The following is a 288,358-nucleotide window of genomic DNA, read 5'->3' on the forward strand; positions in this document are numbered from 1 at the left end:
GACCTGCGACCAGGAGGGGTGCTGGTTTAAGGCCCGGCATGGAAATCTGCTCCTATCGAAATACAGGAAATGTTTAGCAGCAGCTGGAAATGTCTGCCGTGGAACTCGAGAGGCTTTGGATCAGAGCTGCACAATAAGCGAAAGTTTCTGATATCACAATGCAATTTTTATTTTTTTGCAAAAAATATTGCAATATTTATAAAGAAAAAAAGGAGTTCAAAATAAATTAATTCAAATACATTTCGCACTTGATTACGACCCGGACAGTGCATGCAGAACTCTTGCAGCAGTAAACTTTGAACTGATTTTTAAACATATGATAGATAATCTTGAAAAGGAGCAATTATTAAAATTTCTTGCTAAGTTTTGTTTTCTATTACAGAGTAAAAATGTTTCAATGAAACATGCTGTAATGTCCAGACAGTATGAAAAAGTCTGATCCCAGCCTAGCTGTTGTAAGAACTGCATATGCCTAACATTAATCAGTATTAATATGGCACGTCACCCAGCCCTAATTGTGACTGGTGGTTCGCTTTGCATGCAGACCCAGTATGTGACTCACTAGCAACTTTGTGTGTCCAAAACCCCTTAAATTGGAGTAAATCATCAGACAGGCTTCACTTGCAGATTAGTCATGGAAGATGAGAACTGTGTATCAAGGAGCAAAAAAATTGTCAAAGGGTGTTTGATTTCATTCGCCGTACTTGACATCACATGTGCTGCAATGTGATTATTGTTCCTGCGCACATTGCGATGACGTTGTTGAGGTGGCACCTCATGGAACCTGACTTTGGATTTAAGCCAAGATGAACATCTACCCGTGCTGGTCGGAGCCCGTGTCACACCCCAGGCGGGCAGCACCTCCACCCAGGCAGGGGGCGCTAACGGTTTGCTAGGTTGGTCATCCCTCAGAATATGGATTGATCGGCCCTGATCTCCCTCCCCAGCCATGGTTTTTGAGTTTCTTCCACGGACCAACTCTTGACATATATTCTAGCTGGTGGGGGGGGGGTTGAGAGTGTGAATCATTGGTCAGAAAATGCTGCAAGAACATGGGAGTGGGGGTGCAGGGTGAAGCAGGGGGTGTGAGAACATCATGTGATGGGACGTGGGGGGGGGGGCAGTAATTTCCCGAGCAGTGAGAGGAATCTGCTATTGTTTGAAAGTGATTCTTTATGGGCTTTGTTCTGTGACCCCTGTGACCCCCCCCCCGAGTGGCTGTGGGCAGCAGCGTCAGGCAGACAGACCTAACGTCACTGGCTCTCGCTCCCGGTGCCCCCCACCTCACCCATGACCTTGGCGGACACTGAGCCTTGTGGATCGCGTGCGTCTGAGCGTCGGGCCACGCGTCAGCGATCTGTGTGGCAGATAAGTGCCCAGAGGGAACCGCTGCCCCTGACGTCGTCTCACACACACAGACACACACACACACACACACACACACACACACATACACACACACAGCTAACAGACAGAGAAGTGCTCCAAAAAACACAAACCGCACCAAATCACACACAAACTAACCAAATAAATCCACTGCCAATCCCCGCCCCCCCCTCTCTGGAGAACCTGTATGGTTGATGGACGCTGAGCTGCAGTCCCCAGTACCTACTCCAGCTGGAGGGGTGGGGGGCAGCTGTGTGCACCTGCACTCCAGGTGAGTGGTGACCTGTCTCTGCTAGAGACTCCCAGCTTTCCGGGGATCGATGTGTGTGTGTGTGTGTGTGTGTGTGTGTGTGTGTGTGTGTGTGTGTGTGTGTGTGTGTGAAGGGGCTCAGAATATCTGTCTGTGTGTGTTTGCATGAATGTGAGGTCAGTGGGGCTGCCTGTATTTCTATAAGGGTCACCCTGCTGCATTAACGTCAGGCTGTTCTGTGTGTCAGGACTTTGTAAACCATTATGTATGTAGCTACAGCAGCAGCCAGAACCCAGCACTGTGGGCCCCCTGCCCTCCACCCCGTCTCACTGTCTTCCTGCCCCTGTACTGTTCTCTGTTCTCTTTCCTTCCTTTTGCCGCTTTTCGATCACCTCACCCCCCCCCCCCCCCCCACACCACTTCCCCATTGTGTCCTTAAACACTTCTGGGCCAGTCTGTCCAGACACCCGACGTAAACAACCCTGCCTGCCCACTCCCTCACTGCAGATGGAAATGTTACAGCGCACATGTGTGTGTGTGTGTGTGTGTGTGTGTGTGTGTGTGTGTGTGTGTGTGTGTACTGCGAGCATCAGTCTCTCCCCGCTCTCTGATCTGCGGCATCTGATCGAGCTCAGCTAGCAGCTGTGGCCTAGTTTGCCGTTTCGTAAACAAATAATCGCTTAATCACATCGCTGGAGTCCCCCATTCCGTTCGGACAAACCGAACAATAACCTCTGAAATCGCGTCTCTGTTATGACGGTTTGGCCTTTTCCCAATAGTGTCTCCAACTGCCTCCTGACAGCTGTAACCAAATGTAAAAAATAAAAAGCTGTATTCCTTCCTGTTTTGGATTAGCGTATTTTATATCCGTGCATGGGGCCAGGCTCGCACATCAGAGGGAACAAATAAAAAACATGTTGTTGCTTATCAAAGTGCAGGAAGAAAGCATGTAAATGGCCACAGACCTTCCTCACAACCTCTGGAACACAACCGATGTTGACTTCCTGTCCTCACAAAGTACTAATTCCTGCTCTTTCATCCTCGTAACCAAGGAAACCTCAGACAAACGACATGTTCGATCTATATATGGATGAGACGACTCTTTTGGTTACAACGGGAATCTGAAGGCTTTGTATAAATCACTTAATCAGAGGAAAATGGCTGATTATACAATCACATTTAGGTAACAGACGAGATAATAAAATCAGTTTGTTCTGCTCAAAAATCATTGTTCAGTCATGCTCCACATAAGGACATTTCAGCCAATGACAGACCGCATATACGACGGTGGCCCCATAAAATTATAATGGAGCTGAAAAATTCCTATTGCCTACTGACGCCATAGCTGTTGTAATGCATTACTCACGTCTTGCCAGTGATCCTGGTGTAAACAAACCTACCGCACTGTCAGCTGTGTAAAAGCGTAGCACATACAGTTATGTACAGCACATGGTGCTTGATGACGATAATAAATAACAAAAGAAAACAAAAAGAATAAAGAAGAAAAAAATAAAAAAATTATAAATTACAATGTTACTATACTGTCCTTTTTATCGCTATTCGGGCTGCACCTTATCGTTTAAGTGTGTTATAGGCTACACCATCTAGGTTTGTGTAAGGACACTCTATGATGTTCCCACAATAATAAAATTGCTTAACGACACACTTCTCAAGACGCGTCTCTGTTGTCACGCGACGTATGGCTGCAGTTAAGCGTCTGCTTTCACAGTGAAGTCAAGAAAATCAAGAACGTTTCTTTTTGAAAGTGATGAAACCAACATGGAAGAAGGGGTTTAGTAGTAGGAAGCAAAATAAGAAAAACAAACATTTAATTTCGTACAATATGTATACAATGGGGGCGGCATGGTGATGCAGTGGTTAGCACTGTTGCTTCACACCTCTGGGACCCGGGTTCAAGTCTCCACCTGGGTCACATGTGTGTGGAGTTTGCATGTTCTCCCCATGTTGTCGTGGGGTTTCCTCCGGTTTCCCCACACACTCCAAAACATGCTGAGGCTAATTGGAGTTGCTAAATTGCCCATAGGAGTGCATGCGTGAGTGAATGGTGTGTGAATGTGCCCTGCGATGGGCTGGCCCCCCATCCTGGGTTGTTCCCTGCCTTGTGCCCATTGCTTCTGGGATAGGCTCCGGACCCCCCGCGACCCAGTAGGATAAGTGGTTTGGAAAATGGATGGATGGATGGATGTATACAATGTATGTATAGACATACAGCACAGGATATGTCACACTTTGCAGGCTAATAAGTAGCCTTAAATAACTGATAAATATTTAAAGAAAAGGGTGTCACACACAGAAGAAAAGATTGATACATTTTTTTCTGAATAATAGAAACAGAATATAAAGATTCTAAATATTGCATTCTGTGGTGGTGAGGTAGTCAGAGGTCATCTGAAGGTCTTCGGTTCAAATCCTAAACACTTCTGTTTGTGTTGCTGGGAGGCTCTTATCTGGAACCGTGTCTGAACTGTGGGGTAAGTGGGTCAGACTGAGATGAACGAGCCCTACAGCTACATAAAGACTAGCACGTGTGCTAATGATAACCTTCAGAGGGGCTTGTTTGTCAACCGGCACGAGGCTTTAGTGCTTGGTGGATATTTATGGGAGTGCAGCCATTGTAGGTCTTACACGGATCTTAGCTCATTTATTCTCTTCTAAGACCAGTGACACGTTGTGTTCCTTAACGGAGAGGCCTGTCAGCTGTAGATCGCGGAGAGCGCTTCAGTGGCTGGTCCCCTCCCTGCCTCATCTGGGGGTATCCGGGTCAGGGGTCCGGGGTCTGGGGTCGGGAACATCCCCAGCTGAAGTCAGTCCCTTTACTTAAAGTCGCTGCTGCGCTCGTTCCTCTGGGAGGCGAAGAGCAGCTGGGACGACGGACACCAGAGGGACGGAGGCTGGAGCTGAGTGGGGGGAGGAATCTGGAGCGGGGAGTTTGTCAGGGGTGGGTCTGAAGCGGGGTGCTAGTAGGGGTGGGTGGGGCGGGGTAGGGGGTATCTTTCCACCCAACTGGGTCATTTTATTCCAGGCCAAATGCTGCATGCGGTTCTAGAAAAAGCCGCCCCATGGTTTTCATCCACGGGGGTGGATGCCAATCCACTTTCAGCGCAAGGTGCAGGGGGATTATGGGAAATGCGCCCTCTCTTTCCGTCAGTCCTGTCTGAGGGAGCTGCTTTTGCTTAAGTGGTATCATACACGGCCAGCGTGTTGCTCTTTAGATGACACAGGTGATCTCCCCCCCACCAATCTCTGCTTCTCAGTGTCACTATCCCTTCGGTGATTTAATCTGCCCAGGGACTGTTGATCTGTGTCATCCTTGCTCCCCCCCCCCCGTTATTGATTTTGTCTGTATGTGTGAAGGGGTGTGTGTGGGGGGGCTGCGGGACATGCTGAATGGATTATTTGCAGACGTGACAGTTGCCTCTGACTCTCAGTGTCTGTAATCGACCCCATCGGTTGTCAGCTGCACTGCGAGCTCAGCCCTAAATGCAACCGCGGTGTCCAGTTACAGCATAAAAGTGATAAAAATGTCAATATAGAAGGGAGAACATCTGGACCAATCACAGAATGCTGGTGATGTAAGAGGGTTTAACTAGACGGTTGTGGGCATTGTGGGTACGTCTGATAACGGAGGAGCATCTTCCTGACCTAAATGTGGGTGCGATTTCCAGCCTTGGGTCAGTTTGGGGGGGGTTAGCGGTAGGTTTACGGCCCCCCCTTTCCCGTGTATGAGGTGGCCTCCTTCGGCCCCTCGGCCTCGGCCTGCTTTCTGAATTCCTCCCACCCCCTCCGAGAGTGGAGGGCAGCACTCACTGCCTCTACAGTGCCGCCTCTGCAGTGCCGCGTGCGATGAGGTTACTGTCACCTACAGTCGTTCTCGGCAAAAGGTTCGCCCATGACATTGGTTAGATTGTTACACTGTATCCCTCAAGGGCAGAGTATCTCAGCTGCTCTTTCCAGCGTCCGAAAAATTTTAAGAAATAACCATAGATATCTTAGCAGTGTTATATGTCGGTGTGAAATCCTCAGTGCGTCTTTATGCCTGAAGCATTCAGCAAGACACAATTCAGCAAGTCAAATGACTGCATCCACAAAACCGAACTGTATAAGCAATTATAGAAAAAGGATGTATGTATAGACATAATTACATGGTACTTTAGTGGGTTTGAGAGTGTGGGGGGTGTGCGGGGGTGTCACCATTCAGTCAGAGTCTGAACAATTTCCCACTGAGAACACATAAGGAAAGCAGACAGCTGAAGAAGACAAGTGGTGACAGATATTCGTTGAGTTAACAAATAAAATGATGAAAAGCACAGAACGTGATTTTACCGTGACAAGGAGCAGATCTGTTTTATTTAATCAAAAACCTGTATTACCCTTTAAAAAGGGCCATTTGTCCTTTTTGGGTTTGTACTGGAGAATTTAGTGATCAGTAAACTAAGGATGCAAACTAAAGGAAAACATAAGCGCAGGTGATCCTGCTCTGGAAGCTTCTGTTTAGCTTATTGCTCCATGTCCTCATTTCCAGCTGTGGCTCAAGGACCAAAGCCCTGAGTCACTGGCAGTGAGTCACCGGGCGACGGGTACTTCCTGTCACAGATAACGCAGAGCGATGGGATGTATGCGGGGCAGGATGGTGACGTCCACCTCCACATAGGATAAGCACTCGCTTTTATGTCCAAGAATCACTGTATAACACGGAATGAGGAGACGACCAATCGTGCAGGCTCAGCTGTTTGCAGCCGCCCCTGCGCCTGTCATGGGCTGGAAGGGGCAGTGATTTGAATCAAAGTGGCCTATCAGACTGGACCAAAGACCTTCCTGTGTCCAATCACGTGTCTCCGACTGCGACTCAATGTGATGCAGAAATCGATGTTGTCATAACTACCCAGTATGTGCCTGGGCGTGTCACTGCCAGCTGGGACAGCTGGAGGGGGGTGTTGAAAGAGAAGATGCGGGCAAATCCTCACGCAGACGATTCCTATACTGAGCTGTGTCTCTCTACGGGGCACTGGCCACATTCCAGAAAAAATTCCCTGCGGCTGGACTTCCCGGGTGGGGCCGTGCCGTCGCGTTCCCCAGCAGGATTCCCCAAGTGCCTCCGCAGCGTGAGCCCAGCTGTCAGAATGCACAGATGCGGGACTTTAGGAGGCACCGAATAACAGGCGTGCTTTCGGCTTAACTGCAGGCATCCACTGATAAAAAGGGAAACTCGAACGACGCATCTCCCGATAGCGGAGTGCTAGAGCGGCGGGCGGAGGACGGTGTGCGGCGGGCGGAGGACGGTGTGCGGCGGGCGGAGGACGGTGTGCGGTTGGCGGAGGACGGTGTGCGGTTGGCGGAGGATGGTGTGCGGCGGGCGGAGGACGGTGTGCGGTTGGCGGAGGACGGTGTGCGGCGGGCGGAGGGCGGTGTGCGGCGGGCGGAGGACGGTGTGCGGCGGGCGGAGGACGGTGTGCGGCGGGCGGCGGGCGGAGGACGGTGTGCGGCGGGCGGAGGACGGTGTGCGGCGGGCGGCGGGAGGTCGGCCTCCTAATGAGCCAGTAGCCGAACCCCAGCTGCATGTCAATGACCAATAGAAGGCAAACAAAGGACCTGTTAACCGCGGTCTGACTGTACAAGGTAGCCAACTTGTACCCATAACTTTCAGGTGGCTACATCTGCAAGCTGACTGAAAGAATGCGATGAGTCTACAATACTGCCATCTAAGCCTAAGGAGGCTATTCTGAAGAGTCCAAAATTTGAGAACATTTTCACTTCCTTGATGCAATATTTGATGCAATAAGATGTGTCCAGACATTTGGCTGGTACAGTAAGCTGCTCCAGCACGCACAATGCACGCTGCCTAAGTGACAATTAGACTGAGCCTGAAAGCACAGAAACTGACCCCCCCAAAGCCCACCCTCACACAACAGCTGCCAGATAAATTAGAGCAGACATGGCCAGCTGGGGTTCAGAGGGCACAATCAACCCCACTCAATGCCAATATCAGACACGGAAAACACAAGCCCCACCCCCTGTCTGCTGGCCTCTGCAGTGTCAGTTAAAGGTTCTGCTTAAGGCTACGCAGTGAGCCATTCCCTCACTCCTTTATCAGGGTGGGGGCCACAGCAGGATGTGGCTGCTGTTTTACCCCTGTGAAGGGGGCTCTTGGCCTCCCTGACTTCTATTGTATTCCTGTCATTTAAGGAGCAATGACATGAGTACAGCTGCTTTCTGAGAGGGTGGGGTGGAGCAGCAGAGTCCCGGACGCTGACAGATCTCAACTCATCTCGTCACTCAACACAGCTCCTTTATAATGAAATGTTTGTTTTCTCACTTTTTCATCTACCAGTTTTTTTAAACCTCGTCTAGTACAACAGCATTTGAAAAACGCCTTAAGGTCTGTAAGGGGGAGGAAAGTAGCAGAGTTAGGGAACACAATCTGGGTCTAGGGCGCTGGTTCTGAATGCTGCAGACTGTCCGATTTAGAGGGGTCTCTGAACTATGAGTGAACAACTTCACGGGTCAGACAAGCAAGAGACGCAACTGAAAGACTTTTATCTGCTTCTGAATGTTGTCTGGATTCAAGGACTAAGCAGCAAACAACCGGGAAACGGCGGCGGGATCCACGTTAAGCTGCGGGGAAGAGAGAAAAACCGACTCACAGCTGGCTGATGAATACTCTGCTATAATTACTTTCAGATCACACAGATCATGGTGCAAATGGTGAAAATGGTCCTAATTACAAATAAAGAAAATCTTAGCCAATGAAATGAGCAAAAACAAAGAATTTTTTTTTTTTTTTTTACGAGACAGTGTGGAAATGTTTCTGGGACTGTGGTTGGTGGCCAGGAAATTCCTCTTTATAGATGGGGAGCTTTTTGTCTGGGGTCTTGGAAAAACAGTACAAGCTCTGCTTTGACAGAATGTAAGCTCTGGATAGTCAGAGGGGGGTCTTAGTAGTTTGTGGATGGGACTTGTAAGTAAACAGTAACAAAAGACTATTTGTAAAGGCCAGGATCCAAACAACAATGTATCCTGTCGAGACCATGCAGACACCAAACCCTAAAAATAAGCCCAAATGGGATTTTATAGTTAACAGTGAATTACAGTTTCTGAGAAAGTACTCGGGGCTTTCTAACCTATAAAAAGACATTCTTAAATCTTCACTTGCAATTAAAATGTGGCTAAATATATTTAAATCAATTACCCGGCCCGTTGAATTTTTACGGGTGAAGAATGTGCCCATCCATGTATAATTTACCAAATACATGATTCTCCTGCCTCAACACAAAAATGGCAGGATTACGCTGCAAAATTAACCTTGTTCCATTCTTCCGCCGGCAGTGAGAGAAGGTAATTTTATTACATATTCATCCATAATTTAAGATTCCACACTGCACCATCATTGGGTCCTGAAACGAACCTCCCTCACCCAAGTGGTCAGAAAGAACCTCCTCCTACCTGAGACAGGAACATAGACACATGCGGAATTTATGAAAAAATTAGGGGAAAAAACAGGCCCCCGGATGAGTGAAGACATCTGTTCTGTCTTTTATATTTTACTTTGTTTATTTCATTTTGTTTGTGATATTTTACTTTTTCATCTTCCTGTCCAGTGGCGTCTCTGTCTGTCTAAGCAGCTGAAACAGAAGCAGTTTCTCTTCAGGCATGAATAGAGTTTTTTCTGATTCGGATTTTAGCAAATGCTTCCTGATCAAAGCCTTATTCCATACAAACACGGAATACAGTGGTAAGAGGACAGATGGGTAAAACCTTAACCCCACTTCTAAGTTAAATAAAATGAACTTTATCCATCCTTTGGGGAAACTGCGGGACGAGTGATACTGGCCTGTATGGGATCTAATCTGTGCAGTTGGGTTGATTCGCACCAAGCGCTAACAAGCAGAGGAAACTGATCACAGCTAATCAATACCCAGGCAAACAAGATCCATAATATGGCAATTTCCCTACCTGCGTGTCTTTGGAGGGCAGGAGTACCAGGGTATCCCAGAGGAGAGTGGGGCAACACGGAGAGAACATCACACACGCAATGGGGAGGTGGGACATTAACCCCTTCCGTAGGTGTGAGGTCGCACAGCAACCCTCTGAGCCACTGGGACACGCCTTTGTGCTTAATTCTGTTTATTTATTGCTTATTTAACAAAGCAAAAACAGCAAATGCGACAAGGCCCATCTGTGCCCTTAGTGCAAGGTCTAGCATGATGACTTTCCCTTGTGGGAAAGTGTTTGCAGTGAGGCTTAAGCAAACAGTGCAGTGGTGTTTGCTGTAACAGCCGCTGATAGTGTGAATGACAAAAGTCCAGCAGTGAAGATCCTCACCTCCGATTCCACCATCTCCTCACACCCCTGATGGCAGACGCAAGTCCCCGCCTGGAGGGGGCGCCGTACTAGTCAGCGGGCAAGACTCCTTCTCTCCTCCCGGAGCAGTATGTGGCCAGGGGGGTTGAGACAGATGTGCGTGTTGACACAGCGTTACATAACTCCTCCGCAGCACCTCCCAGAGCCCAGACCTACACGGCGGGAGGTGCGCCAGCGTGGAGCAGCAAGGAGAGCAGTGGAGACAATGAACTGCTTTCGGCTGCTTAGTTATTGCGAAGGACGAAGCCTGAAGCTGGAAATGAAAATACCGCTGTGTGTTACACCTCCAGAGAGAGAGAGGGGTGGAAAAGAAATAAACTTAAAATAGATCTTTAATACGGGGGCTCGTACAGAGTTAGGCTTTCGCATTTAAGTAGAGAATTGGTTGGCCTTCTGTGCCTTTTCTGTTTATAAGGATATAGTGGTGACAACCATCGCAATGAGGTGCAGAGGTGGAGACATGGAGTCTCCAGTCAGCACGAAAATATTTACATTTCTTATTTATCAGATGCTGTTATCCAAAGAGACATACATTTTTTTGGAGAAGGCAGGGATACACAGTCTCTGGAGTAATTCGGGATTGAGGGGTTTGCCAGTAGACCTGATGATGAAATCATGATGACATCATCAGGCTAGACTGGCATTTGAACCAGCGACCTTCTATCAGAGACACAGCACCCTAACCGGCTGAGTCACACAAGGACGGAATCTGAAGGCAAGCTTCGCTTTCTGTGTCCTCTCTGAGCTCCCAGCCTCTCACGCTCGGGCTGCCTGGCCCATGGTGACCTCTGACCCCCTGTGACCCAGCCAGGGTGTCCCCCCCCCCCCCCCAACACGCCGGTGCAGTTCCTGACTCCCCTCTTCTCGGTACATTGGGGCCCAGGGCAGGAGTCCAGGTCGCTTGGCTGGATTGCAGAAAAAATGAGCCGATGTGTCAGAGGACGGAACTCGGAGCCACTCTGCAGATTCTGAGTGCGGGTCCATGATCGGCATTAGATCCCTTTGGAATGTTAAACACAAATGAAACGATGCAAAAAGTAAACATAATGCTGGAAGACATAAACAGGCCTCTGACGATGTCATTCTTTAGCTCCCTACAGCAAGAGGTGTGAATGTTGCCACTGACGGATGAAAGACGACTACGTTGTGGTTTCCTACGCAGCACTGCCGTTAACAGGGTGCTACGCCCTTGGGCTGTATTTCCCACGTACCACACTGTGACACTCTGCTGGTTCTTGACCGTTTAGCATATGAATTAGAAAAGCAGACCATTTACCAGCGGCACCAGGAAGACACCATGGAAAAATCTGAAATGTTCTCGCTCCTTTTAATTCCAACAAACACACACAGATCATGAACGGTCTAGAGCATGAATGCTCTAGGTCACCTGGGTCATTCTTGGTTGACCGTAGAGAGAAGCCCTACCCTCAGTCGTTCAGTCATTCTTGGTCGACCGTAGAGAGAAGGCCTACCCTCAATAGTTCAGTCACTCAGTTGTTCTTAGTCGACCGTGGAGAGAAGCCCTAACCTCAGTCGTTCAGTCGCTTGGTCATTCTTAGTCAACCGTGGAAAGAAGGCCTACCCTCAGTTATTCAGTCGCTCAGTCGTTCTTGGTTGACTGTGGAGAGAAGCTCTACCCTCAGTTGTTCAGTCGTTCTTGATTGACTGTGGAGAGAAGCTCTACCCCCAGCTTGTTCTCCTAGTTTGCTTTGGAAAAGGAAATGGCCGTGTTCCTGTTCACCACTCGCAGGCAAATCCAAAGTGCTGCTCCTTTGCATGTGGACCCGAGCCATCTGGCTAACTGGACCTGGGGGGATGGTCACATAAAGTAAACAACCCTTTAAGTGCTTTAAAACATGTAAGCGCTTAAACGTACAGTTCTGCAAACCACACGTGGCAAGAATAGCTCTTTCTTAAATGCAAATACGCTGGTGTATGTGTGTGTCTTACTACACAGACCCAAGGACAGAGAGCGGGCTTGACATTTATGAGTAACTTATTAGAATGTGCTGGCCAGCGGGGTAGCGCAGTGGATAAGGGTAGGGGTGTGAAATTTAGGGCTGCCAGTTTAAGTCCCAAAAGAAATTCCTGCTTTTAGCAAGGAGTCCAGCAAGCCATCTTGCAGAAAAAGTTATCCAGCTTTAAGTATGGCAGCTTACACAGACTGAACATGACTGAAAATTTCACCAAAATGAATTAAAAATTCACTCTGACATCCTGAAAAGCAAGAGAGCACGGACTGGGTAAATGGAAGCTCATGGGCTGTGACTGAGGCTGGACCTTGTGTGGGTGGCACCGGGCAGGTTGACCATACAGCCTGTGCTTCTGGGCCTGAAAAGCTGCCGCCGGCCGCAGAACCTGGCAGCCACGTTTTCTTACAACCTCATTGGTCCGCTTTGGACTGCAGTGCCCAGTGGCTGATAAGAAGGACATGCTGGTTTTTCACTCAAAGTGCATCCCAGAAAATTTCACAGAGGGTTATGTTCTGCACTAGACACCAACAGCATCTCTTCTCTTGGGATAAAAAAAAAAAACCTCTGGGTCATAATTTTGGTTCAGTGACAAACACGTCACCTCCGTCTTATTTAATTTTGTTTCGTTCGTGATCCTGTGGGTTTCTAAATGCCCTCAAACCAAGAACAACTAGGTCATCTTCTAGTGCATCTTCTCCTTGTGTTTTAAGTGGGTTTCCTTAGAATACTCCAGTTTTCTCCCACAGATATGCAGTTAGGTGAAATGGATGCTTTAAACTGCCTATATTGTTTGATTGTGTACTAGCCCTGTAATGGACTGTGCCCCTGTGTTGTGGCCTGTGTTTCCAGGGACACACTGCAGACTTACTGTGTCTTTGTACTGGATGAGCGGTTATGTAAGATGAATGGTTATTTCATAAGGAGATTGTCCTATAAGGAGCAGCCACAAAGTCATTCATCATAAGCCTTTATGAACTTAAAAAGCTTTTTGCGGTTCAACAAAAAGTCACAAAACAGGCTGAGGCAGAACAACAGGACGTTCACTGCGGACACCGTGATGCCAGCTGCAGTGATGCCAGCTGCAGTGATGCCGGCTGCAGTGATGCCAGCTGCAGTGATGCATTAGAAAACTGGAGTATCTCACCGAACTGCGCACCAAGAGCGCCATTAAAAACGAACATCAGTGCAATCCAGTCACAGTGTTTTTTACTGGATGTTTATAGATTTTCTCTGCACCTGGGGGGGGGCGGATGGGTGGGAACAGTGTTCGATGTGAAATCGAAACTGTCCGTATCTCTGAAGCAGGGAGAGGACAGCGTAAGGTTAACCACACGTGGTGCGGATTGGTGACGCCGTTTCCTGGCTCTCAGTGGCAGATCAGGAGAGACTCGAGGCTTCAGGAAAGGTGGTGGGGTGGGGGGGGGGGGTTCGCTTGTCACATCCCTTTCCTCACCAGACGACCACACCGGTCCCACCCAGCCTGCCATGTTCGTTCATACAGTGTGTGTGTGTTTGGTGAGGGGGGTGGGGGTCAGCACACCACACCCCTGCTCTCAAGGCGAGAGTTTATCACCCCAGAGACACTTACTGCTGGTGTGGGGAGGGGGGCTGCTCTGTAATGAGGGTGAGCTAGAGGACCGTCAAATGCTGTCGGTCTGAGCAACATCACCTTGACAACAGGTATTATGGTAAAACTAACCCTTCCTAAGTACTTATGAGGGATCGATCCAGGCCCTTTGTAGGGGGGCTTCATGCTCTATTTTTTTGTCTCAGCCACCTTTAAAACTTATTTTTCTAAATCCATTTAGCGATTTGTCCTGTATTGTACACATTTCCTGCAGATTTTATAGTTGCTCCCACCCAGCTCATTTAATCATTGTGGGCAAGGGGGGGGCATGTAATCGGCAGGCCTGCTCTGGGCTGTATGAGTCAGATCCCACCCCCCTCCCCAGTCTTTACAGCCTGGCCAGGGCCGCACTCTCAGAGAGGGGGGGGGGTGGGTCAGACTGGATGAGGAGGTTTCCAGTAAAACGGCAAAACTCCAGATTCAGGGCTTTTCCACAGATTTTTCTCTCTGGTGGGGGTGTAATGAGCTCCATGTCCGTGAGGCCGGGTAGGACAGACGTTGGGGAGAGGGAGGTACGGGCCACGCAATTCCAACTCTGAGTCAGCAGCTGGGGGGGCACTCGTAAACCCCGGGTCTCTGTGCCAGACTAATCCCCAGTTAATTACCTCGCTGGATCAAAGCGACGATAGAGACTGCAGTGACTATGGCCGTGAGCTGCGTCCACGGAAAGGCCCGGAAACAGCCATTTATTTATTTAGTTATTTGGCAGATCGTGATATATGGCCGAAGCACTCCCTTCGCCGCTTGAGGCTCCAGTTACCACAGGAGTAACTCTGAGCTGGCCGGCGCTCCATCAGGATCTGTCTACACAGTCTAGATTAGCTCTGGATCGCAAACCATCCACTGATACCAAGGCTCAGCTCACAGATCATAATGTCTAGGCTTTCTACACTTAAGGTGTGACCTCTATTGAGTTAACTTTTTACCTCCCATGTTAGCTATCTACAAAGCCTGGTTTATCATTATTAAGTAGCTTCAATGGACCATTTCGCGGTGTAGTGAGGTATATGGCACACCTCCTGGCCTGCTACAGACGCGTAAAAAAGTTTCTGATATGCACTGTCAACCAGGACGTACATGTAACGATTTTATTTCTTTGTTTCCTACTCGAGCCACAACTTGTAGCTTTAAAAATACATAACAGCTAAAAAGCATTTAAAAAAACTTAAAAACAATTAACGCAAAGCGCTACCAGCTATTTAGCACAACAGCTCAAAAACAGGCAGCTTTGGCAAACATGACTCACAAAAACAAAAACAGACACTGAGAAACACAAGAGAAAAAGTGAGCAGCGCTTTATTCTAACTGGGAATGTTTATAAGACTGAAAACTGGAAAGCACTGGGGAGGGTGATGTATGTGGGACACGAGTAATAATGGAGCGAATACAAAGACGTTTAAATCAAACACGCCATGCTGAATAGAGAAGGAAAAGAAGGCTTCCAGGTGGGTATAGACAGCGGTGATTTTATTCAAGATGAACAAACTGAACTCATGTGAACCACCTGACACTCTGTGGCTGTTTGCCAGCAGCATCCAGCATGATTAAAAACCTTCTCTTTGACGCTCTCCTAGAAAAATCCCATACGGTGTAAAAGTGACAAACAGAGATCAGTGAGGGGTAATTTAAAGTGCACATAGGTGCCAACACCAAAACACCTTAGGTGGACAAATCAGCAGGTCATACCAGTCTGATCCTCCCTTAGTGGGGGGGTGGGTGCCCAATCCAGCGGATCCAATGGCACTTGTCTATCAACACTTGTATTCGACACATACGCTGGCTGACCCCCCTATATTTGGTTGAGGTTCTGTAAAATGCCCTAAAACCCCCCACACAGTAGATGACTAGCTTACTGCAGCCCTTAATGCATTTTCCCACCCGACCCCCCCCAACCCCCCCAACCCCACTGTGCAACAAAAACCAAGGAAGACTTGCTTCGTTCTACAGGAGTGTGGAACCTCTTCAATAATCCACCCCAAAGGCCCAACCGTTTAACAAACTGATCCCTAAAGGGCATTCTGGGAATTTCTAAAAACACATCACCACATATCCTGCAGAACTCCACACTGTCTATACACCATCATCTTCGGTAGAATACTGCTTTAATACTTTAGGGTTTCTTTTTCTTTTTTAATAAAAAAAACTATGAATTTATATTCATGCACCCCTTCCATCATGTGACACCTCAAGTACAGTGTTTGTTCTTGGAGAAATGTGTAAACGCTACTCGCCACATTTATCATATGGCAGAACCCCGTCCTCCTTTCAAAAGGTGAGCCGTGTCACTGATCCCACGTCAGTGTGGCACCATACAGTTCGAACGGCACCGTGTCGAGTTCATACAGGCCTGTGGTTTTGCCTCGACAAGGACTCAAGTTTAACTTGGACTGATAAAACTCAGCCATAACCAGAACGGCACCGCTAAGGCCCAGCGCCGGACAACGAGATCCGGAAAGGAGCGGTAGGGGTTGGCGCCGCCCCCAGCACACGGTCCCGGAGATGCACTCATCTCTTCCTCTTCTGCAGCCGCAGTGATTTCCTGCGCTTGACTATCATGTCGTGCAGCTTCTCTAGGCCCTCGCTGAGACCATCTCCAATGATGGCACATGCAGGCTGCAGGTGCCAAGGCGTGGCGGTGCCCAGCTCGCTCAGTGCCAGCAGCTTCGCCACCTCGGGGAGCGGCAGCGCGCTGCGTAGGTCCTGTTTGTTTGCCACTACCAGCACGGGGACGCCTTGGTTCTCCGCCGCCCGTGTGATCTTGTGCAGCTCCGTCTTGGCCTCCTCCATACGCTCCACGTCCACAGAGTCCACCACGAAGACGATGCCGTCCGCGCAGCGCGTGTAGGATCGCCACAGCGGCCGCAGCTTCTCCTGCCCGCCTACATCCCAGAAGTGGAACGCCGCGGCTCGGGAGCTGCCCACTGACACCTTGATCTTTTCCGTGTTAAATCCCTTGGTGGGCACCGTGTTCACAAACTCATTGAAGCGCAGCCTGTACAGGACTGTTGTCTTTCCAGCGCAGTCCAGCCCAAGGATCACGATGTGGAGCGCCTGGAAGGTTGGCAGCTTCGGGAAAATAGCGGGCCGGTCGGAAAATCCATTCCCCATTGTGAAAGGACGAAGGAGATAAGTACTGCTTCACCAGGTGTTCACAGAGCGACTTTCACCTAACAACAGATAAAAGACACATTTATTGAAGGAAAGACAAAAGCAAAACCAATAAACAGAGTCCACGTTGCTTTACAATTTAAAGGACGCATTTCCCTTTCGTTATCATACTAATGCATTAAATCTTTGGACTAATTGGACCCATCAGGATGAATGACAAATAAAACGGTGGGGTGCTGCCGGGTCTATTTTCAGTTAGCAAAGGCACCGACCCACCGGGCTTTGATATGCTAATTCCAGGGTAGCAGAGTGTCTGTATTCAAAGGGTAATGCATATTTCACCCCCTTCATCCCGAGTCAGTATCAACTGTAATGCACATGCTACCGCGACGAGCATGACCGCGGCCATCGGCCGCGCCGCAAGGGCACTGGGCGTTTAATGGGAGTTTGCACTGCCTCATAAAGCCGTCTCATAAACCGATCGATGGAGAAAACCTTATGCCGTCCATAAAAGTATCATTCATCAGCCATATACAAAAAAACGCAAAATAACTGTAACGCAAAAAAAACCCATTTATGCATCACCGCACGATGTGGGCGCCACTTAAAAACGCCCATAGACGCGCATTGTCACGCTGACTGTCCTTGCGTCCTGCACCTGGACGTGCCGCGAACGATTAACCATCTAGGTCGCAAATCGGTGCCGACACTGGGACGTCCTCGGGAAAAAAAACACCGCAGTCAACGCGGTTTCCGCGCCGGGTAACTACGGCCGAACGATTGCAGTTTCGCTAATCGATGTTTAATCAAAAAAATTGAAAAAATCGGATCGCCGCTGCGTCGGAAGCTTACCTATGCGTAGTACAACATCCGCTTGTCAAAAGCAAGAAATCAGCTGTAACAAGGCGCACCTTTCGCCTGTTCCCCATGTGAAGCCAGTACGCCTTATTTACTACTCCGCTGCGCGTCCGCAGTCGCACTGATCAAACAGCCTGTCCCACTCCCTCGGTTATTCCCGCACTACAGGTTCAACCCAAAAATAACAGCCATCAGCGATTGGCTGCGCTCTCGTCCCGCCCTCGTCCTTCCTCAAATGCGATTGGCTTAGCGCTACGCTCGTCACCCCGCCGTTTCCCGGGACACACCGCCGCCACCTGCTCCTGTCATGCAGCTTTCTGGGCCACCGAGGCGAGTTTGCTGTGTCGGCGCGCAAGTGAAAGTAAATTTAAACATTAATGTAGCCGAAGGCATTCTTTTAGGATGTTCTATATTTAGCACGCTTATTATATACTGTATATTTAAATGGCAGGTCATGCAAAGGTTTATTTTGGCTACTGCAGCCTGTATGAAGCCGTTGTTCTGATAACAATGAGATTCCTGTCTAACAAAAACACAAACACGCTTAGTTTACAGTACGTAAACTTTATTTAATATAGTATTATGATATTAGTTACGTATCTATTGACCACAAACTAAGTCATAGTTGCATACTGACGTCAAGTTAATTCATCATTAGCCTATTTAATCGTGACGCATGTTTTATCTTAAGCAGTTACTATATTTATTACTATATCTGTTAATTCTGTAAATTTTTGTGAACTAACGAAGGAACTCCTGAAGGATCAAGCAATGAATAACACTGAAATACTGATGTCATGTTTGTTCATTATTCAATCGTGACGCATCTTTAAACTGAAGTAGAAACTAGGCTATATTTGTTCGTGATTTCTACATCAGTGTTGAGTTATTACTAAGCATTTGTGCCCTATCTAGTAAAATATTACCAAAACATGGAATAACTCATTAATTAGCTGCCTTTCTACAGTATCAAACAGATGCGAAAAAAAACTGTGCAAGATCGAAAACCGTGATTAATAGCATTTTGACCAGGTCTGAAACCATTACTGTAGCTTTTTCGATGTGACGCTTCCTTGCAGCATAGGCCTACGCACTCAGAGGACAGTTAATAAAGTACACTTACTTGTCAAACCGAACAGCCAGCTCTTCCACTTGAGGCATTACATGCACACATACAAGGTGCTTGGCTACGCATTACAATGGCCAAGATGTTTGATCCAAGCAATTTGAATGTGGTGTGATTGTTGGTGCCAGACATGGTGGTTCCAGTATCTCAAAAACAGCCGCCTTCCTTGGCATTTTCGCATACTTTAGTGTCTAGAGTTTACAAAGAATGGCGCAATAAACAAATAAAGCATCCAGTTAATGGCAGGTATGTGGGCGAAAATACATTGTCAATGTAAACAGGAAGGCCCAAAATGCAAAAATAACAGTGTCACAATGGCTTATTTGAATGCACAGATCTTCTGCCCTTGAAGCGATTCTCTATGCAATGGGTGCCACCAGTGTAAATCCCACGCCTAGATGGAGGGCTTCTACGAAAGCTGCATTCACCGATTTACTCGTTTAGTTTTAATGATTTATAGATTTGCAGTTTGCTGGCAATTATTAAAAAGTAAAAGCTTTTACAAAAACTGGTCATGTGTTTTTAAAAATTCCCAGATAAACGTTACGTCTCCGAGTACAGATTAAAAAAATCAAATATAACTGGATCAGTTACTGATAACACAAAGGTACTGGGGATGACAGGAGATAAACTTACCAAACTATCACGTCGCGAGAAATAAAGGACTCGAGAGTAGGTTTCAAGAGAGCAAACGGGGGCTTTATTATACAAAATAGGACCGCGATGGGTCTAAATCTGCTAGGATTGGGAAGGACACAGGCAACAGAAGGATTGATATTAATGAACAGATTGGGGAACTCAGGACTAGGAAGCACGTAGGCCTATATGCGAGTCTACCGAGGGACTGATACGATTTTGGTGTTGATGTTTACTACATTTGGACCGGGGATTACGAATAAAATACAGCTGGGAAGAAACAGGATGATTCCTGAGGACCAGCAGCGAGCCCTACTGGTCATACCGGGGGATGGACAGGGCGGCTCGTGACACACTTTGCGTTTTTAATGCGAAAATATAAACGATACGTTTCACCGTCACTTTTATATTTTGTGAGCCAGCAGCAAATTTAAATACTGGTTTGAAATCTAATAGTGTGTGTAACTATGATGAATTCTGATGTTACTTAACCTTTGGATTTGTCATTTCATCTATATATGGGCCATTCAAATCAAATATAATTGTAATTAATTATTATAAATAATTTCCAGCCTTCCTTTACCTGTGAGCCGGGTGTGAAGCCTCCGGCCAGTCAGAATCAGAAATTATTAAACCAACTACCTTGGAGAACCGAAAACACGGTCTGGATTTGGAATCGAGGTCCAACTTTGAAGATCCCGGGTATACGAAGAAATGGCGAATTCATGTGTACAATAAGAAAACTAGTGTTTTGTAATACGATTCTATTTACTTTAGGATTAAATCTTACTGAGCCTAATGTGCCATTTAATGTGAAGACTAAATGCGATGCCACCAGCATATTAACATAATTGAAGGAATATAAAGAAATAAATACATGCTGTCACCTTTTGGCATATGTAGGCTACCTAGGTGTTACACACAGGTGTTACATACAGGTTCAAGCGGTAGGTGTGTGAACAATGGCTAATGAAGAGAAAGCGAGGGCAATGGAAGAGGTAACACCTGGCCTTTTCAATTACAGTAGGTTTGCTACCTAGATGAAAACTCCAAAGAGAATAAAACTTATTAAAGGACTAAGAGCCTTATTTAAAGCTTAAGGCAAATTGATTAAATTAACTGAAATTATGCGATTATAGCGCACAAATACTAATATGTATATGTGCCTGTTCATTTTGATAACAGGCTTGAACTTTTAGACGTTATTGTCGCACCACCTAGTGGTGGTGATAAGCAACAGCCACAGTGTTGCATTTTTTTTTCGTTAGGTGTCTTCATTTCGTGCGTGATAGAAGCATCTCCCCCTGCATTTGTATTTAAGTCCCAGTCACCCGAAAGTCACAGAAAATACTCAACTTATTTAATGCTTACTTATCAAGCAATGTTTTATTACGTGTAGTTTTTGAAGACAGTTGTTTTTGGAAAATGATATTTTAAGAGATTATTATCTTCTGATCTGATATGTAGTTTGGAAACTCCAATCGAAGCATTTACCAAACTGCTAAACACGAGCAATGCGGAATGTAATATAAAAAAAGCCCATATATGCACAGTAAAGCAAAGTAATATTAAAATACTTTCAAAAGCTGTTAGGGAAATGTGAACAGTGGTTCTACCTAGAAAAAGAGCAGAATCTGAGGCTCCTATCCTGTATCATTGCGATTTCAGCGTCTCTCTCCCCCCCCCCCCCCCCCACTTCCCCAAATCACCCAGGTACTAACATTTCATTGTGTAGATTTTAGGCACTTTTCCTGTTATTTTAATGCTACTGTCAAAGCATGTAAAATGAATATGAAAAACCAAGCAGGCCAGCCCCCCCCCCACATTTGTGGAGGTCTCACTCCACCCGCAAGGTGGACATGGCCTGGCCCATGGCATTGCTGTTCCAGCGAGAGGCATCCCACCCCAGGAACCAGCCCGTGAAGGTCGGGGGCTCGTGCCCCTGCTTCACGATCACCACCGGGGTGTCCTGGTCTCGCCCCGCAGGGTCCGTCTCGATGTAGGTCTTAGCTAAGGTGGGAGGAAGGTAATGATAACAAATGACCATGTTTTTGGGTGTTGGAGATACTTAGGTATTTACTCCTGGTGAGATGAGGGGAATTTGCATCCAAATAATGACTTTTATTAACTAGGCAATAGAAATAACTAAAGACAACACAAATATGACCTTTGACCCCATGTAAAATGCGAAAAAGATATTAATTTGGGCCAAATCCATCCAGACAATATTAGAGATGCCATACCTGACTTCACCGACTCAGTCCTCTCCACCTCGTTGGCATCCTTTCCGATCCAAATAAAGAGCTGAAAACACAGCGTGCACAGTGTTCACTCCCCCCCAACACAGAATGAAGCCTTTCGACAATTACAAAATAAAAAACCCAGCAGAGCGCAGACCTGATCCCAGACGTCCAGCAGCATGACGTCGTCCTCGGCCAGGTCTTCCTGGGTGAATTCTCCAGGCACCTCTTCGATCTGCAGGAAACCAGTCGATACACCAAGGCCTCTCTCAGACACCAGCTCACTATCCAGGACCCAGTTTTAGCCACAGCCTTGCGGGTGAATGACGTGAACCTGAGCGCTAAATGTGCTTGATCGCTGAGGTTTTTAGCAATGGATATAATGGCGATAATGGCGATAATGGCGATAATGGCGATAATGGCCTCAAACCCATTCTACACCATAATGAATGACCCCAATTTAACATTATAAATGCACATTCGTCGATAGCGAAACAGGTCGCTGTCAACTTATGACTGCAATCGGTTCCAACTCACCAGTTATAAGTTGAGTTGGTCTGAAGCCTTAATTCTATATGCAAAGATTGTCATATGTACAGTATACTGTATCATAAAATGACATCATCTTTAAGTCACATTGTCTGGTGTTTTTTTAACCTTTTTATCACCATTTTCTTAGCTTATTGTTGTTGGCAGATGGGGCAGAGACTGTCATACACTCGTGCTGTCAGACGAGGTGCAGTCCGGGCCAGATATCTGAGGTCTCGGAACGGTTGTAAAGTTGGTCATTCGTAAGTCGAATGACGACCTGTAATATCTGTATCCCTGTTCCACTCACTAACGACCATATGCCTGTTTAACACAATAATGACTGTTCACCCATTTAACATAATAGTAACCATATACTCACGAACTGGTATCAAACCCATGTTGCAATTATTCAGGCAATAACTCCATTCAACAACGACAGCTTAACTGGACAGACGTATAAACAAAGGCTGAGTGAGATACTTACAATGAACCTGCCTGTTTTATTGGAGCAGGCAAACAGGCGCGGTGAGTGAATGACATCCTTGGACTCCAAGCCCACTGATGTCTGATATGGCTTCTTCCCCCCCAGCGCTGACCAGAAGGGCTCTGCGGCAAACGAGAGTTAGCAGCCCTCACTGGAGGGAGTCTCAGTGCGAGTCTCAGCGCGAGTCTCAGTGTCTACTGATCAGATGTGTGGGAATGTAGGAATATGAAAGTGCAGATCGGGTTTGTAAATATATAATCAGGGATGCCAACTTCGATCAGCTGGCTGGCGTGAGATGTTCAAAGTGAGACAAGTGCACACGCATTTTACATGTATGTAACAGATTTATTGCCTTGTAGGGTTTGCATTTCTGTTGTTGCTAATCTTAGGTTTATAATTGGGTAATACGGATAATACTGTAAGATTTCTTACGTGAGCATGAAAGTCTGAATGCATGAGTGTCACACCAGATGCGTCACTTTTGGCAGTGCATCATTTTTCTGTGAATAGCAAATTCACCTGGTTCCTTCCCTTCTGTAATCCTCTGGCTTGTGCACTGCAGAACATCGCTGATATATTGGGCACCACACTCCTCTTCCTCACTGGCCCCCTTGCCTAGCCAGATGTACCCTGCCCCCTGGGGCGTCTTCAACAGGTAGGCGTCGTTGGAGTTGAGGTTGGGGGCTTCAGCCTCCACCTGGCAGAGGAGAGCAGTGTGTGCATGTGTGTGGTGTGCTTTACACAGAATGTAATACATCTGCACGTCTAGCCAACCAGGAGGTACACACCTCTGCGATCCGCGTGATGGTCGCCAAGTTTCGTCGCACTTGGAAGAGGCGAGTCGGGGGTGCGGGCTGCTGCCCCCCAGCACGGGACGTCCCATTCTTGTACACGATTAGAGGCTTGGCTTTGAACAGACTCAGCAAGTGCGCTGGTTCCTTACCCTGAGATACACGAACCTGGGGATGGAGTCGAAAGGTGGCTGCAAGTCCAACTTGGCTCTGTTTGTCCCTCAGGGGCCACCACACCCTTAGCACATTCACACTTAGCCAGCTAGTGGCCTTTAAACTGTCTGCCATGTTATTATTAGCGTGACAAATGCTGCCTTGGCTATCGACGGCCTCCAGGTGGCAGTAGGCTACACGTAACACCACATTTGAGATTCTAAAAACACGCTCGCATTATTTTCTTATTTTACTAGTCGTCCCATTTATACAGGATGATAATGCAGATTATAGTGACACCCATTTTGTATCTGGATAGACCATTATATTAGGTTAAATCAGACTAAGAGTGTCTATAGATAATGTGGTTACTAATATCATCGCTTTTTACTTTTGTCTTTGTTTTGTTTTATTTCTATTGTTACTTTTATTGCTGTTGTTGTATATTTTATTGATCTTTTGTATATTTTTCCTTGTGTTGCATATTCCAATGCAGGAAGCAGGTGGAAGCGACACTTGACTCTACACCTGTACAGTGTATTTTTGTGTATTTTACAAATAAACCTTTAAATATTTTTGTTATGTGAACAACATAAATCTCTACCGCCCAGTTCTATTTAAATTTGGTAATTCATTTTTTAAGCTGTTTTTGATTGTACTTTTCTATGTTTTTTTTCTATGTTTTATGTCCATGTAAATCGTGCACAAAGTGTCAGATTGTCAGTGTTGAAAGATAGTCAAATATATTGCGCTTATCGCTGATGTCTTGCACTTTGAGCACTGCGATCGTAATTTCAGCTCAGGCTATGACCCACAGCTCGCATTGCTGAAGATGACAATAAAGATCGAGGTTCAAACATGACTTTTGGTCACAATAGTAAGCCGGTGTTGGGAGGAGCCTGTAGCCGAAGGCTGAACGCAGGCCATGTGCTCTGGTTTGTTCTGATCTCGTGTTGCATGCGGCCTGACGGCGGTGATGTGTGTGTGTGTGTGGGGGGGGGGGGGTACAGATGTCTGGAGCTGAGGAACTCAGTGGTACAGATGTGCACTTTAATGTTTCGATTAGTCTTAAAAAAAACAGAAAGAGGAAATAGATTTGCATGTGAAAATGAAGTGAAATAAGGAAGTGGCTGCATTTTATATGTCCTTCATGATTTAATTATGGGTTATAGAGACTGTCATAATGTGGGGTTCAATATACAAACAGTAAAATGCAATGCTGTCAAAGGGGAAATGGTATTTGCTCACTTATGGAGAAAAATATGGGTTTAACGTCTGTGAAAAGGTGAAGTGAGGAAGTCAGCGTGGTTTAGTGGAAATTTTAAGCCGATGCTGCAGAATCCTGCATTCAAAACACGGGGCCCTGAAAGTGCTGGGCAACAGGTTTTGTTTGATGACTGAGAAGCTCAGAGGCAGACACACATTAGGACATTAGGATCAGGGAATGTTTACAGCTCTGAATGAGAAGCAGCGTCTGTCGCGCTGCCTCCGTCAGAAACAGCTGGGAAGTGAACAGGAAGTCCGGAGCCGTGTGTGTGAGTGTCTAACGTCCTCACCTGCACTGCGTTCCCCCCCAGGGAGCGGTCCAGCTGCACGGTGAGAAACGCCGAGGAGGTGAGCTCGTCCCGCGTGGCGCTGGAGCCCTGCCTGGACACGGGTGGGCAGATCAGAAATGACTCAGACTCATTTCGACACCCCCCCCCCCCCCCCAAGCAATTACAACCACACGCAGCAGATGTGTTACAAGCAAACTGCAAATGTCACGCTTAGCTTAGCCGGTTTCGGGAATAGCAAAGACGCGGTTAAATACGCTGCATGAGAAGTTTGCGAAGCTCAAAGGCTGGTTTGTGTCAATATTTAAGTTTAACTGACTTTCAGGTGAAAGCAAACACTGCATGTTAAAAAAAGACAATGACAGGAATGCAAAGATCGCACCAAGAATTAAATACCAAAAACGCAAAGATCGTACCAAGAATTAAATACCAAAAACGCAAAGATCGTACCATAGAACTCAATACCAAGAATGCAAAGATTGTACCAAGAACTCAATACCAAGAATGCAAAGATTGTACCAAGAACTCAATACCAAAAACGCAAAGATTGCACCAAAAACTCAATACCAAGAATGCAAAGATTGTACCAAGAACTCAATACCAAGAATGCAAAGATTGCACCAAAAACTCAATACCAAGAACACAAAGATCGCACCAAGAACGCAAACATGGTACTTGGGGTCTTGGCAAGAGTGGTCCTGCTAAACTGCATAATTCAGCATGCAGCTATGCCTTCTGTAAGAACAACAGTCAGAGAGCAGGTGGCTGTGCAGAGGAGGGCAGTGACGTTTGCACTGTGTAAACTCCCTTTGTACTTTATGAGACTTAAAAGAAATTCTTGTGACCAATAAAGTATTATCTCTCTCAAGATGCCACTTTATTAACTTTTATTCACAGTGTATATAGTCATAGCGCCTAGCGATCGCACCCCTCCCCCCCCCCCCACGAAGCTGGTGAACTAGCTGGCGAGTCATGGGAGAAACTCTGACAAGCACTCACCAGGTGTAGATGATGTGACCCTTGCCGTAGGTGTAGAGTATAATGTAACAGTCGCCTCCATAGAACTGACCGTATGTTTGCGGGTCAATGGAGACTCTGCCACTACTCTCAACCCTCCAGATCTGCAGCACGTCAGACAGACAGACAGACAGACAGACAGACAGACAGACTTTATGAGTCCCTGAAGGAAAATTAAGGTTCAGTAATGCAGGACAATCGATGCAATTACCGGATGTAAAGCCAGTGATGGAGATCATGAGGGAAAAAGTCACACACAGTGTTCGTATGAGAATGCATTACCCAGTAATGACACGGAGTCTTACGAAGCACAAAATAAATCAGCCAAGATAAGACTCTTCTTCCCGGCCAGTTTCAGGTTTTATGGTTTGCTGTCATGGCAGCTCAAGCAGCTCTCTGAGACTAATTACATGCTATTACATGCATTAACAATGCCTCTTTAACTGGTATTGTGTTTCAGGGTGGTGTTCTGAGAAAAGGGCCATTTTCACAGATTTGTACAGCCACAGTCCAGAAAAGTAAAGTGATTTATCCTTGAAATAGTGCTTTGAATGTTTTATTAAGTTGCAGCCCGGTTGCTTTATGTCAGGTCATTTCTTCAAACTCTCTTCCATCATATCTCTCTTTCTAGAATATTCCAGAACTGCCGACCAGAGCAAAATGGTGAGTAATCGTGATGTGTTGGGTGGCAGCACCCCCAAGCCTCCCACTTGCCCCCACATGGGTGTGTCACAGAGAAGAAGGTTCACCTCTGTTTCTCCACTGCCATCGTCCACCATGTTGTACTGGGCCGCCATGTGGTGAGATTCATGCAGCTTAGATGCGTCGAACTTCTCCTGCGTGATTTTGGCGATTCTTTCCGTCACATAGACCTTCCCAAATCCTTCACTTTGGTCTTTGTCTTTCCAGCCCCTGAAGAACTGCTTGAAAATGGGAGTCTCGCCTCCCTCAGGAAGCACTTGTATCTAGAAACAGATTATAAGAGACGGTTTACCCACTGAAATTTTCAGTGGCGTTTTTCTACTTCTAACAGACAAAAGTACAAAAAAAGGCTTGAAGAATGAAGTCCAAAGGACAAGGACAAATTCTTCATGAAAGTGTCTTTAGAAGCTTGATCTCCAGTTCATCCTGCAATTGCCCTTGTGTTGGCAGATGCCAATAAGACGCACGATCACCTGTGTGTTTGGAGGGTAACCCATCTTCTTGATGAATCCCTCTGCTGTTTTCATCGCCTCCTTCCTTTCACTGGGGTTGGCGTTTCGGCCTGATTGTCCCAGCAAGGGCCATGCAGGAAGGAAGCAACAAGACAGAACTTACTCCACTCCACTTAAAAATCCACAGTGTGCAGGATGTACATGAAGGCGGGGTTAATGGCACTTAAAAGATTTTTGTTGAGGCTGAAAAGACCAGGTAGAGTTTAGAAACTAGATTAGCATGACTGGGCAAGGGGATGTAATGGGATATTAGGGAATTATACATTTATTTTATCTGGCACTAGTTAATTCTCTAGGTGTGGTTTTGGCAGTGGTATGGTTATTGTCACCATAAAATCTCAAATTCAACCCCAAGGGCCAGGCAAAGCCTACTAAACTTTCAGGCAAACACTTTGAGCCAACTAGTTCATCCGAATCTGTGTAAAAAGTCTACATGTGACCTTAATTTGCTTAAATTCATGATGTCAAATGGATCATTGGCCCCCACCTTTCCACACAAAAATCATCTTGTTTTTGCCATGGTCCAGGATGAAGCACTCATCTGTCAGGAGGAGGTCCTGTGAGAACGGGTTCTCCTCAGCCACAACCGACACCTGCATGGTCCCGCTGGCATCAGAGACCTGCAGAACCCACACACATACAGAATCAAGGCTTACTTCTAACTACACCCAAGTTTAGGGTTACGTTTTATAACAATTCGCATTGTTGTTTTGGTTATTGGCAACTGTTGGTATATCCATCTCTTCCGTACCATGTACAGTTTGGCCATTTTCCTGTTGGACACATCAGCCACAGCGTCATCGTTTTCTTCCCCGATGGGGAGGTCTGGCTTGTCACCAAGCACCTATGAACAGAAAAAAAGATATAGAAAGATAAGTAACCCACCGGAGTAATAGAAACTTGATGGCAGCTGAAATGTTAGGTGGATACCTTATGTAAATTAATTCCTTTCCAGGGAAGCGCAAACCCTGATGGAGTTTTACAAGGAAATCAGAATGAAACAAACCAGTATTTGTGGATTTTTGTGAAACGGATAATAATAATAATAATAATAATATATAAAATAAAATGCTAACACTTTACTTGAGGCATAAATAATGTAGTAACACACTCTTACTTAATGTACTTATTAACCAGAAACTAGTTAGTTACTAGTTGGTTAGTTGCATAGTCATCCCACGTTTGTTCATCATTAATGCGTCATAACAGTTAATGTATTTACTGCGGTTATTAGATTTGTTCATGATTTGTACTTGAGCGCTAACTGAGTTACTTGTGTCCCCTCAAGTAACGTGTCACCAGTACAAAGTATAATAATCAAAATCAGCTGAAGCCCCTGAGTCTGAGTGATGACACACAGGGCAGCCTGCAGCGGAGCCCAGCAAATGGAAACCTGCTGATGTTGTTCATTATTGATGAACAAGTTGTTCTTCTGGAAGCGAAATGATCTGTCGCTGCACTCATTCATTCCGACCGTTCAATGAATGACTCATCCGCCTGTTAAGTTCACCGCCCAGTAGCGTAACGTCCAAAATCTGGCTAATGCTTTTTTCCAATGGCTAATGTAGTTTCACAACAAATACAATTACTATACTTAAGATAACATATTCTCGGATGATGTGTTGGAAGTGAGTCTTTTATCTGAACAAACTTGAAAGAATCGATTTTCAGAGTGAATCGTGATCTCTGTCTCTAATTGCATGAAGGGCAAAGAATTGCCTTGCACAGTTAGTACTGAAAGCACAATGAAAACGACATTATAAGCACAATTGAACAATACAGTGTGATATTCACTGGTATCTCTCGTGGTTTTAGTAATCTGACACTTTATAGCCTGGGTATAAGCGCGATACTTTTGAAATAGCTCTCACTGCGCATGAAAATGAAACTGCACTCTGGCACTTCCGCATTACTGCCATGGATGACGCGCTACAAGTCTTGCAAATGTGCTGCTGCTACCACCTACCTGCATCATCTCTGCTGGCTCGCTGCCCTCCTCCACCACCAGCAACTGAGCCCGACCATTTCTCTCGTTGTCCCGGATCCCAGTGGCCACCTGTGCGGCCTTCAACCGCTCAAACTTGTTGCACATGGAGCCGCACCATTGATAGATCACCTGGACGGGGATCGGGGAAATGGGGATCGAGATGAGGATCGGGGAGATTGGGATCGGGGAGATGGGGATCGGGGAGATGAGGATCGGGGAGATTGGGATCGGGGAGATGGGGATCGGGGAGATGGGGATCAGGGAGATGGGGATCGGGGAGATGGGGATCGGGGAGATGGGGATCGGGGAGATGGGGATCGGGAGATGGGGATCGGGGAGATGGGGATCGGGGAGATGGGGATCGAGATGGGGATCGGGGAGATGGGGATCGGGGAGATGGGGATCGGGGAGATGGGGATCGAGATGGGGATTGGGGAGATGGGGATCAGGGAGATGGGGATCGGGGAGATGGGGATCGGGGAGATGGGGATCGGGAGATGGGGATCGGGGAGATTGGGATCGGGGAGATGAGGATCGGGGAGATTGGGATCGGGGAGATGGGGATCGGGGAGATGGGGATCAGGGAGATTGGGATCGGGGAGATGGGGATCGGGGAGATGGGGATCGTGATGGGGATCAGGGAGATGGGGATCGGGGAGATGGGGATCAGGGAGATGGGGATCGGCGAGATGGGGATCAGGGAGATGGGGATCGTGATGGGGATCGGGGAGATGGGGATCAGGGAGATGGGGATCGTGATGGGGATCGTGGAGATTGGGATCGGGGAGATTGGGATCGGGGAGATGGGGATCGGGGAGATGGGGATCGGGGAGATGGGGATCGGGGAGATTGGGATCGGCGAGATGGGGATCAGGGAGATGGGGATCGTGATGGGGATCGGGGAGATGGGGATCGGGGAGATGGGGATCGGCGAGATGGGGATCAGGGAGATGGGGATCGTGATGGGGATCGGGGAGATGGGGATCAGGGAGATGGGGATCGTGATGGGGATCGGGGAGATTGGGATCGGGGAGATGGGGATCGGGGAGATTGGGATCGGGGAGATGGGGATCGGGGAGATGGGGATCGGGGAGATGGGGATCGGGGAGATTGGGATCGGCGAGATGGGGATCAGGGAGATGGGGATCGTGATGGGGATCGGGGAGATGGGGATCAGGGAGATGGGGATCGTGATGGGGATTGGGGAGATGGGGATCGGGGAGATTGGGATCGGGGAGATGGGGATCAGGGAGATGGGGATCGGGGAGATGGGGATCAGGGAGATGGGGATCAGGGAGATGGGGATCAGGGAGATGGGGATCGTGATGGGGATCGGGGAGATGGGGATCAGGGAGATGGGGATCGGGGAGATGGGGATCAGGGAGATGGGGATCGGGGAGATGGGGATCGAGATGGGGATCGGGGAGATGGGGATCAGGGAGATGGGGATCGGGGAGATGGGGATCAGGGAGATGGGGATCAGGGAGATGGGGATCGGGGAGATGGGGATCAGGGAGATGGGGATTGGGGAGATGGGGATCAGGGAGATGGGGATCGGGCAGATGGGGATCGGGGAGATGGGGATCGGGGAGATGGGGATCAGGGAGATGGGGATCGGGGAGATGGGGATCGGGGAGATGGGGATCGGGGAGATGGGGATCGGGGAGATGGGGATCAGGGAGATGGGGATCGGGGAGATGGGGATCGGGCAGATGGGGATCGGGGAGATGGGGATCGGGGAGATGGGGATCGGTCAGAGGGAATTAACTCACTGTCTTACCACTGTGAAAACCGAGCATTGCACAATAAAAATAGCTAACAGTTCCTTCTTCTTATCCTGATATGCATCAGATGACCAATAACCCTGTTTCTCTTGTGGACAGAATATGACACGAGTGCACAAACCACAGTAAGTATCAGCATCTTTTATCACGTATTACATTTTGTGAAGCGATCGAGTACAAAACCCCGGGATTTCGCTGCTGAGAAGTAGCTAAAGAGCACGGTGAATACTGCTGACTCCTCATCCTGGATGAGGCGCTATGAGATCGCAATGAAAAAATAAATAAAAGGAAGGAAAAAAGCCTTTTCCCTTTAGTGGGGTTGTGTGGGGCAGGGGTGAGGAATATAAATAGGCTGCATGAGTGTGCTTGTGTCATGTGTCTCTGAAGCGTGTCAGATGTAATTTGACTAATGCTAAAATATACCGGTATTTGGCATAACTTAGTACTGTTAGTATGAGCTCGTATATCACATGCTATATCCCGCACGCACGTGTGTTTTATGATATTAGACCATACTTATTATAATAAATAATACAGATAATACACCTTTTACAAAGGTGGCGTCCTGGAACCTTCAATTAATAAAAAGATGTTAATCAGTGTGGTCCTTCTGGGAAGCCCAGGCCCTTAAACACCGGAAACTATGTTCAAATACCTATTTGTGTGTCTTCAAGAATTTGTTTTATATGCTTGGTTCAGCTACGGAGAGCTGACCTGTTTGCTGTTTAAGCTTTACAGAGTGTTCACAGCGTAAGCGTGACGGTGGGAGCTGCCGCGGGTCGGGTGTCGGGGCCCTACCGCACCCAGGTCCGCAATGAAGCAGTCGCCTTTGTTAAAGCTGGCCCAGCAGAGCGGCACCTCCGTGGCCCGGACCACCCTCCGGCCTTTGATGTGGAAGAGGCGCTGGGCTGACAGCTCATTGGTCACGACGTGATGGAACCCCGAGGCCACGCCTCCTGCCTGGGCGACAGTGGAGTGGTAGCGAGACAGACTGGCTGAGTGTTTTTGAGAGGTTGTGCGGCGCAATATTTGAGACTCTTTGTCTTCAAACAAGCAGCAGTGGTGAGGTTTAGGAGAAACCTACAGCCTGCACGCACATTAGCTTGTCTGTCCACTAAAAGGCAGATCGGTGAGTGTTAGCTCACCTTGTAGGTGATGCCGCCCTTGAAGTAGCTGGTGAAAGCGGTGGACTCAAAGCCCTGCAGCTCCCGGTACTGGACCGGTTTCCCTCCCAGGTAGTCGTCCATCTGTACGGTGAAGATGGCTGCCGCAGAGCTCTCATCCTGGGTGCATTCCTTACCTGGGCACACAAGTGTAGGTGGGTGGGGTCACACAGGTATAGGCAGGGCCATATTGGTGTAGGTAGAGTCACACAGGTATAGGGAGGGCCATACTAGTGTCGGTGGGGCCACACAGGTATAGGCAGGGCCATACTGGTGTAGGCAGGGCCACACAGGTATAGGGAGGGCCATGCTGGTGTAGGCGGGGCCACACAGGTATAGGCAGGGCCATACTGATGTAGGCAGGGCCGCACAGGTATAGGCAGGGCCATATTGGTGTAGGTAGAGTCACACAGGTATAGGCAGGGCCATGCTGGTGTAGGCGGGGCCACACAGGTATAGGCAGGGCCATACTGGTATCGGTGGGGCCACACCGGTATAGGCAGGGCCATACTGATGTAGGCAGGGCCGCACAGGTATAGGGAGGGCCATGCTGGTGTAGGCGGGGCCACACAGGTATAGGCAGGGCCATACTGGTGTAGGCGGGGCCACACAGGTATAGGCAGGGCCATACTGGTGTAGGCAGGGCCACACAGGTATAGGCAAGGCCATATTGGTGTAGGTGGGGCCACACAGGTATAGGCAGGGCCATACCGGTGTAGGCTGGGCCACACAGGTATAGGGAGGGCCATACTGGTGTAGGCAGGGCCACACAGGTATAGGCAAGGCCATATTGGTGTAGGTGGGGCCACACAGGTATAGGCAAGGCCATATTGGTGTAGCTAAAATAATCTCAAAGATGGAATTTATGAAACACACCAGAGCATTTCCAGTTATAATTCAGTAGGGTTTCTGTCCTCGTTTTTTGTGAATAACATTATGGACGTTAAGACATTAACGCCCTGTCTTTATTTCTCCACAGTTTTGCACCCTGACAGCGTCTTTTGTTGTCGGCTCTGACTGAGTAAGCCCACACATCCATGGAAGTAAAATAGCTACAGGGCTAGTTGTATGTGGTGGAAGTTCTGTGTGTTGTGAAAGGCCAGTAATGCGGACTATCTATGGATGGAGCACCGAAAGACAATCAACATCCAGCCGTGGTGGAATAATGTACATTAAGAGCCCATTATTTTGTCGGCTAATGATTTATGATGTCGAATTTGCTGGGGTGTCAAGGGCAGAGCAACATCTCAGCATTCCGGGGGACTCACAAAGGCACGGAGATCAATCGATTTACCAGATGCTCTCATCCCCGGCTTCGGTGTACGGCAGCCGGAAAAAGCTTTTTAGACATCTATTCACTTTGGACTTTACTCTCCATCAATTTTTTATGTAGTTAATGTGACCAATTTAGAGGATCCATTGTCGAGGGAATTTTAGCCCAAGAAGAGGAAGAATATGGATGAAGAATAGAACAAAAATGAAAGGAGAAAAATAACCTGTTGATCTGACACTGTCAAAATTTATTAAGGAGTGACGTAGCAAGTACAGTTTAGAAACAGGGGCTGCGTAAACCGCTAAGGAAACACACTTTCCTCTGGGTGTGATTAAATATGTTGTCAATTCCACATCAGACCACTATCAAGAGGGCCGTCTGAGATGCCCTGACAAAAGGCCAGTTGGTTCACCATTTTATTTCAGGCCTGTTCTGATCACAGGAGTGACTTGTCACAAGGATGACACACTTTGCAGCATGGGGAACTGCGTGGAAAAGTCAGCAACCACATCATCACCACGAGAGGTAAGCGCTCCCATTAGGGAACAGGAAAGGAGAAGTGAAATGTAAGCATTCCCGCAAAATTTCATGTTGGCGCAGTCTTTATACTCTCTCGTTCGATCATGGTGTGGGTTTGCAGATAAAACATGTTGCGATAAGTCTGGTGGTCGAAACATGGTGGAAATGAGGCACAGAAGCACCAGTGGAGGAGCATGATTACGTTGCCAGGGCAAAAACCGTCATGAAGTCAAATTCTAACAGAACAGCCAGAACATAAACCAAGTTTCCTGTGGAGTTCTACCACCCCCCTCCCCCCAAAGAGCATTATTGAGATGGATTCCTGCTCACCAAGCCAGTAGTGGAGGTCATAGAAGAAGGAGTCCCTCTGTTTGGATGTTCGGAGCACCAGGTAAGCATCCCCCACGTAGAAGCTGCCGTGCAGGTTCTCCGGTACCTGGACCAGCTCCAGCTTCTCTATCCTCCAGATCTGGAGGCCAGATGCCTTGCCGGCCTTCTCGAACTCCTGGTGGTGCAGCACCATGGCGCAAGCCGAGCGTCGGTGAGGAGAGCGTGAGGGACACAGTGCGTGCTGCTGTTCCCTGGGAGGACTGAGTCAGTAGCGGCAGTGTGCGGCGTTTTTCAAACGGGGAGACGTGCAGTGGGTGTGCCCTGCAGCCGCCAAAGTACACACACACACTCCCCCCCTCCCCCCACTCTCTCTCTCTCTCACACACGCGCACGAACTCTCACATACACACAGAAACAGACAAATACGCAGCTGAATTCCAGGATAAAAATATAAACTGTGTCAGTGTTTGAATATGATGCTGAAAAGGCTAAACGTCTCTCAGCTGCATTCATCTCCCCGAGCTGAGATCCAAACAGACACTAAACTGCTTTAAAAGGAGAATGCAGACAGCTGTTAAACACTGTTACATTTATTGTCTGCGCGGCCTTATGATCCCTGTGTCCTGGAGCAATACTGAACATTTATACCATTGAGGCCCAAAACAAAAGGTGAAAGTCGCTTCATAGACGTTACTGTATCTTAGCCAAAACGAAAAAAAGCAATGCAATGTGATACTTATAACATACACGTTTTGCATTTTACTATTCAGCCCAAGAAGAGCACTTTGCGTTTACCTGAAGATTGCAGATTCACACCTAGCATTCATTATCTTATCCATTTTCTAAGAGTGGATTTCTCTAAAAATTACTCTCCGTCTCTGCGGTCAGCTGATAAGTTGCCAGGTTTTAAAACACCTGCTGACTTTTAACACACGGTACATATTCCACCTTGTGGCCAAATTAAGTATTGAAAGCAGCTGCCAGTCAGCCCTCGGATACATGAAAGTTGTTTCAGTGTAATGAGAAAATCACATAGAGGTTTTTGTGTTGTACTGTTGGCTCAGACCTGCATGGTTGGGAGGGGGGGGGGGTTTGAACCCAACCTCTATGGTGTTTGTGTGCTTTTCTTGTTTTCTGTGGCTCACCTCCCACAATCCAAAAAATGTAATTAAATGAGTCGACTGTAATCTACACCTAGACGTATGTAACTTTGAGTGCGTGCTCTGCGATGGATCTCCATATTGTCCAGGGGCTTCCCTACCTTGTTCCTTGAAAGGGATTCCTGGCTTGGGTGTCCCTCTGCTGGACAAGTGATTAGCATGGATGGACATTGTCTGTTATAATGTTTTTTCTAACAAACCAGTGCTAAAATATGAACATCCCTCCCTTGATCCGACCGAAATCAAGACTGGATTTAAGGACATTGGATTTTGGTAACAGGTTAAAAGAAGTAAGACATACAGACCCTTTCCAAAAAATTGGAATATCATGGAAAAGTTGATTCATTTCCATAATTCCATTCAAAACGTTAAACTTTCATAGATTATAGATTCAGGCCCCACAACATAAACGATTTCCAGTACTTAAGTGTTTATCAATCAACTTTTCCATGATATTCTAATTTTTTGGAAAGGGTCTGTATATACAGTTAAGTAAGACATATATACTTCTGTCGTACGCTGGCACATGAAATTGACAAAGAACATAAGAACATAAGAACTATACAAACGAGAGGAGGCCATTCGGCCCATCAAGCTCGCTTGGGGAGAACTAAACTAATAGCTCAGAGTCGTTAAAATCTTATCTAACTCTGATTTAAAGGAACCCAAGGATTCAGCTTGCACTACATTATCAGGAAGGCTATTCCATACTCTTACTACGCGCTGTGTAAAGAAGTGCTTCCTTAAATCCAGCTTGAAATGTTCTCCCGCTAATTTCCATCTATGGCCACGAGTTCGTGTATTTAAACTAATGCTGAAGTAACTATTTGGTTGAACAGCATCCAAACCTGTTAGAATCTTATATACCTGGATCATGTCCCCCCTGTCTCCTTTGCTTGAGACTGAACAGATTTAGCTCAAGTAACCTTTCCTCGTATGACATTCCTCTAAGACCAGGAATCATTTTTGTGGCCCTACGCTGCACCTTTTCTAAGGCAGCAATGTCCTTTTTAAGATATGGTGACCAAACCTGCACACAATATTCTAGGTGAGGTCTCACCAAGGAATTGTATAATCTTAGCATTACCTCCCTTGACTTAAACTCCACACACCTAAAGATGTAACCCAACATCCTATTGGCCTTTTTTATTGCTTCCCCACACTGATGAGTGGGACATGGAAGCAACAAAATACACACCGAGATCCTTCTCATAATCAGCTACCTTTATTTCAGTGGAACCCATATATTTTATATTTCTGCTTCCTGCATGGATTACCTTACATTTATCTATGTTAAATTTCACATGTGTAAAATAATGAAACTCATTTACTATATCAATTTCATTTTCAGTTATAAGGCCCTTACTATCCTGCAGATTAGTGATTTCAGCTTTTAGAGCTCTTTTGGAGTTAAAGTATTGGAAGAAACTTTTAATGTCATCCTTAGCCTCCAATGCAATCTTCCTTTCGACGTTGCATTTATCGAGTCCAATGTTATTTTTTTTTAACTCAACCTGTAGACTTGGATACATCTCCTTTATTTTGAAATCATTAGTTATTTTCCATTTGTGGCACAGAGCCCTTTTCCTCCTGACTTTATTCTAAATTTCCGTAGTGAACCACCTTGGTTGTAGTTTCCTAGATTTAGTTTTACTGATAACAGGTATGAAGTCCTCTTGTAACAATGTGCTTTTAAACATTCCCACGCCTCTTCAACCATCTTGCTATTTAACTCCATCCAGATTACAGTTTCTAGTTTCAGTCTCATACCATTAAAGTTAGCCTTCCTAACATTGTATACTTTTGTTTTGGACTTTGCTCTTTGCAGTTTTACTAATCCACAAGTAATGCAATGCAGCTTTTCATCTTTATGTCTCAAAAATATAGCTTTCATTTGTGAATAAGAATGCAAAAATGTTAGCAAAAGGCTCTGAGGTCAGATAAGGAGCTAGCAGGTGACGCACCATCTGTGGTCTAGTGACCCACGTCCTGCTTACAGAGGGATCGAAGCATCTGGCAAATTTTACATTTTTGGTTTGGTTATTCTTCAGTTGGGTGTGAAAAATTCAGTATTCTGGGATAGTGATGGGAAGTTCGGCTAAATTAATGATGGGCCCCAGTGTTATTTGGACATTGTCACATTTGTGGGGATCTTCCGCCCTTAGCCCTCAAGAATGTGAAGGGGTGAGTATGTTAATATATTAGGATAGTGGTTAGCAGTCCTGTTCCTGGCAACCCGTCCCCCTGCCAGAACGTTTTCATTCCAACCCACTCTGCTTTCAACCTGGAAACTCACCTGCAGAGAGACTGAGAGAAGGCGACACACATACAGGACACTGCAGATCCACCAGGGGGCGCGACACAAAAGATAAATCCATTGTGGTGTTTCAAGGCTGGGCTCTTCCTCTGTGTCAAGCATTCACATACAGGTCAGACACTCCTGTGTTTCTGAGGACTCGTTTGATCTGATTTTTATTTTATGAAGGTTCTAGCGCCATTCTATGGCCATCTGATAGCATATATGTATGAGCACCATGCCTTCAACCAACTGAGTGTTTTTAGATACACTGTATAATTAAAAGACAACAGTGTTATATGCTATGAAACTTTTACTTAAGAGTGCGCCCACACTATTAACAATCCTTGAAACGGTCATCCAGGATCTGCTGCAGGATTAACTTTTCGGGGTCAAACCCATTTGCCGTGTTCTTCGGCAGATGGATCTGGGGCTCCACCATGATTTCCTTGGTCCCTTTGACTTTGGAGACAGGTACTTGTCCAGAGATTTGCTAAACATCCTGGACATCCTGTGCATGGGCAGTCTCATGCGTTTGGCTTTGCCAGGAAGTTTCCCGAGTTCTCATGCTTGAGTTCTGGATCAGGTCCGGGTCCCATCCCTCAAAAAAATCTAGAGGGCAGTTGGTATCAGAGGGACTGCTGGTTCATCAGTCTGGAGGATGCTGTTTAAGAACTCCAGGTCATCCAGGCTCTAGTTGTTATCAGCAAGGGAGACAAGAGCACTCCATCCGTGCTGCTCTGTCAAGTTTGCTGGCACAGGATGGTTCTGGAACTCATATCTGAGAACTGAATACAGAAAATGAAACATAAAACTATACATCGGTTTTGTTCCTTGTTTAAACTTGTCACCTAACATTTGCCTTTTAGGCTATACAAACCTACACAAAACAATGGAAATCTGCCTTACCTGTGGGCTGATATTTGTGCCAATGGAACATGAATATGAATAGTGTATATTTCAATCTGCAGTTGTTGCATTAAAAAAACTGAATCTAAATTTATTAGTTTGAATCTGAATTCCGGGGGCATCATGGTGGTGCAGTGGTTAGCACTGGTGCCTCACACCTCTGGGACCCAGGTTCGAGACTCTGCCTGGGTCACATGTGCGTGGAGTTTGCATGTTCTCCTCATGTCATCGTGGGGTTACCTCTGGGTACTCAGGTTTCCCCCCACAGACCAATAACATGCTGAGGCTAATTGGTGTTGCTAAATTGCCCGTAGGTGTGCATGTGTGAGTGAATGGTGTGTGAGTGTGCCCTGCGATGGGCTGGCCCCCCATCCTGGGTTGTTCCCTGCCTCGTGCCCATTGCTTCCGGGATAGGATCCAGACCCGCCGCGACCCAGTAGGATACGCGGTTTGGAAAATGGATGGATGGAATATAAATGGTAGTAGAGAACTAAAACAACTGTGTTCATGTAATTATTGAGGTGAAGAATCTTTAAAGTTACCTCCCGCACCTTATTCAAAATAATGAAAGTCCTAGGTAGCATCCAAGTGGATTCAACATCGAACAGATTATTCCAGTAAAATACTGCAGCTGGCTTGGAGACAATATTCCTCTGAATTATGTGTAATGCGTTTGTTGGTCGCTTCTTTGCTCAGAAGAGGACACATGTTGCCTATAAACAGATCCTCAGGAGCCAGGTGAGGGAGAGTGCAGTTTCTGCCCTTTACAGCCGATGATAGCAGGAGGACTGCCCCACTATGTATCGCGTCAAAAACCATACAATATTCTTTAGTAGAAACGGGAATATACTCGGAGAAAAACCTCTCATTTGTAAACAACAAACGATCTTCATTCAATTATCGACTAAAATGAAAGCATTATCAATCCATCATTCAATATAAAGTGTTTCGCGTTCATAAGTTATGTCTTGATTACTCTGGCGGAGTTACTTATTTCTGACAGCCAGGGCAGGATCAGCCAGCGGCGGCTTCGCGCATGCGCGGTTCATTTGCAGTCTGAACGCGGAGGGATGAACATTTCCCGCTCTGACTGCAGTTAGGCGGGGCTGCTGCGCAAGAGCCGGCCGCCCGTGAGCGCTTTGGGACGTGAGGGGAGCTCGCGGCAGTGCCCGCTGCTCGGTGAGAAGAGAAAGAAGGATACGTGCTTTCACGTCAGAGTCTCCAGTAATACCAGAAAAAAGTCGCTAGATTTGTCGCTAGTCGTTTTTTTGAAAACGAGTCGTTAGAGGGGTGTAAAAAGTCGCTAAGTTGGCAACACTGGTGAGAACTGCGGCGGTGGGGGTGTTGGGAACAACAGAAGCGCCTCAACAGCAGTGTCGGTACTGCTCGCGCTACCCCGCCACTCTCGCGTGACGGGTGTGTCTGAGTAGCAGAGAAGTAGCGGCACGTTAAAGATTAAAATACAGCAGTGCCGGTGTTCCGCTTAATTCTTATTACGTATATGAAGGATAAGCGGTTATGACACGCCGGCACACGCGTCCACTTTACCCCGACTTGCAGAACTGTCGTAAACGTGGAAATGAGTTGCGTTGTGACCCTGCGGTCGATTACTTTTCCTCAAGGACCCAGATTGTGCGTCTCGATAATTTGAAATTGAATTTGCGAGCTGAAATTGAATTGGGAGAAGTGAATTTGTAAGTATAGACCGTCATATTTTCCAGGTAGGATTAATACAGTTTCATTTTCAAGCCACTGGAATTCAAATTCAAACTAATAATTTCAGACTCAGTTTTTTAACGCAACAACTGCAGATTCAAATATAAACTATTTATATTCATGTTCTAGTGGCACAAATATCCGCCCATTCTTACACCTTAAGCCCTTTACACGGCTTTGCAAATGACCGAAATTAACCTTGAGCCTTTGGCGCGCTCATTACATTAATTTAAAAGAAACACAAGTCCATGCGAATTTACTCGCGACATTAGCCAACAACATACTGAAGTACAAATGAAATATTAACATAAAATAACAGTAAATATAACTGTTTGCTTGTACATCTTGTTTACTTTACCAATTACTGTTAATCACGAAATGTATAGTGCATATTAATTCGCTAGGCTGGCGTGAACCTCATAGTTAGCATTTACACGGATAAATACAAGTTAAACAAAACTATACTAAAGTTAATAAAATGCACATACCTTGTTCGCTTCTAACGGAAGGGATTCGATCTTTATCTAAAAACCTCCTATGCCTTTGTCCTTAGATGAAAAGCACACAAAGCTGGATCCGTTAGCAAACCGAACTGTACATGGGAAAAACGCGCTTCCTTCTAACGTAACTCAAAAGTGGCGCGCGTCAGAACGACAGTTCCGCGCTACTACTTAGTTTCGTTTAATTATACTAATCCTATAACACGTAAAAGTAAAGCAACACACACATACAAAAAATATACTGACAGGTTAATGTCAGTTATACTAGGTTGTAGGTCAAGCGAATGCAGAAAATGCGTCGATGGGTGGACATGAAACGTTTAGGGGGGGCCTCAACCCGTGATTTCAGGATCCCATTAAGGTTTGACATTCATCCAACCAGGCACACTGATCAGAGCACACAATACAAACTCAGTGTTTTTCTGTGATTTACTGTAAAAAAACGTCAAATGAAGTGAGGAAAGTTTAGTCGTCCCTAAAGTGGCAAATTTTACGTTTTTCAGTTTGGTCATTCTTCAGTTGGCTGTGATAAATGTGAATATTCTGGGAGCGCAAAAGGATCGCAGTACCTCAGATATCTGTGTTATTTATAATTTGTTAGTGTAAGTACATAGTATATCTTTCATATAAAAGTAATTTTTGATAAAAAATGAAAAATAGGCACACAGGGGAAACTCGCCTGCAGTGAGACTGAGAGAAGGCGACACACATACAGGACACTGCAGATCCACCAGGGGGCGCGACACAAAAGATAAATCCATTATGGTGTTTCAAGGCTGGGCTCTTCCTCTGTGTCAAGCATTCACATGCAGGTCAGACACTCCTGTGTTTCTGAGGACTCGTGTCTCATTTTTATTTGATGAAGGTTCTAGAGCCATTCTATGGCCATCTGATAGCATATAATATATGAGCACCATGCCTTCACCCAGCTGTGTGTAAGTTTTTAGATACATTTTACAATTAGAAGACAACAGTGTTATTTGCTATAAAACTTTTATTTAAGAGTGCGCCCACTCTATTAACAATCCTTGAAGAGGTCATCCAGGATCTGCTGCAGGATTAACTCTTCGGGGTCAAATCCATGTGCTGAGTTCTGCTGCAGATGGATCTGGGGCTCCACCATGATTTCCTTGGTCCCTTTGACTTGGGAGACAGGTACTTTTCTAGAGAATTGGGAAACATTCAGTGCAGTCTCGGGTGTTTGGCTTTGCCAGGAAGTTTCCCGAGTTCTCATGCTCGAGTTCTGGATCAGGTCCAGGTCCCATCGTTCACACAAATCTAGGGGGCAGTTTGTTGGTATCAGAGAGACTGCTGGTTCATCAGGCTGGAGGATGCTATTTAGGAATTCCAGGTCTTCCAGGCTCCAGTTGTCATCTGTAAGGGAGGCAAGAGCACTCCATCCGTGCTGCTCTGTTGAGCTTGCTGGCATAGGATGGTTCTGGAAGTCAGCCGGTGTGGTGGCTTTGGTGACTCCAGCCATCTGCCTGCTTTTCTTGGTAGCCCTTTCCACCTCCTCAACTCCACCCTGACCGCCATTTTCCTCTCTGCCCTGATTCCGGACCTCTGCATCTCTGCACCACTTCCTTTTTACTTCACATCTTGTGCGGGTTGACGTATCAGAGGAATTTTCAGGACTATCTAAATCACTGTTGATGGACCAGTATTGCGCAGTCCCATATGTGACATCCATCAGCCTTTTGAATTTTGAACTGAAGGAGTTTTTACACCTCTGGCAATGCCATTTGCCCTTCTTGGGTGGTTCCGTCACCAAAGGGTTGCTGCTTAGTAGCAGAAGTGAAAGAGGAGCCTCGTTCCCTTGGTGGGGCCAAACGCTCCACACTGGAGTAGGTGTGGCCATTCACAGTTCCACAGGTCCATGGACAGTTGACATGCTTGGCCCAGGGGCGGCCAGCATTCCCTCAGCAGTATATATGCTGGGACCATCAAGGTAGTGGACGAACATGGCTGCCCTGTCCACTCCTTCAAGTACTGTATAAAAAACATACAAGAGTTGTTCTTAGCACATTTGTGAATGACAAAATTTGTGAGTACCTGTTTGTACACCTGTTTGTACACCTGTGTGTGTGAGCGCGCTGGTGTTGATAAGGTTTCTCCATGTAAATGTCTAGTAGTGTGTGTGGGAAACCACAGCCCTGTCCCCCAGGACATAAAACGGGCATGGGGGAGATCCGGAAAAGGGCAGAGGAGAGCTCCGGAAGGAGGCCATCCGGCAGCCACAATGCAGGAGCCCCAGGGGGCCGTGGTGGCAAGCCCACAGGCTCCGCTGGCGGCCGGCCACACCAGGGCAGACCGGGCCCAGGGTTCCAAGGGCCCCCCAACCCTCCAGCAGGGGCCCGACAGAGCCGGGCCCGGCCAAACAACCGTCGAGAGTGAGCCAGTACCTACCCGAGCATCCAGCCCCGAACATCGAGAACCACCAACGCACCAGCGGCCGGGGGCCTCATCCACCGGCAGAGAGTGTGGCGGGGGGAATAGAGCCCGAGATGTTATTTCAGGTGAAGTCTACGACCCAACCTGACACCTGCGTATAGACAAACAGGCGCACACATACACAAGCATACGCTCCCACCCTCATGCACACATAAACAAATATTTACACATTCGCCCAACATGGAGACACACAGAACGCCGTACACACACTCCCTATATATACTCTATACTCCCAGATCCAGGCACCGCTACCCCCCAGACGGGCAATCCGCCATCAGACCTCGGAGATGGACCCCTTTTCTCCTCTGGCGTGGAGACAAGAAGACCACCCCGGACCCCGCAGCAGCCGAGAAGCCCACCAGCCCAGAGCCCGACCGGACGGCCAGCTGTTCCTCTCAGCCTCCAGCTTCAGATGGTGAACAGAGAACGGAGGTGTTAAAAGACCCTATGCCTCCCTTCACCCGCTCAGATGTGCTGTTGGTGCGTGTTGTTGTAAAGTGTTTTTAAAACAGGGGAAGGGCACTGTGCCAACCACCCTCTACCTACCAACAGCTGCTGTTAGCTAGGCCCCTCCCCAGAACCCTCAATGTCTATGTGCGACTTAAAATTGAGAAGTGGGCACTGGCACCAGAGGTAAGGCTGAATGGACAGACCCCCCTCTAGAGCCAGCTCCCCCGCTGAGCCCCATAGGCACCCCCATTCCCTGAAATCCACCCAGGGTGGGGGGCCCAGGCCCATCCAGACCGGGGCCCACGGCAGCGGCACCACCCGGCCCCCTGGGTCCCAGGGCGGCCCGCCAGACCCCACCACAGAGGAAGAACTACACCCACCCCAACATTCAGTAAAGTCCCTGACTACATAAGACAAAAGACACCCAGGTTGAGTTCATCCTCCTCCTCTATTGGATCCCCCCCCCCCCTCCGCAGAGTGGACACCCCAAAAGCAGGGACCACCTGCGGACAGATGGTAACAACCTCCCCGCCAGCTAAAGAGGCCCCCAGCTCCACAGATAAACCGAAGCCCCCGCCCTGAGGCCTGGCCCCAGTGCATGCACCAACCCAGACCACGGCAACACACCCACCAGGACCCGAGCCCCCCCGGCCCAGCTGGAACCTCAGCCCGGAGGCGGAGCGCCCCCAGGGCCCCAAGGCCGCCCCGGATGTATTCAGGAGCAGCACGGCCACCAGGCCGGTAACCTACGTCTGCCGGCACAGGCTCCCCCAGCAGCGCCGCACGCAGCTGCCAAATAGACACCACCCAAGAGCCACCACAACCCCATCCAGGCCTGGACCACAGTCCCAGCGCCCAACCCCCCCAGAAACCCAATCGCCGACGCCCTGAACCCCCCCCCCCCCACACGTCAACGACAATGACTAAAGCGGGACAAAACTGTGACCCCCACTAGGTGATGGAGCTGATCAAAGGAGCCCAGAGAGTTTTATCTAATGTTGTGCCAGAAGCTGTATCAAGACTAATATTGTCCAACAAATTGTCTCTATATTGGTTGATATTAAGATTATTCTTATTTTTCCAGTTCATGAGGACAGTCGTCTTAGCAATGCTAACAGCGGTGAAAGTCATGTGGATTGTGTTAATCTCTGTAGTGACACCATCTAGGTCGCCCAACAAGCAGACTGAGGGAGAAGCTGGAATGGTACATTTCAGACACTTTGATAAATCCTCACAAATCCTGCTCCAGAACCTCTGAGCAGGTGGACAGAACCAAAAAGCATGGATGTAGCTGTCAGGTGTGTCGCCTTGACAGTGTGAGCAGTTGTTAGAAGACGTAAAATCCACCCTGAACATCCGATGCCCTGTATAGTGCACTCTATGCAGGATTTTGTATTGTATTAATTGTAAATTGGGATTTCTAATCAGTTTAAAGGTTTTTAAACCTGTTTCCAGGCTGGGCTCTCCCTCTGACACATTCACACGCAGGTCAGACACACCTGTGTTTCTGAGGACTCGTCGTATCATTTTTATTGGATGAAGGTTCTAGAGCCATGCTATGGCCATCTGATAGCATATATGTATGAGCACCATGCCTTCACCCAGCTGAGTGTAAGTTTTTAGATACATTGTATAATTAGAAGACAACAGTGTTATTTGCTATAAAACTTTTATTTAAGAGTGCACCCACACTATTAACAATCCTTGAAGAGGTCATCCAGGATCTGCTGCAGGATTAACTCTTCGGGGTCAAATCCATGTGCTGAGTTCTGCTGCAGATGGATCTGGGGCTCCACCATGATTTCCTTGGTCCCTTTGACTTGGGAGACAGGTACTTGTCTAGAGAATTGGGAAACATTCAGTGCAGTCTCGGGTGTTTGGCTTTGCCAGGAAGTTTCCCGAGTTCTCATGCTCGAGTTTTGGATCAGGTCCAGGTCCCATCGTTCACACAAATCTAGGGGGCAGTTTGTTGGTATCAGAGGGACTGCTGGTTCATCAGGCTGGAGGATGCTGTTTAGGAACTCCAGGTCTTCCAGGCTCCAGTTGTCATCTGTAAGGGAGGCAAGAGCACTCCATCCGTGCTGCTCTGTTGAGCTTGCTGGCATAGGATGGTTCTGGAAGTCAGCCGGTGTGGTGGCTTTGGTGACTGCAGCCATCTGCCTGCTTTTCTTGGTAGCCCTTTCCACCTCCTCAACTCCACCCTGACCGCCATTTTCCTCTCTGCCCTGATTCCGGACCTCTGCATCTCTGCACCACTTCCTTTTTACTTCACATCTTGTGCGGGTTGACGTATCAGAGGAATTTTCAGGACTATCTAAATCACTGTTGATGGACCAGTATTGCGCATATGTGACATCCATCAGCCTTTTGAATTTTGAACTGAAGGAGTTTTTACACCTCTGGCAATGCCATTTGCCCTTCTTGGGTGGTTCCGTCACCAAAGGGTTGCTGCTTAGTAGCAGAAGTGAAAGAGGAGCCTCGTTCCCTTGGTGGGGCCAAACGCTCCACACTGGAGTAGGTGTGGCCATTCACAGTTCCACAGGTCCATGGACAGTTGACATGCTTGGCCCAGGGGCGGCCAGCATTCCCTCAGCAGTATATATGCTGGGACCATCAAGGTAGTGGACGAACATGGCTGCCCTGTCCACTCCTTCAAGTACTGTATAAAAAACATACAAGAGTTGTTCTTAGCACATTTGTGAATGACAAAATTTGTGAGTACCTGTTTGTACACCTGTTTGTACACCTGTGTGTGTGAGCGCGCTGGTGTTGATAAGGTTTCTCCATGTAAATGTCTAGTAGTGTGTGTGGGAAACCACAGCCCTGTCCCCCAGGACATAAAACGGGCATGGGGGAGATCCGGAAAAGGGCAGAGGAGAGCTCCGGAAGGAGGCCATCCGGCAGCCACAATGCAGGAGCCCCAGGGGGCCGTGGTGGCAAGCCCACAGGCTCCGCTGGCGGCCGGCCACACCAGGGCAGACCGGGCCCAGGGTTCCAAGGGCCCCCCAACCCTCCAGCAGGGGCCCGACAGAGCCGGGCCCGGCCAAACAACCGTCGAGAGTGAGCCAGTACCTACCCGAGCATCCAGCCCCGAACATCGAGAACCACCAACGCACCAGCGGCCGGGGGCCTCATCCACCGGCAGGGAGTGTGGCGGGGGGAATAGAGCCCGAGATGTTATTTCAGGTGAAGTCTACGACCCAACCTGACACCTGCGTATAGACAAACAGGCGCACACATACACAAGCATACGCTCCCACCCTCATGCACACATAAACAAATATTCACACATTCGCCCAACATGGAGACACACAGAACGCCGTACACACACTCCCTATATATACTCTATACTCCCAGATCCAGGCACCGCTACCCCCAGACGGGCAATCCGCCATCAGACCTCGGAGATGGACCCCTTTTCTCCTCTGGCGTGGAGACAAGAAGACCACCCCGGACCCCGCAGCAGCCGAGAAGCCCACCAGCCCAGAGCCCGACCGGACGGCCAGCTGTTCCTCTCAGCCTCCAGCTTCAGATGGTGAACAGAGAACGGAGGTGTTAAAAGACCCTATGCCTCCCTTCACCCGCTCAGATGTGCTGTTGGTGCGTGTTGTTGTAAAGTGTTTTTAAAACAGGGGAAGGGCACTGTGCCAACCACCCTCTACCTAACAACAGCTGCTGTTAGCTAGGCCCCTCCCCAGAACCCTCAATGTCTATGTGCGACTTAAAATTGAGAAGTGGGCACTGGCACCAGAGGTAAGGCTGAATGGACAGACCCCCCTCTAGAGCCAGCTCCCCCGCTGAGCCCCATAGGCACCCCCATTCCCTGAAATCCACCCAGGGTGGGGGGCCCAGGCCCATCCAGACCGGGGCCCACGGCAGCGGCACCACCCGGCCCCCTGGGTCCCCTGAGGCCTGGCCCCAGTGCATGCACCAACCCAGACCACGGCAACACACCCACCAGGACCCGAGCCCCCCCGGCCCAGCTGGAACCTCAGCCCGGAGGCGGAGCGCCCCCAGGGCCCCAAGGCCGCCCCGGATGTATTCAGGAGCAGCACGGCCACCAGGCCGGTAACCTACGTCTGCCGGCACAGGCTCCCCCAGCAGCGCCGCACGCAGCTGCCAAATAGACACCACCCAAGAGCCACCACAACCCCATCCAGGCCTGGACCACAGTCCCAGCGCCCAACCCCCCCAGAAACCCAATCGCCGACGCCCTGAACCCCCCCCCCCCACACGTCAACGACAATGACTAAAGCGGGACAAAACTGTGACCCCCACTAGGTGATGGAGCTGATCAAAGGAGCCCAGAGAGTTTTATCTAATGTTGTGCCAGAAGCTGTATCAAGACTAATATTGTCCAACAAATTGTCTCTATATTGGTTGATATTAAGATTATTCTTATTTTTCCAGTTCATGAGGACAGTCGTCTTAGCAATGCTAACAGCGGTGAAAGTCATGTGGATTGTGTTAATCTCTGTAGTGACACCATCTAGGTCGCCCAACAAGCAGACTGAGGGAGAAGCTGGAATGGTACATTTCAGACACTTTGATAAATCCTCACAAATCCTGCTCCAGAACCTCTGAGCAGGTGGACAGAACCAAAAAGCATGGATGTAGCTGTGTGGTGTGTCGCCTTGACAGTGTGAGCAGTTGTTAGAAGACGTAAAATCCACCCTGAACATCCGATGCCCTGTATAGTGCACTCTGTGCAGGATTTTGTATTGTATTAATTGTAAACTGGGATTTCTAATTAGTTTAAAGGTTTTTAAACATGTCTTAGAACTGAAATTGTGGTCCCAGCTGACTAATAGATCTGCCTCCCATTTTGCAATAGGAAGGGATATTGATTCATCCTTTTTGGAAAGTGTCCTGTATATTTTAGACAGTAATTTGGGGGTTTTGAAATTAAGGAATTCTGCCACACTTGGTGATATTTGTAATTTGATTTGATTAGACTTTAGTCTGCTTTTTACTATAGATTTAACTTGTTGATATTCTAAAAATGTATTCTTGTTAATCCCATATCATTAACTAATGTGTCAAAGGGAATAAAGTCTATTCCTTCGAATATATGTTCCAAGTATTTAATACCTTTACAACTCCAATCTGGGAAGTTTACCATATTATTGTTTAGTAGTACATCCATGCACATTCCGTGAGACAAACCTTAGTGTGCCCATAGACCGGTGTGGTTACTAATGCTGCACGTGCAAATGCATGAGATATGAGCAAGCGTATACGCGCTTGTGTGTGTGTGTGTCCTATGTGTCTCAGGTGATCGGTGCAGTGAGAGAAGGGAGAAGTGAGAAAGACGTACAAAGGGGCAAGAGGGTAAGGCTGTATGTAAGGACAAGAGAGAAGCGGAAACATTGTTAGCACTGTAGCGCTGCAGAGACTGACCGTAATGTATTTGTTATGACTTAACCTTAAATTAGCAGATTGACATATATAAGCTAGAGAGATGTTAATGGAAGAGGGTTAGAGGAAAGAAGAAAAATATAACGGGTTCTTTTCTGGAGTGGCGTTAATATAACCAGGGAGTGGTACTGGGGTCGCGGTACAGCTGCCCATCCACGTAGAGCCGGTCTTCGGCGATGACAGCTCGGGTGCCCTTCTGAATAAAGCTGCGTCGGATTGGGAACAGAACTTTGCATCTCTCCAGGATCTCTTTGGGGAACTGGTCGTTTACGCCAAAGTTCGTTCCTTTCAGCACCCTGCCGCAGCTCTTCACCTGCTCCTTCTGCTTGAAATATCAGAATTTGGCCAGAATAGGATGCGGTCTCAGTGCAGCAGGCCTCTTGGCTCCCAGCCGATGGACTCTTTCAAAGCAGATGTTTCTCCTCTGACCCATGATTTCAGGATCCCATTAAGGTTTGACATTCGTACAACCAGGCACACTGATCAGAGCACACAATACAAACCCAGTGTTTTTCTGTGATTTACTGTAAAGGAAATGTCAAATGAAGTGAGGAAAAGAGAGTATAGTCGTCCCTAAAGTGGCAAATTTTACATTTTGGTCATTCTTCAGTTGGCTGTGATAAATGTGAATATTCTGGGAGCGTGCCAAAGGATCGCAGTACCTCAGATGATGAGTCGGCCAAAAACATATAAACGATACAGAGAATGATTTGAATGACATCATATATCTGTGTTATTTATAACTTGTTAGTGTAAGTACATAGTATATCTTTCATATAAAAGTAATTTTTGATAAAAAATGAAAAATAGGCACACAGGGGAAACTCGCCTGCAGTGAGACTGAGAGAAGGCGACACACATACAGGACACTGCAGATCCACCAGGGGGCGCGACACAAAAGATAAATCCATTATGGTGTTTCAAGGCTGGGCTCTTCCTCTGTGTCAAGCATTCACATGCAGGTCAGACACTCCTGTGTTTCTGAGGACTCGTTTGATCTGATTTTTATTGGATGAAGGTTCTAGAGCCATGCTTTGGCCATCTGATAGCATATATATATGAGCACCATGCCTTCACCCAGCTGAGTGTAAGTTTTTAGATACACTGTATAATTAAAAGACAACACTCTGTTATATGCTACTAAAATTTTATTTACGAATGCTCCCACACTATTTACAACCCTTGAAAAGGTCCTCCAGGATCTGCTGCAGTATGAAGTCTTCGGGGTCAAGTTCATTCCCATTGTTCTCTTGCTGCACCTGGTACTGGGGCTCCATCAATATTTCCTGGCTCTTTTTGACGTCCTGGACTTCCAGTACATTGGCGGGTGCTTGACTTTTTCTGGCGATTTCCCAACTACTTAAGTTTGGGTCCTGGTCCAGGTCACATCCCATAAACTTGTCAACAGGCCAGTCTGTTGTTGGAGCAGGGACTGCTGTCTCATCATGCTGGAGGATGTTGTTCAGCAACTCCAGGTACCCCAGGTTCCAGGTGTGTTCCGCAAGGGAGGGAACAGCATTCCATCCGTGCTGCTCTGTATAGCTTCCTGGCACTGGATGGTTCAGGAACTCAGATGGCCTGCTAGCCTGGATATCTGCAGCCATCTGCCTGCTTTGCTTGGCGGCTCTTTCCACCTCCTCGATTCCACCCTGACCACCATTTTCCTCTCTGCCCTGACTCTGGGCCTCTGCATCCCTGCACCTCTTTCTCTTTACCCCACATCTGGTGCAGGTTGCCATAGAGGAATTTTCAGTATTGGCGGAATCTAAACTACTGTCCAGGGACCAATATTCTGCCGTCCCGTACGTGACATCCATCAGCCTTTTGTATTTTGCGCTGAAGCTGTTTGGATTTCTGTATTTTTGGCGACGCCGTTTGCCCTTCTTGGGTGGTTCCGTCGCCAAAGGGTTGCTGCTTGGTAGCAGAGGTGGAACCGGAGCCTCGCTCCCTTGCTGGGGCCAAACGCTCCACACTGGAGTAGGTGTCGCCATTTGCAGTCCCACAGGTCCAGGGACTGATGACATGCTTGGCCCAGGGGCGGCCAGCATTCCCCCAGCAGAATATATGCAGGGACCATCAAGGTAGTGGAGGAACATGGGTGCCCTGTCCACTCCTTCAATTACTGTATAAAAAACATACAAGAGTTCTTCTTAATACACATGGGAATGATAAAATTTATGTGATTTGTTTATCTCTGCTAAATTTCAATCCAAACTGTTGAGAAATATCACAAAAAACAATTATAATTTCAAACAACACATTGTACATTTGTACTGAGAAATAAACAGTAAGTCCTCGGACATTCGCGAGGTTACAGTGCAAAACCTGTTGCGAATAAGGCGGATTTGTGAATGCTTGGTAGAGTCACTAAAATGGTATTATGTGCTTATTTCTGTAGTTTAAACCCTAAATATTCTCCCAAAACAATTTAATTTCATGTAAAAGTTAGCTTAATACATTATATTTAAAAAAGTGTAAAGACAAGTAGGACAATGGAACAGGCAGCAAACTTAAAATGACGTTAATGACCGGACTCAGGAAACATACTTAAACGCAAACTTAAATACACAGGATTAATGACAGCAACTTGAAACAGCGCCGATCACAAGAGGATTCCACACGAGGTAGGTGAGGGTGCGTGGCACACGGGATGATCGGAGAAGCAGGGCATGACAGCTCCAATGGGAATAAAATTTACAAATGGGATTCGCATCTTTTAAAGGTATAGTACAGTATGTACGTAAATAGGAACGTTTCCATAAGATAGCCACTTTTTTATTTTAAGTGATTTTTTAAACTGATTTATATTGTATGTGTTGAGCTTTCCCTAAAAACACAGTAGAATCTTCATTAACTAATTTTTTCTTACCAATTTCCAATTTTACACTTAAAAGCATGGAAACTTATAAATTACTTCTAAAATTAAACATGAACACTTCTGTAGTGTTTTTCGAGGATTTCGCAGAAAAAAAATCGCGGATACATATAAGTCCGGTTCCAATGAAATTTCGGCGGATCTCTGAATGCGCCAATCACGAAGCGCGAATGCACGAGGGTTTATTGTATACTTACCGTTTGCTTGGTAAGAATGATATGAGCCGTAAATTTGAGAATTGTGCTGAGAATCCATCTGTCGTGTTAAGGAGACCTTGAACATGTCAGACTGATCATCAGCTTGATAGAATGAATTGCCGACTGGCTTTTTATAAAGATTCTAGAACTCTGACGTCACGCTGGAAATGTTATTTTTTGAATTTGAGTATAAGCCACAGCATAATCTTCACAGAATCTATGTAGAATCTGTAAAAAAAATGTTTGAAAATGCTGTGGATTTTCTGAGGGGGGTGTCCTGTGGAAGACAACCCCCCCCCCCAATCAGTGGTTTGCCCTGTTCCTGATTCATGTGGGATCAGGGCTTGACTCTCTGTCTCAGATCTGCATGTTTCTATGGTCTCCCTGTGTTTTCTCCAGTTTTCACCAATAGTCCAAAAACATACTGCAGTGAGCTGGAGTTGCCAAATTGTCCATAGGCATGAATGGTGTAAGATCCCTGCTGTGGGTTGACACTCCATCCTAGGTTATTCCCTTCTTTGCACCCATCGCTACTGACATAGTGTCCAGACCCCTGCAACCCTGAATAAGACAAGTGGATACAGAAAATGCATGGATGGGTGAACATGAAATGTATGTGGGGGGGGGGGAGGGGAATCAACCTGTGATTTCAGGATCCCATTAAGGTTTGACATTCATCCAACCAGGCACACTGATCAGAGCACACAATACAAACTCAGTGTTTTTCGGTGATTTACTGTAAAGAAAAGTCAAATGAAGTGAGGAAAAGAGAGTTCAGTCGTCCCTAAAGTGGCAAATTTTACATTTTGGTCATTCTTCAGTTGGCTGTGATAAATGTGAATATTCTGGGAGCGTGCCAAAGGATCGCAGTACCTCAGATGATGAGTCGGCCAAAAACATATAAACGATACAGAGAATGATTTGAATGACGTCATATATCTGTGTTATTTATAACTTGTTAGTGTAAGTACATAGTATATCTTTCATATAAAAGTAATTTTTGATAAAAAATGAAAAATAGGCACACAGGGGAAACTCGCCTGCAGTGAGACTGAGAGAAGGCGACACACATACAGGACACTGCAGATCCACCAGGGGGCGCGACACAAAAGATAAATCCATTATGGTGTTTCAAGGCTGGGCTCTTCCTCTGTGTCAAGCATTCACACGCAGGTCAGACACTCCTGTGTTTCTGAGGACTCGTTTGATCTGATTTTTATTGGATGAAGGTTCTAGAGCCATGCTTTGGCCATCTGATAGCATATATGTATGAGCACCATGCCTTCACCCAGCTGAGTGTAAGTTTTTAGATACACTGTATAATTAAAAGACAACACTCTGTTATATGCTACTAAAATTTTATTTACGAATGCTCCCACACTATTTACAACCCTTGAAAAGGTCCTCCAGGATCTGCTGCAGTATGAAGTCTTCGGGGTCAAGTTCATTCCCATTGTTCTCTTGCTGCACCTGGTACTGGGGCTCCATCAATATTTCCTGGCTCTTTTTGACGTCCTGGACTTCCAGTACATTGGCGGGTGCTTGACTTTTTCTGGCGATTTTCCAACTACTTAAGTTTGGGTCCTGGTCCAGGTCACATCCCTTAAACTTGTCAACAGGCCAGTCTGTTGTTGGAGCAGGGACTGCTGTCTCATCATGCTGGAGGATGTTGTTCAGCAACTCCAGGTACCCCAGGTTCCAGGTGTGTTCCGCAAGGGAGGGAACAGCATTCCATCCGTGCTGCTCTGTATAGCTTCCTGGCACTGGATGGTTCAGGAACTCAGATGGCCTGCTAGCCTGGATATCTGCAGCCATCTGCCTGCTTTGCTTGGCGGCTCTTTCCACCTCCTCGATTCCACCCTGACCACCATTTTCCTCTCTGCCCTGACTCTGGGCCTCTGCATCCCTGCACCTCTTTCTCTTTACCCCACATCTGGTGCAGGTTGCCATAGAGGAATTTTCAGTATTGGCGGAATCTAAACTACTGTCCAGGGACCAATATTCTGCCGTCCCGTACGTGACATCCATCAGCCTTTTGTATTTTGCGCTGAAGCTGTTTGGATTTCTGTATTTTTGGCGACGCCGTTTGCCCATCTTGGGTGGTTCCGTCGCCAAAGGGTTGCTGCTTGGTAGCAGAGGTGGAACCGGAGCCTCGCTCCCTTGCTGGGGCCAAACGCTCCACACTGGAGTAGGTGTCGCCATTTGCAGTCCCACAGGTCCAGGGACTGATGACATGCTTGGCCCAGGGGCGGCCAGCATTCCCCCAGCAGAATATATGCAGGGACCATCAAGGTAGTGGAGGAACATGGGTGCCCTGTCCACTCCTTCAATTACTGTATAAAAAACATACAAGAGTTCTTCTTAATACACATGGGAATGATAAAATTTATGTGATTTGTTTATCTCTGCTAAATTTCAATCCAAACTGTTGAGAAATATCACAAAAACAATTATAATTTCAAACAACACATTGTACATTTGTACTGAGAAATAAACAGTAAGTCCTCGGACATTCGCGAGGTTACAGTGCAAAACCTGTTGCGAATAAGGCGGATTTGTGAATGCTTGGTAGAGTCACTAAAATGGTATTATGTGCTTATTTCTGTAGTTTAAACCCTAAATATTCTCCCAAAACAATTTAATTTCATGTAAAAGTTAGCATAATACATTATATTTAAAAAAGTGTAAATACAAGTAGGACAATGGAACAGGCAGCAAACTTAAAATGACGTTAATGACCGGACTCAGGAAACATACTTAAACGCAAACTTAAATACACAGGATTAATGACAGCAACTTGAAACAGCGCCGATCACAAGAGGATTCCACACGAGGTAGGTGAGGGTGCGTGGCACACGGGATGATCGGAGGAGCAGGGCATGACAGCTCCAATGGGAATAAAATTTACAAATGGGATTCGCATCTTGTAAAGGTATAGTACAGTATGTACGTAAATAGGAACGTTTCCATAAGATAGCCACTTTTTTATTTTAAGTGATTTTTTAAACTGATTTATATTGTATGTGTTGAGCTTTCCCTAAAAACACAGTAGAATCTTCATTAACTAATTTTTTCTTACCAATTTCCAATTTTACACTTAAAAGCATGGAAACTTATAAATTACTTCTAAAATTAAACATGAACACTTCTGTAGGGTTTTTCGAGGATTTCGCAGAAAAAAAATCGCGGATACATATAAGTCCGGTTCCAATGAAATTTCGGCGGATCTCTGAATGCGCCAATCACGAAGCGCGAATGCACGAGGGTTTATTGTATACTTACCGTTTGCTTGGTAAGAATGATATAAGCCGTAAATTTGAGAATTGTGCTGAGAATCCATCTGTCGTGTTAAGGAGACCTTGAACATGTCAGACTGATCATCAGCTTGATAGAATGAATTGCCGACTGGCTTTTTATAAAGATTCTAGAACTCTGACGTCACGCTGGAAATGTTATTTTTTGAATTTGAGTATAAGCCACAGCATAATCTTCACAGAATCTATGTAGAATCTGTAAAAAAAAATGTTTGAAAATGCTGTGGATTTTCTGAGGGGGGTGTCCTGTGGAAGACAACCCCCCCCCCAATCACTGGTTTGCCCTGTTCCTGATTCATGTGGGATCAGGGCTTGACTCTCTGTCTCAGATCTGCATGTTTCCATGGTCTCCCTGTGTTTTCTCCAGTTTTCTCCAATAGTCCAAAAACATACTGCAGTGAGCTGGAGTTGCCAAATTGTCCATAGGCATGAATGGTGTAAGATCCCTGCTGTGGGTTAACACTCCATCCTAGGTTATTCCCTTTTTTGCACCCATCGCTACTGACATAGTGTCCAGACCCCTGCAACCCTGAATAGGACAAGTGGATACAGAAAATGCATGGATGGGTGGACATGAAATGTATGTGGGGGGGGGGGGGGGGAATCAACCTGTGATTTCAGGATCCCATTAAGGTTTGACATTCATCCAACCAGGCACACTGATCAGAGCACACAATACAAACCCACTGGTTTTCGGTGATTTACTGTAAAGAAAAACGTCAAATGAAGTGAGGAAAAGAGAGTTCAGTCGTCCCTAAAGTGGCAAATTTTACGTTTTTCAGTTTGATCATTCTTCAGTTGGCTGTGATAAATGTGAATATTCTGGGAGCGCGCCAAAGGATCGCAGTACCTCAGATGATGAGTCGGCCAAAAACATATAAACGATACAGAGAATGATTTGGATGACATCATATATCTGTGTTATTTATCATTTGTTAGTGTAAGTGCATAGTATGCAGTATCTTCCATTCATCCATCCATTTTCCAAACTGCTTATCCTACTGGGTCGCAGGGGGAGCAATTCAGCAACTCCAATCAGCCTCAGCATGTTTTTGAACTGTGGGGGGGAAACCAGAGTACCCGGAGGAAACCCCACGACGACATGGGGAGAACATGCAAACTCCACACACATGTGACCCAGGCGGAGACTTGAATGCGGGTCCCAGAGGTGTGAGGCAACAATGCTAACCACTGCACCACCATGCCGCCCCTAGTATATCTTTAATATTAAAAGTAATTTTTGGTAAAAAAAAAACAAAAATACCATGGGATATACGTGTGTTAGCTTGGGTACGCCCCGCGTCTTTGTCTCAGCGGCCAGCCTCACTCATGTAGTAGCTGCTTCTAAGAGCACGGAATCTCGCAGTTCATGCTATAAATTTTAACATTTTCAGCACCGTTAATTTAGCATTTTTAATGATGGGCCCAAGTGTTATTTGGACATTGTCACATTTGTGGGGATCTTCCGCCCTTAGCCCTCAAGAATGTGAAGGGGTGAGTATGTTAATATATTAGGATAGTGGTTAGCAGTCCTGTTCCTGGCAACCCGTCCCCCTGCCAGAACGTTTTCATTCCAACCCACTCTGCTTTCAACCTGGAAACTCACCTGCAGTGAGACTGAGAGAAGGCGACACACATACAGGACACTGCAGATCCACCAGGGGGCGCGACACAAAAGATAAATCCATTATGGTGTTTCAAGGCTGGGCTCTTCCTCTGTGTCAAGCATTCACATGCAGGTCAGACACTCCTGTGTTTCTGAGGACTCGTTTGATCTGATTTTTATTGGATGAAGGTTCTAGAGCCATGCTTTGGCCATCTGATAGCATATATGTATGAGCACCATGCCTTCAACCAGCTGAGTGCAAGTTTTTAGATACACTGTATAATTAAAAGACAACACTCTGTTATATGCTACTAAAATTTTATTTACGAATGCTCCCATACTATTTACAGTCTTTAAACAGGTCCTCCAGGATCTGCTGCAGTATGAAGTCTTCGGGGTCAAGTTCATTCCCATTGTTCTCTTGCTGCACCTGGTACTGGGGCTCCATCAATATTTCCTGGCTCTTTTTGACGTCCTGGACTTCCAGTACATTGGCGGGTGCTTGACTTTTTCTGGCGATTTCCCAACTACTTAAGTTTGGGTCCTGGTCCAGGTCACATCCCTTAAACTTGTCAACAGGCCAGTCTGTTGTTGGAGCAGGGACTGCTGTCTCATCATGCTGGAGGATGTTGTTCAGCAACTCCAGGTACCCCAGGTTCCAGGTGTGTTCCGCAAGGGAGGGAACAGCATTCCATCCGTGCTGCTCTGTATAGCTTCCTGGCACTGGATGGTTCAGGAACTCAGATGGCCTGCTAGCCTGGATATCTGCAGCCATCTGCCTGCTTTGCTTGGCGGCTCTTTCCACCTCCTCGATTCCACCCTGACCACCATTTTCCTCTCTGCCCTGACTCTGGGCCTCTGCATCCCTGCACCTCTTTCTCTTTACCCCACATCTGGTGCAGGTTGCCATAGAGGAATTTTCAGTATTGGCGGAATCTAAACTACTGTCCAGGGACCAATATTCTGCCGTCCCGTACGTGACATCCATCAGCCTTTTGTATTTTGCGCTGAAGCTGTTTGGATTTCTGTATTTTTGGCGACGCCGTTTGCCCATCTTGGGTGGTTCCGTCGCCAAAGGGTTGCTGCTTGGTAGCAGAGGTGGAACCGGAGCCTCGCTCCCTTGCTGGGGCCAAACGCTCCACACTGGAGTAGGTGTCGCCATTTGCAGTCCCACAGGTCCAGGGACTGATGACATGCTTGGCCCAGGGGCGGCCAGCATTCCCCCAGCAGAATATATGCAGGGACCATCAAGGTAGTGGAGGAACATGGGTGCCCTGTCCACTCCTTCAATTACTGTATAAAAAACATACAAGAGTTCTTCTTAATACACATGGGAATGATAAAATTTATGTGATTTGTTTATCTCTGCTAAATTTCAATCCAAACTGTTGAGAAATATCACAAAAACAATTATAATTTCAAACAACACATTGTACATTTGTACTGAGAAATAAACAGTAAGTCCTCGGACATTCGCGAGGTTACAGTGCAAAACCTGTTGCGAATAAGGCGGATTTGTGAATGCTTGGTAGAGTCACTAAAATGGTATTATGTGCTTATTTCTGTAGTTTAAACCCTAAATATTCTCCCAAAACAATTTAATTTCATGTAAAAGTTAGCATAATACATTATATTTAAAAAAGTGTAAATACAAGTAGGACAATGGAACAGGCAGCAAACTTAAAATGACGTTAATGACCGGACTCAGGAAACATACTTAAACGCAAACTTAAATACACAGGATTAATGACAGCAACTTGAAACAGCGCCGATCACAAGAGGATTCCACACGAGGTAGGTGAGGGTGCGTGGCACACGGGATGATCGGAGGAGCAGGGCATGACAGCTCCAATGGGAATAAAATTTACAAATGGGATTCGCATCTTGTAAAGGTATAGTACAGTATGTACGTAAATAGGAACGTTTCCATAAGATAGCCACTTTTTTATTTTAAGTGATTTTTTAAACTGATTTATATTGTATGTGTTGAGCTTTCCCTAAAAACACAGTAGAATCTTCATTAACTAATTTTTTCTTACCAATTTCCAATTTTACACTTAAAAGCATGGAAACTTATAAATTACTTCTAAAATTAAACATGAACACTTCTGTAGGGTTTTTCGAGGATTTCGCAGAAAAAAAATCGCGGATACATATAAGTCCGGTTCCAATGAAATTTCGGCGGATCTCTGAATGCGCCAATCACGAAGCGCGAATGCACGAGGGTTTATTGTATACTTACCGTTTGCTTGGTAAGAATGATATAAGCCGTAAATTTGAGAATTGTGCTGAGAATCCATCTGTCGTGTTAAGGAGACCTTGAACATGTCAGACTGATCATCAGCTTGATAGAATGAATTGCCGACTGGCTTTTTATAAAGATTCTAGAACTCTGACGTCACGCTGGAAATGTTATTTTTTGAATTTGAGTATAAGCCACAGCATAATCTTCACAGAATCTATGTAGAATCTGTAAAAAAAAATGTTTGAAAATGCTGTGGATTTTCTGAGGGGGGTGTCCTGTGGAAGACAACCCCCCCCCAATCACTGGTTTGCCCTGTTCCTGATTCATGTGGGATCAGGGCTTGACTCTCTGTCTCAGATCTGCATGTTTCCATGGTCTCCCTGTGTTTTCTCCAGTTTTCTCCAATAGTCCAAAAACATACTGCAGTGAGCTGGAGTTGCCAAATTGTCCATAGGCATGAATGGTGTAAGATCCCTGCTGTGGGTTAACACTCCATCCTAGGTTATTCCCTTTTTTGCACCCATCGCTACTGACATAGTGTCCAGACCCCTGCAACCCTGAATAGGACAAGTGGATACAGAAAATGCATGGATGGGTGGACATGAAATGTATGTGGGGGGGGGGGGGGAATCAACCTGTGATTTCAGGATCCCATTAAGGTTTGACATTCATCCAACCAGGCACACTGATCAGAGCACACAATACAAACCCACTGGTTTTCGGTGATTTACTGTAAAGAAAAACGTCAAATGAAGTGAGGAAAAGAGAGTTCAGTCGTCCCTAAAGTGGCAAATTTTACGTTTTTCAGTTTGATCATTCTTCAGTTGGCTGTGATAAATGTGAATATTCTGGGAGCGCGCCAAAGGATCGCAGTACCTCAGATGATGAGTCGGCCAAAAACATATAAACGATACAGAGAATGATTTGGATGACATCATATATCTGTGTTATTTATCATTTGTTAGTGTAAGTGCATAGTATGCAGTATCTTCCATTCATCCATCCATTTTCCAAACTGCTTATCCTACTGGGTCGCAGGGGGAGCAATTCAGCAACTCCAATCAGCCTCAGCATGTTTTTGAACTGTGGGGGGGAAACCAGAGTACCCGGAGGAAACCCCACGACGACATGGGGAGAACATGCAAACTCCACACACATGTGACCCAGGCGGAGACTTGAATGCGGGTCCCAGAGGTGTGAGGCAACAATGCTAACCACTGCACCACCATGCCGCCCCTAGTATATCTTTAATATTAAAAGTAATTTTTGGTAAAAAAAAACAAAAATACCATGGGATATACGTGTGTTAGCTTGGGTACGCCCCGCGTCTTTGTCTCAGCGGCCAGCCTCACTCATGTAGTAGCTGCTTCTAAGAGCACGGAATCTCGCAGTTCATGCTATAAATTTTAACATTTTCAGCACCGTTAATTTAGCATTTTTAATGATGGGCCCAAGTGTTATTTGGACATTGTCACATTTGTGGGGATCTTCCGCCCTTAGCCCTCAAGAATGTGAAGGGGTGAGTATGTTAATATATTAGGATAGTGGTTAGCAGTCCTGTTCCTGGCAACCCGTCCCCCTGCCAGAACGTTTTCATTCCAACCCACTCTGCTTTCAACCTGGAAACTCACCTGCAGTGAGACTGAGAGAAGGCGACACACATACAGGACACTGCAGATCCACCAGGGGGCGCGACACAAAAGATAAATCCATTATGGTGTTTCAAGGCTGGGCTCTTCCTCTGTGTCAAGCATTCACACGCAGGTCAGACACTCCTGTGTTTCTGAGGACTCGTTTGATCTGATTTTTATTGGATGAAGGTTCTAGAGCCATGCTTTGGACATCTGATAGCATATATGTATGAGCACCATGCCTTCACCCAGCTGAGTGTAAGTTTTTAGATACACTGTATAATTAAAAGACAACACTCTGTTATATGCTACTAAAATTTTATTTAAGAATGCTCCCACACTATTTACAACCCTTGAAAAGGTCATCCAGGATCTGCTGCAGGATTAACACTTTGGGGTCAAATCCATTTGCTGAGTCCTCCTGCTGCATATTGATCTGGGGCTCAACCATGATTTCCTTGGTCCCTTTGACTTGGGAGACAGGTACTTTTCTAGAGAATTGGGAAACATTCAGTGCAGTCTCGGGTGTTTGGCTTTGCCAGGAAGTTTCCCGAGTTCTCATGCTCGAGTTCTGGATCAGGTCCAGGTCCCATCGTTCACACAAATCTAGGGGGCAGTTTGTTGGTATCAGAGGGACTGCTGGTTCATCAGGCTGGAGGATGCTGTTTAGGAACTCCAGGTCTTCCAGGCTCCAGTTGTCATCTGTAAGGGAGGCAAGAGCACTCCATCCGTGCTGCTCTGTTGAGCTTGCTGGCATAGGATGGTTCTGGAAGTCAGCCGGTGTGGTGGCTTTGGTGACTGCAGCCATCTGCCTGCTTTTCTTGGTAGCCCTTTCCACCTCCTCAACTCCACCCTGACCGCCATTTTCATCTCTGCCCTGATTCCGGACCTCTGCATCCCTGCACCACTTCCTTTTTACTCCACATCTTGTGCGGGTTGACGTTTCAGAAGAATTTTCAGGACTATCTAAATGACTGTTGATGGACCAGTATTGCGCAGTCCCATATGTGACATCCATCAGCCGTTTGAACTTTGAGCTGAAGGAGTCTGGATTTTTACACCTTTGGCGATGCCGTTTGCCCTTCTTGGATGGTTCCGTCACCAAAGGGTTGCTGCTTGGTAGCAGAAGTGGAACCGGAGCCTCGCTCCCTTGCTGGGGCCAAACGCTCCACACTGGAGTAGGTGTGGCCATTTACAGTTCCACAGGTCCAGGGACAGTCGACATGCTTGGCCCAGGGGCGGCCAGCATTCCCTCAGCAGTATATATGCTGGGACCATCAATGTAGTGGATGAACATGGCTGCCCTGTCCACTCCTTCAATTGCTGTATAAAAAACCCCATCCGTGCTGTTCTATCAAGTTTGCTGGCACAGGATGGTTCTGGAACTCATATCTGAGAACTGAATACAGAGAATGAAACATAAAACTATACATTGGTTTTGTTCCTTGTTAAAACTTGTCACCTAACATTTGCCTTTTAGGCTATACAAACCTACACAAAACAATGGAAATCTGCCTTACCTGTGGGCTGATATTTGTGCCAATGGAACATGAATATGAATATTGTATATTTCAATCTGCAGTTGTTGCATTAAAAAAACTGAATCTAAATTTATTAGTTTGAACCTGAATTCCGGGGGCAGTATGGTGGTGTAGTGGTTAGCACTGGTGCCTCACACCTCTGGGACCCAGGTTCGAGACTCTGCCTGGGTCACATGTGCGTGGAGTTTGCATGTTCTCCTCATGTCATCGTGGGGTTTCCTCTGGGTACTCCGGTTTCCCCCCACAGTCCAAAAACATGCTGAGGCTAATTGGTGTTGCTAAATTGCCCGTAGGTGTGCATGTGTGAGTGAATAGGTGTGAGTGTGCCCTGCGATGGGCTGGCCCCCCATCCTGGGTTGTTCCCTGCCTCGTGCCCATTGCTTCTGGGATAGGATCCAGACCCCCTGCGACCCAGTAGGGTAAGCGGTTTGGAAAATGGATGGATATAATATGGAATATAAATGGTAGTAGAGAACTAAAACAACTGTGTTCATGTAATTATTGAGGTGAAGAATCTTTAAAGTTACCTCCCGCACCTTATTCAAAATAATGAAAGTCCTAGGTAGCATCCAAGTGGATTCAACATCGAACAGATTATTCCAGTAAAATACTGCAGCTGGCTTGGAGACAATATTCCTCTGAATTATGTGTAATGCGTTTGTTGGTCGCTTCTTTGCTCAGAAGAGGACACATGTTGCCTATAAACAGATCCTCAGGAGCCAGGTGAGGGAGAGTGCAGTTTCTGCCCTTTACAGCCGATGATAGCAGGAGGACTGCCCCACTATGTATCGCGTCAAAAACCATACAATATTCTTTAGTAGAAACGGGAATATACTCGGAGAAAAACCTCTCATTTGTAAACAACAAACGATCTTCATTCAATTATCGACTAAAATGAAAGCATTATCAATCCATCATTCAATATAAAGTGTTTCGCGTTCATAAGTTATGTCTTGATTACTCTGGCGGAGTTACTTATTTCTGACAGCCAGGGCAGGATCAGCCAGCGGCGGCTTCGCGCATGCGCGGTTCATTTGCAGTCAGGACGCGGAGGGATGAACATTTCCCGCTCTGACTGCAGTTAGGCGGGGCTGCTGCGCGAGAGCCGGCCGCCCGTGAGCGCTTTGGGACGTGAGGGGAGCTCGCGGCAGTGCCCGCTGCTCGGTGAGAAGAGAAAGAAGGATACGTGCTTTCACGTCAGAGTCTCCAGTAATACCAGAAAAAAGTCGCTAGATTTGTCGCTAGTTGTTTTTTTGAAAACGAGTCGCTAGAGGGGTCTAAAAAGTCGCTAAGTTGGCAACACTGGTGAGAACTGCGGCGGTGGGGGTGTTGGCAACAACATAAGCGCCTCAACAGCAGTGTCGGTACTGCTCGCGCTGCCCCGCCACTCTCGCGTGACGCGTGTGTCTGAGTAGCAGAGAAGTGGCGGCACGTTAAAGATTAAAATACAGCAGTGCCGGTGTTCCGCTTAATTCTCATTACGTATATGAAGGATAAGCGGTTATGACACGCCGGTACACGCGTCCACTTTACCCCGACTTGCAGAACTGTTGTAAACGTGGAAATGAGTTGCGTTGTAACCCTGCGGTCGATTACTTTTCCTCAAGGACCCAGATTGTGCGTCTTGATAAATTGAAATTGAATTTGCGAGTTGAAATTGAATTGGGAGAAGTGAATTTGTAAGTATAGACCGTCATATTTTCCAGGTAGGATTAATACAATTTCATTTTCAAGCTATTGGAATTCAGATTCCAACTAATAAATTCAGACTCCGTTTTTTAACGCAACAACTGCAGATTCAAATATAAACTATTTATATTCATGTTCTAGTGGCACAAATATCCACCCATTCTTACACCTTAAGCCCTTTACACGGCTTTGCAAATTACTAAAATTAACCTTGAGCCTTTGGCGCGCTCATTACATTAATTTAAAAGAAACACAAGTCCATGCGAATTTACTCGCGACATTAGCCAACAACATACTGAAATACAAACGAAATATTAACATAAAATAACAGTAAATATAACTGTTTGCTTGTACATCTTGTTTGCTTTACCAATTACTGTTAATCACGAAATGTATAGTGCATATTAATTCGCAAGGCTGGCGTGAACCTCATAGTTAGCATTTACACGGATAAATACAAGTTAAACAAAACTATACTAAAGTTAATAAAATGCACATACCTTGTTCGCTTCTAACGGAAGGGATTCGATCTTTATCTAAAAACCTCCTATGCCTTTGTCCTTAGATGAAAAGCACACAAAGCTGGATCCGTTAGCAAACCGAACTGTACATGGGAAAAACGCGCTTCCTTCTAACGTAACTCAAAAGTGGCGCGCGTCAGAACGACAGTTCCGCGCTACTACTTAGTTTCGTTTAATTATACTAATCCTATAACACGTAAAAGTAAAGCAACACACACATACAAAAAATATACTGACAGGTTAATGTCAGTTATACTAGGTTATAGGTCAAGCGAATGCAGAAAATGCGTCGATAGGTGGACATGAAACGTTAGGGGGGGCCTCAACCCGTGATTTCAGGATCCCATTAAGGTTTGACATTCATCCAACCAGGCACACTGATCAGAGCACACAATACAAACTCAGTGTTTTTCTGTGATTTACTGTAAAAAAAACGTCAAATGAAGTGAGGAAAAGAGAGTTCAGTCGTCCCTAAAGTGGCAAATTTTACGTTTTTCAGTTTGGTCATTCTTCAGTTGGCTGTGATAAATGTGAATATTCTGGGAGCGCCAAAGGATCGCAGTACCTCAGATATCTGTGTTATTTATAATTTGTTAGTGTAAGTACATAGTATATCTTTCATATAAAAGTAATTTTTGATAAAAAATGAAAAATAGGCACACAGGGGAAACTCGCCTGCAGTGAGACTGAGAGAAGGCGACACACATACAGGACACTGCAGATCCACCAGGGGGCGCGACACAAAAGATAAATCCATTATGGTGTTTCAAGGCTGGGCTCTTCCTCTGTGTCAAGCATTCACACGCAGGTCAGACACTCCTGTGTTTCTGAGGACTCGTGTCTCATTTTTATTTGATGAAGGTTCTAGAGCCATTCTATGGCCATCTGATAGCATATAATATATGACCACCATGCCTTCACCCAGCTGTGTGTAAGTTTTTAGATACATTTTACAATTAGAAGACAACAGTGTTATTTGCTATAAAACTTTTATTTAAGAGTGCGCCCACTCTATTAACAATCCTTGAAGAGGTCATCCAGGATCTGCTGCAGGATTAACTCTTCGGGGTCAAATCCATGTGCTGAGTTCTCCTGCTGCAGATGGATCCCGGGCTCCACCATGATTTCCTCCCTCCCTCTGACATTTGTTGTCTCGGGTGTTTCGCTTTGCCAGGACGTTTCCTTAGTGCTTATACTCATTAAATCTAGAGGGCAGTCTGTTGGTACTGCTGGTTCATCAGGCTGGAGGATGCTGTGTAAGAACTCCAAGTCTTCCAGGCTCCAGTTATCATCCGTAAGGGAGGCAAGAGCACTCCATCCATGCTGCTCTGTTGAGCTTGCTGGCATAGGATGGTTCTGGAAGTCAGCCGGTGTGGTGGCTTTGGTGACTCCAGCCATCTGCCTGCTTTTCTTGGTAGCCCTTTCCACCTCCTCAACTCCACCCTGACCGCCATTTTCCTCTCTGCCCTGATTCCGGACCTCTGCATCTCTGCACCACTTCCTTTTTACTTCACATCTTGTGCGGGTTGACGTATCAGAGGAATTTTCAGGACTATCTAAATCACTGTTGATGGACCAGTATTGCGCAGTCCCATATGTGACATCCATCAGCCTTTTGAATTTTGAACTGAAGGAGTTTTTACACCTCTGGCAATGCCATTTGCCCTTCTTGGGTGGTTCCGTCACCAAAGGGTTGCTGCTTAGTAGCAGAAGTGAAAGAGGAGCCTCGTTCCCTTGGTGGGGCCAAACGCTCCACACTGGAGTAGGTGTGGCCATTCACAGTTCCACAGGTCCATGGACAGTTGACATGCTTGGCCCAGGGGCGGCCAGCATTCCCTCAGCAGTATATATGCTGGGACCATCAAGGTAGTGGACGAACATGGCTGCCCTGTCCACTCCTTCAATTACTGTATAAAAAACATACAAGAGTTGTTCTTAGCACATTTGTGAATGACAAAATTTGTGAGTACCTGTTTGTACACCTGTTTGTACACCTGTGTGTGTGAGCGCGCTGGTGTTGATAAGGTTTCTCCATGTAAATGTCTAGTAGTGTGTGTGGGAAACCACAGCCCTGTCCCCCAGGACATAAAACGGGCATGGGGGAGATCCGGAAAAGGGCAGAGGAGAGCTCCGGAAGGAGGCCATCCGGCAGCCACAATGCAGGAGCCCCAGGGGGCCGTGGTGGCAAGCCCACAGGCTCCGCTGGCAGCCGGCCACACCAGGGCAGACCGGGCCCAGGGTTCCAAGGGCCCCCCAACCCTCCAGCAGGGGCCCGACAGAGCCGGGCCCGGCCAAACAACCGTCGAGAGTGAGCCAGTACCTACCCGAGCATCCAGCCCCGAACATCGAGAACCACCAACGCACCAGCGGCCGGGGGCCTCATCCACCGGCAGAGAGTGTGGCGGGGGGAATAGAGCCCGAGATGTTATTTCAGGTGAAGTCTACGACCCAACCTGACACCTGCGTATAGACAAACAGGCGCACACATACACAAGCATAGGCTCCCACCCTCATGTACACATAAACAAATATTCACACATTCGCCCAACATGGAGACACACAGAAATGAATGCCGTACACACACTCCCTATATATACTCTATACTCCCAGATCCAGGCACCGCTACCCCCAGACGGGCAATCCGCCATCAGACCTCGGAGATGGACCCCTTTTCTCCTCTGGCGTGGAGACAAGAAGACCACCCCGGACCCCGCAGCAGCCGAGAAGCCCACCAGCCCAGAGCCCGACCGGACGGCCAGCTGTTCCTTTCAGCCCCCAGCTTCAGATGGTGAACAGAGAACGGAGGTGTTAAAAGACCCTATGCCTCCCTTCACCCGCTCAGATGTGCTGTTGGTGCGTGTTGTTGTAAAGTGTTTTTAAAACAGGGGAAGGGCACTGTGCCAACCACCCTCTGCCTACCAACAGCTGCTGTTAGCTAGGCCCCTCCCCAGAACCCTCAATGTCTATGTGCGACTTAAAATTGAGAAGTGGGCACTGGCACCAGAGGTAAGGCTGAATGGACAGACCCCCCTCTAGAGCCAGCTCCCTCGCTGAGCCCCATAGGCACCCCCATTCCCTGAAATCCACCCAGGGTGGGGGGCCCAGGCCCATCCAGACCGGGGCCCACGGCAGCGGCACCACCCGGCCCCCTGGGTCCCAGGGCGGCCCGCCAGACCCCACCACAGAGGAAGAACTACACCCACCCCAACATTCAGTAAAGTCCCTGACTACATAAGACAAAAGACACCCAGGTTGAGTTCATCCTCCTCCTCTATTGGATCCCCCCCCCCCTCCGCAGAGTGGACACCCCAAAAGCAGGGACCACCTGCGGACAGATGGTAACAACCTCCCCGCCAGCTAAAGAGGCCCCCAGCTCCACAGATAAACCGAAGCCCCCGCCCTGAGGCCTGGCCCCAGTGCATGCACCAACCCAGACCACGGCAACACACCCACCAGGACCCGAGCCCCCCCGGCCCAGCTGGAACCTCAGCCCGGAGGCGGAGCGCCCCCAGGGCCCCAAGGCCGCCCCGGATGTATTCAGGAGCAGCACGGCCACCAGGCCGGTAACCTACGTCTGCCGGCACAGGCTCCCCCAGCAGCGCCGCACGCAGCTGCCAAATAGACACCACCCAAGAGCCACCACAACCCCATCCAGGCCTGGACCACAGTCCCAGCGCCCAACCCCCCCAGAAACCCAATCGCCGACGCCCTGAACCCCCCCCCCCACGTCAACGACAATGATTAAAGCGGGACAAATCTGTGACCCCCACTAGGTGATGGAGCTGATCAAAGGAGCCCAGAGAGTTTTATCTAATGTGGTGCCAGAAGCTGTATCAAGACTAATGTGGTCCAACAAATTGTCTCTATATTGGTTGATATTAAGATTATTCTTATTTTTCCAGTCCATGAGGACATTCGTCTTAGCAATGCAAACAGCGGTGAAAGTCATGTGGATTTTGTTAATCTCTGTAGTGGCACCATCTAGGTCGCCCAACAAGCAGACTGAGGGAGAAGCTGGAATGGTACATTTCAGAGACTTTGATAAATCCTCACAAATCCTGCTCCAGAATCTCTGAGCAGGTGGACAGAACCAAAAAGCATGGATGTAGCTGTCAGGTGTGTCGCCTTGACAGTGTGAGCAGTTGTTAGAAGACGTAAAACCCACCCTGAACATCCGATGCCCTGTATACTGCACTCTATGCAGGATTTTGTATTGTATTAATTGTAAACTGGGATTTCTAATCAGTTTAAATGTTTTTAAACATGTCTTAGAACTGAAATTGTGGTCCCAGCTGACTAATAGATCTGCCTCCCATTTTGCAATAGGAAGGGATATTGATTCATCCTTTTTGGAAAGTGTCCTGTATATTTTAGACAGTAATTTGGGGGTTTTGAAATTAAGGAATTCTGCCACACTTGGTGATATTTGTAATTTGATTTGATTAGACTTTAATTTGCTTTTTACTATAGATTTAACTTGTTGATATTATAAAAATGTATTCTTGTTAATCCCATATCGTTTAACTAATGCGTCAAAGGGAATAAAGTCTATTCCTTTGAATATATGTTCCAAGTATTTAATACCTTTACAACTCCAATCTGGGAAGTTTACCATATTATTGTTTAGTAGTACATCCATGCACATTCCATGAGACAAACCTTAGTGTGCCCATAGACCGGTGTGGTTACTAATGCTGCACGTGCAAATGCATGAGATATGAGCAAGCGTATATGCGCTTGTGTGTGTGTGTGTGTCCTATGTGTCTCAGGTGATCGGTGCAGTGAGAGAAGGGAGAAGTGAGAAAGACGTACAAAGGGGCAAGAGGGTAAGGCTGTATGTAAGGACAAGAGAGAAGCGGAAACATTGTTAGCACTGTAGCGCTGCAGAGACTGACCGTAATGTATTTGTTATGACTTAACCTTAAATTAGCAGATTGACATATATAAGCTAGAGAGATGTTAATGGAAGAGGGTTAGAGGAAAGAAGAAAAATATAACGGATTCTTATCTGGAGTGGCGTTAATATAACCAGGGAGTGGTACTGGGGTCGCGGTACAGCTGCCCATCCACGTAGAGCCGGTCTTCGGCGATGACAGCTCGGGAGCCCTTCTGAATAAAGCTGCGTCGGATTGGGAACAGAACTTTGCATCTCTCCAGGATCTCTTTGGGGAACTGGTCGTTTACGCCAAAGTTCGTTCCTTTCAGCACCCTGCCGCAGCTCTTCACCTGCTCCTTCTGCTTGAAATATCAGAATTTGGCCAGAATAGGATGCGGTCTCAGTGCAGCAGGCCTCTTGGCTCCCAGCCGATGGACTCTTTCAAAGCAGATGTTTCTCCTCTGACCCATGATTTCAGGATCCCATTAAGGTTTGACATTCGTACAACCAGGCACACTGATCAGAGCACACAATACAAACCCAGTGTTTTTCTGTGATTTACTGTAAAGGAAATGTCAAATGAAGTGAGGAAAAGAGTACAGTCGTCCCTAAAGTGGCAAATTTTACATTTTGGTCATTCTTCAGTTGGCTGTGATAAATGTGAATATTCTGGGAGCGTGCCAAAGGATCGCAGTACCTCAGATGATGAGTCAGCCAAAAACATATAAACGATACAGAGAATGATTTGAATGACATCATATATCTGTGTTATTTATAATTTGTTAGTGTAAGTACATAGTATATCTTTCATATAAAAGTAATTTTTGATAAAAAATGAAAAATAGGCACACAGGGGAAACTCGCCTGCAGTGAGACTGAGAGAAGGCGACACACATACAGGACACTGCAGATCCACTAGGGGGCGCGACACAAAAGATTAATCCATTATGGTGTTTCAAGGCTGGGCTCTTCCTCTGTGTCAAGCATTCACACGCAGGTCAGACACTCCTGTGTTTCTGAGGACTCGTTTGATCTGATTTTTATTTGATGAAGGTTCTAGAGCCATGCTTTGGCCATCTGATAGCATATATGTATGAGCACCATGCCTTCACCCAGCTGAGTGTAAGTTTTTAGATACACTGTATAATTAAAAGACAACACTCTGTTATATGCTACTAAAATTTTATTTACGAATGCTCCCACACTATTTACAGTCTTTAAACAGGTCCTCCAGGATCTGCTGCAGTATGAAGTCTTCGGGGTCAAGTTCATTCCCATTGTTCTCTTGCTGCACCTGGTACTGGGGCTCCATCAATATTTCCTGGCTCTTTTTGACGTCCTGGACTTCCAGTACATTGGCGGGTGCTTGACTTTTTCTGGCGATTTCCCAACTACTTAAGTTTGGGTCCTGGTCCAGGTCACATCCCTTAAACTTGTCAACAGGCCAGTCTGTTGTTGGAGCAGGGACTGCTGTCTCATCAGGCTGGAGGATGTTGTTCAGCAACTCCAGGTACCCCAGGTTCCAGTTGTGTTCCGCAAGGGAGGGAACAGCATTCCATCCGTGCTGCTCTGTATAGCTTCCTGGCACTGGATGGTTCAGGAACTCAGATGGCCTGCTAGCCTGGATATCTGCAGCCATCTGCCTGCTTTGCTTGGCGGCTCTTTCCACCTCCTCGATTCCACCCTGACCACCATTTTCCTCTCTGCCCTGACTCTGGGCCTCTGCATCCCTGCACCTCTTTCTCTTTACCCCACATCTTGTGCAGGTTGCCATAGAGGAATTTTCAGTATTGGCGGAATCTAAACTACTGTCCAGGGACCAATATTCTGCCGTCCCGTACGTGACATCCATCAGCCTTTTGTATTTTGCGCTGAAGCTGTTTGGATTTCTGTATTTTTGGCGACGCCGTTTGCCCATCTTGGGTGGTTCCGTCGCCAAAGGGTTGCTGCTTGGTAGCAGAGGTGGAACCAGAGCCTCGTTCCCTTGCTGGGGCCAAACGCTCCACACTGGAGTAGATGCGCCCATTTGGACCTCCAACGGTCCAGGGAACGTTGACATGCTTGGCCCAGTGGCGACCAGCATTCCCCCAGCAGCGTACATGCAGTGTACAGCAGTGTACATGCAGTGTACCTTCACCATACGGGACGAACATGGTTGCCTTGTCCATTCTTTCAGTTAATGAACAAAAAACATACAAGAGTTCTTCTTCACACGTAAGTGAATGACCAAATTTATTTGATTGTAATTTTTTTTTTATTGTGATTTCTCAGCAGTTTGGAGTGAGAGAAGAAATGAAACAATTTCATATGACAAAATGTATGGTTGTACGGAGAAATACATACCTACCAGTTAGTTCATAAAACACATACGGACCATTAATATGGATTCTCAGCATAACTGGTAAACGTCTTGTCAAAAACACCTTGACTGTTCTAAGTGAAAATTAGTCTGGATGGAATCAAGCGTCCTTATGTAGTGATTCCACACCTGTGATGTCATAACTCCCCTCCCAAATCATTAAGTAAAAACATGAATAACAGCAGCACAAACACACAAAATCAGTGATTTAGCTACACATTAGTATTCATTGAAGTACTAAGGAAATTTGTTAATTTAGAGAGTTATTTGCATTGACTGAATTCATTTTCTTAAGCCGTTACCAAAACTTAATACACCGAGTCAGAGTTATTCTCATTGTCTATGTCCAATTTAAAACCAAAGGCTGAACAGATCTTTCTTTCATTCATTCATATCCCCAAAGCGTTTATTCTGTGCATGATTGTACATTGTAGATTCTGGAAGCCATCCCAGGACGCACAGGCAAGGCTAAATCAGGGGCCACCAATAAAACATGCTTCTTTGTGGGTCAGGTGAGCCGAAAAGCAATAGCAGGGGTCTGAACTCAATGCAGCATGAACCAGCGAGTACACTGGTGATGACCAGTGGATCCCATTAAAACCCAGGAGAACGGCAACCCAGTGACCTCAGCCTCAGTATGATGCACGTACAATGATTGCACCTTTATGACAGTAACCCTAACTTTCTCCCCCAGTCATTTTAAGGCTCTTCTTACAGAGAATAAGCAATTTTATATTTCCCTCTTGATTTCAAGTATAGCACATCCAATCATTGGCTAAAACAATTGAATGAATGAGTATATATATATATATATTTTTTCTCGTTTTCTGCGATGGGTTGGCGCCCCATCCTGAGTTGTTACCTGCCTTGAGCCGGTAACTTCCAGGACAGGTTCCAGAATCCCGTGACCCTAAACAAGACAAGCGGTTTCAGAAAAGGAGTCACGTGTCCAGTGTTCTACCTGTAACCCCCTAAAGTGACAAGAGTCTCACAATCATGGATTCATTGTTACGAATACTTAAAAATTATCACACACATATTTGTAGAAAGAATATCACAAAAATATATTTGACAGATATTCAACTGTGAAGCATAAAAGTACAATATTCCACAGACTTCCCTTATGATAAACCAACAAAAATTTGCCAGGGGTTTTTCCCCATGTCAGTGAAGGATTTTAGTTTCCTTGCAAGGAATAAGTATGAGACTGGCTATACAAAAAATTACCACTAGGGGTCCTGGGGTCCTTCTGATGGTCGGTCACACTTAAAAACAATAATGTACATTTCAGCATCTACAATCCTTCCAAATGGTAATCCTCTGGAAAAAAAAATATTAATAGCAGTATTAAATATATTCAAGAATCATTTGCAAATTCCAAAGTGTGCTGCTGCCCCCTGCAGGTACGGAATGGGAAGTCAAGGCGAAGGTTTAGAATTACAGTGTTAACCACCAGAGCTTTTGGCCCCTTGGGAAACATGACTGCGTTTCAGACTACAACCGAATGGTAAAATGAGAGGCACCACAAACACACGTGCGCATGCACGCAGAGCCCAAGAAAACGGAGAATTTGACTTTGAATGAAATAGCTTTCAGTCTGTAAAATCAGTATTTCGGCTTCATAAGGCGGACGACTCAAAGCACAGTACATAAAGATGGTATGGTAAGAGAATAAAAGTAGTTTGCATACAACGAACTCAACTGGTAATCATAATTCATATCAATACAATGCATGGATATTGAAGCTTTTTTATATGGTTGGTTTTACTGACAAAGTGCAAATATGCAAACCACCAAAATATTGTAAACACCATGTACAACAGCACAAGCAGCTACACACTGGCCCTAAATGGAAATTTAAATGCATCTGAAAGCCATCTCTAATCCTGCAGAAACAGCCAGAGACCAGCCGGATGACATCCTGCCATCAGCTCCATCCCTACGTGGCGGCACTGCTGTGGGAACGGGGCCGTGTCCGAAAATAAGGTCACCAGGAGGCCAGAAGAGATGCAGGAAGGTCGGATGCGGAGGACGCTCTGGGCAACGGCTCAGCAGGACGACCCTTCAAACTGCTCCTATGTGCCTGGGGGGCGTTTGGGGACCGGGGTGGCAGGAAGTGTCTAACAGGGCCGGACCGGAGATGTTACTGCTGGGCCATCACACCACTGGACCCCGTGGAGTGCTGGCGTGTGGAGGTGCTGTTCCCACCACAGTCCACATACTGGTATATCTCCTGGGACACCTGTTCCGTATGGCTGAAGTAGGATGTGGTGACGGTCACCCTACAGGGCAGGGAAGGGAGATAAAGACCGAAAACATGTGTGTGCAAGTAAGTCAGTAGGTAACACACACAAAGACAGAGATGGTGGTGCAGGAGGTAGTGCTACCATTTGGCAACTGGAGGGCTGCAGGTTCGAGCCCTGGTTCCTCCTGACCCCATCAAAGTGTCCTTGAGCAAGACACTGAACCCCAAATTGCTCCCGGTGAGCAGGTTGGCGCCTTGCATCCACACCGGTGTGTGAATGAGAGTGTGGATGGGTGAATGTGAGGCATGAAATGTAAAGCGCTTTGAGTCCTCGTAGGAGTAGAAAAGTGTGATATAAATGCAGTCCGTTTAATGTCATGAGTGCAAACGGAAATCACGAACATCAAAACGCCTCAAAAGCCCTAGAATAGAGATACGTTTTAAGACGGGATTTAAAAGGAGATATTCAGAGAGGCTCTAACATGAGGTGGCAGACTATTCCACAGCTGTGGACCATAAACTGTAAAAGCACAAGACCGGGGACAACCAAGAGAAGATCATGTAATGACCTCTGTGCTCTAGGGGTCGATTTGCGGTGAAGGAGTTTGCATACACAAGAAGGCGCCAGACCTTTTAAGGTCTTGAATACAAACAATAAAACTTTAAATTGGATCCCAAAGCTAACTGGCTCTGTGTGTGTGTGTGTGTGTGTGTGTAGCTCATATCATAACTGTGACGGATCATATCATCCGCTGTTACACCCCACCTATCGGGATATCAGACTGTCCGCGGGGATGACAACATACAGAAAAACATTCCCGGAAAAAGCATGAGGCCGTTAGATTATTACCAAGTAGCTTATAAAAATATAAATAAGTTATTTAAGTAATATACAATTCTAGGCCTGTGTAGTACTATGCATTAAGACCAGACATTCAATACATTAATTAAAAAATAAATAAAAATCATAAATTATATGAATGTATAATAAAACAATCCACAAGAGCAATATACAAATAATATAAAGCACCAATAATGTATTATTTATACACACACACACACACACACACACACACACACACACACACACACACACACACACACAGGAAGTCTGTGCTATTCAAATACAAATCTGAACACTTACTGCGTTACGAGCACGATGTTATGCACTTTGATGGTCTGCAGGGTGCAGTAATAACTGAAAAACCAAGCAAACACACAGACCAGTCACCTCTCCTGCTTCCTCCAAACACACAGGATGCACGGTGGAGCCCCAAGAGGGGAGATACTTACTACATGTAGCTAATTTCATCTGCTATGATGGTGGGAACGGTGAAAGAAATCTGAAAGCAAGAGGATAACAAACACAGAAGCTGTTAAGTTTGCGAAACTGCAGATTATTAAATACGGTAACGTTAGGGGGGGCTACATAGCACAGCCTGCAACAATTTGACTTAAAACCGGCACCCTCTTATCCGTTCATACGCTCTCCCGACTCCGCAGGTTATGCGCATGACGTCACAGCAGGCAGAAGTCACTGCGCTCACACCCACTGAGTGGCCAACAGGCTGAGTGGCAGCCTTAGCGTTCAGCTTTAATGCTGCAAAAACGCATCTAAAATGGGAAAGAGCTGCGTGTGATAGATTGTACAAATAGATCTAACACGAAACAGGAGCAGTAGTCTTTTTAAAGACTGGCAAACACTAAATAAGTAAGTATCGGACGTGGACCGGTCACGGATGGCCGACACCCAGGGCAGTGACACGGCACCGTCTGTGCCAATCCAGGCACTGAGCCGCCGGGGGCCGCCGTATACCTGCTGCTTGTCCAGGGGCCCCACGTAGGTGATGTTGCTCAGGCGAGACTTTCCGATCACTGTCCTAGAGAACTGAACTTGCGCTGTGAGGTTGGCCACCTCCACGGAGTAGTAGTTGTTATTGGTGATGTTCAGGGTGTCCTGGGAGGAACACAGAGGAGGGAATGGCAACCATGTGATCCAGTCCACAACCAGCAGCTTCATTAGCCGCTCACCACCATGGGCACATTCCCCAGGGATGGAGTCTGACAGTCACAGGAACCCCGCCAAAGGCTGGATGTTTACCAAGACGGTTTGGGGTTTTACTTGGAGATAAAATCCCTTGAGGGCAGCAGTGATAATCTATAGACTTGCTAGATCATAAACAAATGAACTGCTTTTAAAAACACATCTTTCCTTCCTTTAACTGGAAAATGTGATACTGCCCCAGTTTTCAGAAACACTTCCCAAATCTATTATAAATCAGAGCACCTCAAAGAGCTTACCGTGATATTGAGATAGACGATTTTTTTACTATGGTCGTAGGTGACGTATGCAGACTGTAGCCCCACGGAGGACACGTCAATGGATCGAGGGAACAGGAAGAAGAGGGCCAGCCCAGACAGAAGCAGGCACACGACCACTGACACGGTGACATACAGCTTCCTATTGGACGACAAGCCTGCTTGTCAGCAGAGGAAGGGCGGGGCAAAGCTCCGCTTCCCACAGAGGTATAGCTTCGTACTGTCATGTGACTAAACACCACTGTTAACTTGAGCATGCTTGCGGCCGGAACCGTTTTTCTGTAATACAAGCCATCTGACAAGGCATCCAAATGACGAAACCTGAATCATGATTGGGAATGATGTGGTGAATGTCAGAGTCATACATAAGCATGCATTTAACAATGTCTCAGCCCAGGACAGGCATCTGAATAAATTTTAATTGTCCGAGTTTCTGCACCTCCAACCAGGCTTGAGCTTAATTTAACTATCATGTCCTTATGGGCATGAACTGTAACCCACTCAGCGGGGCTAATATGCTAAATCTGGGCTTGATATTCACCCAGTGCTGCTGGTTTGGACACGAGTCTCATTTCTTGCGAGATAAACACAACACACTTCAAAGATGACCAACATTTTGCATAAGATTCAATCAAACAATCAAAGTGACTTTAGAATCAGAATGAAGACACAGACAGGTCTGTGCTATAGCGTTACCAGACTGAAACCTTGCAAGAACCTAGTGCGGGAGAGTGTCTGGACTCACGTTCTCTGTGGACGGAGTCTCTGGTCGCTGTATGGAATCAATGCAACAAGCTGATTTTCTTGTCCTGTGTTGACAGAGGCAGTATATTATCAATTGCCTCTGCGAGCGCGTAGACAAAACTTTCAACCAATCGACAACAAACACACCAATCACAGTTTCTGTAGAAGACAGCATTGCCTGGCAGACTTACTGAAAACTTATTCACTAAAGATACGGCTCACGACTTAAAAATGAGGTCAAAATTCTTTTGCATCATATTGCATCACTTTTATCCAATTACTCTTTTAAATCACTATCTGAGTTAATTATTGTAATTAGCATCTGGAATTAACGATGTTTAAAATTACCGAACTGGTTTAATTTCCGAGCCAGGCAGGAGGGAGGAGGTGAATAAGGCATGTGCATACCTCGCGGGATCCTGCCCGTGCCCTGACACGTGGGACACGTGACACTGTCCCTGCCAGTGAACTCCATGTAGGGGTAGTGGGACACGTCACCATCCTTGCTGCCCTCGCTGTGAGAGTTAGCCGACTCCGAGGCTTCAGTCAGGCTGTCGCAACTCTCACTGTCTTGCTTCGTCAGCCGGGATATAGACGTCCCCATGGCAAGGGTTGCTGGATGCTGGGAGAGGGGCGGTAAGGGGGACAGGCTCTATGTTAGGGACTGAATGGTCTAATCCCTGGTGTCCACTTCAGCAGTTCAACCAGTACAAAACCTGAGCCTTTAAACTGCTACATTCCTTGTTGCTTTTCATCATTGTATTATAAACTGAAGGTTCATCACTGGACATTAATGAGGTTCTCAAGATATTTATGTCAAAAGTCAACATATTTAAAAGGAGTGCAATACCTTCTGTACTACTATTCAAGACACAGAGAAATTGATGCATTCCTTTGTATACAGTAGGTTAGACTACTGTAATGCTCTGTTATCTAGGAGCACACACCGCACATTAAACACCTTGCAGCATATTCAAATGCAGCAGCTCGAATTGTCACCAGGAGCAGGAAGTTTGAACATACAATCCCTGTTCTTAATTCCGTGCATTGGCTTTCTATCAAGTTTAGTGCTGATTTCAAAGTTCTCCTGCTTACATATAAGGCACTTAAAGGTCTAGTACCTGCCTACGTGACAGATTTACTTCAAGGTTACAGCTGCATCGTCCACCCAGATTACAGAATGCAGGTTTCCTTGTCGTCCCACATATAAATAAAGTGACAGTGGGCAGTAAACCGTTCTGCTACAGGACCCCTATATTGTGGAATGCGTTTGGGATGCCGATTCGGTCTCAGTCTTTAAATCTCGACTGAAGACCCATTACCTCAGTTTAGCTTATTACCCACAACCCAACACACCGTAACTATGGCTGCTGGTGTTACTGTAAATGTTATTTTTATCTATTATGCCTGTTCATTTATGTGTCAATGCACGACCCTCCATGCTCTCTGCCTTCCCACATGTCCAGGTGGTGGCGTCCTGGTTCAGTCCCATGGAGGGGTGACATCACAAATGGGACCTACGTACTGTGTCATCCTGGGTGCAGCCTTCAGTACCACCCTACACAGGCCAGTGTGGAAAACAGACTTACTGATGGACTTTGGCCACCCTACATGGGCCAATGTGGATAAAGGACTTATTGATAGACTTTGTCTTGATTCTTAATTACAGCTTATGCCTAGCCTTTAGCAAGCAAATCTGTATTACTCTCTCTAATGATGTTTAATGTATCATAATACATTCATGTAAAGCGCTTTGGGACGACTCTGTTGTGATGGACGCTATATAAAAGTAAATTGAAATGAATAATACATACAGCCACTTTTTATTACTGTCTTTTGCCAGCATAATTTGCAGTTATCGGTGTGTGAACAAAAGTCAGCGACACCCGATTATACCACAAGCTTCCCAAGAACTATATTCGTGAACTTAGCGACATTTGCTCGTTGACCGAAGGACTTCTCATATTCGATCTGCAGATCTTATGCGGCTAAACGCCATACCCATTGTCAGCGCAATTATTATTCCTTTTTAAACAAACTAGGCCAAGATGGGTGCATGCATACTTACTACAGTTTACAATACATGTTCTGCTGCTGGGGTAAAGTTAAAACCACCCAATAATTGCTAGCCATCGCCCAAATAACGGCGGACAAGCACTACCTCCAGTGCCTACGACACCATGAGACTGCAGATCCCATTTATACCCAAAAAAATGACACAGGTTGCTGGTACTTCTGGCCTAAATAACCAGCTGCCTCGCAAACCTACACACCGTTGACTGTTACCTCTAAGCATCTGGGTTGAAACCACATAATCGATCTCTTACCTTACCGATAAGATTTAGTCCCAATGCCAAGCGCAGCCAAACCCGTCTTGTTTATTTCTATTACACAAGCGCAGCGTATCCCGGCTTCCGGTGCGAGACTTGTAAGTACGTAATTTCCGGTCTTCCAGGGGCGTTTCCAGATGGATCAGCGGTGGTGTGGGTAGGTTATGCGGGTATATTGCTTGGATGGAATAAAAATAGAAGCGTGGATTTCAGCCATGAATACGTTGCCAGTTTGAATCAGCTGCGTTAAACTATTAAAGTATTAAACTATTCAAGTAATAAAGGACTTTATACCGTCTACCAAACCTGCACCCTCTCCATCTCATGTATTTACAAAAAAAAAATCATTAAATGGCTGATTACCTTTAATTGTGTGCACTGACACAATTAAACCCAATTAAGGAACTGCACATATACATTTGTTTTCATTTGGTATGCTTTTCGTTAGTTTTCAGTGTTGTTTTTTTAGTTAGTTTTCAGTTACTTTTGTATTTGTTTGTCAGCAACCGCGCATGCGCGACTCACACCTACAGTGGCGGGCCGGTTATGAACGTGCTGCTCCGAGTAAGTAACACGATAAATGCGTATGAAAAAGCGCATTTTAGTCACATAAAAATGTTTTCCATAAAATACAAATTAATAAATATATTACCTGACTAACTACATATAGTATGACCAACAAGCAGAAACGAAGGCTGTCCAACTTTCGTGTATTCGATTGCTATTGGAGGAGGGGGGTGAGAACGCAATATATCGAAGAGGCTGATTAAAGCCTTTTTATCGGGATAGCATAGTTTAACATTAGAATGTATCGAAAGGAACAGTAACGATAAAAAAACAACTAGAATTTCTTCAGTTTTCCAAAAAGTTACATATCTTGTTGGATGGATAGACGAACATGGTTTGGTTGACGAACTTCTCAGACGTGCCCCAGCCATTCCGTATATTCTATGGATTTCACTTCTGGCTCACAGGAATAATTATAGGAATTTGACGAGGCATTGATTGCCCAAACATATTATGTTAACGGCAGAGTTAACAAATTGCATGGTTACTGCCTATAGTTGGGAGATTTTAGGAGAGGTTTTGAAATGAATCAGTCAGCACTTTTTGACAGATATAATGTCATAGTTTTACACCAATATGAAGGTCGGAATATTAATGGTAACGTGCTCAGTACAGGAGAGACAAGCAGAAATGCTGCAACATGAAGAGGAATCTCACCAGTAAAGGAAACGGAATTTGTTGACTTTAATTAGTCATTATGTTACGTGCGATTTATAAAACCAGCCAAGCAATAAAAAGTGATGCAAAAAGAATATAGTAATACTAACCTTGGGTTAGTATTATGTTCTGTTCTGTTAACCTTATGTTCTGTGGAGGTCGTTGGAAGATGGATAAGTATTTAATTACTGTGGAATAATATTAGGATTTTTTTTCCAGAAATGCAGTGACCTGTGTATTGTGTTATGTTATTACAGTATAATGCTAAGGCATTCTGCAGTTTGAGAGCAGTAATGGAATTGTAAACATTGGGTTTTGCTGAAACGATTTCCCTGGTCATTTGAGCTGAAGGTGTGGAAAAGGACACAGCTTCTATTCTCTAGTCAGCTCACTGTGCCATCATCCTTGAGGTTGTATCTTAAATTGTATGTAATGTAATTCCATCTACCAAATGTCCAGTAATTCAGGGCCATGCTTCCCATCTGCATTAGTTTGGGCATCTTTTAAGAGAAATATGAGGAGCACGAATATTCAGGCAGTTTTTCTTTATCAGTATTGCCTTCATGATTGTGGGCGTTATTTCGTCTTTGAAGACAGAGTGTACAAAAGGAACAGGAAATCTTTATTAGCAGAAGGGATAAGCGTTCTCTTATGATTTGCCTTTGAAGCCCTTCCCTGGAATCGCAGCTCAGCACTCAGCTTGCATTATTATAGCTATTGTGGCTTTCACCACGCTTAACCTCCGGCCCAACCAAATTCTTCTTCTTCTTCTTAGGGGTCCAGGTAGCGTAGTTGATGGAACCCTATTCTATTATTATTATTGTTATTATTATTATTGTTGTTATTATTTACAGTAGTAGTAGTAGTGCTAGTAGTAGTAGTTGTAAATGGTGGTAAAGTTAATAGTGAAAGTACATCTGAAACATGAGAGTGGTTAGAGTGACACTGTTGCTACTCAAAGCTTGAATCCCACCTCTGCTTTGTCTTCTCCCTGTGTCATGCTTGTTTCCTCTCCGTCTCCCTGGTTGTCACCATGGCAATGTTTCCCGACCCGGTCTTCAGGGACCCACAGACAGTCCACATTTTTGCTCCCTCCCAGCTACCTGCGATACAGTCCACATTTTTGCTTCCTCCCAGCTACCTGCGATACAGTCCACATTTTTGCTCCCTCCCAGCTCCCTGCGATACAGTCCACATTTTTGCTCCCTCCCAGCTGCCTGTGATACAGTCCACATTACTCCCCAGAGACTGGGTTGGGAAACACTGTTCTGTGGATTGCGGTTGATATGTGTAACTAACATATTATCATGATATGGTATTATCACCTTCTTTATTTGTTTTCATTTTGTATCAAAACTAGGCGATGGTTAAGCAGATGGGGCAAGCACTTGTCTGTGTGTCTCGCCTCATTCACCATTTCTGTTTCAAAGCAGCAGGTAGTTAGGATAAGTTGTGGGATTTGCTGTCCCCATGGAGAACTAAACATGAAAGTGTAGCCATAGTAAAGCCACGCAGTGTTTTCCATAATTGCTACCCAACAGGGGGACACAGGGACCCTGCAGCTTATACGGTATGAGGCAGGGGGCGCCCTAGACTGGATCCCAGTCTGTCACAGAGTAAACACTTGCACACAAAATCGCTAAGTTAGGAACACATGTTCCTCTAGCGGCATGTTTTTTAAGTGCAGGAGGAAATCGCAGTAGTCAGAGGATCCTCTGGAAAATGCCGGTAGAATGTACAACTTTAGATACACAACTGAGATAAATTTTTGTTAGCTAGGCCACATTCGTTCCTAGTTTGCATTGTAATGAGAATTGTATTTTTTCATTGTTTTTTCCCGCGAGTCATTGATTAGGACAGCAGGGAAATGAACTTTTACTCTTTCTTGTCTTCGCCACACAGTGGCGCTGCACTCATGGTTTAAGATCCCTGCATTGAATGGAATTTTAAATGCTGAGCATTTTCTACTTCATACCAAGAGATGCACAAAGCTGGGCCAAATTTGGGTCAAAGCATTAGATAGTTATCCCACTTAAGCTAGGCCTGTCAGCAAGAAAGTATTAATTTGCATTGTATCCTTTTAGAATAACGGATTTTCAAAATAATATGCTTTGCAACCGGGGCGGCCTGGTGGTGCAGTGGTTAGCACTGTTTCCTTACACCTCTGGGACCCGGGTTTGAGTCTCCGCCTGGGTTCCATGTGTTCGGGGTTTGCATGTTCTCGGTGTTATAGTCCAAAAACATGCTTTGGAGTTACCAAATTGCCCATAGCTGTGCATGTGTGGGTGAATGGTGTGTGAGTGTGCCCTGTGATGAGCTGGCACCCCATCCTGGGTTGTTCCCTGCCTTGTGCCTGTAGCCTCCAGGATAGTCTCTGGACCCCCCAGTGGGGCCCCCACGACCCGGAATATGACAAGCGGTTACAGAAGATGGATGTTTTGCAAACTCTGACAAGCCGTCGTCAGTTTAACAATGTTGCACATCACCTCGGGGGAGATGTGTACAATGGAGATCGCATATCTGGGGTATTTTTTTGGTGAGGTATTTTCGTCTCTTCGTGTTGCTCTGCACCGCAATCTAGCAAGATGTTTCACTAAGAGGACTAACGAGGCAGCGGCCGTATATTTTTATTTTGTCGGTGTCACTCTCTGAGGATCGCCTGTTTTGTGTCATTTTGCCATCCACACAGCCCTTACTTGCACTTTCCCCCAGGAAGGGGGGGGACAACAGCAGTGACAAATGTATAAACGCGAGTCATGCGCTGCTTCTGCCCCTAAATATATCGAGCATGCTAATTAAGGAGATTTCCCTTTAGAACGTAAAACTGTGGCCATCAGGAAAGGTGTGGATTTGACTAAATTGGCTCTGGGGAAAATCACAGGCAGGGAATGGCCGGAACACGTCCCCCAGAGCAGGCCTGTGAGCTGATTTGTCATTGCCACGCTGCATGGGGGTGTAATGGGTATGATAAGAGTAGTATGCATGCTAAGGTGATTGTGCCATGTCGTCCCCTGCTGGTCGGCCAAATCTCTCATTTCTCACCGATTGATGGCCCTTTTATTAGTGCCGCAGACTTACAGCCTCACACCACGGTAATCAGTGTTTCATCTGTGTTCTCTCTCCATTCCGGCCCCCTGCATTTGGATTATTAGGCATTTCTGTTTCTCTCCAGGTTCATTTTCCAACATGCACCTCAATGTCAGAAGTAGTTACTGTTAACTAGTTTTGAAAGTTTTAGATTTAATTGAGGTTTCTTTACTCAGTCAAATGGTCATACCCGGAAGGCTGTTTTAGTTTAGTTATTGTCATGCTTGAGAGGCAACGTTACCAAAATCGAATTATGAAGGAATAGTAAAGAGACGTAAAAAAAACACAGGAATATATTAAAAAGAAGCAATTAGCTGAATATGATGCTATATATACTGAAAGGGTCATATATTCTGTTTCACTTTCCATTTTAATTAGTTTGAGCCAAACGTTGATTAGTGGGTGTCTTCTTAGCCGACTGTCATCTTGTCTTTTTTAGCAGATACTAAAAGAGAGTGCAGTTGTAGCCCCTGAAAGGCCCTTTTCTTAGTCGGATGGGCAGGGAAACGTCATCCTTCATCTGTACAGTATATCCGTCCTTCCAAATCAGTTCTTTCCAGCTGAGATTTGCACTGAAGCTAACATTTCTAAATCATTAAAAAAATCCCATAGTAAAGCCATAATTTGTTTCTGACTACTGTACAAGTAAAATGTACATTAATTTGTCTGATATTCAGAAAGAATAACTAATTTAAGAATACCTTAAAGAGAGAGTCATTCATTTCTGGTCAGAAATATCAAAAATGGCACATGCATGCTGAGCAAAGCTCCATTAAATGAGGGCAAATACTTAGGCTCTTTGCTGTTATCTAATGGCTTTTTGTAGAATTTATTTTTGCAAGGGAACACTATTTTTTTTCTGGAAAAGGTAGCAAATCAGCCTTTTAAGCTAATGGCGATGCGGTCTTTTAATTAGCTCCTTAACTGACTCTAATGTCTAGCTGTGATTAAAAATTAAATTGCTTTACCCAGTTGCAATGCATGGAGGGAGAGAGAAAATTTACATGAATTTGTAATTGCAGGCAACCTAGAAAAGCATAGCATAACGTAACCTTTTGGAAGTTCGTAAATATTAATGCGTCCGTGCTAAGTGCTGGTTTAACTCCCTGCAGTCATTGTGCGAACAGGCCACGGACAGACAGCAGAGGTAGACGTATTTATGATGGAAAAATAAAACCAAATTCAGAATGCTTAATAAAGATGCACTGACAGGGTAAACATGCAGGCAATGAAGGACTATGTCATAGCTCCCAGTGTCCTGTCTGCGGCGTCCTGGGATGGGCTCCGGGCTCATCTTGGTCCTGCAGCAGATAAGCAGCTGTAGCAAGGGGACAGGTGGATGGATGGTGCTTGCCAGAGATGTTTTAAGTGTTTAAAGGATACAGCAGCCCCTCCCTCACTGTCACTCATGCAGTCTTCTGTTTTCCTCACACACATCCAGTTCTTCTAGGACTCTAATAATCAGGGCTGGCCCAAGGCGTAAGCAAAACATGACTGCTAAGGGCCCGGCGGCCACCAGGGGGCACCCCCCGTCTGATCAGCCTGTCTGAGCGGGAAGGAAGGTGACAAATGACAACTAAGTTAATCAAATTTTGCTCAGGGCCCTGAAAATGGTTGGGCCGGCCCTGGTCATATTGTTTGTTTGGTTTCATACTGTGAGAACGTGCAGCCACGTGCCGGTTTATCCTGATTTGTTAGCAGGACGGGGTCGGGAATCAGGCATGTCCTTTCTGGCAGGGGCCATCTGTTTAACTTGGATTCATGACCTCTTTCTTTCAGATGTCTTCCCCGCTCCTTGATGCTGGGTGTGGGGGATCGAGTCCCTGGATGTTCAGGAGTCCTGCCTGGCTGAATACAGAAGGTGTAGCCATTTTCATCTGAGCCCAAGATGTGCCGGAGGCTGTTTGAGATATCAGGAGCTAAGGGGAAGTAGGTGTGGTCAGGTGACGAATCAAGACAGAGCTCTAGGGTAAATATAATGTAATTCACAACATCCTAATCCCTCCCCCGTAACACCCCTTTAACTTGATCAAATGGTGAATTCATTCTCCCAAGCATCACAAGCCCTGCTCTGTGCAAAAGAAGAGAAGAGGAGACTGCCAGTACATGGTCAGAAGAACAGGAGAAGCATGGCGAGAGTGGCCAAGCTGAAGTCAGAAGGGCGGCACCAGAGATCCACCACCTGCTCATAATTACAGACGTCTTAATGCTCGGCCATTAACGCACAATGGGAACGGTGTTCCCCTGGAGAATTCAGCACCTTGGAGAGCAGCCCGTCCACAGCAGGCAGAAAGGAGACGCAGGACGGAGGGGAAGGGAGTGTGAGACTGAGAGATGGAGAGCGGGATGGAGGAGCCAAGAACGGAAGATGGAGAGGTGGAGAACATTTGGAGTTGGGGGGGGGGGGGGGGGATACTGTTAAACGATGTAATTTTAGTGGGTCTCAGCGGTAAACGGCGAAAAACATATTTGTAAGAGTATCTCTGTCAGAGATGCCAAGCTCAGATAGATCCTGACTAATATGGGCTCAGCGAGCACAGGCTCTCAGTAGGAACAGGCGGACACAGGCGGACCTGGCTGTGCGCAGAAGGCACGCTGTGCGGTTACTGTGAGACAGGAGGTGTGAAAACACATACACGGTGTGAAAAACATGCAAAGACAGGGAGAAATTCAATTTAATAAAATCAGCAAGTACCTCCTGTGCTCACTCATCTGAATCAGAGAAATGGGCCATGGGTATATGGGGGGGGGGGGTCACTGCTGTGCTAAGTGCCTGGTTTGCATCTGCCACAGAAAACCAGTGAACACCAAGCTATTTCACTTTCCCGTCTTTTTTCATTCTGTCCATCAACCCATCCTCCGTAAGTGTCTGTGTGGTGAGCCTGGTGCCTGTCCTGGGAAGACCAGGATATGAGGCGGGGCCACCCTGGATGTTATTATTGTTTTATTATTATATTAAAAACAGTGCAGAATGATGAACAAGAGGCGTGAGTAATAGAGGGGGGACATTTCTTGGGTCCAGAGTGGGGCAGAACACAACAAGAGAGCTATTCAGAATCAAAAGAGACACTCTTGGGTCTTGGGTGCCCGGTCCGGCTCCAGGCTCTGGGCGTGGTTATGGGGCCATGGAAAAAACAAAGTAACAAAGGCAAGAGGGGGTGAACCAATGGGCTTATCACCTGACAGGGCCCCGCCCCTCAGATGTGGAAGCCCCTCCCCCTTACACCAGACTATTGTGATGCTTTAGCAGTCCTGCTTTTATGTCATGCGACCAAAGCTCATTTTGTTAGAGAGAAGGGGGTAGGAGAATAGATGGGGGAAGGAAACAGATTGGGAGGAGGAGAAAAAAGGTGGAGAGAATGACAGAGAGAGAGAGAGAGAGAGTGAGAAAGTGTGTGTGTGTGTGTGTGTGTGTGTGTGTGTTGGGGGGGGTGTGTGACATTGCTGAGGCAGCAGTCGTCTCCCCTTCAAAGGCTTGAAACACGACAGCTGCTCTGACAGCAGGGACAAGGTCTCAGAAGCAGCAGTGTGTGTATGTGTGTGTGTGTGTGTGTGTGTGGTGTGTACACACACAGAAATATTCTAATATTCCCTTTGTTATACCCACCCACCTCCCCCAACTGTAGCACGAGTCACTCTCGTTAGCAAGAGGCTAACGAACGACGTTCTAAGCCCACCCGCCACGCTGCTTCACCTCGCCGCACAGTGATGGGGACAGGTCGCCGTGGTGACGGTGAGTGACAGGCGCCCAGATGTAGGCGCTGTGTGTTTTCTGTTCTTCTCTCTCTCTCTCCCCCCCCCCGGATTCTTTCTAATGAAGGAACCAGAGGGGGTCAAAATGACGAGGACAGAGAAAGAGTGACGCCTTCTGTCGAAGCACAGGTCCGGCAGCGTGGCCTCCTACTCTCTTACTCTCCAGGAGGCCACGCCATACCAGCACGCTGCTGTGCTGTCAAGCCATCACACCTATATCACATTAACATTCAAAATGCACATCAACCCAACCGTTCGTCAAGCCACTTATTCTATTCAACGTCGCGGGGGGCTTAGGGTTGGCGTTAGTATACAGTGGATAAATGTCTGCTGTCCAATGCAAAACACGGATCTCCAAAGATGCTTATTTCACAAGCGTGGAAAAAACACATTTTCTTAGAAACTACTTCACAATATAAACCTAAAAGAAGATAATGAGACGTCATTGGCACCAGCAATAGACATTTTTACCAGGTTGTTAGTGAAGGGTTGGATGTTTTACATGGAGTTACACTACGTGGAGTGTTGTCAGTGAGGCAAATGTCATTTTCCACAAGACACAAACTGATCTCGCTTTATATTCACAATTGGTGTTAATCATCTAGCTATCAACGTAAATACCAACAAAATTAGCGATATAAAGTGATCCGTAGAAAGTAGTACAAACATGCTTGTTAAATGGATGACTTCACGAAACATCTTTTCATTGGTCAATTTGATGTCAGACACTGTCGGAAGATGGGAGAATGGGTGTATTCCATCCATAGTAAAGATCCACGATCGTCATAAACTGGACGCTGTCTTCAATGGCCAGCAACGATACATTTTTCATATCGAACGTATACTGACACGTGGTCGTGCAGGCCAAGCATTCAGAGGTGCTGATGCAAGGACCTTTCAGGGTGTAAATGAGCTGCACAGTGTACAGAATACAGTGTGGATGTAAAGTGATGGTCTGTTCACAGCTCTCCTGTAATTGTGGTCTAATGTAATCCCCTGGAGGAGGTGGAGGTCATCTCATTCCAGGATGACCTCCATTAATCAGCAATGTAATGCATCTGCGTGTCCCATACTAGCAAATTAGTTTAACGGGGAAACAATTCGTTTTCCTATCGAAATCTAATTCGATAGGGAATATAATTAATATGGAAGATTTCCATTTTGTAAAAAAAAAACTAGCTTTATTTCAGTCAGAGGACACTGTAAGCCTGAAATTTGATGAATGCGGAATAATCTGATTATGCTACCAGCTTGCTGTAGATCCGGCTGCATAATGAAAAAAAGACGAAAAAATCAGGCTGAAACAGATGCTGAGCTGCTTTTGTCGCGCTTAATTGCGTTGGTGTCTGGATGAAGACGGAGGCATAAGTAGATCAGTCATACCTCGGCCTCTTGGAGTGACATCACAGGCAGATGAAATAGCAATTTCATTACAGTCCTCGTCTGGCTGCTTTTGAGCCATTTTGGTTTACACGGCAATCGAATGCTCACAGTAGTTTGGCCACGTGGGCGGGCTTTCAAGTAGCCGTTTCCTGGCAGATGGACAGGCGTATCTGGGAGCCTTTTCTCACCTCCGCCCCGGGCTGGCGGATTGATCGCTTTTAACCTAACAGGAGACAAATCACATTAACGGCCAAGCATGAAGATGGTGCCTCCTGATCACTTGCGACGTGATGCTGTGTCCCTTTCCACTCGCCTCTAATTCGAGTCCCCTCAGCATCCCTGCCTCTTCGTTTCTCCAGAATGACAATGCTCATTTTGCTCTTTTATCTGGATGTATGCTGGTTCTTCCTGGCGAGCTTCCAGGCTCAGGATTGGGAAGAGAACCATTGGTTCTCACTCTATATGGCGTGCCAATGCCTTGGTGGGCCAGGAGGAGGCGCTCCTGCGGGCCATAGGTAGTAAGCATTACTCAAAGCACTGTAGCAGCAGTCACATACGTGGGTTGTAGGGTATGTAACTATTTTTGAATGGAGGTGCTCGCAGATTAAAAAAGCAATGTTGTATTGTAATGTTATTCATGAAGTAAGAGAATTGCATTGTGGGGATGGCCAATTGATTTAGGCCCCCTGTCTCACTATATATGCTTACACGTACAGAGCTTCTCCCCCACGGTGCGTCGAATTCCCCTGAATAGGGATTCCTGCTGCTGACAAAACGAAAGGGGGTGGCGTTCGCTGTATTGCAAGCAGCCGTTTCCTGAGTCTGGCCTCGCTCCATTTGTTCTCTCAGTCATCCTCGACAATCGCTCCAGAAAAAGATTTCCATGCCGTAGCGTGTGCGGCCAAGCACAGGTTCCTTAAATGGACATGGATGTACGTTTAATAGCTGATGTGCCGTGCCATCGGCCCTGCGCTAATTACGCTCTGCACACCGGCCAGAGCCCCTGCCCAGCCTGACCGAGCTCAGTCCAGCGGCTGGATGTCATCGACCCGGCGGGTGACGCTGTGTGCACCGTGCTGTGGTGTCCTCACATGTTCTGCCTCGGGGCAGCTGTTGTGGTTTATGAGGAATCACCCCCTTCATGATGGAATCCCTTGATTTTCTTTGTGTGGTTCTGGCTCATCGTTTGTGTAGAACAGTGTCCCACCCATATTTGGATAACTAGACCTTTTGTACCATTGATTCGCCATCCATCCATAACGATCCATGACCATTCGTAAGTACTTCCCCAGTACAGGGTTGCTGTGAGCCTGGGCTCTAACCCAGGAAGCAGAGGGCAAGAGGCAGGGGACACCCTGCATGGGATGCCAGTCTCTCAAAGGACGGCACTCACACATGTTATGAGCGATTTAGATTTATCAGTTCGGTGGACTGTGGGAGAATATCCAGGCACGGGGAGAACATGCAAAATGTAGACACAGAGTGGGGACCACTACTGATCTGTCAATCCCTGATACAGGAGATTCCAAATACAAGTCACTCAAATCCCCTTCCAAAACAAATAAAAATAAAAAACAATGAATCAGTTATAAAATACAGCACAGGTAACATTTAACCATGACAACTGACGAGAGTGTAGTCTTGTTACAGTGACAAATGTGTTGGATGATGCAGTGCCCAGTGTTCCCAGTTACAGTCCCATAAGCACCATCCCTTGTAGCGCAGTGATGACCCAAAAGCATTACCACCTGACGTAATGATTTTTCCCACCAGCTAGTATGGCTGCCTTCTGCCACTCTGTGGCTTACAGCCACCCAGAAGAGAGAACAAAGCCAGCGTGTCTCCCCGCATGCCGGCCTCGCCAGTGTCAGTTACCCACGGGCACAAAGAGGAGCGCATGTGCCCAGCGCCAGCCTCGGCACCCCGCTCTCCCGGGTGGCGAACTTTCATTTCCGGCTCGCTTTTAGGCGAGTCGCGCAGTAATCTCGTGCCCCCCGGTCCGCGTATCGTGCTGCTTCCTGCCGGAGAGATAGACGTGGCCCATCTCGCTGGGCCGGAGCGTTTAATCAGTTTCACGATATGACACTCCGAAGATCAGACGAAGAGGCGCGGCTGGGATTTCTTTCCCGCAGGAGTGCTGCTATATTTCTAGGTGCTGTTGATGGCCATTTTAATGCTTCCTGGAATGCTTTGATACAGCATGTGTATTTAAGGTTACCTGTCATGGCATAGGGCTGTAACACCATGGCTCGTAGTATCAAAGACCCAGTCGCTCACACAGATGCACATTCACACAGCCTCTTTACACATCGAAAGGAATCAATTCACCTCCCTCTTGGCCTGAAATTTCTGTGTCTGCTTTTTAAGCACTGGGAGTCCACCAGTGATAAAAAATGGATCAAAAAGAATGATATGGGTTTTCCCATCCATTCGCAAGTCCCCTGACATTAATAATGCAAATTAATCTGCTGTTGTCTCTATGTTTCAGCCCAGCGTTTGGGCTTTTTTCTTCTGGGGTTTCCAAAGGTGACCCGGAGGTCTGGTTTACTCGTCCACAATACACGCACCTCTAGGCACGAGTTCAGTGTCAGAGGAGAAATTATGTCTGATTCTGAGGTGTATGGGAGACGAGCGCATCGTTGGGGCATCCATGTGCGTTTGTGAAGCACCTTCCCTGTGGCATGCAGGTGATCAGAGAGGAGGGTCTTCAGCTTTTCTCTGATTTTTTTTCAGCCGCAATAGTCATATAGACCCCCCTCCCCCCATCACACCCAATTGCTCTTCTGAATTTGTTGTACTGTGGCTGAGCTCTAGTCCACCTTGCTTTTCAAGAGATGTTTAATTCAACAGACAGTCTCTAGTAGGGGGGGGGGGGTACAGTCCTTGGGCCAAAACAAAAAAGGTTCACGTGTCCCTGTCTGTGAGTGCAGGTCCTGTCAGGATAGAAGGGGTCAGTATCAGACGGGGGGGCTGGCCGCCTTCCGCTTGGTGTCCCCCGTGTCTGAAGAACGGCCATGACTGGCGGGGGTGTGAAGTGGGGGAGGAGCAGGAAGCTGAGAGGAGATACCAGAAGAGGCTTTAAAAGCTGCTCAACTTTTCAATTAGACCAGTGTCCTCTGATCATAATTAAAGGATGGGCCCCTCTCTCTCTCTCTCTCTCTCTCCTCTCTCTCTCAGCTGAGTAACTTTTGTCCTGAGCAGCTTTTCTCATTTTGAATCCTGAAATGTTCAGAACAGGCTTTCAGAAGTGCTCAGAAGAGCTGTTTAGAAGATGAGTTCTGAGCAGGCTTTCAAAGTAATTTTTCAGAAGTGTTCAGGCAAAACTTTCTGAGGAAATCTTCAGAATAAGGGTTCAGTACCCTTGATGTAACCACATTGTCACTTTCATATGTGCAAATTTTCGGCGCCTTGACAAACATTTTGGAGAAAAGCATTGCTTACAGAAAAAAGCCACGACCCAAAAGGAGTATAGTGGACCCTGATATGAATGTCTATTAAGGAGAACCGGCAGCGGTGATGTGGCTATATGTGTGTCTGGTTAGGGATTCAGAAAGCCTGATCCTATATGCCTATGCTGGACTACTGTCTGGTGATCCCATACAAATAGGTTTGGAGGATCCAGAGGGATCTGCAGAGTCCTCGGACCTACGGGATCACCCTGCTGAACATGGCCATGAGATTTTTGGATAGATGGCAGAGCCTAGGATAGGGAGCCCATTTTATTAGGGAATGCGATTGTTCTGGTGCTTGTTATTGTGGCATGTGATCGATCAGTGTGCCCAGAACACACAAATAAGGAAATAATGACTCCTGGGTTAAAATTTACATTGATTGCTCCTTATTACAGTATGGGCCGGTGGAGCTGTTATTAAATACAAAGGTAAAGCAGAATGTAGAATCTAGCATGATAGACTGAATTGCTTTTTTTTTTTAATATAAATGCTGATGCAGATGCTGATGCTTTTTAAATATACAATTATCTGTGAATAATTTGGTGTTCTGTGCAGTGTTAGTATCATTCAAGTTAATATTTAGTTTTTTTAATATTTAGTACAGTAAGCTACAAAGCTACATGCCGTTAGTGCAAACTGTGTTTCCTTTGCGCTTCCAGTTCTGGGTGCATTTAGTTAGAATATTTGCTCTGCTTGTGCTTATCTAAATTGTCCATTCTGTGCGTGTTTAAACAGTTCACTCTGGCTGATCTTTTTTTTGCAAACTTCACGCTTTTTGTGTGTTTAGGTAAACCAGGTAATTTGGATGGGGTAGAGAGGAGCGTAGAGTTGCTTAGCAACCCGATAACGCTTTGTATCCATGGGTAGAAAAGCGTGCCGTTCTTTGAAGCGCACACTGGTGGTTCTGTCACAATAATATACATACCCAGCCATTTTTTTCCCTTTCTGATTAAAAGACAGCGAGAGTCACTCCGCTGTTCCTTCTTCGCTCTGAAGTCCACACTCACCCTCGGGAAGCCTGGTGCTGGCACAAAGGACGCGGTTCAAAGCAGTAATGTGGCTCGTTAAGAGAATCTGCAGTTGGCACACTCCACTCGCTGCCTTTGGGGTGGGGGTGTGTGCCCCCCCCCAGCCTGTCCTTGTTTGTTTGGTGTGCTGTTATTTCTTGTTTTTCTCCTTATTCGTTACCCCCGGATGCATTTTATGCACATATCGGCGTCTGCTTGTCTAGATATTTTTCTGCATTTCCATAGGTGGGTGGTGGAGATGGTGGTTGAGGGGGGTGAGGTGGGTGGGTTAAAGCCACAAGAAAACAGATGAACAATAATTCTTCAGAGTGGTTTCTTCAGAAAATCCATTTTAAGAGGCAAGTTGGGGGCATCCATGTACAGAGGTACATTCAGCATGGCTGAGACATGGACAAAGGCTTTCGATTTATATTAAATTCAAATGAAGTCAATGACATTTCTCTGCATGGTTTCGTTACATTTGCATAATAAGAGGCAGCAGGTAGCGTTGGTGGTGAAGAACGTGGCGTACATCTGGGTCATATTCCTAGGGGGATACTACTGTTGTACCATTGAGTCGGGTATTGGCAAATTAATGGCTAAAGCTGCAAGGCACCTGGGTTAAATGTGTTGTGAATAAATGTAAATATTTGTTTTCAGTACACAGCGGTAACCGCTGCATGAGAGCATTTCATTGGCTCCTTTCTTCTCGAGGTACACCGGCCTCCTGGTGCGTCCCAGGGTAACCCTCTGTAATGTGACATTGTTAAGGACACTATGTCCCATGTGTGTCATCTGAAAGGATCTTCATGTCACCGTGAAGGGCGGTGCTCTCTGTGGCGCGACAGAGCCCGTCTGTGCCATCGCCAAGGCGACGGCGGCGAGGTCGCTCTCCTGTCGCCCAGCCCCCACCTTCACGGAGCCCCGCCTGACGGTCCTAATTGGCCAATTCCGTGAGTCGGACATGCTCATGCCAAGCGCCACTGGACCTCCTGCGAGTCACCGAAATCCGTCCCAAGCCCCCGTGCCCCCAAGCTCCCGCAACTGAACCGATGCTGTCCCCCCCCCCCCCCCCCCCCCACCCAGCCCCCTGCTCCGAGTTCATGTCTGTGGCCCGAGTCCAATTAGCATAAATGAGCATAAATTGAACGCTTTGATTCAAATCAACAGCCGGCTCCAGCATCCTCTCTGAAGCCCTTCCAGAAGGTTCACCGGCAGCCTTCCACCTGACAGCTGACCGCACAACCTCCAAGCCACTCAGCGCGCTCACAGTTTGGCGAGGAGAAGCCAAATGAATTACGTACTTTGGACATGCAAATAATGAAATTCTAGCACAGTTCACCAGATGCACACCTTCAGCCGAAACACGGGGCATAATTAGCCATAGTCCAGTGTTGTTGGTACTGAATAGCATGTATACTGGAAATATATATCATGCTGAAGGTAGATAGCAGGTCTTTGTGACAATAAGCTGTGCTTATGGGCTGTATCACTTTGCATGCTGCAAATAAATTCAGGAAAAGTATCTTGATGAAGACAGATGAGCAGCAGAGCCATTGGAGGCTAATTTATAATTGCCTGAGGTGTACAACTAAAAACGTTCCCTGAGTTTCTTTGTAGTCTTTTCCCTCAATTATCTGCCGTACCAGGGTATTCTGCAAAAGTTCTGCTTCTCAACTGTCATCTTTTGTCTGACAATCCGAGGCAATGTGTCAAGGATTTCAGCTCGGCTCCTAATCAGGAGTCACTGCTTTGATATAGCGCTCTGCGATCTCATGGACCTGTAATGTCATGGGCCTCTATTATTAAGGATAAAGACTCACGTATGCAGGACTGTAATGCAGTGTTATGTTTTAGCCGTGTTCACTATTGCTCGGGTGAATCTAAAAGCGAAGGTCTGTGGTGAGTTCTGGCATCTACTCGGCAAGAAAAAGCGAAAAGAAAAAATAAGAAAACAATCGAAACAGGGGTCGATGAATCTCTGCTGTTGTAAATTGCAGCCCAAGAGAAATCTCCGTGATTATAAAATATATTTTTCTGCATCAGCTCTGAGAGTAAAATGAAAAAAAAAAAATGTTTCTCGTGCTGTGTGCAGGCTGTTTGGTAAGACTAAAGCTTCATTAAAAAAATAATCTGGGCCAGTCCCTCCCAGAGCAGATTCCTTCCATTTACATGCTAGCTCGTTCCCCACACTTCCTGCTGCATTTCCAGTCTTCCTGATTGTAGATGTTCATCATTTTTGCCCGATAGGTTTTCAAATCCCGTCATCGCCACGTCTCACGTGAACAGGAAGCTATACAACATTTTACCGTATCTGGAATTAAACACACATGTGCCCACAAGAAAACAAAAGAAAGCGTTTAAGCACTTGGACACAACTGAAACCCAAATATTGTGAAAGCTGATCTCGCAGTGTGGGTAGCATGATATCTTAGCGGTGCACGATGCAGGCTCGCACCTCGAAGGCTGTGGGTCTGAATCTGCTCTGGCTCTGTGCTGTGGAGATGGCATGTTCCTCCTGTCTTCCTTGGGATATTTATGGTTTATTCCTGCAGTCCAAAAAACCTGAAATGGTATTGCTAAGCTTCCCATATAGTGACTCCCTGTTCCTTACCCCGTTTTCCTTAGAACTGCCTTCAAGATCACTGTCACTCTGTCCTGGATTTGTAGTTATGGACGGGATCCATGACAATGAAAGTTGTTCCTGGTCTACTTACAGTAGCTACGGAGAGACACCCTGCTTTTGTGTTCCTAGGGTGGCTTTTTTCCCCAGCATGCCTTCTAGAAACGTAAAGATTGTTAGATTTCTGCAGTATCGTAACGTAACAGCTAACCTTAATCAAAGCTATACATTTGCCTTCGGGCCGCCTTTGAAAAACCTGCAGCGACGTTAACGGGTTTTGAGTCTCACGCTGCGATGCAAAATGTTTGTGCTCCCTCCGTATTTTTGCAGCCGTGGCACTTTCCCGTTGTGACAACAGGTCAGATATAATTAGTCTAGCGAGCTGTTGCTGAGGAAGGAGGTGGGCCCTCGTCTGTAAGCCATGCCAACATCATTGATGCATTAATAGCATCACAACTTATTTAGTGTGATATTAAAAAGACTGGGACGAGGCTTCAGGGCTGGGCAATGCTGTGACCTTGTGGATACGGCACATAACTCTCTGGCAATTACCCTAAGACAGGTTAACGGTTGAGTTCTGATGCATGGATCTCTGCTCCACCCCTTCTGAATTTCATTCTGGGGCTGTGATCTGTAGACATTCATGTAGGAGACAGGAAAGGTCACCTCCAGTGCATTTACATTGATATTTTTACTATGATCTGGTCGTTTGAGTTTCTGTTAGGTTCTGATTATTTGACTCTACAATGTAGTGCTCTACTGCGTTAGAGAACTGAGGACTGCATTCAGTGATTCCAGGCTCTTGATTAATGCATAATCCCTGGTTAGGTTAAGAAAGTTAAAATACCAAATGTGATGAATGATTCAGGGAGCCTTGGTAGGCATTGCTCTGTATGTGTGTGTGTGTGTGCGTGTGTGTGTGTGTGTGCGGGTGTGTGTGTGTGTGTGTGTGTGTGTGTGTGCTCAGTTATGACTAGAATGTTAGGCTGCCAGGGAAGTTCCTTTACCTCTGTTGTATGCCGTCTATCGTTTGTGTCCCATTGCTACAACAGTATCGCATCACCTTTCTGCTATTCAAACATTCATGCTCACTCCAGCAGGATGTTATCGTTTCATCAATATTGAGAGCATTGATGTCTCTATTACTGCTGTTCTGACCAGGAGGCCTGTCGATAAACTAGAGGGCTGTTTCATAAGGGCAAAATATCTTCATGGTGGCTCGGTGAGAAGATCTGCAAAGCTATGAGAATCACCCCAGCATTTTTTGGGTCGCCTGTGTGTCTTTCCCTCCTGCATTTGGAAACCTGTAGGCGTTGCATCCTCTGGCTGTTTTTGCTGGGATGGGTTTGTGTTCCATCCCTGTCATGGACCTGCCACTGATCACGTTGGATCATGTTGGACTTTTAGCTGCATCCTGCTGACGTCCAGATTTGGGTCCTACACCTTCTGCATATCAGTGTTGCCCTTTTCCCGTATCATCAAGCCTTTGTCATTTTTGCTTCATGATTTAACGATCTGGGGTTTATGCTGTCGACTATCAATCTGCGAATTTTCTTTTTAATTGTCATTGTTTACGTACTGGGAAACAATGATGTCGGTCTCTGGGCAGTAGCAATTAATTCCCAATTTAACACGTTTCACTCGTTTCATTAGCGTTTCCATGTCAGGCCGTGAAACCCGGCAAACTATTAGCGGACAAAGCAAGATGAAAGCCGTTTGAGCAAATTGGTGACAAACGTGGTCAGCTAGCTTTTAATCTTAATAGCTTAATAGCCCGAGAGGACGGAAAACTCCAGTTAGCGCACTCCAATTAGCCTGAATGCTAAAAAAGTCAAAGTCAACTGTTGGCTGAGGGTGAAACCGGGGTAGTTTTAAGCTTAGGCTTTAAGCAAGACACATTGTTAACTGTCAGGTATCTGTCCTTTAGCATTGATTAAAGCGATGCTGCATTTCTGATATTTTTAATATGACATAAATGCAACAAAAATTATTGCAGTGCATCGCGTGTGACTGCCAGGGCAGGTGCGTCGTACGGTGACCTTTTGTCCGACAGCATCGCCTGGCAAAGGGATTCACCAGTCTGCTGTCGAGCGGTTAATTACACGCCATGGGTAGCAGCTTCATCCGCGTTCATACCTTGTCCAATTAAGCAGAAGAAAACAAACATTAAATGGGAACATTTGCTAGACGAGGTGAACTGGGTAATTACTCATCGCCTTCGTTAGTCTTTTTGTGTTCATTTGCAGGGCTGAAGAAAAGTTAGAGCAGAATAGATGGAAAGGTTTGGGTTTCAGGGTGCAGGATTTAAACCATTTAAAAACAGGGTGACAGAAGATGGAAAATATCAAAATAATATGTATTAGTTTTGGCTTGAAGGTTATACATCTCATCTAGGGTGTGGCCTTTTGCCCTTTGCAGCCTGGGATGGGATGTAACCCTGAACAGGGTAAGCCGGTAGAAGATGGGTGGATGGATTTATGATATAATTTAATGCATTTTATATTCCATTACGTAGCCTGAGCGGTAAATGTGTTATATGAGTGCGTAGGTTGTTCCACCATCCTTGATGCTCTTCTCCCACAGTCTCTTGCCTGCGTCCTATTATCTCATTTAAGACCTCAGTGTCGGTATTTGCCTGTCAGAGCCGTGCCTCTCAGCCTCTCCTCCTGTGAGGGCTAATCTCATTCTCAGCATGCTTTCATCTGGAGCCATGGAATCCATAATCCGATCCCGCCCTTCTTTTTCAATTCTTGCAATGAATCTATAAAGCGGCTTCTCCCCACTAAGGGCGCCGGACCGTTAGGAGAATGAGCGGGCGAGGGGACGGCCCGAGGATCACCCACCTGCCCTTCATTGGTGCTCAGGTCAGGCGAGCAGAGAAGGCCCCAGCTGAACCTTCAGGAGTCTAGTCCAAGGTCAAACTTACAATGATCCTTCATCCATTCATTTTCTATAACTACTTGTCCGGTTGGACACACTGGGTGCCAGTTCATGACAAGACACACAGACACTGTGTCATTTAGGGACATTAGTACATCGATAAGACACTGGGGCACCTGATGAAAACCCTCTGGGTTAGACACTCGCCGGTCCTATATACTAGTGCTAAAATTTTTCACTACACCTAAATAGATGTAGTTAAGCAGGCAACAGTACAGTGGAGTACGAATGCCTTGACTCAGTGATCACATGTTTGTGACCGTGGGTGAAAGCTGTCCTGTGGAATCCTTTGCCCACCACTGGGGTCAAGGTTCCAGAAGCATCCAGAAGTGGCTGATGGTGCCTGACACAAAGGCGGTAGTGTCTGAGACAAAGGAACTCCCCCCCCCCCAAATAGCAATGGGGATAATTATGATTGTGAGAAGGGTGGGCGGGGATAGCGGGCTGGGCGTAGCGGGCTGTTTTGTTAAACAATGAGTATAAAATCGCCGGAGAAAGCAGCCTACTAGAATGTGGTGTTGCCAAAGAATGGAGGAACTTCCGTGTAGATTTACCCAGCCTGTAGTGGGCGCTCTCCAGATGGGAGAGACAGGCTGTAAAGGGCTGCACTGTAAAATAAACAGCCTGTACTACTCAATCTCTATAGTAAAGCGCAGACATACTCCAAAGGAGCCATCAGCTGGGGAGGCCGTTCCGTGTGTGTTGGGAGAGGCGGGTGATAATAGGGCTGGGGTGAGCTGTTCTGTTAATGTAACAAGTGTCAAACGACAGCAGTGGGTGTGATTCAGAGCCGGGTCTGGATGAGGTCCAGGCCGGGTCCTTTCTCTTCTGACAGCCTGTGCTGTGAAATTTGGAACATCATTGTCACCCCCCGACCTCAAACCCATCAATGTGCGCCTCTACATGTCACACAAAGACTTAGAAAAAAAAAACTATTAGATGAACAATGATTTCAGTTACTCTTGCTTGAATTTAATGCAGTAAATGAACGTAACCTTCAGAATCCTGAACAAAGTCTCGCGTCTCTTGAAAACATTACAATTCCCCAAGTATACTTCTGAATAATAAAGTCCCACCTCCTTACAGGATTTGATTGGAGCTTCATGGCTGCACAAGGCGCCGTCTGTAACCGGCTCCCCGTCGTCTGAAGCCCCTCGCTGCCGCTTCTCACCCATCTAAACGCCTCTCTGGTGCTGCACCTTCACGTTGAATATTTGGCCTGAATATCACGCAAGGTCAACCTGCAGTGTCATCAATAATTCATAGGGATCTTCACTATACTCTTTCAGCAAAATTTTGCCATCTCGCTCCCTCCCATTGAGTTTTTTTATAGCCCTCTCACCCCCCCATCTCATCCTCCCTCTCTCTCTCTCTCTCTCTCTCTCTCTCACACACACATGCCCTCATCTATCCTTCAATCTCGGGACACCTCTTTTAATCGCTCTCCTTCTCAGCTTGTGTTTCACCCTGGCTTCTGAATAACCTGCTCCCCAGAGCAGTAACCCCCCCCCCCCCACAAACACACACCACAGGCAAATACCCCCTGCCCCCCCCCGACCCCAATCCCCCCCACAGAGCCAGCTGCCTTGCATTGGGGTGGGTGAAGCAGCCTCCCTTGAGTGTGTGTGTGTGTTCACGCGCAGGCGCCTGTGTGTGTATCTGTGTGTGTGTGTGTGCGCAGACCCTGCGAGGGGAGGTGCTGCATGAGTCTCGGCACACGCAGGGCACAGCGGCGGCGGCGGAGGCAGCAGCCGAAACAGCAGCGGACTCTATTGTTCCCTCTCTGTGCGGACAGCAGGCAGAGGCGCGCGGGAGCGTTCGTCGCCCCGGTTACCTTTCCTGGAGGAGTAACGGAGCCCTTTGAGGGAAGGAGACAAAGCCAGCAGCAGTCCTGCGGTTGCTCCCTTTTCCTTCTTCCTCCTCTGGCAGCACAAGTGCTGGTGTCCCATTTTGGTCCCCTTTTTTTCTCCGCTGTGGGGGTATTACACGCCTCGGTGGAGCCATGCGGCTAAGCGGTGGGGGTACCCTGGGAGGGACCCTCCCCTGGCTGTGCGGAGCTGTCCTGCTAAGCCTCGCCGGCTGGGACGTCCAGGCACAGACGCAGGAAGCCAAGTCTGTCTACGTCTGGCAAACAGGTACGACCGTCTACTCCTCTCTGCATGGGTGCTGGGGGCTGTGGGGGGACTGTCCTCCCACACCAAAACTGATATTTGCTGGGAAAGGCTCAGATTAAAAGGTAGCTGTAGGTGGCAGGTAGCAGTAGCTGTTTCTTAGAGAGCATCATGGCTATTGTGTAGAATTTTGTTCTATACGGTGAAGCTTCTCCTTTGATTTATGTGATTTCCCACAAACCCTGTTTATTTGATAGGGGAATGTTTTTGCTTGTCTCTCCTACACGTCTGTCCAAACATATGAGACAAAAGTTTCTCATATGTGGGTCCCTGAGCTTTGAAGCTTTTCTCCACTGAGTTTTTTTTTGTGTTTTTTTTGGGACTGTGATCTGTTGAATTTTGAGGGAATGTAGTGTGCTGCCCCCCCCACCCTAGTGGGATGTGTCTCTGTGGGATGCTGGTTTCGCGTGTTTACCGCAGCCTGCGATGTGCTGTGCATTTCACTTGCTCTTGGGGGGGGGGGGGGGGTGCGCTGGGGGGGGGGGGGTGGTTGGAGGACGTCTCCCACTGGAGCTCCCTTGCACATTGTCCGAGACTGTCTATTTTTGTCTCTGTGAAGCTGGGTGTGTGGAGAGATGCCTGTACCTGAGGTCGGGTGGGGGGTATCGTCAGAGTGGTACCGACAGCCTTCCTGTGTGTTTCAAACAGGGATACAACCCTCATGAACAGCGTAATACGCGTGAGCCGGGATCGAGCAAAGCCGTGTAATGAAAATCCCCTGTTAATTCGCACGCATCGACATGCAAACACACTACAACGTATTTATTTGTGGTCCTGATGCGACTGTCTGTGCTCAGCTCTTTGAAATGGTGTCTGTCTCACCGCATGGATCAGTGAGGTTATCCTGCACGGAGAGGTGACCGCGGTGGTCATACTGGGGGGTGGGGGTGAGGCTGGGGGCTGCGAGCGGTTGGGCGGAACTGCTGAGGCTCAACGAGTGTCCCGGGACCCCCTAGCAGATCAATGGCCTATTTCACCAATCGATGAGCTGTTTCAGTTGCTTCCTGGGGTCAGATGGCCTTAGATCAATGCAAAGACGCATCGGGGTCCCAGATGGGAATGGAGAAAGATCAGCAAACCGTTGGGCGTAGGACGGTGGACCAGCATCATCCGTGGGATTAATTGAGAGCTTTCTCTGGATTCAGGGACAGTGACGATCAGGGAGAGGAGCCCAGTGTGATGAGGAGTCAGCTGTGAATCCAAAAATGCTTGGAAACTTAATTTTGTGTTCGGTGCAAGATTTACACTCACTTAAAAGACATACGACCTGAAGAAAGACCTACTGCAATTTCACAGTTCCAGATTTCTTCAGGGCCATCGGCCAGAACCATGTGATCAGGGTGCGGGGGTTGGGGAGAGTGGGGATGTTCAGGCTTCTGCCATCAAAGGAGCAGTAGTGGGGAGATTAAGGGCAGAGACAGGCAGACAGGAGGGTTATCCTCAACATAGGCCTGGGTTCACAGTAACACCCCCCTGCCCCCCCATGCCCAGCCATCACACTGCCTCTGGCCAATCGATGAATTTTCTATGGGGCGGGGGCACTTGGTAGATCCCCACCCCTCCCAGAGGGTGTCCTTTCCACTGTCCTGGGTCCCCATGCATTAAAAAGCCACGGAGGTTTGCCAGATGGGCAAAGATTGTAGCATTTTTTTAAAGGCAGCTTGGCTTGATAGGATGTGAACTGGCTTTTGTGGTGGGGGGGGGCAGGAGCCACCTCAGGAAGCCACAGTCCAGGCCTTAAACGTGGGGGCTCTGACTAATATAACGACTGAGGGGGGAGGAGCCACCTCAGGAGGCCACAGTCCAGGCTTTGAGCTCTGACGTGTTTATTTGTTTGGCAGGTTATTTTACCACCACAAGAGGGTGAGGGGGGAGATTTCAGGCTGGTTTAGTGGGATATGAGTGATGGTGTGAAACGGTGTGACCCCACGCCACGGGGGCCCCTAGGAGAGAGTGCCATACATTGTGCTCAGTTCCTGGATGGACGGTGGGGGGTGGGGGGGTGTATTCCAGTGCTCAGAGCCCGTCCGTTATGGGGAAGCACTTATGAATCATTTAAGGACCCTGTCACATGCTGACAGACAGGCTGGTTTCATTGTTTTGGACCTGCAGAAAGCCTCCCTGATGCTGGGGTCCGTTTAGCCCCCCAAAGGCAAAATGCCCCATCAGCAGAAATGCACCCCCATCCTAAAGGCCTTTAATAAGACTAACCTGTTAGTCCCTCAGTATTCTCTACATCTGTGTATAACGGACCATTTGGGAGGCATTCATGGGGTGAACCTGTCCCAACGTTCTTCCTCAAGCATTGAATTTCACTACTTTAACTGGTCCAGCTTTTTGACTTTGAGTTGAGTCCCATTTATGGACCATTACTTACTGATTGTACTGCCTTTGAGCATTTCTCTGGCACACAGAGGACTGAAGGAGACACCGCATGGTCTTCCTCTATGTAGAATTTCTCATTTTTGGTGCCATACCGTGTAATGAAAGCCTGACGCCAGCGGATGGACTTGGCCCGTTTTCCCCCAGATCTGACGCGCACACTATCACTGCAGCTGTCATGTACGGGATGCAAGCCACGGCTGTTTTGTTTACTGTGGTCGCCGCCCCCCACCCCAGTCCTGGTGTCGTGGCCCCACACATGTAGGGCCAGATGCTGCACGAAGAAGCCTGGAAGGGGATTGGGGAGGGGGAAATGGGTGGGCGGGGCCGGCCTCTCTGAGAGGTCAAAAGCCCTGCTGTTCGTGAAAGAGCAGCCGGCTGTTCCGCCTCTCCGGCCCGGCGGAGCTGCCTTTCATCTGCGGAACAAGGCGCCTGTTTGGGGTCTGTTTAGGGGAAGAAAAGAGGGAGAACGAGAAAATAGCTGGCAGGTTCCCCTGCCTGTTCCTCAGGGAGCTTCCCAGTGGCACACCCCCCCCCCCCCCCCCCCCCCACCTGCATTCAGCCGGATTCCCACACAGTAGCTGTTGACTCCTTCTGGCCAAACACACTCCCTCCTTTCGCCCCACACCACTCTCCGGTGCTCATAATTACCAGAGACGGAGTTGATTTGGGCTGCGGCATCTTCTCACCCCCCTGCCTCCTGAACCCCACTGTGGGGACACCCCCTGTGCCCCCCCTCCCCGTGTCAGATCACTGGCCTGCCCTGGCGATAGCAGGCGAGCTGCTGAGCTAACAGCATCCGCGGGGAAATCAATAAATAAGCAGCACTACAAATTTGATTAACAATGAAGTATACAACTATTAGTTCCAGTTGAATGGACACATTTGTCAAATCAGCCGTCCTTTCCTCGCCGATCTGAATTGGAGGAAAACACCTCCCTTTGTGTAAAATCCTGACCTTGAGTGGATTTCTTCCTGAATAGTTTTTTTGAAGGCAAATATTGTTAATGGACAGAAAGCACAATATCTATTTCAGTCAAGTGTTAAAAATAGTAATTGAAATGTTCTTAATCTCTCATTTTAATGCCATGAATATGCTATTTAATGCTACCTGTTATACTGCTATTGTAATTCTTCTTTTGTTTTCATTAACCCACTTTCGTTAGCCAAAAAAAAATAAATCCTTTGACTGCTTTCAGGCTTAAGTATTAGAACGCTTTCGTTTCTGAAATCGGTTTCTCTGCGCCAACCAGAGGCTGCCTGTTTACCATAATTAAAAATGATGCGTATGAGCTTTCTCTGGGACCCCTGAAGAGGCTTCTGGCTTTGTTTACATCCATCCCCTAAATCTACAGATTTACACTGGTATTAGTGTCCAGATTATAGTGATTATGCGCTTCCAGAGTCCCCATCTTCCCCGTGAAGTCGCTGCGGATCATGCTTCCCAGCATTCTCTGCTTCACTGGTCCCATCTGAAGCCCTGCAGCGAAGTCCGCCTGTCAGTGTGAACCCCCCCCCCCCCCCCCGTCCCCGTCCCTGTCCCACCCGACTTCCCAGCTGCCACCAGACGTGGTCGCCTCTCTCTGTCAGTGTGCCCCTGGGGCAGCGTTTCTCAACCCAATCCTCAGGGACAAGCAGGCAGTCCACGTTTTTGCTCTGTCCCAGCTCCCAGTAGGGAGCAAAAATGTGAACCGTCTGGGGGTCCCCGAGGACCGGATTGAGAGACACTGCTCTGAGGGAGACTGGCATTTAGCCGACTCCAGAGCAAGTGCTGGGAACAAATGCGGGTATCATTAAATGATTCGTTTAGAGTGCTGCAGGGAGACGGGTGCAGAGAGTGACTCAGCCCTTCGCCAGATTGGCAGGAATGTGGCCCCTTATGATGTAAGTGGGGCATGATAGAAATGAAGAGAGAGGCCCTCGTAACCACTGGGGAGGGCGGAGTGGAGCAGGTCCATCTGACTGCAGAAGGTACATGGACGGTGAGCGACAGAAGAGATGAGTCAGAATGAACACCGGCCAAACCCTTCTTCTCTGTGAGTCCATTTCACATGAGCTGCTTGAAATAACACTGCTATCTCTAAGGTGTTAAAAAAATCCCATGTCCTCCCAAAAAAAAATGTATAAATTGCTTCGAATCTTACTTATGTTTTGTCTATCTTTGTTCAAGCTACACTGTGATTTCAGCTACAGAGAGGAATTGTTTCCGGGGATGGTCTAGTTTGGTTTGAGTTCCCAGTGATCTCGTCACCTAATCTGACTGGCTAGTTGGGATATTTGACTCCCTGTAGGGACAGAAGCCACTGTGCCGATGTTTGATAAACCCAGAGGGTTTTTTTAACTCCTGAAACGTGGATAGAATGAGTCACCATCCGTCCCGAGAAGCTGAGGATGAAAGCCACAACGCGGAAATCGCGATATGAGAGGCAGCCCTTTTCATCCCGCTAAGAGGGTGTGCGCCGCTGTAATTATCTGATCTCCCGTTTGCTCTAATATCTGCAGCTTCTATCATCCTTAGAATTTCAGTGGATTTGAACTCTGATGTCCGTTCTGCGCCTCGGTAGTGTGTGAGTGTGTTTTATGTCTTATGTCCTGTTGCATATCTAATTAGCGAAGTTCCACATATTCTTAAGTTTCTTCAGTTTCCTTGTTAATTTTTATTAAGATTATGAATAAGTTGATGTCCTTAGCTGCGATGTCACCTGCTGCCTCCTTCCCTCTCCTCTGCTCTCAGTTCTGAGGGAATGGGTCGGGTTTCTCCTCTGCCGGATCACTTCCACCAGTTCTGTGACTGTGAATCCAGACGTCGGCAGATTCCAGTGCATCTTGACTTTGTGCTGCAGGTCCTGAGGACAGCTCTGGTCCTGAGGTGGTTCTGGCTTCACGAATGACCGGCACACGATCGGAACTTTGTCTTATTGTGGGAATAACAGAAACGCCGGTCCAGCTCTCAGTGTGGCCTGCTGTGATGTGAACAAAAGTATTTGCGATTGGAGCCTCATCAGTAAGGGGAGAAGAGAGGGCTGAGGCTGCAGGTCCCCCTCTCTTTATAAGATGCCAGGAACTTTCCAGAAGCCACCAAGACGAACTCCTTTATCTGACTGTCATGCACGGTGTAGCATTGGGCCCTGTAATATTTCCCCGGCGGCTTCCTCTCTCCATCGTGCTTTGGACTGGAGGCGCTTATGAGGATGGAGTAGCTGATGTGGGAGCATGACGACAGGGTGATCATGATGGAGATCATAACTCAGCCAAGCTGGGCCGCCATCGCGGCGCCCCGAACCGCGGCAGAATCCCATTAAGCCAGAGATGGTTTGATGAACTCATTATTCACGCAGTTTGCTTCTTCCCTCCAACGTCTCGAATGTACTGAAGTTCCCACCGGAGCCGTGGTAATTACCAAAGAAATCAAACAGACCGTCTTCGTTTTACGGTTTCGCGTAGCAGGCACATTAGTTTTCTGTGTGAGGGCGAGCATGGGGGGAGGGGGGGGGGTGTTTCCGAGCACTGGGTGGGGGTTTCTGACATTCCTCTGCCATACTGGGAAATGTCAGACGGTAATGAAGAGCGAATCGAACAGGTCTGTGTATGCGGGGAGGAGAGAAATGGCGACCAAACTTACATGCTCCTTCCTATAATGGCTGGGGGTTCGAATTTTGCCCCCACTTTGTGCGAATGTGTGTGAAGTTTGCATGTTCTTCCAGTGTTCGCACATTTTCCCCTGGTCACTCCAGTTTCCTGGAATAAGACCCGGGGGGCTTTAAATTTCCCATAGCACACGACTATATATGGTGCCCCCTACACCGCGCTTTCTAACCATGGCCTTGTGCTGCATAAACAGTTATATGGTTATTACAGCAACATCCAGATTCATGTGTCTCTGAACTAGAACATACCAAATTCCAGACGTGGTATTATTATGGTATGTGCTTTATAAAGTGCATTTAATGTGAGTCGTCTTGACTCATTAAAGCGTATACTTTACTTTGGAGAACGGTAACTGTCCAATAAGCATGACAGAATTAGAATATATTTGCATCTCATTTGAATCTCATTTAATATCACTTATGAAGTGGCATTCAGGCAAAAGGGGAAGAGCCCCCCTTCATCTTCCGAGTGTCCGCAAGCCCTGAGCCATGTGCAGTTCTTCTGTGTACGGGATCTAAGGCCTTTCCAGCAATACTCTACTCTGACTCAAGCGCCGGTTAACCACAGCAAAAGGAAGCTGGCATCATCTAGGGTTTGTTTCATTATAATTCACTTGCAGAACCGAGTCGCACAGCACTGATCTGTGGTCAGTTTGGAGGGGGCCTTTGACACACATGCTTGCTGCCTGGTCCAGCAGAAGGCAGTGAAAGGTTTAACCCGCTGTCTCCCGCCACCTTAGGCGATCTGATCATCTATATACTGGCCAGTACAATCGCTTTCATTATAACTGAGAACAAATGGCAGCTTCAGGAGAAAAACAAACTGGCCGTTGCCACCAGGAACAAAGGGAAACTGAGGAGACACGTTCTTGCCTCTGTTTGACCGCGGGAGAAAGAGGGCGTGAGACTTGCTTCTGTCCGGCGATGAATAGACGCATGTGACGTGGGGGTGGGCGGACGGAATGGGGGCGTTTGACAGAGAGGGAGGGGTAAAACACATGACAGCTGTTTGAGTCTTAACCAGAGGGAACTGGACTGGGACGTGACGATTTTGGGGTCTACAGAGGATTGTGCGTCAGAGATGAGGCTTATTTTTTTAGACACTGTATACAGGTGTATGAAAGTGACAGGAGACAGTCCCTGACTGCATCTGGTCCAGGCATGTCTGCCCCCTCCCTCCAGTTTTACAGTGATGTTCTTGTTGAAAAAAACAGTGACACAAGCATTGTCGGCATATAAATGGCAGGGGCCCCAAACGAAGCATCAGTGTTCCCCAGTCCAGTCCTTGGGTCCAATAGGCAGCCCACATTTTCTCAGGAGCTGGGACGGAGCAAAAGTGTGGACTGTCTGGCAGGGCGCTGGGACGGAGCAAAAATGTGGGACTGTCTGGCAGGGAGCTGGGACGGAGCAAAAATGTGGACTGTCTGGCAGGGAGCTGGGACGGAGCAAAAATGTGGGACTGTCTGGCAGGGAGCTGGGACGGAGCAAAAATGTGGACTGTCTGGCAGGGAGCTGGGACGGAGCAAAAATGTGGACTGTCTGGCTGGGAGCTGGGACGGAGCAAAAAATGTGGACTACATGTGTAATGTGGAAATCAAAGAAGTCTGTGTGTAAACCCTGTGCCCGGAGAGCTAAGGAGCCAGAGTTATCTCAGCATTGCCTGCATGGTTCACACATAGCTGCTTTCCGGCGGGCAGGTCAGTCCCAAACGCACTCAGGTCCTGGCCTACCTCATACCTCGTCATCTCCAGTCCATCTTATCCCTCTGCCGGCTCTGTGGCTTCTCAAGCAACATCTTATGTTACACCTAGTAGATATAAACAGTAATTAATATAATATTTTTGTAAAGTGACCTCAGAAATCAGAGAGAAATCACATGAGCCCGAGCAGAGTATGGATTCTGTGGGTGAAGTATGAGCTCTGACCCCCCCCCCCCCCCCCCCCCCCCAACAGACACCACAATCTGACCTATGCCAACCCTTCAAGCCTGACCCCCACCTGCCAAAACTGGTGGGCGGAGCAGAAAATATGCACTCATTTGGCCAGTCTCAAACGGGAAACATCGCCATGTTGACGAGCTGATGAGGTGAAAATCCGGCCACACAAAAAGGCCCGGATGACAGAACAGATGACAGATTTTACTCTGAGAAAAAGAGCAGAGCAAAGCGACACCAGAATGGTGGGCGTCTGTCATGCAAAACATCAATGTTTTGCTCCCCTCTCCATCTTATCTACAGACACTTTGTGCCTCACATGACAGACTGACGCTGTTTGTTTTAAGCTGCGTACTGGAAGCCGATGTCACTGTCCTACATGTCACCCGACCATGAAACACCAAATGCCGGCCTATTGCACCATCGCAGCTTTACCAGCATGGTTTGCATGGAGCGAGAAGCGGCCTGCAGCACGTGTGTGTGTGTGTGTGGTGTGAGTGTGTGTGTGTGGCAAGGGCTCAAAGTAAGACCCAGTAACTGACTGATACAGGAATGCAGGGCGGGTTACTGGTTTTATTTTATTGTTTATCTGCAAACTTTGCTTAAAAAGTCATGAGGATTTAAAGCTAATACCATATTGCCCAGTAAACCGAAAACATACAAGTTTTTCTAGGATATTGCTGCAGTGCATTTATATTGTTTGTTTGGGTAAAATGCGGGGTGTTAATATGTGTTAATATCTGTAAGATATCACTGCGGGGGGCAATCGCCATAGTGATTTTACGATTAGCACACAGATGGTGAAATTTGTGAATGTTTTTTGCTAATGATGTACATCGTCACCCAAACTGGAATTTAGGTCAGGTCCCGCCTCTTCTGTGTGAGCCTGGGAACGGACGTATACCTGGACACCCCTCCCCGTTTGGGAGATTCCGTGATCCATCCTTGCTGCGGTCGGAATATTGAACGGTACTTGGGGCAAGAATCGGTGGGAAAAAAAAATGTAATCAAGGGGACTTGAAGCGAATGTGACATTTACAGTGTAGCTTTTCATCTGCTCCTGCCATGTGAACATTTGGACAGCTTCAAAAAACTGGGATTCCCATCTGGAGACCAGTGACATTTCAGAATCCCCCCCCACCCTCCAATCGATGGTGGCAGTATCCTGTGTTTTTTTTCCATCGCGGACCGACGTTATCCGTCCACCTGCCGGCAAAACTCGGAAGCCCTCGCATTTCTAATCCCTGCCACGTCATCCTGATGGGATTCATTTTTTAATAAAATAGATCACTTGGGTTATATTGACGTGGGGGAAAAAATAGTGGAAATTCATCAAAAGAAATGTAAAAACCCGGCATTTTCAGGCAAAGAATCTTAGTTGAATATGAAATTTTAGACGCAGAGGATAAAATGACACATTCCAGTGACGTAAATGTCTCTTCTAGAAGATAGAAGGTATTTCAGAGATAACGAGTCCAGGCTTCATAGTCATGGTTATAATTACGATCGTCAGTGAATCTGGCTTACTTATGCCCCCCCCCCCCCCCCGACACACACATATGCACATGTTCCTGTCGTGCACACCTCCCTCCTCCCTCATCTCCACCCCTCATCTTTCTCAGCCCCTGAGATCTTGGTGGTGAATCTGGAGATCTTTGACAGAAAGGGGAGCTGTGTGTATGTGGGGGGGGGGGGGGGGGGGGGTTAGCTGTCAGTTGTCACGTTTCATTTGTCCTGTTTCCTGCTTCTCATACAAAGCCAAACAAAAGGAATATCACGCGTAACATGATCAACGCGTGTGAAATATTTCTCGTGGTTTGGCTGTAACGAGCCAGTCATGTAATCCTCCGCGGTTTAGTGCTGATTGCTCTGATTGTGAAAGCACAGGATAAGGGTTTCATCGAAAATTCGTCTTTAAAAAACACCAGTGACAGCAGGCTCAGCACTGAGAATCTATTTACGGCGGCTGGCAGCACGCGGCTACTTTGGTCTTATTATGTCGTATTTGGCGACGGCGGGCGTGCGACTCTTCGAAGCCGATAGTCTCCTCTCTCGTGGAGTGTGACATCATCCTTCAGATGCACCAGATAAAATGGTGTGGGGACGTGTAATAACAGGCACCCCCCCGGGGGTTTATGAGCATTAACAGAACTTCAAGCACTGACGCCTTAGTCCCCCGGTTTAAGCAGCGACTGACAGACGGCGTCACCTGTCCGCTTGCCGCCCATTCCAGCGAGGCGTCTGCAGTCACAGGGTCACTCGTTGAGCCCCCTTTAAGGCCCCCCCAGCACCTTAATCTCCACTAACTGATGACTTGCCCCCCGCCAGCTTGGCTCTCTTTCCACCGGTCTCAGGGATTCAAAAAGGCGGAAGGATAGATTTTAGTTTGAGGTGCCATTTACTTAATAACATCAATAAAAGTAGGTGGGACTCCCCAGCGTGTTGCTTTTCCTTTGGCTTCTCATCTGTTCCTCCATGACCTATAAGACAGTCGGTTGCGATCTGCTCACACGTTTCTTTGACGTTTGGAGAAACGCTAACCCTCCATAGCGTCTTCGCCTATACAATATTGATCAGTGTTTGAGCTCGCCCGCCTCCTCTCCTCCATCCTCCCCTACCCACCCCTCTTTTCAGTTTATGCTACAGAGATCCCTTCCCATAATTCTCTTCTTCACACTCCACAGAGTTCTTTCGCTCACCGCTGTCCCTCTATACAGTGTGAATGGAACGGCTTCCTTTAGGAAATTGAATTAACCCCCCCCCACCCCCCCCCCCACCCCACTGTAGACCTCGAGGCCCGGGTTTGCTAGTTATTCTTGCTGCGTGGTGAGGTTGACGAGCGGCACTGAGGAAGGGCCAACCCAGCTGGGGGTGTGAGGCGGCTCCGCACCGGCGGCCCAAATAATGAGATGAACAGCGTGCTCTCAGCTCGGGGTCAATAAGCGAGGCCGACGGAGCTTAACGCCGGCGGACAACGTCCCCTTGCTGTGGAAGCACTCGTACAAACGACAGCGGCGCTGTGTCATCTTGCCAGTCAATGACACGCTGCTGGAGCGCGCACCTCCGATACCGCGCACCTCCGAAACAGCGCACCTCCGATACCGCGCACCTCCGAAACCGCGCACCTCCGATACCGCGCATCTCCGATACCGCGCACCTCCGATACCGCGCACCTCCGATACCGCGCACCTCCGAAACCGCGCACCTCCGATACGCGCACCTCCGAAACAGCGCACCTCCGATACCCGCGCACCTCCGAAACCGCGCCACCTCCGATACCGCGCACCTCCGATACCGCGCACCTCCGATACCGCGCACCTCCGATACCGCGCACCCTCCGAAACCGCGCATCTCCGATACGCGCACCTCCGATACCGCGCACCTCCGATACCGCGCACCACCGCTTACCGCTTGTTCGCACCGCGGCTGATGAGCAAATGCAGAGACACTGTATCACATTTTTATCTGTGGGTTTTTGAAGAAAAATAAAAGAAACACTTTCTAATCTGCCTGGTTATTCTGTACAGGGTCTCCCGCATACTGTCATTAGTTTACTGACCACAGTTATAAAGCAGTATGTCAATATGTTATATAAAATTGCCGTCCCATTAAGTACAGGGCATGAGACACTGACACTCAACAGGCACTTTAGAGACACAAACTCGCCTAACTGCGCATTTTTGGACTGCAGCAGGACTGAAGAATCCCCAGGCAATATCATACATAATTTATGGTGATATTTGATCATTTTGGTCAGTCCCATTATGGGTCATGTTAATACTGCAGCTGCTTGTAAACCACAAAACTGTTCCGCGTATTACTTTGTGTTATGTACTGTACAGCACATATTCCTACTCAGAATTTAGCTGCCAATACCAAATCATCAGGTTTGTTAATATGTGACACTGGATATTTTAGAAATAGCATTGAATGCATGGCTGTTTTATGAAAATGAAAAGAGATCAAAATGTAATCCGTCCCTGTTTTTAGAAAGGTTTCCAGTGGCAAGCCCCCCCCTCCACCCCCCCGTAAAAGAAAGCAGGGAAATGAACTGAAACTGTGGAAATATGTGCTTTCATCCAGCCTGGTGGGTTTTTGTCAAAGAGGGGGGACCTTTGCTGTCGTCATGCCAACGGCAGTGATGCCGGTGGGAGGGCTTCACTGGAGTGGGCAGCTCTCCAGCTACTTTGCGACGGCCGCAGGACCTGAAAGGCGGGTGGCGGTTTTGTTTATCTCCAGCTGCCCACTCCCAGACCTCGGCGCTGTCCCCGTGCGGAGCCACCATCAGCCTCTGTCCTCACGTCTCCATCCTCACGGTTTGCTGGTAAACAGAATCATTAGGGGAGCAGTACAGCAGACCTGGGTACTGCGTCGGATCTGCGTAAAGTCACCCATGACTGGGGAGGCGACTGCTAGCCAGAGGAGTGTGGGTTTGACACTATGGACCCCACGGCGATCAGAGGGGACAGGTGTTTGTGTGGGGTGGGGGGTCAGGGTGGCCTGCGTAAGGGAATGGGGAGGGATGCAGTGATGGCAGCTGACTCGACAGATAGGTGGCTCTTTTGGGTCTCACTGATTCGTCCTTAATGACGGGCGTGGAGTGGAACCACCCAATGGGATGCAGGTTGTCTGCCTTTGTGGGCGTGTATTACCAGTTATAGAATGCATCACAGCTTCTATTACAGGTTCTTATGCTGTTATGTATAATGTTAATTAACTCGTAATTGTGTTAATGTGAGTTTTTGTTATAGTGTGTATAGTAGTAATATTGGTCAGTTTTGACTGCAGCCAGAATGGGAGTAGATTGGAGACACATACATGCACACACACACACACACACACACACACACGCACACACACGCACCACACACCGCACACACACACGCACACACACACGCACACACACACACACGCACACACGCACACACACACGCACACACACACACCAATCCGGGAGGGCCTGGGTCCTTTCTTCATGCATCATGGGGAGCATGATGCTGACCTCATTAACCCCCCCCCCCCCTTTATATTATGGCTTGGACCAGTTGCTGGCCACGCGCCCTCACTGTAGTTCATGGAAACAGTAGGCAGCTGATATGAACCATGTCACAGGAAGCACGGGAGAGACCATGCGTAGGGGAGACGGGGGCCGTCCTGCCCACCCCACAGCTTGTATCGCTGTGATCCTGCCTGCCGGTCACAGAAGGCCTGGGCTTTTCATTGCCTCTGTTATGGATTATTTGTGTATAAGGCTTGTGCAAGTAACTCTGGTACATCCATACCACCCGCTTTCCAGCTGCCTGGAGCCTAGAAAGAGGAGAATGTGCAAACTTCACGGCACATTGTAGGCTTGAGTCCGCAAAGGCTGAAGATGTGGGGATGAGCTGAGCTGCCCTGACTGTAGCAGTAGACCCCCCCCCCACATTAGAGACCACGTTACTGCTGGGCTCCAATAAAAGCTCTCATTACATCACTGCAGTTTCATGCAGCACTAATAACTGCTCTGTCTTCAGTTAGATGGAACAGGCGCGGATCACCTCTGCTGTCACTGCATTCGTTTCCATTTAGCAGATCACAGAATCACCCAGCTTGATAGAGGATCTTTCTTTCTAGAACAGCAATATTGTGTATAAATCACCGTGGGTGGAAACTAAATTTACATATCCGTTAATCTGCGATGGTTATTGCACTCTGGCAGCTTTGCAGACAGGCATTATCGAGCAGAGGTGAAGGAATGTCGTCCCAGAGTGGTTCCACACACACCTCAGGTTTTCTGTCCAGTTAATCCTAGAAGAGGCCCCAGATGGAACGTGGTACCCCTGGTTCTGCCAGTCTGCCTCCAGCCTCGTTCACGCTGCCCCCCAGCCGCGGGCTGGTCTCACTGTCCACTTCTCTGACACAGCGAAGCCAGCACGCAGATGTCAGCACATTCACATACTGCTTGGAGTGTGTGTCCTGCTCCTATCGACTGCTCATCGTGTTCAGGCTGCACAGGGCACATGGCTGGGGTGCACAGTAGATGGGATGCCAGCTCTTTGCAGGGCAGAAACACAACAAGTAACTTAGAGATGCCTGTCAGCTTAATTATGTGTCCTCGGATTGTGGGAAGAGACCCATGTGACATGGGAAGAGAGCATGCAAACACCACACAGAAGCAATATTGTAGCCCCCCAGTACTGGAAGAGGGAGGGGCAGCCCTTGTGTGGTGTATGCAGGGGCCTTGTGACCGATTATAATTCAGTTGTCCCGCACTAAACAGCCCTTTGTATTAAAATTATTAAGTTGTGCCCCCCCCCCCCCCCCCCCTAATTCTCTCCTATGCCGTTGGGTATAGAGTATGAGTGTATTTCCTGAAAAGTATAGACCTGCAGTGAAAGTGCCCTTGAAATTCTGATCTTTGTACAGGAGAAGGTCAGTGGTAAGTGAACAGGAATGGGTTGTGACATGCATCATTGATTGAATTCCATGAGTGATGTATTTCACTTTCTATTGGTGATGGCTCTATATACAGCACAAACGTGTCATTTTTTCGACAGTGCATCAGTCCTGAGTGAGGTCATCAGCATCAGTCCTGAGTGAGGTCATCAGAGTGCATGCAGGTAGCTTTCTTCAAACTCTGTGCGTCATGCTTCTGTACAAAGCAACACAGGCGATGTGACAGTGATTCGCGTGAGATGGGAGGGTGAGACTGGCACTTATAATAACTCTGATACATTCTCAGATCCTGACTCACCTGACTGCATCGTCAGTCCCACGATTCCTGTTTCCACACCTTGTGCCAAACTTCTGTGCAAAGGATCATGGGAACCTGAGAAATCCTCGCTTGACCCTCTGTATTTTTGACCTTCCTTTGTCCTCTTGGAATACCCATGTGGTTTGTGTGCTCCGGGAACGATTTTAAATCAAAAGGTCGGAGAAAAGGTTAGATTCCAGTAATAGTAGCCATTGTGGTTAAATCAATGACATCATCAGCCATCCCTGGAGGGGACTCTGGTGATACCACTATGGGAGGCTCCTGTTCCTTTGCTGAACGCAGCTGTGACACACAGCAGGCAGCATCCTCTACTTGGGAGAGACCAGAGTTTCCCTGATACTATTCATAAGCCAGATAGTGAAATGAAGCCCTATCAAGACGTCTTGACTGAGATGGCGAGGGAATGTCTTTGGTATCCCACAATTCTGACTGTACAAGGTGCGTTTGGCCGATCGCACATCTCCAGTCTGGGTTTGGCGCGGCCGTCCACGTGCCGCCACGGCTGGCCTAATGGAGCCGCTCGGCGCCCAGATTCACAGAGATGTACCCCCATCTGGCGGGATGCCCCCTGTCTGCAGAGGCTTCAATTACAGCTGGCAAAGTGATTTCAGACCCACCCTATGAGCCTGGAAGCAGCCCATAGTTCTGCTGGCCTTGTTGTTTGCTGATTTTCTTTGTGTCGTATGTGTAATTTTAAATGTGTGCTACACCTGCAAAGAGACCCGACAGCTCCCAGTCTCTGCCCCCCCTGCCGTGCTAATATCCGAAGGCAGCAGCAAAGGGGCCTCCCTGATTGGGAGTGGCAGTGAAATCAGTGGCCGTCTTCCCTGATGGGGACCCAGGAAAAAAAGAGGAGTTCGGTTTTCCAGGAAAAGCAAAAAAAAAAGAAAAGAAAAGAGCAGGATGTATAATCTCCTGCTTTTATCCCAAAGATTATAAGCGGGAAAGCCTCAAAGGGGTTCATTTAATTATCATTTCTCAAATAAATGCCGTGACCGGTCATGTGTGAGCTGGATTATGGTTCAGTAAACTATTGTTCTATTGTTTGACATGACAAAGGGGACGTTTGTTTTTTTTTTTCTTTCCTGAGAAAATACTGGGTGTAAGCCTAATCCGCAAATTACCAGAAGCGGCGTCTGCTTAATGTTGTTTACTGTTACGTTTTATCCACATCCATCCGTCTTCCATAGCCGCTTACGCAGCGCAGGGTCCCGTTAAGCCTGAAAATGATCCCTGTAAACACAGGACAAAGGGAAACGGGAGCAGCTCAAATGGGGGACAGTGTCCACATTCACTGCAATAATCCATATCCGAAAGTAAAATCATCCCCGGTTGTTGTTTGCGCTGGGCCCAACATTTTAATCTCCTCTCTGTTTTCCATCCATACACCCATTTTCCAAACCGCTTATCCTACTGGGTCGCGGGGCCTCTCTGTCTTAATTATATATATTTAATTATATGAATGTGGATAACGGAGAAAGTAATGGCTGAGTTTTAACGACTGCCCGTTAAACCCTCTTCGTCGATAAGCCTGCCGATCGGGATGTGCGGGGGGAGGCTGTCGAGTGTCGCGACGGGCAGGGGGCTCGGGCGGTCCTGTGCGGATGGAGGCGCGCTGGGGGAATCCCGCCTCTGCTTACCACGTGCTGAAACCGCGGGGATGCCCTGCGCCTCCAGTTGAGTCAGCGTGCGGCAGCTATCCGGAGACAGTCGTCTCAATAATTAATAAAATTTTAATTTTGCCTCCCCCATCACCAAAGATATGTTTTTTTCTTTTTTGTAGGAGATTGTCAGATCACGCGCAAAGTGTGTTTAACCCAAATTGTCTCCGCTAATATCGATGCATGAAATGATTCCAGTCGAGTGGACAGACAGACGCGTGCCCGTATGATGATTTAACAGTAATGGTAAATGTATATTTGTGCGAGGTTAGGAATTGAGCGCTGTAATTGGAATGCGGGTTGTATCCGCTTTCTCTACAGCTTCAAACGTCTGGTTATTTTGATGCCTTTTCCGGGGTTGAAGAAATGCTCCGTTCTGGATCTTTTCAATTACTCACTTCAAGAGTCACTTCACAGGAACTGCTGTATGCTGAATGGTAATTTTCAGACTTTCAATGTTTAACAGATGAGAAAAAAAAACATTTTATCAACACAAGACGCCGCCACCACCACAATCAACAGCAGTTAAATAGATTTTTCTGTATGTTACGTACCGAAATTTATAGAGGCAAGCAACTCAATATCGCATGGCGGTGCAGTAGGGAGGGGCTCCATCATCGATGGTCTGAAAATAAATCCTGCTTCATTGGCATTTTCAGAATGTAACATTTCAGTATTTGTGGGATATTAAGTGCTAATTTAGCTTGGGGATATAAATGTACAATGAAGCAGCTCTCTTGTTAATGAAGACTAATAGTAAAATAAATATTAATCTGTAAAATGATGCTGCCTTCTGCTTGAAAGGACACCGAGAGTAATGGAGGCTGCTTTGCAGCTTCTTTTGTTGCAGATTTGGAAATTTGTCTTGTTAAGTGGAACAACTGAAACTGTCATGGTCCTTTTTGAAAATGGATCTGAACCGAAGAGCAATCTAACATCTCCAGATGTGCGCGGCCTGCACATCCCCCAATCGCCCAGGAGACCGGCTTTCTGAGAGTCACTTAGCTGTGTGCATTAATATTTTAGCACGGGGTTATGCTAATTCAGCAGCAAGACGTCTGAAGGTCTGCCTGACATAGGGGCCAAGGTGAGAGGCTGAGAGGCTGGTGCAGGTCAATGGAATTACATTCCTATACATGGGCCGACATATATGCAGACGCGGGGCAAACAGACACGCGCAAAAGCAGACATGCGGACGCAGGCTCCCCCTCCACCCCGACACACAGGCACAGAAGCGCACCTCCCCTCGAACGTCTTCCTGTGAGGCTCCTCACCCCCGCGACGGACGCCCGGGACGGCCAGCCTCTCCCTGAATAACTAGCTTATGCTCGAAAAAAGGGAAGAAAAATGGGCAGGATTGGTGTGAGACTCTACGGCGAGGATGCGAGGAACACACCCCCCCGGCAACCGCGGCCAGACACCGCAGTTCGCGTCCATCTGCTCTGTTTATGGCAATTATCCGACGAGGGGGGGGGGCGGCGTTGGAGGGAAGGGGTGGGGTTGGGAAGCGGAGTGTGTCTGCGTGGGTTTGTGTTTAACACACTGTGGGGACCAAATGCCCCCACAGTTTGATAAAACCTTTTACTCATTAGCAGGGGGGAGACATCGCCACAATACAAACCTCAATTTTATAAAAATCTGTGAATGCAGTTAAGAAACTAAAATATCCAAAAGTCTTGTGTTTCGTTTGGTTACTTGTGGTTAAGGTTGTCATAGTTAACATTAGGGTTATGCTTGTAGAAATGAATGGTGAGTCCCCACAAAGATAGGAATATTGGGACTGCGTGTGCGTGAGTACGGTGGGAGCAGGGGGACACAATGCATGCCGTGACAGGAGCTAACTATGGACATTGATTCCCCGTGATATCTACATGAGGTCTTGCTGAGCGCTTCTTGATCCCGCATTTAGACGAACCCACCCCTTTTGAAACTCGCACAAACTGATCACGTGGAGCCAGAGGCGGGATGAACACAGACAAGACTTCACCTTTAGATCTCTGTCCGCTCTTATTGTTTGCGTGGGTGTCTCTTCTTTCCCCGTTCTGAGCGTTTGGCTTTTCCGTTTAATGTCGCGCAGTCGAAACTAGTGCATTGTGTCCTGTGTGGAAGATGAGCCCAGATTCACACAGGAACATGACTACTGCCCTTTGTACTCTGATACGTTCTGCTAGCGGCTGGTAGTCAAAGCGTGCGGTCTGTGGGAGTGTGGTTCACCACATACCACGCAGACACACACACACGCTCTCGCACAGGCAGAATTTGCCCGTGGGGGGGGGGGGGCTTTCTGAGAGAGATGTGTGATACCATGACACTCTAATTAAAGTCCCCGCCTGTCGTCGGGCGGGCTGGGAGGAGACGTGGTGCGAGAGTTCCAAAAAAAAAAAAAAGAGAAGGGAGGTGTCTTCACAGCTCTGAGGGTCAGCGGCAGAGCGATCTTACGGAGATCTCACACCATCTTCTTATGGATCAGCTGTGAAAACAGTCGCTTATTTACTCATTTTATGGCGTTTGCTGAATGATCTGTTCCGCCAAGGCTTCACGTGTAATGCGATGCGTGTGTGAGTAGGAGGGCGAGCTCTGTGACGCCCAGCACTGTCATTGGCGCGACTCATCTGTTCCTTTGTTTCCCTGTGACGTTTCCTGTGGCCTCTAACAAGCTTTTAAACCTCTCCAGTTACCATCAGCCTGCAGAAACATGTGGCAGTGGGGGGCTGTAAATCTGAAGCCCCCCCCTTCCTGGTCCAGGAAAGTGCCGTGTGTGTGTGTGTGTGTGTGTGTGTGTGTGCGTGTGCCGTACAGGAGGACGGACAAGCGGACACGTGGCAGCCAAACCATGCCAGCCCAGCCCGAACAACAAAGCTCGCTTTCCTTCTCATTTTCTCTCTTCTTATCTCACCATCTGCAGCTTTTCGGTGGGGGGGCTCGATGTCTTCTCAGACCCTGCACCACCAGCGCCTCCAATCAGTGAGAGAAATCCCCGTGAATAATTCAGTGGGTCGGTTCCCAGTCATTGAGCAGACGGCGGGGGTGATAATGGTAGCCGAGGAAGCTGCGGTGTTTGTAGGAGCACCGCAGATCGATGTAGGAAGCCCCTCCTGGAGGACTGTGCTTATGGGATTGTGGGGGTGGCAGGGAGGGTTGGAAATGGCAACACCTACATTCTGTATGGCTACCCCACCCCCAAACCCCCCGCTCACGCACGCCACTGGCGCCAACTACGACTTGCGGTACACCCGCAGCCCGTGTAATTGATGGCGCTACTCTGAAAATTTAATTAACGTCTGCGGAGGAGGGGGGTAGCTGGGGGAGCCATGCTGCTGCTCACCGACATCATCTCCCCGGGCACGAGATGCTGGAGCTTTCCCGTCCACCGAGGAGGAGGCCACCTCCTAAGGAAGCGGAGGCAGGCCAGGGCCGCCGCTGACGGGCGTCTGGTGCCGTAATTGATTTATCTGGCTGATACTTTCTGTTGATGAGACACGATGCCGAGGATATCGATCGCCGTTCCAGGGCTCCTGGTCCATAGCGATGGCAGATGATGCCACTGGGCTTGTTGTTTGTCCATTAGAAGACAAATAAACCATAATGTAGGAAATTAAGGTTAATATAAACAAACATGGTGAGCACATTGATTTATGGAATAATATGAACCTTACACAGAGGTTTTCTCTGCATTTCAACAATTCGATCGTGTAGTGATGGGGTCAGTTGTTGAAACCCCATGCAAATAACCCCCTAGCGTTGAGTCACGGGTACCGCCAAGCACCGGCGTGACTGGGAGAATCTCCCATAATCCTTTTGGCTCCTTCTAAACACCTTTCCTGCATCTCCTGAGTCCTGACTCGTTGAGTTTCCTGCCACGAGCGGTCAAAGCGGCCTGTTTCCAGTGAGACGGACTCTGACTGTAGGCTTCATGTCCCACACGCGCCGACTCGTATCCAAGATGTACCTTCCGCACACAACCCGGCTTGAGCACAGAGCCCCTGGCTCCGGCAGATCTTCCACACGTCAAGCCGTAAAGAGCCTCATTGCTTCCGAGGTCCTTTTATGTGCTTGAAAAGCTCTGTGCTGTCGTCACCGGGTTGGGTTTTCAGGACTTCTCTGTGGCACAGTGGAGCCTCTGGTGCCACAGAGACCGGTAAAGTGAGACGTGGTGGGAAACAGCTGTATCATTAAGGCAGACTTATAGTGTCACTCCCTGCCTCTGTTGGCTTGACAACACAAACTCATCCCTTAGCGTGAACATGTTCCTCCATTACTTTTATATCATTTTATCTCCACCCACCCTGCTTTTTGTCACCTTGGACTTGTTCTCAGTAAGTTCAGCGTCCCCTTGGGGCACCATCATTTATTGCCCTAATTGTGGAATCGATATGTTGCGCAGATCCCCAGAAGACCTAGCGAGCCACCTTGAACAGCTAGCAGAGCTGAAGCTAATTTGTCCGTGTTTCTGCTTGCGAGCGTCATCAGTCTGCTCTTCCCACTCTGCCGTGCCCACACTCCATATCTCCTGGTAGCGATGGCCTAGAAATGACAGCTTTCTCACGGCTCCACATACCTAGCAACCGCTTCTACTGAAATCAAGCTCCTCAGATTGAATCCCTTAAAGCTTTAAGCTGATTACCTCGAAAAACATTAAAACAGGACCATTTAGAAACCTGAGTGGGCTTTTAAGCCTTCAGAATGCCTTACTTCGGAGATTTTTGCAGCCCTGAATTTTTCTTATAGTCAGTGCAGAGTGTTCTGGCCTGATTGTTACTGCACATCGTCTTGCTGCGACTGGTGAGAGCCCAGTTCCCGGCCTGAAATTAGCCGCCCGCTATGAGGTGGCAGAGTGGAGCCATAAAAAGCTCGGAGGGGGAGGCATCGTGCGGCTGCTCCTCTGCAGCCAGCTTTTTGTCTCTCCCTGAAAATGTGATGCCCCCCCCTCCCCCCCACTGCTTCTCCTCATCTGGTCATGTTCCAGGGTAATGGTGATTGAATTTTGCCAGACGATTATCTGATTAGTTTTTAGGAGCTAAAGGCATCTCAGCTGCTCATTTGTGATCCTGTTGAACCTCACTTTGGGTCAGTATCCACCGTGTTTATTCTCTTAATCTATACCTGAATGATAGCTGTACTCAGTGAGATGTTTTGCTCTTATTAATATTTTGGATTTAGCGGATAGGGGAGTGTAAAGTATCCTGTTCTTGGACACCAACAACCATTTGGATGTATGTCTGGTTTCTCAATGTCTCTGCATCAACTAGTGTTCTTTGGGGTCTGGGCTCTCTCCTCCCTCATCTCATGACCTCTGTCTTGCCATTTGTTTACCATTTGACCAGTTAAATACCATGTTTCGTTCAGTAGATCGGCCTGGCACACATCCCCGAGATTTCTATTGACTTGTACAAATCTAGACCAAGGTTTTGTTTCAACCAACCACTTGAGTATCTGTGACTGTGACTCTTTATGCTCAACTGATTGGTTGAAACAAATTCATGATCCTTCTGTCCCAGTTTTCCCTACTCCTGTCCGTGATGCGAATTTCTTTGTCATGATAATTGAAGTTCTGATTTTAGTTGTCATGAATTGTGCTTCCATTGTTAAGAACTTCTGCTCAAGCTTATCATAGCGGTAACTATTCTGCAGCAGACTGGTACTCCATGTCAGTCAATGGCAGCTATTAACACACCACATGCAATAACGTCTGTTATTATTTGGCATCTGTATCTTGCGAATCCTTAAATGCCAAAATTTCTTTGGGTAGGTACCCTGAAATGAGAGCGGCAACAGTTCTTATTGCCGACGGATTATCCTGTGGAATACTATTAAGGCGTGTTCCTGATCTAATTTGCACAGCAACGGCATGTTAGCCAAACAGTGTTAAACTGAGCTCTTGTTTAGTTTGAGCGTATTACGCCTGTTGGCACTCCATCTATATGAATGCCAGCATTTCTTAACTAGCTAGTACATACCCATCACACATTCTGTCCCGTTCAGTGAATTTAAAGTCTCTGCAATGTGGGATACTGGGTAGCTGAAGGGGGTAGCGTCATTCCCGCTGCAGAGTCGCGTGCCTGTGTTCTAAAGCAGCTCTGCTTTGTTTAGTTTGTATATTCTCTCACCCTGATTCCCACTGGACCCTCACGTTACCCATAAAGTCATACAGTTCAGTTGAATTGGGACCCTCTGAATTTTCCTTGGTGCTTCACTATGTGGTGATGGACTTGTGTCCCAACCAGGGATTCCCTCTGCTTTGCACCATTTGCGTCCTGGGGTGTCCTCTGCCTTGTACCATCTGCATCCTGGGGTGTCCTCTGCCTTGCACCATCTGCATCCTGGGATTCCTTCTGCCTTGCACCATTTGCGTACTGGGGTGTCCTCTGCCTTGTACCATCTGCATCCTGGGGTATCCTCTGCCATTTGCATCCAGGGATTCCCTCTGCCTTGTACCATCTGCATCCTGGGGTGTCCTCTGCCTTGCACCATTTGCACCCAGGGATTCCCTCTGCCTTGCGCCATTTTAATCCTGGTGTGTGCTCTGGCTTGCACTATTTGCACCCAGGGATTCCCTCTGCCTTGCACCATTTGCATCCTGGGATGTGCTCTGCCTTGCACCATTTGCATCCTGGGGTGTCCTCTGCCTTGCACCATTTGCATCCTGGGGTGTGCTCTGAATCGCTGCAGCTCTAGATAAGCAATGAAAGATTGAAAATGGACGGATAAAATGTTTTTGGAAAGCAACATTGGTAACTTGATCTTCATTCTGTAATCCATATGCATCCATGTGTTGGGGGAGACCCACTCACTCCTCACTGCTTTGTATTTTGTTCCTCACATTTATGCTCTGTGGCTTTTGCACAGATAAAATTTTTCTTCAAATTCTTATGATGATCAATGGAAGGGCTTACAGATGTGGTAGACTGGAATTCCCATGAATGTATCCAACACAAATATTAACATTCTTCTCAGCCAACAGTCTCCATCTTCTGTAACTGTACTGATACGTTAATCCAGTATCACAGGAGTGACTAAGTTAGCAGCTAATGTAAATGCTCATCATAACCCTACTATCACCGTTGGCTTTTAGTACAAACCATGCAGCTTGGATAAGGATTAAGTCTACAAAGTTTCAGCGTTTGTAGAATCTGGGATAGAATCTGATGCTGCTGAGAGTGTTGCATTCTGGGAAGCACCTTTTGGGCTTGTAATCTTATCTCACCCAAGGCTCCCCGACGGGAAATCCAGTAGCATGACTGCAGATTCAGTGTCAGCCATGCTGGTAAAACGTTGCCCCCCAAATCAGTGGATTAAGAGCAATCCTCTGAAACAGACAGACTTTTGATGTAACTGGAAGAGCCGAAGTTTCTTTGGTTACATCTGGTGTGTCTGACTGTGACAGGAAGAGACATGCATCTCTTGCGACGCAAAGCAATGCCTCCTGAAAGTTTTAATACGATGATATGATTGAGAAATAATATTCCATCCATCTTCCAACTATAATATTCCATCCATCCATCCATCCATCCATCCATCTTTCACTTGGGTGGCCAGGAGGGTGTCCCATGTGGCACAGGGCACAAGCCTCTGGTACACCCCCAATAGAACACCAACTAATATGAAATATATGCCAGATATTTAAATATTGGTGTAAATACAAAAAAAGTGCATCACCACATTCTGCAACTTTAGGGCGAGAATCGTTCTTGTAACGATCTTCATTATGATTGTGAACCTGGTGAACAGAGATGGAAGTGATTTGCGGGAGCACTACCTGACCGGAAGGTACTGGAACACACCAGGAACACATTTCCCCGCATCTCCAAACCACATCCAGGCGTGTAAAACCCAACCTGGGAGGCCTTTATCGATCGGCGGCTTTTATCTGAAGGGCAGATTGTGAGTAAGACTCAGCGGGCCGCCTCTCCTGTGACGTGACGCTGGTGGTTACTGAGGTTCCTGCTCTGCTGTGCACCGCGCTCTGGCGCCCTGGTAAAGAGGTTCCCCCGCGGAGGTGTCTTTCCGCATAACGAGGCGGCGTTGGCCCGCTGACAGCTCCCCCACACAGCACGCACCCAGGGCTTCTGGGAACAGGCTCCAGGGTATCGCAAAGCCCGCTACAGCACCTGGAGAACCTATTTAGAGTCAAGATTCATGTTCCCGCAGAACGGTGACCCGGAGCACACGGCACACGTTATAAAGGCTGAAAAACAAGCTGCTCTCTCTCTCTACAAATTCTTCAAAATTCTGCAAACCTCAGACAGACTCAGCGCCGTAATAGAAAAAGTACTAAAAGAGGCAGGTGAATTCTTTCTGAATCCACTGCATGAAACTTGCACTTGCATGCATATGTTTCACTTATCAGCTAGCTCAGAAGTCTGGTAACATCTCTCCCCTTGCCTGGTAGAATATCAGCAATTGTGGTGTCTCATGAGGGCCTGCTTGGCCTTTAAACGTCTTCTCACCACAAAAACAATTTAAAACCTGTCACTACAATGTATCAACATGATCGAAAGACCAAAATATTCTATTGTTGTATTGATAAACTTCATTGCAGAGCATCATTTATACATACAGTAACAGTACAATATAGTACGCGTAAAAAGTGTATGAACGGGAAAAAAAGAGTGATCTGAACACCAGTTGACTTATATGCAACAGCCAGTTCAAATCCCCCAAGAGACAATGGTGTTTAACCTGAATTGCTCCGGTAAATATCAGCTACATCAGTAGAGGACATTGTAAGCTATGCAAGCAATACTTAAGAGGCTCTCAGCAGTCAATGCTAATGTTTCTATTTGCTGAAAATAATATACTACATTTTCCGGCAGAGGTCACGCCAGTAATCACATGTAAATGAAAGGTAAGTAAGCACAGCCTCATTCTGTAAACAGTAAAATGATATAGCAAAGGCGTATTACATCTGCTTGGGGGGGGGGGGGTCTGTATGTGTCTGTGAAGAGTACATACATGGCTATGACAGCTGTAGGATTGAATCATGAATTCATTTTTCCGGACGGAATGGGCCTGCATGCGGCTGGAGCGAGAACGGCACCCTGCTCCATTTTCCAAGCTGGCCTGCTAATTGAAATGTCTTTGGCTTTGAGAATTTTGATGGGAGCCACAAGGAGAGGTTCCCAAATGGAGAGGCGGGGGGAGGGGGGGGGGGGCGTGTCTGTTGTTGCCATAATTGGCCTCGTCTGAAACCCAGGCACGAGAAAATTGCTCTTATCTCCTGGAACATTCCGCGCACATTTAACCTGATATTGTTTTTCGGTTTCCTGAGTGTGAGCCTTCAAGAAACCCGCTTCCCTGATTGACGGCGAATTGCAAGGAGCCGGGCGGCATCGCTGGCTTCACTCCGGCATGGCTGCTGCTCCTGCAAATCAACAGCCTGACTAACAGCGTCCCAAAAGGGTCGTGTGAGTCTCTAAGTCTTGGTTTGTTGATCATCCTAAAAGTTAACCCTTTTGACAAATCCCATCCCCGTGTTATGAGCCAGAAAAACAACACTTAAGGGTTTAATTGCAGTTTGCGAGCAGCGTGGAAGAAAGAGGTAATTGATTGGTGGGACACGATCCCAGGCTGGCTTGGCTGGGTTTAGACAAGCTGCGATTGGCTGCCCGGTGCTACGCCAGGCTGCTTTTGGTCGAATCAGGTTGGGTGTGCTGTGGTGGGAGTTCATCACTGCACTGTGGGCTGGGCTGGACGTGGCTTGACCTGGGGAGGGGCGAAGCAAATGGGAGTGAACACAGCTGCCAGCCTGCTTTCAGGGGAGGTGGGGGGGTGTGAGCTGGGAGACCAACTATAGTATCTGTCACGACAGCCCATATTTCTCCCAGCTGTTATTTACATTTCTGTCACTCCTGTTCTCTCAGCACCTCCAAACGACGCTCCCAAAGACGAATAACCAGCGGAACGAGGGCGTTTGGAGGACGCACTCGCTGCCGGGGATCTGTTTCTGCCATTATTCAGCGGCCGCTTGGTCGCTGGTCTGTCGACGCCCCCCCTCGGGCGCCCAGGGCTGGGCTGTGTCATTGGGCTGGCTAAGGCGGCTTTCATACACCCAGTGCCAGAGTACATGATTTATAGGCGTGACCGACCTGTCAGGGGCTCTGCCTCGGCGGTCAGTGCGGCTCAGCTGCTCTCCAATGACGCTGCATGCCGTCGGGCGCATCCATTCATTCCCTAATGCTCAGCTGCAGTCCGGAGCCCTGCAGCCTGCCTGAAATGCTCGTTTGGTGACACCTCGTGCAGAATGCGGCGGCTGTGTGTTCTCTGTTTTAGAGCAGCCACAAGGGGAAAAGGGCGTCATTTCAGCAAGGTTTAAACCAAAGATTTAGGAATCTATCAGACTAGTAGCGGTTACATTGACATTTATGTGTAAAGCTTTCTATGAATGTCATATCTGTAAGAATCTATGAATACATTCATAATGTATTATAAGGCATTGACAAAGCATTATAAACATGGCTATAAATATTTATAAAAAGGCATAACACATTGTAGCCATGTTTATTATGCATTATAACTGCTTTATGAAGCTCTCATTTATAATACACTATTGATAGCTTCATAATGCAGTAAAACATATCCTTAATTCTTATACTGGCCATTATAATGTGTTATGAAGGTAACTATAGTGCATTATAGATGAGAGCTTCACTGGAGCTTATGAAGTATTATAATCAACATTGTGAGGGAGTTACAGCAGTATGGCCATGTGGCGCGTTTCCCTGAGAGTGATCAGGCTCGCAGAAGCCTACGTTGCTGAGCACCCGAGCAGCTGGACCAGGCCTAGGGGACGCCCACGTAACACCTGGCTGTGGCAGATAGGCAGCCATTTCCACAGGGCGGGACTGGACTACGAGTCTGGGGGGAGGGTCGCCAACCAGGATCCTGATGTGTTTCATTGTGTGGTGGAGCGGCAGAGTGCTGTAGCAGTGCATGCTCCCTCACCTGGCCTGATAATCGACATTATAATGCCTGTCAGTAGCAGATGCTGTAGTGCTTTATTGCCTTGCATTGGAGCTTATGAAGTATGATAATCAACACTATAGTACCTTATGACTGACAATAGAAGATGCTGTAATGCTGCATTATATTGACCATTATAATGCACTGTGAAGGTATCCACAGTGCATTATAGATGACAGCTTCAACTGAAGCGATACCGTTTACACTTTATGTAAAAATCATTTGCGTGTTTAATATTTAAACAAGAGCCAATTAGTCTATAAGATTTTCAGTTTTTTTTATCAAGAAATATTATAACACGGCATGTGGACCAATCCTTACCTAGTATTTTCATTCTGCATATTTTTATTATACAAGCAGCCCTCTATTGGATAAGTGGACGGAAGTTGGATGGATTTTAGCATTATAAGGGCCCATGGTAGCATGGTGGCCCATTAGGTAACACTGTGGCCTCATACCTCAGTTCCCATCCCCAGATCTGGGTGCTTCTTAGTACCAAGAACAGAGATCATACTTGTGTTCTTGGTAAGGCTGGCCTTGCTAACTTGCCTCCCAAGAATGAACTTGGGGCACAATGAATCATGGGATTGTTCTTGTTGGTGAGGATGCAGCCGATGACATCTGGGGGTTTTTACCCTCCTCTGCTCTTTTGCGCTTAGTACTGGAACTGGTCTTCGGCTATGGAGGATGCTGTAAAATGGCTGGATAAGAACTCAATTACAGTCAAGTACGCCTATTGATAAACAGCCTCTGCGTGGGTTTGCACGTTCTTGCTTCCACTGCATGGTCACCTGGGTTTCTTCATCACCCAAATATGCAATGGACTGGCATCCCATCCCTGGTGCTCCCTGCCTTGTTCTCTGTCCTCCCTGATGTGGGATCAAGGCTCACAGAAACCCAGGATGTTGATGGGTGGAGGAAGTGATACAGGGAATAACAAAGTGTTCTCTGCTAAGGGTGCGGTAATGGGAAGTGACAGGATTGGATGTAACCGCAGAGCGAGAAGCGCGGGGCTGAGGTACGGCAGTCTCGGCGGGCCACGTACTGTCTCGTCCTAAATGGCGGAGGCGACCCGCTCGGCAGCGCTCCGGTACCGGTGCCGGGGGACGTGCAGCTTGCGCCGAAATCGGAGAAGTTGCATCAGGAACCTTCATTTGCTTGTCTTTCCCCTGGAGCCACAAAGCAGATGTTTCCTTTTCATTTTGCAGTTTTCTTTCCCTACCAGACTGCATAACGCTGTGATAATCTCTGCTAAACACGCGCCATAAATCAAACAGTCACTGAAATGTGGCAAAGGCTTCCAAGACGCCTTCGAAAAATTGGTTATGTTTTGTACAGCTTGATCTCAGCTAAAACTGAACACAAAAAGCATTGTAGTTCCATTAAAGGCCCCCGTGATATGTTTTAAATACAGTAAAGGTGTGTAAAAAATATGAAATTGTTCATTCCTACAGCAGGGACAATGAAAGTTCAGCAACTTAAACATGTTTCTCAAATAGGTCAATAGGTTGTGTTGAAATTCTTTGCTTTGTAATTAATTGACATAGTACACAAAAGGTGTAATTTGGTGTGAAACACAGTAGGTTCAGTGATGTTTGGAACCATTGTTATTCAACCTGATTGTTAACAACCTGATTGTTATTCAAAATGACAAAAGAGACCTTTTTACTTTCCATCAATCTGTCCTTCCGTTAGTACGTCTGTCTGTCCATCCATCCATCCATCCATCATCCATCCATCCATCCATCCATCCATCCATCCATCCATCCATCCATCCATCCATCTTCCAGTCACTTATTCAGTGCAGTGTTGTAGGCAGTGTGAGGTCACCCAGGAAACCCAGGATACAAATGTAATTGTAATGCAAAATGTTGATGCAATGTTTTGGAGGTGACATGGTGATATTCGCCCTAATAATGCTGTCTTAGAACTGTCTCACGGCCACATTGTTGCCACCCGACACTCAGTATGAGTGAAGATCTAACGTGTCTGGTTTTGTCAGGATGCCATGGGAGGCTGAGATAAAGTGAGCACGGTAACGAGGTTCTGCTCATGACAGCGGGGAGTCCTCCTCGCCCTTGACAGTATCACCTCCCCTGACAGCCAGCTTTCAACACTGATCTCCAAACAATAGGAAGCCTAGGATGCTTCTCAGACGGCCAGGTATGGGAGGGGCTGGTGGGGGGATGAGCTGGGGCCTTACCCAGACAAACAGGCCTGATAACCTGATGATGGAGATCAGGGGAGAGGGATCATTCTGCCCGGATCGATAATAGGGTTGGCGCAGATGCGAGCGCTGAGTGACTGGTCTGATTTTCAATTAATGGCGAGGCGCGAGCGGCCGCCAACAGAAGAGGCGATGAGATGCCCTGCGTCGATTGAGCGTGGCTGTGTCATTCATCTTCATAAGTTCACCTTGCCCTAAACTACGCTGAGAAGAAAAATCTCTATGTCGCTCAAAACTCTTGTGTAAAATGCAGGGAAACCAAGAGAGGCTTAAGTATCTGGGCACGATGAAGAGGCCTTACAATGTAATTAAAAAGTCTCATGGTTGGCAGATAGTCTAAACTGACCTGTGATGCTAAGATCAAGCCAAGAGAGCGAGCAGGTGTGTGCCAGGACTTCGGTGACCCTGAGAGCTCCATCTCCACCACTGACCCAGATACTCTGTCGCCCGGCCGTCCCGTAGGGTGAGGTCTGAACCCTTCGTTAAGCCTGGTGGAGAACATATGGACGTTGAGTAAAGGGCAGCGAGGGCCTCGGCACTGAAGAAGCTGGACCGTCCACCTGAGCATCTGCAAACATTTAGGGATAAATAGTCAGTCTTTGCAGACATTAGTTTCACATCGTGGAGGACCAACGGATCTGATTATAGAGATAGCAACAGTCATTAGTCATTTCTTCTGGGTGAAGTCAAAGGTTCCTTTGGTTCTTTAGGCATGAGAGATGCTGAATGGCTGCACTACAGGTATCAGCCGTCCCAGGCTGCCCAGATGCCCTGGCAGACACTGAACAACAAACTGGTTTCCATTTCCATGACAAATGCTGGCTTGCCTCCATTGACAGGCTTCATGGGAGCGAGAGAGGAGACTTAAAAGAGAAACCCCATTATTATTCCTGAAATCATTTCACACTGATTTAATTTCTCTTTTTTTTTTCTTGTGCCTGGCTCACGACAGAGAGGATTAGCCAAAGGAGGCACCCCACACACACCGCACACCCCAGCGAGCCATTGTACGAGAGCTTGGTGTGTATATTAAATGGAGCGAGTGCTCTATCTTATCTGTAAGTGACAGGTGCTCCGGTTTCCACCCCCTCCCAACGGCCTATCACAGGGCAGCGACACAATGATCCATGGCGCTCTGCTGCATGGCGGATTTGTTTGTCGTAATTAAAGCACATATAGTTATACGGAGCAGAATCCACGTGTAGCTCGGCGAGTCCATCCACGGTCTTCCATAGGCTGGCCCAGCAGGAAGGCAGATCCGTGTCAGTAATTATGGGCCGAATTAGCAGCTGGCAGAACAGCCCGCGGTGTTTCGGAAAGGGAGGGGGTCTGAAAGAAAGGGGGCCGGATTATTCTCACCAGCATGCTGGACTTGTAGTGCCATGCACCCCCGTCGAGGTCCAGGTGAAGGTCAGGCAGCCCGCCCCCCCCAAAACGATGCCTCCCCATTCGGCTGGCCACCCTCAAACTGGGCAGCTCGAATCAATTCTGGATGGGGGGTTTCCTGGTCATAAGCCGCCATGTTGTCCCTCACCCCTTGCCCATGAATAACTGTGTCACGCTGTCATAATATAAATTATGTAAAGCACCTGCAGAGAGTCATGTTTGAATTATAATACCTACCCTGGGTCATCAGATTTTTTTATGGTTATGTATGCAGTGTTTGGCAATTATGTTAAATGCTCTCCTCTTTAGGTGATAGAGAGCAATTACGGTTTGGAAAGCAGACTCCTGCTACTGCTTTGTGTAAATGAACATCCCCCCTTTTCCTGAGCACTGTAATCAAACAATAGATATTTTGAAAAGCATTGTTATTATACAACTGCCGCACAATTGCAGTGAGCACTTCGGCCTGAATGAAGATTATTGTGTACAGAAATTACTGTTTGCTGTGGCTGAAGGGCACGTGGTGGTCCCGATTCATGTCGTGTGTGTGTGAGTGTGTGTGTGTGTGTGTGTGCGTGTGCGTGCGCGTCCCACGCGGTGAGGGTTATTGACCCGCATCGATCGGCTCCTGCGGGATGTGGGCTAATTCTGCTGCTGGTTTAGCTGTTAATGTTTTTATCGCTTCTGCATGCCTTTTTTTGTCACCTTCCACGGGATGGATCTGCGGACTGGCTCCTCCGGGTCGTTAAAATGATGCTACGGTGTGTTCATTTTCCCCCCGAGTAAGCAGGTCGTGGAACCTTCACTGCCATTTGATTGGGGATAATTGGATGACATTGCAGAGATCTTGGGGATGGTCATCTTGATAACTGACTGATGCAGCCAAATCATGCCCCATTTTTGCACCCCAGTTTGCTTCAGTTTTAATATTGAAATCCATGGTGAGCCTCCATTGTTTTGGAGACTTCAGAAGGTTCGATCGAGGAGCTTCTGTTGTGTTGGAGGTTTTGTCTAAATGAAGGATGGGAGACCCCATATTCAAATGAAATAGAGCCTTAATCCCCAAGAAGCAGCCATTATTTGAAGGTGCTTTTTGAAGTCGCCAGAGTGAGACGGTGCCGTTTTGCGCTCAGTCAGCTGACACTGCGCAGTGTCCCGATTACTGCCGGTTCTAAAATCCTGGGCTGCTCATCTGTCAGGACTGTTTACGGAGCTGCTCTCCCTTTAGTGTTCATCATCTGCTGTTAAAGGAATCCATACCACATAGGTAAGATTTTCTGTTTAAACAGCCACTAATCACATAGGCTGGTTTTCATTCCCGCTGAGTGCTTCATTAATCTATAATGGCTATGACTGATTGAGCTGTTGATCGAATGAATTGTATGCTTGTGATGCTCAAGCTCAGAATAGTTCCAGAATATTTCAGCTGTGTTTGATGAATTGTTAGCGTAGGGCGACTTTAAGAGGGTGAATTTAAGACTTTTTTTTTTGTCCATGAATGATAGTGTTTGAAGTTTAAAATAATCCGGGAAATACAGTAATTGTTCTTTGCATTTCAGAATTTGAAAAAACAAAGCATTAACGAAAATTGGGTTAAATTTAGTTATTTGGATATATTAGATTCATGAAATATACCGAGAATGATTGCTGAATATTAAATGTGCTCTTCAATGAACATCACTTAGTTTTAAACCCTGTTAAAAAATTATGAGTCCTCCGTGAGCACTTTACTGTGATTTGAATCTGATGATTCACCCAATCAAGAGATCGGTAGCTGTTAATTAAAATAAGCACACGCCAGGGTTCACCAGCTCCGGGGTGCAAAACGTCAAGAAATAGGCCGGAAGGTGAATAAAATTAAGCTGTTTGTTGTATGGATTATTTCAGGCTGAAAAGCCACCGTCTGTAGGCCGTAACGCCTGGGCTGCTTAGTGGGTTCTCAGGTCAGAGGTCGCGACTTCATTTTACATGTGCGTTGGGTTTGCTGTTAATGTTTTGTGGCTTAATTAGAGGGGCTGGACAGATTGGCTGTCAACAGGCATGCGGCAGTTTGTCCATAATGGTTCTGTGCTGCCCGGTGATCGTGGCATGTCAGTGAAATAAAGAACCACAACGGGCGGCTAAGAGAGAAGCCGATGGGCTTATTTACATGTCGTGATGACATCTCCCTGCAGTGTGTATGGTCCCTCATGGGTCGTGATGACATCTCCCTGCAGTGTATATGGTTCCTCATGGGTCGTGATGGTTTGTCATGTGGTTTGTGAGAACATAAGTTAGTCCTTGAATAGTCTTATTAGGTTCTTGCGTTGTTGGAAGTCGTGGTGCAGATGTTGCTGTCTAGCTTCTGCTCCAATTCTGATGATACAGCTGGGCTTCCAGTTGAAGTTCAGCATTGCTGCTCTTATGCCTGGTTGACTCCTTGACAGCACTTATGTTTGTAATGTGCTCTTTGTCTTGCTTGAACGTCACTTCAGACAGAAGCGTCTGCTAAATAAAAATAGATGTAAATAACTTCTCCTTCTTGCATCGTATGTGGCCTCTGCATTCCAAATGCATCGCAGCAGTGCGATAATGCTGTCCCATTTCGAAGGCTCCTTTAAATGCGGTCTAGCACTGCGTCCTCCTTTTACTGGCGTCCTCACCTAGCTTCCACCTGAAGGATCCTTTGCAGCCCAGCATATCCCAAGATTCATTGTAGAGTGTGTGTCCCAGCTAGGTGATAGGAGAGAAGCTTCATGGCTCAAGGGTGACTCCGCCGTATGTGACCTCTGATATGTTGTGACATGGTTTATGATGATCTTGCTTCTCCTCCTCCTTGACCTCTCCCTGACCATTGTCCCCTTTCTCTCGGCCACTTCTCCAGGACCGTGGGGCCGATGCATGGGCAGCGAGTGCGGCCCTGGGGGCCGGCAGAGCCGGGCAGTGTGGTGCGCCCATGTGGACGGCTGGACCACGCTGCACACCAACTGCCCGCCGGAGGGGCGACCCGACAACCAGCAGAGCTGCTTCCGCGTGTGTGACTGGCACCGCGAGCTGTACGACTGGCAGCGGGGCGACTGGAGCCGCTGCGAGCCTGTGTTGGCGCGCGCCGCCCGGGTGACGGCGGGCTGCGCGCGCGGGGAGGAGGGCATCCAGACGCGGGAGGTGGCATGCGTGCAGAAGGCCGATAGCACCCCCGCCGACGACGTCATCTGCGAGTACTTCGAACCCAAACCACGCCTGGAACAGGCCTGCCTGATCCCCTGCCCGCGAGATTGCGTTGTCTCTGCCTTCACGCCATGGACTCCTTGCTCCAAGACGTGCGGGGCCGGCCTGCGTAACCGCGTGCGTGGCGTGCTCGCCCCCCCGCTCTTCGGCGGCGCGGCCTGTCCCAACCTCACAGAGTTCGAGTCTTGCCAGCTGGCCGAGTGCCAAGGCGAGGAGGCCGTCTACAGCCTGAAGGTGGGGCCCTGGAGTTCGTGCTCGCTGGCCCAGTCACGGCAGGCGCGCCAGGCCAAGCGTAGGAAGAACAAGGAGCGAAGCCGGCAGCGGACGCGGGTGAAGGACCCCGAGGCCCGCGAGCTCATCAAGAAGAAGCGCAACCGCAATCGGCAAAGCCGGCTGGAGGGCAGGTCTTTCGAGCTGCACGTGGGCTACCAGACGCGGGAGGTAACGTGTACACACCGGAGCGGCATGCCCGCTGATCTCAGGTCAGTCCTAGCCGTTTCGGCCCCCCCTACCAAGAAAATGAACGGTCATTTCCCTTCCTCTGAGTATAGTGGGCCGTGTTTCAGCCTGTATGTAAAAAATTTTATGTGATGTATATGAATATACAGCCGCTTATTTAAAAATCTCCAAGAAAAGCCAGTAATTTCTGAAGTAAACACCATAGCGGAAGGGAACATGATTAGTATTTAGTGGTACAACTTTCTAGGGTTGCAGGGGTGCAATTAGATGGCTGTCCTTGCTGTACACGTCATGTAATGCTTCCATATGTTGTGTGTGTAATTTGACTAATTACATTTTTGCTGTGAGCTTCGATCAGTTAAAAAAAAAGCCTTTCAGTGACGATGAATACTCCATCCATTCATCTTCCATTACCAGTTTTTCAAGTACAAGGCCACTGTGTAATGATGAATAATTATTTTGTATAGTCATCAAATTAACTTTTAATTATTGCTCAGGCAGAGTGAAAGCATTGCTTGATTAATCTACAGGATCGTTTGATTATTACTTGCTACGGGTGACATCTGCATTCCAGACACCGCAGGGAGTAGATTGGAGTCTTGTGGAAGTTTCCCATAATGCTTAGGGTGGGTGTAGGGTGAGGGCGTGGCCTGTCTCAGGTGTCTTTTAATCTGCCTGTTCCTGATTGGGTGGTTTACTGCAAAGGTCAGTCTAACGTCTTCTTGGGGTTCTTGTGAACTGATCTATGCTGTCACCCACGCCCCATTCCGTTGTCTCTTTGACCCCCCTCCCCTCGTGCGAGTTTGCGTAATTTTCCCTCATCGCAGTGAAACACTTTCTTCGTTTCCCTCAATAAAATCGGTCCCCCACATCTGTCCCTGAGTCACATGACTCTGCTTGCTGCAGTTCATCTGCCGGTGAGGAGACAGGCCATCTGGTCACCATGGAGACGTCTCTCCCCCCCACCTATCTTTTAGCGTGAAATCATACAGAAGATCAGTCTGACTATTTCCACAGGGTACCTGTAAAAGCTGTTAAAAAAATACAAACATTCGATCTGCTTGATCATGGGACCCAGTACTGGCGGCTGATTGGACCACGGCAGCTTGCCACCTTTGTCCAGCCTCCATTTCGTCCCACTGAACATCACAGAGGTGGGCAATCTGACCGTTTTATATCATGATCGATCTTGAAGACGTCCACGATCTTCTTTTCATGTGAATCGCTGTGATCTTTTATATCCTCCTACATTTGTATCCTTCCAAACGTCAGACTTCAATGGCCGGTAATAACATGTGTCACTACCCAGTGCATATCACACTTCCCCATCCGCCGTGCCGATAGCTCACGTTGAATTGTTTTTCAAATATGTCACATAGGAGAGAATCCCTGATCAAGACCTGTAATACAAGCTGGCCAGTCAGCACAGCCATCTAGTAGGAATTCGTTTTGTCGGTTTCTGAATGTAGCACGGATTCAATTACTCGATATTGTCCATTTTTTCCAGGTTTCGTTCACTCTGAACTACAGGGGAATATATGGTCACCCCCCACCCCGTGACTGGGGTACCTAACGAGACCCATAAATACACACTCAGAACTTTCATAAAGCAGACAGAGAACACTAAGAATCCGATTCCTTAATATCCTACATCAGTGCCTTACTATCCTGATCTGGGCTGGTGGACGTCGCTCACTAGCTGTCTGTAAGATGAATCTTATATAGAGATTAACGAAATCACAGTGGATCGTGAAAACGTTTTGAAACGAAGTGAGACAAATCAAGCATAAAATATGAATGATATAAAAATAAAAGCGTCGGGGGGTTCGCATGCGCAGAAGCGCGGGGTGCAGGTCGTGCACACGTACTCTGACATTTCACAGCGCAAAGTTATCTGTAAACTTGGCCGACGATGGCCAGCAGTTCCAGAGGTAATATGACAAATCTGTTCATCCACCTGCAAGTGAAGCGACCAACACAACTCAGTTTAATGTTAATATAAAGTTTAACTTAGGATGTAATGAGCATTTTGTTTTAAATGGTGCTAATATTAGATAAGCAAGGTTGCCAACTATTAGGCAACTGGCGTGTCACCCAACGCTTACGGCAAATCTATATTATCCCGTTATAAACCTAAAATTAGCTACATCAGAAGCGCTGGTGTAGTTTGCAAACCCTACAGACTATTTACAAGGTAACAAAACTCTTACATACATGTAAATGCGTGTGTATGTGTGTGCAGATTGTCTCGAATTCTCGAAATGCTCGAAAATCTCACTCCAGCCAACCAGAGTTGGCAGCCCTGAGATATAAATGCTCAGGCTTGTTTGGGCCTAAATATTCTTGAGGGTACATTTCAAAATTGGGAAGGTCGCAGTTCAGACCATGGATTGTGATTGTGTGTTATAAATATCACAGCTTCTTTTGGGTCGACTGCCCAGCCCTAGTTCATCGTATCACCAAATGTTTTCCATCTCTTCACCTCGTCCTCGCAGGGGATTAAACACCACGTATCTGGGGAGGGTTTACAGCTGGCTGTGTCGTGGTGTGGAGAGCTGGTCCTGTGCCGTGTTGGGGTTGTTGACCCTCACCGTCACAGGCCTTCCTGCATATGCTGTGTTACAGTGGGGACCTAACAAAAGGTTGTCTGTTCAGTTACAAGAGCAAATACACCACATTTGTATGCTAGAATGCATCTAAATACACAGAGTCTGCAGACAGGGTCAAGAGGTTCATTTATTGCTTGGCTGCACATTTCAGTGGCTAAGATGTAAGATGGCCTCCACTGAGTGCTTCTTGAAGTGATGTGACGTCGCTGCATTTCTGAAAGTCTGAGCATTTCCGAATCAGCCGCCTTCCTTTCACGCACTGCAGTGTCTCCAGTTTATAGAGAATGGTGTGATAAACAAACGTGGCAGATCTGTGGTGGAAAGTACTTTGTTTATGGCAGCGGTCAGAGGAGATTGGCAGGGAACTGGGAGGCCACAAGAGCACAAATAACGGTCAATGGCGTCTCTGAATACAGAACCCATCTGCTTCGGAAGTGGCTCTGGAGGAAACGGTGGATTCTACCTCCTCAGCAGCTAAGGGGTACAAATAGAATGGTCCCTGAGTGTACTTAATATCAGTAATATTCAGTTCCACACACCTATACAGGATAAGTGGTTGGGAGATGGATGGATGGAATAATATTATCATTAATAAATAAATAAGTGGAAAGCACATACATCCCTCCTGTTAAAAATTAAATCAACTCATCAATCATCAGAATTTCTTTATTAAACACCAGGGTTGGCTGCCCTGCACCTTTTCGTTAGTAATATATACGTCAATAATGGGAAGGTGTGACAGGGAATGTTGACGTTCCCGCTCTACACAAAGACCCCATTCCCACTGGCTGTTTGGGCCCTTTTTCTGTGGGTTAGATGAGGTTAATTGTTATGGGATGCCTCCTGGCCCTCGCCGGTGCTGGCTGCAAATGTGCTTGTGGTATTCGGGGACCCTCCGAAGGGTGGGGTCTGAAGGAGGGAAGGGATCAATACCATCCTGGGCCCCCTGGGTGCCTGCTGCTCTCGGGCGCGGCCCTGGGATTCTCATGTGGCGTGGAGCGTGAGGGAGGAGCTATTGAGAAGCTGCCTGGATTATTTTCATATCTGGCTGCATATATATGGAAATTACATGAGTAGAAAATCTGCATCCTCCGGCACACAGGGAGGATAGAATGGGGGACTTAATTAAAACCCTTTGGATTTATCTGGGAGAGCAAAAGTCAACCAAACAGCCAACTGGAGAGCTGGACAGACACGGAAAATAAGGAATACAGTTGCTCTGGCAAGCTTTCGCGAGCTCTCTCCCAATTTTAGAGGAAACCCTGAATTATATCGTTAATAAGTAATGACCAACTGGAGGTTAGTGTTGAGGTTTCACCTCTCTTCCTACATCCACACTGCCCCATCGCCAATACATCGTTTGTCTGACGTATAGACTGTAAAAAAGCGAGAGGCATCGCATCTCAATACATGTATTGCTGGGATTCTGATTAAACCACACGTGTGCGTCTTTGGTGCCAAATGTGTGGAGAATACAAAATGAAAGAATATGGGCTTTATTTACTTTTAGGGGGGCTTGGAAGACCTCTGGGGGAGGGGGGCGGGTGGCGTGAAAGTGGCCTCTGAAGGAGCTCTTGCAGGCAGGGAGGCAGCGAGAACGGAGTAAGCATGTAATTATCCCTAATAGTCTATCAGGCACGACTCTTCAAGACCAGGAGGGAGAAGGACAAAAAGACAGATAATTGTACATTTTCGATGATTCGTTGTGAAATTACCAGTCATTTAAGGAGTCCCTGGCCATGCTATTTACTATTGTAATCTTTCTTTATGAAAGAGCTGTGATTGCTTGTTTGTGCTGCTTTGGAAATTGGAAAAACAAAATTGCCACGTTTCTAATGAGAAGTGTCCTACTTCAAGCCGATACCTCCTTCCGCTGTCTTTCTCCTGCTCCCTTTCCATCTGAAGTGCACTATAATAAAATAAATGAAAAACACAGTTTGATGGATGGGGTTGCCGAGCTGTGGTCAGTCTTAGAGGCGCATGATTGGCAGCCGGAACGTTTGATTGATGGCTCCTCCCTCCTATCACAGCCTGTGCTCCCAGGAGACACTGCCGGTGGCCTTCCGTTCGTGCCTGGTGACCAAGGACTGCGAGGTCAGCGATTGGTCCGAGTGGGGTCCCTGCTCCAAGAAGTGCTACGACCTGAACGGCCCCAAGGGGCAGCGCTCTCGGAGCCGGCGCGTGCTGCAGGTCGCCGTGGGTGATGGTGCCAGCTGCCCGGAGTTGGAGGAGATGGAGCCCTGCGTGCCCCAGGGGGACGGCGTACCACCATGCCCTGTGTAAGTCACCCGCATCCTTTATACTGCCATATCCATGGCGACTATGCTGATAAGCAAGGTGGCAGACAGTTTGGTCTGTAGGATTTAGCACGGTCTGTCCGCAGGTGTATAATTACGCCCACAGTGGCACAACAAACATTAGCATCAGAATGGGCTCCTGTACAGAAAAAGTTAGTGACTCTCCACTTGGTACCGCCATAGAACGCCATCTTTCCCACAAGTCAGTTCACCCCATTTCTGCCCTGCTAGAGCTGCCCAGGTCAACTGCAAGACAAGTGATTGTGAAGGTCAAACACAAAACACAAGCTAATGCCATCAGCGAAGTTCCGACATCTAATGGGAAGGCTTCCCAGAAAAGGTCAGGCTGTAATAGCAATAATGGTGGACCAGCTTCATACGAGTTCCCTTTGCTTTGGAATGAGATGTCGGTCATGCTGGCATCTACATACTTTTGGCCATATGGTGTATGTGGTGGGATTTAAGGAGAATAACTTGTGCACTTTTAGGTAGTGACTTAAAAGCCGAGCTGTGACCAGCAGCCTCTACAGGATACGCACCTTTGTTTTCTGGTAACTGATCTACTGGCAACAACAGAAGAGGCGGGAAGGTGGCTTAGCGGAAGCAGCAGGGAGACGCTGCCTGATGATTGAGATATTTCCTGTCATACGTGCGCCGTGGGGAGCCCTGGGTGTAAGATGTTGCTGAGAACATATGGGCTGAGACGGAGATGAAGGCGCAGAGTACCGGACCCCTGCCAGCTGCAGACAGACAGCCGCTGGAGACCGGAGCGGTCACGAGCGCGGCGTCCAACTCGTCTGACGCGCCCTAGATATGCCCGTGCTTTTGAGGCGCGATGGGCACTGACGCCCCCCCGCTAAGATGCACCCGCCTGAGCCAGCTGTGACCAAACACCTGCTTTTCTGGCCGCACCGGACTCACAGGATTTACAGCAGCAGAAAAGTAGTTTAGCAGATTCCTTAGGGATAATAAAAGTTTTCTGGTTCTCATTCTGATGAGGCGGCCTCATGGGGGGGGGAAGCTTTCATGTCACATGTAGCCAGACCTTCTGGGTCATTTTTGGGACCTGCATCTTTGGTTTAAATCGGATGCACTAAACTTCCGGACCGAAGGTTACGGATTCCGTGACATTGTCGTAACCACACACACTTTACCGTGGCAGGTTGATATACATGCTGCTGCCATCCGTCTGCATGCTTCCGTTTCTCGGAATCACTTACCCACAGCGGAGTGCTAAACAGGCCCGGGAAATGTGTCGGTGCGAGTGGCAGCGAGGTGGAGCCTTTCACTGGAGGCGCTGAGGGTTCCTACGCCCTCGGGTCCCGTGGGGACCTCATGAATATGAAGTGCCGTGAGATGGCAGGGGGCTCGTCCAGTCCAGCAGGGACTCAGAGCTCCGGCTGGGTTCCCATTCACCTGGCATGAGGGGCTGCACTCGTGCTCAGCAGCGGTCAGCAGAGGTCAGCAGCGGTCAGCAGCGGTCAGCACGGCCGCCTTGAAAACATGTCGTTCATTAAACTTCCCGATTACATTAAAAAGATTTAAGACTTGTGGTGTGTTTTAAAGGAATCGTCTAAACGACTGCTAATGGAAGGTCGAAGCAGTGCCAGTAGATTTATGAATCTGTCCACAGGCTCACACACGCAGTAGATAAAGGTTTATAGCATTACCTCACAATGGAGTGTCTATAGCATTGTTTTATATATTACCTCTGTATGGCAATGATTCAGGCCTCTTCAAATAATCCATGTTTAAACGTTGTATATCTGCATTGAGATATATTTATTTCTTTTTAGTTATTTAACTACTTCTCAACCCTGTTCTTGTGGACCGTCAGGCTTAATAGGGGCTTTTGTGTTATATGATTTGTTTTATAGATCATACCTCGTATAATTAATAAAGCCTGCTGCAGTGACACATCCCCCCTTTTGCCATTTGTAAGCAGTTATTCAGACAAAGACTGATTTTATTTATTCCTTCATTCCAGTTTTCATACTTGGTTTGTCCTGTTCAGGCCTGGGGGGGTCAGAGCCTCCCCGAGAAGCTACAGGCGCAAGGAAATAACTCAGGATGTGGCACCTATGTGTTGCTCTTGTTTTTTGGATGTATGTAGTTATCTTCTTCTGCAAAGCCGGTGCACTTCACTGAGTGGTGGAGGCCGCTTAGCTCCCCAAGAGACTCTCCCCCGTCTCAGTGCGCAGAGCGAAGAGCAGTGGCTGCCGGTGCTGGTCGAAAGCTTGTTCCGAAACTGGGGCTGGTCACGGTTCTGTCTCTCTGTCTCCATTGCAGGTATAGTTGGAAGACTACGGAGTGGAGCGAGTGCAGGGTGGACACGCTGCTGAGCCAGCAGGACCGGCGCCGCGGCAACCAGACGGGCCTGTGCGGGGGCGGGGTCCAAAGCAGGGAGGCGTTCTGCGTGCAGGCTGGTGTCGACACGCCCCCCCCCCTCGGCTCGATCAAAGAAGGTAAGGGTGCCCGCCCAGGCCCGCCCACAGCACAGCGGCTTTTGTAGGTTTAGCCATCCCATCTGTAAATCTGAAGACCCCACGTCACGCTTTGTCCGGGGGCCTCTCCCCCATGTTAACGCCGTGATTGATGGAAACGCCCCGAAACAGGCCGTGCTCGTTTCTTATTGACCGCTGGTCAATTGCGGTTAAGACCTGAGAGTCGATATCTATCATACGGGGGGCCGGCGGCACGCGGTGTCGGCCGAGCCAGGCCTGAAGCACGTAGGGGGCTGCGGTGACGCTTTTTGGGCATGATGGAGAGCCACGTAGGGCGTGTTACATGGGGGCTGAGCCCTCGATGCTACAGATGACCACGTGATGCCGTGGGATTTTGCCAATCCGTCACACTTTACAGCCGTCTTTGGGAATTGCGGAGTGACACTCCACAGAGACGGATTACCAATTACTGTTGCGCTTTCTGCTTCAGTTTCTTTGTGTTTTTTTCCCATTCCCTTAATTTCATTCCTGGTTACCTTAGCTGAGTGTGTGTCTACAAACATCCAAGCTGGCCGCCCGTTCTAACAGCTTCACAATATCAAAGATGACTTTGAGTAGTAAGTAAAGTAGCGCACATTTCGTTGTTAAATGGGAGGATTAGAAACTCCCTCGCTTTTCACACTGTAATGTGAGTAAAGGAACAGAAGCGAAACGCACCAATCCGATGAATGTCAAAGAGGACCTGAGTCACAGCCCTCTCTGTGTGGAGCACAAGTGGCCCTCGGTGGGTAGTGAGATTAATAAACGTGTGAAGAGTGAGTTTTTTTCATAATGCATTAAGTTTGGTGGAAATTAAAAATGAATGAGAAAATGAGTTGAATCAAAGGAATGCAGCCGGAAGGCGGAACATGGAGGTGGGCGGACAGGATATCAAAGCCTCGACAGGATATCAAAGCTCCAGCTGTGGTCAGCCTGCAGCCATGGGAGGGGATATCCTTCCGTATCGGTGAAAGGAAGGGCGCCCCCTATGGGCAACAGCTTCAACAGCCTATGGCGACAGGCTGGCGGGTCGTTTGGTGGCTAAGCAGGCAGGCTTGTGCCCTGGAGCTTGTTGGTTCAAGACACCAGAGAGCTTTGCTGTTTTACCTTTTAGCAAAGTATTTAGCCTGAAATATCCAGCATTTTGCATGGATGCATATGGAGTTATTTTCAGTTAAGCAATTAAAATAATTTTTTGGTAAACAGAGAAGGTAAAAGCAGACATGGACTTGAACTTTGATTCACAAATGAGTGTATTGACTAAGAAAACATCCCTGCCTCAAGCGCTGGGCTGCCTTGGATAGGCTCCAGGCCCACTACGACCCTGTATTGGATAAGCGGTTATGGATGGATGGACACAAATTGGCAAACTGGCAGATACCCACGCACGAGCTCCCGATATACACAGCCGCTCTTATACATGGAAGATGAAAACTGAATAAAAATTAGTTCTCAGCTTGCAAAGCATACCATCGTGTTAATGTTCTTCAGGTTTTGACATATATTTAAAGCAGCCAGGCATAGCATGGCGGTGCAGTTCCCATCCCTAAGACCAAGGTTGGAGTCTCTGCCAGGGTATCGTGTGTGCGGAGTTTGCATATTCTCCCTGTGTTGTCGTGGGATTTTTTCCAGGTACTCCAGATTCCCCCCACAGCACAAAAACATGCTGGGGTTAATTGGAGTTGATACATTTCCCATAGGTGTGCATGTGTGAATGAGTGGTATGTGAATGTGCCCTCAGGTGGGTTGGTGACCTGTCCTGGGTGGTCCCCCCCCCGTGACCTTGAATAGGACAGGCGGTTTCAAAAAATGGATAGATCGATTAAAAAAACACAAAGAGACCCAGAGAAACACAGAGATACCCAGAGAGACAAAGAAGAACACAGAGACTCAGAGAGACACAGAGAAACACAGAAAGACCCAGAGAAACACAGAAAGACCCAGAGAAACACAGAGGGACACAAAGAGGCCCATAGAGATGCAGAGAAACACAGAGAAACACAGAAAGACCCAGAGAGACACAGAGGGACAAAGAGACACAAATAAACACAGAGGAACACGGAAAAACACAAAGTGAAAAATGCTTTAATACAACAGGGAAAGGAAGCCTGAAAATGTTTTGTTTATAGTATAAAATAAAAGTATAAAGTGAAATAAAGACATATCCAAAGTATAAAATTAATGACATAGAAAAAGCATAAAAATATCATCTTTGCAAAACAAAAAATGGAACGTTCCTTTTAGATCCTGTAAAAATATGAAAAGAAGATTGAAAATATTTTAATTTCCGCATTTAATTGGGCCACTGCATTGACATTGAATAAACCGTGCAAACAAACTCTAATGAATAAATCTGTAAATGTCTTGTAATATACCTAACATTTTAAAGTGTGTTTAATTACATTTCACCGAGAGGTGGCTTCATGTGAACATATTGTGTGCGTTTGTATTCTCAACTGAACTGAACTAGACTTATTTAATTAAAATCATTTACATGGAAGATAATTGAAGACAGTGCTGTAAGTAAAATCTCTGATTCATATCTGTATGCTGCTACATTATGAACATACTCCTCCAGGTCCTTATTGTTTATTTATTCAATGCTTTGCCCCGTCTGTTTTAAATATCGCTTTTCCCTGCTCCAGTCATCCTTTTCTCTCTCCTCTCCGGTCAATACAAGCTCCTGATCCTTCCATCATCATGAACTTCTCTGCTCCTCCTCCCCAATCTATTATTCTGTTTTCTCTACATCTCTCATTTCCCCACAGCAGTCAAAGAGCTCTCGAATCCGAGACTCTTTGCTCTGCTCGAGTCACACAAAGATTACCACTGGCTTAAGAACTCGTGTTTCACCCTGCCAGAATGCTGTGGTGGTGAAGTATGCCTTTTCACAGCACTCTGAAGGGAAGCTGTTATATTTGGCTTGCCTATATAACATCCTTCCTTTTGGATTCAAAGATGCTTCAGGTAATTCGGGTCTCTGGGCTGGAGAACAGAAATTTTCTGGACAGAGAAGCCAATTCACTGTTCATCTATAAACTTTTTCTGCTGATTTAAAAAAAGATATAGTAGTATTGTAATGCTATTCGCTTCCTTCCTCGTGGCCTTCTGCAGATTCTTTTGATCCCGCCAGTTATCGATCTTGATCGCTGTAGGGAGGCACTGAGACACATGCTGTTGAAATCCGGCTATATTCCATTGCTTTCGGGCGTCGAGAGCTGCTGAGGTTTTGGTGCATCACATGAGAGCTGCTGAGGTTTTGGTGCATCACATGAGGTCTGCTGGATGGTTTCTCTGGAAGCTCCTGGGTTCTAATTAACCAGACTAACCAGGGGACTGAAACAGATGAGTTAATAGATCTGAGATGGGCAGGGAGATAAATCTTAGGAGTGGCATCAGTTTAGGGGCATATATAACTATTTTTAAATATCTCAAATTAAAAAAAAAGCTTTGGGTAACTGGGGTTGTACTATTAAGGTTATAGTACACTGTACTCCTCTCTCTACCCCTTAGGGAGGGAAGAAATGGTGCGTTTACCCTTTACGTGTCTGGCTGTGCATATTTATGGAGGAGCCCCTATCGTGAAAACAACGTTACAGAGAATATTCATGAGATGCAATAGCTATCTTTTTGCCCGGTCGTTGGTTGTGCATGAAGTGTGTTAATAGATCTGAGTCAGGATAGGGGTGTAAATCTTAGGAGTGGCATCAGTTTAGGGGTATAAATAACTAATAATTTTAAAATGTGCTTTGAGGTAATTGTGTGTTGATTGGGTGCACAATAAAGATGAGATGTCTGGTGTTTCTCTCTGGATATCTCACATTATATGTTATGCTATATTGTGTTCTTATGTCTTGTATCCAGCTTAATTTATATCCAATTAGTGCAGCATGCCCCCAGAGCAAATCAAAGGTGGGAGAAGTAATGTATCGTTAAATTTAACGTTAACTATACGTACGAAATTCCTTGACATTTTGAAGTTGATAATGGCCTGACCTTGCGTGTAGCTGTGTCCCACAGCAGGTTTTTAGACTTGCATTGAATGAAACAGTTTGGTTGCAAACCATCAGCAACCGCTTGTGGGACCCGCCGAGATGATCATGTGTGATTTTCCTCAGACGAAAACAGGTATAGCTGCTGAAGCATCATTTATCAAATGGCTGAAGAGGAAACCAAATGTCCTTCGGGGGGAAAGAAACGGTGTCCTAACCCTTTACACATCTAGCTCTGCACTTTTACGGACCACAAACAAGATAACACAGAATATTCATGAGGTGGGACAGCAATTCTTGTCCTGCCGTCAGCTGTAGCTTTGTGTTTTATAGAGTGAGTTGGAGTGAGAATTTGTTCCTACAGTAATAAATTATTATTATCGCAGCATTATTCTTTCTAAACAACAACAAAATTCACAAACTTTGTTTTGTTTTGGTCTCAGAACAGTGCAGATTGTGTTTCGGCGTCACATGAAACATCAGATGGTGATCTGACCACAAGGCATGTGGCGAGTTTTCAGCTGTGTCTCCCAATGTTTTTGGTCTTTACAAAGTGAATTACAAATATTATGGAATGTCCTCCAGGAAATGCCCATACAGGGTTGATGTCTGGGAAGCATTGTCTAGCATTTCTAAGTCCGTGTCTAATGGTGGATTCTGCTGGGATCCTTCAAGAGCAGGTCCTGCTTGTGAGGGTCAAACTGAAGACAGGGTTACTAATTTGGGCCTTTTCACCCGCAGCTTCCCGCCCTGTGGACAGCGATTTGTGTCTGGGCCTGGTTCCGAACACGACCCAACTGTGTCACATCGCCTGTCCCGTTGAATGTGAGGTATCCGGGTGGACCGCCTGGGGTCCCTGTACCTTTGAGAGCTGCCAGGACCAAGCTGGGAAGAAGGGTAGGAGGCTGTGCGAATCACCATCTGCAGAAAACGTCTTTCCATTGTATGTCCTGCAGGTCGCCAGGAGCAGATACCCGATTTTAAATGAAATGATAAAGGCGCTTTGAGAACAGATGTAATCGCATGTTCGCTGGCTGCTTAATGACTTCCTCTGCATTGCTAAGGTTGTGGCCGTCTTCTCCCCCTTGGCGAGCTCCGATTTTTCATGCATATTGAATGATCACAGTAAGATGTATGTCTGTCATTTCTTGGATAATGATCCCAATTGCCCCCCAGGTCCTAAAAAGAACGCCCCCCCCCCCCCCAAGGCCTTCATCTTAGTTTTTCCTAGTAAAATGCCTCTGAATTGTCATTAATTCATTTGTTTATTTATTTTGTGGTGCCTCTAAGATGCGTGTAGAGAGGAGGGCTGTGCTCTCGGTGATTGGCTCACAGGGTGCCCACCCAGGAAGGGCTGTGTGGTGGCTCCGCCTTTGTTTCCATGGCGACAGTTGGCGCTCGTCCGTCAGCAGGGCAGCACACTCGCCGACTCTGGCGTTAATTATTCCCAGGACGCGGCACCACCGTGGTGACTAATGTATATTAACTCTCCCCTAATGAAGCGACTCAAATGGATGTGGAGATCGAGAGAGAGAGAGAGAAATTCTCCACAATGCGTCTTAATAACGGATGCCAGTACCCGGCTCCCACACCCAATGGTCCCACTTAATGGTGCTGAGATTTACAGTACGGGCCTCCGCTGTCCCCAGCGACAGGCACTTAAGGGGCGCGTGACTTCTCTCCTGGACGTTACATGGAAGCATAAACAGGCGGTGATGTTCTAACACGTGTGCAGTGTGCAATTAGCTTCCATCCTCGTGTTTGGCTGCTGTGTCCCCCGTGCACTGTCCGCCGCGCACTGTCCCCTGCGCACTGTCTCCCACGCACTGTCCGCCGCGCACTGTCCCCTGCGCACTGTCTCCCACGCACTGTCCGCCGCGCACTGTCCCCCGCGCACTGTCCGCCGTGCACTGTCCCCCGCGCCATCCCAGCCTGCTTCCCTCTGTGCCTCCGGGCATTTTGGAAGCTCAAAAATCGTCAAAAATAAATTCTCAAACAGCCCTTCAGGCATCCATTCTGAAAAAAAAAAACAGATATTTATAATATTAAACATATTATTTATTAATCCCTGCAATGGACTGGAATCCCACCCAGGGAGATCCTTGCCCCGTCTTTCCTGGGATAGGCTCCAGGCTTCCTGTGACCCTGTACTGGGTAAGCAGTTATGGGAGATGGATGGATATTATTTATTAATATATGTTATATACATCTTTAATAGTTCCTTCTGTTTTTGTTCTGACTGTTAATCAGGAGAGTGGCAGCATTTTGAGATGGTTTTCTCGTAGCCTGAAACCTACACTGGTGAAATTCTCTGCTGCGTTACTTAAAACTGCTTTGTTACTTAAAACTTAATCTGTTTTGGGAAGCCTGACACCCTTGGTGCGAATCTCTGAACTCCCTACGCGAACGCAGTGAAGTTCCCGCCATTCCAGTTTAAATTCTGCACACCGTCGTCGTTATAAAATGGCTGCCTGGCCTTTTTGTTTGAAAGCCTTTTTTAGTGGATAAACGGACAATCCTCAGAGGCTCCTTTCGCACCCCTGCTCCTTATCGTCCCCCGCAGCAGCGTGGATTAGAGGGCAGGACCGCGGAGGCAGCACCTCCTGGGGTCGCGAGCCCGGTTCCCCGCTGAGCTGCCGATCGCACGTCCTTGGGTCGGAGCCCTCGGCAGCGAGAACGGCGCCTGCATTAATGGATTGTGGGACACATTAGTCACTCTGCTTAAAAGTGTAATGAGGAAGAATGATAATATTCATCAAGTTCGGCTGTTCTGGCAATTTCCGCCATCGACCGGTTGAATGGGCTTTCGTGGTGACTGCGGCACCGGCACTGTGAGCGCCACCCTGTGGCCATCAAGTGCATCTGTGTTCGCCTCGATTCGGGTGAAAGCAGAACTTCGTTTGCCGATCGGTTTCTCTGTCATGCCCGAAAGGTTTCAAGCTGAGGAAGCGGCAGATTGTCAACGAGCCCACGGGTGGGACGGGGAACTGCCCCCACCTGACGGAGGCTATACCTTGCGAAGAGCCCAGCTGCTATGAGTGGCTGGTGGTGAAGCTGGAGGGGTGTATCCCCGACAATGAGAAGGCGTGTGGGCCCGGGACGCAGCTCACGCAGGTCCAGTGCGTCGACAGCGACGGTGAGTAAGCGATTGATGCGCTTTTCCGAAATCCATTTGTACTATGGTGTTTGTATAAGGTTATTTGTATGAGTGTTTTTTTTTACTGGAAGTGAGACGATGAGTGCTTTTTTTATTTGTTTAAAGGCTGTTGACGCCGTGGATGTAGACGTAGGTCTTCATCCTGTGGTGGGGGGGGGGAGTCAACTGTGCAACCCTGTAGCCCAAGATCACGGTTAAGCACGTGAAGAAGGAGTTCATAATTCTCCCACATGCACATGGGCTGGGATCTGAACAGGATTAAGAGGATCTCCGAGGTTTTGACAGCCCACATTGATGCCTGGCCTTGCTTGGTGGTTGAATGAGGCTTGTGGCCTCACGGTGGGGGCTCTGGAGCCAGGGGCTGCCCCTCTTACCTCTGCTACAGAGGATTGGTGGGTGGCAGCAAAGGCAGTTTGCCCATATTTGCGCCTGGTTGGTGGGAGTCAGCTGTGCAGCAGGGCAGTTACCGTTGGCTGGGTCTGGCCTGTACGCCGCAGAAGCTGGGAGGAGGATTTATGATAGAGACACAATCCCTGTTCCCTTCCAAACTACACCAGTCAAAGGGAGTCCAGAGCCTGGCTTGGGGTTTAAAGTCTGCATGGCAGCAGATCTCTGTAATTTCAGGACACTGCCCATCTGATCCATGCAGGAACCTGCTCTTCAGGGACACCGCTTACGCCACAGGGCAGCACCCAAAAGCCTAAAACCCAAAAGTCAGTACTTCTACCATTGCCTCTTGGGCTTCCACACATGATGCATATGTAGAGTAACACTCCACTTATGCCACGGTGCCCTTTTACCAGTTGCAAATATCCCAGAATGCATTTAGCAAATCAGGTGCCCAAGTGGTTCAGATGATGAAGCATGTCTGGGTTTGTTCCTTTGCGGGTATAATTCATCTTCCTGTCCGCTTCATCGCGTGAGAAATCATGGCCACATTCAGCTGTGGGGCCTGTAGTTGGTAGCGGTTATTTTCCGGGTGTAAATCCCAGTAGGAAAAACGCCGTTTGACACTTGGGCAAGATCTTCCAGAGCTGCTAAGTTAATAATTCAAAGGAGATGCAGTACATCTTAAATTAGTCATTTAATTACACATCTTGGACATATGCTGCCTTTCTAAGGTTATTTGTCCGTGGTTTTATCTGCTTATTTTTCACCCAGAAAAATGGCCATTGCAGTCAGCACCTGAGCCATGGCTGACAGGGGCAGATAATGAGGACCCGGGGGAGGGGGTATGTCAGAGGCTCCCTGAAAGCCCATAACCACTGTCAGCTTCTTGCTCGTCCCAGACTGCTTCATCCTGCCTTCTCAGAGGGGGGCATTTCAAAATTTTATTTACCCTATTTTTTTTAAACCTTATTGGATTCGCCCAATCCTGGGATGTGTATGTACTTCACTAAAAAGCCCTGGCAGAGCCCAGGAGGTGTACAGTCAGGAGTTAAGCTCGCACACGCTTACCACTGACTCCAGGTTGTGTAAATCTACAGCTGATCAGAATCTCGTCTAGGGCATCAGAACAGCCAGGGCCAGCCCTGATTGAGAGTCACACCTCTCTGCTCAAGGTCACCCCCACCTCACCGCCATGCACGGGGGGGCTCCAGCCGCCTGCCCCCACTCATCTGCTTATCCATCCATCCGCCTGGCCCGTGTCTGATCCAGCCAGTGCCCCTCTGCAAAGCACCCCCAGCCACAGACTGCCTTTTTTTACATCCCAGTCTTTGGGGAAGGGACGTGTCCTGTAAGTCCTGGAATTGATTTATTGGGGAATTTCCCTAATTATTCATTCCTGCTCTGCGTCCCTCTTACCTGGATCCTGTTGTCCTTCTGCACCCTGAACCTTCAAGCTGCTGTGCTACACTGTCAGATGGGCTCCAAACACCCCAACACAACACCAGCAGGGGTCAGCGTGTCTCAGAGCTGCCCTGGGGGTACCCGAAAGTAGCTCGGAGGGACATCAGCACACGCAAACCTTGGTGTAAATCCGTCCTTGGCCTCCGAGTTAGCCGCATGCACCCCCAACGTGGGGCAAACCCACTGCTTTGCAGGGGCTGATTGTGGGGACCACACAGAGCGGCATTCAAAGCCCCGCTACCGCGGAATTGGAAGCCGCTCACTTGACAGTTAAGGGCCCATTAAGTATAAATGGGCCAGTGAGGCGTTGCAGCTCCTCAGTAAATTTTTGGGGAGCGTTTAAAGTGAATTAACAGTAATTTGCTTGATCGTTATGCCACTCGGTCCACGTTTGGAAGACGGGACCCTGAGCTTGCATCTTAATCCTTAAATGCCAGCATCAATAAAACCCACAGGAACTCTGTTTAATTTGGGCTCCTTCTGGTTCAGTCATTCCAGGGTAATTAAATAGAGCTATACCTAGTAAACCTGCGGATAAATGAGTAAGACTGTGGTCTCCTAAAGTCCAGGTTGTGAGTGTGATCCTGCCATTGTGTGTATATGAGTGTCCATGTTTTGTTCATGTCTGAGTGATTCTGATTTAGCTCATGGGAGTTTTACTTACACTAAAATGATTGATTCTTTCTCTAAGCCAGTCAGATTGTAGAGTAGGTGGGTCCAAGGAAATAGAGGAGGCCGGACCAACCAATCAGATGTCTTGGTCCTATCTCCTCTAGTCGCTTGGACCCACCTACTCTACAATTTGATTGGTTATTTTTCTAAACCAATCACTTTTCGTTCTGCCCTCAGAACATTTTTGTATAAGCAAAACTCTCATGAGCTCTGATTTATCGTCATGGTCCAAAAGGCTGTAGTTAGGTGACTGTTGACTGCAGCATGTGCTCTGTGACGGGCTGCCATCTTAGGTGTCTTAGCTGCAGGCTCATTCTGTATTGGATTCGTGGTCTGGAAGGTGGACAAATGGATTATCTAATAAGCAAGTCCTTCTAAAATGCTGCACTGGATTGGGGGGCAGAGGTTGTAGTGCTATGCACTGGATTGAAGCTGAGGGTCTCCCCGTTCTTCAGGAGAACCAGCAGAAAGGAAGCACTGCATGGATGCCATTCTGCCCATGCCCGTGATGTGTGACGTCCCGTGTCCCAAGGACTGCGCGCTCAGCCCCTGGACGGCCTGGTCCCCGTGCTCGCATACCTGCTCTGGGAAAACGACAGAGGGTCGGCAGGCCAGAGCCAGATCCATCCTGGCTTACAATGCCGGGGAAGGTGAGCATGGCACCCACTGCAGTTCAGACGTTTCATTCATGTTGCATCCTTAATCTTCTTTTTCTTGACTTCACCTTTATTTCTTTGCAGTTTGTTACTTTTATCACATGTATATGTGCTTTATCTCTTATCAGCTCTCAGATATTCCTCTGATCCATATTACGTTTCCTGTAGTTTAATCTTTCTGCATAAAGGTTTCCATTGCTGTGCTGCCCTCCAGCAGCCTAGTGTGGATCCCAGAGAGTCGAGGCACAGAGGACGTCTAGCTCACTGATGCCATCTGTATTTGCTATCTAAACACATACATTTTAGATCAGTTATGGAAGTATCTGATGCAATGGTTACATTTGTGTGGTTTGTGGAGTTGATATGGTGAATCACACAGCCGGTTTGGATCTAGGACATGTCTATACCATTATTTAAGAGTAGGCAAGGCATGCAAGGTAAAAACTGTAACAGGAGTTTAACATGCCAGTCATATTTTACACATTTCAATAGTGCCATTTGCCTATGGGTGCTATTGCCAATAGGTATCGTCTCCCCTACAGGGAAAACAGAAAAAGCCCAACATCAGAGTTGGTTATCATAACTGAAACGTGCATATATGTCTGGTTGGGTTGTATGTGGTTGGTCATGTGTGTTATTACATCTTAACAGTGTAATAGAGGGGGGTTTGTGTCTTGCCCCCGAATAATCAGACATGGGATGCAGAATAAGCCATTTGCAGTCTGAGAAGCCGTGGTGCTGGTTTGTAGTGCATCTCGCTGATGAAGGTGCCCCTGGCCCAGAGCCTACCTGCAAGTCCGTGTTCCCTGAAAGCGCTTCCCACCAAACCAGCTGCGTAATTGGCCAGCAGCAGCTGTGCCTCTCTGGCGCTCTTCATCTTGACGTCGCCCAGACTCCCCCCGACTGCTCTGGCCACAGTGTGGTTAGGGTATCTCAGGGGGCAGGGGGTGGCTCATGCATTATGGATTTCTCTGGGAGTAGATTCACAATTAGAGCCGTGGGGTGAAGGAGCACAGGGCAGTGGAGGTATCCTGGGAGTAGTGACAAGGGGCAGCCCCCCCAGCAAGCCGGATTGGCTGGATGGTCCAAGTTGGGGATAGTTGTGTACGTCAGAGGAGATGGAAACTTAACCTCCTTATTCTGATCCTCATACACCTCGGAGGAGATGGAAACTTAACCTCCTTATTCTGATCCTCATACGCCTCAGAGGAGACGGAAACTTCACCTCCTCATTATGATCCTCATACACCTCAGAGGAGACGGAAACTTCGCCTCTTCATTATGAGCCTCATACACCTCAGAGGAGATGGAAACTTCACCTCCTCATTATGATCCTCATACACCTCAGAGGAGATGGAAACTTCACCTCCTCATTATGATCCTCATACACCTCGGAGGAGATGGAAACTTAACCTCCTCATTCTGATCCTCATACACCTCGGAGGAGATGGAAACTTAACCTCCTCATTATGATCCTCATACACCTCAGAGGAGACGGAAACTTCGCCTCTTCATTATGAGCCTCATACACCTCAGAGGAGATGGAAACTTCACCTCCTCATTATGATCCTCATACACCTCAGAGGAGACGGAAACTTCGCCTCTTCATTATGAGCCTCATACACCTCAGAGGAGATGGAAACTTAACCTCCTCATTCTGATCCTCATACACCTCAGAGGAGATGGAAACTTCACCTCCTCATTATGATCCTCATACACCTCAGAGGAGATGGAAACTTCACCTCCTCATTATGATCCTCATACACCTCGGAGGAGATGGAAACTTAACCTCCTCATTCTGATCCTCATACACCTCGGAGGAGATGGAAACTTAACCTCCTCATTATGAATCTCATACACCTCAGAGGAGACGGAAACTTCGCCTCTTCATTATGAGCCTCATACACCTCAGAGGAGATGGAAACTTCACCTCCTCATTATGATCCTCATACACCTCGGAGGAGATGGAAACTTAACCTCCTCATTCTGATCCTCATACACCTCGGAGGAGATGGAAACTTAACCTCCTCATTATGAATCTCATACACCTCAGAGGAGACGGAAACTTCGCCTCCTCATTATGATCCTCATACACCTCAGAGGAGATGGAAACTTCACCTCCTCATTATGATCCTCATACACCTCAGAGGAGATGGAAACTTAACCTCCTCATTCTATTCCTCATACACCTCAAAGGAGATGGAAACTTCACCTCCTTATTCTGATCCTCATACACCTCAGAGGAGATCATAACTTCGCCTCCTCATTCTGATCCTCATGCACTTCAGAGACAGCAACTTCACCTCCTTGTTTTGATCCTCATACACCTCAGAGGAGACCACAGCATCAGCTCCTCATTATTAGTAATAATATCTTTGCTCCACTTCCTACTCATTGATGATACAAAGTATTATGATCAAAGTATGTAAATACAGCATAATCCATGTTTGTAACTGACAGCTTTAATTGTGTATTTAATTATGTCTGTGCTTCAGTAAAACAAAACCGCAGCCTGATTCCTCTATGTGTAGCAATAGAATGTTTCCCTTTTTCCCGCCCTGGATGTGAGACACCTTATTTACGCGTGGCTCAGCTGTTACTACAGATCACAAATTGATCAGCGCCCTTCTGCCAATTACGGCCGAGGAGGTGATGAGCGACCCGCCAGGGGTGCCACGTTGCCGATGGCGACAGCCACTGCTAATGACACCGTACCGTGGGGGAGATGGGCACCTGCTGGCCACCTGAGGTCCGTGAAGTGCCCATGCCAATCAAACTGGCCATCAGATATAAATCCTTCCTTCTTGGAACTAACAGCTGAACTAATTTCAGCTTTGCGTTGTTGCTAGGTAACCACATAACTGTTTTTTTTTTTTTTTTATCGAAGTCGCCTGTTTCCCTAGGAAACATTCCTCCGAGAATTCCCGGGCACGCTAATGTCATTTATGAATATTCAGCATCTCCATCCTGGTTGGACAGACATCATTCTAACTCAATTAGACTGAGAGCCACCCAAGTATTAAAATCAGCAGCTTGTGCTTTTCCAGCCAATGATTATTGTGAAAGAACACTGACAGTATTTCTCAAGCTTCTGTTCTCAAGTTTTCTATTCCCGTCAGTCCTTTGCGAAAATATTCTGAGACTGAAATAGAAGCCTGGTTTCAAGCAGATTCGTGTCTACAAATCACAGTGTTTCATTTGGAGGTGGGGGCCTTGTCTCCACCGTAGGCTTCTTCTTCATATGGGACACCCTCCTCTCGGTGCTGGCTGGATCTTTTTGGATGATAAAAAATAGTACGGCCCACTCCCCTTGAGCTGAATGGTTCCTGGCTCTGCCCCTTTCTAGATGCCAATGCAAATGCAGAAACTTCTGGCTCCCAGACATGCTGAAGGATTAATGCAGGGTGGGGAAGGGGGGGTTGCAGCGAGGAATGTGATAGGTTCCCCCGACACAGTTGACATCCAAGCAGGAGGGCAGCAGAGCGACAGTAATGAAAAGGAGAGCATAGCAGGGAGAATTAGTTATGTCCATGGTCTTTGGCATGGAAAAAACTACTTTTTGGCTGAGAGATAAAGCACATGAAAGTCCAACTGGCACAAGGGAGAAGATTAATCGGGGCATGATGGGATAGTGGAAGAAATATCAAACAGAAGTACAGTGAGCAGAGGATTATGGGATGAGGGTGGCCTAAAGCCAGGTAGGCTAGTTGATCGGTGGCTGCGGCCTGTCGTGTCCCCGCACAGGTGGAGCAGCGTGTCCCAATAGCAGCGCCCTGCAGGAGGTACGGAGCTGCAACGAGCACCCATGCACCGTGTACCACTGGCAGACGGGCCCCTGGGGCCCCTGCATCGAAGACTCCTCGGTGTCCTCGCTCAACACCACCAGCCGTAGCCGTGAAACCTCCTGCTCCATCGGCATGCAGACGCGCAAGGTCATCTGTGTGCGGGTCAACGTGGGGCAGGTGCCACCCAAGAAGTAAGCCGGTGGCCCCTTAGGTCCCCTCACCCCCACACTAAATACCCACTGCTTGTTGTTCACTTGTCCTCGCTTAAGTGTCGTTCTCCCTTCACCTAGAAGTATTCCCATTCTCCATCTCCTCTTTCATCAGGATGGACTTTGGGCTTTCAGGGTCTCAGTTGATCACCTAAACATCTGCGTTCCTGCCACAGACCATCTGTCGGGCAGGACATTCATCTTCACTCCCCCCACTGCGCATGCAGAATATGGGCAGCTTCCCCAAGTTGTTTGAGTCAATTAGTCACCTGGCTGCCGCAAACCTTTATACCTGGACCACAAGCAACGTTCCAGAAAGGAACCTCTGCCTTCCCCAAGCTGGGGGAGAACTTGGAGAGCTCACACACGAGCCCCCCCCCCCCCCCCCCCCCCACTTTTTAGTTTAAACTGAGAAAGAGCTATGAAAAAGCCCTTAGCATGTGTTCCCACACCTCCAACCATCCTGCATCATTACCCATTTTCCATGATGGTCTTTGGCAGGCTGCTAATATTTCCGCATGTCCCTCACAGGTGTCCTGAGAGCCTCCGGCCTGAGACGGTGAGGCCATGTCTGCTCCCGTGTAAGAGGGACTGTGTGGTCACTCCCTACAGCGAGTGGACAGCCTGCCCATCCTCCTGCCAAGCAGGTACGCCCCGAGACATCTGCTGTGTCCGTTGGCTTCTCTTTGCCGTGAGTCCGCATATCAGCTTACTAAAAGCTCCAGGTCATTCGCTCGAATTAACTATTAGTAACTGATACAATCTCAGAATTATTCAGCTAGTCACACTTCCCCACCATTAACTCCCGCGCTGCTGGATGTATTCAAAACGATAATTTCTGATTTGCTGGCCACGGTTTCTGGAGTAAAGAGAATTTCATTTGTCAGTGTTGCTAGGCAACTGCTTTTTTAAACAGCAAATTTGGTGATGGACAAAACAGGTGAGTGAGTATTGGGAAGTCTCTTCCTGTTCCACTGAGATCCTCAAATCACTCTGCTCAAGAGACACTTTTTCTCGATGGGGTAGGATTCCCTAAAGAGAGCTTGCGTGGGAATCAGTTTACCGTAATTTTTCAACTTACGTAATTCATCACCTCAAATCTTGGCATGGACATTATCTGCCCTTAATAAATCGTTGTTCTAGCAAGGATGACGGCCAAGCTGAGTGAGAAAAAAAAGCCGGCTCCCTGTAAATCGAATGAGCCATGTGTCATGTCCAGCCTGATGGATACAGGAGCCGATCAATAAGCTCTAGTCAACGTGATTCACCCAGCCCTAGCCTGTGTGGGCATTTGGAAATATATCTTTGTTACAGTGGCTTCTCGATTTTCATTGCAAGAGGGTCTGATTCTGCAAATTATGCGGCACAAAGAAGGTTTGCAAACAAATCAGAATTCATGGGTATAAAAACCTGCCTTTGACCACTGATGTAATTCAGTCTAGATTAACTGCTTTCCCTCAAAGTATATATTGTGTTACATATGTTGTATATTTTCGAGGTGTAAATATGTTTGTCAGCATGGTGCATATGATTATGGATAATTGTAGTGTGATGTTTAGCAGGCAGGATGCTTTATGGGCTCTGTCGCTCACTGGTGTTTTGTACAACGCCGTGCTTCAGGAGGCAGCCTGAAGAGGAAGCAGTCTCGCAAACGCATCACCCTGCAGCTGCCCGCCAATGGAGGTCAAGACTGTCCTGAGGTGCTGTACCAGGAGCGGGACTGTGAGACACCGTCTGTGTGCCCCGGCTACAGGTACGAGTGCCCCGCCTCCTGTCTGTCGCTGATGCCAGCCTCGCCGGGCTGCATTTGCTTGCATGGATCCTGAGCCACGTTTCCGCGGCAGGTGGAAGACCCACAAGTGGAGACGATGCCAGTTGGTGCCATGGCAAATCCGCCAGGACAGCCCGGGTGCCCAGGAGACCTGCGGACCTGGCCTGCAGATACGAGGTGATGTGCAGTCATGTGCCATACAGCTGATCTGTGTGCATCCTGTCTGAAGTAAGAGGGGGTCATATTTAAGATCTAAAACAGTGTTTCCTGATCCGTGTTCTGAGGGTCCCTGAGGACCGGATTAGGATTCATGCTTAAATCTACGCGATATTGTAATTTAGTCAGCTAAAAGAGTAGAGTTTATCGGGGCAATTTCACCTAAGTACCTCATTTAAGCATATGCCACAAGACACTTCAGCTTCAACTGGACGTTTTCAGGTTTCTGAGAAACTGGTGCAGAAACAGTGGGGAAAGCCTGAAGGCCTCTCTGCTGCGATGCCTAATGACTTATCAGCAGATACCTTTTAATACTCATTTTTGCAGTTAGTTACAGTTTTATTTACAAATCATAGTAAATAAAGTAATCGCCTAAAATGGACTTGTGAAATATACTTGAAAGAAAGATGAATGCGATACACACTATTCAGCAGGGCCACCATAGAGAGGGTGGGGCTTAGGATGATTCTAAGGGCTCCTCAGTGACAGGGGGCCTAAAACATAAATGGATTGCTCTAGGTTGGGGGTCCAATATGGTCGGCTTTCTTGGGCTTCAGAATCTCTAGCGGTGCCCCTGACGCCCAGCATTCCTCAGTCCCACATAAAGTATTAATTATCCTCCTGTTCTTAACCGGCATTTACTATTCACCCTAAAGATGGGCCATTGACCACAAAGAGTCTTGTTGCAATAATCATGAAATGGCAGTGAGCCTGAGGCTAGCAGAGCTGACAGTGGTTGGTGATGAGGCGTCTAGCAGGTTGCGGCGAGGCTATTAGAGGAACCGAGGTGATGTGTCTAGGGTGCCCCGGTTCTGGCGTGTCACTTGCTATGGACCAGTGGTAATGTGCCTTGGGGAGGGGAGCAGCTAGGGAGGCGGAATCACGGGCAAATTATGAGGTGGGTTTTTAGTAAGTAGAGAACGTCAACGAGCTCTGAGCTTTTTGAGAAAGAGTAAGAGCGGTCATTACGAGCTAGTGTTCCGAACTCGAGTGACATTACTGGTAACAGTACACCCTTCATACACACTCAGCCAGGGGGCAATCGGATCCAGAGCTTTTATTCGTCGCTCGCTGACATTTCTCCATGCCCATTTGGTTGATGCTCAATACGAATTACGCCTACGCTGGCAGTAAATCACCCGTTCCAGCAAGTGATGTCACTTACCCGACAACGATTACTGATCCACAGATTTAGACATACTTATTCTACTTATGCCAATTTTAACCCTGTAGGATGCATCTTCTGACGAATTTCAGTAGATAGAATAGAAGTTAACCCCTTGTCAGGCACTCCTGTTGAATAAAAGTGACTTTCTCTGATTGGGTCATGTGAGGTCAGCCAGTTTCCCAGCTAAGACAGGAAATGTTTTGCCCACGATTCAGGAGAAAACAGGCTGCCACAAGCGTTAGGCAGAGGATGATGATGAAAATAAAATCCATCCTTTCTGAAGCCTACGAAGACGTTCTCAACAAAGGTGTCCAAAGGATGCTGCGGCACCATTTTCAAAAGATAAACAACAGTGGGAAATTAATTTTACCATGCAATTTAAACGTTGTACGGCCAGCAAGGCTAACTCAGCTAAAATCATCTGTGATGTTCAATATGAGTAGTCATATTGTAATCAGGGAATTTATTCTTTCTGTACTGTTTCAGGTGATTTTGTTGTCATATTTCTACCCGTTGAGTGACCAAAATAACTGAAAGTGCCCCCCGGCTTTGCCACGCCCCCCCCACAGCTGTCTCTTGTAGGAAGCAAGATGGTGGGCAGGTGGACATCGGTGAGTGCCTGAGGTTCTCCAGTCCCATGCCACCCATCACCCAGCCCTGCCAGGTCCCATGCCAGGACGACTGCCAGCTCATCAGCTGGTCCAAGTTCTCGCCCTGCTCCGCCGACTGTGGCGGCGTCAGGACCCGGAAGAGGGCACTCGTTGGTACGACATGCACACTGGCACTACAGGCACTACACTGGACTACATGCAATTTACATTCACAGAGGAATGGATGCACACTGTGATCAAAAAAGGCTTCCAAACTCTTAATTGCAGCACCTTGCAGTACATTCACACCGTGCCTTAATCTACATAAGTTTAATATGGCATCAAGGGATGGACTCTCTGTGCGGCCTGTTTACAGAATCTGCCATTAACTTTCACTAATGAGAATAAATGCCAGCAAAGAACAGCTGCTCTCATGTTCCACTATTTGTGGGAATTGTCTATTTAGGAAAAAAGCGAGTTAAATCTAATTTGTTAATTACAAGTTTCCTGGCAATTTGCTTGAGATCATCTTATTGGCTCGTGTATCTAGTAAAGAGGTCTCCATTCTGTGTCCTATAGTTGTCTTTAGCATGGATTAAAGATTAAGTATTGTGAAGATAATAGGTCTCATGATGGATCTAAACCTGCATCTTTACTAACAAGTCAGCACTGTAGGGGCCCAGGTAGTGAGCCATGGTGAACACCTGTGAAATTAGGTGTAGGAGCTCAGGTAGTGAACCATGGTGAACACCTGTGAAATTAGGTGTAGGGGCCCAGGTAGTGAACCATGGTGAACACCTATGTAATTAGACGTAGGGGACCAGGTAGTGAGCCATAGTGAACACCTATGTAATTAGATGCAGGGGACCAGGTAGTGAGCCATAGTGAACACCTATGTAATTAGACGTAGGGGACCAGGTAGTGAACCATGGTGAACACCTATGTAATTAGACGTAGGGGACCAGGTAGTGAACCATGGTGAACACCTATGTAATTAGACGTAGGGGCCCAGGTAGTGAGCCATGGTGAACACCTATGTAATTAGACGTAGGGGACCAGGTAGTGAGCCATAGTGAACACCTATGTAATTAGATGTATGGGACCAGGTAGTGAGCCATGGTGAAAACCTATGTAATTAGGTGTAGGGGCCCAGGTAGTGAGCCATGGTGAACACCTATGTAATTAGATGTAGGGGACCAGGTAGTGAGCCATAGTGAACACCTATGTAATTAGATGTAGGGGACCAGGTAGTGAGCCATAGTGAACACCTATGTAATTAGACGTAGGGGCCCAGGCAGTGAGCCATGGTGAACACCTATGTAATTAGACGTAGGGGACCAGGCAGTGAGCCATGGTAAACACCTATGTAATTAGACGTAGGGGACCAGGTAGTGAGCCATGGTGAACACCTATGTAATTAGACGTAGGGGACCAGGTAGTGAGCCATGGTGAACACCTATGTAATTAGATGTAGGGGCCCAGGCAGTGAGCCATGGTGAACACCTATGTAATTAGACGTAGGGGACCATGTAGTGAGCCATGGTGAACACCTATGTAATTAGACGTAGGGGACCAGGTAGTGAGCCATGGTGAACACCTATGTAATTAGATGTAGGGGCCCAGGCAGTGAGCCATGGTGAACACCTGTGAAATTAGGTGTAGGGGCCCAGGTAGTGAGCCATAGTGAACACCTATGTAATTAGACGTAGGGGCCCAGGTAGTGAGCCATGGTGAACACCTATGTAATTAGATGTAGGGGACCAGGTAGTGAGCCATGGTGAACACCTATGTAATTAGATGTAGGGGACCAGGTAGTGAGCCATGGTGAACACCTATGTAATTAGATGTAGGGGACCAGTTAGTGAGCCATAGTGAACACCTGTGAAATTAGGTGTAGGGGCCCAGGTAGTGAGCCATGTTGAACACCTGTGAAATTAGGTGTAGGGGCCCAGGTAGTGAGCCATAGTGAACACCTATGTAATTAGACGTAGGGGCCCAGGTAGTGAGCCATGGTGAACACCTATGTAATTAGACGTAGGGGACCCGGTAGTGAGCCATAGTGAACACCTATGTAATTAGATGTAGGGGACCAGGTAGTGAGCCATAGTGAACACCTATGTAATTAGACGTAGGGGACCAGGTAGTGAGCCATGGTGAACACCTATGTAATTAGACGTAGGGGACCAGGTAGTGAGCCATGGTGAACACCTATGTAATTAGACGTAGGGGACCAGGTAGTGAGCCATGGTGAACACCTATGTAATTAGACGTAGGGGACCAGGTAGTGAGCCATGGTGAACACCTATGTAATTAGATGTAGGGGCCTAGGTAGTGAGCCATGGTGAACACCTATGTAATTAGATGTAGGGGACAAGGTAGTGAGCCATAGTGAACACCTATGTAATTAGACGTAGGGGACCAGGTAGTGAGCCATGGTGAACACCTATGTAATTAGAGCCAAGACCAAGATTCTCCAGCTCTGAAGCAATCAGAGGAAACTCAGTCTAGAATAGACAATTATTGTGAATTTTAGTTCAGTACCTAGTGCTTAATGCTGTGAAGATATGTAAGATTATAAGGGCTCAGAAGAAGGAGTCCAACTCACCTCTGTGAAACACACCAGGAACCATATATCAGGCACATAATGATCATACCCTTACAAAGGGAAAGGTCTCATAAAAGTCTTTGTAATGTAATGTAACATTCTTAAAAAAGAAAATTGTCACACAAATTTATCACAATTTTGATTTGCAGTGTGACTATGTTTGCCCCTCCCCTGTTTTCTTGGTTACACACTTAGGGAAGAGCAAGAAGAAAGACCAGTGCAGGAACACACAGCTGTACCCCCTGAGTGAGACGCAGTACTGCCCCTGTGATAAGTACAACGCACAGCCCGTGGGGAACTGGTCTGACTGCGTCCTGCCTGAGAGCGGCCGTGTGGAGGGTATCCTGGGCATGAAGGTCCAGGGGGACATCAAAGAGTGCGGCCAGGGCCACCGCTACCAGGCCATGGCCTGCTATGACCAGAACAGCCGGCTGGTGGAGACGTCCCGCTGCAACAGTCATGGTGGGTGTGCAAATAGCTGTGTTTTACCCATAATACATCACTGTACCAAGGAGTAACAATGAAACAACCATATACAGACCGTATTTAATTTCAGTTTAAGCTGTAAAATGCCCATTGTGGCGGCGAACAGAGCCCAATAGGATGAGAGGGGGTTCCAGGGGTTGCCTAACATCATCCTTCCTGGGACTTTGCCCCATCTTGCGTACTGAAAGGCTGAAAGACCTTCTCCTCCGTCAGGAAACTGGTTGAACGTTGGAGCTGAAAAATTATGCAAAATATATGCATTTATTCGAATAATGGTGAGAGAAAACAGCAGGGCGGCTCCCTGAAGGGTCCTGCAGGACTGCAGATCACCGCAGGGCTGACAGACACTCAGGCTTAACCGAGCGTTTCACCCGTTCCCTCGGAACAGGTGGGCCGTAAACATTTAACAGTCAGGCTTTATTAGGCGTACAGATAATCTTCAGGGGCACCGTAAGAATAACATGAAGCAGTAAATGGTCCAGATCAGAAGCATAAACATTCCTAGACTAATTATACTTTTTTATTCGTTGATTTTAGTTTGTGAATTTTATCTAAATATAACTAAGACTGTGCCATTGTGAATCTGTGCTGCTCAGCACTCTTTCAGGTCGCCATCGTTGGAAACCTAGACCTAGTACTGAAACCACAGTTTCAGATGCAGACAGAAGGATGTGAATTGGTTTCTGGCTGATGTGCTTTAAGTGAGCATGCTCTGTCTGGCGTTGGGGTGCTGTGAGTGGGTAGTCAGTTGGACGAGACTGTCAGGTGCTGGGTGTGAGATCAGTGAAGCAGCAAGAAACCAGGAATGTGACCGAGAAGAAAATCTGAAGTGATGTTCAAAGCAGTCAGCAGATCGGCCTGCCCTCAGGGTTTCTCTGAGCACCTGATGAGTCCAGGAAGCTGTTTCTCAGGGTGACGCCAGTGTGAAGTACGTGTGAAACCTCCCTCTGATCTCCTCCGTAGGCTACATCGAGGAGGCCTGCATCATCCCCTGCCCGTCCGACTGCAAGCTGAGCGCGTGGTCCAGCTGGTCCCGCTGCAGCAAGTCGTGTGGCAGCGGGGTCAAGGTGCGGTCCAAGTGGCTCAGGGAGAAGCCGTATAACGGCGGCCGGCCCTGCCCCAAACTGGACCACGTCAACCAGGTGAAGGACGGGAAGTCCATCCTATGAATGCTAGTGATATTCAGTTCTTGACCGTAATAGTTGTTTTTCAAGCGTTTCCGATGATTAATTCCTATACTAATGTGTAAACACATACATGTGGTTATCGTGTGAGTTACTGATACTGTAACTGAAATGCATGTCCCGTCAAAGGTGAGGTACCTTGTTTTGACCATGATTTCCTTTCTCTGTCATACTGCTGGATCCGCCATGTGACCCTGTCCTCAGGCCCAGGTAAGGAAGACGAACCTCCTTTTGCTATATGAGGAGAGCCGCTGCTTTTCTGTTTAGCTGATCTCACAGTCAGCTTCTCGTAAATGTATCCTGGGGGGGCCTTCCCAGCGTGGGAATCCTGTTTGGCGTAGCTTTGATGTGGAAGCCAGCAGCCAGACGACGGCTGCTGCTGCTTACTGGGGGGAAACTTTGTCACTTTATTGCCGTCGTTTTTCATTGCAGTCGCTCAGCACGTGTCCCTCTCACCAGGGGAGGGTAAATTAATCATAAATCCAACTAATTGCACAGACTAGCTTCACCGAGACAGATTAAAACCCCCCACACTCTAATTTAGGGGCATAATCCTTGAGGCAGAAGTTGCATGTGAAAGTTTAGCATGTGTCCGTGCGGAAGCTTAAGCCCCGCCTCCCATGCCCCGCGGGGCGACAGGTATACGAGGTGGTGCCATGCGTCAGCGATTGCAGCCAGTACATCTGGGTAGCTGAGCCATGGAGCGTCTGGAAGGTCAGCAACGTGGACCTGAAGGAGAACTGTGGCGAGGGCGTGCAGACCAGGAAAGTCCGGTATGTCCCTGTGCGTTGGTCCCCATGGAGAGATGCAATTCATATAGAGGGGCCAACCTTATCATTAGCCAATGATATGGTTTAACTCAGCGTGTGACAGGGGAGGAGGCCAGTGCCCCTGTGTTAAGCCTCCCCCTGGCGGCCATCCTGCACAGGTGCATGCTGAACACCATCGATGGGCCGGCGGACCCTGTGGAGGACTACCTGTGTGACCCGGAGGAGATGCCGCTGGGGGCGCGGGAGAGCCGCCTCCCATGCCCGGAGGACTGCGTGCTCTCCGACTGGGAGGCCTGGAGTCGCTGCACCTTGGTAAGGACCCGACCTGGTCACCGATCTGGTGTTTTTGGACCCGGTTCTGGCAGCAGTAATGGACATCAGGTGGGTCCTTATAGAATGTATGCCCCCCCCCAACTTGGTGACAAAGGACAGTCTCAGCATCACCCTACCACTGCTCCCATGCTGTCTCTCCCCCAATTTAGACCTCGGCAAGGGCTCTGTGACACCCAGTCAGGCTTGACTTCACACCAACTAGGGGGGAGGGGGACGGGGGGGGCATGTGTGTATGATGCGTGTGAGGACCAATCCCTGTGTTCAACAAGCCATTCCTGCCAAGATGTCCCCCTCGGCAGGTGGGGGGCTGCACTCAGGGTGACTGGCGGGCATTCTGCCCACACGTCTGTCAGGAAAGCTCATTTCTATGGAGACGGGAGGTGGAGGGAAAAAATAATTTAAGAAATCCCATTGGGGGTTAGAGGGAAAAATAGCTCGACATCAAAACAAATTTGTTCCTTTTTTAATCTTTAGAGAAAATGATGTGACAAATTGTGTCCTGGAGAAAGCGGGGGAGGAATTAAATTTGTGAGCTGGGTGTGGGGAGCGGGGGGGGTGGTCGGGAGACAAACAGAGAAAAAGCAAAGGTGCAGCGGTGTGAGATTTAGGGAAATGCTTTTATATAAAATAGGCTGAAGCTGCTGGTGAGTTTAATAACAGGGAGCATGGGAGGAGAGCAGAGACTGAGATTGGGGTCAGGCTGAATATCGGTCCTCATAAGTGCCTCTCTCACTAGCTACTGAGTGCCCTCAGAAATATAGCAGGCAGTGGAGTAAAGGAGCAACTAGGTGCCTAAAACAAATCGCACAATTGGCTGGATGAAACGTATGTTGCCCTCCTCAGCCGTGCAGTGGGAGGGGCACGAGGGAGAGGACGGCGTACCCGCTCCGCATGCCTGGGCCCGGGAGACAGTGTCCAAGCCACACGGAGAAGGAGACCTGCATGCTGAACCAGAACTGCTACCACTACTCCTACAACATCACAGGTGGGCTAAGGGTGACGTAAAAATTGCAAATTTTTAGTTGTTAGCTGCAATTTAATTTAATTACTTTCTTTGCATTTTATGAAGGAATCCGATGGACCAAGAACAAAGTCTTCATTTGCTTTAGTAGGAGCTTACAGGGCATCTGAAAGGGTTTATAAAGAGAGGCGGCGAACACAAATAAAGGGCTGGGCTTTATATTAATACATTTCATGCCCTCAAAGTCGTATTAATGGGATTTCCACCTTTCTGATGAAAGTGGAGCTGCTGGCTTCAGTTACACAGTCATCTGTGACGATGGAGGTCCAGCATTGACAGACGGAGGGAGCCACCACCCTGACGCTCGTAGACGGGCTGCTGCCAGCCGCGGAAGGTTAATGAGACAGGCGGCTCGCCGCTGAGGGTTGGCGCCGTCGCGGCTGGCTGAAAGTGGATAGGAAGAGAAGCGTGGGCGGAGCTTAAAATAGCGAACGGGACCACGCCCCACTGGAAATGATGCTGCGTTTTCTCAACACGGAAACGATGTTCTCTGGTTCTTAAAGACCAGTCCATGCAAAGCAGACCCCCCCCTCTGTCCTCCCCGCTTGTTTGATGAGTGTCATGTTGGCACACCCCCCCCTCGCAGACTGGAGCACGTGTCAGCTGAGCGAGAAGGCGGTGTGCGGGGCCGGGGTCCGGACACGCATGCTGGACTGCGTGCGCAGCGACGGCAAGTCTGTCGACCTCAAGTACTGCGAGGAGGTGCGTACCCAATACGTGGCCCCCACCCCAATCTAACGCAGTGTCCCCAGGCAATAAAAACACACTGCACATCAATTTATCAAAACAAGACAGAAAAAAAAGTTATTCCATTCCAGTGTCATGTAATATTTAGTATTTCATTTAAGTGCAATAATGTGTTATTAATGGTCAGCGGCTGATCTCAAGAGAGAGCTTGTTTTCCAGCCTATAGCCTCGCTCCTCCTGGTAAATGGGGTTGGGGTTTGGATGGGGAATGCTGGGATATGCTCACACTGGCCACCCCCCCACAGCTGGGCCTGGAGAAGAAGTGGCAGCTGAACGCGTCCTGTACAGTGGAGTGTCCCATCAACTGCCAGCTTTCTGATTGGTCGGCATGGTCCGGCTGCTCGCACACATGCGGACTCTCAGGTATCCCGCCTCCTGGAGTCCAGGCACGTCCTGTCATTCCTGTCACACAAAGCTGCCTCCAGTACATGGCCTTGGGGCGTGTTTCATGAAGCTGGATATCTCGCTTAGCCGGATAACTTGTAGGGTTTAAGGTTGTTTGGACTAAATGGAAGTGATGAAGTCCTTCTAGTCCGGACTACCTTAAATCAGATAAGTTATCTGGCTAAGCAAGAAATCCTGCTTTGTGAAACAGGCCCCTGGAGAGACAGCAGATATTGTGATGGTTCTATACATCTATCCAACCTTCCATCCACCTTCCACCTATCTTTCATATAACTGACCCTGCTTATTTAGTATTATATCTAGCTTAGCCCCTTGATTCACAGTCAGCCAGGAGCCCATCCCAGGACAGACGGAACCTGGGCCAGGGGGACGCGCTGGGTGGGGTAGCGGTCCATTTCTGGTCTCCTGGCTGCTATGGGCAAGACCTCTGTTGACCTAACCTGCAGGAGGAACATGCGAGGAACACGTGGAGAACATGCAAACTGCACAGGCAGGAGCTGAACACCCCAACCTGTGATGAGGAAGCTGTTGTGCTTCCTTGTGACCCACCCCCCCCACCCTCCATTCTTAACACACCATGTAAATTTTAGTTTAAGAGCTGATCATCTTTAGGTGGTGTTTTTTTACGCCGTGAAGTCCAGAGGCAGCCAGGAGGGCGGTAAGAGCATGTAATTCTAGCTCGGCAGACGATTGATTGTGGTCCATTTGGCCCGACTGACCAGGGCCCCCGGGAACGATCTGATGTTTAGAAGAGACTTCTGAGAGCGTGGGGAAGCGCGATTTGGATGTAAACGGAGCCATGGATGGTTTTAAGAATCAGCATGGTCCTTTGTTTCCCGGACAGCGAGTCTCTGAGCGGATGAAGGGCGCTAAAGGCTGCTGGCATGTAATAATGATGAGGAAGATGATGATGATTTCTGTGTAGAGCCTTCGGCAACAAATGGAACCAGTATCGTTATTTCTGCCCAGAGGCAGAGTGTGAAATCGAACAGCACGTTTAGAAGATCCATCAAACTGGTGCGTGTGTAATTTAAAAAGCCTCAGCACTGCTTGTAACACCTCCCCCCCCCGCCCCCCCCCGCCCCGTCTCCCGGAGGGGTGCACCCACCGTCTAGTTCAGAGAAAGACATGGGGGGTGAAGAAGTGATTTTGGAGGCTTATTAAACCAAATGTCTCTGTCTGACGCTGCAGGTGGCATCGGGGGGTGGGGGGGGTTCAGCCCTGCTGATGACTGTCAGTGGGCAGCTGGTGGTACTGGCTGGTGGGGGCAGGATGGGGGGCGCACAATAGTGAGTAGTGCCCTGGAGGTTCAGCGAGGTCTCCACCAATCACAGTCCCACCCACTCGCTCCCGCATCTCATTTTGCCGGAGGGGGGGCACGGCAGATAATTAAGGAGCCTAATCGCGTCTGTTAATACTCAGGAAGTCTGCCCGTGCTTATAGACGTAGGAGCAGAACTGCATTCTGGCATGACTTAGTTTGCAGCTGTACCAGCCTTTTAGGGGATACTGAGAAAATGAGACACCAGCTAATAACCTGGGGCTAAATGTCGCAAGAGCCAAATAAACATGCTGAGTTACGCGGATCCGTAAAACATCGTATATTACACCTGAAATTTAAAGTTCCGAAAGGGTTTTAAAAATCACATTGCGTAAGATGGCCACCTGTGTTTGTGGAGGATGCTCAGAATATTTTTACCAGGTAAATACTGAAGTATATTGTCCCTTAATTGCATTTTCATGCAGACTGCACCGAATCGTAAAGTTTTACGGCGGTCGAATGTGTGGCCCCCTCTCTGTGCCTTAAAGGTCACCCCAGCTGGAGACTCACCGTCCCACTGAGGGACTTGCCGGCAACTTAATAAAATTCCATTAATAATAAAAACAAAGACTCCCCCCAGGCCTCCCCCTTTAGAGAGTGCGCCGTTCCAGCTCTCCCACTGCCCCTACGCCGTAGCTGCTGTACCGCTACTGAATTCAGAGTGACGAATGCTCACAGTGGTTTCAGGCGGTGGAATCACCCGCTAGAAAGTTCTGCGCAGACCCAGAAACTGCTGAAGCGATTTCACGGCCTTCGGTTTTCTCGCTTCTTGGAGAAGAAGACCATCAGTCACATGCCGTATGTTGCCAGGGGGCTGAATTTTTTCCCCGACAAAACCTTCACTCGTTTGAAGGAGTTCCAGTTGTACTATGGCTAAGAGGCCTTGATGGAAAATGCCGGGTCTTTCAGGAGTACGAGTGAGCTGTGATCCCTGAGGGAATGGACTCCCCTATAGATGCTGCGTAGATGCGTTTTCATCTGTCTGTACGGTCCTCTTTTTTACCCGCTTAATTAAATTGCACCTTCAGAGCTCCTTCCCTCATTCACTGCTTGCTGTCCCTTCTTCAGCTCCGGCTGTCCCTCCTTCACTGTTGTCCCTCCTTCACTGCCTGCCATCCTGTCTTCAATGCTGTCCCTTCATCACTGACTGCTGTCTCTCTTTCACTGCTATCTCTACTTCACTGCCATCCCTCATTCACTGCTGTCCTACCTTCAGTGCCATCTCTCCTGTGCTGCCATCCTTCCTTCACCACCTGCTGTCCTTCTTTCACTGCCATCCCTCCTTCACTGCTGCCCATCCTTCACCCACAATCCTTGCACTTCCTGCTAACACTGGCGTTCCCCTGTACCCCCTGGCCACCCCAATTGTTCCCTCAGGGAAGATGTGGAGGAGGAGGACTGTGACCCAGGCATCCCAGGGGGACGGGCGGCCATGTCCCCCGCAACTAGAACAGTGGAAGCCCTGTCCTGTCAGGCCGTGCTACAGGTGGCGCTACAGTCCCTGGTCAGAGTGCAGGGCTGAGGTGAGCTCCTCTGTCTGTGTGTCTGTCTGTCTGTGTGTGTGTGTGTCTGTCTGTCTGTGTGTCTGTCTGTCTGTGTCTCTGTGCTCCTGTCGGCTAATCTGTCCATTACTCTGCCAAGCTGTCAATCTGTCTGTCTGTCTGTCTGTCTATTGTCCTCTGTCCCTCCCTCTCCCTCTCTCTCTCTCTCTCTCTCTGCCTTTCTCTCCATTTGCCTTACCTCTGTCTCCTGCATAGCCAACCAGGGAGTATAATGAGAGATAACAAGAAGAACACTGTCAGCCGTAAGGGCTCCCAGCCCCTGACACAAGACTGAAGCGGAATAAATTAGATGGACTTTTTCTGGGTTTTAATAATCAGGATGTAACAACAGAGCATAACTGTTAGGAATTCACTGAACCCACAAGGGACGTCTTCTGCAAAGGGGCCGCTGTCAGGCGCTCGTTTGATAGCCAGTCACGTGTCTCACAGGATGCCAAGTGTGGGACGGGCCTGCGATGGCGCAACGTGACGTGCTTCGTGACGGACGGCTCAGGGGAGGGGGACGGCAGTGCGGTGGACGAGGAGCTGTGTGGAGACGTGGAGCTGTCAGTGGACGGAGACAAGCAGGTCATCCTGGAAGAGGCGTGCACAGTGCCCTGCCCAGGTAGCCTGACCTCCCCGTGGCTCTTTTCCTTGTTTCTCTTGATGCTTTTCGCAATCTAACATATCTGCAAAGATGGCGACTCATTAAAGACCCTGCACCTTCACGTCATGCCGCAGGAATGATCCTGTATTTGACCAGGCAACAACTGGTCTTCACCTTTAGGACTAAATCCAGTTGCTAACGTGTGACTCAGCCTTGGAGGTTTTGCGGGTCCCGCGATACGTGCTCACCGCCGCCCCCCCAGTGACGGTCTTGCATCTTCACTACACCCATCTTCACTTTGCAGTGCTCATGTTGGACCTGCTGACCCTGCACTCTAGATGTACATTTATAGATCCCACCAGGCTACGAATGAGCAGGCTTTTACAAATTAATCCCTGATAACTGAAGAGCTTGGATAAGAAGGTTAACGAGGTTTTGGGAAGCTTGCTAAAAGTATGTGATTCATGTAACCTTCAACGGTAACCTCTGAAGACCAAGATTAGCACCTCCATCAATTGCAATGCCATGTTATCATGAAGTACATAATACATATGGAGCTATATTGTCTTTTGACTTAAAAAAAGTCTCCCAACGTATTAAAAAAACCTTTTTTATTGCGGATAAAGACTGGTATAAGGGTACACTGTTAAAAATACGTGAGACGCGTTTCCTCTGGAGGCTTTTGGTTTTTCACCCCAGCGAACATTAGTGGCAGATCCGGCGAGGCGTGCGGGGGCATGGTGCGTGTAGCGGAAGGCGAGGAGCGAGACAAACTCCTGCTGCTGCACATGCTGACAGTGACACCGAGTGCGATGGCGGGAGTGACTCTGCACGTGTGTATATGTACATATATATAGTTTCCCAACTGAGTCACACCTCGTTGAGTTGTACTGGAACTCTGCACTCCCTGGAAGACGTATTAATGTCATTTTTAAAAGGCAAACTGTTGACTGCTGATTATTTTTGAGTCATGTAGCTTTGCAGTAGCATTTGGTGCCACTTAAAGACAAACTGAACTGGAATTAAAGTAATATTTTATTATTCCCTAAGCCCATAACTGCGTTTGTAAGCAGAATAGCTGGCAGAATAGTTGCTGTAGCAGTAAGTCATGTTCTTCAGAAGTACAAATAACTACTTAATAGGTACAATTGTACTGTCAGTGTAATTAGCATAAAGGTACCAGCTAAGCAGCAGGTGTTATCATTGGTCAGTCTGCGGCGGCTGAGTGCTGCTGGGCTTGCAGCCGTGACTAAGGAGCATGACAGCAAGCTCCTAATGAACCAAAGAGGATCACCTTCATGTAGATGAACCATAAAATGGGAACGAGGTCCCTTTAAGAAAATGCATGACCAAGGAGCACGATAGCATGGTTCAAATGGACACACTTTTCTCCGAGTCCGGACACCTGACCCTTTAACAGCAATAACAAGGCCATTAAACCAAATGGGGCCAGCTGGGCTTCATTACTGGGCCACTGCTGGGCGCGGAGCTGGTGATCTATTGCCATGGAAACCGGCTCTTTGCTGCCGCTATTCCTCACGCTGTCTCCCGACACACAGCTGTGCCCATGTCATTACACGCACACGGCTGTAAATATCGTCCCGACACGGTTCCAGGGGACTGCTACCTGACGGACTGGACCCCATGGAGCCCATGCCAGCTGAGCTGTGTGAACGGGGCGGACCTGGGGCTCGGCTCGCTCCAGGTCCGCTCGCGGGCCGTCATCACCCAGGAGCCAGAGAACCTGCTGCAGTGTCCGGAGCAGGACTGGGAGTCCCGGCCGTGCACAGGTCAGAGGTCATGGCATCATCACATTCACATTAAGAGTCCTAACTGTGGTAATTTTACAGACCCCGTTGTCTGTACTGTCTGTAGTGCTGAAGTATGTGATCCAAGACTCATAACCTCCTGATTTAACTTCAAATTTAAAGCCACTTTTATCTGGCCTTTCAAAAGTCAAATACTGTCCATCTCATATTGGTATAAAATGCATGTGTGTCAGCCGCTGCCTCTGCTTCACACAGACGGCAGGTGCTATGACTACAGGTGGATGACGAGTGCATGGAGGGGATCAGCGCGGCAAGTCTGGTGCCAGCGCTCCGACGGACTGAACGTCACAGGTGCGGCCCTGAATGCAGCGTGATTGTGGGTGTCAGATGTGGTTGTTGTAGCGTCTCAGGAACAGCAGCCGTCCTGGCATCTTCTCACCAAGAACGGTGCAGGAGACAGAGGAACGTCGAAAAAGAAGCAGTTATGTTGCTGAAAACACCTTGGTGATGAGAGTGGTCACAGGAGAATGGCCAGACTCCTGACACCTAGCAGGAAGCCCACAAGTGGAGAAATGACACCTCAGTGCAACAGTGCCGTGCAGAAAGGCCGAATACACAAGTTTGTCAACCCTTGAAGCTGAACAAGTGGGTCCTACCCAGCAATAGTAGGCGTACTAGATAAAGCAGCAAGGTAGGCGTACTAGATAAAGCAGCAAGGTAGGCGTACTAGATAAAGCAGCAAGGTAGGCGTACTAGATAAAGCAGCAAGGTAGGCGTTCTAGATAAAGCAGCAAGGTAGGCGTACTAGATAAAGCAGCAAGGTAGGCGTTCTAGATAAAGCAGCAAGGTAGGCGTACTAGATAAAGCAGCAAGGTAGGCGTACTAGATAAAGCAGCAAGGTAGGCGTACTAGATAAAGCAGCAAGGTAGGCGTTCTAGATAAAGCAGCAAGGTAGGCGTACTAGATAAAGCAGCAAGGTAGGCGTTCTAGATAAAGCAGCAAGGTAGGCGTACTAGATAAAGCAGCAAGGTAGGCGTTCTAGATAAAGCAGCAAGGTAGGCGTACTAGATAAAGCAGCAAGGTAGGCGTACTAGATAAAGCAGCAAGGTAGGCGTACTAGATAAAGCAGCAAGGTAGGCGTTCTAGATAAAGCAGCAAGGTAGGCGTACTAGATAAAGCAGCAAGGTAGGCGTTCTAGATAAAGCAGCAAGGTAGGCGTACTAGATAAAGCAGCAAGGTAGGCGTTCTAGATAAAGCAGCAAGGTAGGCGTACTAGATAAAGCAGCAAGGTAGGCGTACTAGATAAAGCAATCACTGAGTTTGTAATCTGCAACATTTTATGTACAAATATGAAGTAAAAAGTCTGTTCTTTTCCATCCAGAAGAGCAGTGGGTGTCAAACTCATGTCGCTTAACAGACCCAGTCCAGTTACAAACTGGCCGGTCTGTAATGTTTGCACTAGGAGCAAAAATGCCCCCCCCCTCCTTGAAGAGCCCCTTGATAATTTTTTGATTCTGTTTGTGTTCAACCCTCACAAACAGTTACGAAGGATTGATGGTGGTAATCAAAACATGATTAACAGCATAATGCATGACTAACAGTATATGGCAACAAACTGTGACACTTCTAGTAAACAGAACTTCACCTGCCCGCCGTCTGCGGTTCGCTGTGGTTGCTGCCATTAAAGGCCATTTTTGCAGTTAATCACTGCGTGGTTATTCAGGAAACACTGGTCAGGCCTGAAATCCTGTCTGTGAGCGCGTTTCTCAGCAGCCTGACGCGTGTTGGGTCACGCGGTCTGTGCAGTGCTCACTGCGTGTGTCCTCACACTTGCCAGAGTGCAGTTTACAGTAGCTTAGCTGTCGCTTAGCTGTCGCTTAGCTGTCGCGGCTGTGCCTCTCTACTGTCCCGACTGCAGCTAAAAGCACATGCCTGTTTCTTCAGTCCAGCCAGCAGTTCATTTATTGTGTTTGATGTCGGTCTCCAGTGCAAGCCTTTGTCATTTTCTGTGAGTTTGGTAGTGGCACCGAATATAGTCTTCCCTCAGTACTCTAGTGCTCTATCAAGTGGAAAGAACTAAGGATGGCACATTTTTTGTACATTCACACAGCCTACCTGAAATAAGACAGTGGGCTGTGTTCCACCTGAGGGCCCCAGGTTTGACTCCAGAGCAGCACAGAAAGCCTGGAGTCTATTCCAGGTTGCAAAGGGCAGAGAACCCGCTCTCAGAGATGCCAGTCCATCACAGAGAACCCGCTCTCAGAGATGCCAGTCCATCACAGAGAACCCGCTCTCAGAGATGCCAGTCTATCACAGAGAACCCGCTCTCAGAGATGCCAGTCCATCACAGAGAACCCGCTCTCAGAGATGCCAGTCTATCACAGAGAACCCGCTCTCGGAGATGCCAGTCTATCACAGAGAACCCGCTCTCGGAGATGCCAGTCCACCACAGAGAACCCGCTCTCAGAGATGCCAGTCCATCACAGAGAACCCGCTCTCAGAGATGCCAGTCTACCACAGAGAACCCACTCTCAGAGATGCCAGTCCATCACAGAGAACCCGCTCTCAGAGATGCCAGTCCATCACAGAGAACCCGCTCTCAGAGATGCCAGTCCATCACAGAGCACCCGCTCTCAGAGATGCCAGTCTATCACAGAGAACCCGCTCTCAGAGATGCCAGTCTATCACAGAGAACCCGCTCTCGGAGATGCCAGTCCATCACAGAGAACCCGCTCTCAGAGATGCCAGTCTATCACAGAGAACCCGCTCTCGGAGATGCCAGTCCACCACAGAGAACCCGCTCTCAGAGATGCCAGTCCATCACAGAGAACCCGCTCTCAGAGATGCCAGTCCATCACAGAGCACCCGCTCTCAGAGATGCCAGTCCACCACAGAGAACCCGCTGTCAGAGATGCCAGTCTATCACAGAGCACCCGCTCTCTAAGAAACAGCACTTTGCCAAACTGCAAGTGTTTGGGCTGCGGGAGGAAGCTGGGGAACCCAGAGGAAAACCCCCCAAAAAGTAGATAGGGAGTGGGCCTCACATTCAGACCCCCAGACCTGCTACCCACCGAGCCACAGTGACCCTAAGGAGATAAATATCAAGCAATATTTCATCTAGATATGACCAAAGCAATATAACATAATGATTAAAGCATCTTCCATCAAATCCCAGGTCTGGTATTGGAATGGGGAGGATATTGAATTCTCAGGTCCCCGAATCACTGGAACATAATCAGTGGGTTGGGGGTAAGATTTACTCCATTGTAATGTCGCACTTGCACCTTCAGAGCCGATTTGCTGACCTGCGTCATTGCGAGGTCGGCACCCTGGTCCATGAGGTGGCCGTGCATGTACGGAAAGGCCCGGAATTTCAAATTAAAAGCCCCCAGCACTCCGGATGCTGGAACAGAAAAAAAAATCTAAACTGTCTAAACTGCTACATGATCAATGTAATTGCCCCCCTTGTACGATTGATTAAATTTAGCTGTTTGTCCCCCATTGAAATTAAAGTGCAATTAATCGATTTAAATAGGCTTTTGTTGTTCCCTCTTGTTTTTATTGCTAGGCCTCATTTAGCTGGGTTCTGCCGTTATCTTTTAGGGAGCGAGTACTTTTATGCCTGAATGCTTCAGTTGTGTCGTGACTCATCGCTACACTCTGCAGATAGTAATATTTACCCTGGAGTATGATTAGCGTTTGCTGTAATGATTTTATACGTCTCCGGAGCAGATGGGAAGTGGGATGCTGGTGTTCCTTGTTTTGCGTGAGTGCTGATAGTAAGCTGGCATGACTATGGGAGGCGGGGGGGGGGGGGGGGGGGGCACAGACTGGTGACCTCACCTCCCTTTGTGGGCATGCTGGGGGTAGAAGACGTGTGACGATCAGCGCTGAGAAAGTACCAGAACACGGGTCTTAGTGTCAGCAGCGTGTGGGAGTAGGGATTGTCTCAGCGTGTAGATGTATGTGATTAACATGGAGATGCAGGCAATTAACTGGGAGATGTATGTAATCACGCAACGTGTAGATGCATGTAGTGTTTCGTCCTGTATGTAATTAAATGGCGTACAGGCTTGTGTAATTACGCTACACCCAGAGGTATGTAATGAACTTACCGTCAATGCCTCGCTGGGCGAAGCAGGACGAGCTGTGCCTCTGTAATATTGTCCCCCCGCCTCCTTTAATGTTCACCGCTTGGAGCCCGACGCCTTTCGTATGTCGTACCTAGCAGCAAATAACGCGTAACGAAGTAAAAAGTAGGGCAGTGAAGATGTTTTCAGGCTCTATCCTCACACTTCTCCAGAAGCCAGTTGACAGTTTTCAGGGCAAAAAAAAAAAGAAAATTCGTGCCCAAACCTTCCCGTCTTGCTGTGCCCCGAAAAAGCCCTTTAATCGTGCTGAAGGGTAGCAGTCTCAGCTGAGACACAGGCCTGGCGTCGCATGCTCTCTTTACTTCCCTGTAGTGCGACTAACCCAGACGGACTTTTCACTAGACATCAGCCAAGCTGCTGTGTTCTGTCTACACTTTCGGTTACAGCGGATGGGATTTTGTCTAATTAAGTCACTGTTTTTTGGGTTTTTTTGTGGTTGGGGATGATGGCTGGACTGGAACGCGAGTCTGAATGTCCCAGTCCATTGCTGAACTATTCATTTAAGCGCATTACCTAAAGGATGATGGTGAAGACGAACTGGCAGGTGCTTCTGCCGCTTGACTTGCAGTGTCGGTGGAGTTTGGTGGTATAAAGGTGATATATCGGTACTAGCTGCCTTGTTTCATCGTGCCGCGCAGATGAGTGACACTCCGTTGTTTCCATGCTGCGAGGCTCTCTGATTGGACACTCACTGTTGCCCTCTGACCCGCAGGCGGGTGTCCCCATCTCACCCAACCGGCCTCTGACAGGTCATGTGACCCAGCTTGTGACAAGCCTCGGTCCTTCTGCACTGAGGTAAAAAACCGAGAGATTTGATTGGTAACTGGAAATATCATTTTGGCAAACTCTAACACTTTGTGTTTTTCTTTCCTTAACGATGGAACAGATTTTTTTTACATGAAAAAAAAGTGTGAGAAAAAAAATCACCCATTTATATAACAGTTAAATATACAGATTAAACAGCATGCTTTACAATTAAGTGTAATCATTGTGGGCATTGGGCTCTGTGAGTATGGAGGCATAGTGATCTGGCAGTGATTGAGTGATTGGATGTAACCACCCCCTACAGGCTGGGGTGTGTGGATGCGAGGAGGGTTACACAGAGGTCATGACATCGGACGGAGTACTTGACCAGTGCACGCTGATCCCGGTGCTGGAGATTCCCACAGTGGGCGACACCAAAGCCGACGTGAAGACCATCCGGGCCGTCAGTCCCACCCAGCCCTCCATCGGTCACCCAGGCCGATCCGGTCGCGCCTGGTTCCTGCAGCCCTTTGGAGCTGGTGAGCTGCCCACTTCTCAGGAACTGAGTAAAAAAAAACAATTCTGTCCCACACATTAAAACTGGTGTGTTCTGAACATGTAAAACTCAGCTTTTGTTGATGAATCAGGTGGAAGTTTCAGGTAAACTCAGTAGCACTCTGATTAATTCTATAGTTCCTGAAACTTGTGTTTTACTGCCCCCTGGTGGATAAAACATTGAGTGTCCAGACCCATTGGTGAAACCCATTAAAATATTGGGGCTCCAAGTACATCTGTGCTGTAGTGAATGTCCATCCATCCACTTTCCAAACCGCTTATTCTTCTGGGTTGCGGGGGGCCTGGAGCCTATTCCGGAAGTAATGGGCACGAGGCAGGGAACAACCCAGGATGGGGGCCAGCCCATCACAGGGCACACTCACACACCAGTCACTCACACATGCACCACTATGGGCAATTTAGCAACTCCAATTAGCCTCAGCATGTCTTTGGACTGTGTGGGGAAACCAGAGTACCCGGAGGAAACCCCACGACGACATGGGGAGAACATGCAAACTCCACATACATGTGACCCAGGCGGAGACTCGAACCCGGGTCCCAGAGGTGTGAGGCCAACCACTGCACCACCCCCCTGTAGTAAATGTAATGTGGATTTTTTTGTCATATTTACTGGAATGTGGATTTTATTTATTTTTATTTATTGGCCTGTATTTTAGTTGTTCACTCTATTTAATCTGCTTTGTAAATGCACTCTGTGCCAGTCTGTGGTGGGTTGGTGCCTCTTCCTCAGTTATTCCTGCCTCGCTCCCATAGCTTCCAGTATAGACTGTGAACTCCTGTGACCTGCATAGGACAAACGGGTGCAGAAAATGCATGGATGGATGGACAGTTTGACAGCTGACAAGTGTCAGTTACCACAAATAACATCACAGAAATCTCCAGAATCACCTCCCACACCTGCCTGGATAAGCAGCATGGATTGTGAGCTACGCCTGCATCTTCTTGGCTGATCAGCAGCCTGAGGGAGACGTCCGGCATCACAAAGCACTTGGGCAGCTGTGTGTTCAGGGGTGTCACCCAGGGGTTTAACCTATGGGCCCATTCGCCTGCCTCCTCCTCCTCCTCCTCCTCCTCAGATGGCCGCCTGAAAACATGGGTGTACGGCGTGGCAGCGGGGGTGCTGGTGCTACTCATCTTCATTATCTCCATGACATACCTAGCTTGGTAAGTTCCCCCCAGTCACGCTCGTCACCGTCATTCACGAATTTTATTTTCCGCATTATTCTGTAAGACACTTTTCTGTCCTCTGTGCACCCCCCCCCCCCCCCCCCCCCCCCATGTCCACCCTCACCGCCTGTCCGCTACGTAATCTGTAAAGTGCTTTTTTACAATGCTGCTGCTTGTCAAATGAGGCGCATAAATAAAATTGAAATGAACAGAATCGATCGATTGCTCCGCCTCCTGGCTGCCTGTTTTTTTTTTTTTTCATTTTTTGTGACCGGTCAGAGGTGAGTGAGGTCATTACTCTTGGCCTCCTCAGTCATGTGGCCTAATCAAGCGGCCTGCAGTGCGCAGGCAGTAAATAGCACAGTGCAGTGAATTGACTGAACAATACAATCAATGCCGCTTTCACCACAATTGTGGGGGGAGTGTTACTGCTAGTCAGTTGAATAGTATGACCCAATAAATCTGGAAAACTGAGCGCAGACATTTGACCTGTATATTTTGTTCCATGTAATTGTGTGCAGCTGAAGTATTAAATAATTTTGTGTTTATTCCTTCTATAAGGGCAACTGTCACTGCTCTTTTATGACATGTAGCTAAAGAAATGTATCCAGTAAGTGTGTCCTATACTGGTCTCCCCCTGGTGGTCTGGCGAGGCTATTGCACCTGTTACCTCATCCTGTTACATATAGTAAAATTACACATAGTAAAATTACAGACATGAACCCCCATCAGTAGGGTTTCCCTCTTATTTATTTTTCCATCTGTCCATTTTCTATATTACATCCAGTTCTGAAAATGAACATGTTCAGCTGTGAGCATCTCTGCCCCTTCGCTCACAGTGACACTGCTGATGTTCTTTTAGATTGATCATCCCCACTTTATATAAATAACTGCCTTGTTTTGTGTATTTTTCCAGTCTTGCATGGCTGTAATTATGTCTAATAAGCTCTGTAAACTTAACCAGGTGTTGTCAGTGACCTAACTTGCTGTACTGTTTTATGCATTGTAGTCGTCACTAAGGTGAGTGACGTCTGCATTTCTGTCGGCTACCCACCCCTGTTCCCTGCTGTCTGACCTCATCAGCTTGCTGCAGTTACCTTCTCCATTCAAGCTGAAACGTGCTTTCTGTGTGTGGCAGTGCCAGTATGAGAGTATCTGCGTGTCACTGGCTTGGGTTTATCTGTGTGTGTGTGTGTGTGTGTGTGTGTGTCTCAGTGTGACTGCGTATTATTTGAGTGTTTCACTCGTGTAGTTTGAGAGTGATGGATCGCACCAGCTGGCTGCGTATCACACTGCTCCAAATGGGCCGGAACAGCAAAGCCCCACCCCGGTCACACGGCGAGCCTCTCGCACCCATTGGCCGACTGCTCCCCCAGCCATACTCCCATTCGCTAGGCTGGCCGTCCTTCTATAGAGCCCGGCCCCCGGGTCCCCATGGCCGGCGAATGGCGATGGCGACCATAGGAGATGCAAAAGCACACTGACTCTGTGCCTTAACGCTCCGCGCGGTCTATGGGCTGCGTGCGCACAGCGTGCTTTCTGGGTGTGGGTGGGCATGGCATACCATTAAGTGAAACTGTTAAATGATAATATTTCATATTATTATGAAGTATTATAATATCTTACCTTTGATAGACTGGTATCCAGTGCAGGGTGTCCCAGACCTTGTGCCCTGCACTGCCTGGGATAGACCATATTCACTGTAATGAATAAACAACTATGGGAGATTGAATGGATAAGTGTATTTAACACAGTTATAGTAAATATAGAAATAAATGTGAAACATGAATCTCGCCTTCTTAAAGCACCCGCATGGGAACATTTTGGCCTTTTATTTACCGACTTAATGAGATCGTCTTAGGATGCGCTTGGCTTTCAGAAACAAACCCACATTATAGCAGTAAATTTGTTTTGCAAGATGGTACCGCAGTGTGAATGCAGTGACCGCATTTCAGTCGACTCCTGTTAAACACTTTATGTGTTTTTTTTTTTTTAAGCAAAAAGCCAAAGAAACCTCAGCGAAGACAAAACAACCGACTGAAGCCGCTGACCCTGGCATACGATGGGGACGCGGACATGTAGGCGCAGCCCCCCAGCATGACACAGATGCCACACGTGGAGTCCGAGGTCGCCCCGGGGCACAGCGGGGGGCAGCCGGGCTTTTGGCTGTGACCCTCGCAACACGTGACGCCTGAAAACGTGAATTCGGTTTGACGCGAGACAGAGGACGGGAACGGAAACCGCTTTGAAGCCGCTTTGCAGACGCGTCGACCTAGAGCCAGTCCTTGTAGCTGTAGCTTACACTCCTTCCTATCCTTCCGAGTCCTCCGTTCACAGGAGTCTGCAGGAACTCTACAGACTAAAAGGAAATTCGCCTCTTCTTTTCTGTTTACTACTTTCTATGAAGCAAACTGTTCTCCAAAATACGTGAAGCGTGGACTTTTTGTGGTGCGCCGAGACGGAAGAGAGGTGGGGAAGCTCCGCCCATAAAGAAAAGTGGGCGTGGCTTATGGCCTCCTGACTCCACCCCGTCGACCCAAGGCAGCCGCAGTCCTGCAAGGCGCAGATGTACAAACATCACAGACACGCTACAGAGCCTCTCACCCACCCCCCCAACTTCCCTCTTCACCTTCAGGCACGATTTTGCACTATATTAGTGCAGCATGATATGTATTTATATCTAGCATCGCCAGAGCAAGCTGCCTCTTACCAGATGGTGTACAGAGTTGTCCTAGAGGAAGCTTAGACATGGGAGATACCATCCTGGTGTTACCACTTTGTCCTTAAGAGTAGCTTTTGGTTACATTTCGTAGCAGAATAGGAAGTAGTTGTGTTTCATTTGTATTTAAATATTTCGTTTGACATAAGGGCAGTTTTTGTAAGGTCCCTTGACCATTGGTTGTCTGTACAGTTGATTTAATAATGTGTCTTTAACTCCCGCCTGACTGACTCTGCATTTGCCATCTCCATGGCTTCCCATACCATGATGCCAGCTGGCCATTGCCTGTTTCCCATGATGCATGGGGCAGGGCCGGGGGTGAGGACCAGTTCGGTCTGCCTCTGCTTGTCTCATGAAGCATCGCCCAACCCCCTGTCCCCCCCCCCGGAATTTGCTGGCAATGCCCTAGAGCGTCCCCCCAGGCCTTACTGTCGGACCCGAGAGGAGGCCTGGCAGTCAGAGCCGGCTTCCAGGGCGAGATCCGTCTCTGGGAACCCCGGCCCTCGTCACCATGCCCATTTGCTTTTTTTTACATGCAGAATTTTGTTCTTTGCATTTTTGCTGTTTAAGAGATATTCAGTTATCAGAGATGGCTTTTATTTTAAAAGGGTGGTGAGAAGAGAAGGAAGGACCAGCATGAAAAGTAACAGAAAGCCGCCTGATCTGAAGCTGTTAGCTGCAATTATTATTTTTAATCTTTTGCAGGTACGTGGTTTGGTGTTTTTCTTACTCAGGATCAGTGGGCATGTAATACCCGATCTCACCAGAAGGAGACACTGTGGGGCGCGCGAGGGTCACGCTGGCAGTTTGCAGCAGCTTGTTGGTTTCAGAAGTATGTAAAATGTACCAATTACTGTATCCCTCCCCCCACCTGAACTGAAACGGTTTAAAGTCAGTCTACCTGTTTAATTACCCCTAATTTATTCCCCTGACAGGCTAAAGGAACTAAACTTTGCTTTATATGTTGCTGACATGTTCTGAGGGAAATGTCAAACGTATTAAAACATTAAACACTGTTTCTGTGTATTAATCCACAAAGAAAACAAATTAAAAAATTAAAATAATTTGGTGTTTATTTAAAGTCCACTGAGGTCTTCCTCCTTTGAAAATCAGACATTCACGAGCTTGAACGTCGACAGAAATTGGTTTGACCTGCAAGGCAGAAAACCCACAAACGTCAAGATATTTTGTTGTTGCTGTTCTTAATAATTTATGTTGTAAATAACTGCCAGCTTTTTATTTTTAAATTATATTCATGCACAGTTCTCATTTTTATCGCACAGAAACTTTCATTACAGGCGTCTTAAAATGTTTGTAAAAAATGTCAGTCCTCGTTTGAATGATTCGGATTCCATGTGGAGGAGATCCTGGATTGTCATTTTCCTACAGGTTGTTTGTATATGTATCTGACCAATTGTTAATAAATGCTGACACACACACTCTGTCGGTTGTGCTCTTGAAAGGTCGCTATCCTATAATTCAAAAAAATGTCATGGGAACTCAGGGAAATGAGCCAATCAGAAAGTCTGATTCCAGTCAGCTGGCTCAGCTCTGTAACTCGGTGACTGTAACTCCATGACTGTAACTTGGTGACTAACTTAGTGACTGTAACTCCATGACTGTAACTTGGTGACTAACTTAGTGACTGTAACTCCATGACTGTAACTTGGTGACTAACTTAGTGACTAACTTAGTGACTGTAACTCCGTGACTGTAACTCAGTAACTTATATGTGGAATGATGGTGCCATCAGGCTTGTCTTGACCCTCTTTACTTTTTTGTGACTAGTGGTGTTTCCCAGGACTTTTGACTTAAAAGAGGAAGCCCATCTTCAAAATACCTTTACAGGATTTTCTATGAAGTTCCTCTGTGACGAATTTGGTTGAATGTGCATGAATGAGAAATGGAAGGAATGCTGTTCATTGTGATGTTGATAGTGAATTTGTTTTGATAAACTACATGGATACAAGTATCAAGACACCTGGCCATTACACCCACAGGAACTTTCATGACGTCCCATTCTGAGTCCATAGGCATCAATGGTCCCCCCTTTGCTGCTATAACAGCTGTCCCTCTTCTGGGAAGGTCGCTCTTCCACAGGATTTTGGAGACTGTCTGTGGGAATTTTTCTCCATTTATCCAGAAGAGCATTTCTGAGGTCAGGCACTGATGCTGGATGTGAAGGCCAGGCTCGCAATGTCATCCCGAAGGTGTTCGATGGGGTTGAGGTCAGGGCTCTGTGTGGGCCAGTCAGGTTCTTCCACATCAAACTCACTCATCCATGTCTTTATGGACCTTGCTTTTTGCACTGGGGCACAGTCATGCTGGAACAGAAAAGGGCCTTCCTTCCGCAAACCGTTCCCACAAAGTTGGAAGCGTAGAATTCTCTAAAATGTTTGGTATGCTGAAGCATTAACAGTTCCCTTAACTGGAACTATAGGGTCCAGCCCAGTCCCTGAAAACCAATCGTCTACCATTATCCCTCCTCCACCAAACTTTACAGTTGGCACAATGCAGTCAGGCAGGTAACGTTCTCCTGGCATCTGCCAAACCCAGACTCATCCATCAGACCGCCAGACAGAGAAGCGAGATTCGTCACTCCACAGAACGTTTCCACTGCTCCAGAGCCCAGCGGCGGTGTGCTTCACACCACTCCATCCGACGCTTGGCGTTGCACTTGGTCATGCGAGGCTGACATGCTGTTATTCAGCCATGGAAGCCCATTGAAGCCCATTGAAGCCGTGAAGCTCCTGGTGCACAGTTTGTGTGCTGGGGTTAGTGACAGAGGAAGTTCGGAGCTCTGCAGTTACTCAGCTAACAAATCGCTGGCGGCGTTTATGCATAAGGCACTTCAGCAGTTGCTGACCCTGCTGTTACCGTACCTGATCTGCCGCTTCGTGGCTGAGTTGTGGTTGTTCCTAAACGCTTCCACTTTGCAATAATACCACTTGAAATAATACCATGAAATATTTAGTAGAGAAGAAATTTTTCTAACTGACATGTTGCAGAGGTGACATCCTATGACCAGACAACTTATGATGAGAAGGACTCATTCTATCTGACTGTATGGCTGGGTGCTTCATTTTATACACCTGTGACAGTGGGTCTGAATGCAACACCTGGATCTAATGATGAAGAGGTGTGTCTCAGCACTTTCCATGCAGTGTGCATTTTCATCCTTTTCATTCTAAAACTCTTCTCTTCTTACCGTACATCTTTATTTCATTGAAACGTCTGTAAAACAAATGAGATTCTGTAGCACTGATCAATGTCTGGGGGTGGATTCTGACAGATCTGCTCACCCCAATGATCAGTATCTGGGGCTGGATTCTGACAGATCTGCTCACCCCAATGATCAGTATCTGGGGCAGCATTCTGACAGATCTGCTCACCCCAATGATCAGTATCTGGGACTGGATTCTGACAGATCTGCTCACCCCAATGATCAGTATCTGGGACTGGATTCTGACAGATCAACACAATGAAAAACCTTTTTTTTTTTTTATCGGTTACTGGTCAATTTTTCTGTGTGTGCGCGTGCTGGGTGCGGCAATGCGCTGTAATCAGTGCATGCGCGTTACCTCCCCCTCCTCCTTGTGAACAGAGAAATACATTTAACCCAAATTAGGCAGGAATTGTATCCTCTCGTCGTAAATGTGTGAGTAAACATTTCAGCGGCCATCTGTTTTGAATTATAGAATGCAAAGATGTAGATAACTTTTTTTTTAAAGAAAAGAAAGTGTGTTGCTTGTAGTAGTTCACTGGCTCTAATTAAGGCTATATAACATTGCTGTGGATATGCCGATTAGTAATTAATTAGTAATTACGTTTGGGGTGGGATCGGCCACAATTATTGGAATGGTCTGATTGGTTGTCGGTGATAATATGGACCAGTAAAATTATAACAGATTCATTAAATGTTAAGCGAAGGCATCCAAGTTATTTTTAAAGTAAATTCATGAAAAAAGAAAAAGGAGAAAACGGAACAAGAAATCAATATTCACAAAATTCTGGGAACAAAGAAGAGAACAGAATGCTTTACGGCTCAGTGCACAGCAAAAGGCTTAAACTGCGCAAATAATTATCAAAGCACTTGTGAAGTTATTTAAAAAAATCTTCCGATTAGTTGCCGCCGCCTCGGTTGTCTGATGACCTCATACTCCGGAGTTCTGGCGCACAGGAGGCAGGGGAGAGAGATCATGGTGTGAAGGGCAGACAGGAACCTTACGCTGAATGAGCACCGTTCGTTTAAATTTGAACCACAAAGGGGCGCTGTCATCCCATCATCATACGTTTTACCTTTGTAGGGCGTTTCTGTCCTGCTATCTCTAAAACGCCATAAGGAGCTCAAACTGCCAGAATAACACACAGTAAGTGGTTCAACGGAGATCCAACAAAATTCCTTTTCAGTGGGACATTGAATCACTGTAATGATTTTGGTCAGATTTATTGACTAGTCTACTACTGGGTTCTAGACCTGAAATCAGATAGGTAAATTAGCCATAATTACAAGGTAACCGCACGCATTTGGGGTTACGTGTTAACAATCAAAGTTTATACCACAGTCGTTTTGGACTGATGGACAAAAATTGCTTTCTTTTGCCAAATCAACACAGTGGTTTGATTTTCACTTAATAAACGGCCATTAGATACTCCTGTCTTTAGAATTATGTTTAGTTAATCGAAGTTAATTATATAAAACAGTGCAAACTAAACATTTAGGCCTCGTTAACAGGTTATAGAAACCTTTTTAACGACCAGTCCAGGATTACATAACGATATACCAATCTGTCCGTTCCACATTTCATTTATTTGCTTTAAATTAAAAAAGGAAAAAATATTTATGTGTATTTTTCTTATTTTCCATTTCATTTTAATCTATATGAACCACGTGAGACACTCCAAGAAACATTTCTTCTTAAATCATGATTTTTCTTAGTATTCAGTTTTGCATTCTGCTATGCTTATGACGGCCACTAGATGTTGCTAAAAGACTACTGTAAACAAACCAAACTGGAAAGTTCACAGCAACGCAGCACGATTTCAGAAATACACAATTGCCATATAAATGGCATTAACTCTTGCCTATATAAGCATTTCATTATTTAAAAAAATATGAATGGGCAGGATATTGGAATATTTGGTTGCTGAAAAAATGCTACATTTACGGCTGGCTTATTAGTGTATGGTTACTGTAATGTCTTGATTTTTAAAATCCAGTTTTGGATGTAAACATATAAACTGTCAGAAAATGTGCAGCCTAAACAAACGCTGAGACTGATGGGACTGGAGAATCAAGGAATTCTGCTGAAGAGAGCAGCAAGAGAGTAATGTCTGCCTCTCACTGGAGAGAAGGGTTAGGGGCAGGCTGGCCTGTGAGGGTGTGTGTGTGTGTGTGTGTGTGTGTGTGTGTGTGTGTGTGTGTGTGTGTGTGTGTGGGGGGGGGGGGGGCTCAGAAACATGCTGTTTTTTTCTGTCCACGTCAGCAAATTTTGGCTGCTCCATGACAGCACTAGGTGTCCTTATTTAGAACAAAAACCCAAAAGCTTAACTGGCACGTCCTGCTCGGCAAGATCCAGCTGAAGTGCAGAGGAACCTCACAGAGCCGAACCAATCAATTAAGTGGCTGATCTGAATCTGTCTGAAGCAGCTGACTTTGCCTTAACCTCGGCAATATCAAGATCAAGGCAAATTTGATTGGGGCAGAAAGAGCCAAGCATACGGAAGCCGTCCTGATCGGGAAGTTTTAGATTGGTGCCGGGGGACAAAATTAATTTAAAATGATTATATCCAGCTGATAAAAGTAAGCAATGCTTAAGTATGATTGAGGTTTCTGAGACAATCTCTTCAAGAGCTTCCATTAACTGTAAAATGTAAAAAAAAATACAAAATCGGACGTTTTTTATGCCCAAAGGTCATGAGGAGTTTTAGAGTTTGAAACTAAGTACGAAACTTCCCAGAAGAGACGACTGACTGATGCCGGAGTTTGTGCCAGGTGTCGATTTAGGGCTCCAGCCCTCGTCAGTGTTCAGCAAGGGCTGCATTACAAAGGGGAGCCAGTAACTACCCGGAACCTTCCTACGCAACTGTGTTCCTCCATAAGGCTGGCTGGCTGACTTTTCCAGATGAAAGCAAATAAAAACGCTGGCGTGAAGGAGTGCGACTGCTAGAGAGTCTAAATGCGCCCCCCCCCCCCTCCCCGCGGGCCGCGGCCTAATCGTTTCCGTGGTTATTAATTTCTTTTCTATGGTTTTCCGCTGTTCTGCTCGCAGGAAGGGGGTGGTCTCCCATAAGCCCCAGCTGTCTCCTCTGACCAGCGGCTGGCTGGTGCTCATGTTCATGCCCCCCCACACCCCCACCATCATTTCTATGGGCTCCCCCCCCCCGGTCCTGAGGTTCAGATGAAGGGCTCTGGCACCGGAACGGTGAGCGCGAGGAGCTCTCCCCGGCAGGAGGGCTGACGTCTTTCTCACTAGCTGGGCCCACTTAACGTTCTGTTCTGAACAGGCTTGGCGTCTGGCTGCCCATGGGGGGGTTGGGGAGGGGCGGAACTGGTACGGCCCACCCCCTGTGTGCGTTAGCCCATCCGCAACATCTGCCGTTCCCCATCCGGCTTCCGTCAGAGCCCTCTCACGCAGCCCGGACAACAGCCCCTCTCTGGCGGAAGCTGCGGATGCTGCTTTGACGTCGCCCGGCCCGCCGATCTTCCCCGGCTTCTCAAGGGTCAGCTGCTTGGACCGCGCCACTCTCTAATTTCCTGTGCATTACTTCCACCGCATTTGGCCCGATGATGACAGGATCATTTTCTGCCAGCTTTATACAGCCTTTATTTCTGATAACGCCCCCACCTCCGCCCCCACCCACCCCAACGCCTCTCTCCATTTCGGTTCCCTTGGCAGCACCTGCCCTCGCCTTTTGTCTGGGCAGTGTTTCACCGACAGCCCGGTGACCCCCGCCTTGGTATCTCCACCCTCGCTGGTGCCACCTCTGTCAGTTTCCGGAAGGGGCGTGGAGGAACAGGGGGCATAAGAGCCGTCATTCTGACTAGTCTGTGAAGACCACAGTGTCAGATCCCCTAAACGCTATGTTAGGTCAAATCCCAAAGCATAAAATAATTACATTCACACATCTTCACAGATAGCTCAGTAAGACAGAGCCAGTTCAGAATTGCCCAGTGGTACAATGACACAGTCATATATGGGCTGTGAACACATCACCTTCTGGTACAGCAACAAATCCAGCGGAAAGACATTTGTGAGGACTTGTACACCTAATATTGCAGTGATTTATCTATGAGGTGGCGGGGAGTCGCTGGATGAGGCTGCGGTGCCGGGATCCCATCATCCTGCCGTCTAAGTTATGGCTGGGTATGGAGCTGCTGTAGTGTCACCTTAAAGGGGCGCTCCAGATTTATTACATCACTTTTTGTGGCCCTCTCTCGAACCTGTTCCTCCACTCCATCTGTCATAAATCCGAGGCAAAAGAAATTTACAACTTGTGTGCTGTTGAAAGTACACAGCGATGTACACACCTACCGGTTGCATACAATTATAAACAAGTAGCATTTCTTTTGCGATGTAAGACACACGTTACAGGCCTGTAAATTTCACACAGTCTCCGTCACGTGGGATTCCCATGTAACCTGTGACTTCTCAGCGACCAGCGGCCGTACTTCGCTCCATGAATCGCGTAAGTGCGGGATTGGGGAACAGAGGAGATGTTTAATGGGGCCTGGCGATGCAGCCTGAAATGTAAGTACATCTGACAGCAAAAATAAAGAGTGAAAAGACTGATTACATCGGAGGTTTAAACGTGTGTTGCTCAGGCGGCCTCAGACCTCGTGCGGCTACACAGAGGAATGATTAATCTACCTATTTTTGTCTTTAAAGTTTAAAGCTCTCTAAAATTTTTGCCTGGGGCTATACTGTAGATATACTGTCGCCTATTTTTGATATTATAATACATATTCCATGTATTGATTTTTATTTAGAATCCTTCTTTGATTATATACAGTTTTAAATACCAAAACACATTCTTCGGTTTAAGGAAGCTGCCGCACAGGCAACAGTGACAACTAGGTCAACGCAATATTGTTAATAGTATAATTATATCGAGCGATCACGGGTAATGATCGAATGATCGATTCGATTTTTGTTTCTTGTGTATATGAACTGTGAAAATGTATAGCGCCGAAAAATCATGGTATTTCTTTAAACCGCATTTCTTAACTCAAGAGGAAATCATCATCGTCGTGGGTATAATTGTCAGTTCTTGTTTCCCAGCTGGCAGACACACCATCCTCCTCGAAACGCAAGAAAAAGTCGTTGCTGTCCCGCTCCGGGGCTCCTTTAAACTTTACGTTGCTGTGTGATTGATCTCCACGTCTAATGTCAATCTTGTCCTCTTCTTTATTCTTTCCGCTTTCTACTCCCCCCCCCACCCCACACACACCCCCGCCCCCCGCGCCCCCCCCCCCAGCCGGCATTGCCGGGTCCTTCTCCGGATGCATTGTGGCAGCACGTTTGCTGCGCGCCCAGTATAAAGGCGACGCTTTACGCTCGGTGCCATTGAAAGCCGCGTCCCTGTCAGGCAGGACTGCGCTCGCCGCCACATCAGCGCCGCTATCGGATCGGGACAGATCGCGCCGCCGCTCCCGTGAACTGAATCTGCACCGTTCGTTCAATTATGAGATTGCCTCAATCTTTGTCTGGATTAACTCCTGTGTAATCGTAATTTGTTTTCCCTTCATTTTCTTTGTCTCCAACTGTAAGCTTGTTCCATGGTCATGGGCTGTATAATTTTATTTTTGCTTAGGGTGACGAGGGGCTTCCCCGTCTTGTAAGGCGGATACCAGGTGGATCTATGTTCTTCAAAGACAAAAGAGGCAGTACAGGGAAATCAGAGGAACTTTAACATCAAGGAGAATGCGGTCTCCGTGCTGGTGCGCCGTCTTTTTCCTTGCGACGGCTGCCTACCTGGTAAGTTTCTGTCCTGTTTCTTTGCCCACATATTTCGGCCAGTCTCTTAGCTTTTTTAAGTATAATGCAACGGTTTAGCGAACTGTATTGCAGGTGATTTAAAACGAATTACTAACGGATGAATGACTAATGGTTAGATTTAAACTGTACGACCCTCCAAAAAAAGGTGTGCATATAAAGCTACAGGATACAAAAACACATTAATGTAAGGTTATGAATATTCAAACACAATACGAATACCCATTCTTTATCTAATGCGCATTTGCGCAATATAGAAATGGATAACGGTATTTTGCTTGGTTTGCTTCAGTAGACTGCTACTTAGACGTTAAACTATTATATGCTTATACGGGACGATTTCTAAATTAAGCCTGTCAAGTGTTTTACATTTATATCAGCTGAACCCACGTTTATAAAACTTCCAGATTTTACGTTTCACTGCAGACGGAAAAGTTAAAGGAATAAAGTGCAATTCAGCGATGAAATCCCAAGGGGGCGCTACGCATACAAAAGATTTGGTACAGCAGGTGCAGGAGGTGTGGGACTCCTCACATATGGCCGCGTGTTGGATTAATTTTTGCGGATGCGTGTTGCCTTGTTAACTGGGCGCGTAAAAATAGAATTATATAAGCCTACTGATATATAAAAACAAATAACTTAACAATAATTATGTTGAAAGTAAATGAAAATAAAAATATCTTAGCATTTATTAAGAGGAGTTGTTGCGCAGGATATAGGTGCAAGAATTATTCGATTGATCGAAAGGCAACCTGGGTATTTAATCGTTTATACGCCATTGCATAAGATGTCTATAGTTTCGAGAGATGCAAGAGTTTCGCTACTAAATGAACTGTTTAGGATATATTTATGGAAACCTGTAACGGGACATTTGCTTCGGTCAAGAAACTGGCGAATGTGTCTTAAAAAAAACACATAAATATGCTTGGTTTTCAGGGGTGACCGGAGGTGTTTCGCTTGATGTAAATAATGTAGCGCGTGTTATTGTTTTACATTGTTCAGCGTATCTTATACCTCTTATTTAAGGGACCAGAACAATAAAAGGTTCTTCCACAGTTATGTGTATCCAGTCACAACTATTAACCTGCGCTCCACACACACAAGCAGACTGGCAAGTTCAGCTGTCGTTTCATATCGAATGAAGTTTTATATTTGACGGCAATGACGTAACTCGCGTATCTTGGTTTTAGGCATCTCTGTTTAGTTTTATTTATTCTTGCATTAGAGATGTAAGTTTAATTGTTTGCTTACACGTCCCCCTCGGCATTACCATCAGCGGTTACAGACTTAGCAGTAGCCGAAATACCGTAAATATTAGTTTAATTGAATATGTGTCATGTCTCTGATGGGAATTATCCCAAAAAGACAGAGATTGACTGCAATTTGTGTGGTTACGCGAAACAAAATAGAATACTTTTTTAAAATTGCATTACATTAAAAAAAAAGGTGAAAGTGATCTGAAATAATACAACACGTTCACTGTAGGCCTTCGATTGTTTTGGGTTGTGGGACTTTTAATAATACATTTTCGTAATAGTGACATTAAAGGAAATACGAACTCTCACGATTTGTATGCGCACGACAAAACTATTTAGCTTGACTAAGGGCCTTGAGCAAAAAATAATATAAGGAAATGATTAAGGGCTACCTGGTTTTTATATGCTTAGTGAGTTAATAATTTGAATGAGGTTATAACTGTCTATATCGGAATAGTATTTGCACTTCTAAGCTTCTGTAATCTGTCATCTTAGGGCAATAATATTTTATCAAACGCACTACATTATCTTTACGTCTTTTAATTTATTGGTATACTGGAAAACCTCCAGGCGTGACCGCAAATTGGGTCTGTTTCATGTTATATTAACCGTGACTTTCTTTTACACAGGTGATTACACTCGACGAAACCCATTAGACGTCACATTATATAAAAGTTTATCAATTTGGTATTTTGTATGATGCTGGCAATGTCATGCGTACCTGTCATTAAAATATATTCTGGAGGGAAACGAAGCTATTGAGTGTACTGATAGTCGGTTACATAGATGGAGGTCAGCTTGTAAAATAAGTTTCACAGAGATTTGTTTCTTATGAGGTGGTTCGGCAGCTATAGGTGAGACTTTGAAGAAGCATGAGACGTGGGGGCGTTAAGTCGGGGGCGCTTTTCTCTGCTGTGATTCCGCTGTGAAGTGAAGTGAAGCGCCTCGATGCGTCAGTCGCGCATTTCCTCGAAACACAGCCTCTCGGAAAAAAGTTCATACAGGCCAGAAATACGCAGTTAAATGCCGTACAATAGCCTAAGATTTAATTTCCGTGTCACTTGGAAATCCATACGAATCATTCTAAATATATAGAACGTCTGAAGACAAACCCTCCTCTGTGTATAATTTAGTGTACGTCCAGCATTGTTTGTTAAAACATATAACAACAAATCGCACAGTATTCTTAATTTAGTCAGTGAAATGTTTTGAGAAAACATTTAAGTATTTATCTGTGTGGCCTCATCATAGTGGGTTACAGACGTGTTTGCGAAGAGCGCGCTGTTACCCATGGACTTTCGCTTAAGTCATATTTTCAAGTCATAACAATTAACAATTTAATTGCAGATTAGCATGCATGTTTAGGTATAATTAATTAGAATATGTAGAACGTTACAGTTATAATCAATTAATTTGCTTCTACGTGAAGCTAATTTATGATTTAGTAAAACTAACCGTTTTATCTGCATGCGCATATTGTGACCTTCGTATTGTGACCACGAAAACTTAGTGGTGTCGAGGAAGCGTATCTAAGGTTTATCTAATAATCACATTAAGAAAATACTACGAGAAGTCCACTTTCCCCTTTAAGAAACCAGATACTTAAATGTAAAGCACTGTCAACACACAAGCTTCAGTAACCTTTAAAAACGTGCTGAAACAATCTGTTCACCATATACAGCATGTACTCTGTTTCATGCGAAGTTATATGCTAAATAAATAATAGAAATTGATATTAAAATACTATACAAACCACCAGGATATGCGATATTTGTGGAGATTTTTTCTGTAACTTACATCGTAATGTTACACTGTGATTTTAGCCTATTGGTTTAATATTTAACAGTTTTAATATTTAACAGTTTAATAACTCGGACTGTAATGAATAGTTATGCTACCTAAAAGTCTTTCGCGTGGATTACTACGGATGGCACTGCATTAATAAATAAATCTTTAAATATGTTTACTTGTTGGAAACCGTTTGTTGCATATAAACGTAAATATACAGTGGATTTCTTTTTGCAGTGTTTGTGCATGATTCAGCCGAGACAACGTTTCCCAAACCTGCATTATTCAGTCTGGCAACAATATGCCTCATTGAAAGCCGCGGGGATTAGAGCGGAGCTTTGATCGTTTTATTTCATATTGTAAGTCTCTTGTCTACGCTTAAGCCCCTTGTCGCCGTGACCCCGGCAGCCAGACGGTCTCTGGTCTGTAGGCAGTGTGAAAGAGCGCAGGTTCGCGGCCGGTGCGAACGGCGCTTACCGCGGCAGAGTGAAACGCGCCTCTGCTTCCGCCGGTTCCAGGAGAACCACCGGCAGTTTGATGGCAGCTGGAGACACTCGGAGTGCATGGAGGCGTGCCGCCCGATGCGCCTCTCCGGGGCTGGAGAGGAGGAGCCGCGACGTTTGTGTGGGTCTGGGTGCGCAAATCTGGATGGGCTGTCTTGAAGAAAACGTAGACCGGCAAATGGAAAATGAATGCTGTTCTTAGTCCGTAGTAGCCTACCTGTGCGTATTATTTTTCTCCTGTATGTATTAAAGGTTTTTGTTGATGTAGGCCTACGCGTAGATACTATACATCAGAAAGGAACCTCGTGTTATTAGATGCCCTCTGTCACTGAAACGCGCGAGAAGAATGACCGCTAAAAGAGGAAGAGACCGGCGCGTCTGTCCGACTGCGGCTTTGTGCGCAGATTGTAATCCTTGGTTTGTCTGACTCCCCTTGGCTGTCGCTTGCTCTGCCTGTCTGTGCATTTGTGCGCGCTGTTTTTTATAGCTTCAGTGAAAGCATGTCGTTGTTTTATTGACAAGTTAAAAAAATGGTATCCTCGCAACATGAGGAAAGTGCCAGTGGCGTGGGAGCGCCGGGGGCCTCGGGGGCCCTTACCAGCGCCATACCATGGCGGCCGGATTGACTAACAAGGCCTCCCGCCCTTTTAGTTGGTTGTCATCACTGGATTCCGATGACAACAAAATTAATGTAATATTTGTATTTGTGGAAATGTCTGCATGTATGTACATTGTGTTTAAAGCACATATCCCAGTTTAACAGCACTGGTGTTAACTAACGTTGAGTTATTTCCCGATGTACATGTAAAACAAAAACGGTGTTAAATGAACACTGTTATGGAAATAACACACACACACAGTGCTAGAGTTCCCTTGTTAGCAAATTATGTGTGTTTACAAGAAAAAAAACAACGATCTGAAAAGGACACAGAATCCACCTTGTATTCTAATCGGAAGTCTGCGTTTACCAGTTGCTGTTTGTCCATCACCATGTCAGAATGGCCCCTGATTGGGTTCCGATTCGCCCTGCCGCGATTGACTAAGACTCAGCAGGAAAACAGATTAGCCTGCTAAGCTAGTGAGCCCCACACTTGGCCACGCTTGGGCCCCATAGCTCTCGGTACCTTGATGTGTCAGCTGGGAGCAGCGTCTGGGTCTCGGCAGTCGAGAAGCCTGAGATTTGGTGACTTTATTCTTATAAGCTTCACCTCATTTTTACCACTTGAGCTCTGAGACACAACGCGGTGGAATTTTTCCACTGGTGAATTTGTCACATATATATGCATAGCTAGCATGTTGTTAGAGTTGATCCTGTCTAGGTAAGCGGTTCACCCTGGCCACGGATTAACTTTCCTCGATATTCCACTTCGTGTGTCATTCATGCGTCTTAGAGACTGTGGAAGGAGTTCAGTCAATATGAAATGGCACAGATATGGAAACAACGATAAATTTTAGTTTTGATATTTTGAGGTTATTTCCGGATTCTGTTCATGCCCTGGATGCCTTGATTCAGGAGTTTATAAATATATATATTTTTAAATAATAATGATCACATGTGCTGATGTGACAGTTATATGTAGTTTTCCATTCATGTTTTTTTTTTGTAAGTGAAATTTTATTAAAATTCCCACAATTACATCACTTAGCCAAATGAATGATTCCATCCACGAAAACCCTTGAAATAGTCACAGTTCTAGGTGATGAAGGGAAATATTTTCCTTCCAGTGAATGACCTCCTACTATGTAGGCTGGTGCTGTGTTCTGCCAGAAGGGGGCGATGCAAACAGTTACTGCATTAATTTAACCCACATTGCTCACTGGATTCCAGAGTAGACTAGCAAAAATAAGACGTCTTGCAGTCACATTTCTGTTAATGCTTAAGTGGAACATGCGCCTGACTCTGCAGACCAACAACAAGACCCTGCTACCGAGCGTCACGAGACACGCTGAAGTTACAGTCTGGATGATACTCGCGGTTCCACAAGCTGTTTACTGGGTAACATCGACCATGAAGGAGGCCCAAGGTTGTGGATCTCACTTTACTACCAGGACAGCATGCTTCAGAGACAAAGAACTCAGTTTCACGCCCAGATTCACAAGCCGTTCACCAGCTTTAGACCAGACTGCATGCGGAAATATACAGTAGAAATGTAGAGTCTCCAGGGCTGGAATTTAGGTGTCATAACATGGAGTGGCCAGGAGGGGCACTACACTGTATTCCGTCAAGGAAAGTGTCCCTAACCAAGCCCTGGGAGAGGCTGCCTTTCTTACAGTCTCTGTGGTAAAGCATATATGACTTCCTTTGATGTTTGCTTCAGCTGAAGAGGCCGACAGATCTGAAGAATGGAAATACATTCCTATGGATCAGTCACTTATAGAGAGATCACTGAAATATGAATGTGCTTTGTAGGCCGGAGGCAGACTTTGCACGGATTTGCAGGCCAGTGTAGCAATAGCACTGGTGTTTGGCTTGAGATTTGCTAGCAAAGATGTATATCTGTCCTTTTTCTCATTTACTTCTTTTGGGGCAGCATGGAAGATCCGTGGGCAGCCCCACACCCCCGCCCATCCTGTGTGGTTCCCTCCTCACTGCCATAGACCAAGAACATGCAGTTAGGAGTCTCCTGCTTTGTTCCCTCTGCTTCCCGGGACAGAATCCAGGCTCACCATGACTCTGTACTGGATGAGTGCTTATGGGAAATGGATCATTGGAGTTACTCATGTTTCATGGCAGAAGTCCTTATCAGAAACAGCTTATATTTACCAAAGTTAAGTACTGCACTTCAAGGGCACCTTCTGGTTGCATCAGCAGGCGCTTTTCAGGTTTCGTCAGAGCTGCACCACGTAGGCATGTCTAGCTCAGCCGGGGAATCGAGCCTTTAATCATTGGACGATCTTGAGTTGTTCAGCAGGGGGAGCCCACACACGGCGTCATGAGCTCAAAACCAATTAAGCGGCTCCAAGCACAGGGAGATGAAACGGCACGTGCCACTCCTATCTGCCAGTGCTGCGATTCCACCCAGGAAAACAAATCGACGGCGTTCCCACTGCTGCCGTGCCAACCCTCCGTCACGAAAGGCGTCCTGGCGCGAGTTCCTCACCAACATCATCCCAGGAACGCTTTGAGGGGAATCCATAGGTGCCAAAAGTCATTCCCAGCATGTGAGTGCTGAACGACCTTCACCATATGCTCAGCTTGGCTTTGTTTGCCTCACAGAAACAATGACAGCGACTGGCTGTGGTTTGATATATTACATAGGGCGCTAATTTTGTTTAACTGGCAATTCCTCTTACTGCCACAGGGAGCGATGTTGACAAGGTTGGCGGAATTGCTGTGTCCTTCGTTGTACCCTGATACCTTGCTGATGCAGCTACTTGACTTCTCCTCTTCCACAACTTCTTGACTCTACTCATCACTTTCTTATTCTTCATCCCAGTTTGTGAAAACAAAATCAATCTTTTATAGCACGTATTTACAGGCGCTCGTTGGAAATGAACATAAAGGCTCTGGCTTTAATGGTTGGCTATTGTCTCTTGCTAATGTTGAGGAGACAACTACTGGACTATTCATCCCGGGCATGATTAGAGTGAGTTGTAAGGTTCATCAAACCACTGATTTGAGGATATACTTCCACAAAGGGCTTATTTACAGCCCAAAGCCTGAAGGTGAGAAATCAATTATCTCAGCTTTTATTTTCTTCTGCTGCCCTCCCCTGGATCTCCTCAGGAGAATTAAGGTCAGGTGTCAGGCTACTGGCTGACCCTGAAAAAGCGAAGTTCAACCAAAATGCAGCTACAATTCAGTCTGAGCTCCATCCTCGAATTAATAATCCGATGACCCCAAGCATACGGCAGGCGCGTGATTGATATCGCCCTCTCCGAAACGCACCTCGATGCGTGCGGCACTCTGAACTCTTGCTGAGAAACAGCCTTTGTCGGGCCGTAAATCCTTCGATCCGTCTGAGCGGAGCCAATTTATCCTCTCACTCAGTAAATGCATCCAGGGCTACCTTAGCCAAGCTGCGTTGCATGTCCTGCACGAAAACACAGCCAGTGGCAGACAGTGGCTATGGGGATTGGCCCACCTCTCATGTCCTAACCTCTGTTTTGCAGTGTTTTGCATCAAATTTGTATAAACTCTGTGCTCAGATGGGAGTTTATCTGAGAGGTGCCCCCTGCCACCCAGATAAACCACGTCTGCCACAGAATTCAAGACTGAACTGTGGTGCATATTGAGGGGAAAACATAAGAATGACCCCCCCCCCCTTTGTAGTGAGATATGTCCGGAGAATCGTATACGCTGGCTTTTGTGTTAAACATTATGTAAGGTTATTAGTAGTGGCTTTAGGCTTTCTGAACCGAGTGCTTATGTTAAGGTTTGGCGGCCTTTTAACCAGCCGGACGGCGCAGGGACGGTGGGCATGAGGGACTGCAGGTGCCCGTCGGAGGTGAGGGCACAGGGATGGTGGGCATGAAGGACTGCAGATGCCCGTCGGAGGTGAGGGCACAGGGACATCCGACATCCCTAAGCCAACCGTGGGTGGGACATCCTGGCTGTATCTGACCATCTTTTAGTCTCATTAAATTATAGTGATCTCTCGTGCGGGGATCCTCACCCAGGGCGAACTAATTGGGATTTGGGAATGTCGGGATTAAGCTCACACAGATTCGGAACTGGATGTGGGAGGGGGACATAGGGGATGCTTTCTGAATTTCCGGTGGAGATTTATTTTCCCTGCGATTGGTTGGCACACCGTCCTGGGTTATTTCCTGCCTTTTGCACTCATAGTTTCCAGCATAGGCTTTGGACCCCCGTGACCCCGCATAGCACAAGTGGATACAGGATTTATTTTTCGTTTCCTGACGAGGGCAATCGGTCTGTTCATGAGTATCCTGCAAGTAACGATACTACATTTCTTTACGTGAGAAAAACATATGATCTCATTTACTTTAAAATATTGCATAATTGCATAAACTTTGTTAAAAAGAACACATGCATTAGAAGACGTGACTTGTTTGTCAGTGTGATGTATAGGAGAGGAAAGCTTGTGGTTGGAAAGCAGGAAAGGGGGTAAGAACCTTGGCTCAAGGGCCCAACAGTGATATGATTAATCTGATGGGTATGGGATTCTATCCCACAATCTTCTGGATACGGGCACCGATCTCCACCTTGCTGAATATCTATGATGCACTGCAGAGGCACTGTGGAGGTCAGGGGGAGGGGGGCAGTGTTGTACAGACCGCCCTAGTTCCCAGGTCTAGACGCATAGCGTGCAGCATGTGCCTGATGCATGCGGGGGGGGGGGGGGTAGCACTCACAATCAGCTGACTGCGTGTGAACGCTCAAAGCAGCAGCCGTCTCACTGACCCCACTTTCCACTGCGAAAATGTCACAGCTTCAGTCTGAGTTAATTACTCCTGACTCTCGGTAATTGGCAGATAAACTCTCCCCTCCTCTCGATATCCCCGAAAGGCTGACCTTCTCAGTCGCAGCCAATATGTGAGAGATCGGGGGGGGGGGGTCACTGTGTACCGACTGCCTGTCCCTGGGCCTGAATGTTAGCAGGGAAGCTCAGATGAATCACCTGTCCTGGGTTTGTGGAGCGATGCCCTGTGTCTGACTGTGTGTGAGAGAGAGTGTGTCTGAGAGAGTGAGTGTGTGTATGTTTGTGAGAGAGTGAGTGTGTCTGACTGTGTGTGTGAGAGTGAGTGTGTGTATGTGCCTGGGAGAGTGTGTATGTGTGTGAGAGAGTGTGTCTGAGAGAGTGAGTGTGTGTATGTTTGTGAGAGAGTGAGTGTGTGTGTGAGTGTGTCTGACTGTGTGTGTGAGAGTGAGTGTGTGTATGTGCCTGAGAGAGTGTGTATGTGTGTGAGAGAGTGTGTCTGACCGTTGGTGTGCCTGTGTTAGGTTTGGCCGATATCTAATTTTTCATAATGTCCACAAACCGCAGTATACGCTATTTTTGCGGTATTTATACGCTATTTTTACGGTATTTTCAAAAGTGCCACTATTCTGCTACTTTGAAATCTCGGCTATAAAATGCCGGAAGCGAAGGTCCTCAAAATTAATTTTGCCGGCACATTTTCCCCACCTGCTGGACTAATTTTGGCGCCAATATTTTAAAATGGTACAGTGTTCCCAAACTACTGCGTATACCTGAAAAAACGCACGTGACGTAATACCAGCTACGCTACTCCGTGTGTGAGACAGTGTGTGACAGGATGTTTGTCTGTGTATGTGTGTGTGGGAGTATGTGTCTGTCTGTGTATGTGTGTGTGAGAGTATGTGTCTGTCTGTGTATGCAGGTGGTCCATGGAAGAGACTGATTAATCCAATTATGTGTGATGACAGTCAAGCGTTTCTTGGTGACCCTGAAGAATCCAGAAAAAAATCTTCCTTTTGAAGTTTAAATGGCTTTTATGGACTGAAACTGAACATGACCTATTTCACTGCGAGAGGCCTCCTCCAGGTCTGCTCACAGAATCCTGAAGGCTTTTGGTTACAGTGAGCCACCTGAAGGCCTTTGGTTACAGTGGGCCACCTGAAGGCCTTTGGTTACAGTGAGCCACCTGAAGGCCTTTGGTTACAGTGAGCCACCTGAAGGCCTTTGGTTACAGTGAGCCACCTGAAGGCCTTTGGTTACAGTGAGCCACCTGAAGGCCTTTGGTTACAGTGAGCCACCTGAAGGCCTTTGGTTACAGTGAGCCACTAGGTCAGATGTGTACTGTTGTCTGGGTAGGTTTTTGCAGTTATCCCTCAAAGAATAAATTTCGGTGATTTCGAGACAAACAAAACAGAAGACGGCGCAGTGACAATTGGACTGTCAGACCTGCGACGCGTCACGTGGAAGAAGATGCGGAGAAAATTCAAAACTCACGAAAATGAGCGACAAAACGAAAAAAAAACCCCAATCCAGACTGTCAAGTCAGAACACTGCAGGTTTGCAAGCAAAATGCTAAACTCATAACCATCGACACAGGTTATTGGATGCTACTGTTTCGTTTTTAAATATTGTGCATTACAGATGTTGGTCGTTTATTGTTATTTTGGTTTAAATGTGTAATTTAACGTAAAAGTGAATACGAGTGTAACCCATAACCCACACAAACTTATAATGGCATGAAGTGTGAAGATTGCAGTGCCCAGTCTGGATCTGATCAGCAATGTCACCGTTTTTATCCGTCTAAAATGAGAAGTTTTCTACTCCTGTTTTATTCAAACAAATTGAACCAATCGGTGTCAAATGGCAAAGATGAAGTCAGCCAAACATATGCCAGTGTAGAAAGTAGCAACCCCCCAAGAATGAACCATTTGCGGGGGTGTCTGGGGGTCACCCCCAGCCTCCGATGCTGGCATGGGTTGCTCTGTGTCCACATATTTACCCATCTTGACCATTTGGAAAAAGCAAAGTGTTCCAGTGCCACCAAACTAGCGAGAAGTTTGTTCTGCTTCTCAGCCGATCGCTGCCCGGCCTTAACTTTTATGCCCATGGAAATTGCTCTAGTATTGATTTTTAGAATCGATTTGCAGAATTACATTTATTCACCCCCTATGCCCCCTGTCGTGCCCCCTCCCCATGTGCTGCTGGGGATTTAACTGGCATTGCTGGGAAGCTGCCTCGTCCAGACTGAGAAAGCTGAGGGCCGTCTCAGATAGCTGTCCGTTTGGCCACACCCACACTGGCTTCTCATTGGCGTGAGGTGTGGGCACTAGTGAATGGTGAGCAGGTGCATCATGGGTAACTGGTAACTTCATAGCAGTTCTGCATTCAGGTTCTACCATCTATTTTTGTATCTTGACATTTCAGAGAACTAAGGAATGTTAAACAGGAGAGATGCTGGAGCGCCAGGCTTTACCATTCAGGGGTAACTGGGGATGATTCCTCCAAAAAGCACAGAAGCTGAGTTTCCTGTAGTCTTCATATGAAGGCAGGTTGACTGTAGGAACACGAAGTGCAGAGAAGCTGTGATGTGTGTTATATACTCTTATTATACTCTTCATAGCACAGGACCTATGTTTGCATATAACTTTATGAATTCCACGACTGTTATAATCAAATACGGAATAAAACAATCGGAACATCTCTGTCGGGGTTGGGACAATTCCGGAATGCATTCATTAGTTCCAGTACAAATATGGAAATGGACCATTCTGTAAGGCAGCGTCCCAAATTGGGTACAAAGATGAATGGCTTTTAATGCAGCCCATGCTCCTGCTGAATGACAACGTTAAATTAGCCTGATTGTATTGAATGCCTTTTCCTGCACCTGAGCAGTGTGCTTTGTGTTTAAAATGGGAAAATACTCCTACAAATACTGCTTACTTGACTCACGTGTAACTATTTTAAGAAACATCTTTTTAAAATAATAATATCCTTCCTTAAAACAATTGTGAAGTGCTAAATTATAGCTATGGGCTTGAATATGCTTTTAGTATGCTGTTGTACTGCTATTTTTAGATCATGGTGTTTTTCAGGACCTCATACATGAAATTTCCCAGAATCCTGACTTTACACTTGTACTGGCGACCTTCTCCTGTTGCACTGTTGCCCCCTAGATGGTACCTGCTGACATTTAAGTGATGGTCACATGCTCTTCTGTAGCTGCTGCTACCACAGCTGCCAATAATCGCCGTCGCCATCGTCATCCTCGACTCCCTTACCTGACGCTTTTTCCCAAAGGGACTTGCAGTAGAGGGAAGAGTTACAATTTAGGCACGACCCCCGGGATCTGAAACAACAACCTTAGCTTTTTCAGTGCAATTCTCTGATTTTTGAGCATCATCCTCGTCGTACAATTTCTTCTGCTTATTATCGGTATTATCATCATCACAGGTGAATGTCTCCATAGTTAGTAGATTAGCAATGTGTTGCATGTGTTGCTACAGCCCCTCCTCCTGGTCTGGTTATGGGACACGGGTCCTAGCTGGATCCTCAATGGCACGCCGGCACTCGCCTCAGCAGTCGGACGTTTGACTTTCCATCCGCTCTTCCGCCTGTCGATATTTACCCGCTCGTGACAGACGAGTGAACAGTCACCAGTCTGGCCACGTTCTCCTCCTGATGGAGCCACTTGGGCTTGCGGTGTCGCTTACACATCCCGTGGGAGACCCGGCCATTTAAAATGATGATGTGAACCATTGCAGGACTTTACTGATGGCCCAAGAGGGGGGGCCCTCTTCCCTTCTTGATGATCCCGTCTTCCCTTTCGAGAATCAAAGATTTCTTGTAGAGCAGGACCGTAACAAACATGGCTGCTTGTCATGCTCAGGCCAGTAGAATACCTTCCGGAACTGAGACAATCTCCAAGACAATGACCGCAGGTGCATTTTCCGGGCGTGCATGCACACGCGCGGAGATCAGTGCGGCATTCAATGTGCCAGCAAATCGAAGAAGCTTAATTAAAGCACTTATCGCAGTTAATGGAATCTGGCCCTGGCTCCTGGTTCCTACGATCGACACAGGTACACATCTGTGTCTAATTTAATCAGCTGGCAGTGCATTATGTAAGTTCGGGAAAGCTTAGATTGATGCTCCAGTCGAGGCACGGCGAGGCAACCCCCCCCCCCCCCCAGTGCTTCTCAGCATGGCGGACAGCTCAGGAATCTAACTGCCAGTGAATGACAGTGGTCTGTAACTCACCTAAATGAGTGGCAGCAGGGGAAAAGTGCCTCCTAGAGTCACACTGGATAAACAACACCAGTGCATGGTGCGAGGGAAACTGAGCTTAGAAGGGTTAGGTTAGGGTTAGGTTAGGGTTAGATTAGGGTAGGGTTAGGGTTAGGTTAGGGTTAGGTGGTTCAGATTGACTGTACTTTACATGCCAGGCTTTGTAGTCCAGGCTAGTACTTGTGTCTTTTTTCACACTTCACCTTTTCTAAAGGTATCTCATATTATTTCATTCTATATGTATTCTATAAGTATACCACGTTAATTCATTCTATATTCCTTTAATATATAACCTACAAGATAAGAACAGGTGTTTTATTGATGTAGGACCAGATTAATGCTAAGTATAAAATATTAGCATAAAACATGAGACCCAGAAATCTCCAAGGCAGCGAATTTTTACAAAACGCTGAATTTTTTTTTGGTCCTGTTTAATGGATAACAAAGGAAGCCTATGGAAGTCTGTTATTGGTTACTGCCCTGCCGTGAACCAAAATGGCGACTGTAAACCAAAACAGCAACGTTGCAGGGAGGAGCAGGGCTTTGTGTGATGCGGACCCCATGATCTATAGCCAGACCTGTCTGTAAGTTACTCATCGGGCCTGATGTCACTCCGGGTCCATCGTAGTGGGGGCAGAGCAGGACGCTGGAATGGCCGACCTCATCGGGCCTGATGTCACTCCGAGTCCATCGTAGTGGGGGCAGAGCTAGATGCCGGGATGGTCGGCCTGTTCTTCTCTGCCATGCTGATGGAACCAAATAAATTCCTTGCTGGATAAGCTGATTATTCACTCCTGCTTGTTGTGCATTTACATTCCGGACGTACGGAGAATGAGGGATGACGTGCGTGTATAAGAACTGTTCACAAGGTGTTTGTCGAGGGAGAATAGTGCGCAGAAGATGGCTTTTACTTGTCGGAAGAAAAGAGGGTAGGGTTGGGCGCCCCCCCCGGATGGGGGGGGGGGGGGGTACTGGGCCTGTGGCCAGACCGTTTAATATCACGCTTAGCGCATTAAATCCACATTTAATTCTAATGCTATCACCCTGATCCATGGAAAATACACAGGATTCTAATGACTCTTCTTCACATAGAATGTCAATTCAGACTTTTTAAATGTACATTTTAAACTGCCAGATTAGTTTGGTCGACCAAAAAAACTGCACTGAATGTATAAATGTAATGTGATATAATAGACTTATCAGTAAAACATTCGTATATGTGACCATTTAGCTCTGTGAGGTCTGGCTTTCTGGAGAAGCCCGGTGACCTTTCAGCAAGGTGTGTACGATTTACAACAGGGACGCTCCAACTGTGGGTCCTAGTCGATTTCAGAACATGCTAACATTAGTGAGCCCCCCCCGCATACCCTAAATGTTTACCCCCCATGCTTGCTTGGCAAATTTTATCATGGAGGACACCCCCCTGACCTCATCAGCAACTTTTATTGTATTGAAATGTATGTCTCACGTTAGGCCTGTATGGAGTTGAACAAAGCAGTAGGTTTCCGTTTCATCAGGCTGCCTTAGAGAGTGTAATTAAGTACGGAATAACTGCATGGTTTGGGTGTCTTCCTGCTACCTTAAAATTAAAGTTAATGCGTCTGGTACAGACTGCGGTGAAGATCATTGGTGAGAAGGATCAATATAATCTTCAGTCTATTTTTGAAGAATGTGAACTTAAACAGGTAGAGAATCCTCAGTGATCCATCCCATATTCTGTACTCCCAGTAGGAGCTGTTACCATCGGTCCAAACTAAACTGTTTTACGAACTCTTTCCTTCAGTATGTGGAACAGCGGCCTAGGATAGCAGCAGAAGTAAATGGTATTTTTGTTTGTTTGTCTGCTTATTTTCTGATGTTTCTTGTAGGAGGGAGTGTTTTGGTTATTTGTGTTTTGGTTATTTGTGTTTTGTGTATTTGTGTTTTGGTTATTTGTGTTTTGGTTATTTGTGTTTTGTGTGTTTGTGTTTTGGTTATTTGTGTTTTGGTTATTTGTGTTTTGGTTATTTGTGTTTTGGTTATTTGTGTTTTGGTTATTTGTGTTTGTGTGTTTGTGTTTTCGTTATTTGTGTTTTGGTTATTTGTGTTTTGGTTATTTGTGTTTTGGTTATTTGTGTTTGTGTGTTTGTGTTTTGGTTATTTGTGTTTTGGTTATTTGTGTTTTGGTTATTTGTGTTTTGGTTATTTGTGTTTTGTTGGGCCCAGCTTTGTCCAAGTAAAATTTCCCTTTGGGGACAATAAATTGTACAACTATCTACCTCGATCTGAAGGTTGCAAAATTTACTTTTTTTGTGGGGGGGGGGGGGGGGGGGGGGCAGAGAAAATGTCTTGAAGGCCTGGTTTACTGTACAGATGACTGCGTAAGTGCGTGTCGATATTTGGGCCTTTTTTTAAATCCTGAAAAGTGGGCTGACTAGCAGATGGGTGCAGTGCTACAGCTCTGCACCACAAAGACCCACGTATTTACTGCCTATTTCTTCGTAGGTAAGTCTAACAGATGTACACATTGGAGCAGATTCGTTATTAATCTGGGGAAGAGGGAGACTGGCTTTACCCTGGGCTTGTCTGCTCAGTCCCCCTTGCCCTGCAACTGACAGACAGATGGACTCGCTCCCCAAAAACGTCCAGTTTCCCATCAGCCATGATCGTCATGGCGATAGCAGCTTATCCCACTGTGAGCGCGTTAGCAATATGGGCCCTGCTCATAAGACATAGCCACGGCTGTCGGGGGGTGTAGGGATTTCTTACTTGGGGGAGGGCAACAGATGATGCGGATTCCTGTGCTGGTACTTGGCGGAGGCTGGAGGGTGGCCAGCGTCTCAAAACTAAAGAGTATGTGAAAACACAGAAGGATTCTGGGTACCAGCTGAGGGTGAGTGGAGCACCGAGACAGGATGCCAGGTTCTCTGGCTGGGGGGGGGTTGGGGCCTGTCAAATGACACACCGCAGTGCCGTGGCCCCTGCCCTCAGCTGGATCGTTAACCCGGGCCGCAAGCCCTAACCCCGGCCAGCAGGGGGCCCCGTTGCGTCTCCTCTCAGTCAAGGTGGAAGCCATGGCAGGATGTCTCTCTCTCGCACTCTGGAGACGCGCCTCCGGACCCGGCTGATAAGCAGCTAATCTCAGACTCGAGTGTGTTCATTTAGCTAAGCCTGCCCGGACCCGCTGCTAATCTCTCGGTCTGAGTCTTAAACCGCCAGGGTTGCGTCCCTTTAAGGCTCCGAAGCTTCCTGTGCCAGTTTTAAGTGGCAGCTGGTGACTCCCAGACTAACTTCATTGAAATGAAAATGAATTCCACGTCGTGGGACGTTCAAAGCCACCCGCATCTGGCAACGCTACAAAGTCATTTAGGGAATTTAATTGGAAGGAAGAGATAAGGCTTCGGTGTCTCAGGTTCCACTGCCTATATTTCATTAGACGCTTTTTGGAAGAACTGCTCTGTTACTTAGTTAACTGGTTAGGCAACATGGCAGGATCTCAGTGGCACAATACAGTTATCGTGAGTAGCTAAATAAAATACTAATATTTATAAGGAGGATTATAACAACATCACAAGATACTGAGGACTAATCCTTCTCCTCTTTGCAGTGACTTTAAGACAGGTTTTTTTTTGTTGTTAAAAAAAGGACAGTTGACTGCTTCCCCCCCCCCCACCGTATCCATTTCAGACGTCATGTTCCATCTTCCCACCCATCTCCAGGCCCCCTCGGGGGTCCGCATGTTCTGGACAAGACCACGGTTCCGACAATGAGATTCCGTTCTGACAGTGCCGGTAATATCACAAACAGTCTTGACAGACTTGCGGCGTCGCCCGGGACGACGGACACCTTTCACAAAATTAGATTAGGGGGAAAAAAATCCGAATGTGAGGTATAGCGCCTCACGGCTTTGAGACAGACCCCAGGCTGCTGCTCCCCACTGTTCCCCAAAGTGAAGTCGCAGGGTTGTAACAGAGGGACTGAGAAGATCACTCCCGGTGATATGCTGGTCTCATTACATAACCGCAAACTGCTGCTTGGAAAAGTTTGCCTTTATACAGCTGCAACGTTATCTATTTCCCATATACAACTTAGCGCACTGTAGGTCAGTTATACGTCAGCGGGTAAAGCAAAGTGTTCATTTACTTGGCCTCAGTCTGTTTACTGAACCGGATCGGATGCCTTCTAGCCATACTTGTGCCGGGGCGCTGGGGGCGCTGTTGTGCACAACCCCAAATGCGCCATGATCCCCTTTAAAGAGTCACTACGGAGGGAGATATTCCCCTTGGGGGGGTTCCCCCCCCCAGTGAGTTATTTGTGTCTGCAGCCACTAAATCGTATTGATTAAAGCCTGTCAGGGATGTTAAATGAGGTCTCACGGGTCGTTTGAAGCAGAAACAGAAATGTATTGGATTACGGGCTTAATTCGATTAAGAGCAGCGCCTTGCGAAATTCTGATGCTCGCTCCGGCGGAGGATCTCTAGCTTTGCCTGACCCCCCCGACGCGCCTGGGTCACAGTGCGAATAATCCGGCTGATTTACTTTTACGGGGGAAATTCCTGTTCACCCCCTTGAGCGATAGAGGCTCTGGGAGAAAAGCCCTGAAACGTTTAATGGGGGTGAGATGTATCAAAGGGATAATGAGTGCACCTAAATCTATCGTAATATCTGTCATCAAGCACACTGTGCTTTACCTTATACATGGTTCTCTGATTTACTCCACACCCGCCGTGCACTGTAGCCTTTAAAACCTAATGTTCAAATAGATGTTGGGCCAGTTTTGCTACAGTTAACGCTCTACAAATCTAAGCTGAATCATACAACTTCTCTTCGAGTTGAGGCGAGTTCATTTTTTACATTTTTCAAAATGAGTTTTTAAGACTTAATTTTCCTTTAATAGGAGTACGGGCACTATGTAGAGACTGCGGCGTCTTGTAGGCCTCTTCTCCTGGAGAACATGCTCCCTATTTCCATCTTTCATCTCCTCTTTTAGATCACTGTTCTCCGGAACGGTCCTGTCACTCTCTAACACGCTGGTTAAGTCTGGAACTAAGCTCATGAGATCCGATGTAATTTCTGGACATCGGGGACTCCAGAGCTCTCAAGCACATCGATCGCTAGTCACTGCAGACCGACGGCGATCGATCGATTACTTACACAATGTATCATTTGGTTGCGAAGGGCTGCTTCACGCCGCAACCCCTCTCGTCCTGCCGCGCTGCCTGTTCCCTGGTGGATAACTGTCAGATATCGCGGCGGAGACGGCAGTATGGATGGTCGCACGGCCGCCGGCTCCGCTGCGCCTCTCTCCTGCATTGCAGCAGTAATTGAAATGGATCGCAGGGAAATTGATATGCAGGCCCGACGCGCATGCGCTGCCAGGGGTTCTGAACACATTCTGACGGCTATCTACACCGCGGTAAAAAAGATGAGCCGTCCTCTTTGGGATTTTAGGAGCAGACTGCATCTCTTGTGCCATTTCAAATATAATCGCTTGCTTCAGAAGTCGTGGTCGTTTTCTAATCAGGAATTTCGTCTTAGTGTTGCCTTTTAATGGTGCCTTTTAATGCGACATCAGGATGATTCATGTAGCGTGATTCTTCACGCGCTTTTTGTTATGTGCGGTACCGCGATCACTTCACGTCAGTCACGCATTTCATTACCTACAAAGGGCCGCTTGTTGGGTTCTGTCTCCTGCGACACGGCCCATATGATTAATTTGCTCCTATCCTATTCATCTGGGTAATTAAACAGTTGCAAATGTTTTGATATATATTAGCTTATTACACTGTATTTCGTCTAATGCATTATTATGCGGTAATTATAATTCTTCACCACATTTCCCTTTTTATGCCTTCTCAACACATTAAAGCGTAAAACATGCAGAACTCTTAAATATTGCCATTAATATCACTTAACAACCATCGCACATTAATAGCGTCCTTGGTTTAAAATTGTTATGCGATAACCACGTTTTTATAGAACTCATTTTTGAAGAACGTTTATGTGGCCATTTAAAATATCCCCACCTATGCTCCGACACCAAAGCGGCCGCAGTAAGTGTTCCTTTGGAGAAAAAACGCCGCGGTCCTCCTTGATTATCCGAGATGAAAATCTCATTAGGCGTGACATTGAAGATTAGTTTAATCCTTCCGTGTGCGACAAACGGCTAAGAGTAATGAGCGCGGCGGAGAAGGTGCTGCAGGTTTGTTCGCCTTGTTTACAATAAGGAGTTCAGGTTGTCAAACAAACAAACAAACAAGCAGACAAATAAGTAAACAGATGAAGAGATAGGAATAGAAGAAAGGATGGATGGATGGATAGATAGATGAACAAAAAAACATCGATAGGTAAACAAATTGACTAAAACAGATAGATAGATAAACAGGTAAACAAAATAAACTAATAAACTAGTAAATGAATAGATAGATGAACAAAAAACATAGACGTATAGGTAGATAAACAAATTGACAAAAACAGACAGATAGATAAACAAGTAAACAAGCAAAATAGATTAATAAAGTAATAAATGAATAGATAGATAGATAGATAGATAGATAGATAGATAGATAGATAGATAGATAGATAGATAGATAGATAGATAGATAGATAGATAGATAGATTAGATTAGACTATATTATATTAGATTATATTAGATAGAGAAAGGCTTTGCGGAATGGCAGGGCCAGCGGAGAGAGACCGGGGGGGTGGGAAGGCGCAGATGGCGGCAGAGCAGGTGCCCTTTTCCGGCTGAGCCGCCCGAGTCAGCCGCCTCTCCCAGGCTTTAATTGGGGTGATTCGGCATCTGCAGGCCGACAGCATTAAGCTCCGTTTGATTTATGGCGCCTCAGGACACATTAGTTTCAAGATGTGAGCAACAAATATGACTGAGTTACACGCATAGACGAGATCAGTATTTAGGCGGAGGAATGCTCAGTGGCGGCTTTTTATATTTATTTTTCCTCCAAAAAAGTGAGAATTTCCGGTGTGTCAGCATCTTCCCATACGGCACGCAGTCAGTCCTCAGTCAATTAAAAATAAAAGATGGATCGAAAGGAAGGAAAACAAAGACATAAACAATCGAGCAAACAAACAATATGTGTTTTCCTTAAGTGGTTTTCTTTAAGTGATCTGAAAAAATAAATAAAGCAGTGTGTCCGGATTTAAATCTGCCCTGATCAACATCCAGTGAAGCGGTAAAAGCGGCTGTGGGCCAGCACTCACGAACCAAGTCTGCAGGTTCGATATCCCCGTGTGGGAACTGGCATGTCGGTGCTTAATTTTAATATAAAAGCCGAGCCGTGAGACGGCGGCAGTCTGCAGGCGGGATTTAAGCAGCGGGACGCCGCGAAGCGCGGAGAACCGAGCGCCCTGCGAGCCGAAAGTGAAGAAAGCCAGAGGGGACCGTAAGCTCCGGCACTCCTGCCTTTTAAAGGAAAAAGTGGGAGGGCATTTTAAAATAGGAAGATGAAATGTTCCGGCGAGGGGTGCGTTGAAACTTTGCCTGTGATTGTTTTCCAGGTGGCTAACGGGCTGTCAGATGCTGGAGATGGTCTTATTTTTTTTTAATAAACCAGCTTCAGAAAAGGCCATCGTGCGTGTCCTGTGAGGTTATCATTAGTAACAATGGTCAATCTGCGTTTCCAATACAGTTTAAAAAACATTTTTAATGCTACTTATGATATTGCAATACCAATAAAATAATTATGCAGTATCGATAAACCCCCCCCCCCCCCATGAATAAATAAACAATTAAATAAATGTGTATTTATTGGCTTAAGTTATGAATAATTTGCCATCAGCATACCCCCAGTAAAGACTCAGCCTCCTATCCGTTCATCTCTATTCCCCTGGATAACATAATCACTGCAAATCCAGTGACTTTAGCACTACAGAGAACAGTTTAATGGCATGTTTTACAGTGAGTTTGGCAACAGCTGGAAATTAAGGGTATGGGGGAGTCCGTGACCTCCAATAAGTCACAAGGGATCGTAAGAAAGAACATTTCATTGATACTCACTGCTTCTATCATAAAAAGGACAGATTGTGTATGTGTACAGACCTGCGAAACACCATCGCTGTCCTCAGGCTGGGAATCTGCTGCTGCACAAACAACGGCTGAGTATCAAAGCTCGATCGTCACCTGAACGGGTTCGCCTAAAAACGCACGCAATATTCTCCATTTTAAGCAGCGCTGTCCGTGTCAGCTGGCTGATTGATAACGTGCAGGTCTCCGAGGACCTTCCCTCCAGAGTTTTAACTCCATCGCTCAGTCTCCAGTTTGAGCTGCACTTTGCTGTTACAGCCAGCAGATGGAACCGGTCTGGGCTGTGAAGGAATCGTCCATCCACTTGTCAGGCCTGTCACTCTCATGACAGATTAAAAAAAAAACAAAAAACAGTTTTTAATTTTTTATTTTTATACATATCAGCGCCATATGTACATCCTGAAAAGACAGAACATCCAGGAGCTCAGCCACCTTGAGTGTACAGACCTGCACTCTTAATTCTACTTGTGTGTTCTCTAGAACATCTATATCAATTAGGTTACATGGTCTCATCTGTACTATAGAGGATCCCCCCCCGGGATATTAACTATGAACATTTCAGCCAGTGGCTCGCCTTCTTAACGCGGTTAGTGAGCCACAAGGTCTAGGGGGACCCGCTTACCAAGCACAGCTCATTAACCCCTCTCCCTCCCCAAGGGGAAAATGTGGTAGAGGTAGTAAATTTCGATGCAGGAAAGGAAGGGAGTTTGACCATTACGGTCGTTCTCCCCGGCCGGATCTGCGGCTTACAAAAATGGGTTTAGCTTCGCACATTTGTGCCTGCAGTCGCACTGTTACCCCGAAATGGTAATGAAATGAACAATATTCAGAAGGTGGGAAAAGGAGAATTTTCAGGCTAAAAAGTGAGTAATACACATATATAAACATGTTGTGGTCGAGATTTGTTATTACGGAGTGGGTTCTGTCTTTTATGAAGTAAAGACCTTGTGTTTTTCATGGACATCTTCAGTCCTTCGGTGGTAAACTCTCACATCCTTTCCTTTTGTGGCAAACGTCCCCTCCTGCACCCCCATCCCCACCTCCCCTCCCCTCTGGGCAGAGCCATGCTGAGGGTGGGGGTGTAGTCGCGGGCTGTCTGCTCCGAGGCGTGGTGGCAACTCGCGCTCTGATGATGTCATGTTTTGGGGGGCAGCTCCGAACGCAGAGAGGGGAAAAGGTTATGCTGTGGTGGCAGATTTCAGCGCCTGTGTCTCTCCTGCACAAACTGTGACTGATTACAGCAGGACCAGAAGCCAAAAGCTGGCTTGCCTGCTTCCCTGCAGCGTAGTTAGACTTGAATTTTAAGCGATTAGTGCACTGGAAATTTCAGAAAAAATTTAATAAATCCACAAACAAGCAAATGGGTTTTCACGCGGTGACAAGCTGCCAGTACAATGATGCCACAGCGTTTTGGGTGTGACCATGTAGTCTGTTGTCGTGCCTTGTATAGTGATGTCATTGAGGTCACCTGGCTGCCCCCCCTCCCCCCACAATTCGCATGGGAGCCATGAATTTCCTCCTGGCCACTCGTGGTTGGTTATCCCCGTGCCAGTTTTATCATTTGTAATCTTGGATTTATGATTTGTGCCATTTCTCATGAATATTCATGGTATCCAGGTAGCTTAACTCAGCTTCTCCCAGACGGACTTTCCTGAGCCTGCGTTCAGCTGTCGCGTGGATTCCCAGGTCTGTTTGCACTCAGCCGGAGTCCCGAGAGTGAAGGACAACTCGTTCATTCTTGCATTCCTCCAAAATCCCCTATTCTGTAGTTTTAGTTTGTGGGGAAAAAAATGCTGAAAGTACGCAATAACAACGACAAAGTAATTATACCTTTTTCACTTTCTTCGCTGATAAAGATTTAGATGTTCCTACAGTTGAATGTTTTACAGGAACCAATAACATGCTTTACTGGAATCACCAGACGTGACAGTAGGTTCCTTCCCTGCTGCCTAGCATTTCATAGTCATGCTACCTATGGCCTGCAGTTTTTCCCATAATCCTCTTAAATCAAACATGGATGTTAAACCCTGCAGAGACACGCATGGTGACACAGCAGCGCCGGGCCCCTCTGTTCCGTGTTACACGGACTCGCCTGGTTACCTGAGCCCACTCTGTCATTTTTAATGAGCTGCTAATGGTCTCCTAATTCGTTTAATGTGTTCCAGAGGCTGCAGCAGCCACTGTGTCATCAGCAACATAATCCGGTAAATTCACAAAACATGTAGGCAGCGATTGCGGTTATATTTCACTGGCGGGAATACAACGGGATAAATCAAATGCTTTATTACAAGTACTGCAGCTACTGGTATATTTAATTCAATTTTCAGAAATAAACACTGGAAGTTTATGCCCTGCGATGGACTGGGATCCCATCCGGAATGTTCTCTACCTCCTAACCAGCTCTTCCTCCAGGTTCCAACCCTGTGTTGGATCAGTATGGACGTATTGATGGACATACAAGGTTAAACGTATTTATATCTAAGTAGCAGGAGGCAAGGTGTCAGTTAAGGACAAGGAGTTGTGCCAAGAAGGCTGCTGTTTGCCACCCTTGGGGGGGGGGGGGGCTTGTTTTAGTAACCTCTGAGTAAAGTACTTGCCCTGAATTATTCCAATAAAGATAAACAACTACAGTGATGGCTAAAAAACTCAAGTCACCATGGTTAAGTGAAGGAACTCAGGAAAAAATGCACTTAAGAACCAAGAAATGGGAAGTCAGTGTGAAGCTGGGACGTACCCCCCCACCTGGTCCTGGCAGAACAGTCCGGCACCGCAGCTTCGCAGCTTCGCAGCTTCTCCTTTGAGGCGAGGCGGGGGAGGCCTGTCTCTGACGGTTCCTCGTCTCTTCCGCCCGGAATGCGGCGACTAACCAGAACATGGGGGTGCACTGAGGGTGCCACGGTGATATTCACGCGTCTCTGTGAGACACACAGCCCATGTGGACTGGCCTTATCTTAATTAGCTCCGGAGCACAGCTTGACATCTGGATTTCTGTTCAGCTATTTTATTTATATAGAAAATAACAATAAAAAAAAAAAACAGTACAGCGGATATTATGCAAATAACAATATTCAGTTGATCACATACAGAGCACTTAATGTTGAATATAGATTAATTGCCTTTGTTAAAGAAATATTGTTTCATTCTTCTTTAAATCAATGTTTATATACCACACAGTTGATGCCTCCCCTAAATGACAGTTTAATCAATTCGACGTATGGTCAACTAATTGTTTCTTTGGAGAACATTAACAGATACCTTAAATTCTAATAAGCTACCATTTATTATAATATTGTAACCATATTTAAAGTGATATTGTAGCTGTGTGTAAACATTAGCACTGTCTGTTAGAGCATTTCGATTTAGTTGATTAATTAAAGTTCTTTTGAGCCTTACCACAAGGCAGTCTGTGTCCTGGTTTTAATGGGACCATGGAGGTCTTTAATTAGATGGAGGGAGTGGGGTTTAGTAAACATTAGCCGGAAGACAAAGAGGATCAGAGGGAGGTCTTAGCTCCGTCCCATCGGCGGCTTCCGCTATGTCCATTCACAAAGCTACCCTCAGCGATTTACTTCGATGACGGAGCTAAACAAGCAGCATGTTGTGCTTTCAGAAATCACGGTGAAACTAACGACAAAAACTAACGAAGGGTGATCATCTACACATGACCTCTATCCGCCATAAACCGTTCAACGAGGCCGGCCGTGCACGCCTTCAGGGCGGAGACGAGCCGGCCGCGCGCCTTCAGTGCGGAGATGAGCCGGCCGCGCGCCTTCAGGGCGGTGACGAGGCCGGCCGCGCGCCTTCAGTGCGGAGACGAGCCGGCCGCACGCCTTCAGGGCTGAGACGAGGCCGGCCGCGCACGCCTTCAGGGCGGAGACGAGCCGGCCGCGCGCCTTCAGTGCGGAGACGAGCCGGCCGCGCGCCTTCAGGGCGGTGACGAGGCGGGCCGCGCGCGCCTTCGGGGCGGAGACGAGCCGGCCGCGCGCCTTCAATGCGGAGACGAGCCGGCCGCGCGCCTTCAGGGCTGAGACGAGCCGGCCGCGCGCCTTCAGGGCGGAGACGAGGCCGGCCGCGCGCGCCTTCAGGGCGGTGACGAGGCGGGCCGCGCGCGCCTTCGGGGCGGAGACGAGCCGGCCGCGCGCCTTCAGTGCGGAGACGAGCCGGCCGCGCGCCTTCAGTGCGGAGACGAGCCGACCGCGCGCCTTCAGGGCGGAGACGAGGCCGGCCGCGCGCCTTCAGTGCGGAGACGAGCCGACCGCGCGCCTTCAGGGCTGAGACGAGGCCGGCCGCGCGCCTTCAGTGTGGAGATGAGGCCGGCCGCGCGCGCCTTCAGGGCTGAGACGAGGCCGGCTGCGCGCCTTCAGTGCGTGGTTTGGCACACGGCAGCTAGGTTCAGGAGCGTGACAGATCTCAGCATGTGTCCCACCGCCGCCCTCGATCTGCCTGAAAAACACTACGGCACCGTGAATCACACGGATAATGAGGCGACGGAGATTCCCGCTTCGGCCGCCTGCGCCTGTTTTGGTGGCAGTCCCAGAATGCACTGGGTGTCTTCCAGTAGGAAAGACATTGTATCATCCATTTTGTTGTTGTTGTGTTTTTTTGACAGCTGGCAAAGAGAGATGCACTGATTTCTCGCAAGTCCTTTGTGTTAAAAATAATTTTTGCGCAAGACAAATGACAACATTGTGAAATTTTACAAATATTTCAGTGAAATATGAAAACTGCTCTTCTCTCATGCAGAGGGCGCCGGTACAGCAGCCACCTTGGTGTTATGGCTTCGTAGCTGCAGCGGATTACGTGTGCATGTCACAAAGATCACACAAGAATGTTTGTTACATGGAAGGGCACAGATGCTTCCAGAGAGCTTGGTGCGCAGCCCCACTTCTCAGCTGTAACTGGCTGAATTGGGAATTTAAAGTCACTTTGCTGTGTGAAGGACAAAGAACAACAGTCTGGCCTTCGTGGCTTTATGGTTTTGCCCTTTTGACCTGGAGAGCAGTACTTTCTTTTCTATGTTACTCAGTAGCCGGGGCCGACTATAGAAATTGACCCTTACGGGGGCTCAACCACCGGAAGGACACCCCCTCCCAGAAATGTATATGAAAATGCAGGACGAATTACAGAACCCCTCCTGTGCTGTGAGCTATTATAACCCCCCCCCCCCCCCCCATCCCCGCCTCCTGTCCCTGAGTCCCATGGGTCCATGTGCCATAAAGACTCCTGCGTTTGCCGGCCCAGATGGGCCACAGCACCGTGTTTCCTCAAGTCAATCCCTGTGTAAGCAGCCACATCTCTGCGGCACCTGGCCCCTTCTGGGCGGAGGGATCTGCGGCTCCTGGCCCCTTCTGGGCGGAGGGATCTGCGGCTCCTGGCCCCTTCTGGGCGGAGGGATCTGCGGCTCCCAGCTGCCTGGGCGTCCCCGGCGGCTCACTGGGCATCTGGCCCGTCGTGTGCGTCTGGGAATCAGCAATCAGTGAGGCAGCCTCATGGAGGGGGGGTGAGGGAGGGTGAGGGCCGGTGATGAACTTTGACTTTTTTTTCTGCTTTCTAACTGCTTGCTGTCCTACTTTGTCATATTTCTGTCCAGTCCCTTCTCCTGCAGGCCTATTCTGCCGCGATAACGCCCATGTGCCCAAATGCTGCCTCTTTAAAATTCCTCCCCCATAACCTCTCTGCTGACACAGTCTTTCTTACGCTGTCTTCCCACTTTTTTACTTCCACTCTTCCTCCTGCCCCGTGACCCCGACAGCTTTTCCCCGCATGTAAACCGTCACTGACGCAGCAGCCCCCGTGTTTTACAGTAGAGAGCAGGCCACCAGCGTCACCTTACCCAGTACCGTGCCGTCCGGCTCTTGGCTCGCGCATCCAGGTTAATCGGCCGGAACTCGTAGCTGCATCAATCACGGAGTCAAATACTTCCTATAACCAGCAGGCCTGCGCTTACTTCCAGGGACAGAATGATGCATATCGCAGTGTGTCAGTGCGCTGCAACAGGGCAAGCAAAGAGCGTCACAGCACACCAATCCCTGTGTGCTTCTTAAAGCTGCTCCGCCTTGTCCCAGTTCACAAATATCGGTAGTTGATTTTATGTCTAAACCTGTATTGTGTCTTTGAGTTTTTGAGAAATAGCTGTTTGTCCATGCTATGTGACTACCACTGGTTATGTGTTGCATGCACTGAGCTTGCTGTAAATTTTACATGCACAACATCTTGATAAATCAGTCTCTTTTTGTTCTTTTTTGTCTTATAGGTATCTATCGCCCATGCGTCCACTTCAGGCAAGTCAGAAGTGCTTAAATCAGGGAGCCCTAAGTCGACCTTAAAACACATATGGACAGAAAGCAGTAAGGACTTGTCTATCAGCCGTTTGCTGTCACAGACTCTGCAGGGGAAGGAAAACAGCACTGCGTTGGACCTGCGGTACGACACACCGGAACCGTACTCCGAGCAGGACCTGTGGGACTGGCTGCGAAACTCCACAGAACCCCAGGACTCACGACCCCGGGCCAAGAGGCGGCCCATCGTCAAGACGGGCAAGTTCAAGAAGATGTTTGGGTGGGGAGACTTCAACTCCAACATCAAGACGGTGAAGCTGAACCTGCTGATCACAGGCAAGATCGTGGACCACGGCAATGGGACGTTCAGCGTCTACTTCCGGCACAACTCCACGGGGCAGGGCAACGTGTCCGTCAGCCTGGTGCCGCCCACCAAGATCGTGGAGTTCGACCTGACGGCCCAGCAGTCCGTCATCGACGCCAAAGACTCCAAGTCCTTCAACTGCCGCATCGAATATGAGAAGGTAGACAAGTCTACCAAGAACACGCTGTGCAACTTCGACCCGTCCAAGACGTGCTACCAGGACCAGACGCAGAGCCACGTCTCATGGCTCTGCTCGAAACCTTTCAAAGTCATTTGCATCTACATCTCCTTCTACAGCACTGACTACAAACTAGTGCAGAAAGTCTGTCCGGACTACAACTACCACAGTGACACTCCCTACTTCCCGTCCGGCTGAGAACCAGAGCGCCAGGACAACAACAACAACAACAACAACAACAAAAGTTATGCTAAAAGGGCATTCCCCCCCCCGCAAAATATATTTTAGCTTTTTCTTCTGTCCTTAACATATCCACAACAGAATGGTGATGCAAAATAAAGGAGTCAGATGAATTATTCTGTCGAATACAGATCCATACAGGTGTAATACTGAGTAATTCTGGGGAAAACAGTTAAGGTGTACAAGGCAGTGTTGCAGTAATGTTCCTATCCAGTGTGTTGATCTGATTATTAATATTATTATGCTCTTTCCTGTACGCTAACTGGGTTGTCCCTTAAGATTATTGTGTGTACATAGACGCTAATAGCATTGAAAGCTGGAATTGCTGTCAAATCTTACTTAACTCTGAAAAAAAAAATCGTTTCATTGGTGATTACGGCTGGAGGTCCTACCCATGCATCTACTGCAACGTCATTTTAGATGTTTTTTTTTTTTGTTTTTTCTTTGAACAAATATCCGGTGTTGATTTTGCAGGAATCCAGCCACATTTCAGCCTGGGGTGTCTTACTCGGAATCCAGAGCCCCCTCCCCCCAATCTCCAGTCATTCTCTCCTCTACTGCCTCAACCTTGCCTTCCCCAGAACTCCAGTACTAAGACCACTCTGATAAATTGTTCCCCACGTGTTCGAAAAAGAACATTCTGGGTCACCTATGAGATATTCCTTCCTGCGGCTGGACGTCATTCCCACAGGCAGGCTGTGCCCGTTTTACCCATCCGGGGACGATAATCTCAGGCCCTTGAATACTTTTTGTTCTGGCTAGATGTGTGAGATCAAGGCTGATTTCCACATCAAGCCAGCGGAGAAATGGTTTGCTCACCTTTGCCAAACTGTCATACATGTGATAAATTCTATATCCTAGAGCTTAATTTGTATGAATGGTTTGTATTGTATATAGTTTATCTGAACTGAGCTGCTTCTGTAAATGCCTGTATACGCTGAGTATACCTGTCTGATTCAATCCAACCCCAGAAACACCCCCCCCCCTCGCCCCCCCCAACACCCGCCCCCATAAGACCATCTCCGCTCGTTCTCCGTTACACGGAGAAAACGATCGGTTCATGTAACTAGATGTGAACTCCATGGAACTCAAATGTACAAAAGCAGTAAAGTTGTCACAATATATTCCGAGTACTATTCATCTGTATGAATACATTTTCTTTCTTGGGGGAAGGTGAAAGTGGAAATGTACACATAAATAAAACGCTGAGAGTTTTTCCAGCCGAATGGGCTGAGCGTGTGTGTTATTGGAGACTAACATTTGTTCTCATATTTCCTTGTATTTACTTTGGCCGTTTATCCAAACCTGTGAGTGGAAGAGGTTTGACAGGCAGTGAAGGCTGAGAATGGTTTTGCCAGTCACAATGAATCGATGGACATCACATGGCAGCAGGCGTGATGCTGATTGATGGAAAAGCTTGTTCTGTAATGAGTAAATCAGCCATGAACCTGAAGATGTTCCTCCCATAATGCTTAGTGTTTTACACACAACATTTACCAATGAAAAGCTTCTTGGACATAAGCAGTCAGGAATCAGCAGTTAGCTTTAAAGTGATTAGTCCTCTAGAAGAGGTGGGGCATCTTCCATTTACTGGTGACTTATCAGTTAATAAACTGGATCCCCCTCCAGGCTTCTAAGTTGATCTTCCTGCCCACGGGGGACATTTACTGCCATCTTCATTAAAGAGGTCTCCTCAAAATCGCGCCTAAAAGCCTCGCTTTCAAAGCACTTGGGGAATCGCTTTAATATCCCTGCCTGCAAATGCATTGCCCCACGCCGGACATTATCAAACATCACAGTGTGGGGGTGCCGACCTGTTAGAGCCAGCTGTGTGCTCCATGCGTGCAGTGACCATCTGCACCCATAATGCAAAGCAGTGAGAATGGAATAAGCCATTTTTACGTGGTAAATTACAATTATGTGTAAAATCAAAATTCATCCTGGAAAGGTTAAGTATGAGTGAAATATTTGAACCGTCAGTCCTGGAGGTTTGAGGCAACAAATCTACCCACTAAACCAACATCATTATTATTGTTATTATTATTATAATTGTTACTACTACTACATGACAAAAATCTAGCTTAGTCAATGCCAAAAGTATTTGTTTTACCTCATGACAAACTATGACTGAAGGTGACCATGTAAAACAAAAACATCGTTTTATGTGTTGTATCGTGGGAAATTCACCGACCTAAACAGTGACCTAAACAGTCACCTAAAGCCTTTAGCCCGATCAGTCCCCTGTCCCCTTAACTTATTTGTGCAGTACAACAGTGCTCAAAACATCAAACAGAAATATACGTCTGAAGAAGCTGCCCGAGCATTCGCCACGTCACTGCACAGCCTCATGGGAATCATTTCAGTCTCTGGTCAGGTTTCATTAGCAGACACATAACCAGCAGCAAGCTCATAATTAAGTGACAGGGGACATTACTAAACGATTCAATTACGGTTTGCTTGACATCTGACATACACGGCTCCTGTTTTTTCATTTTAGTAAATATCACAAAACACAAACATTCCTGCTTCATGCTTTCATCAGGATGGTCTTAGAACTGGCTGTTTTTAACACCCCCTGGAATGTTCTTAAGGAACCCGACACTTAAACAACGATTTCCGCAGCCTGGCGTCTCGGCGATATTAAAGCCTTTGCTTTGCTCCTCTCTGCCTGTCCCTCCACCCTATTCCCCAAATGGAATTTCTGCTTTAATCAAAAGTAGAATAGAGGAGAAGCCGCCTGCCTCTGGGATATTTTTCCATTAACCATTTTGACACATGACTGACCGTGGGGGATTATTGGTTTTTGAAGAACTATTAACAGCTGTACATTTGCATTTTAATACAGTTCTCTTCTACTACTAATGCAATTTCAGCGCGCAGCTTTGTGGCTGCCTTGTTCCTGGAGTAATTCAGGCGATGGCGAAGGTGCCTCTGGCTTTAATCGTTTTAATTGCCATGAAAAATTAGTTTTCATTAATCACACCGGAATCTCCGCGTCAGCCCGGCACCAGAATGCCTTCGCTCAGAATACACATCTCTCCATTGTTTGTTGTTGTTGGATCTTTCCAGCCGTCCGCAACAAACGTCTGTCTTGTCGGTGGCATTCGGGTGAAGCCCCAGGATTCTGTTCTTCGGCTGATTCTGACTAAGCTGAGATCGGCTGTGTTTCGTAGATGAATAGTTGGTTCTTCATTTGTAGGGATTATTCATAGGAGAATGTAGATTTACTTAAAAACATGCTTGGTACCTATGAATGCTCTCTCTCATGACACTATTGCGATTCCATCTTGAAGTAGTTACTGACAATAGGTTCATGTGCACATTTATTCAAATATTTCATGTGTTTTATTTAATATCTTGGCAAGTAGGATGGAGCATCACTGCCCGTCGCACTGCCGCCTTCTTTCCTTGCCCAGCCTGGAGAGCCTCTTCTGCGTTGGACCCACTGGCTCGAATCCTTTGAACGTCACCTGGCTGCTCCTGGATTACCGTCAGCCATGAGCACTGAATGCAAAGGCCACACTTATTCAGTGCCTGAGGATGATCGGGCAGCATGTTTATCAGACCCAGGGAGCCGCAAAGAAGTCGCATGACACCCGTGCTCCTCTGGGCTCGCAGATACCCAGAATGCCGTTCTCTGCCAGATTCTCTGACGCCGAAGAAAGCCGAATGAGTCACAACACTGGCATGTGGCTCGCTTGAGTAGCTTAGCGAGTCTGCATGAACTTGGTGTTTTTCCAGAATGGCTTCATCGAAAATACACTTCCAGAATATTAGAGGTTGATCGACAATAAAAGTCTTTCACTTCTTTTTCCATGCAAAAAGAATTTCAAATCGAGACTAAATTTGCCCATAGACAATCCGGCATGTCACAGTGGGATTTCTGGATATGTGGGTGTCGTTTGGACACTGTGCTGCTTCTAGATTTTCAAGCCTGCTATCTTTACCACAGTCTCCGCTGAAGATATAGTTGCGCTCAAACCCATAACTTAGAACCAAGAGAATCAGCATGGAATGGTATTTACCGCACTTGCCAAGCGGTTGCCCTAATCACAAAGCCAGCAGTCATTAATTAGCTGGACATTCCCTTCATTTGATGGCAGTTGTCTTTGGCAATTGCTGTAGATCTATTTTTATATCTACAGAGCTTACCACTGTCTTAATGAAGCATTGTGTTTTGGCCTTCTGCTCCCCCAGCCCGCCCCCCCCCCGGGCCACATGATGGGGTGGGGGATTAAATCCCACCCTGATGCTCAGCAGAGGGGTGCAGTGCATACTGTTACACTCTGGGCTGGAATTGGAGCTAGCTGCGTTAGAGGTTGTGGATTCCCTCCAGCGGCCTCCGAGCCCTGTGCCACACTCACCCCCCCGCACCCCCCCACACCCCCAGCACACCCCCATGTGGCATCCACCTGTCGACAGGCCAATCAGCCCCAGAGGGTGAGAAACCTGGCCTCATCCCCGTCTCGCATGAGACCCAGATCCACTGCCCAGATCATACCCACAAGCCCCTTGCGTTCCTGCTGGGCACTGCGATCTGCTTAGCCAATCGGCTCTCATGACCCTTTGCGCACAGCCTTAGTGGGTGTGGTCCTGACTGGCCCATCTGACAGACTATTAATCTGCTAGCTCTGAGTATTCAGCTGTTAGTTTCAGGATTCTGCTTATCATCTTGTCTTCATTGAATATTCTGCCGTATATATGATGTTAATCAGCCTGACTACATACAGATGGCTGGTCTCAAAAGGACCCCTCTGGGCAACTCAGGACTTTGTGCTTTACTTGATTAACTGAAAATCTTCTTTGTTTGTTTGTTTGCTGTGCTGGGGGGGGCATTACATATGTGCACTGTCCCTTCCAGCAGCACTGTCTTGTGCCGTCACTGCCAGTGACTGTTTTAGGGGAATTTTAAATAGAGACTAACAGCCGTGCTCTCTTGTGGTTTCACAAGAACAGTGAATAGTAACGGCCTGAAGTCTGTAAAAGATCCTTTGCAGTTTTTCTAGAAGAAACTCAATTCAAAGATAACTAGAGTGTTCTGCTTATCTCAATCAAGTGCATGTTTCTGACTAACAACTTTGGTTCTGCCAACTGGAATTTTAGCTTTAATAAATGCTTTAGCCAACTGAGATCACACTGTAAACAAAGGCCAATTTATGTATTTAAGTTCTCTCATTAAAGTGATTGGGCATTTTAATTTGCTTTTATACCTTATTTTCTATTTATATATAGACAAGTTTTATTACTTATATCACTAGCATAAAAGTATTTGTTTAATAAATGCATTGAATCAGGTTTAATAGAATAAGAGTTTTGAGTGCTGCAGATATGGTAGCGTATTTGTTGATTATTTCAAAATGTTCCTTAAAATATGCATCTGATCAAACACAGGAGCTTCAAAGGCTATTCATTATTTTTTAAAAATGCTACTTTTTTGTGGAACTCGCATTTCCAGTTTTATACCGAAGCTCATGCAATACATTTAGCGATCGGTTTAACGATTAAATGCAGGGCCTGACAGCACAGCGTACCCTCGCAGTGATGAATTAAACACTTAAACTCTGAGACTACTTTGCACCTAAGCCTCTGCTGAAGTCATGCAATTGATAATCGACAGAGCAGGAAAACACTTTGAATATTGACGCTAGCCAAAAAAAAAAAAATCTGCTTCACTTTGGAATTTAAAAGCTCGGTTAAGCATGACGAAAATGGAGCCACTGCAAATGAATCGCAAAGTACCTTTTCCCTTTATTTTCATTCCGTAATACATTAACTATTAAGGTCCTTTGTCCATGTGTTCAACCATATTATGCTGATCATTTCTCATATTAATTTTGTCCCACTAGAAATCTGTCACCGTGCACGCTGAGCAGATGATGTGAGCTTCTTCTTTGCAGAACTGGGGTCGTTCTCTCCCTACCACAGCGATAGTGGCCTCCTCAACACTCGACTTATCATGCTCAATGTCAGGCTACACAGCCCAACTTCGGGATCGACAGCTACAGAGGCCATACTGTAAAAACACACCACAGCCTGCATTGGTCTGTCACTCTAAACAAACAATGAACAAACAGTGAGGTAAAAAGCAATACATTTATTCAATGAAACTGACCCCTTTTGAAGTGTTTTATTGAAAACGGTAATGATTTATAAAATAAAAACTAAAGACCCAAGGGAAATCCCTTTGATTAATGCATGGAGGTGACAAGAATGAAGCAATCAAGATTTTGTAAGTGATTTCATTCCAAGACGTCCTAGGAGATCAGAAAGCAAACATAAAGTAAGATTTCTCCAAGGTCCTGCTGAGCTCTATATTTTAGATTCAAACTCACCTACCTTGAGATTTTCACAGATATTCTCACAAAAAATGATCTCACATTATATCCACAAAGACGGAGTTTTCTTTTTTTATACACGTTTTCCTGTCAGATTTTTTTAAACAACTACCCAGGGAGAAGTTACAAAATGAGTTTTAAGTGACCAGCTTATAACGTAATGCGTTAATTATAGTATCCCAGTTTTTGAGCTAGCCAAAGCACTGAATACATATTGTTTGATGTTATTAAAACCTAAATCAGATATGGGTGTCTGCGGTAGAAAAGATTCAGTATCATTGAAAGGAAATTAATTCAATTACATAATTGTACTTTCATCTGTAAGAAATTCTTTCTCATTGTCTGCATGATTCATCCAGCGCATTGACCTTCAGGATATTTATGACTTGTTGGAGCTCCTTCAGCCCTGGTGTCTCCCTGTGATATACGACTCATTCAGAGGCAACATTTTGTGAAGGTGTTTGACGTTGGCTTGATATCAGGAGGCTGAACGCTCCCCCTCCGTCTGGGATTCATAACCCTGTCTGTGAAATGACCCTCTGGAGATCGCGTGACCTTTTATCGAGCGTCTGCATTACCATATTGCCAGCAAGGTTTTTATTCTCCACTAATCCAAGGGACAGCCGCGGCGAGCAGAGCGCAGCAGCGCTATGGAGGCCTTGAGGAAGCTGACGGAGTGTTTAAATGTTTGTGACATTTGATGGTGGTGGCATTGGTGCCTGCGGAACATTTATGTTCATGTTCAGCAATCAATTAGCCACACTTCCCTGTAACGTCCCTGGTTTTCAGATGATGGAGCATTTTGTCAAAAAATAAAACTTTGCCTCCAGAAGAGTCTGTAGACATTCCCCAAGTATCTAAATGTTATCGTGTTCATATATTACCCATTGTTTCTCTCTTTACAATGGAGTATGGTCTGGATGAGGGACACAGTGGCTTTTAGTCAGCAGTTCTGCTGGTTCACTCCTCCTTCTGGGTGGAGTTTGCATGTTCCTCTCATGCTTGAGCCATTATAATGCTCATGGGAGTTTTACACAAAAATGTTCTGATAGCAGAAGGAAAAATGATTGGTTCGTAGAGATAACCAATCAGATTGTAGAGGAGGCGGGGCCAGCCAATCAAAGGTCTTGGTCCTGCTGCCTCTAGATTACATTTGTAAAGTGGGGCATACTTGTACTGGGTAAGCAGTCATGGAAAATGAAAGTAGATGCTACATATTTACATGACCCTGCAGACCTGAATGCGTTTAGATCAGGGGTCCCCAACGACTTTTGCTTGAGGGCCAAATTCCATCAGCAACAAAAAAAAAAGCCAAGTTTCACTGCATGTGAAAAAAATAAGGATAATAATGAAGTAACTGATAAAATGTGCTGCCAGTGTGGCGAGGGGGGGTATGGAGAAGAGAAACCCCCAGACAGCAATATTTGCCAACTACAAGGTGGGGGGGGGGTTAGGTAATCAATTGCATGATCTGAATTCAGTTGTGTCCGCCTGAGTCTGCTGGTTAGTTGACCACTGGGGGGGGAGATGAATGGATGAATGGATGGATGGATGGATGGATGGATGGATGGATGGATGGAGATCAGAAACTGTAATGCAGTAACACCCTGTTGAGCATTTTTCCCATAAACAGCTTGAGTCGAGCAGTGAGAGCCCTGCCTGTAAGCTGCTGTCTAGCAGGTGCATAAATCCATCAGATTCTTGATAATGATGTTTCACACTGTCAATAGACTCTATTGATTGACATTTGTGGTTTGTAGCTATGTACTTAAACCGCAGCTGTTTATTTATTCCCAGACATGTGCTCTGCTTTCTGTATCGATTATCGAATCACAATGGAGGGATGAAGTTTTATCCCCAGCCCATTAAGGCAATAACCTCCTTTTGACACTTTGCCGTGTTGCGGGCTCTTCCCGAATCCCATTAAAATGAAATATTTTAACATAAAGAAGGAAATACAGAGAGGTTGCCTTTTCCGTTTAATGAGACACATCTCCCGTGAGGATCCGTTCCACACCCAGAGCCTAAAACACGAAGCATCTTCTCTGAGGTGCTTCTGATCCCTATTAAAACTCCTACAAGGAGAGAAAAAAAAACAATTTAATTAATATTAATTTCTTCTGACATTGCGCTGCCTTTGGGCTATAACTAATGAAATATATTTGCCTTTAATCTCCACAGTTAGAATCAATTACCTGCCTACAGTCACTCCCCTATAAACAGTATTGAGGTATAAACATAAACGGGTGTCCATGTCCTTCATTCTTACCCCCAGTCGTGAACTAGAAAAAAGGGGGCCGTTCATGCCCGTATTTGGTCGTTCCTGAACGAAAGTGTGTCTTGTGTTTAATAAACGTTACATGTTGAGACAAGGCGGCTGGGATGACACCCCCCTAGGCCTCCCCGGATCAAACACAATGGACATCAGTGGGAAGGGATATATTCTCTGCCACATCATTTTTCGTCTCTCTCCAGCATTCGATTCCGCTGACCGGGATTAATGGAGCGCTCGGATGGGACGTGATTCTCGCACCCAAAGTCAATTTCGCGCCCCGGACCGGCCCCCGTGAATCCCAGGCCCAGCATTTCATGGGTAACGAGAACATAACATAAAAGAGAATCTTCTGAGGGGGAGGAAGCCACTTCTGCTTTTTATCTGTCTAATGTTTAAAGGATTTTCCAACAATTTAGCTGCTGGAGGGAAAGCAAAACTACAACATTTTTAGTTCTATTATGCTTAAATGTGGCTGATAAAATAATTGATTGTGTACATATATAATCCTGCAAGTAACCATGCATGTAGTTCAGCATATAAGCAGATGTGTGTATATATCGACATGGAAGTGGTTAAGATTATGTTTACATGATCCTGCAGCCAGTATATACCCATGTAGACACACGGTCTTACACACCCAGACAAGAAATTCACATTAATTGCTTTAATCAATATCCAGGTGAATAAGTGACTAAACGATAAGCTATATAAACCAGGGAATATCATTTTTTTCAGCGAGTGCTTTATAATGTTTGTATTACAAGGTGACAGGACAAACACTAATTTTATAGGAAGCTTCATCATGCTTAAGAAGGAAGCGTCACGTTGTTTAAACTTTGTTTATCCTTTGTCTATCATTGTGTCTACACCCAGTATCATCTAGTGGGTAAACACCGGAGATTGAATTTTGTAGTTAAAATATGAGCTGAAGGATTTAAACATAGAGGGGAGAAGTTTGTCTTTTCCTACCATCATGAAACTAATCAGCACGTGCTGAGAACCATTTATCAAAGGTCGTCTTCATTGCTAAGAAAATCCTTTATCTCTGGCTGTTTTCGGTGCCCAGAAAACCTGTATCATATTGTGCGTTCAGTAAAAAGAAAATCTCTTAATTACAGGGTGTGTTCAGTGTCAGTAAAAACCATATCACATTGTGTGTTCAGTGCTATGGAAACCCTAAAATCATTATTCAGTGTAAAGAAAACCCTTTAAAGTACAAAATGTTCATAGGAGATAGATATTCACAATATTTAAAGAATATTCAATTTATATGAGAATGTGAACAATTATTATTCATGCAAACAAATACGTTATTTTTGTTTTTTCTGTTGTATTTACGTAAAGAGCCTTACAATTTAATTATATTTAATTTAACAAAATGTTGTTAGTACCATAGCTTTAAGTTGTCTAATTAGTTGATTTGTAGGTTTGCCAACTAATTAGTGACCGCACCTTTATCTAGACGGGCTTCTTTGGTTAAATGCAGAAGTGTGGATTGTGGCTGATTTACACTTCTTACCGTTCTGAGCCTCACATTAGTTTTTAAGGTTTTCTTTTTAATCCTTGAACTTCTCTTTTTAGTTGAGGAAGTGGTGACCACTTACCTTTTATATCACATCGTCACACTAATGAGACCCTAAACTTAATTATACTTTGAGTCTCCAAGGTGAATTTGCATTCAACACGTGATTAATTTTCCTCAATTAAAAGCAGGTGTTTCGTTTTAATTAGGGGCCTTAAGGATACTCTATAAGAACAGGATTAGGCATCGTGCTGCTGACCATAGTGAGGCTCTAATGCAGGGTGAGGGTGATTTTTGGGGACTCTGGTGCTGGGGGGTGACCTGGGCCGTGAGTGACAGTCAGTCTGCCGTAGGTGTGAGTGACTGTGGCCTTGGTGTCATGCGCACAGCTGGCTGGAGGGATGCTTGGGCTCCAGGCCTGAAAATGAGTGTGACTGAGTCCCTGACAGCCTCCTTAACTTGCTTTCGAAAACTAGGCCAAAGTCTTACGGCTGCATCTACAACCAGTACAAGTGGGCAAACCTCAGCTGCCCTGTATTTGTTCCTTCGTTCTAGGTGATTTTTCTTTTTCTTGCTCTCCAATGGTATTCCAAACTTTTTTTACCCAGTTGAGGATTGGCTTGAGGCCCATCTCGGGCAGCACAAGGTACATGGCAGGGATACACACAGTGCGGCTTGCTAGTCCAGCACAGTGTGTGCTCTGTGATCATTTGCTTAATTGCCAAATGACTTAATTGCATGTTCCGGGACTGTGAAAGAAAACCGGAGCAGCTGGAGGACTGTAGCATGAAACGTGGAGAACATCGCGCACAGAGCAGGGTTAGGATTCAAACCTGCAATCCTGCTGGTGTTAGGGGATTGATATATTCTATGCCACCATGTTCCTAACACATTTTTATTCCCAATTTTGTTTTAACATCATAATAAACAGCCTGCTTTTAATCCGCTGTCCGCAGCCAGTGCCGAGGAGTGTCACCTTCTGCGGTAGCTATTTGACCATGAAGACGCAGGTTATTCTTATAGCTATAAAAATATAAAGTATGTTAATGTACTGCAAAATAAATATGTAATTTTCTAATATAACTATGTAACATTGCCATGGGCATCAGCAGCTTTTTAAGCAGCTGAAGGTTGGCTTTGCTGTGTGAATTATTTATATCTTTCCTGAATACGGATCTGAAACAGCAGGACGACACGTAGCTCCGTAGCATCTCTGCCCGTGACTCTCAAATAGCGAAATAATGATGTCAGCTCTGGGCCTTTGAACTGGACTGGATGCTGATGACCCAGCTCCCTGACCCCAAGTCTTCCTCCCTTGCATGCTCCTCTGGACAAGAAGCTCTGCGAAATGAATGCAAAATGTGAAGCTGATGTGGAAGTGATTCCTGCAGCTTATAGAACAACCAAGTCATATGGAGTAGGTCAGAGGCCCCAGACACATCCCCCCAAAATTAGGATGAAAGCTGATTGGCCTTTGGCATGCCCCGTCCCCTGTCAATCAACAATTCAAGACATATCATTGGCTACTCGTTAGGTTGGTCACTCTGTAATGAATTACAGGCCCGGTTAAGGCCCCCCTTAAAAAAGCCGCCCTTGAGAGAAATAAGAGAGACCACTCACCATATGGCAGTGGAAGGACGGCGTGCGGGACCAAAGTGTCAGTCCCCATCAAGAGCCTGGGAAAAAGACAAGGAGCTCTTTGTGGCTGACAAATCTCCTTTGTCTCACTTTGACGACCCTATCAATTACAAACAATAACATTTGCAATGCACTGGTGGGCTGCATGCGGCGCCGCATGACGCGGGTGATAAGGCCGCGCGCCGGCAGAGTTATATCTGAAACGCGGTAATAATAGGATCCGTATAGCTAGTGGCGATGCAGCCTGAGCTGGCAAAGGATCAATCAGGAAAAAAGCAGGCGACATTAAAGGGATTATAGATTAGCAATTAGATGTCTTGTGACTTGAAGAGCGAACTGCTCGATGGGATTTTGCCGAGAGGTGAGGCAACGCAGTGGGTCTTTCTCCGGAGTTTATAATCCAGCGGCTGAGCTCTGAAACGACGATAGCAATGGGCTACTAATGTGATAAGAATGACCCAGACAGACCAAACGAGGCCTGATCTGGAGTGGGAGACCAAAGCCCTCGAATGGTCTCTCCTCCCCCGGACATGACTGATGTCTCAGATTACATTTTTGAATGTCTCTTCCATTTTTCCCAACAAAGCCATTTGTTATGTCCAGTGGGGTGGAATGTTGAGCCAACAGTAAAAAAAAAATACAACAGATTTTTCAGTGACATTTTTACAGGACAAATGCTTCAGATTATATTTCAGATGTCAGATTTTTAGCAATATTGCAAATGAAACTCAATATAAAATGACCTACAGTGAACAAAATCTTATTAGAACCAGGAGAGGACATTAATATAATGGTAGAATCATAAGAATGTTGTAAATGAGAGGAGAATTTCGGTCCACCTTAGTCTGGATATTTGATATATTATGAACGTTGGAGCCTTGTCTTCTACCAGCTTGAATCTACTGTAATGACTGTGCGTCCCTTGCTATGCATTTTACCCTCAATTTCGCCATTCTTCATGTTGTATTTCACATCTTTCTTCATCTGTTATACTCCAGTCTCCATTTGTGCTTTTTCTTTGCCATACCAATAATCATAAATAATTTCCACAAACAGTAGCTCACAGCATTTCTTAATTACAGGGACACTGGATCATGTTTACCATCTCCTGCGTACTCTATTTACATCCATAAGTGACATCAAGAAATCGGTAGTGACAACACAGGATGCAATATGAAACGCAGCAGAAATAAACTACGGACATAGATGTTACAGCGAACACCGCCCAGCTTGCTCATGCCCACTCCTTGCTGAATGAATTACCATTTATATACCATTTGTTAACTCTTGGAAGAGAACACACGAGAATTGAAATTAGACACAAAAAAAAAACTGAAAATGTTCCAAAATCCTTGTATTGGAAATAATGTTTCTGGCCTCTTTTATGGGTGTAAGGTTTATTTTTCTTCTTTGAATTTTGTTCAGGGACAACTCAGGCAGCGTCTCTAACTGGAGCGAATGAGGGAGGAACTGGACTGTGTCCAATGTATATTGATTTGTAGTCCACTGTGCCACCTGTCTTGGTACTGGTGTAAATGCATTTGCCGGAAAATTCCGACAAACAAATGGAGTTCATCATTGATTGTGACAGTTCCTTTGGCCTTGATGGACAGGAACTAATTTCTTCATCATAAGGAAATGAAACCAAAACAATGAAACCGCATAAACAGCCAATCAGAGTGAGTTATACTGCCAACGCTTTAAATGCAAATGCCGGTGCCGGTCTCTTTTCACAGAGACCTGTATCGACTCCTGCATCTACTGACAAAGCCCCATAGAACGTAGGTTTAATTTCTGGATGTTTCTGCCATTTGTTTGCAGAACTTCTAAACACAAAAATGTGAATCCTTCTTGTTTGCGTACAGTATACTAGTCGTACTTCATAAGTAATTTTACCTTTATTGCAGAGTAGCTTTGTGACGTCACGTTGGATAGTTGTAAAGTTCTGAAAACTAGATTGTGTGTATAATGTCGTTTAGGCAGCCGAGTGCATCAGTGGGGATCACCCACGCCTCAGGGGTTCCAGTCCTCTTCTCTCTGTGTGTGTGTGTGTGTGTGTCCACAATGTGATAAATACCTGCTATTTTGGCGTTATGGGGGCTTTTTTCAGCCCCCATAAGGGGAAACAGAATTTTATTTAAAAGCTGTGTGCAGTCAGAAACTAAAAATCACAAACGTCCTGTATCTTGTTTGGTTACTTATGGATAAGGTTAGGACTGGGTAGAGGTTAAGGGTGTCATTGTTGAGATTATGGTTTTTCCCATAGTGTGTGTGTGTGTGTGTGCGCACGCATGCAAAGAACGATCTTCATCAATCAGGTTAAATGCTTTCCGAGATTGTGCTAGACATGACACTGCGCGAACATCGGTAGATATTTATCAAAAACTGAATTAATAACCGTGCTCAGCCGGAGTTCCTCCCTGACAGATTCACTGGGCGCTGCGCCGTGAGCACCTCTGCGTCGTGTGTGCGTGGCCCCCGCGAGCCCCCCGTCACGTGGCCACATGAATTCCATGCGCAGCAGTCTTGTCTACTTACAGTAGCTTAGCTACATGGAATATATACACCATCCTGCGGGTCTGTGTCCATGTCTGTAAAGCTCTTACACAACCTATGTACACATTCTCCAAATTATACATGTTACTGCAATATTACATGCTTTTTAAGAGAAATGTAAAATAATTAACCTACCTCTGTTCTTTAAAGCTGTCATTTTTTCTTAACATTATTTTCTTGACTTTCGTATAAAATTCAGTTACGCACATAAGTTCACACTTCTTGAAATATAATACATTAAAAGCATTAAGTGGATTTTGGTCTGCCTGGAGCTGGATAATTCTTCAAACCAATCAAAACTTTACTTCACTGACATGTGACCAGCATTTCCCGCCGCTTCTCCCCCCAGCAAAACCAGATTGTTCTCCATGCAGTCCAATAACAAGCTACCCTCTCACTCCATCCCTGACCTAAAATCCTCACTCACCTGCAATGTCTGTTCCAGGTGGATTAGCAGGTCAGGGCCACTAAGAGGTGAGCTTTAAGGTCAAGAGATGCTTAGTGAGAAGCAACCGATAAATTCCTGTTCCCCGTGATTAGCTCTTTCTTCTGGAGCGTAATCGCTATCTGCCGGAATTGCAAGTCACGTCATTAAACCTGAGGAACAGAAATATTAATTCAAGCAGTCAGTGAACAATCTGTTATGTTTCTACAAAAAAAGAGAATGAATGTCCTAAAGGTGCCATTTCTCCTTATTTACAGACGAAACTGTGGTGTGGATTTATGTTCATGGTTGTGCTTCTGTACAGACAAATGTCCTTTGGTATTTATTCATTCCAGTCCTGCATTTCTGTTACTGTAATGAGGATAAAGGGTTAGGAAAATTTGCTTCTCAAAAAATATTGTAAAGGTAGCGTTTCCGTTCCTTTAAGAGTCTCAGGCTGAGAGTGGCTCCGCAGTGGAGCCCCGGGTTGTGCAGGCATGAAGCGGACGACACGTCGCAGCCACGAGGACGAAGACCTCACACCCTCCGGTGCATCGCAGCATGACGTCTCAGCCCATTACACCCCCCCATGTGTGTTACGCGTGGAGGAAGGGGTGAGAGGTCTATAATGGAGAACGGTCGGCCAGCACACATGCCCCTGTAAAGAGCGAGAGGACCGGGGAGCCCCCCCGCAAGTCCGCGCCTGCTTCAAGGCCTCCTTCAACTTCAGCGTCTCCTAAGGACGTTGCCCGTCAGGCGGCTGCTCATCAGGGTGGAGAACGACAGCCGCATTTCAATGTAGGTCAACCTACATCCTCTCGTCTCGGGTGGAACATTTCAGGGCTGTAAATAAAGTGGTCGCAGCGGGAGGCGAAGCGTGTGACTTTAGTATTTACATCAGCATAATTCCTCATTTCTTTCTGTTTTTTTGTAATTTCGTGTTATTGGCTTCATCCTGGTTGGCCCTGCAGTTGTATGTAGTGAAACACGGCTGTGATTAGCTCGTTAGCTCGTTAGCTTTCATTTCGCCACCCATCTTCAGTTACTGCTGGTCTAGTCGAGGGCCCAGAGGGGAGGGAGCCTATCCCAAGGAGTGCCCATCATGGCAGGGGGTACACTGCAAAATTTACCGAGGGGACTCCCCCAAACCCACCCCCTACCCCCAGCCGGCAAATTGTATCAAATGCCCCTTATGATAATAGACAATCACTCAAAAGTCAAAAATTTCCCTGGGTTGGGAAATTTTAGCAAGGGATGGACCCCCCCACAATTAGAGACCCCTGCTTTATCACTGCTGTGAGTAGGCCCCCCCGGGAAGCGAACCAGAGTACGCTTCTACACACATAATCACAGGGAATTTTCTAGACGTCACTTCGTCAGACAACCTGGAAGACTGGCAGAAGCTCCCAGAGGCCGGCAGCGTACACACGGGTGGGGGAGGGCGACTGAACGCATCAGCCTGGAGCTCTGAAGGGTGCATAATGTAACTAACATCAGTGATATTCTAAAGATAGCTGAACTGATGTTCCTTCAGCTCCAGAGTGACGAGTATCACTTGCATGGCTTTCTTTGGTAGAGCTCTCATTGGTGGAGAACAGGCAAACTTTGACCAATTAAAAGTGACAAACAGCCAACCAGAATCAAGCAGTGGTAAAAAGTGTTGAGATTTCTCTCTTTTCCTGCTATTTTATCCAAAGTGACACCAAAAATGACATCTTGGTACATGATAGTTGTTAATTGGCCTCAACATCAATGCCTAACTGTTTGAGATGCTGTTCAAATTTGCTTAACAGGAGAGTAATTAAATCCTGAATCCGGTCCTATACTTCGCTACCAAATCCAGCTGTCCTGTGCTTACTTCTGTAAGGAAGTTTGCTCTGTGACATTCTGCACAATCATAGGCTTTATAATTCCAGCACATAATGAATCATTTTTAAAAGCTGGTGAGTAGCTGGTGAGTTATTTATTCCAGAAACCTTTAATTCGGCACGTTGTTTAAAGGCAGCGCCAACGTGAACTGTGACCTGGAAGGTTTCCGGTGCGGATCCCGGGAGACGAGCTGTCACATCCCAGAGATAAATTGCTATAAATCACTTCATATTTAATATGAAATAAAATTAAATGGGCCATTTGTAGAATATTAATTCACTTTATATATAAACTAAATTGAATTAAGCAGCATGTGCCTATTTAGGGAATATAAGTGAGTCTCTGATGTATTAAAATGCAAACAGAACATGAAATACGGAAAGAATTGTTTTTCCTATTGAATTATGCAGTATTAATATGTCTGGAGGGAAAACATCTTTGCTGATGAAGGACTATGTGCTGCACAGGGGGGGAACCTCGTAGTATGTATTACTATGTCAAAGCAGTCAGAATACCTCTAATCTAATCAGGGAAAGGCAAAGGAAAGTATGTGAAAAGTTGTGTATATATATATATATATATATATATATATATATATATATATATATATATATATATATATATATATATATATATATATATATATATATATATATATATATATATATCCAGTCCATGAGGTTATGTGGCTTGGGGTGCTGTGGCTGTGATCAGGAGGTTGCCAGTTCTAATCCCAGTGTCTGCTACGTAATTTTGCTGTTGGGTCCTGGAGTAAAGCCATTAACCAGCTGTCGCTCCAGGAATCGTCTAATCCTAATTTCACAAAAATGTATGTCGCTTTGGGTAAAAGCGTTTAGTAAATCAGTAGATGAATTGCCCATATAATGTGAGTATTGAGATGAATTTGCATCCCATCTAGGGTGTTTCCTGGCTTGTGTCCCCTCTGGAATGGGCTCCAGGCTCGCAGGGGCTGTATATAATGTAGGCAGTTATGGAAGAGTTTGTGTAAGGTGCATTCAACATGCTACGGCATTGCTGTTCTCTTTATCAGGGTTTCCCAAACCTGTCCTCACAGACCCCAAGTCAGTCCGTGTTCTTGCTTCCTCCCAGCTCCCTGCCTAACAGGCCACATTTTTGCTCCCTCCCAGTTCCTTCCTGAGAGCTGGGAGGGAGCAAAAATGTGGACTGTCTCTGGGTCCCTGAGGACCAGGTTAGGAAACTCTAATCTATACAGTATGAATATCACCCCACAACAAGATGCCTGTGCAAACAATGCCATCGCAGCCGGGCTCCAGCCCAAGTCCACTTCCCTTAGTACTGTGCAGCCTGTTGTCCTGTCACTGGAAGGCCCTGGGCAGCCTGTTGTCCTGTCACTGGAAGGCCCTGGGCGACCTCCCCACTGTACAGTAAGGAAGCCGTCTTCACAGCTCTACCTCCTCTAGTCAGCATCTCCCAAGTTAGCGGGGCTGTTCACACTGAAGTATGTCACACTGTTTACTTCAGGGGGCCCCGTTCTGCAATGTTACCACGGCAGCGAGAACCGGGACAGGAAACCAACGTCTGCTGTCATTAATGTCACGTTCTGCTCCTAGAAATAATCAAGCACTGCTACAATTCTGGACTTTTCATAGCTCAACAGTCAACGGCCCTTGTTGGTCCATTGCAAATTCCTTACTAATTCCTTGCCTGCCTTGATCTATGCTAGGAAAGATTTGGTCATTGCCTCTAATTTTGACAAAGATTGATTTGGTATAATTACCGTAGGAGTGAAATGAGATTACGGTGTGACGCATGAAGTTGGCCAGCTGCCTTCAGTGAGTGTCAAGTTATCACCGTACTGTCGTGGTCGCTTGTCATTTTTCTAGATATATCAACTATGTATTTCATTTATCTGAGATTGATTGATTGATTGGAATTGTTTGTGAGCTTAAGTTGAGGTTTTCTTTTTGATGTATGTAGTGTAAACAAGAATGGCTAGCATGAGGTCTAATCTGAATTAATTATTTTTTGACAAAGACACTTGGCCTATTTTAAGATGCGATTGCGAAGGGCAAGACCACGTGCCCTCGGTGGCCGATGGGGACATTAGTGAAAATATTGCACATAATTCCCTGGCAGACTGAGGGGGGGCGCTGCCTTGCGATATTAATTATCTTAACCGATCATTTTTTTTCTTTCTAATTTTGTTTTCGTGAAATTCAATTTGGGGGTCCCGATCAAACAGAAATCAGTTAGCGAGTAGAGCAGGCTACCAGCAATGCTGCAGTAGCTGTTGACGGTTTTAGAAGCATACTCTAATCTCGCCATGAAAAAAAAAAAACAATTTTATGCAAAACAGTGTAGATCTATGTCTACTCAGAGCATCTTCATTTAAAGTTAAAGAAAGCTAAATTATTTTAGTTGACTGGTAAAGCTGAAGTTTGATGGACATTTTTGGACGTTTTCTATGGAATAAAGGCGAGATGCATGCAGTGTACTGACCAAGCACTGAGAACATGGCTTTTTAAACCACCGCAGACGTGGATTTGCTACTCTTTGTCTGCCATCGAAATTATTAACAGTTTTGTTTTAGTGTTGTTTTGCTACAGCCAGGATGGTAACCCTGATCCTGGAGTGCTGGTATCCAGCAGGTTTTCCATCCTACCTGGTATTTGATGAACCACAGCTGATCTCAGGTAGACAGTAACTCATCAGGCAGGATAGAAACCTGCTGTATCCCAGCAGCCCAGGATCAGGGCTGGCCAGCCCTGTGCTGCAATGTCAGGTGTCAGTCAGAAGCTCAAACTGGGCTTAAAAATCCCTACAGCCACAAACAATTCGTATGCATTATCATGTCAGCATTAAAATCCAATACAAAGGAAAACTGAGGACATTATTAATATTTTCCATTTTGGTGACGGGGGGGGGGGGGGGGCAGAGTCTAATGCTATGAATTATCAATTCATTTTTCCCCACCAATAAGAAATTTACGTGCTTCTACCTGTTTTTGCCCAGAGGAGATCTCAGAGACTCAGATTCATAACGGAAATATTTTATCAGCTTTTGATTTATTTCTTATTATTTTTTTAAAGTGGGTTCGTTTAGGGAGGAGCCGGGCGCCTGTGAGTGTAATCACAGTCACATCTCCAGGTAGTTGTAATTACGGAGGTTCATTAAGTCTTCGCTGTTTTATCCGCTGCACCATTTTTGTATTTTGAGAAATTTACATACTCAGGAAATTAATACGAGTTGCAGCGAACCAGTGCTATTAAATTTAAACAACCTCTAGCACAGCGGAAAGGGGCAACATTGTTGGAAAGTTAAAATTCATAAATAGCAGTTCTTAAACATAATTTCTTTCGTGAGTGTTTAGCTTTGGATGTTTGGTCTCTGTAAGATCATCTTCATTTTGCAGATATATTTAGGCCTGTTGTAGCACGTTACTCTACGGTAGTAAAAATGACCTTACCGTTGTGCTGTAATCTCATACCAGTCACTGAGACGCTGTGCACGTATTAAATAAAAAGAAAAATGTAGAAGACCTCATAGCTGGGGATTGAGGAGTTTGAAGCTAAGGGGAAGTTTCTCTGGGTACTGAGCAGTCTGATCTCCATGTAATGATGTGTGTGCAAGACATAATGCTGTCTGTTCGGTTCCAAAAATAATGCTGTGTCAAAAGACTGTCGTGTACATTTTGGTAGCTTGTGCAGTTTCGACGAAACGTCATGTTATGGGAAGAGTACCTCAAAGGGTGTCACCTGCCCCTTTCTGAGTCCCACATCCAAGTCTGCCTTCTTACATGTCCTGCCCTTGTTAGAATACCACAGCTTTGTAACACCCAGACACAGATGTGGTCCACATTCAGCACATGGATGATGTGTGAATGTCCATTTGAAGAAATCCCCTGCCTTTACTCCACTGCTTTCTGGGATACGTTCGGCGTTGTTCTGTGTGCTAACTGGACACAACGACAGTGACTAACACATAGCAAATGCATAAAGAAGAGTAGGATGGATGTGGGTGTTTGTTAAACAGTGCAGTGTGGTTAGACACCAAGGCAGTGACCTACAGCACATGGAATTTCAGGTGTGGACCGTTAGCTTCCAGAAAGAATCTTTTAATTAAGACGTTTAATGTCTTCCAACACTTGGGGACAGGCGTGTTGGAAGGGGGTCCAGCACTTGACAGGGAACCTTATATATGTAAAGATGTACATAAAATTGGGCATGGGGGGCTCAAGGTAACATTGTGTCAGGGGGCCAACAATTTCTAGGCACGCCATTGGATAAGCTCATGAGTATAAAGACCCTTCGACACAACCATATTAAATCATGTGACACAGGAAACTCAGTGGACCAAAGGTATTAGCTGGGTTACCTAAAGTATTAGCTTGAGTACCAAATTAGCTTGGATGCTAAATATCCAAATTAGCAAGAAAGACAGACAGACAGACTTTCCTCATATTCCAGGGCCTGTAACGATTTAATAATAGTATCAGAGCACACATGTCGCTTGTATTGCATAAAGACTTAGATATGACAAGGGCTGCTTTGTCTGAGCTTGTTAAGGAAAGCAGCTGAATTCCAGTTGCTGTGATCGCAGCATCATGCGTTTCCTTTAATACGATTATTTTAATTGTACGGTGCTAACTGTGCACCGATTATGCCAGCTGGACGTTGGTGTGAATCTCATGGGGCAGAATCAGCATTATCCTGTCCAGGTAGATTCATTTTGTGTTTGCATTTTGTGTTTAGCAGTTGCAGTTAAACAGCTCGGTGTGCTGCAGGTTTGTAGGCTGTCAGTTCTCTTGGGGGGGTATTAAACATCATTTGAGTGGCTGTTTTGTTTCATTAATGTCAGATTATTCTTGTGGTTTTGCAGAGGTATCCTATTTGTTAAGCTAAGGGGTGTGTTTAGACGGTTCAGAGGTGAGATCTATGAACTCAGACTTTTAAAACTGAGGGTCTAGTTCCTGTCCCTGACTTGGTGGGTGTCCTCCCTCCATCCTATGTGAGGATGGATGGATGGATGGATGGATGGACGGACAGACATTAATGAAATTAATGGCAAGTAACAATTTCAGTAACTTCTGAAGGAAGTGTCCATAAATCGGGCTTCGATTCAGTAAGCGACTGTGTGAATTTCAGACTCAAGGCCCCACCCTCTTCTCTGGATTTGCTGCATCCGAGACCCCACCCCCAAAGAGCACCTTCCCTATTGGCTGCCTCTCTGTAGGCACAGCTTCACAGTCCTGATCCCTCAAAAACCTAGAGCTTCTCTCTAGGTCACAATAACCACCCAAAACACCCCTGCAGGGCTTTTGAGCTCAGCGATATGTAAATTGCCTTTCATTTAGGGTTACCTGTGGTACAAAGTAAGGACAGTTATTTGCTGTTTCTGAGTCTGATCTAATACCCATACCGGGTCTTTTGTCTGATCACTCTCATCCCCTCTCCCGTGTTTTGGCAGGTCCTTACATGCGCCTCTCAAATAGTCGGAGTGCCTCTCTGTCTATCGTCTCTCCCTGAACGCCTCCCTATTCTCTCAGATGTTCTCTGCTTATCTCTGCCGCACTTTCTGCCCCCTCCCCTCGCTCAGTCTGCGGCTCACTGCTCTCTCCGTTTGTCACCGGTTTAATTACGTGTCGGTCAAGGCGGCTGCAGACAGCTGGACGTGCAGGACACGTCTCCACGACGGGCTGAGGGCCGTGACAGATCTCCGGCGGACATGGAAGCAGGGGCGGTCGGTTAGAGACTGCGGCCATTTCAGCGTCAGCCGTGCAGATGCTCTCGAACAACACAAAACAGCACTGCAACAGCCGCAGTGAAACCTGCTGCTTGCCGTTATGTGCTTTGCTGATATATTGGTGATATCACATCATTAATCAAAATTATTCTCTCATTCTCCTATTGAGAGATTAAATTTCATAACTCGTAAACATCCTGAACTTATATGCTACGTAACAATGTAGCTTAAACTGTATTAACTTTTCTTTTTTGACATTTTTTTTTGTTAAAGGCAGATGCTGACTTGAACAAATATTTTAGCAATAATAAGACGGAGAGGATTAAAAGAGGCATAAATCTAAAAAATCTTTTCTGATAATCATCTCACATTAATTATTATTTTCTTGGGTTTTTTTGGGAATGAGCTTTGCTGGTTTTTTAACAGTGATACGTCCATGACATGTGGATGAACTTGCAGCACCTTCTAAATAAGATGAATTATATTCTTCTCCAGAAAATAGAAATGAGGGCGGGGGGGTGAGGAGTCAGTCAATCTGTGGACGGGATCTATGTTCATTTAATGATCTGTGTACATTTAATTTAATGCGACTGGTTCCTTGGAAATGAATATTGATTCAGGGGCTTGTGGGTAGAGAGCGCAGATGGACTCGGGGTGCTGGGTGATGGAGACCTGTAACTTAACCCCAACTGTGACTGTGTGTTACTGCCAGCCAGCCGGTCCCTTTAAGGGCCTAAACAATGACCAATGAGCAGCCACATCTGCTTCATCTCTGTACTCTCAACAAGACGGGAAACAGCCATATTATCTGCACATCAAAAATTTGAGAAAAAACACTTACAACAGCACTCTAGCTACTTAGGTGATTGATACCATCGGTTCATAGACAATGCGATGCAATTAAAATAATGAAGACTGGGTCCGTACTTGGCCTCTTTTACTGGAGCCCCACTCTGGGTTCAGCATGATATGAATAAATATTGGGGTACGAGGCACAAAACCTGCAGCCGCGAAAGTCTCGGTTTTCCTGCCAATCAAGCAATTTGTGTTTGTAGGCAACAGTTTCTCCGAATGTCCTGCAGACGGGTATCACGCAAAAGAAGACGCTAGATGTTTTTTTTTTTTTTTTTAACGAAGCAATTTTCTTAAGTATGTTTTTTTTTTTTCTAATCCAAAGGAAATGCTACAGAAATCTGCTTAACTGTTAGCTCATGGGTCCATCTTCCATCCAGTTCAGGGGCTTTGTGAGTACGGGGCAGATCCCAAGAGGCATCGGGCACAAGGAACACCCTAGACGGGAGGACCGTCACAGGATACACACTAAGGCCCAGTTAGAGATGTCGGTTCTCCCTAACTTATGTTTTGCACTATAGGAGGAAAGCAGAGTGACTCAGGAAGATCACAAAGCCACTGGAAGGGATGCAATCCAGACACAAACAGCCCCAAAGCCTGGGAGCGTGAGGCTACTGCTGTCCAGTGAGGGTCTATTTCACCCCCCTCTTGGTTCGGCAGAGGAATGGCAGTACTTGTTGGTCTCGGAGTACCGGAGCTTAGACATACAGTCCCAGCAGCACAACGCAGATGGCCGTGCTGATCCCGGCTGATATTATTATCCGGCTGAAATTACAAACACGTGGCAAAAGAATGTCAGTGATGCACCCGGGATGACCGACATTCCTGTTTTAAGAGAGGAGCACAAATAAACCGGCAAACGCGGTAATAATTCCAGCTCAAAAGATGACGATTAGCTACATGTGCCGGGGTTCGACCAGATTTGGTCAGGAGACGCGGTAGCAAGTCCGCAGGCGTGACGTGACCCAAAGCCCACGTCGGGGAGCTTAAGGTGAGCCCCCAACCTCCTACAGACGGGGGAAAGGGCAGTCCAGACCCCCCCCCCCCCCCCCAAAGTGAGTCACTCTCCTCATTACGGAGACCAGGTGGCTGACAATCCATTATATCTGTTTCATTATGACCAGCAAATAAGCTTCCAGAGAAACCGTATCTACGGCAACATTCTGGAGCCACACCTCCCGCCTCTGTGCGCTAATTTACACACAACGGTATCCGGGCTGCCTGTGCTGACAGATCGCCGAGGGAATTTGCTGTTTATTTAGTGCCGTTTTTGATGAACTGCGGCTGTTAGGCGGAGACCTGCTCCGCTGGATAAGGTTCTGCGAGACCCGAGCCCTGACAGGCCGTAGCAGCACAACGCTGGCCCTGAAATATGATATTTTCACTGCGTTAGGAGTAGATTAAACCACAATTATGAAGTTTGCGATTTCTCTTTTCTTCCTGCTTTAATTGGAAAATATCCATCAAAACAGATCGGGCCAAATTACCGCCCCCCTCTCAGCTGAGGCACTTAATGAAAATCTTACAGGGAATGGATGTGCCACTTTTTAATTGAAATTAATAGATTACAACAATCTGAGCTTCGATCTTTCAATTTCATTTTTTTTTCTACTGTGGCAAAATGAATGTATGGATATTTCTGCTTCGATATTAACGAGGTTTTAAAGCACGGCTGGGGGGAGCTTATCTCGCCTTCTAGTGTAGATGCTTTTTGGGGCTGTTAAGGACCCCGAACGCTAATAAGGACCCCGATAAGCGGGGCGCCATGGCTGACGCGGGACGTCCTTTAAATTTAGACGGTGACATCATAGGCCTTGATTAAAAGGCCTCTATCACGTTTGCATCTGCGCCCCGCTAACGGGAAGAGCGGGGGCCCCGGAGTGTAGCGGGGGGGGGGCTGAAAGCCACGCTCCTGCAGCCTGCTGATAAACCTCATCTCACACACACACATACACACACACAAGTTTGTAATTATGTCTTTGTGGGGACTCTCCATTCATTTCTATGGGCAAATCTCTAATCCCAACATGAGGACTATAACCCCTAACCCAGCACTAACCCTAACCCAGCACTAACCCTAACCCAGCACTAACCCTAACCCAGCACTAACCCTAACCCAGCACTAACCCTAACCCGGCACTAACCCTAACCCGGCACTAACCCTAACCCAGCACTAACCCTAACCCAGCACTAACCCTAACCCAGCACTAACCCTAACCTGAAGTAACCAAAGGAAATAAGAGACTTTTGGCATTTTCCTGTTTTTTGATTGCCTTCACAGATCTTTGTGGGGACCTGAAAAATGGACCCTACAAAGTTAAATTAACAGGTTTTTATTCCATTGTGGGGGACATCTGGTCTCCGCAATGTAATATGAAGTTAATCCACAGTCAGATACAGACACACACACCGATTGCTCATGTTGACCTGCTGACCGCTTCCCTCCCAGACCTGCTTCTCAGATGCTGAGGGGTTTCCTCACTCCGCCTTCCACATGCAGGGCTCATATATGTCCGTGCTCCTGTACACGAGTGGTGTGCCAGACCGTACGCTAATGCAACAGCGCTGAGCATCAACGGGCCTCTGCTTAACCCCCCACCCCCAAACGCGCCCCCCTCCCCCACCCGACAAAAGCCGTAATTCTCCACAGGAAAAGTCGCAGCAGGCTTTGGGCCTGGATAAATGTTTGCTGGGGCGCAGTGTGGAGGAGTTGAACAAACACGGCACTAAGAAGGCATCAGCTGCGGGGGGGGGGGGGCAGGGGGGTGCAGTGGGAGATTAGGGAATCGGATGCAGTGCTGGAGAAAGCTGGGTTTTTGTGTTGGGCGGGGGCACGGAAGGAGGCTTAATCCAGCCAAATGTCAGTCTGCGGATGCTTACAAGCTAGACCCCCCCCACCCCCATTATGCCCCACTGCCCCCCCCCCCCCCCCCCCACACTTTTAATTCTCTAGCTGTTGTGTGTCATTTGGGTGCTGAGGGAGAGCCCCCTGATTCACTGTGTCGTTTCTGACAGCTCGCCACCCGAGCGCATTAATCAGGGCGCGGAGGTGCGGGGCTGCCGGGGCCGTGGTCCAGGGGCTAGGCACGGGCGCGAAGAGAACTGCAGCGCAAGGTTTATGTAGATAACGCAATTACCCACAGACACTGATACTAATTATTTCTGAAAATCTAGCCAGTGAAAAAATAAAGTGAACGGACAGGGGCTCATTGCGAATGCTTGCGGCTGTGTGCCGTGTGCTTTTACTCCGGGATAATAATCACTTAGCACCGCGACAGAGTGCGATCCGAAAGGCTGGGGTGTAAAGGCGAGCTGGACGTGCTCAGGGACGCCTCGGGATTACATGGGGGGGGGGGGGGGGGGCGTTACAATGAACAGTGCTGGGTGGCTGTTTGGTGCACATTTCCCAACTGATGGCAGAGAATTTTGGGAAAGTGTGTGGCTCGGTGGGCTATGCCTTTCTGCCTGCGATCGGAAGGTTGCCGGTTCGAGCCTGATGTCAGCAAAACCCTCATATTAGTGCCCCCCTCAAGCTGGACTCTTAACCCCCCAGTTCCATGGGTGCTGCTGCAGGTGGCTGCCCTTCACTGCCAAGCTCACACTCGCCTACATGTGTGTCATACAGAGCAACATGGAGTAGGTGAAGGGAGAATTTCCCATAACTGTCATTCTTTCCTTGCAAGGTGGTTCCACAAACCTCAAAAAGTCATCCTTAACCTTAAGTCATCCTTAACCTTAAGTCATCCTTAACCTTAAGTCATCCTTAACCTGCTGATCACACTGCCGGTGTTTGAAGCCAGCAGTGTGTCGGAGCCCGGAGGTTAAAGAGTGGGAGTGGGGCGCTGGAATTTCACCCCCCATGAGAGTTCAGATACTCGTGTCTGAGACGCTTCTGCACTGGGAGTACTGGGGTGCTGTTCTTTCATGAACTGCCATATCGACATTTCCTATTGGTTGCTATCGTTTTCAGCAGTACATCCCATGATAGGGTGGGAGGGGTCAAGGTTGTCTGCCATGCAAACCCTCCATGTCCCGATGACTACAAGGATTATTTTACGGGGAGGGTCTGGGTGTCCAGGCTGCACTCCCACCCCCTGCTTGGCAGGGCTAATATGAATTCATTTAAACCACGCTGGAGATGGAAACCCCTTTTGGGTTTATCGGCTGGCTCCGGTAGCCCTGCCGCTACCCCCATTAGCCTGCATGATTAGCACACATCGCACCGTCCGCGGCCATAATGCCGCAACTAAGAATGAAGCAAATATTATCCTCATTGTTTAAATAGAACAATATAATTACACAGCCTTCACCACACAGTTATTAAAAACAATACCCTGCCAGTCTGCAATATCAGACTAGCAGTGCTGCTGCTTATAATTATGAGAAATAGTAGGCAAACCCACTGAATATTGACTGTAAATGGGATTTCCGCTCTCACTCTTGAAAGAAGTGTGTGCATATTGCCTTCATCTGCTAATAAACGCCGTATTTGAACTGCAGAATTCTGTTCATTTAGACTTTCCGGTAGCACTTTACATTAACGGCACCTTCATAAAGCATTCAGTTTGCATTCATAGAACATTCAGTAAACCTTCATAAAGCATTCAGTTTGCGTTCAAAGAACATTCAGTTGCCTCGTGTCCATTGCTTCCGGGATAAGCTACGGACCCCCCGCAACCAAGTAGGATAAGCGGTTTGGAAAATTGATGGATGGATGGATGGAGAACATTCAGTGCACCTTCATAAATCATTCGTAGAACATTCATAAGCAGCATGTAAGTATTCCGTAACATCTAAATGCACCTTAACAGCTTTAGTATATGTTAATAACAAACATCATAATTGTATAAAATATGAAATAACTAATAAATCCAGCTGTTACGGCATGTTGGGATGTTAAGGTGTAAAGCCTCTCCCTAGGTTAAGATGGGGTTACATTACGATAAAATACCGTCGAAAATATTGTCGAAAATAAGGCGAAAATGTATTTTAATACAGTACACCTAACCTAATAAACATCACAGCCTAGCCTAGCCTATGTTCTATGAATGTATTATGAGCGTGGACTGAATGCATTATGACTGCATTATGAGCGTGCACTGAATGCATTATGACTGCATTATGAGCTTGCACTGAATGCATTATGCCTGCATTATGAGCGTGCACTGAATGCATTATGACTGCATTATGAGCGTGCACTGAATGTTCTATGAATGCAACCTGGATGCATTATAAATGTGCGCTGCATGTTCTATGAATGCATCATGAATGCATTATGAAGGTGCACTGAATGTAAAGCATTGCCGATTTTATTTTATTCCCAGTTAAATCTTTGCCTGTCCTTCCTTATGCTGCATAATTCCACCCCCTCCCCCATCTCACACAGTTGGCTGATGGTTGTGTTATGCACCATGGTTCCCCAGTGGTTGCATCCCTGGCCACCTCCCCCATATCCTTCTTGAAATTACCTCGCCTCCGGAGCCTCCTAGTCTGCGCTCTGGATGAGAAGTAATTTTTAGCATTATTTACGCGTAAGAAGATTGTAATGCGTATGGTTTAAGAATTCATATAAGGCGGAAACAGAGGGATTATTAACAGAGGTTATGAAATGAAGAATGGAAAGTTATTCTGATCCTCACTCATCAGTTTAATTCGCCTACAGATCAATCTACTTTTTAATCAAATATTGCTCTGGGTTCAGAATAAGTTCCTTCAGCCATATGGGGAAAAGGGAATAAAGTTTAACCTTTACACAACAAAGATTTAATTTACTTGATCCCACAACGTAATTAAAAATGTGGCAGCATACTTCTTGTAGACATTTGAAGCGAGACATTCGAGTATTAAATTTGTCCTGTTGGTTCCTTCACCGATGAGAATGCATTCAGATTTATTTTAATATGTTAATAAGGTGTCGGGAAAGTTCTGCTTTGTAGGGGGCTGTCTGGCCTTTTTCATAGTATTCGGTTTGAGAGAAACACATCGAGAGGCTCAATATTATAACATTCGCCTTATGTGAGTGTTCCTTCATTAAGAAGTACATAAATCCATTATTTATGTACACTAAATTACTGCAGGTATAAAAAATATGGTGTCTACAGTAATAAAATTGCAGTATTTGAAATTTGCAGATGTGAAAATGAGGTCAGTAAAGCTATATCCCCAAGGTTAAGGAGGATTTGATTTATTGTTATCCTCACCATAAAAGTAAACAATATTCGGTTATATTTGATTTCCTATTTCAAATATTAGTTATGTCTTATGAATGGAGGCCAGACCTGGATCTCTGTGGCTAAGCCCCATTGGCTGAACCGCTTGCTTCATTACTTGCTGTCACCTGCCGATTGGTTGCTCCTGAGGTTCGGTCCTACCTCAGGTACATCACATTCTCGTTCCCCATGTAAATAGCTGGTGCAGGTCAACAGCACAGCAGACCACTGGGGGAAGCCAGTCTGTCGCACTATTGCCTGTTCGGAGAGAGAAATTTAACCAACGAACCAACCGACTGATTGATCAATCAATGGTCTCATGGTAGTTTCAATAGCACAATAAGTAGAGAGATTTGCCACTAATGCAAAGGTTGTGGGTTCAAATTTCTGGAAACGCAAACACATTCCCTGTGCCTGTAGACATGCGCACATTCCCTGTGCCTGTAGACATGCGCACATTCCCTGTGCCTGTAGACATGCGCACATTCCCGTTCCTGTACCCATGCACACATTCCTGTACTTGTAGATATGCACACATTCCTGTACCTGTACCCATGCACACATTCCCTGTGCCTGTAGACATGCGCACATTCTCGTTCCTGTAGATATCTACAGGTACAGGAATGTGTGTATATGCACACATTCTCATACCTGTAGATATGCACACATTCCTGTACCTGTAGATATGCACACATTCCCTGTGCCTGTAGACATGCGCACATTCCCTGTGCCTGTAGACATGCGCACATTCTCGTTCCTGTAGATATACACACATTCCTGTAGCTGTAGACATGCGCACATTCCTGTACCTGTAGACATGCACACATTCCTGTACCTGTACCCATGCGCACATTCCCTGTGCCTGTAGACATGCGCACATTCCCTGTGCCTGTAGACATGAGCACATTCTCGTTCCTGTAGATATACACACATTCCTGTAGCTGTAGACATGCACACATTCCTGTACCTGCACACATGCTCCCAATGTCTCCCTTAATCTCGGTTCTAGGTAGAGTAAAATGCATGCATTCCTGTTAGCTTATACATGACTTTAAAATTTTTCACTTCCACGATGACCTACCGATTTAACAAAGAATAAAAAATTCAAACACCAAAGTATTTTGTTTGTATTCCGCCGTATTTGCGTACTGAACAAATTGAGAACTGAGCTGCCTTTAATTGTGCCGGATGCAACCCAGAAAAAAGCAAAAATCCATCACAGTGTTCTTTCAAATAACAAGCAATGTAAGGAGATTTCTATATAAGCTTAATCTATAACATGCATATGTTGGATGCAATTGTCAACATGATTTTCCCATTTCTCTGACAGGATAATTTATGTTACTGCAGTGACGATAACAGCTTCGTTTAAGTTTGACCTAATGTGAAATTATGTCTGTTAGAATAAAGCAATAAATCTGTTAATGTCTTCCGGTATAATATGTAACATTACAGTACATTGGGGCAACACACTGTAAAGACTGTCTGTTGTGTATGATGTTGTCCAACTGGCTATTTGTGGGTGATTAGCAGCCCCGTACCAGACAATAAAGTAACAGTGTATGTTTGCTCTGGCAGTGTCAATCAAAATGTTTAGTGCATTAAACAATTAGCCCAAATCCACGCCCGTCATCTCACCAAAGATGGCTGGATAAGCTGTAAATTTGAGACCTTTTGCTCACTGTTTGGTCCCCCCCCCCTTCAGAACTCTCTCCTGCACCCCTGCTCTCAGCCAAAACTCGTCGTAACCCCAGTGGATCTGACTGACGGGCTCATCGTTCATATGAACCAAGCTCTGCCTCATGCATCGTGCCGCCGTAATTCTAGATGCAAACAGCAGACGTTGGACCGGAGCCCCAACAAGCCATAAGCTGACCCTCCCACTCCAGCCAGCGTGTTTACTGACCCCCCTCCCCAAATTAGCCTCATATTCACCTCTCTGCATATCAAGCACCTAATTAATCACTACTGTAACTGCAGCTCTCGTAATGGAGCTGGTGACCTGGGGCAGTAACAGGGCAGGTCCAGAGGCTCAACGGAGAGAGCCGATGCTGGGGCAATCCAGTCAGCAGCTGCTGCCCGGGGCCTTGAGGAGCCACTGGCGAGGGGTGTGTGTGTGTGTGTGTGTGTGTGTTGCCTCTTCTTCCAGCTGTGCCAGTGAACCATGTGACCCCAGAGCTGCCACAGGGAATTTTAGGGCCACCGGCGCCACCATCCTGTCATTCAGATATTTTATGATGAAAGTTTTCCAATGAATTATCTGTCTTTATAAGAGAATGTGTGTTAACTCTGTACTATAAAATAAGGAAGTTCTTAAAATAATGGAGTGTGACAGTAATGGATTTTACTTCTGTGTTCCTGGTGTGCTGTCATTATGGTCTGTATTTCCTGCAATGCTGTCAATTTGCGTTGCCACACAACAGGGCGAAATGAAACGGCTGCCTGCCACTATAGAATCCGGCAAACGGTAATTATCTAAAAAGAAATCTCAATCACTGCAGCGCATATCTACATTTTACGGCCGAATTGCTCGGAATCAGGTGCGCCGATCTCATAAATCCACAGGCTTTTAAGTCCCAGCTCATATGCAGACTCCTATCGGGGATATTTTGAGCACAAGATGAGTTCTGCCTGGACAAAGATGGCTGTGAGGCCGCTTAAGATCTGAATGATCTTCCCTCGCAAGTATTTGCTTTCTTAAGTCTGCCCCAGCTGTCCTGGAATAATCAGATTGGGGGGTGTAATCAGGGGAGGTGTCGCGACGATGATTAAGAGGAGGCGAGAGTAAGGGGAGCGCGCCTCCGCGCGGAGCAGGAGCGGTCCGACGGGACCGGCACTGTCATGTGGAAATATGAGGAGTGCTCTGGAGCCGGCTAATCAGGAGAGAGAGCGCAGAGCCCCAGAAGGCCGTCAAGTGGCCCGGAGCTAATAATAAGTTTGTTCTTGGCTGATTACGGGCTAATCACGGCCCAAACGCCGAGCCGAGCCTCGTTGTCTCCTGAATAAATTTGCCGGCTCCGCTTTCGCACTTTCCCCCCGCGCTGAAACACATCATCTGTAATCTGCCGAAAGAGAAAGACAGAAATCAGGGACTATTATCTATTAAGGAGTCTCCCTGGCGTCCGCAGGGGCAATATTGATGTAGCTGTGTCCTCTAATTAGCATGCAAAGGTATAAACAGGGTGAGTGGAATAACTGGACGAGGTGGGGGGCACTGAGACCAAAACCTGGATGTCATCGAGAGGTAACACTTTGAGCTGGACTGGATAAACTGGTCTCTGAAATGGGTAGAAGCAGGGGAGTACCGAGATATTCTGGGCCCCTGACAAAACGTCACCTGGGGCCAAATTTAACGTCTTTATGGGGCCCCTAGATGCCCAGACCCTGCCAAGGTCTCTTGGAGCAACGTAAAGAAGACATGTAATATTTAACAATATATACAAAATATGGAATAGCAAATAAATATGTGCATAATGCAAGTGGGTAGGTAATATTTGGCGGTGTGGTCCGTGGGGGGGGGTGATAATCCTTAGTCATTCAGCGTCTAGTTCAGCCTGGTTTTTCCGCATTCAAGTGAAACTGTTCTTAAGTCTGGCAGTGTGGGCGCTGGGAGACTCAAGGACAGTTTTTTCTTAAAAAAAAGAGAGAGAGTAGAGAAACCGCACTGTAAACAAATGGGAGGTGACAGGACGTGTTCACCTGTTGGTGCGTGGTGATCGATGTGGCACGTCAGCTCAGAAACGCAGCTGAGGCCCAGAATACCAGGAACGGTGATTGATTCATCTGTCAATTTATTCCAGATCGAGCCGCGTGAAAAATCCTATAGATCAGAGAAGCCAGGTTGGCTTTCGGCTGGGAAGTAAGGATTTTCCATGGGGGGGATGTTCGGGTTCTTGGTCTGATGGCCCTGAGTCATCGGTATCTTTACGATCTTTACAAATATGTGGCCATTTGCTATTGATATTACTCTGCTCTCCAGGGACAATTAACTGTGACTTATAGGACAGTGAAGACCCTAAACAAAGTGGCAGACACTCACAGTAACAATTAGAGTTCCAGGTCACATGATTCAATCCCACTTAACCCACGAGTGACTCAAAGGTCACATGCTCCTCCTTTGCTGAAGGTCGCCCCATTCATCTCTTAACCTTACTTAACCCGAAGAAAATCTATAGAAACTCAAGGGATGAAGTGGAGGAATATAATCATTTCCTGTAAGAATTGAATACCGCAGTGTGTCTTCCATGTAAAGGTAATTTTATTCAACTCCTAATTGAATTCAATATAACTCTACATTCCGCAATTATCAATTTCAGCCCATGGCTTAAAATCATAGTAAATTTCAGGAGAAATCTCTCAGGTTTCCTGCTCATCAGTATATCTGTTCTCTATTACCACACTCTCACTTGTGCCTGTGAAATTTGGCTGAACTAATTAGAGTTTAAATTAAACCATAATTGGACATTTTGTGCTTGTCATACGAAAGGAGACAGATGGGTTTGTAATTACATTAGAATACTGACATCATTCCCTGTGGTCTGCTGGATCCCAGTCAGACGTCCTTCACGGCATGTTGGTTTGAGCGGCGGAAGCTCGACGTCTGTCCTGTTTTCATCTCTTCCTCTTTCAAAACAGTGCAGCCGACAAAAAACAGATTTGGCCTCTTGGCCGCCTTTGCCTTTTTGCATGTCCTGGATCTGTGCGTAGACTCTTCCATCCATCCATCCATCCATCCATCATACTGCCCATTCAGAGCAGCATTCCTGTCCCCAGAATATTCCCTGAACGATGTTCAGTTTGGATTGTAGCAAACTGCAGTACCACGTCTAACCACTACAACTACCACCCCTCAGTACACAACTTCTTGAATCATTCCTCTGAACACCAATTAGCGATTCATTTTATGTGGCACATGTAGCAGTGAAACGAACTACTGAATCTTGATAATTGATAATCTTGAAATGAAATGCTACGCCAGACTGTGTAATAAACAGGGTAGAAGGATAACAGAATTAAAATAACATAATTTAACAAAATAAGTACTAAAAATATAGAAGTATATGAAAATTAAAGTGCTGCAAGATTTAAGGTTCAGATACTAAAACACTTTATCCATCAAAGACATTTACTCAGACGCACCCTCTGGTCAAGGTTCATTGAGCAGAGAGATTCCTACAGCGATCACTCACCTCCAGACGTGGAGATTTCAGGTCCAGAGAGTACAAATCCAGACCAGGATTTTGTTTCAACCAACCAGCTGAGTCCTCTGTGACTGTGACTCTTTATGCTCAACTGCTTGGTTGAAACAAAATCCTGGTCTGGATTTCTACTCTCTGGACCAGAAATCTCCACCTCTGCTCACGTCTTTGGCCGGGACCACACCTACTTCCTGATGCTACCTGTTACATTGTCACACAGACGGCTCTAAAGTCCACAGACGGTCTTCCTTCCCTGGATGGACCAGCAGTATCCTTGCGCGAGACATAATCTTATGGCATGGATATGTAGAGTATCCACGGTAATCAATGCCATAGCAACCAAGTTCATGTCTGCAGTTCTGGCCTCTTAACTCTGGGTGGTTAAGTGTCCTTAATGCACTTAATTTATGTAATATATGAGACCCACAGGGACACTGTCTACAGTTATTGTTGCCCTGTATAACCTTACAGCTCGGCAGTGTGCGTGAGACAATGATCACTTCATTAATAATAGAGTGACAGTACATACAAAATCGGCATCAGAAAACATTTTCACGCAAATTATCAAGATTCAAAGCCAGTCGCTTCAGTCATTATTCTCCGCTGCCTACTGTCGCCAAATAAAATCTCTTCAAACTTCAAAACAATTGCACAGGCAGGCAATTATTAGAAGTGACTAAATGTGATTATTGTGAAGCCAGTAAAATTTAAACTCGGTCTGAAACAGATGTGTCGTGAGAATTCCGATACAGTAAAACTGTCTTTGCATGTTAACCTTTCCTTTTGCATAAACCCAGAATAGATTAAGATTTTTGGAAACAGGGGGAGCCCTTCATGACCCTGACCAGAATTAGCATTTGGAAGATGGACGAATGGATAGATGGATGGATGGATGGATGGATGGATGGATGTCTTCTGGTACACATTTGTATACTGTGTGATATCCATATATTCAACTATAATCTAAAACCGTATACAACAATTTAATCATAGACACTCATCCGAATCAAAACTGTTTTCACTTTCTTACGCTAAACTGCCTGGAGTTTAGATATCAGGACACTTCTCTGTGTGGAGTCGGGAAAGATAAGGCTATTATACGATCAGTTAAAGTGAAAAACCTAATCTAAGTGTCCCGGCTAAGGTACAGAAGCATTTTATTGCCTCATGTAAGGACTGGAATTGCACTCAGCTCAAAATAAAATCGGCACACCCAGATTTTAATTGAAGTTCCAGATCATTCTCAAACAAATATAGATGGATATGATTTTCATGGTCATTTTTAATACCCATATGCGATTTCACCCGGGGAATTGGGCTGGAGAAACCCCAGCCGTAATTATGGCTTTCAGATCTGTCCGGATCCACAAAGTATAACGTTTGTGTACAATGAGGGGGATGGAATGAATGGTCAGATTTCCAATCTAAAAATCACATTCTTTCATATCCAATTTATTCATTGTTTGGGCAGATTGTGAAACAATACTGTTACATACAGGCTTTGGTCGCAGTGCCAAGATTTCTCTTTGGCCTGGAGAACCAGTGATGTTAAAGTTCGCCGTAAATATCCAAACCGAACCTTTTTTAAAATCTTCTCTCCATTCCAGGCAACCGTGCTGTCACAGAGATTCACAGCCTCGTCAGCGAACACCCGTACAGCACATTCCGCGTCTTGGCTATCTTCCTGAAAGACACGTCGGTCAGCAGATTCTCCGGGGTTGTGCGGCTGATGAAATGCCCAAATCTGTGTCTAATTATTGGCTCCGAGTCATTTTAATTGGTGACTGTAATGATTATGGAGTGTGAAAATCCCAAAGGCTTCATACACAGTACTCTCTGCGGACGGCTAGAGACGACGTCACTTGAAGTGGACTCATGGAGAAATGATTTCTGTGTTATCACACAGTGGTGTGTGTGTGTATCTTTATGTGCGTTTATATTTAAATGTACCGTGAAATGTAAGATCTTGTATTTTTATGGTTCTTTATCTTTGGTTCTCAAAGATCCTGGTAAGAAAAATAATACAAAGAAATATTTATTAAATTACATTTAAATGTACAGGTGACATTGTAACAGCTGCTTATCCTTCTGCCTTTTCAGTACAACAATCTAATTTGTAATTAATCTAATTTGTAACCTTTTTATTTACCTCGTCCCACTCTAGCTTGGGAATTATGCTGAAAAATGATTTAAGAATCACAATGAGTTTTACAAAAATATCTAACAAGTTTAATCTGTCTACGGTAAACCCTCTAAACTATCACGGAATTTTTCAGAAACACTTTGTGTTTAATTAATTGTCCGACTATGAATGTTGTGATACTGTCCATCCAAGGATAAAACATAACTGAAATGAATTTGTGCATGCATAAAAAGGAACCGCAAATAGAAAGCAAAAAACACTGGATATTTTTACTTATTTTTGTTTTAAAAATTACGCAACACCTTCAGCAATGTGGGGGGGGGGGGTCCTGGCTGGGTGTTTTACTTGTATATTTCAGAGAAAAGGCAATTATCAATCAAGGATAAGGCAACAGATTGAAGCATTTAAAACGACTGATTCATACAAAGATTTGTGGCAACATTTCAGCAGCACTGATTAGGATCCGCGGATTGTAAATTGTCGCTAATTAGGCTGTCATGGGTTCATTAAGGGCTCCGGTTCTGCGGCCCCCCCTCACCTGCATGTATATTAAAACTCATTAGCCTCCTTGTCTAAGACAGTACTTGCATTAATTGCCTGTGTACCCCGGCTCTCACTGGCAGCCGTACTGCTGACATCGCTCTCTCTGCTTATTCAGAAACATGAAAGTCCCCAGAGGACTCCCACCCCCCCGCCGCCGGTTATGGCAGCCGCCTGCCTGACTCCAGAGCTAGGCTCCGCTGATGGCGATGCCGACGGACATCGTCACCCGGCGATTTCGAAGGTGGCGTCGAGTGATCGCTAACATTGACAACCAACCTTACCCTCGGCAACAAAACAGTTATGTGTGATCGGAAATGCAGGCATGATTGTTTTTGTTGTTTGAAATATTTTCGTACCCCCCCCTTTTTATAGTGGTAGCCCCCAGCTACTGGGAGATGATACTTCACGCACCCCCCCGCATGCCTCTTTTGGTATGAGCCCCAGAGTTCATGGCTGCTTAGGAAGGCCCTTGTGTTTTAGTTTGGAAAACTTGCTTGGGGGGGCGGGGGTTCCGCACCCAGCGGTGATACCAGCCTCTTGAATCGCACACTCTATGAGATGCTGTTGTCAAAAGCGAACGAGACCATGATCTTTTCTTTCATATAAGATGCTCTTACAAATCGAGATGCTTTGCCTGGAGTGGCAGGCATCTACCCTCTTACAAAGTTACCGATACGAAGCAAACCCTCCATGTAACACCAGGGCCACCCATACGGGGGGAGAATTTCCGCCACCTAGACACTGGGGGGGCTGGTGAGTGTGGAGAGTGGTACCCTTGCTTTGGAGGAGGGGGTGCTGAGCATTATGCAGAACTTTCTAGGGGCCTAGTCAAGTCTTGTGCAGCCCTGCGAAACACACAAACAAAAGCTTCTAGCCCTTTCTATTCTGTGTGAAAACACCTGCATGGATTTCCCCTGATTTGCTCCAATGAGTCAGAGTTTCATAACTCTGGGGAGTTACTGCTAAGCCCCGCCCCCCGCCACCCCGCTTTGGCTGACCGCAGCGCGCGCCTTGGCCCAGATTAATTACTCCCCCCTAATTCGTTTAAAGCGTGACAGCCCACGGAAAAGGAGCCGCCCACCGGTGCGTCCCGTTAAATGATGCCTATCCGTCAATGCCGGCCTGTCACCCACACGGCCGGCTGCTCCCGGATCAGCCGAAACCTCCAGCTGTATCCCAATCCCCATCCGGGGAGAGTGCTTTGGGAATTTCACCGGGAGAGTGGCTATTAACATACAGCCCTGTGCTAAAAGAGCAGGACCTCCTGGCCGATAGATACGTGATTCCTTCTTTCTTGTTGTTTTTCACTGCTGTAAACGTCCTTCAGACACCTTTGTAAACCTTGATTAGCTTTTTTTTATCTCTGAATGATCAATTTTTCATTCTAGCATTTAAGTGAAGCCCCCCCTCTTCGTTCGCCCCCCCCACTCCACCCCAGATGTAATTCCCCAGAAAACATACAGCCCCAATATTAATCAATAACAATTTAACAAAACAAAAACAGTTATATCTCAACAGTCCTTTTTTCTCCATTGGTACTCTTTGTTACATTCAGAACATTTTTGCTTTTTAGATTGTTGGATCTATTTATCTGTCCTGATTATATTCTTTTGTTGAAAAAAAAACAATTACTGACAGACGTTAAGAATATCACTGAGGATTCATCACCGGTCTTTGCTTTGTAAACAATAGCCTTTGGCAACAGGTTGATGAGATGTAAACATATTTTTTAATCTTAATTTGAATGAATATGTCTCTTGATAGCTTGACATTGCTGGTCTAGCCCACAATGAATACCTGTCACACATCAGCCCAGGAAATCCTTGCCACATGTCAATTAGATGTTACTGAATCAAAGCGCACGTTTACTGCTCCGTGCTTTAAGCTCAGCTATGACTCATTTTCCTGTGGACATTTCTGTGCTGCTGAGTCTCATGCTGAGGACGAGGGCTTTTTGGCAAGAGTCAGCCAGTTCAGGCGCCTCCACTTGGCAGCCTTGGGATGCTGGCTAACACTAACACGGCTAGCTAGGGCCTCATCAAACGATATGGCAAAACGTCTGCCGAGTCACAGAGTCAGCTATCAAGCCTCAGTACGGCTAGTAGATTCATCAGACTATTGATTTTTTTGGGGCAGATGTGGAGCCCCAGTGCCTGCTGAGATCTTCAACCGTTAGTGCTATCGTGCCAATATTCTCCCAGTATATTATCACCTTTATAAACCTTTAATATAATCATCATTGTCGAAGCCCAGAAATCCAATTATAAGACACAATGGATGCATGTCAATTTTTCTGAAAACGAAAGACACGGCAAAATACAATTAATAATAAAATAATAATTACTCTCCAAAGAGTAAATACAAGCAGGAATTATTATATATCTATATAGCTACACGCGCATAAACCTCCCGCACATATACGCAACTAGGGGGGCAAAAATGAAATGTCAAAGTTGATTAACGAGACGAGTATTTTAGAAGCACAGAGGACCGTAAATGTAAATGGAACTGAGTCAATCACACACCCAACCCCCCCTCCCCCCTCGACAACGCAGGTGGGTGTCGTATCAAATGAAACAAATGAAGCATGTTATTAGCTTAGGAGATCTTTCCCGCCCCCCCCAACCCCCCCACCCACAGCTTTGGTAGCAAACACACTCCCCGGTTCCTTATTAACTTGCAAATGTTTTCGGCTTTCGGCTGCCCCGTAGATAACTTCTTATTAACTTGCAAATGTTTCATGCGCCTATTGATTCCTCTCCGGCTGCCATGCCGCTTCTGGCCCGTTGACAGACGCTGAACTTTGACCCCGTTCCTGTCCCTTATAACTGCTGATGATGGTTTTCTGTAAACTACGCAAAACCTCTACAATCTTTTAAAAAAAAAAATAATCTGACAAAATGAAGTGCCTTCCTATGCGTGGCGTCCCAGCGCTCACCCCCTGGCCGGGCTGCAGGACCACCGTGTCCCTCTGCTAGATAAGCACTTATGGAAGATGAATGAACGGACAGACAAACATAAAAATGAATAAACATTATCCTGGCTCACCTGTGCAATATGTGATGTTGTATAATGTATACCTTGTAGGTATATTACCATGACCCTGTACTGAATCTACAACATGGAAGATGGATGAATGGATATATTTCTATTATATACTCTGACATGTAGGCAGATGAGAGCAGGGCATGTGCTGGTCGGGACTGTCATTCTCTGATACGTCTATCTGCCGATGCTATTAATAGGTGCTGTGTAACATAGTCAGAAGGCAGGGGATGTGTGGGTATTCCAGCCTTCTGTGTTACACCAAATGAATGTTAGTGCCATTGTGTTCTTATGTCAGAGTGACACATCTGATATTTCATAGCTGCCGCGCGCCGGTGGGACACGGTCGAGGTTATATCTTTTCTTTTATTTGTTTCAGCGTTTCTTCACATTTACTCGTAACTTTTATTGTTAAACCATCCTTGAATTTTTTTCCTCAGCTTACCTCATTGTGTTCATTTTTTTCCTATTATTTTGACTACCGACGCAGTGAGATCTGCAGTGCATCACTGAATGAAGTCCTAGATATCCAGCATTTCTGCAAATGTACATTAACACTGTATATTTGTATCGGCAGGTGGATAACATCTGTCTTTGTGTGGGGATGGGGGGGGGCAGGGGGCGGGGCTTAGAGGTTCATTTCCCGCCCCATGTTATGTGTGCATGTCAGACAGTAGCCTGTGCCGGGCTCCCATCCTATGCAGGGGCTCAATGCAGGGAATATATACAGGGATGATGCCACTGGCCCCAGCCGAGACCGGATTGGTCCCTGTCTCCTGTCACTCAGCGATTCAAAGCATATCATTGGCTAACAATAAGGCTGCTCCCTCTTTTTTTCCCCCTACCTTAAAAAACCCGAGAATCAGCCTAACCCTCCTCCAAGCTCATGATTACCCTGTGCAAGGCAAGTTATAGGAGAGAGACAGACATCTTTGCTGAGTTTCCTGGGTAAAATAGCACATACATGCATCTGTCATACTGTTAGTGTCAAACGAAGCACATGTAGCACCCAAGCTAAGCATCAGTGCAGGCGCCCCCTGTCTGACACACAGTGATATTGTCTAGCAATCCCTCGGAAGTTGGCTGCCTATAGGCAGCTTCCTATGTTGCCTAATGGCTTGACCATTACACTGCAAACTGCAAACTGTATCTGCATTAAAAAGCAAAACATGGGCGTGTGCTTTTTTACTAATATTCTGACTCTCTAATCAATTAGGTGAGATGGAGCGTCATCAGCGTGGGTGCAGCCCCCGCCCCTCACTGCCCCCGCCCCTGACGGCCCCCGCCCCTCACAGCCCCCGCCCCTCACTGCCCCCGCCCCTCACGGCCCCCGCCCCTCACTGCCCCCGCCCCTGACGGCCCCCGCCCCTCACAGCCCCCGCCCCTGACGGCCCCCGCCCCTCACAGCCCCCGCCCCTCACTGCCCCCGCCCCTGACGGCCCCCGCCCCTCACAGCCCCCGCCCCTCACTGCCCCCGCCCCTCACAGCCCCCGCCCCTGACGGCCCCCGCCCCTGACGGCCCCCGCCCCTCACAGCCCCCGCCCCTCACTGCCCCCGCCCCTGACGGCCCCCGCCCCTCACAGCCCCCGCCCCTCACTGCCCCCGCCCCTGACAGCCCCCGCCCCTCACAGCCCCCGCCCCTGACGGCCCCCGCCCCTCACAGCCCCCGCCCCTGACGGCCCCCGCCCCTCACAGCCCCCGCCCCTGACGGCCCCCGCTCCTCAAGTCATCAGCCGCTTTTATCTAACCATGTAAATTTCTCCCCATGCAGACGAAAGCACATCAATGTCTCCACGACATTTTCTGTTTTTACCCCCCCGGTTCCGCATCATTAATTTGCGGTAGCTTCCGCACCAGGAAAAACAACAAAAAAAAAAAAATTCAAATTAATTAGGGCGACGCTGGAGCCCAACTTGAGGAATTAATAAAACTGCATTCCCGCTAATGGACACAAAACAAACGACGCCATTAGTGCTCTGGGGCAGATTTTCAAACTACGTTGTTAGCAATTTCTTACTCAATTACGATGCGAAGAACACATCTCTACCTTGCGAAATGGAGTTTAGATGAGAAAATTAAAATGGAAATTACTACCCAAAGAAGAATCTGCAACTCGGAAGAGGGAAAAAAAACTGTACAGTGGTTTTTATGTGACTCCTTTTATTCTCATATATTTTGCTTTTTTTGGTAACAATTCACATGAAAGAACCTGAAACAGAACTTATATCATTGTGTACAGCGGCATGGCTTTACATTCATTCACTGCAGTTCACCCCCCCCCCCCCCCCCCCCCCCCGTGATGATCACAATGAGGCAAACTGACAGAATGATCTGCGAGATCAATGCTGACTCCATTTTAGCAGAGCGTGTTCCTGATTTAGGGATTCGCCCTTAACGCTGTACACCCAGCATATTTACAGTTAAAATTGGTGATTAATCGTATTTAGCCAGGGCTTTGGTCTAAACTAGCTTCCAATTATTTGTGCAATTATACTAATGAGATGTGTGGAAGTTAATGCTGGGGGAGATAAAGGGTATATTGAGAATGAATATCTTTATGTTTATATATAACCGTACCGGCATCATTCTTTTGTTTCGGACATTTTAATGGTACCGGCCAGAGCCGGTCAATCCATAGGGGGGTCTATTTCTCCCCCCCCCCACCCCCGCCCACCACACACCCAACCATGCGCCCACCGAGGGGGAAGTTACTTTAGGGAGGGGAGGGTCAAGGGTTAAACCCGCTCCGGACTCTGTGTGGGCAGGGTGCCCTCACAGACCCAACACCCCTCAATGTCTGTTATTGTTCTGGGTCATCTGGGATGGTGCATCGTTTCATTTGCGCTTTGTATTCGCGAATAATGCAGGAATATATGTTTAAATTTTGAGGTTGGATCGGAAAGGCTGGCTTCAGTGCTATTCTGGTCATCCCTGCAGATAGCTGGGTCCATTCGGGTCAGAGCTGATGAAACGACTGACGCCCTGAGGTGTCTCACTACTTATACGTTTCTTTCGGGAAGCTGGACCAAAGTCTGCTAGGAGAAGGAGGTAATCAGGAGGGTCCATGTGGAAGGTGCAAAGATCTTTACCTGAGGACAGCCAAACCTTCTTCTAATCTGCTCGGCACAGAATTGCCCGATTTAAGACCAAACCCATGAAATTAACACCCCCAGCCACCAGGAACTCACTCTCATATAAGCTTCCCTTTCTCAGATTTTTAAAGGGAAAGGAATTGATTTAGATATATTCCAGCAAGCCAGGGAAGGGGCTGGGGGTGATGTTACTCTGCTCGGCTCTTCAAAGAGCAGAGGAAGCCCTCTGTCTGTTTAACTTTTCATTTATGTAGAATTATGTCTTGGAGTTTTTCTTCACACTTTCAAACTAACAAGCAATTAGAGACGATGTCACCCTAATATGAGTTAAACCTGAGATTTGGTTTTTATGCACAATAGCTCTCGTCCCAGTTTGAATGTTCCATCCATTCATCTTCCATTCCACTTATCCAGTACAACGTATCGGAGAGCCCAGGCACTCCTCTAGGAAGGCAGGGGATAGATACCTTAGACGGGACACCACTCCATTGCAAGGTGCTTTTGTATTGCTTTCCATACTACAGTACAGGGTTAGAAAAAAAGTACAGACTCGAACCTTTGAGGGTTACTTGTCACTGCTGCTGCACCTAGAAAGGTTTGCCAGTTGTGCCCTAGCTGGTTAATGGACCTTTTAGTTTAATTTAACGCTCATCCAATGGACTGGGGTCCCGGGAATCACCCAGAAGAACTGACTGCAAGAGAAGATCCATCCATCCATTTATTTTCCAAACCGCTTATCCTACTGGGTCGCGGGGGGGTCCAGAGCCTATCCCGGAAGCAATGGGCACGAGGCAGGGAACAACCCAGGATGGGGGGCCAGCCCATTACAGGGCGCACACACACACCATTCACTCTCACACGCACTCCTACGGGCAATTTAGCAACTCCAATTAGCCTCAGCATGTCTTTGGACTGTGGGGGGAAACCGGAGGAAACCCCATGACGACATGGGGAGAACATGCAAACTCCACACACGTGTGACCCAGGCGGAGACTCGAACCTGAGTCCCAGAGGTGTGAGGCAACAGTGCTAACCACTGCACCACCATGCTGCCCCCAAAAGACAATCATAACGGCAAAATAAAATTAACAGTAAAACTTATTTCTTCTCAAAACAGTATCAGTCATGTAATTAATGTAATTTAAAGTAAAAATGAATAGTGTGGCGACCCGTCGGCAGGATGAGAGTCAAGGTACAGAAATGAACTCTGAGGAAGATCCCCAAGGAAACAAAGAGCATTAATGTATCTTCAATAGAGTCCATTTCCGTATCTTGAAATGTGCAGTTGCCCAGTACAGTGCCAGGGACAAGTAAAGGTACAAATATTTTTTGTTTATTTCTGTTTTGTAGGGGCAATAAGAATTATGAGAACGTGGCAATAAGTTGTGGAAGGTTACAGCAGACATTTTAAGCCTTGGGAAGGGGACAATGCGCTCTGTGATGTTATCTTTTGCAATGTGTATGTGTCTGTATATGCATATATACATATATTATCTGTATGGGTGTGATATGCCTGGATATAAACAGGTGTGTGTATTGTTCACGTATTCTAGATGTTTTCTGTTTGTATCTTGGAGGACTGATTGTGTGAATGATGAGCAGATGCTCTTTCTACTTTCATTAGAAAGTGTCATTTTTTGACTTGTGTTTGCCATGTCACAAACTACACGGTATCCCCTAGGAAATGACATTTCAGGGTTGTCATGTGGGCGTGGTATCCTGACCGCAAAAAAAAGAACCTTGAATCTTTATTGTTACGTGTTCCAGGTAGGGGGTACATCGGGGGGTAGGACAAACAGTGGCGCGATACGAGACGAGGCTGTGCATGACAAATCACCGGACTGAGAATAAGCAAACAAGCAACTTGTAGCATGTCGCCATTGGACTGTGCCATCTTGCCAGATCTTGGCATGATATCTACTGTGGTCTTACCTATTCTTACCAAAACTCTCAGCATTAAATCTGAACCTGAAAATTAGGACCATTAACGCCCTGAAATCAGAGCTATAGCCTGTTTCCGAGCGACACAGTGAAGCATGGCAACTGCCAAGCTGACGGACATCAAACTCATTAAAGAGCCCTGACTTCGAAGTATGCGAGCGAAGTAATGAAAGAGCAAAGTCCCGCTCGACAGAGTTGGCAGCGGGGAACGCAGAACGTCCAATTAGCATGACAATGACATCATTAATGTACACCCGTTTGGCTGATTATTTCATTCAGTGTGGAGTAAATGAGGGTTAGAGCTGAATAAAGGGCCCCCATCTTCTTGCCGTGTTTTCAAAATACCAGGCTTTGTGCTGCTCTAATCAAGGGTTCATCACATCACATATTAGACGGTCACATGTTCCCCATTGGGGGCCCAGATGATAGCTCATTATCCAGCAGCTGTAAACTGCAGTCCTTCCAGACTGAATTTCAATTAAATCCTCCTTAAAACACTCACCGGATTAAAGAAATTACAAAAGGCCACTCGTAGCAATCAAGGGGACTGATTGGGATTTCATATTAACTCTTCACACTTTGGCGGACGCTTCTCTGTTATTTTTCAGTCCATTTGTAACTCTTTGCCTGGTGGATTCTGTGCACAAATATCCCATATAGAAGATCCTGCAAAATATTCAGACTCAAGAGTCGACAGTATAAGCAGCTATAACAGCTGAAACTCCGAACAGTCGCTGATTTGTGGGGCTCATATCCAAGGTCATTTTTATTTTCCTTTTCATATATACAGGTAGCAGTCATGCAGTTTTGCTTTCTCTCTCATTCTTTGACAATGTCTGAGCAGACAAAACAGAAGCTTCCTCTTGGGATGTGCCTCACATATGAACAACAACCGTAAGCAGAAGAGAAACAATCGGAATATTAAATATTTCTTACGGATTCTTGTCTGGACTTCATTATCTGACTCTCCATGGTAGCCAAGTACTGGCAGATGTGGTTGCATTATGAACCTGATCTCGGACAACCATCTCTGTCTGACATCTCTGTCATACCTATCTAGAGATCCACCCATCCATCACTTTCCATAACCACTTGCCATAGATGGAAAGTTTAGGACAAGAGAGTGACGATGCAGACCAAGGTGTCATTTCAACAGCAGTGACAGACTACTAAACTGGTTGAAACAAAACCTTGGTCTGGATTTGTACTTTCTGGACCTGAGACTTCCACCTCTGCCACTTGCCCAGCACAGGATGACGGTGAACCTGAAGCGTCACCCTGTGATCAGCGGGGACACGCCGAAGGGGACGCCAGTCCATCGCAGGGCACACGTCCAGAGCCTGAATCACACCCTGTGGGTGATTTAATGTCACCTCTTCACCTCACCACATGTTATGATACGTGTGAAGAAAGCAGGCAGGGGAAGCAGCCAGCACACAGACAGTGGGCACCTCCTCTGCCAAGCGACTTCGCTTTGCGGAATCGATCCCATGCTAAATAAGAGTGACTCGTCCATCTGTCTTACATCTGTCCTCATAAACGGCGTTATATACAAGGCAAAATGACATCAAATTTAATGTGCATTTTATTATCAGGCCAATTAAAAATAACGATTGCAGATTAACACGCGCCACTGCTCTACAGCTCGCGCACCACTGAAACTGAAATGGGATTGTTATCGATCCCAGTTGTCACAGGTCAATCTCCAGTTATGCACTACAATACGGTCTTGAAGACTGAGGCTCGGTAAACAGTGCGGAGCACGGGTGAGTACTGAACTGCTTAATCCTTATTTCTCGTCTGATCCACACTGACTAGGCGAGTTTATGGATTCTGCAGCAAGTCATTTATTCACACGTTGAATTTAATTGGAATAGAAGAGCCCCTGAGTGTATCTTCAGGATAATTCAGCACTGATTTGGTTGGGCGTCAGAAGCAGTGGCAGACATGTCATAAGCGAGAACTTGGGTTCTGTCAGGCATGTGTGGAGAGCAGGAGCATCTATAGGTGAAAAACTCAGCAGGCTGTCATCAGCCGTGCTGAGAAGTGTAGCGTGGGCTGTACTGGGGAGAGCTGTACTGACAGATACATGCAGAGATCCACTGCAGTCTTACTCAGAGTTCTGCTAAAAGTCCTGCTTAGAGTTCCATCAAGTGTTCTGGTGTGTGACCTACGGAGAGATCCAGTGAGAGGTCTCCTTGGAGAGCTACTGAGAGATCTAGTGAGAGACATACCAAGAAATCCAGTGAGAGGGCTTGTGATAGTTATACCTAGAGATCCAGTGAGAGGTCTAGTTAGAGTCATATCTAGAGATCCAGTGAAAGGTCTAGAGTCATACCTAGAGATCCAGTGAAAGGTCTAGAGTCATATCTAGAGATCCAGTGAAAGGTCTAGAGTCATATCTAGAGATCCAGTGAAAGGTCTAGAGTCATATCTAGAGATCCAGTGAGAGGTCTTGTGAGAGTCACACCTAGAGATCCAGTGAGAGGAGTAGTAACTAAAATGTTATTCTTTTGTATTTACTTTTATTAGTCTTATGCCATGATGACAGCTGTAAGGGAAGCTAAACATGAGATGAAGGAATTCTGCTGAAAAAACAGCCAATGAAAAGTTATTACTGTAAGTGCCGGGATGCTCCCGTAGGGCTTCCCCGTTATGAAGCAGCATATTATGTATGCAAAGGTATGTTACTGCAGAGGTATTTAATTGGGAATTGGGAGGAGAAGTGGTCGGCATCTCCCTCTATCATCCTTTAAAAGACAACTCACCTTCCCCACCTGAAAGGGATGTGTAGGGATGTGTAGCTGCCTCCTACCATTTATTCTCCACACTAATTAGAGTTACATATCCCCCAGCCCTGATTAGATGCTCCGCATTCAGTATGTATTGCAGGGAGCATAAATGTAAATTCATGGGCTAATACTGGGGGGCTGAGAATGTGGCCCTAGGGTTAGGCACTGCTGTGACTGATGTGACTGACATTTTTCTCCCCCTTGGCTGTGCCTGTGGACACAGGAAATTGGCCCTTAAGGGTCTCTGGATATTACAGGTCACCTGTGGCTTGAAAGGGGGATGATGTCATTCCCTGCTTCTTAAATGGCACGTCAGTCTCCATTTTTTCAGCTGTGCGAACTGAGGGCCACTGCTGGCCATTTTGTAAGCATTACCAGCGGACACCTGGAAGTGGATACCTGGCTGCGTTGGGGGGGGGGGGGGGGGGAGCAGGCAGGAGACAAGGTCGGTGGCGGGGGCAGGCGGCTGCTGCGCCCACCCGCTGGAACCCGACCTCTCGCCCCCCCAACTCTGCCCTATCCCGGGGGGTCAGGCCGCTTGGTTGATGCCTCTCGTCCTTTAACTCGACCCGGACCTTGGCCCCCTCCCCACGGTGCCTTACAGTGCGGTCAAACAGCATAGATTTAAGGTGAAGCTTAGCTGGCCGAGCGAAAGTCAGACCAAGGATACATGAGTATTGCAGTTAAAGTGCTAAAATGACAGTGGCATTTAAATAATGGTGCTGTGTCATGGTTAATACCGTTATGCAGTGTCACTCACACTGCATTACACAAGTGCTAAGTGCTAAGTGCACTGCCAGTGAGTATCTCTCATTAGCTCCATAAAATAATTCCAAAATGAATTTTATTATCACTACGTATTGGTGAATTTCATCATGATTATATACGTAGATGTATATATAATAATTAGTATATGGTCCATGTTATTGTTAATCGTAGTGGGAAGCAGAATAGCTCTCTAAGGCAAATACATACAAAGTAAGCAAATTAAACACATGCACAAAAGGGTGACTTTCTAATCATTCGGGAATGAAGGTAATGATTTGCTTGTCACTTTTGTAAATTGGAGTATTTACATTAATTAAAGCACACAGTAATCGTTTAATGGTGTTAGACACGTTCGATGCATCCCTTCGTGATCTTAATATAAATTAACATCAGCCGAATGTGACGTAAACATCACTCAATAGACGGCATCTCGCATCTGTAAAAATTTTAGATGCATGTTTTTGTTTATCTCTGTCGGAAGCAATTTCCTAACGTGACACGTGAGGTTGAGTGAGCACACGTTGTGTGTCCCCCCCCCCCCCCCCCCAAAGTTTAATCTGAAATCCATGAGTTTCTAACACTGGGATATACAGGCTGTTTTTGCCATGATCTGTATCTAAAAGCTTACTGTTCAAACTTCAAACCTCCCAGAAAACCCGCTCAGGGCTCCCCAGGGGGAAATCAGCAGTGACGCCACAATGCCGACACTCTCAAACAAAAAGAAACAAAAGAATTATTAAAAGAAGCGAGTAGAACTGCACTGAGAACAAGGCTGGCCGGGCTCGACGTTCGCTGCCACATCTCCATTCCATCTCCAGCAGGTGGCTACGGCCTGATAACAGGAAGGTCCTCAAGCTCCTGGCAATGAAGAAATGAAATGATTCATCAGTTGCCTGGCCTGTCAGTTTTTCATTAGCCCCGTGGAAGTTAATAACATTCATGTTGATATTATCGCCAGGTTTCGAGGGTTTGCTCTGCTGTACAACAAACATCCACCGAAATGATGATTGTTGAGTCGGTTTGGTTTTTTCTCAGGATAGACGTGACAGGGAACTCGCAGGTGCGTGTGAGAGAAATGGAATCATTTTGCTGTCATTCTCCCAGGAATTGGACCTGACTCCCTTTGCGTGTGTAATGTGGGTCGGATCCATGTATATTAGGAGCAGTGCTGTGAATTCTCATAAGAAAATGCCCACATGCCTGTGTGGTGTTATGTATGTTTGTAAACACCCGAACTGGCTGTAATCCATAAACAGACTGTAGAATTACATTGTTTGTGTTTAATCTAGATCATAGATGATTCTAAATCATCTAATGGGACCCCCCCCCCCCCTTCGCTTCTCCTGCCATCATCCCCCCAACCAAAAACGTAAAAGTCAGATCCTCAGATTGCTCATGAACCATTCTCTGTTTTGGTGACAGTTGTTTATGAATGTTTATAAAAGCCCCAAGTCGGGATCTTCGTACGAAGCCTGATATTCCCTCGGTGTTGTGGCAGAAGTTTCATAAGCAGTAAAAACTGTAAGATCCTGGGCAGAGCAGAGAAGGTGGTGCTGTGTGTTTGTGGTCTGGTTTGTTTCATAACACAACTGGAAAAAATACTTACTGAATAAAAGTAGCATGTGATAATAATTACTTAGTGAAAAGAAACCAAACTCCAAAACACTGTTACCATGGATGCACATCTGAAATATGCTGAGAAGATGTCTTGGTGACTTGTGTAGCAACATGCATAGCAACCAGCCTTGGGATACAATTACAAAGGCACCATCAATTAATATTTTCATTGCAGATAAAATCGGAAGCAGTATGAAACATTGAAACCTAATAAATTAACTGAAAGGTGGCATAAATATCCATTGGTAGAAATGTGATTTAAATGTCTTATTTTAGGGCTGAGGTGTTTGTTTTACAGTTACCAGTATTAGACTGCAGATTATAAGTTGTGTAATAAATCAAATTTGGCACTAGGTCATTCTAGTTTGTTAGATAAAACTACAAGTTTATCGTAACCATACAGTACAGTATGTGAGTTTATCCTGGTGAATATAAGAAATACTACCAGCTGCTGGCCGGCAAATTATGAAAAGCATTTTGTAGGCACCATAAGCAGAGAACTAAGTAATACTCTAATTATTATTCATACTGCTGGCCCGTGACATGCTGGCTTCCCATCCGGGCTGCTCTGTGCTCCGAGCTCAGTCCCAGGTCAAGCCATTGATGTGTTATTTAAACATCTGCTCATTTCTGTCCTGAAAGCAATTAAGCAGTAATGAGTGGTAAGTAATTCAGCATTAGCAAATGGCATTGAACTTGGCCCTGATTCAGTTAAACCGCTGTGATCTTTAGAGAGAGTAGTTGAATCACTCCCAAAATCAAGCATTTGGCTGGAATTAAAACTTGAAGAAAGAGACCAAAAAAGAGAAATTTAGTTTAAAGATCATTATAAAGCCACTTATATAAACAAATGCACCTAAGAAATATTTAGTTCCTGCTTTCGGTCTTTTTCCTGTGGTATTGTGGGTAAATCTGACAGAAACCTGCCTCTGACTCCCATAATCAGGATGTAACTGTCGTGGACTGTCCCTAGCGGTGCCCTGTACGTTGACTGGCTGATGCTAAGTGGCACTCTTAGAATAATTCGGCTCCTTTGGGCCAACCGCCGCGGTTCTGGCAGAGAGAAACCCACGTCAGAGAACCCAACAGTGGCCAGTTAAGCTTGGGCCTGAGAATCTCTTCAAGGCATTTGTCAGAGAGGGAAAAAGCCAGATCAAATAGAGTGCCCCGTGTCTAGCTGTCTTTTGGCTCCGCTACATCTTCTAGTGCTTCCTTTCCCATCAAGAGAGCTTATCTCCAAAGAAGCAGGACGTGGCTAAGCGGCTGAGCGAAACAATCATCCACAGCTGTTCATTATCTGTCCGGCAGAGAGGCGTTTTTGCTCGCAGATCGCCCTTGTCACGCACAAATAATAATTCAATTTTGAGCTTCACGTCCGTGAAGCAGGTTCCCCCATTTTGCCTGTTGCATTTGCCGTTTTGATTCTTTGTAATTTGCTCGTATTTACCGGATTTGGGCACAGTCGATTCTAATCCAAAACACGTGTTGTGAGACTTAATGGGTTAAAAAAATTAAATAGCTACACAAAGCACATTCCGACCCATTCTTCCATTTATAAAGCACAAGATAACCCATATTTGGGCAAATGTTTTTATTGTCTGGCGACAGACGATCTTCACTACACAAGAAACCCAGTGTATTTAAAAATGCATCTCTAATGTGCTTAGTCTTCTCCTCTGCGGAAGACTTAATTTAATTTTAATCCCACATTCAGATTTAAGCCGGAAAAAAATGAAAGTCGCCTGCCGCCCATTTTCGAGCCACGGTGTCTGTGAAATCCGCCGGGAACCTGACGGACGAACGTGGCGCCGTTTCCGAACAGAACGCCTTGGATGGTGAACGTGCCTGCATGTGGCGTCAGAGATGTGCTCTCTGCCTTTCTCTGCTGCTTCCAGATGGTGACGGGACGTCAGGTCTCATTGGAGAGCCTGACGGGTTCCGGAGAGCCTGACGGGTTCCGGAGAGCCAGCGGCACGCTCAGAACCGGCTTCGCTGCTGAAAGGGAACAAGCTTCTCCACGGAAAGTCTTTCGGAGGTTCACTGATTGTGTTTCACTCGGTGGAGGACTGGAGTACAGCCGGCTGCACAGGAAAACACTTTGCTTCCATGAGAGCATATTCATTTCAGAACCTGATTGCTGCTGATATATAAATAAATGCTTCCCACAAAACTGTAACATTGTATTAAAATGTCATATTAGAAGTTAAGCTAATAGCTAAGTCTAGTCATCAGTAGACTTTCTCTGCATCCATCCATTCCTCCGTCCATCCATCCATCCATTCGTCCGGCTGTCCTTCCATCCATCCATCCATCCATCCATCCATCCATCCGTTTTCTGTATTCACTTGTCTAAAGCAGGGTCACAGAGTCCAGAGCCTATCCTGAAAGCTGTGAGCACAAGGCACATAAATACTGGGGCACGTGCCCCAGTAAAAGGGTCTAGGGACTCCCATGGAGTAACCCAGGACGGGATGTCAACCCATTTCAGACACAAATATGTACCTTCGCTTGTCACTGGGGCTGTACCTACTGTATGTAACTGTACCTTTTAAGGAACATCCCAAAGGTACAAACAGCATTAATGTACCATCAATAGAACAGAAATGCTCTTCAGAATCCATTTCTGTACCTTAAAAGGTAAAAATACCTACAGCTAAGGGTACAGCTCCAGTAACAAACAAAGGTATACATTTTTTAGTCATTTTGTTTTTGCGAGTGCCGACTGAACCACTAGACAACAGCAATAGGAATAAAAATGTTTAAGTAACTGCTGAATCTATAACGGTCACCATGACAGGCAGCTAAAAGATGGATGGATGGATGGATGAAATAATCTGTTGGATGATTGTATCTGAAGGATATTAACACAATTTTAAAAGTCCGCTTAAAGAAAGCAGCGGATAATGAACAGCTACTGGACTTTTTATCCGCCCTGCAGAATAATGAAATTCGGAATGTAATACGCGAGTCAGGGAATCAGTTTCCTGTCTGGTTCTTCTTTATTCCGTAATTTACCTCGGAGGATCTTCCACCCCAGCGGTGAGTACTCCACGTGTGAAATAGAAACCCAAATAATTGTTTCTTGCAATACAGAGATAAAACTGCAGAAACCCAACAGGCGTGAGAGAGTCGTGACACACAGAGAATGAGCGATGGGAACCGGGATGGTTCAAGATGCATTTTCAGAAAATGGCGAGGTCACTCCAAAGGATTACTGCGGCCAAATGGGGGGGTGAAGAAGCTCGGGATGCTGGTCAGCATAAGTAAGGTACAGCCTAGCCGGAGTTTAAACCCCCCCCTGCTGTGATTCCCGTCAGGATCGGTACAGAACTACGATACCAGGCTGCGATTATTTAATAGATTGGGAGATAACAGCTCTGCAATATAATACGGATCCTAATAATAATATGAATAAACAACTACCATGTTTATTATTATTGTTATTATTATTAATAATAATAACAACAATAATAATAATAATAATAAATAGAAATAATAACCATAAGAATAAAGAAGCTTTTGTGTTCTGGCTTTTTGTTGGACTCTGTTTTAATCAGCGCGAATCGTGTCACCTTGTGTCCGCTCTTGGGAGGAGGGGGGCGCTCACAAAGCTGAAATGTACAACCTTTGTATTTGTAATTGTTCCCTCAAACAGAATGAATTGGTTTCTTTTATTAGCCGTGCTCGACGGTACAGCCTCCCCAACTGCCGCTAAACCTCCCAGATCGATCGTCATCAGTCTTCGTCTCAGAAATGTCCCCCACCCACACCTGACCCCGTGCTTCCCATTCAGGCTCGGGAAGAATAAATCAAAAACAATCCCATTTTCTCTAGGCATTCACATACTCGCTTCTCCATGGACAAAGTCAGAAACTTAAGAAACGAGGGTGACTTCTGTCGATTTTACTTAAAAAACATTGATAGACTTAACAGCAAAACCCGGATGATGGACCTTAAGCGCAGCCCTGTTCGCTGTGCGGCTGTGCGCTACGGTTTCCCCGCATCCCCCCGCCCACAGGTCGCTTGCAATGCAACGAGGCCTCCCAAGTCCTGGCAGGCGGGAGTGGCGGGAAATCGCAGGCGGCGTTAATGCTGAAGTAATCTGGCAATCTCCTCTGCAATTAAACAGATGGAATAAGGTCTTAGCTTGTCGGCAGAAATAAGCCGCGAGTTTCCAGAAGCTCCTCCCTGGGATCTTTCCGCGAAACACTAATAGGAAATTGGTTCATTTTCGCAGATTCCTCAGACACCTCATACTTACCCATCTAACGGTGCTAGTGACCTTCCCACAGGGCAGAGACCCAGATGTCAAATAAAGTTAATAATTAAAAAAATTCTGGCTCCTTTCTAATACATAGCAGAGACGTCCATCCACAAATAATCCCAGATTGATTCATACAAAAAATACCCATGTTCACTAAGTCAGAACACAGACATGATTAATTTAGGTGCATTTATCATATGCGATAGGTTAGTTAGAATGAACGAAACATGTAAGGGTTCAAAGTTCAATACAAACAGGCCTACTGATTTAAAAATGCCTGTAATTGTTTCCATTCACTTCAACCCCCCCCCCCCCCCCCCCCACAATTTCAGGTAAAAGAGGGGAAGAAACAGTCAAGCAACTACGAAAAAGATAAAATTGGGACAAGATTACATTGGCTACTCCTGATATCTAAACTATAGGACCTTCTAAGATGAACAGCCAATCAGCAACAGGCTCTGGAGTTTCAATAAATACAGGAAATCTACAGTATATGAAATGACAGGTCTGTGTTTTTGGTTAACTAGGCATGAGGTGGTCAGCCGCTGTAAACGCTGATTCATAAGAAGACAATAGTCCTCTGATCAGAACAAAGATTGTGTGGGACGTTATTTTGCTACAGTTCGTCTTTCTTTGGCAGCCAGATCTTTCCATTTCCATAATTTTAATTAATTTTGCAATATTTCCAAAGCCTAAGTTGTATAGACCTTTTATGAGATACCTCATCAAAGGGTAGGCAATTTCGGCACAGACTGGCATGCCACGTGGGCCTGTCTCATGCCTGCAATTAATTCTACTTACTTCCATCTCCTCTCCTGGTCTTCACGCATGTGTGTGTGTGTGTGTGTGTGTGTGTGTGTTTAAGTCTTCGTTGGTGTGCTGCAGGGTACGGACAGCCGTCTCACTGACTTTAATCAGCGATCAGTAAAACGGACAGCACTCCAGAAATAAAGGTTTTCTGCCCCGAGTTAATTAATCTGCCGGCTCCTGTCTGTCTCAGCTGCTCAATCAGCAGCAAGTAACAGAAGTCAGGAATATAAGTGTTTGGGATGTTTGTGCTTTTCGGAATAAAAACGACGCGAAGACTCGCCCCTCAGAGTTAAGAGTCTTCATCTTCATTAATCGGGATCCGCAGCAAAGCTCACCACGGGAGAGACACCATGCAACTTTGTGGGGGGGGGGGGGGGGGGGGCTCTACCATGGAGATGGGGAAGCATGGGCCCCACGTGAGGCACCCATGTGTGTTTCCTGTTCTTCGTGGCTGTGTAGCGTTAGCATCCTTTATGCTAAAGTCGCTACCTAGCGACTCTCACTGCGGGAACTTTTTTAAAATTCCATTCAACCCTTTTGCTCATATTTGTTCACCCCAGTAATATTATTATTATTATTATTATTATTATTATTATTCGGTTCTGGTATCTCTGGTTTCAAACTGCGGCTAAAGAGATCAGCCAGGGATAGTGACCTTACAATGCTGTCTCTCACCAGATATACCCCCCCTGCGAAAGTTAATTCCGTCGCCTTTAATTTGGATTGAACCACATAATCGCATCAAGGGTTTCAGGTACTAATTCTTGATGTTTAGTCTGCTCCTAGTATACGCTTTCCCGAGAAACAGTCTACACTTCACTTAAAGTTTTAATAACCCTCGTATACTTGTATATTCATGTATGCTTAGGTGTACTGGAATTGCACTTTTATAAAAAAAAAATTAGAAATCTATTTATACTTGTTTAAATATGATTATTCGTGTCATATTAATGCTATTAATTTACCAATAAGATGCACTTTTAACCATGAGAAACAACTATATGTAAATTTCAGTCTCATCTTTGAACAGCCCTCCTTACCTGCATCATATGTTCATTTCAGTTACATTTAATTCAGTTTGCTTTAATATTGTGCCTCAAAGCACTTAATAATAATTTTAAAACATGAGTAGCATCATTGATTGACATAATTATTAATTGTAATACAATAGTGAAAATCTGAGGGGTAAAATTAGAAGACAAAGGAGGATAGGAGATTAAATATCTCTTCCAACAGTTATTATCACTGTTATTTGACAAATAAATATACAAGACCCTGAGCGATACTTTGTGTATTTATTAGGTTTTATATGAGATCTAGAACAGATTTTTTTGCACTGTTACCATTGTGATACGTATCACCTGTAGCTTAATTAACAACCACCCGCATTTATATACAATGACATAATGTCTTACAGACAAAAAAGCACATTCTTGACTCCCTGAATTACAAAGGTGCAATAATTTAATTTAAAATTCATTTTTAATATATTCTTGTATTAAATGCTTCAAGGTTACAAAGAAACTCTTAGTAATTCATGCCTGCTCTTAAGTGGATTTTTTAAAGGAATACATCAAATAAATTCAAGTATCAATATATTTCTGGAATAAATGAATATTAAAAACTTCGCTGTTTTAGTTATCAAGGAGTTAGCTGCTGACCGATTGCTTTCACGCACTGGTCTGTGGGGCTGGATTTAAGGAGGCGTTGGACACAAGCCAGCGATGTCTCCCCGGTGGAGCCGGATGCACCCCGGCCATCTGCTTGGGACACTGCCAGGGGCTGGAAGAAAAGTGGCTTGGGCGCCTGACCAGGTTGACGTCCACTACGGGGGCCCAACAGGGACAAACATTGTAGCGGCCACATGGCAAGGAGTGGCAACACAGAAAAGGTGTGAGTGCCGGTTACCGGACAGATCATACAAAGGACATTTTCCCTGGACTGTCTCAGAGCACGATTAGGCATCAGGTGTAAAATATGCTTCGTGAAGCAGGAAGCATCACTATGGGAATGCAGACTGCCAAGCGGAATACCTACTAATGCCGTCTGTGCAAAGTGGAACACAATAATCGAGGTGCAGAATATTCAATTATCTGATAAGCAATAAACAATACTTCCCAAATCTAGCAGAATATGAATCTACTGCATCTGTGTATTTACATAAACCTACACCGGGCGTTAAATAATTACACACTAAAAGAAACAGAGTTGAATACAAGAGAAATTCTCTTAGAAAACGTGCATTTTATGTAACATACATAGATACACACTGTTTTGTGGGGAGTTTATTCGCTGTGTTATTTATTACTTTCGATTGAAGTGTTTCAGCAGGAAAGTGGCTCCACAGGTACTCACTCTTTCCCCATTTTTACCCGGTATCCTTGTGTTGTGTGGCTCTGTTCCAGGTATTCTGGTTCCTTCCCTGCCTAACGACAGGCAGTTAGGCTAATTGGCATCTCTAATTGCCCTTAGTGTGTATGTACCCTACAATTGAGTGGAAGCCTGTTCAGCGTGTACCTCTGCCTTGTGCTACCTGTGTCTGGAGAGAGACTACAAGGCCGTCATCTTTTCCAGGATATGCAGTAGGAAGATGGATGGATGAAACATTGATTCACCATTACATCTCAGCCCGACTTAATTTAGATAGAAAGCTCTCTTCAAACGAGTACCTGGCTAATACATACAGTTTTAGTTACACAAAGATGTTCTGAAGGCATAAAGAAAAATGATTGGTTTGGAGAGATAAACAATCAAATGATGAAGATGTAGGTCCAAGCAACTAGAGGAGGCGGGACCAGTTGCTTGAACCCACCTCCTCTACAATCTGATTAGTTATCACTCCGATCCAATCATTTTTCTTTCTGCCCTCAAAACATTTTGTGCAACTAAAACTCCCATAAGCTGCACCTGCCAACACCTGGATGTGCGTGCAGGGGGCAGTGTGGCAGTGTGACAGTGTGACAGAGTGGCGTGGTGAAGCATGCAGTGCAGAAGCGTGATTGAGACCAAAGAACTGCATGTGAAATCCCAAACCAGGCCTCAGATTTCAGTGCAGAAACGAAATTGCTTCTGCTATAAAATATAATATAGAAAGTGCTGTAGAAGTTGCTTAGCGGCTCATCCCATAATCTCACACCCGCAGCGCTGGGGGCTGCCTGCCCTCTGTGTTCCTCTTCTCTCCATGTTGTACAGGCTCCCTCCTGGTATTCTTCCCAAAGTCCAAAGACATACAGTTGATGTCTCTATGTTACCCTTAGGGTGTAATCATGCGTGTGCGATGTGATGGGCTGCAATCTCATCCTGGGTGTCCCCTGCATGGGTGCCTGGGTGTCCCCTGCATGGGTGCCTGGGTGTCCCCTGCATGGTGCCTGGGTGTCCCCTGCATGGTGCCCTGTGCTTCCTGGCATAGCCCCCAGACCCACCCCATCCTTATAGTGCATCGGCTGTTGATGGAAGATGGATGGATAACAGCACACATTACGTTCAGCTTGTTGGTTGCTAAGCAGGTAACCAATCACAACACGGGTAACAGCATCTACAGAAACCCTCCAAGTATCCTGCCAGAACCTACTGTAACAAAAACAATCATGGAGTCACTGGAATTAAATATCGTGCATCATTCTTTTTCATGACAAAGGAGCCTTGCAGGCCCGAGACAAAGCACAGAAGCGTGGCGCGTGTGCCAGCACCCTGCCGAAATGTCGTCCTGGCGTGAGGGCACATTCCGGGATTAAGATCGGCTTCGCGGCTCAGCCGGCAAATGTCACCTATCTGGTGCCTTCGTGGCCTCATCCAAATCAAAACCGAATCAATGGATGGTGACTCTTTGGGGCTCCGTGCCACGAAGCAGAACCTGCGTCTGCCAGCAGCGGCCTTTTCTCAGACCCGGAGCGGAATCAATCAGCGCAACAAACGGCTCACATGTAAATAGTCATTTTTATTAAATAAGACATATAGAAAATGAACGAATGTAATTGATTGAAAGAAAAAACTCCAAATTGATTAGATTATTTATAGTAATCACTGGGAAGGGGTTTTAATCGTACTTATTGTAAATTAAGCCCCGAAATATACTATTTAAAAATCATGAAAACTAGTCCTCCAGCAGGAAGTCACTCCATACATCCATTTTCTACCTACTCGTTCAGTACAGGGTTGCAGTGAACATGGAGGCCCTCCCAGCATGCAAAGGGGCACAATCCACCCCATACACACGATAGGCTACTCAGACTGTGTCAGGTCACCACACGCTATGGGGACACTTGCGGGAAGGTTACTTTTGATATGTAATAATTTACAGATTAATAACCTAATAAACAATGTAACTATTTGGATTACTTCATCAAATTAAAGTAGCGTATTACTTTTGTTTACTTTTTGACTACTTTTTTAACAAATGTTTCAAACTGGGCAATAAAGTCGTCATGTTCCAGTGGCTTTGCTGCCCCACACTGTCTGCAAGGTGAAAAGATGCCAAGCAATAAACTGAAGGTTATATTCTACATATAAGCCTTTTCAAAAAAGAATATATTCAGATGTAATCCCCTTTGCAATCATCAACATTTCGATTAGTAGCATAATTTAATTACATATTTTTTCTCAGTAATTGTAACAAATTACAGTTACATCTATTTTGTAATTTCATGACATAACACCCTTGCATGTAATTATTTACCGCCCAACACTGTATGGGGAGACCCTGCATCCGCACACATGTCGGGGGAGGGAATCAAATTTCCATTCTTGGAGGAGTGAGGCGTGGCAGTCACCCACAAAGCTACTCAAAATTCTTAACGCTAAAAACGTACCGCAAATGAAGACTTCATAGTACAGGAGGTGATACTCAATTAATTTGCCTGCAAGTTAACGAAGTACAATGGATGGGCCCATTCTTTCGCTTGCCTTCCCTAGCTGTGAGCCATTGTTGCCTTAATTGAAGTTCATTCAGTGATTATTTCCCGAAATGCAAATCTCCACAAACCCAGCGGCGCACTGGAAGAGATTTAAACGCAGAACAAATCTTTCTGCTGCAAAATATTACAGTTCATTATGTTTACCGGCAGTGGAAAAAAGACGTTCAGTTTGTCTGCTTTCATACACGATTTCAAAGGACACTCATGCTACATTTTAAAAACGGTTATTTCACAGACCAGACGTGGGGGACAGTAATGCCTTATTAGGGAATTCTTCCTGTAATCTTAGACTCATATTCCGGTGTTATTTAAATGTTATTATATTCCGTAAGTTACAGAAAAATGTTGCCAATGTTGCACTGTGGATGCAAGCCCTTCTACTGTAAGTAAATAAATAATCTTTATTTCTGTGGGCGATAAAAATGTGTTAATGTCACTGGAGCTGGAGGAGGGGTGCCTGGGTCTGTGATATACATCATTAAGCAGCATTGATTAATTATACTCACCACATATGATAAAGCTTATGTTTTTGCATTTCAGATTAAAAGTTTCCACACGTTATGAAATTATTTGTCTGGCTGTAACATTTTCAGTTCGGCTGGTTCGGTTTTTGGATAAGGGAAAGGGGGGGGGGAGATTGCAGTGACGAAGGTGAGAAAGGGGTCAGACCAAACTGACAATCAAACAACAAAAATACGGCAATCAAACTTAAAAAGTGTGACCAGCTAAACAATGGAGTCACTGGATTAGATTACATTTCAAATTACGAGTCTCTCTTTCGCTCTTTCGGGGGGTGTACGGCTGCTTTGGGTAAGTAAGGAAATGATGGCTTCAGCGGTGGCCCCCTGCCACTCTGTTCTCCTCTGTCCGCTCGGAGATGGTGGTCTGTGGGCCTCATGTCGAATTTCTCTGTGCGTCTTATCGACGGGGCAGGAAATTGAAGCAGGACAACGGAGTACAATAACCTAGACACAGGATAAGCAGCTTCACGAAATTAGGCCCAGGACGATTTACACAAACGGCCCCGGTTTGCAGAACGTTAAGGGAACTCAAGCAGGCTAATCTGTGCTGTGGCTTGTTGCTGTTTTATATCCGTCGCTCCTGGCTGCCAGCTAACGACTGAATGCCATAAAAAAGCACAGGTATGGCTGGAGGGAAGCGGAGAATACGGCCCAGACGTGTGGAACAGTGTGAAAATGACCGTATTTATGCTTCTGAACAGCGACGGCCATGTTTTTGCCATCGCTGAATCAGCAGTCCAGGAATCAGCCACAGCTGGGGGGGGGGCAGCTGTCAGGTGGATGAAATCGAAATAGCGGTGTGACTAGGACACAGACAAGCATGGCAAAGTGATGGGACGTCCCCCGCATGCTCGCGTTCTGCTTTCTGGGCATACCGGCCTCATGGCGCTCTTAAAGCGACACGCCGCTTTAAAAGTTCAATGAGCTCATCCAGTCACCACTGCCTGATTTTCACTAGCCTGAGACATACAGCGGTAGGACAATGAAGCTGAAACAGTTTATGCTTGGCCTGGTGGCCAATCTGCACTGATCACACATACCATCAGTATGAAGGTTGCATTACAACAGGAATAGCACAGCTGTACTTAAAATATTGCAATACACTATATGCAACGGGAGACGTGTCAAACTGCAAAAGAGGGTAAATTGTTGCCATCGTCTCGCTGGCGCGTCTGTGACGAGGGCAGCATGTCTTTGTGGTGCATCGAGAGCCATGGTTTCCAGGGTGATGTCTGCACACCACCACGAAGGATGGACCACATCCAAGAGGAGTAACTGTGGACGCAAGAGGACGCTGTCTGATGGGAAGTCCGGGTACGAACCCGGATTGTGTCCCAAAACAACAAAACTGCAGCTGCAGAATTAAATGCAGACCTTGACTCCTCTGTTCCCACCAAACTGTTCACTGGGACCCCACAGGGTCAATAGTCATGGTCAGGCTGCTGTAGCCAAACCTTTGGCCACTATTGCCAAACATCAGTTTCAATGGTGCCAGCAGCACAGATCTTGGGTTTTGTAAAAAAAATAAAATAAAAAATATGAGCCTGGCTGTTCTGCAGGTGTTTGTTCTCCGGGTGGTTTTTGGCACCTTAAGTTCAGACACAGGCGTTCTCCGAGACTCCGCCCACTTCACCCAGCATCCTTCTGTAATGAAGCAGCAGCGAGGAGCTCAGACGGCCCACAAGGTCACTGTGGTGTTGGGAAACCTCGAGCACATTTCATCCTACAGCTAATAAATTGGATGTTACAGCAAAAAGCTCACATATATCAGATTCAGACGACTCCTGGGATCTGAAAAATAGGTGATTAAACCACTTTGTCTTCACTCAGAGGAACCCCCCCCCCCCCAACCCCCACCCCTCTGGATTTCACTCTAGCTTGTACGCCCCCCCGTTTGACAATGCAGGGCAGAGTGATTGAACAAAGGGAGGGGGGACATCTCTCCTGGGTTATTCAAAATGATGTGAAAATTCAATTCAGATTACTTTGTGAGACTGATGCACATGACAATTGGAAAATGATAAACCAGCAAGTCCCCCCCCCCCTTATCTAATGTCTGTTCTATTGACATTCAGTTTTCACAAAAGCACGTTTTGCATCTTGAATTTCATATTATTCTCATAGGAAATCAGCATAAGGGCAGATGAGATGTTAAAGAAAGTTTGAGCGATACTGCAAACAATAATTACTGAAAAATGCTGAATTAATCCACCCCCCCCCCCCCCCCAAATTTCATCATACATTATTGCTGTGTTCTTCCCTTGAAAGGAAATCACTACCAGTATGTCTCTTCCTCACAGATGTAACCAGATAGAAAAAAAGAGCTTTTTGTAGGTGTTTCTAAAAGCATAAAACATCAAATGCTACAAGAAAATGTACAAAGCATTATGGGAGATTGAACTTCTGTCAGAGAGACCTCCTTACACTGAGGTGTGAAACTAGCTTTCCCTGCTAGACGGAAGTTCTAAATGGAAGTTCCGGAACATGCAAGCCTTACCTTCAAATGAGTACTTGGAGTTTAGTCAAACTACATCACATTAATAACCATTAAATTATCCTGTTTTTTATGGCTACTTGGAATAATAAAACATCAGGATATTGCAATATCTTTTCTTACAAACTGTAAACTGGCTTCCTGGTCCAGGTTCTTCTCCCACCCTGAGCTTCCTGGGGTGAGTTTTAGGTTCACCGTGACCCTGTGCTGAATATGAGACCACGGCAGGTGGACAGATCATTCGGTGAAGCGTTTACCAATTTCACATGGTGTTCCTGTTTCACAGCGGGATCGCGTTTAGCGCCGGACACCTGAAAAGGTCATGTTCCAGACGCTGAGGGAACTTGGCACGTTCTAAACGACTCAGATAGGTCCCCATTAAGGCGCGTTAGTCATCGTTATTTTAAGCAGCGTCTCCAATGGCGACGGCGGCCCTTCACCTCTGAAAACTCTCCACAGTCATAAGGAACCATCCCACTGCTTAATGAACACAAGAAGAGCTTTCAGACAAGATGGAAAAAACAAAAGAAAAAGATGAACATACATGAGTGGTTATACATGCTGCTGGGGGGGAGAGAATTCAGAATAAAGTTTTAAGACCCTTGAAAGGTGTATAGAGCCAGCAGTAGTATGATGAGCTGCGGAGAATATGATGACATCTTCTGTAACATCCTATCTTTATCCATGTTTTGGTACGTAGTTCCCTTACGTCTGTCAGAGATGTTCCTGGAACTCAGGATGTGATATCGCCACCGCGGGTCTGACGACTCATAAGGCTTATCAAAGGCTCTCTCCTGTTTTCATAGACGATTAGGGATCTCCTATATACGCTGTGTGACTTTCAGCACTGACTTCACGGCTGTGCAGTCCAGTCTGAATGGCAGCGTAGAATTATCACATCACGTCTGCAGGGTGCAGCTACTGAACCCTCAGTTATGTTACAATTCATGTCAGCTCCCAGAGATTCAAACTCACAACTTTTGCATTGCTAGTTTGATGCTCTACTTGGTGTTCTCTGGGATAGGTTTGCGGCCCTCTGTTTCTTTGTACCGGATAAGCAGATAGATGAAAGAATGATTTTGGGGGGATGGTGAAGGATATGATGGTATTTGAATATGGCCCTTAAATTCACATCTAGGTGAAGTTACATTAAATTTACATGTAGGAGTGGTTCTTAATGAATAAGACCCAAAATCCTTATGGAGTCAATCTGCATCGATATAACATATTCCACAACATTCTCTTCGGTTTCTCAACAAACCACGCAGCACCAAAATAATCAAGGACAAGGTTATCCATAATCTATAATCGCAGAGGGGTATAAGTGCTGATCTGAGGGAGGGAAGCTGAAGGAACTGTAACCTGCAAAGGCCTGGGAAAAGTTGTGGTCAGATCTGACATGGGTGGGTGCAGGCAGGTAAAATAGAAGATATGCTTTTATGTTTGATGAAATAATTGGGGTTTTTATGCAAATAGGTGCAGCGGCATTCTGGGGCTTCGACACATGTGCAGGGACTAAGGAGGACTGGAAAGACACCGGCAAGTAACCGTCACGGGTTGTGGGGCTGTATTTCACCCCACCCCCAAACGCACGGGGGTGGGTGGGCACAGGCCTCTCAGATATCACTTTCCAGGAGCAAAGTGCAATGAAAAGGAACCTTCTCTGCTTATCTGGTGGAATTAGGCTTCCAGCTTCCGGCCCAGGAGAGGCGTCTACGGCAGAGCGGTCTCTCCAGAGGGTCTCCAGCCTGTCTCTCCTCCTCCTTCACCTCCTCCTCTTCCTCCTCTCAGCCCCTCCACAAATCATTGTTGTCCTGTCTGATGGAGGAGAATGAAAATGACTTTCTGCCAGGGAATAGAGAAGCGGTTCCCACTGATCCCCTGCAGGCAGGATGTCGCTAGTCTCTTATGGCTTTTTTTTTGTATTCTTTAATATTCATTTATTCATCTACGACGGCATTTGGAAAGACTGTCCACCATTAGCACAAAGGGAAATCTTTGTACATGCGCAAGTCTGCATGTTCTTTTAAAAGTGGAAGTGTGTTAAAAGCCGGACCTTTTTCAGATATTCGCAGGTTATCACCTTCCTCTGAACATCACCTTTTATTTGAATATTTTACAAGTCGACTACAGCTGGGTCTGCTACTTGTGCCTCTGCTGGTTCACAGCAGCCACTGATTTAGGCCCGAGCAGCTCTGGAACCCCTTATACTGCCCGTCTGGCCTGCGTTCGACCTCTGGATGGCAAGGGGGGGGGGGTCTCTTTTCCCAACCTATAGTCTCACTGTGTCGAGATTTTGTCTGCTGGGGGAAAAGACATTTCCTGAACACACACTATTGACATTGGCAAGATTTGAGACTCATTAATACATCTTGTAGTACGAAATCCACCTCTACAAATCTGGCCATACACATCGCCTCCGTGCTTTAGCATCCATGTAGCGCCATGGTCCGAAATGCTAAAATCCCGCTAATCTCCCGTCCTTGTTACTTTCCCATACGTGGCATTTCAGGTTTATAATATGCTGGCTCTGGGGTCTCCAAGTCATCTCCCATAACACACATTCACTGTACTTGACTTAAACAAAACAACAGATCCTCAGGGGCTCCCCTCCCTCAAAATATTTCATGTACGTGTTGAGAGACATGTCATAGATTATGATATGCCAGTGATTAAACTCGAATGTATTCTGCTATGGATAAACATAAGTGGCGCTGAAATATTAATCTTACGTCGAGTTTGCGATGCAGACGTTTACGCTTATATCGCACATTTATAATCATAACGTATGACATGATTTTCACTGTAAATGTGCTCTTGCATATAAGTCAACAGCTAATCATAACCAAAATATTTAATTACGCGTCCGAGCATCTCCGGCACGTACAAAAGCGATTAGCTACGTTGCTCCTGGGGAAACCCCCCCATTCTTCTGTTTTTACACCCGGCCTCTAATTACCTTTTTGGGGGGATTATGTACGACCGCTGATTAAATTCAGTTTAGAGTCGCTCTGTCGACTCAGATTCCATTAAGTCATTCAGTGACAGGGTTACGTCGCTCAGATTCCTGCTTCAAAAGCTGCTGCCGTTTTTCCCCTGTAATTTTATTCCTCCAAAGCAGGATATTAAAGTAAATAAGGAGTCTCCAGCACCTGGATGCCGCCCATGTTCACCGTGACAAAGAATAAGGCTGCTGTTCATTCAGCACTGTGGACGGCTGCGGGATCCAGCACCACGGACAGCGGCCTGTTGCCGACTGGCTGTTTCACACCTTTTCTTTAGAGGAATGAGCCAAGTTGGGGGTGCGACGGGCTGCCAGCCGCCTGTATGTGCTCAGTCGTGCTTAGCCACAATGTGCTGGGAAAGCCAGTTGTCTCGCTGTCTCAGCCTGAGTACCTGCACAGAGCCCTAACTCAGCCTGGGCAGCTGCACAGAACTCTAACTCAGCCTGAGTGCCTGCACAGAGCCCTAACTCAACCTGAGTGCCTGCACAGAGCGCTGACTCAGCCTGGGCAGCTGCACAGAGCCCTAACTCAACCTGAGTGCCTGCACAGAGCGCTGACTCAGCCTGGGCAGCTGCACAGAGCCCTAACTCAGCCTGGGCAGCTGCACAGAACCCTAACTCAGCCTGAGTGCCTGCACAGAGCCCTAACTCAGCCTGGGCACCTGCACAGAGCCCTAACTCAGCCTGGGCAGCTGCACAGACCCCTAACTCAGCCTGGGCAGCTGCACAGACCCCTAACTCAGCCTGAGCACCTGCACATAGCCCTAGCTCAGCCTGGGCGCCTGCACAGAGCCCTAGCTCAGCCTGAGCGCCTGCACAGACCCGTAACTCAGCCTGGACGCCTGCACAGAGCCCTAACTCAGCCTGAGTGCCTGCACATAGCC

The 288,358-nt window shown here is 46.6% G+C and overlaps 7 protein-coding genes and 3 long non-coding RNA genes across 19 annotated transcripts; 3 read left to right on the forward strand and 7 right to left on the reverse strand.

Annotated features, from left to right (window-relative positions):
* Positions 1-15,514: 15,514 nt before the first annotated feature.
* Positions 15,515-17,741, reverse strand: arl4ab (ADP-ribosylation factor-like 4ab). The gene is made up of 2 exons (XM_048992858.1): positions 17,576-17,741; positions 15,515-16,782 (listed from the first exon to the last, which is right to left on the reverse strand). Exon 2 carries the CDS (start codon positions 16,721-16,723, stop codon positions 16,121-16,123), a length of 603 nt encoding a protein of 200 aa, XP_048848815.1. The 5' UTR covers positions 16,724-16,782; positions 17,576-17,741; the 3' UTR covers positions 15,515-16,120.
* A 2,958-nt stretch (positions 17,742-20,699) lies between these two features.
* Positions 20,700-34,712, reverse strand: scin (scinderin). Its single transcript, XM_048992848.1, has 16 exons — positions 34,383-34,712; positions 32,243-32,397; positions 31,896-32,057; positions 29,293-29,442; positions 28,078-28,170; positions 27,814-27,946; positions 27,288-27,376; positions 26,862-27,077; positions 26,095-26,216; positions 25,099-25,189; positions 23,387-23,557; positions 23,118-23,295; positions 22,599-22,720; positions 21,741-21,818; positions 21,587-21,647; positions 20,700-21,353 (listed from the first exon to the last, which is right to left on the reverse strand). Exons 1-16 carry the CDS (start codon positions 34,573-34,575, stop codon positions 21,181-21,183), a joined length of 2,187 nt encoding a protein of 728 aa, XP_048848805.1. The 5' UTR covers positions 34,576-34,712; the 3' UTR covers positions 20,700-21,180.
* Positions 34,713-38,707: 3,995 nt separating this feature from the next.
* Positions 38,708-48,932, forward strand: LOC125718784 (uncharacterized). The gene is made up of 2 exons (XR_007384929.1): positions 38,708-43,479; positions 47,222-48,932. It is a non-coding gene; the product is annotated as an uncharacterized LOC125718784 (long non-coding RNA).
* A 1,480-nt stretch (positions 48,933-50,412) lies between these two features.
* LOC125718778 (uncharacterized) lies at positions 50,413-52,550 on the reverse strand. Its single transcript, XM_048992851.1, has 2 exons — positions 52,355-52,550; positions 50,413-51,404 (listed from the first exon to the last, which is right to left on the reverse strand). The coding sequence occupies exons 1-2, from the start codon at positions 52,437-52,439 to the stop codon at positions 50,452-50,454; spliced, it is 1,038 nt and encodes a 345-aa protein (XP_048848808.1). The 5' UTR covers positions 52,440-52,550; the 3' UTR covers positions 50,413-50,451.
* A 1,145-nt stretch (positions 52,551-53,695) lies between these two features.
* On the reverse strand, positions 53,696-59,720 carry LOC125718776 (uncharacterized). 2 transcript variants are annotated; one of them, XM_048992850.1, is made up of 2 exons: positions 59,517-59,720; positions 53,696-54,687 (listed from the first exon to the last, which is right to left on the reverse strand). In XM_048992850.1, exons 1-2 carry the CDS (start codon positions 59,599-59,601, stop codon positions 53,735-53,737), a joined length of 1,038 nt encoding a protein of 345 aa, XP_048848807.1. In that variant the 5' UTR covers positions 59,602-59,720; the 3' UTR covers positions 53,696-53,734. The 2 variants fall into 2 exon arrangements, with proteins under 2 accessions (XP_048848807.1, XP_048848806.1); XM_048992849.1 differs by lacking the exon at positions 59,517-59,720 and adding an exon at positions 55,637-55,832.
* Positions 59,721-73,848: 14,128 nt separating this feature from the next.
* On the reverse strand, positions 73,849-79,911 carry tmem106bb (transmembrane protein 106Bb). 2 transcript variants are annotated; one of them, XM_048992857.1, is made up of 8 exons: positions 79,772-79,911; positions 77,853-78,066; positions 77,446-77,509; positions 76,683-76,842; positions 76,198-76,338; positions 75,675-75,724; positions 75,526-75,579; positions 73,849-74,418 (listed from the first exon to the last, which is right to left on the reverse strand). In XM_048992857.1, the coding sequence occupies exons 2-8, from the start codon at positions 78,046-78,048 to the stop codon at positions 74,280-74,282; spliced, it is 804 nt and encodes a 267-aa protein (XP_048848814.1). In that variant the 5' UTR covers positions 78,049-78,066; positions 79,772-79,911; the 3' UTR covers positions 73,849-74,279. The 2 variants fall into 2 exon arrangements, with proteins under 2 accessions (XP_048848814.1, XP_048848813.1); XM_048992856.1 differs by having other exon boundaries at positions 79,777-79,885.
* Positions 79,912-100,965: 21,054 nt separating this feature from the next.
* LOC125718782 (thrombospondin type-1 domain-containing protein 7A-like) lies at positions 100,966-185,064 on the forward strand. The gene is made up of 28 exons (XM_048992859.1): positions 100,966-101,378; positions 135,228-136,053; positions 140,670-140,918; positions 143,226-143,401; positions 148,153-148,308; positions 150,344-150,547; positions 153,547-153,741; positions 157,492-157,723; positions 158,273-158,388; positions 159,362-159,494; positions 159,586-159,689; positions 161,466-161,660; positions 164,287-164,553; positions 165,541-165,719; positions 165,966-165,971; positions 166,401-166,534; positions 166,690-166,843; positions 167,708-167,849; positions 168,472-168,587; positions 168,878-168,995; positions 171,735-171,880; positions 172,349-172,523; positions 174,122-174,295; positions 174,530-174,625; positions 179,138-179,220; positions 179,495-179,708; positions 180,822-180,909; positions 182,910-185,064. Exons 1-28 carry the CDS (start codon positions 101,246-101,248, stop codon positions 182,992-182,994), a joined length of 4,896 nt encoding a protein of 1,631 aa, XP_048848816.1. The 5' UTR covers positions 100,966-101,245; the 3' UTR covers positions 182,995-185,064.
* On the reverse strand, positions 164,154-196,592 carry LOC125718783 (uncharacterized). Of its 6 annotated transcripts, XR_007384924.1 has the most exons (5): positions 196,149-196,592; positions 178,939-179,731; positions 178,390-178,498; positions 177,580-177,677; positions 167,841-168,269 (listed from the first exon to the last, which is right to left on the reverse strand). It is a non-coding gene; the product is annotated as an uncharacterized LOC125718783 (long non-coding RNA). The 6 variants fall into 6 exon arrangements; XR_007384926.1 differs by lacking the exons at positions 167,841-168,269; positions 177,580-177,677 and adding an exon at positions 164,154-164,811 and having other exon boundaries at positions 196,149-196,591; XR_007384925.1 differs by lacking the exon at positions 177,580-177,677.
* On the forward strand, positions 192,153-222,151 carry nxph1 (neurexophilin 1). Of its 3 annotated transcripts, none has more exons than XM_048992854.1 (3): positions 192,153-192,354; positions 192,446-192,609; positions 220,119-222,151. In XM_048992854.1, exons 2-3 carry the CDS (start codon positions 192,556-192,558, stop codon positions 220,881-220,883), a joined length of 819 nt encoding a protein of 272 aa, XP_048848811.1. In that variant the 5' UTR covers positions 192,153-192,354; positions 192,446-192,555; the 3' UTR covers positions 220,884-222,151. The 3 variants fall into 3 exon arrangements, with proteins under 3 accessions (XP_048848811.1, XP_048848809.1, XP_048848812.1); XM_048992855.1 differs by having other exon boundaries at positions 192,154-192,304; XM_048992852.1 differs by having other exon boundaries at positions 192,153-192,609.
* A 55,673-nt stretch (positions 222,152-277,824) lies between these two features.
* On the reverse strand, positions 277,825-284,665 carry LOC125719608 (uncharacterized). The gene is made up of 2 exons (XR_007385119.1): positions 284,474-284,665; positions 277,825-283,767 (listed from the first exon to the last, which is right to left on the reverse strand). It is a non-coding gene; the product is annotated as an uncharacterized LOC125719608 (long non-coding RNA).
* Positions 284,666-288,358: the final 3,693 nt, after the last annotated feature.

This window comes from Brienomyrus brachyistius, chromosome 23 (genome assembly GCF_023856365.1).
Source record: "Brienomyrus brachyistius isolate T26 chromosome 23, BBRACH_0.4, whole genome shotgun sequence".
Classification (NCBI taxonomy): domain Eukaryota; kingdom Metazoa; phylum Chordata; class Actinopteri; order Osteoglossiformes; family Mormyridae; genus Brienomyrus; species Brienomyrus brachyistius.

Excerpts from the sequence above, each read along its gene's own strand:
- arl4ab (XM_048992858.1), bottom strand. The coding sequence starts at position 16,723 with ATGGGGAATGGATTTTCCGACCGGCCCGCTATTTTCCCGAAGCTGCCA.
- nxph1 (XM_048992852.1), top strand. The coding sequence starts at position 192,556 with ATGCGGTCTCCGTGCTGGTGCGCCGTCTTTTTCCTTGCGACGGCTGCC. Across the intron at positions 192,610-220,118 it reads TTGCGACGGCTGCCTACCTG|GTATCTATCGCCCATGCGTC; the intron begins GTAAGTTTCTGT and ends TTTGTCTTATAG.
- LOC125718776 (XM_048992850.1), bottom strand. The coding sequence starts at position 59,601 with ATGTTCAAGGTCTCCTTAACACGACAGATGGATTCTCAGCACAATTCT. Across the intron at positions 54,688-59,516 it reads TCATTCTTACCAAGCAAACG|TAATTGAAGGAGTGGACAGG; the intron begins GTAAGTATACAA and ends TTTTTTATACAG.
- LOC125718778 (XM_048992851.1), bottom strand. The coding sequence starts at position 52,439 with ATGTTCAAGGTCTCCTTAACACGACAGATGGATTCTCAGCACAATTCT. Across the intron at positions 51,405-52,354 it reads TCATTCTTACCAAGCAAACG|TAATTGAAGGAGTGGACAGG; the intron begins GTAAGTATACAA and ends TTTTTTATACAG.
- scin (XM_048992848.1), bottom strand. The coding sequence starts at position 34,575 with ATGGTGCTGCACCACCAGGAGTTCGAGAAGGCCGGCAAGGCATCTGGC. Across the intron at positions 23,296-23,386 it reads CCATCACGCGGATCGCAGAG|GTGGAGGCTGAAGCCCCCAA; the intron begins GTGTGTACCTCC and ends CTCCTCTGCCAG. Across the intron at positions 21,648-21,740 it reads TGCTGGACGTCTGGGATCAG|CTCTTTATTTGGATCGGAAA; the intron begins GTCTGCGCTCTG and ends CTGTGTTTTCAG.
- tmem106bb (XM_048992857.1), bottom strand. The coding sequence starts at position 78,048 with ATGGGGACGTCTATATCCCGGCTGACGAAGCAAGACAGTGAGAGTTGC. Across the intron at positions 75,725-76,197 it reads GGCCCCTGGACAAGCAGCAG|ATTTCTTTCACCGTTCCCAC; the intron begins GTATACGGCGGC and ends TCTTGCTTTCAG. Across the intron at positions 75,580-75,674 it reads GATGAAATTAGCTACATGTA|TTATTACTGCACCCTGCAGA; the intron begins GTAAGTATCTCC and ends TTGGTTTTTCAG.
- LOC125718782 (XM_048992859.1), top strand. The coding sequence starts at position 101,246 with ATGCGGCTAAGCGGTGGGGGTACCCTGGGAGGGACCCTCCCCTGGCTG. Across the intron at positions 158,389-159,361 it reads CCCATCCTCCTGCCAAGCAG|GAGGCAGCCTGAAGAGGAAG; the intron begins GTACGCCCCGAG and ends GCCGTGCTTCAG. Across the intron at positions 166,535-166,689 it reads GTGCAGACCAGGAAAGTCCG|GTGCATGCTGAACACCATCG; the intron begins GTATGTCCCTGT and ends CATCCTGCACAG.